Below are 250,602 nucleotides of genomic sequence, written 5' to 3'. Positions count from 1 at the left end.
TCTTTTTTTTAATTACAAAAAAAAATAACTATAGCAGGTGTGATGTATTTTTTTAAACTTAAATATAAAAAATTGATATAACTTTTCTCTAATTAAAAAAGTCATAGTATTTAATTTTGTTATTCACATTTAAAAAATTGAATATTTTCTTAAAATTCCCAACATTGAAAATTGATATAAAAAAATCAATATTTTTTCAAGTATTGAAAAAGCTTTAAAGTTAGTCTTAAAATCTTAATAAAATATATCAATATTTTAAAGACTAAATGGATGGATATTCAATATTTTAAGTACTACTTATATAGTTATTATTTTAAAGACTATTTAATTGTTTAAGGTTTTTACATAAGATTGAGACACATTTAATTCATAAGAATTGAGACAAAATATCCTCATTTATTACTTTATAAATTTCTATATTATTGTCAAGTATTTAATTTATAACTTACTCCAACTTATAATTTTTCCAATGGCATTTGGTGATTAAATTATCTTTTCAAGGAATAATGTTCTAATTTAAAATACATTAAGAAGTAGTATTAATTATTTCACTTATGTAAGGGTATTATTGAAAAAGAAAAAAATACATCTTGAAATTCTTAACAACCACTTTAAAAAAAAGTATATTGCACATAGGCATATAAATGCTAAAAAAAATAAAAATAAAATAAAAAAGGCGGAAGAGAAATTACTGCATGGACTAATAATTTTCATCTCCCTTGTCGGTACATCAAAAAATAGCCCCATACCAATAATTTGTTAGAAAATATTTTAATAAATATATTGTAAAAACTATCAAATTAATCAATTAGCCTTTTGAGTGAGTCAAGCAAGTTTCATTATATCTCTATTTTATTATTATTATTATTATTATTATTTATAAAAATTATATTATAAGAAGTCAATTAATAAATTGAAATGTAATATTGCAAGTAATATATTAAAAGCAAACTATAAGCGTTTAAGTAAATTATATTTTTTATAACAAAAATACCATTTTAAAAGTAAATTATAAAAATCTACAACAAAAGAGAAAATTATAAAAATAAAAATAATTGTTCATGATATATTGATAATAAATATACTATTTAATTAAATCAAACACTTAAAAATAATCTAATTATTTTAGTTTAAAATATTATTCATTATTTTAATTAATACTTTTTTATCTTGTTAGCACTGTCAACACTATATAAACTAACCGCAGTTAATGGTAAGAACTGAAACAAACACAAAAACTGTTAGGATCTAAAAGTAACAAACATAAATTGTAACAATTAAAATCAGGTAAAACCATGTTCACATAGACTTAAAAAAAATATTTAAGCTTATTTTATTTTATACTTTACATTTAAAAATATCATATAATGCACGAGATACTACTTTAAAAAATATATATATTTTATAAATATTTAATCTTGTTAACACAGTAATTAAAACTTACTTTCATGAATCTTGTAAACAATATACATTCGAAAGATAATTTACTTGATTATCATTTTGAGCATTTTTTATAACCCATTTTGAGCATTTTTATTAGTTTGTTTAACTAATGGCAAATAATAAATTTTGGGATCACATAAGTAGCCTGTTGGATTGTTCGTATAGTAATCTGACTTTTCACATAGGTACAAAAGTAGTTTGTTTTTTTTTAATCTCCTCTCATTATTAAAGGAGCAAGACATAAAAAAAATCATATAATATGACGATAAAAAAATATATATTGAGAAAAACTCACACTTATCAACATGAAGGCCGTATCAATATAAATTCCTTTTAATTTAATCATTTAACAAAAAGAAACTACGTGCGATTGAAACATTGGAAGTAAATTGAGGTAAACTTAAAAGGATTAAATAAGGTATGTTTTTAATTAATTTTGGTCGTCGCTGCACTCAACAATATTGTACAGTTTTGTTTTTAAATTATATTTTATACCCTAAATCCTAAACACACTAAAAAATAAAAAATATAAATCTATAACACAAATAAAATTAAGATGACTGAATAATATTTTGAGCTGAAGGAGAAAACAGTATGAAATTTTAGAATAAAAGAATGGCGAAAATAAGAGTGTGGCTTAAATAAATTCACGTGTTACAATCACATCTAAATACTTTAGGTATAATTTATGAAAATCAAATTTTCGCAAGGATAAAAAAAAATAAAAAAAAAATCGACCATACATTGGCAGTGGCCAATTCAATGACGAAACGTCAACCTAAAAAAACAAAGACAAATTAAAAGGATGGTATTTTACTATTTGTTTATTGTTCCTTGTTCCTCGTCGTTCAAAGTGTTTGAAAGTTGGATTTTGCTGAGATGAATCATGAATCATGAATCATGAATCATGATGCCAGGACATCTCAAAACTATTTCCGTCTTGGTCAAAAAACATGGGATTGAAATGAAACACTAGAGGACAAAAAATATGAAATAAAGTGGCGCTTGAAAGTTTCTGCTTGCTGGGGCTCCAAATATGAAAAATCACTCATAATTTATCTTTAAATTATAAATATAAATAAAACAACAGGCAAGCTCAAACTGCTGCAAGAACTTCGATTTAATCCGTGTATATACAACAGTATACGTGTTGTACAATTGATTTGAACACTGTCATAGATTTGTTAATGTACACGTAGTTTTTTTTTTGTTACAATATACCTAGTTATTTTTTAGTATAAATAAATATATTAATAAATTATAACTTTGATTTTCTGAATGTACATTTAAAATGTAGTTTGCTAGAATACTTTGTGTAAAAAACAAATAGGTGCACATCCACTTATTTGCTTAGAAAGGATATAAATTATAAATTTAATATTCTTAAAATATAACCAAAGACAAAGATTTTTGCTGTTTTTCTTAAATTATACCTAAAAGTTCTACTGGGGCATTTTATTAAAGCTTTTACCAAAAAAAAAAACTTGAAAGTTATCTTCAGCCGTTGAAATTTAATTTAATTTAATTTATGACATGCCATTTCTCCAATATTATATGTTTTCTTCAATTAATGGAGTGACTTTGATTAAACAAATATAGTCAACAACATGCATATTCCACATGTGTATATCGAAAGTGGCTAGCATGAAGAGTGATGAGATCCAAATAGCATATAAAGAAATGGATGAATATTCAGAACAAGAGGCAAGAGGACACGAATATGAGTAGTAGTACTTTGCATCGCCAAATAGAACTAACAAAAATGAAAATATAATGCTGAAAAAACTTACCATAAACATTTAATTATGCATTGAATTTGTGTGTATGTGGGAGGTCATAATCAAGGTGGTAGTTTGAGAGGAAAACAGTGGGTAGAAGAAAAGGCACAGCTTGCTAACCCTGTCTTCGCTTTCGATAACACATTCTTTGTCCAAATCTTCCAACTTTCCTTCTTTGACCCTAACTAATGTACTTATTCTTCCGTTGCCTTTTACTTTTATTTTTCACTTCTTGTTAAGATCAGAAAGCAATGACACAATTTTTATGTTGCAAAAGTACAGAACAAGACAAGACAAGGGACATGGTCAATAATCTGGAACAAATATATCATTTTAATTCAATTTTAGTTAAAAATGTTTGTATCAATATTTTTAAAATTGCACCATAGTAACTTGTTTGAAAGGGTAGTAATTATATAATATTTGAAGTGATAAAATATTATAAAATTATAAAAAATTAAGGTATACAAAATTGTAAAATACAATATTTTACATGATAAAAAATTAATAATAATTGAAAAAATAATTTATATCTATTTGTAATTCTTAAATTCATATTTTTATTTATCTTAGAAATATTTTAGAATATGATAAAAATAAAACTAAAAATTTAAAAAAACTAGTTTTTATTTTTTTTTATACCATTTTAAACCGATTTTTTTTTTGCATTGATTTTAATCTTTTTTACCGCACATTAATTTTAATCTAGTTTTTACCGGTTCTTTAATAGTTTTCATTGAATAACCTATTTTTTGGGGTGATATTTTTTTATATATTTTATGGTTTTTATAATAAATATTTTTTAATTTCTTAATTACAATTTTTAAGATATTGGTTACCAACATCTTTAAAAAAATATAGTGTTACGGTTGGGCCATTTATTCAACCAAGATATTAGACCTTTATTTGAATGAGTCACTCATTAATTTTACTTGTATAATAAATCGGTACACCAAAAATAAATATAATAAGTAAAATGTTTTCCGGTCAAACATGCATGGTTTGATCCAATTATAATATCTGCAAAACTTAACAAAAGTAAAGCATATTTTTTATTCTTTTAGTTTCAATAAAAACAAAACACGAAAACAAAATGTCAACTTACATTATTATTTTTTATTTAATTAAATTAATTTATACCATTAATAAAGGGAATATAGAGTTTAACAGGTATCATTTGGTCTCCACTTTTTCTTAACCTTTTTACCCCTCAATTATATCACAACCTCCTTTGACCAAAATATTAGTTAAAGGATACAATGAAAAAATAAATGTGTAGAGAGAAAGTGAAACGAATGTAACTCTCAACTCTCTTCAAAAAGCTCAAAAAGGAGTAACTAAGAGACTCTATTACTCTCTTCAACCAACTTACACCACATTCATATCCTAAAAAATATCCGATATTATTTTTATTTTATTATTTTTAAATGTGAGCCTTTTCCCCCGGTTAATATAATAGGCTTAGGTTATGTTTGAGTTTGGCCCATTTTCTTAAACTTAAAAGCTACAATTCAAAGTTAAAGTTAAAAATAAGAGTTTTAAAAATAAAATAAAACTTGTTTAATAATTTTCATTTCTTTTATTTTTAAAGTAATCTAAAGTTATTATCAATAAACTCTATCAAATAATATAATGATTGTAAGTTGCTCAAAATAAATTTAAATTTATTTGGATGATTAAATTTTAACTCTACGTTTGTTAATTTAGGGGTGTATTTAATTAGGATTAGAAAGGTTTTTTTTTAAAAAAAAAAAAAATCTTACAATATTCAATCAAGATTTTTAAATGATAAAAATAAATGTTGTGGTATTCAATTAAAATAATTAGGATCTTTTAAAGAGTTTAATAAATTCTGTTGGTATTATTTTTTATCACTTATGAACAAAATCTTGTGGTATTTAAAAATATAAAAGTTTTGATGGATTTCTTTTTAGGGTGGATTTCACTTAACTTTTTAGTGAAAAATATAAATACCAATCCATCGATCAAACACTCCCACCAAAACCCTTCAAATTTTCCAATACTTTTTCATGTTACAGTTTGTAGTCGTATTGGCATGGAGTTGTTAGTAGGATTCATGGTGCTTCAGACTCGTATTTTGTGGTGAACTTTTATGACGGTTTACATTTTTTTTTATAGTTTCTTATGCCTTTATCTACGTGTGGATGATGATGATGTTCACGTCCTGTTTACACAATATACCTTACATGTATTGGTTTCAATTGGGAAACACTATATTGTGCTGGTCGTGAAGAACGTGGAGGTGTTATTGGGAAAAGGGGAGTGTAATTATGTTTTTTCAAGGTGTTGAATGGGTTCCGTGGAATTGGAGTAGCTATAACAAAAATGACACATTATTCTTATGGATACATGTACACCAGTTGCTTATGAAAAGACCCAAGTGAAGTGGTGGAATATTAGAATTGTTATCTTTTTATTCACTCTTATAATTTTGAATATTTTTTTAGAAATTTATGATTTTTTTTAAATCTTATGAACTCATTTGTTATAAATTTCTTAAAATTCAAATTATAAAATCCCAATCATAAAAGTATTTTAATACAATCTTAAAAATTATTACATTTTTATAAAAATAATAATTAAAATTCACATAATTTTTTTATGTCAAAATTATCTTTTAAAATCTTAATCCAACATACTTAGTTATAAGGAAAAAATTTAATTACAGTGTACTATAAGTGTTTTCAGTACTGTTTTTTCAAGTTAAAACTTTAATCTTAGTAATCCATACTGCATGTACCAAAAAGAAAAGGAATCCATACTACAATTTTTATATGAGTTATCAAGAATCAAGATGAAACTCCAATCACTATTAAAGAAATTGACTTTAAATTATTGATATGAATACATTTGTTGATTACATGTGATTAATTAATATCTGTATTTTATTCAAGAGCAGTTGATTATGCATAAAACCTTGATTAGTTAGGTTCTTTGTAATCTTTAAACAAGTTTACCATTTAAATGATGACACGTGAAAGTTCTTTTTAACATTGTTTAGATAAACTTTTGAATTTTTAGGAGAACAAAATAAGAAGAAATCAAAAAAACTTTTCACAAGTTAAAATTAGCTTTTACATTAATTAATTTATAGGAGTTCTTTCATCATTTAAGAAATTATATAAGAGAATTTCTATAATTTAACTAATGCAAAAAACGATACAACATTTTATTTTATTTTCTTAATATTTTTTCCTAGAAATCTTTTTGGAGAAACTTATCCAAATTGACATTAATTAAATAACATTCATTAGAAGCGTGTTACAAAATTTTAAATAGATATCAGAATTCACATTTTAAAACTAATTAAGCTCCTAACTATATAAAAATAGCACAGTAATGTTGTGCGTACTCTAATTTTTGCTGTAATTAAATATATATTTTTCTATTATCGGTTTTACTTCGAAAGAATACTAGAAAGAGTTATAAAAGACGAGTGTACGAAGACCCCAAAAAAACCAACGAATGTACACAAAAAAAGAAAGATGAACGTAACTGTCATCTTTATTTCCTCCTTTACGTACGCATGTGCTAGACACAGCTATGGCACACATTTTGCTTTAAAATACTGACCTGTCCTTTTACTCAAATGGATCCACTAAGGTTAAGTTTCCACCCTTTTAGTTTTAATCCCACTTTAGTTGGAGATTCCTTATCCACTCCTTCAATAATCAATCCGAAACTGTGTAACTTTACCGTGATATATTTATAAAATAATAATACATAAATTGTTCAGGTCATTTTCATTCTTAACTTCCTACCCACTATCTCAGTACATCTGCCCTTTTGTTAATATCAATTTGCTTTAGAGTTTAGACCCATTGGGAAATAACCAGGTTGGAAATGGTTACTCCACTGAAGAACAAATATTGCCTCCCATCAAATTCCCAAGGCTGCATTTGTCTCGTGTATCATGAATTCATGATTAAAAATGTTCAAATTCTATGGCCTAAAAAACAAACCAGAACGTACCACTGAATAAAGCAAGTGAGGAAAATGTTCATGTAATCAGTAAAATTCTAGTGGACAACTATGGATTAAAAGGATGCGCCCATCTTATAAGGGAAGCTCACCAATTGATGTGTTATTATTTAGATAAAATATTAAAATATATATGTTATTCTGGGAATATCCAAAATAATTAATTTGTACGTTTTGTTGTTCACAATAAGTGGATGGTAATGATTATGAGAGCCGTGAGTTTTGTGGTTATAGTCTCATCTGATCTTATTTTTAATATTCTTAAATATGTTAAAGCTCACACTTCACTTTTGTTGGTCAACAAAGTTTGCTATTATTGGGCAATAAAGAAGTGGTATGATACTGTTTTAGTTCTGTCATAATAAAAATATTTCGAACATGTAGTTGAATCTGTCTGTTGTTGTCCTCGTATATATCTAAACTTGAACTAATTAACCACACACAGGCTCGATCTCAATCTGTGGTGGTATTCTGAAATAGGCCACGACGATAATTTATTTTTGCTCTTCCTTATTTATAATTTCTTTGCGAGTCATTTCAACAACGGATTGAGATTCTCGATCACCATTATAATCTAACGAATGATAATTGATGGCAGAACCATACTGTCTTTTAATCTGAATTCTCCAAGAATCTTCTATGTGTAAAAGACAATCCAATTTTAGGTTCTTAGTTCCCAAGTAGAATTTATGTTAAAAATATTGCAATTTGAAAAAGTAAAATCGGTCTATATTACTTTCGTCTCTAGTGTTAGAGACAAATTAATATAGAGATGAATTTAACGTTTTGGATTAATTATTTTTAGTTTCTAAATCTTTTCAAAATTCTGATTTTAATCTTTGAACATAAATTTGACTGGTAGAAGTTTTCGATCTTTCTTTTTTTATTTTAGTTTTTACCGTCGATTTGTATTGTTAAACAATGATAATGATATGATGGTTATTGAGACCATCACATACTGGTTTTTAATTATTTAATAAGGTTCATTTTATAGCAGTTAAAAAATATTTTTCTGTAAATAATTTCAATCAAACTCATTTAAGCAACTCACAATTGTATGTTAAAGAACAAATATATATAGTAAACTGATTATGTTGTGATTAAAATTCTGCATAAAGTTGACTTAAAGATGCCTTATAGTTTTGTTTTATCCAATTAAAATACCAGGAAAGAAAAGCCAACTTTAGAGAAAGTGCTTATTTCATAAATTAATCTTATTGAGTGGGGCAAATATATGAAAGGGCCTTTTATTTTACGAGTGTTGTATACTATAGCTATTAGCTACTACCATGTGATTTAACCTCACTTATGTGAGCCAAAGTGAAGCCACGCACCCTTTTTTGTTTCACCAATGCAAAGTAAGTCTTATCAACTAGGGTAGGATTGAAATATTCATTGGCGCTACCCGGCGTGAGGTGCTTTAACTTGCAGACACAGATTTCCATTTGTTATGAACAAATCTTTGATTGGTGAAAAAACTAGAAAGTGAGAGAAAGAAAAAAAAAAAAAAGCACAAGTGCTTAGCTATCTTATCATATCAGCCAACTTAATGGGGGTCGAATCATTATTTGTGCAAGTTATTTCACTAATTGACTTTACATAAATAAAGGTAGACAAGAAAAAGAAGAAAACAACTCTGTTTGATGAGCTACATAGAAAACCAACCAGAATGGACGAATTGTTTAGACTTTAGAAGCCCATGGATTATGGATATTGTACGTTTCAAAGTTTAGTTTATAAATTTATGACGTAGGCCTCGGAATCCTGTGACATATAATAAAGTAGATTGTTCTTATGAAGAACTATTGAGTTTCTGACTCTGTGTGTGTGTGTGTGCAATATTACTCGACTACTTGTTAGTTTTTTTTGTGTGAATAAGACTACTTGTTAGTTGAACCTTTACATTTCCTAAAATTACGTGTTAGGATAACTTTTTTGTAGATGATAAATTATGGATTTGCTAGTTGACATGATTACATTTCTAATCCCTCACCATGAAAATAAATGAATTAAAGTATTGTTACTTTTAAACACTAAATAAATAAACTTTTGAAATAAAGACATGTAAAATAAAATATTAGTTTATTTAACATTAAATTAAAAAAATCAAGAAATTTAAAATCAAATAAATAATTAATGATATCTTAACTTTTTTATTTCACGTATCTCTTCATTATAAACCCGTTTATGAAAATTCTAGTTTTTAATGACAAATTTGAAATGGGCCTATAAACTTGAAGCTTGGGCCCAAAACAGATCCTCTCCTCCAGCAGCAACAAACTTGCACGATGCTAATCGTGGAATCGAATTGATTCGCTTCGACGCCGGCAGTTACAGTGGAATTCCCAATGTCGGGTTCGATCATGGAGAACCTCTTCCAGCGCACGCTGGAGGATCTGATCAAAGGCATGCGCCTCCAACTCATCGGTGAATCCACCTTCATCTCCAAGGCCACGGAGGAGATCCGCCGCGAGATCAAATCCACCGACCAGCACACCAAATCCACCGCCCTCCACAAACTCTCTTACCTCTCCGCCGTGCACGCCGTCGACATGTCCTGGGCCTGCTTCCACGTGGTCGAGGTCATGTCCTCCTCCAAGTTCGCGCACAAGAGGATCGGTTACCACGCCGCGTCGCAGTCCTTCCACGACGACACTCCGGTGCTCCTCCTCATCACCAACCAGCTCCGCAAGGACCTCTCCTCCACCAACGACTTCGAGGTAAGCCTCGCCCTCGATTTGCTCTCGCGGATCGCCACTCTCGACCTCGCTCGCGATTTGACCCCCGAGGTTTTCAAATTGCTCTCCACCGCTAGGGTTTTCGTTAGGAAGAAGGCAATCGCCGTCGTTTTGAGGGTTTTCGATAAGTACCCCGATGCGGTTAGGGTTTGCTTCAAGCGTTTGGTTGAGAATCTTGAAAGTTCTGATCCTCAGGTTGTGACCGCCGTGGTCGGGGTTTTCTGCGAGCTGGCTGCCAAGGATCCTAAGTCGTATCTTCCCTTGGCGCCCGAGTTCTATAGGATTTTGGTTGATTCTAAGAACAATTGGGTTTTGATTAAGGTGCTGAAGGTGTTTGCTAAGTTGGCTCCCTTGGAACCTAGATTGGGGAAGAGAATTGTTGAGCCTGTTTGTGACCATATGAGGCGGTCAGGGGCCAAGTCCTTGGTGTTTGAGTGTGTTAGGACTGTGCTCACTAGCTTGAGTGGTTATGAGTCTGCTGTTAAGCTCGCTGTTGAGAAGGTTAGGGAGTTGTTGGTTGATCAGGATCCCAATCTTAGGTATCTTGGCCTGCAGGCGCTTTCGGTTGCTGCGCCCGAGCACTTGTGGGCGGTGATGGAGAATAAGGAGGCGGTGGTTAAGTCGTTGAGTGATGATGATTCGAATATCAAGATTGAGTCACTGCGATTGTTGATGGCCATGGTGTCTGAGAGCCATGTGGCAGATATCTCCAGGGTGTTGCTTAATTATGCATTGAAGTCTGACCCAGAATTTTGTAATGAGATTTTGGGTTCCATTTTGATGACGTGTTCTAGAAATGTGTACGAGATTGTTGTTGACTTTGATTGGTATGTGTCTCTTCTTGGAGAAATGGCGATGATTCCTAATTGCATAAAGGGGGAAGAGATTGAGACTCAGCTCGTTGATATTGGTATGAGAGTTAAGGATGCTAGAATGCAGCTTGTTCGGGTTGGGCGTGATCTGTTGATTGACCCTGCATTACTGGGTAATGTGCACTTGCATAGGATATTGTGTGCTGCTGCTTGGGTTGCTGGAGAGTACGTTGAGGTTGCGAGCAATCCCTTTGAACTCATGGATGCACTCCTACAGCCTCGAACCAGTCTCTTGCCACCATCAATAAGAGCAGTTTATATTAATTCTGCTCTTAAAATTTTAATTTTTTGCCTGGACTGTTACTTTCATCAAAATGAAGGTTCTGCATCTTGGTATTCTGATCATTTGGCTGGGGGACAGTCAGATTTGTTTAGTGTAAAAAATGACACTGAGGCTGCTGAATTAGCAATGTGTGAAGGATCAAATTATGAACATCATGGGGATTTTAACCCAAGGAATGCAACTGAATCTTCTGAGGATCTTTCAGTTGAAAATGATGTAGATAGAGTAGCCCCTCATGGTCAAACATCTACACCTCCTACTCTCTCAGTGAACAAAAATTCCATGCATGAATCTATTGTAAACCTATTGAATCGAATTGAATTAATTCTTGGCCCGCTAATATCAAACCAGGATGTTGAAGTGCTGGAGAGAGCACGAAACATACTTTCCCTTGTTCAGTTGGTTAAAGAAGAAATAATTGATAATTCAGTCCAGAGTGTGGTGGACATTGTGAACAAGAAAGATACTCGAGTTACGGCTATTATCAATTTGTTGCGTGATGCTTTTACTACGGAACTTGGTCCAGTCTCAACAAGTGCACAGGGAAGAATTGTTTTGCCGGATGGATTAGTTCTTGAAGAAAATCTAGATGACTTACAAGCAATATGTGGTGATATTGAACTACCTTCATCAAGTTTGTTTGGCGCAGGAGGTCCTCACCTTACCACTACTTTGGATGCTTCTTCATCTAATCTTCTGAAAAATGAAGAGTCAGGGCCATTGAAGGAATCCACATCCTTGATTGAGCACCGTAAGCGGCATGGATTATATTATCTTCCTTCGGAGAAGAGTGAGATTGTTTCAGATGAGTATCCTCCTGCAAATGATCCAAAGTCTAACAGTAATATAAATGATGAAGCTGCAGAGCTAGTCAAGCTGACAGAGCAATCACTTCTTCTCAAGAAAAGGACAAACCAAACAAAGCCCAGGCCTGTAGTGGTGAGATTGGATGATGGAGATGTGGCACCAATTACAGTCAAAAGACCAGAGCCATTGGATGATTCTCTTTCTGGTGCCATAAAAGATGCTCTTCTAGGAAGCGAAACCAGACCAAGTATGTCTGGAAGCAGTCCTTCTGATAAGTCATCAAGGAAGAAAGAGAAAAAGAAACTAAGCACACGTGTTCGATCTGAAATGAAGAAAAATGTAGTTGATGCAGAAAATCCTGAACTTGAAAACCCAAATTCAAGTAGCAAAAATCATGGTCATAGTCATACTAAAGAGAGAAGACACCAAGGAAAAGAAAAGATTGTTGAGGGGGAAGAGCATGATCAGAGGGAAAAGAAAAAGAGTGGCCACCGCCATGGGAGGCGAAAAACTCATCAAAGAGCAAAGTCACCCTTAAATGTGGTTTCTCAAACCCCAGTAATTCCAGATTTTCTTTTGTAGCATTAAAGGATTGATTTTTATTTCTCGTCACCTCTTGCTATTGACTGAGGCTGTTTACATGTTGTGTATTCTTAGTGCTGAGCCCTTAAGTTAGTTCTGTAGATTTTTCACATTTTTTGTCATTGTTTATGATTTCTTCATACTATATTTCTTCCTTGTCTGTTTTTGGCCCTACATGTCACAGAATGAGCATATTTAATAAGTAAATTTTCAAGTTGGATGTTGTTTGGCAGCCCTTTTCTAGATACATGAAGGAATTATTATTGAATCCTTTTCCATTAAGTTATAGCCTTGTTTCTGGAAATTCTCAAGCTAAATGTTTTTAAATTATTGAGGCTAGCATTTTGACTTGTCTGATATCCAACCAACGTATATTGTGGCATTTGGCAAAGTATTTCAAATCCTGTAAAAAATACATTTCCATCAGAAATATTCATTATTCAAACAGTTTAAATATTGTTAGATAGAAAAGGAAACCATTAGAAAGATGTAAGCATGCAAGTTTAACTTTATATGACAAATATTACAAACATTTATGCTAGGTTTGGATTAGGTATTTCAGGGGAGAAATGTAAATTTAAGAGGATTTAAAATCCTTTCCATTAAAAGCACCCTGTTTGGTTATTTTAGCAATACAAAAAACATACACGAAATTCTCGTTAAACCCTTGCTTGCATGTTTCATCTTTCTGATTTGAATTGCTTACATCTCAATTTCTGCCACGGCTATGATTTTCATTCTCTTCACAATCTCGTGGTTTCACAAACTCTAGCTTAGTAATTGAGAATTTGAGATGCTTATATGAAATCTGTTCTAGACTTCTAAGTTTTCAAATTCTATGATTTTGTTGGTTTGTATTATAGGAGCTCATCATGCTGGTATTATGGTCGCCTCTGTGTAATTCTTATTATTTTATGCAGCAGTGGTGCTGAAATGATTAAACTTATGATTGTAGTTTGATTTTTTATCCTTCTTTTGGTTATTTATGATCAGCTAGGAACCTTACTTATGTTTTGAGCATAAAACAAGTACAGAAATCTTTGGTGGAGAGTAATGTTGAGTTGAAAAGAGTCGACTAGGAGACTTGAGAAATATAACTGGTTTAGTTGGAAAATTATGAATGAAGACTGTATAATGAAAACTATGTAGACACTTGGAAACTATAGAATAAAAATATGGATGAAGCTATTCTTACTAGTCAGTTGAACAGAAAAGCATGGAATGAAATCAATGCCTGTTGAGAGAAACTCAACAGATATTCAAACACAGCATAGCCGGTGCTGTTAATCTACATCCTTCTTCGTTGTTGGAATGAAGTTATACTTTGTTGGTGGTAATTTATGTTCAGTTGTTCACTGTCTTTAACATCATTTTATTATAAATGATTGTTATGATGCATTAACAAGATATTCTATGGATGAAGGTATGCTTCATGCAGTTTGTGTGACTGTGTGTGTGTGACAAAGTTAGAGCTATTCAAGTCATTATTGAGTGGACGAGATTTTCTATTGTACTGATCCAAATGAAGTGATTTTTATGGTCCTATAAAGGTTCTATGATATAGTTTACTGCATAACATATAAACTGTTTGTTAAATTTAAAGTGAGAGGGTGGGAAAAGGACTTCAATGTTCCTTTTCACCAATGGTCCTCAACTATGTCTTTGTCTTTTACCTAGTGTGTGATTTGTAGGGTTGGGCATTGTTATTCTTTGTTCGCTTGTTATTTGCTGGTTATGTTCTTGTGTTTTAGGAGTTACTATATCCTTTGTTTCCTTGTAGTACTTCTGGTACTATTCTTATCATATATATAATATTATCTTTGGCAGTTAAAAAAAAAAAAAAAAATTTAAAGTGAGAGGAATCTTGATAAAAAGTTGTCAGTCGTGGTCAAACATTTACACCTCCTACTCTTTGATGTTTTAATTACTAAATAAATTATTGACACTATGTGTAACTTAATTTATATTTATTAATTAACATGTACTAACAATACGAAATATTAATAAATAAAATTTTAAATACTGATAAATTATAAATTCAAATTTATTAAAAACTAATAAATTAATAAATAGAAAATGATAATTTTAAACATTAATGCATATGAATTAATAAATATAATATTTAAATTAAAAATGAATTATTTAATATTAATAAATGTGAATTAATAATTAAAAGTTAATTTATATTGATACTTTAATAACTTAAACCGATAACATTTATTGATACGTTAATAACTTGTACTTTTATTATTTTATATTTTAAAACTAATTTTAATATTATTAGTGTATATTTATTAATATTTAATATTTTTTATTGTGACTTAAATATACTTTCGGTCTGTTTGTTAAACCTTACCAAAAGTATGTGTTAAAAATAGAAGTATAATATTTCTCGTATATTCTGTATTTAGAAACTACTTATAAATTTCTTTGACATGTAAGGTTTTCATACAAAAATTAAGAAATACAGTTAATATTTTAGATTTGATGAAAATTATTATAAATTGATCATAGTCCCTCATTTATATTTCTATTTTATCTTTTCATTTGACAATAAATGGTTCAGAATATAACAGGAAAAAGATATTGAATACTTAATTAGTATTGTAAAATAAATGGAAAAACATAAAAATAGCGTCAAACAAAATGGGCGAGAGAGTAGTGTATAGGAATGAAAATTGACAAGCTGAAGTCAAATGCAGAATATAGATGATTTTTGGGATGAATTTAAGTATGTGTGTGCAACATCTATTTTAATTTCTCGTTGGTCATCATCGATCCAATAGGCAATAGCATAGCAGCATGAAGAATAACCAGCAAGAACGGTCCCTTGCTGCAGCCAGACTCTTGAGTCATGCTCAATCACACATGTTCAGTTTCTTCGTCTCTCATGTTCTAGTATTTGCCTCTGGTTTGCTCATTGGAATCACCCTCACCACTTTCTCTTTCAAAAACTTGTCCCTCAACTTCCTTCCATCTTTGTCTACTCCAATTCCCATCTCAACGTTAAATAATCAGACACAAGTCACCAAGGCTATGCATGACATGACAGAGGAAGAGTTGCTGTGGAGAGCTTCTATGGTTCCTACGATTAAGGAAATGCCTTACAAACACACCCCAAAGGTTGCATTCATGTTTTTGACAAAAGGGCCTGTCCTTTTGGGTCCATTGTGGGAGAGATTCTTCAAAGGAAATGAAGGCTTCTATTCCATCTATGTCCATTCCCATCCTTCTTTCAATGACACAGTGCCTCAAAGTTCTGTATTTCATCGCCGCAGAATACCAAGCAAGGTCAGTGCGTCGTCTTTTACTTCCTATTTAATCTAACATTTCGTAATTGCCTATGTTGCATTTCCTGTCTTTTCATTTCATTAAGAGAACCGAAATTCTAGTTTTCCATTTGATCGGCAAATCTCTACAAGTTTTTTTTTTTTCTAAAAAAAACCGAAAAATTATACTTGACTTTTGTTCTCTGCTAACGTACTCAAAGTGCTAGAATTGTAATTGACTTTGCCTCAAAATTAACAGATTTAATTATCCCCCATAATTTTAGATTTAGTGCAATATTTTCCAATTACATTAACCTTTTGGGGTTCCATGGCTTTAATGAGACGGCACACAGAAACCGGTTTTGATTGTGATGTAAAACATGAGGTGCGCCTTAATAAACGCCTTATTAGACGGTTTCCTCACACACTGGTTTTTGACCACGGCCCGTTAAGTCTTCAAGAGAAAAATGAGAGTCAAATACTAATTGCTTTGATATTTGCTTGGTTTCTTCCTATAAGATATTTTTAACTAATTCATGAGGATTTAAAAAACGTTTGTGTAGTAACTGTAATCTGTCCTACATTGAATGATCAAACGCTTATTCTCTTCACTGAACATCTAGATGATATTTGTAAACAATTAATTCTGAACTGAAGTTCTCTTAGGAATTTAATTGGACCTATTATTCTATAATAAAATGAGTTCTATCCTACTATTATATATTTTTACGAATAATAAAAACTTCTAACTTGGGTAGCACCTGTCTGCATGAGCCTGATCGAACACACAGAACAGACACTTTTTTATGTGAGAATTTCTTCCAATTACAGTTGAACACATTATTATGAGTTTTATGTAACGTATTATACCTTGTTTTAAAAGTCGTTCACGGTCAACACTTGACGATTTCTTGTAAAAGGAGGCTTTGATGAAAGATTACAAAAGAGCACTCCCTAAACTTATAATTTATGATATTCCCAGTTATTGGTCAACTGGTCATCCATTTGTCCTTAAAGTGAAAATTTCCATTTCTTATATGACTAAAATTTACCGCAAATTGAGGTAAAAAAAAACCTGAACAACTATCTCCCATGAATCACTGGAATGTCAAGTTTTTTCCTTGTTCTTGTTGGTTGCTTCCGAAGTTGAACCGTCAAAGTAAACCGTCAATACTTTTCTTTGGTTCCACTCATTTTGCACCTCATAGAAAATTCTATTCTTCTCCATTTAACAAACTTTTAAACGTCCTCATCAAACTTTCCATAATTCCTTGCTTCATACTGTCTCTCACATGCAACAAGCAGCACATAAACTTTCTTACCATTTTATTTTATTTTTCAAGAGACATATATATAATTTGGGCCTCAAACTAAGCACATTCATTAGTATGTTGTTGGACATGACCTCATTCTCTATCCAAAGTCCAAGAAAAATCACTTCCCCATTGACCCATTCACACATTTAAAGCACATAGTAAAAAAGTGTGTGTATGAGAGATTTGTTTGTAAAATTAATTTTCACTTGAAATTATTTATATCTGAATATTTTTACTTTAAATGTAAGTATAATTTTTTTATCCAATGCTGAAAAATAATTTTAGATCTATAACTAATTCTTCGGTATAGAACTAAATATGTGAACATTTACTTAAAATCATGTTAATTGCTATTTGTATGTGATTTTGTAAAATCCAAAAACTTAGATCCACACACGAGGTGGGGCTTGAGAAATGTCAATTAATTTGATTTTTCTTCTTGTAACATGATGATGCAGGAGGTAAGATGGGGTGACTTCAACATTGTAGGGGCAGAGAGACGTCTACTAGCAAATGCACTGCTTGACTTCTCCAACCAACGTTTTGTTCTTCTCTCAGAATCATGCATTCCTTTGTTCAACTTCTCAACGATCTATAACTACCTTATGAACTCAACTGAGACCTTTGTGGAAGCCTATGACATGCCAGGTGCAGTGGGGAGAGGCAGGTACAGTCCCAGAATGAGGCCACTAGTTAACCTTTCTCAGTGGAGAAAAGGGTCGCAATGGTTTCAAATAGACCGTGCCCTTGCCATTGAGATAGTTTCTGACCAACAATACTTCCCTGTTTTCAAGAAGTATTGCAGGAATGGATGTTATGGTGATGAGCATTACTTGCCAACGTTTGTTAGTATCATGTTTTGGAAGAGGAACTCCAACAGAACATTGACATGGGTTGATTGGTCAAGGGGTGGACCCCATCCTGCCAGGTTTATGAGACAAGATGTAACTATTGATTTCTTGAAGAGGCTAAGGCATGGGAGAACATGCCAATACAATGGCAAGAGCACCAATATTTGCCACTTGTTTGCAAGAAAATTCAATCCGCAGGGTTTAGATAGACTGCTGAGGTTTGCTCCACGGATAATGCAATTTAATTGATTTGTACGTGTTTGTTAATGCCTTTTCTTTTTATTGTAATCATTTTATACAGATATCAGAGTTTAAATAGAGTACTAGTAGTGAATTATTTAATCATAAATATTCATTGTATACTATAAACAATAGTAGTACATTTTATAACAAGTTTCTTATGAAAATAATATATAAATATAATTATATAGCAAGTTTCTTATAAAAAGGTATTTAAACATTAAACATAGATACCATTCATTTATTGGTACTAGTGATATAGAATTGTTTTCTTTAAGTAATATCTCTTGTTTTTGTGAATGAAAAAAAAAACGTAATTGAAAAAGAAAAAAATTCATCAAAAATATCATGGTAAAAAAAATAGATAGTAGAATTCAATTGATTTGTGTTTCTTCAAATATTTTTTTTCATTTATACATAACAAAGTTTAAATAGTGTTATCTGTATAACCCTATTTATTTAAAAATAATCCTATTTTAATAAACATTTTATAAGAAGATACCAAAATTAATCCATTATAAGATTAACAAAAGAGGAGGATACTATTTATTGAGTAAGGCAAGGTCAGTGTAGATTCCATTTGTATTAATAATTCTTTCTAATATACTGCAATTCATTATTACAGGAATAAATAACATTTAATGGGTAAATATTTAATTTCCCTTTAATCACATTTCTCTTTCAATTTCACTATCCAAACTATTCAATTTTAGTTGAAGTAACATAGTTTGATTATATGGAAAGATCAAGTTTAAAAACTGATTACTTTTTATTAAATTCTATTAAAAAACTATATAAAAAAGTTGTATGTATGTATTTTTATTTTAAAGTTGAACTTATGACCGTGACTTCTAAACAATTGTGCGAGTCTTATAGACCAAAATTGAAATAGAAAAGTATTTGCGAAGTACTGTATAACATTACGCAGAAACCTCGCGGGAGTTTCACATTAGTTTCCTTTGATATATAAAGAGAGGTTGATCATGAGATTTTTAGTATCCTAGATAAATAAAAAAAATTAATTCCTCATAATTATTAAAATATTGTCTATTTTTATTTTTTAAAAATTCATTAATAATTCATTTATAATCAATATTATTTAAAACAATAATAATATTGATAGTTAACGTTATTCTAAAAACCATTATTAATAATAACATAAATAATTAATAATCCATTCAAAATTATTTAAAGCAAAACAAAATTATTTAATCTAGTGACATAATAGATAACAAATAAAATTTTAATATTTTCAATTTTGATAAACTTTTTTAGAATAAGTGAAATTCTATTTGCAATGTTAAAATTTTATTTGCGATTAGAGTTAGATTAATTAATTTGTTTTACTTTAAATGATTTTGTATAAATTATTAACTATTCAGCTATTATTAATAATAACTTTTAAAATAGCATTAGTTATTCAAGTTATCGTTACTTTAAATAATCTTGATTATAAACAGATTTTTGATAAGTTTTACTAAATTATAATATTATATAAAATTTTAATATTCATATAGACTAAATAAAATAATTTGATGTTCCTCTAAATATGAGTCCCGAGCGGTAGCCCACCTTCACTGTACTCAAGGCCACCATTATATAATGTTAAATTTTCATCCTATCTTCAAGGTGGATGGATAGGAAAAAGAAGAAAAAAAAAGGGAGTAAAAGAGAAATAGACGTAACAAATGATTTTATGAGAAATAAAGAGAGAGAGAAAAAGATGTGATGAAACTGAGAGCAAAGAGCCAAAACTGAGATATAATATAAGAGAAATTATGGTTATTAATTTATTCATAAAACAAGTATAACAACAATCAATCGTAACATAACTGTCAGTCCAATACAAAAAGTAAATAATAATAATAAAATATTTTTATATTATTATTTAATTATAAATTATATGTAGAATAAGCGTATTAATTTTTACAAGAATCGTCTTAAAAATCATATCTATTTTGATTTTTGATTAATCGAAAGTGCATAAAAATTAAATTGTTTACAAATAAGAGAAATAAGAAAAATATAAGATAAAATGACTAATTTAATGGAAAAAGATAAAACAAAAAATAAATAGGAGAAAATGCTGTAAGCAATTGTTCTAGCACTAATAAATTTCAAGTAGAAAAATCTTGGTCACTGTCTTTGGTTCCAAATCAGGAAAAAAAAGAGTCTTGGGCTCCTAACTCTTATGGTCTGTGGTGACCTGCTACTTTTTCGGCGAAACAATTTTGTGCAGATGTAAAATGATATGGCCTTAAGGTTAAATAATAGTAGCAGGCGTGTTGGTCATCGCATAATGATTATTTGAATTTTGTTTAATTTCCATGGTTTCGGCCAAACTTGAGAAAGAGAAAGTGTGGCATGCATGTGGATGGATGGATATGAAGGGCAACAGAAGTGAATATGATGATGTGTGTGTGGCCACATGCTGCCACGGAAATAGGAAGGAGCTGCTAAACTTCGTAATTCCTATGTTCAACATCACCTCATTCCATAGTAATATATAATTGAATCAACTTGGGCCCTACTTCTTGTAACCGACTTAGAAAGCATATCTACATCACTTCTCTTGGCTCTACTTCAACAACCCAGTAGAATATGCATTTCATCTATCGACTTGTGTTGATTTTGATTAGCTCATAGCAACATATTTTTTTTTATTATATATGAATTATAATTATTATGAATGAAATCCATTAAATAAAAAGTACGACTCAGAAAAATTTCAGTCAATAATTAAAAAAAAGTTATATATATGAGTCATTTTGAATGAATGGTATCTTTTAAATTTGTTAATATTATTGAAAAGGAAATGTTTAACTACTACTCATTCGTAAATAATTTTGAGTCTAATAATTTTAGTCCACAAACTATAGTTTCAAATTTTAAATTCTTGATGTAGTATATATAAAAAAGTCTAGCTAATTAGTGTCATTAACATATTAAAACTAAAAGAAGAAAATATTTATAATAAAAAAATATAAAATGTAACTTTTTATATCTCAATAAAATATATATTTTAATCAATATTTTAGGAATACTGATTATTATTTGTCCGTATAAAAACAGATCCTGTGAAATATGTGGCCGGTTTGAATGGCTGACAAATAGTAAGCTAATGAAGTGCACCTCGAATTGATAGTTCAAAGTTCAAAGAATTGGATTTTAAAGACAGTGTTTTTAGCTTCTTCTTCTTTTTTTTAATTCTCATAAGTATATTCATTCATTTACTGCTACAAGTTATTACAAGTCAGCTTGGCCGCTATAGCGAGAGCCAAGGGGACGCTTTTGATCCTTCCTAGAAGCGCGTAGTTTGACAAACATGTTAGATGACAAAATCTAACAAGAAAGCAATATTTTACTAGATTAGAAAATGAATAAACAAATCTTATACTTTCAAGTTTAACACAACTTGTTTTTCTCCACAACTCTCTAGTACGCTTTGGCTTGTTAAGCTTACCACAACTTCCTGTTGTTTTGGCGCTCATATGGGTCTTGTAATTTTGTCTTTAAATGACGTGACGCATAGTTTGAGAATTTTTTTTTTATAACAAATTAAGAGAAAGGAAGAAAAAAGAGATTTTAAAATAAGACGAGTGATGTTGTGGACATAAATAAAGAAAAAGCAAATTATAAAATTGAATAATAGAAAATGTTTATAAGAATGACGTATCTCTCTTTTTTTCATCATGTATAATCCGTACTAAATGTAATTTTAGTTGATGGTTTGGTTTGTTGCTATCATTTATTTTGTGACCGGATGAAATTCATAGCATTAACAGCAAAAAATTTTAAATATTCAATCAACAATTTTTTTTATTCTTATCACGTTACATAATTAATAAAATCAATCCTTTATTCTGATTTTTTCTTTTCTTTCTCAGGTTGTTATAAAAAATAATTCTTGGGCTTCCAAAATTTGTGGGGTCCAACTTGGGTTTTATGAGCGCGGAGAGAACGATAGAGATTTGGCAGGTTGACTTGGGAGGGGTGTTTAAAGTCTTTACATCATATGATACGCCTTCTCGGTTATACCTTCCTAATTGCTTGGATATTTCCTCCGACATTCCAAGAACCTTCTTTCTTTTTTTAAATATAATAAAATTGAAACAAACTCTCACATACACTTTCATTTCTGGTATAAATTAATATGCACATCACCTTCTTCTCCTACTCCTCATTAAGCTAGTTAGCTATCTATCTAGGTGCAACCTTTTCATCGATCTATCACCCTCTTTCATATATTCCTAACTTGTCCCCCAAAATCAAATGGCTGCGAAACGGTTTTTTGATGATTCTGATCAAGACAATAATAAGCCACCAGGCGATAAACGGATGAGAACTACACCAAGACCTTCTTTTGCTTCGTATGTTTAACCAAACTTGATTTATCAAGTTATTTTATTTTGATATCATATATATGTAAAACTTGTTACTATTTATGCTTAATTTCAAAATTAATTATGTCTCGCCACTTATCATGTAGTATAAATTAAACCAATTCAATCTTCTTGACATGACAGGGTAATAGGAGAAGTGGTGATGGTGAAAAACTTGCAGAACCTTTTCTCAGGCTTGGAGCCCTTGCTTAGAAGAGTGGTAAGTGATCAAAAGCCAAATAAACATGATTAATTATTGGATTAATTTTCTAATGAAAGTCATTGATTTTGTCATGCATCAGGTGAATGAAGAGGTGGAGCGAGTGATGAGGCATTGTACTGTGCCACGTACAATAAGTAGGTCCCCTTCGTTGAGGATCGAAGCAGCATCATTGGAGAAACCATCGAACTATGAACTCATGTTCAGCAAGAAGCTATTGGTCCCTATATTCACAGGAAGCAGAATAGTGGACATAGATGGGAACCCAATCCAGGTGATTCTGGTTGACAAAAGTGGCGGTGATGGTGAATTAGTAGCGGTTCCCACGAGTGTGCCCCAGCCCATAAAGCTAGAGATAGTGGTGCTTGATGGAGATTTTCCTAACAACAAGGAATCATGGACGACTGAGGAGTTCAACAACAACATAGTGAAGGAGAGAACGGGGAAGAGGCCATTGCTCACAGGAGAATTGAATCTGACCATGAGGGATGGGATTGCACCAATTGAAGAGATTGAGTTCACTGATAACTCTAGTTGGATACGAAGCAGGAAGTTCAGAGTTGCTGTTAGGGTGGCTCCAGGGAGTAATCACACTCTCCCAATTCGTCAAGGAATGACTGAGCCATTTGTTGTTAAGGATCACCGTGGTGAATGTAAGTACTATTCTATTTCTCTATCTTTATTTTTACTTTTCATTTTATCATTTATATATATATATAGCTGCCATTTGTTGTTCTGGATATGTTATAACTAGTCATCAGAAATAGAGATAGGGGTAATTGTAATTTGAGTATTTATATAATTATAATCATATTTAATAAATAATTAGATTATTATAATTATAATTATTTTTTAAAATAGGAGTATAATTTGATATAATTAGTTATTATTTTTAAAATACGAGTTTATAATTAATTATATATAAAATCAATTACATAACTAGTTATATGAATGACTAAAAATAAGTTATTTAAAATACCCATTTCAATAAAATTAATTATAGTTATATGTATTTTTTTAAAACCAGTTATTTTGATGGGCATCCTAGCCTTAGTCAGAAAGGTTCTCTCAAAAGAAAAAGAATGCTGAGTCAACCTATTTAATACATCTTTGGATAGCAGATTACAAAAGTATCACCTTTCAAACTGAATTTTTGGATTAAATTTTGATCTCAAACACATTTTTGTGAAAAAATAAAATAAGATATCAAACTCATTTTTCTCTTCAAACGGTTTATAGTTCCTCCACAGGCAAACCACACATCACATCCGTCTAATATAATTGCGTCAGTAAATCACTGTAGAATATACACGCGATACCTATACAATATTATCCATTAGTGCCAATTATTGTTATTTCAATTTAATCCAAGTTGCATGCCATGAGAATCCAGGAATAAAAAGCAGAAAAAAAATGGGTTACTGATTTATAATTAAAGAGAAAAATAGAAAGAGAGTAATGATGAACATATTTTCACCTTGATAAAATTTTAACGCGTTTGTTTCTGGAATAATTTACTACGTAGAAATTGATTTTTATGTCTAGAAAATAAAAAATGAAAATGATACCGTGGTAAAAAAAAAAAAATCTCGCATGTTTAAGCATCAGTTTTTATAGCTTTTGGAACCTTTTTTATAAAAAAAAAATGTTTATAATGTGTGTAAGATTGAAACAGTCCAAAATTACATTAAAACCTTGTTATTTTATATTAAATTTCTTAGGAGATTGTGACTTCAAATTTATTATATATTATCAATCTCGTACTTTACAGTAGTGGAAAAAGTATATTGGTCACAACTCCTACAAGATAGGGCATTTCATTTTCACCCTTCCCAGCAAGCAATATTGATCCCTTTTAATTAATTTGTCTGTTTTCTTTTGTTTTAATCTTTCTTTATTTATGATGACTGGAAAGTGATTGGTGGTCAAACATACAGCTAATTCAGAGCTTTGCTTAGCACCCAATAGATGCTGAACCATGAACCATAGTACTTCCCACCAATGTAATATTATAATACATAGTGTGTGAATTTAAGAAAACCCTCGTAATAAAAAAAATTCACCTATTGACAAAAATGACGCGTACAAGCTCTTGCATTTCTTTTTCATTGCAATTTACACCAACTTCTACTCCGGTTTTGGTTTTGGCAATCTGCTTGTTTGGGGAGGGTCTCGGGTCAATGGTTTCAAAGACACGGTCAAGCACGTACCTAGTGGTCATTTAAATCAAAAACAAAATAGTGATGAATTTTTTAGTTTTTTTTTTAAAAAAAATTCATGACACCTAAAATTTGGTGGATATGAAAGTTTATTATTGTTGTAATTTTTGTTGTTGTCGTATATAGAAAATTTATATATTTGTTTTCATACATTTGAAGTGTACAAGAAACATTACCCACCTAAGCTCAATGACGAAGTGTGGCGCCTAGAGAAGATTGGTAAAGACGGAGCTTTCCACAAAAAATTGTCCAAAGAGGGGATAAACAGCGTCCAAGACTTTCTCAAGTTATCCGTTGTTGATGTCCATAGGCTCAGAAAGGTAGATATCTTTAGTCAAATGTTAATCAATGTCTTAAGATATTAATTAAAAATATATAAAATATTTTTATTCGAACAGATAAAATTATGTAGTTCAATTTATTATTTTTATTTTCATAAGAAGTATTTTATTTTTTTAGTTTCATAATCGATATTTTAAAAATACTAATTAGTAAGAGGTATATATTTATTACTAAGTTCATATTATGGATAAATAAGCTGTTTATTAATTTGTTGAATCAGATTTTGGGCGTTGGGATGTCAGAAAAAATGTGGGAAGTGACAATGAAGCATGCAAAGACTTGCGAGAAGGGCAACAAGTACTACGTGTACCGTGGGCCTAATTTTAGCGTCTTTCTGAATTCCATATGCCAGCTGGTTAGAGCTGATATCAACGGCCAAAGTTTTCCGAGTAGAGAGCGAAGCAACATGACCAGGGTAACTCTATACTCAAACTAACCTTTTTCTCTCACTTACGATATTCTTTACAAGACGTTGATTTTGATCCCATAAATTCATTATATCCAGAGCTATATGGAGAAATTGGTGAGAGAAGCATATGTTAGATGGAATGACTTGGAGGAAATTGATGCGGCTTTCTTAACCCAAGGTATGTTCTATAATATTTAATCAATGTGTAGCAAAATTATTGTACAATCACAAATCCTTTCACTTTAAAATTCACCGTGACATTAACATATTGCATTCGGTGGCAGTGACCGACATTAATTAATTTCTATGAACCTTACTCTATAGGTGAAACTTTGGAGCAATTTCCAAACAATCATCAAGCATCACTAATAGCATATGATCAGAACGACTATTTTGGTGATAAATCTGCCGAAGTTGGTAACTATGTACCAACCCATAATGCACAAATTGGATGCAGCGAGTGGGCAGTGAATGGAACATTTGGCACAACATCATTTGTGAATGGCATACCTTACAGCTTCTTAGATTCACAATCGGACAGTGACATAAGCCCCTCAGTTGATGGTGCCGCAAGGTGGCCTTAGAACAAAAATTTAGTACTTTGACTTTCAGCCGTAAATACGAATTAACAATTGAAGAATCAAATTAGGTTTCAGTGACTTAGTGTGAAGTAGTGTTGGCCCATTACATAAACTCTGCCCCGCCTGTCTTGGCTCGTATTGGGCTTTCCTTTTTCTCTTTCTGGTTAGGCGTAGTGTATTGTGAGGCCCATTTCAAGGATCTGTGCAAAGATGAGGCCTGGCTCTTCTCCAAAAAATGCAACCTGCCTTTGCTGGGCTAGTGTTGCTATGTTTTACCATAATTTCAGCAATCACGAAACATCAATGATGTTTTATAAATGGTGATAATGATCTAATCCTTTCATTATACTTGTATGCATTCAGGATTTGGGTTAAGAGCCCCATTCTGCTTTTAGCTTGCAAATGTTCTGGGAGTATTTTATTCACACATAACAACAAATGAAAATTGATCCAAAGAAAACTATCGTTAATGAAAATTTTATTCACAAATAACGAAGATTTATCTCATTGATTTTGAAGGTGCCAAGACACATTGGCTATCTAATAAAAAATTAACTGAAAAGTTAAAAAATTAAATAGTAATTTTAAAATTAAAAAAATTATCTTATTAAATTATAAATGTTTTATAAATTATCCGTTGAAATAGATAAAAAAATATAAAACTGTATGAACGAATATATTTATGTAATATTTTTATAAAAATTTAATTTAATTTTTTTGATAAAAATATATTTTGTAGTATTCATAAATTTAGTATGAAATTAATTTTAAACACTTGCAGCTTTTTATTTATAAACTATAAAAAAAATACATGAACTTATTAGATATTACTGTCAATATCATATATAATAAAAATGAGAAAACCCTATCAAATGTAAAAAAAATCATAAAATTTTACCTTATCTTTTATTTCAGGAAAAAGAAAATTACAATCCGCCCCACACAACCAAAAGGAAAGGCAGTTGCATAACATAAAAGAAGACATTGTTAATAGTAACTTACTAGTGAAAATTGCTTTTAAAAAAAAACTTACAAGTGAATATGCGACATCAGCAACGCATAGTAACAACTTAATGTTTTTGAAATTTTGTGTAAAACTTTTACTTTTAGAAGGATACGTAGAAATGGAATGAACAGAACTAAGGTCATTGATAAATTTATACATCATTAAAGTGAGGCATTTTTTGTCTCTAATTGTAAGATCATTTTAATTAATTTCTGTCCTTTAAAAAAACTACTTAATTATATTAAATTTGTTAAATATTTATACTATCATTTTAAAATTATTTTTCTTATCTTTTTATCTACTTAATTATTTTTTTATTAATATTTGGACTCTGCCCTATGTCATGTTTTTTACATCACTTATTTAATTTCTCCTTAGTCAGCTTCCGAGAAATTTCCTTCTTACCTAAGAGATTGAAAATTCTCATAATCGTGACATATATGTTGAAATTCACCCTCTTCTTCAAAACACTCAAATTAATTATATCTCCAAACTTAGTCCTGATCGATGTTCAAAATTGTATTTATTCTGGAAGCCACAACACATCATCATCCTGTCCTAGTAACAGTTGTGACACCCTCTACCTTATACATATATGTATTGATAATAAAAGAAATAAGAATTCGGAATTAATTAAAAGTTTTTAAAACACACTTAAATAAAATCATTTCAAAATGCTAAAAGACTCACATTCACTTTTCTAATATCATAAAATGATTTGTCCAATAAATATTCAAATTATCTCGGCTTAAAACAAGGTTGTTCAAGACTTCATGCAATTAATATAAAAACTTATGCTCCAATATCACATTTTATCATAGCATTGTGTCCCGACGTCCTTCAGCACAAGATTCCTTAAAGCGATTGATTCACTTAGTCATCTGTTCTCCCGAACACAAAGTTCAAAATTATCACAGGATCCAAACACAAATAAGACACGGAGAATGAGTTATTACATTCCTAACTAATAGAGAATATAGACAACTATATATATATATATAAAAAAATGAAATACAACTTATTGAAACATAACTTACGTAATCTCAACACTTTGTCATTTAAAATTTATTTTTCAATCATTAATCACATTCTAGATGAATGTAAAAGTTTTGAGAGGAGAAGAAAGAAAAAACGAAATTGAGAGTAAGATGGCTGTAAAAACTGACTTAACACATTCTATTTATTTATTTTTATTTTATTATTTCATGAAAAAGAACTCTATTTTATTTTCTATGAAATAAATAAATAAAATATCTTTCCTTTTTTTTTCCTTTGAATCATTATTTTAATTAATAACATTATTTCTCCTTATTTATTTTATTATAAAAAAAATCTCAAATATTTTTCTAAAACTCTATTTATTTATAAATAATAGTTATTTCTAAATTAATTTTAAAAAATAGGATGTTACAACAGCTACCCATTTTGTGATGACCATGGCAACACTATTTTTTCTGCACCCCCAGGATTATACTATTACGTAAAATACGTAGACAATGCAAACCGTAGACTGAAGCTCGTTGATTTTGAGACTGCAAACAAAACTTGTCCAGGGGCACTTCACAGCTTTCCCTTTGGGCAACCTACCACTTTCTCACTCCCCCTTCAACTTAAACCTCAGCTTTTACTACAACTGCAGTCACTACCCTTCTTCTGGTGTGCCTCCTATCGAGTGTCTCAGTTCTGGGGCTAGCCGGTCTTTTGTGTTTCTGATGGGGAACGAGACCAAAGGAACCGGTTTGTCAATGTTAATTATAGGTACAGTATAATTTGTCTTGAATTATATTTCTTGTCATTTTCTTGGCTAACGTGATTGTTAGTAGAGTTTAATTTCTACGTATGTCCATGCATGTGGAGCCTTTTCTCTGCCTGGTTTTGTGCATTTGCAATATTCTAAAAAGTTGTACTCAAAATGGAACTTGTGGCTGCAAATAGCAATAAAAAAAAAAAAAAATAAAGCACCAAGACATAACCTACGTTTTGAATTATTGATAAGATGACTCATCTGTAGTTACTAGTCCTGGTTTATATTGAAGAGCAAATTATTTATGTGGTTTGTTATCATTTGTCTCACGCAATCTAGAAGTTGAAATAAATCATAGCAAATAAACATCATCAAGGATTATAATAGCTGAATTGCCTGCTATTTTTGCTCAAAGGTTTAATAATAGGTGGAGGAATTGGTGCACTGCTGATAGGCATCCCAGTTTACAGTTTTAGACGAAAATTATCACCAATTGTATCAAAAATTCGGAAGGCCAAAAAGATTGATCAACACATTGAGGCCCTCATAAGAAGCAATGGACCTCTCCCATAAAAAGATATTCATATTCAGAGATCAAGAAAATGACCAATTCTTTTGAATCCAAACTGAGACCAGGAGGCTATGGTCAAGTATATAAAGGAAATCTAAGCAACAACTCTCCTGTGGCCGTGGCAGTGAAGGTACTGAATGCTTCCAAAGGGAACGGGGAAGAATTTATCAACGAGGTTATAAGCATCAGTAGAAAGTCCCATGTAAATATTGTTAATCTCCTTGGTTTTTGTCTTGAAGGCCAGAAGAAAGCACTTGTCTACGATTACATGCCCAATGGATCCCTTGAAAAGTTTATACACAACAGGAATTTGGAAACCAATCCACCTTTGAGTTGGGAAAGATTACACCGCATTGCTGAAGGGATAGCTAAAGGACTGGAGTACTTGCATAGAGGGTGCAACACTCGGATATTACATTTTGACATAAAACCAAGCAACATCCTTTTGGACAAAAATTTCTGTCCCAAAACCGAAGTGAATATTTGCACCACTACGAGTAGCTGTGATTAATTCTCAATTTCTGATTACTAGAAGTTCAGAACTTAGGAAATTTTTTGATAACAAGTTTCCATTAAGAAAGCCAATTCACACCAATGATATTAATGATTCTCTAATTAAGTACTCTAAAATTATAATATATATTTGCACTCGGGTATGACTTCAAACAAGTTTCCACTTTGGTTTTGAACAGACACACTTCCCATTCCGGTTTTACAAGGCGTTTCCATTAGTGAGCCGATTGATGAGCTGGGGAAAGTTCTGAATTGTGAAAATGAAGCAGAGTGTTCATTCAGTACAAAACATGCAGAGCATAGGGAGTATTTGGGACTCGGATTGATGATACCTCCTCATTTAGCCTTACATAAAAAACTTGGTTTTTGCTAGTTTTTTTTTTTTTTTAGCAAAAGGAAAGAGGAAGGATCAAGGAGAGATGACGGTTGACATCCCAACTATGTTGGTACCTCAACCCCTAACCTCTCAAAAAATCCTCCTCCAAATATATTCATTAGAAGCGAAATTGCAAAACACTTGAGGGGGCCGAACTATATCCAAGGGATGAAACTAAGGAAATCTATAAAATGGGAGTCCCTATCTATACTAAAGGAGTTCATGAGAAACAAAAGATGATGGAGAATCCCACCGAGTTTTGTTAGTTCATTTAGAGGTTTAAATTTATAATTTGTTTGAGGCTTTTTAATCATATTTTGAGAGACTAGTTTTCAAATCTTTGAGAGATTAAATTGGTGACAAAATCTTTTGATGACTATAATAGCGAACAAAAAATCTTTGAAGAATTGATTTGGTAACAATATATTTGAAGACTTATATGGTGACTCATGTAACGAAATTGTGTCTTTACTCTTTTTTCCTTCTCTTTTCCTTCTCTTTTATTCTGCATTCTTCTAAGTGATGGCCTCCTTCACTCTTTTCCATTCAGTTTTGATGGCCAACCCTTACCTAATCACTTTCAAACTCATTCCCTAATTACACCAGTCTTAACCTTACCACTATGTTCCACTCTTATCCATTTTATTCTAACTGACTTTTATCCTTTAATTATTTATCCTAACTAACTTTTTTACCTTCAATATATTTATTATCCAACAGTTAATCCAGGCCTATACAAGACCTAGTCCAATGCATATTAATGAATTAAATAGTGGTGATATGTGCATCGTGTCTATATCCTTTAATTTTTTCTTTTTCTATATCTCTCTTTCTTCTTTCTCTACACCAAAAAAAGGGCTTTTACGTTGAATATTTTCTTGAAGATATTTTGAGTGAAAGAGACTGAAATCTACGTTTGGAACTCTTTAAGATATATTTCAAGTTACATGACAATGACATTTTTTCAAGGTTGCACATATCCTTTTTTTCAGACCCGTGTGATGCACGGGTAAATTGCTTATGCCCCAAAAGTTACCCGTGTGCTAGAGCAAAAGTTATACCAAAGAGGTTATTCTTTAACTCAAGTCAAATGATACTTCTGTTCTGTTTCCCCCGAAATTATTTTATAATCATAGTCGAATTTTCAAATCAACACACTAACATAAACATAGAACAGTCCATGGTCAATATACAACCGCGTGCTTTATCTTGTTTTTTTGGCCTTAATTTCCTTAAAGCAGCCCAAGAAACTTGTCACTTATTCTCAGTTCCCATCACTACTCACACAAATATCAAGTTTTCAACAAAAGCATGCCTGCAGGCTTCGCCATTCAAATCCCCACAACAACCTTCTATGTAACGATGAACACTAGTCGTTCCTCCTTCCTTTCATCCATACTCACACTTGCTTTCTTCTTCTTAACAACTTTGCCACAATCCTACTCTCAAAAAAATGACACGCACTCTATTTGCAGCCAATTATCATTCAGTTGTGGAACTCTCAGAAACATATCGTATCCATTCTGGGGAGGGAACCGACCTCAGTTTTGTGGCCGCAATGGGTTCAAGCTCACGTGCATGCATGACCAAAACACCTCGGTTCAAGTTGGTTCCCAAAGATTCAACGTACTAAACATTAACCAAACTGCTTCCACCTTGAGAATGGCGAGAACAGACCTTGTCTATGATCGCTGCTCTTCCAATTTCACCAACACTTCTCTGAGTGTCAGTCCCTTCAGTTTTCCCTCCACCGTTCAGAATGTCACTATATTCTACGAATGCCCTTCTGGGATTAATTCAGTTGTGGGAAACAATTTTACGTGCCAGAATGATAGTAATAATAAACATGCTTTCTATGTGGTCAATGGAACTCAGCTGAAGCAGTTCCCAGGCCTTCAGAAGTGTGGCGTTAGTGTTCAGATGCAAGTTTCAGAGGGTGTTGTTTGGGACTCTGAGGGTGGAATTGGGGCGTTGGAGAAAGCGCTGGAGAAAGGGTTTGATGTGCGGTACGATGCAGAGTTGAGTTCTCAGTGCACAGCATGCAGGGATTCTGGAGGAGCATGTGGGACGAATGAGAATGATTTGGCTCAGTTCTCTTGTTATTGCTCCGGTGGAACTCATGGTTCACTGTGCTCTACTCACAAAAGTATGTTCTCTTTTCTCTGTTATCTTCTCCATTTTCTGGAATTGAATACCTCTGATAGATATGTTTCTGTTATTTGATGTTCTTATTCACAAGTTGTTTAACTCATATACTTTAGATAGAGGTTAAGATAAATAATGGTGGAGATTCTGTGTCACTTCTTCCCGCCTTGTTATCTTGTTGGTTTAAGTGTGGGTCGTGATGAAAAACTTAACAAGATTATATTTCACCTTAACATATAAAAAAACTATGCTTTAAATAACTGTAGCTTGTTTTAGTAATTCTTTACGGCACAAAGATTCGATATGATGTGTTGAATTGAATATTAATATTGAGAATTTGTTGAGAGAGTTCAGGCAATCAGTCGTCCAAAGGTGATAGAAGGAGAGTCAAATTCATCATCAGCTTTTTTCATTAAAATCATCCTTCAGAAAAATCCAATTGCTCTTTTCATTTAGCATTTAATACCACAAGAGACCACCGTCACTGTCTGTATATAAAAGCCATCAATGAAATATGAATTCGACGTTGCATATAAAAACTGTCCTGAGTTCTAAGTACAAACTCTTCTGGTTCTGACGATTGTTTTCTGTTTAAAACATTTTCATCTGTTAATGTTGACTTCTTAGTGTCTAGTATAGTGAGGGAAATAAATTAATTCGTCATGTGTGTCATGAGACAGAGACATGATTAGAATATATGGGTTCATTGCAATAATTGCGTAGAATTATAGCACACATCATCAACTTTTAGCATTATAAGTTGACCTGGATAGATCCAGCTAACCAGGAACCCCATTTCTTCTTAAAAAAAGTATACTTTCTGCCGCATGCGTATGCAAGTATAAACTTCACCAACTGTGTATAATAATAGTAATAGTTTTATTTTATTTTATTGGCGTGTATATAAAAAAAAAAAAACTGCAACAACTATTAAGTATTTTTTATGTAGGACATTGGCTAAAGAGCACGCATGGCATGACTAATTGACACGCAACACTTCTGCTTGTTTTCCGCAATGGTTGACTTTTCAGTAACCATTGCCTTCCAGCGTCATGGTAGGCCACGTGTTGGTGTGGTTTAGGTAGAACAAGAATCAATCACGGGATTATATTTGAAAACTATAACACTGAATTTAGCTATATATATTATAGTTAGCTATTTTTAGGATTGAACATTTTTAAACATATAGTTATAATTATGTTTCTTAATAATACGTAATTTTTTTACATCATTGTTTTCAATGAAAATTAATGTCTGTCGCCTATCCTGGTCACTCCCTTTGCTAATTTCTTGTAGTTAATTTGGACATTGTTCAAGTGGTGTATTCATACTTAGGCTGAAAAATAATTAAAGTTTAATAAAGAATAATTTCTATCAAGAATCAAATTCAGATAATATTTCAACAATTCAATTTTAACTTAAACACGATAATCACTTCTACTCAATCATATAAAATAAAACATTTAGCAAGGTTACAAACTCACAATCACCTCCTTGACACTCTAAAATTAAAATATCAAATTCCACTGTTTTCCTTCTCTTCTTTTTCTCTTTCATGATGCCAAATTTTCAGGTATTTGTTTTCGTATGGCAAAGTAAAACTTGCAATTGTTCAATACAGAATGTAAAGTTCTGAAAGCGTGCAATCTAACAGTGATGATGTATTTTTTTCGTGGCAGGTCAAAGGAAGAACAGAGTGTTGAAGCTGGTTTTAGGTACAACTTTTCTCAAACATATTTCATCATTAGACTCATGCATTTTTTGGACATATATAAGCTGACGATTTGTTGTTGTATCTGATATAACTTACTAACAAAATAAGAATCAAATGCATGCCCGTGAAATTTATACCAAACATGCTACTCTTCTTGAAATCTATAATTAATTATCATGTAAATAAGAGTATAAGACAATCTTAAATTTCTAAATACGCATATATGTAATGCCCAGGTATAAGATATATAGCCGGAACCTAAGAATACTGTAGTTGTATAGCCAAATTCACAGTATCCTTTCCTCATTTCACTTTTCATATCTACTTGGCATATGCCATAATGTTGTGAATGAATTTTGTTTTTTAAAGATTGGTTATTAAATAAACCCCCCAAGGGATTTTACAAGCGTATTGTATGGATGTGCATGCACATCAGCAAACAATTACTATAGACCTGAATGACCCCTGACTCCTAACTCTGCTAACAGGTTTCGTTGCTACTGGATTTGCACTGCCTCTCATTGCTGTCATCATATGCCGTAACAAAGCTAGGATTTGGAAATTTATATTAGTACAAGTTGGTAAGATAAAAAAGAATGATCAAGTTATAGAAGCCTTCCTTGAAAGCCAAGGTTCTCTAGGTCTAAAAAGATACAGTTTCTCCGATATCAAGAAAATAACCAACTCCTTCAAAATTAAACTGGGAGAAGGTGGTTATGGTTCTGTCTACAAAGGAAAATTACTCAATGGTTGCTCGGTGGCAGTGAAGATACTGAACGAGTCAAAAGAGAATGGCGAAGAGTTTATCAATGAGGTTGCTAGCATAAGCAAAACATCCCATGTTAACATTGTCTCTCTCCTTGGATTTTGTCTAGATGGAAGCAGAAAAGCTCTAATATATGAGTTCATGTCCAATGGTTCACTTGAAAAATACATTCACGAGAAGACAGCTGAAACAAAAACTACTACCCCATCCTTGAGTTGGGAGAGATTGCACCAGATTGCAATAGGCATAGCTCGAGGACTAGAGTACCTGCACAAAGGATGCAACACTCGGATTCTGCATTTCGACATTAAGCCACATAACATCCTTTTGGATGAAGCTTATCGCCCGAAGATATCAGATTTTGGGCTTGCTAAGCTTAGCACAAGAGATGAAAGCATCATTTCAATGTCAAATGCTAGAGGGACAGTAGGGTATGTGGCTCCCGAGGTGTTCAGCAAAAGTTTTGGAGGTGTTTCACACAAGTCTGATGTTTACAGCTATGGAATGATGCTGCTAGAAATGGTTGGAGGGCAGAAGAACATGGACGTTGAAGCTAGTCGCTCAAGCGAGATATATTTCCCGCAGTTGGTTATTTATAAGAAGCTTGAGCAGGGCAATGATTTGGGACTTGATGGGATATTGTCCGGTGAGGAAAATGAGATAGCAAAGAGAATGACTATGGTGGGTTTGTGGTGCATTCAGACAATTCCTTCACATAGACCTACCATAAGTAGAGTCATTGACATGTTGGAAGGTAGTGTGGATTCCTTGGAAATGCCACCAAAACCTTTCCTGTCTTCTCCTCCAAGATCATCAACAGATTTTTCCACTGCAATATCCAAATCACTTGCCAGTGTCTGATGCTGCTGCTGGAGTTGCATGTGTTCTTTCAAACATAGTATACCTTACAACTTTCGCTATTGTTCATCAAAGTTAATATCGGTCCTTCTATATATATATATTTTGTAAGTGTCTCTTTTTTATTTGGAGCGGGATGGGGGTGATGGGGCCTCATGCATGGGATATGCAAATTAAATAACTGCAACAGTGTGCAATAGTTTCTCCTATTCATATTTAGAGAAATCTATGTTTATTAACATTAATTTATGAGTTTAATTTTACACTTTGTTTCTGGATTAGGAAAAACAAGTGAAAAGAAAGAGAGATGAAAGAAAATATTTTGTTTTCTCATTTAGCTGTATAAAAAGTAAGAAGAAATATACATTACAAAATCAATTTGGAAGAATATATATATATATATATATATATATATATATATATATATATATATATATATATATATATATATATATATATATATATATATATATATATATAAGCATATACATCCAACCTCAAAGAAAATTAAATCCTATAGTAAAGGAGGCAGTGAGAAAGGGGATGCTGAGGTGGCTTAAAGCTAGCTAGTATGATTTACCTCTTTTTTTTATAATACATAGGTAAGTCTAATTCAAGTGATGCTCAAGAAAAATGTGATCACAATTATTAGTATTGAATTAATACCTACAAAAATTGTCACCGGTAGGAAGATGTCCATAATTACAAGAAATTAAACCAAGCTACCATCAAAGACTACTTTCCACTACTATTCGTGGATAAGATGTTAGACATGGTTAAACAAGAGTTCTATCATATATAATCTGGTTACAATCAATTCGAAACAAAAATTCATCTTATCAAAATATTTACAAAAGTTCCTTTATCAATCACTTTTTTTGAATGGATATAAGAAGCTGACTAAATTTCTCATTTGATGAATTATGGTACTATTACGAGAAGGATTAGGCACCCATTCGGGTTCACTACATGTGAGGAAAAATGACAGGTTTCCAACTATAGATGGTGATTGGATAACTAATGGAAGTTTAAAAGTTGCGTGAAGGTTTCAGTCTTATTCAGAGTTGCTAGTGGATAAAAGAGCAGGGACACTCTTTTAGTTTTTATTTTTTATTTTTAAACTAGAGTATCTCCGCTTGCGATTTTATGTCTAAGTCAAGGATTTAATTTTAGATTTTTGTTAAAAATACTACATAAATATAAACGTGAGATCTCTAGCTTGGTTCATAATGGTACTTAGGCAATAACGTTGTTAAGTTTGTTCTTAAATTTGATCAATTTACGGATTATGTGACAATGTACTTGTTGAGCTTTTTGTTTCAATCTTTTTTTTTTCAACCATTGTAATTTGGTGGTTTGACTTTGATCCATGAAATTTTAAGATATTCTTGTAAGTTTTGATCTTTTAATTTAATTATGATTATTCATATTAAAAGTTCTTGTCCCTTCTAAGATTATATTTTAGGGGAATTAAATTTAGATTGCCCCCACAAAATTCAACCTATATTTTCAATCAAATTACATCATTTGCTTGTTGTTTCAATCTGATGAATGGATTTATATTATAAAAGATGGGTTATACTTTAGTTGAATTTTTGTTTTAAAAGAAGGAAACAAAACATTCAGCTGAGTAAAACTTATAGGAGTGTTACTTTCATTGCCTAATGTCCATTCTGGCGATTAAATTATATGGATTATCATATTAGGGGGGAAGGGGTGCTAAGGGTATTACGTTTTTACGCTTGTAATTTCTTTCTTTTTATTCTTTAGCCATATTCTCAGCCTAACACCAAAATTAAAAAGCGGGGGAAAAGGGATTCGCAGTCATGACTCATGTGGTTCGGCACGTCATGATAAAATGGAATAAACCTTTTTGAGGTTGGAATATTTGGTACGTGCAATTAAGTCCATGGTTACAATTTTTCGGATTTAGTCTTCTGAAGTGAAATGTTGGTAAAAAAAACGAGTGGGTCCATTTTCTGGTTTTGAAATGAATTATTTAACAGGCTAAACGTAATTTAAATTAAGGATGGATATATGCCCAGACTTTTTATTTTATTTTAATTTTTGACATATTTTTTTTTTTAAAAAAAGTGAAATAAATTACAGTAAATTTTTGGGTACCATGTATGCACGCCAAAAAAAATAATAGAATGAGAGAAAATAAATTACAGTAAATTTAAAGAAAAAAAGGAAAATATTAAATGAAATAATATACATTAATAAATTTTATGTTATTTTAAATAATTTAAATTATAGTTAAAAAAATTAAAATGATAGAACGCAGCACTACTCAATTTCATTTTGCTTCATTCTATCTCTCTTCATTAATCTAAATAAATAAGCGCGGGAATGAATCTCAAACTAGAGATTCATAAATGATTTCAGGAAAATAAATTATTATAATCTTCGGATAAAGTTAATTTATTACGTGGGATGTTTTAATTAGCTTGAACATTTTTTTTTTTACTGCAAAGCTTGAACTATTATTCTCATAGCATATAACTTATTAACTTATAAGTATCTCATACTCCAATGCAGCATTTTAATTTTGATAAAGACAAAAAAATAAATTAAAATTATTTAAAATTATGAATAAAATATAAATTATTAATTTACATAATTAAAAATTGAAAAATAAAATTAAAAAAATTTATAAAGAAGTATATAATTAATTAAAAAACTAAAAATGAGGCCTTTATTAACTAAGTTGGAGAATATTTGTTGATATGAAAAAAAATAAAGCACTTATTATATAAAAATATAAAAAATATATTTTTCTTCTGAATCGTAAAAATATTTATTGATTGCGAAGTTGAGATTTGCGACTTGCGAGTGACAAATTCCAAAACCAGCAAAGACACGCCCATAAAATTCCTCTTGGCACAAATGTCATCTCCATAAGCATTCATTTTCATCAACTGCTAAGCTAACTGAACTCTCTCTCGTTGTTCCCTTGGCCTCTCGCTCTATAAATACACATCGCATCATTCTCTCACTTGCACATTGAAATCTGAACCTTCCGGATTTCGTTTTGCTTTGTTCAGGTAGCCAGCCAGTCATGGTGCTCTTCAATGTTTCACGCGTAGAGACCACTCCCTTCGATGGCCAGAAGCCTGGAACCTCTGGTCTCCGCAAGAAGGTTCCTTATCTCGATTTGATCCTTTCCTCTATCAATTCATGCTTTAGTTTTTCTGAGAATTGTACTACTCGCTGGATCTTGTCTTCAAATCATATCTTCTGATTCTGATCTGTTTCGATTGAGCTGCATGTAATGTGTATGCGTTGTGTTTGATATGGATCGCGATTGGATCAGAGCGCAGAATTCGTTTTGAGCAATTTAAGATCAACCAAATTGTTTAGTCGTTTTGAATTCCATTGTAGTTTGAATCAAATTTTCTGATGCAAGATCTGTTTCACATTGGTGGTTGCTTCTTCTTCATTACATGTACTATTAATTGTAATACTTCGTTCGCTGGATCTTTTCAGGTGAAAGTGTTCGTGCAACCTCATTACCTCCATAACTTTGTTCAGTCAACATTCAATGCATTAACTGTGGAAAAAGTTAGAGGTACGAATCCTTCAATTCTCTTACTTTGCTTCAAACTCACGGTACTGAAATACTATTATTATCAGCTTTACTGCGCCTGAAATGAATATGCTTCTTTCTCATAACAAAAAAAAAAAAAAAGATAGGCGGGATTCATCATGCCTTTTCAGAAACTGTTTTTCCTTCCACTTGTTTCTTTTTTATGTTTCTATTATGCTGTGGGATACTGAGAACTGTTCCTTCCATTCTTGTAGGTGCAACGCTAGTTGTATCTGGTGATGGTCGTTATTTTTCAAAGGAAGCTATTCAGGTACTTTTTCACTGTCCACTTTTCTCGCTTTTTAATGTAGTCTTCTTGGTGTCTGAAGTATTTGGTTTATCAATTACTTTATAAGTGCCGGCAAATTGGTAATATTTCTTTGGAAAACTTATCATTTGCATTACTTAGATGCCTTACAATTTTATTTTATTTTTATGTTGTCACTTTGAAATTGAGCTTCTTTTCTTTGGTTTAATTTGATTTGTACTACATCTAACATAGGCAGGCATTTTGACAAATCTGATTGCACCACTTGTGGCATTTTAGATATAATTTATGATTTTGGCTTGAAATTTACTAGATCTTTTAATTAAACAAATAAAAGTATACAGGTTAAGATCTTATAATAACAAGGAGATGGATACTAAAATGCCATTTTCCAACTTCAGAGTTTTGTACTCTGGAATAGAGACTTGCTTTGTTTCTTTTAACTTCATACACCATTGGTTACGTATCTGTTCACTTATGACTTTCTTGTATGAGAGGATATTCATTTCATGCTACATCACATGCTTGTCTTCTAATGTCAATATCATATTTGACATCACTAATGATTTTAATGAATCTGCAGATTATAACTAAAATGTCAGCAGCAAATGGAGTAAGACGTGTTTGGATTGGTCAAAATGGATTGCTTTCAACTCCTGCAGTATCTGCTGTTATACGTGAAAGAGTTGGAGCTGATGTGAGTAATGTTTTCTACAGTTTGCTTCTCGTTATCTGTACTTCTCTTTATTATGCTTAGAATGCGTTTTGTTTCCTCAAAGATGATCCATGATTTTCATAGTGGAATTGCATATGGTAACATTTTTTTCTCCTGAGTTAAAGCAAAATAGTGGATAAAAAATTGTATTATCTGTACAGGGATCCAGGGCAACAGGTGCATTTATACTGACAGCAAGTCACAATCCTGGTGGCCCTCATGAGGTGAGTATTTCGTGTATTACTTTAATTATTTCTGGATGAATTAAATTAGATTAATGAATATGATGATATTTGGTATAGGAATTTAATGTGTGGATCTCTCTCACATTCCATTTCTGAAATCTGAACTAAGTTGACTGACATTTAACCTTTTGGCTTGGCCACTTGAATTATTTGAGGTTGACCTACATTGCTTGGATCTATGTAATTTATGTGGATCATGGGGTTACAAATTACACGATAAATTTTTTGTACTCTTCATTCTTTTTCAACTTCATGATAAGTGATAAAACCTATTTTTTGTTTTCAAAAGAGGAAAAGACATCAAGTAGGCCACAGATGATACTGTTTATTAGGATCTGACTGGTTAGTTAAAAACCAAATAGCAAGAAATAGTGGGAAAACATACAATTACACATTATTATTATTTTTTAAAATGATGCAGGGAAGTCTTCAATGACAAGCTTGATCTATGCAAACATTGAAATATTGCGTTTATGTGACCATGAAAATATTCCTGATTGTCCCTTCCCCAAATAATCAAATAAGCTTTAAGCCATGGTTAATAAGGTGAATATTTCCAAAATGTAAATGTAGGAGTAGATGGGTGTTCCCCTATGATATTATGCTGAGATCTTGTTGGTTGTAAAATTAACTCGGAAAGATCGTTACTGTCATTTGGTTTCCATGTTTCAGGATTTTGGAATTAAATATAATATGGAAAACGGTGGACCTGCACCAGAGGGAATTACTGACAAGATATATGAAAACACAACAACAATTAATGAGTACTTGATTGCATCAGATCTGCCAGATGTACTGCTCATGACCTGGCAACAAATATTCTCCCTTTCTTTATTTATCTATCTTGTTTTTAATTAAGACTATAATTGTAATGTCTTTCATCAACCAAATCTTGTTTCCCATTCTCTATTTGTTTTCTCAGGTGGATATCACCACAACAGGTGTTACAAGCTTTACAGGCCCTGAAGGACCATTTGATGTTGAGGTTTTTGATTCAGCAAGTGATTATATAAAATTGATGAAGTAAGATTCTTTTACAACTTCATCTTACACTCTGCATCTATGCAAAGAAGTTTTATGCAAGTGGATTTATTTATGTCGTGTCATGATGCCAATTAACCTGTAAGGCTGGAGAACATTGAAGGAAGAAAATGTTTAAATTTAGTCAAGTTGTAAAAGTTTGTTTTAATAGATTTTCCTTCCTTTTCCATTTTGAGTATCCAGTTTGGTGTTTCATATGATGCAGTGTTCTTACAACAAGCAATCTTGATTTTAATTAGATAATCACATGTTCTATATTCTTATGTGCTTCTACTGATTCAATCCTTTCTTACCCCATGATTGAAATTTTGCAGGTCAATTTTTGATTTTGAATCTATCAGGAAACTGCTGTCATCTCCTAAATTCACATTCTGGTATATTTTATGGCTGTTGTTTTAAACTGTGATATAGAATATTCTTAGTTCTTCATCCCAAAACCTAATCATAAATTTCTTTGACGTTATTGAGTTATGATGCACTACATGGGGTTGGTGGAGCATATGCAAAGAGTATATTTGTGGATGAGCTTGGGGCACAAGAAAGCTCTTTACTGAACTGTACACCAAAGGTCTTATTCTCTTGTTGATTAATGCCAAGGATAGCTTTAAATATTCTGAATGCCAGTTGTGATTTGCCTTTGATTTGTGGATGACTTGTTGGATACAGGAAGACTTTGGAGGAGGACACCCAGACCCCAATTTGACATATGCAAAAGAGTTGGTTGCTCGTATGGGATTGGGCAAATCCGAACCACAAGATGATCCCCCAGAGTTTGGTGCTGCTTCTGATGGTGATGCAGATCGCAACATGATACTTGGTAAAAGGTAGTGTTGCCCTTAATTTGTGGTGAATTTAAATATTCTCCAACTTTTTGTGTGTAATATCTGTGTATCCCCTGTTTGTTAGGTTTTTTGTCACTCCTTCAGATTCCGTGGCCATTATCGCTGCAAATGCCGTTGAAGCTATACCATACTTTTCTGCTGGTTTAAAGGGTGTTGCCAGGTTTTTAAGTTTTAAGCCTCTCTCTCTTAATTTCATCAGTAGTGTGTGTTTGAACACAAAGAAGCACATTTACCAATGTGCATTTGTGTGTCATGCAGTAATGGCAGGCTTATACTTGCATATGCTTGGTAATTATTAACTATCTTGTAATTATCTAGCTAGTTGCTGCAAAAGGTGTGATTAGATTTGTTTCTAGTTGGACTATGAAATAGGAAGAATTTGCATTTGAGTTAAATACAAAGATTTTAATATTCATAATTGTTGGTTATATATTCCCCCAATGACCAAATTGTTGATTTGCCATTAGTTCTTGAGCTTTTTTCCTAGCAACTTGACCTTTTGTGTAACTTCATTTCTTGCCACCAGTTTTACCAATATACCAATTTTAAATTATAAATATTTTGTAGGAGCATGCCAACCTCTGCTGCCCTGGATGTTGTAGCCAAACATCTGAATTTGAAATTTTTTGAGGTATACTGCTATTCAATATTTTTAAGCATGAAAATACTTGATGGCGACTTTTAGACATGTAATTATTTAATTTAATTATTATTCAAAACCAGGTCCCCACGGGTTGGAAGTTCTTTGGTAATTTAATGGATGCTGGATTATGTTCAGTCTGTGGTGAAGAAAGTTTTGGGACTGGTATGTGTTTGCTATTGCATTAAGAGGAGCAAAGTACAACTTTCAACTTTATTAAAACCTAGTTTTTATCTTGTGATTATTCCTTGTGTTTGTGGATAGGTTCTGACCATATTCGTGAGAAAGATGGAATCTGGGCAGTTTTGGCCTGGCTATCTATACTTGCATATAAAAATAAAGATAAACTTGAAGACAAGCTTGTCACTGTTGAAGACATAGTTCGCCAGCATTGGGCTACTTATGGGCGCCATTATTATACTCGATATGACTATGAAGTATGATACAATCGCATTTTCTCCTACTTTGTTATAATTGGTTTTGAAAATCAGTTAGTGACCTCAATTTTTTTTTCCTTAAAGAATGTGGATGCAGGTGCAGCAAAGGAACTGATGGCATATTTGGTCAAGCTGCAGTCCTCACTTTCAGAAGTCAATCAGTATGCTAATTTTAGTATACTAACATTATTTTAAAATTGAGTTTGCTTACAGTATATTTTCCTTCTGATGCAGTAAAAGCTTTTGCAAATCAATTTGATCATGATGTGACATTCTTTAATGTCATTGATGTTTAGAAACTGGTTTGTACTTCTTGTTATAAAGATATGCATCCGGTGAGAGTTGTCTTATACTAGCTAGTACCTGGGTATCTTACAACCCATCAACAAAAAAAACTCAAGCAACTATCCCCCAAAGAACCAAAAACTTGCCAACATCCTGGCAGACTTCTCCAGGAGTCATTGACCTAAAGTAAAAGCATAAAATTCTATCCATTATCTAAAGAACTAAGGTATCTAGCACCACCTGAGTAATGTAACTTTCTGTGCTGCTCCTCTGATTGTTTATCATGTAAGATATGCCCCAGTCATGGAAAAGTGTGCATTGACCCACTTCCCTTGTGTCTAACTCTTGCTTCAGTTCATCTCCACTGCTGATTATAGATATGTTCCTTGTCGGAAAATAGAACTTCCTGATTATTTAGAATAATGAATCTGTTACAGTTACCTATTTAGTTTGTTGGTAGCTGATGGAGTTGGAATAATGAATCTGTTACAGTTACCTGTTTAGTTCGTTGGTATTTAACTTAGGAATAAGATTACTTGGTGAGGGTTTGAATCTGTGGCTTCATCATAAATCTAATGAATTTATTCGCTGTCTTTTTAGGATTATTAAGGGGATAAGGTCAGATGTTTCGAATGTTGTTCACGGTGATGAATTTGAGTACAATGATCCTGTGGATGGTTCCATCTCATCACATCAGGGAATCCGATATTTGTTTGAGGATGGATCACGATTGGTGAGTTTACTGCTTGAAAAATATTTGTTGCAATTAACTTGATGGAAAAAGGTTAAATTTCGGGTGGTGGTCTTTCAGAATTGAAAATGCATAGTCTTGCATGTAATTACTAATTATTCATATTCTTCCCATTGTTAGGAACATAATGTTAATGTGAGATTTTGTTTCGATGGATATATTCCATTATTTTATTCAATTTCTTTTTCCTCATTTATTTTGTTTTCTTACGTTCTACTACTCTAGATTTTCCGCCTATCTGGAACTGGATCAGAAGGTGCAACAATTCGACTATACATTGAGCAATATGAGAAGGATCCATCAAAGATTGGGAGACTTTCAAATGAAGCCCTTGCTCCTCTTGTAAGATGCTTATAATATTTAAATATTAAAGTTGTATCAAACTTGCAATCTTGACTGACTTAAACATCACTCAATTACAGGTGGAAGTTGCATTGAAACTTTCGAAGATGGAAGAATTCACTGGTCGATCCGCTCCAACAGTCATTACATGAACACATACAGGTGGAAGGTGGTTAGATCCTGAAGTTTCTCCCAGTCATTTCTTCTTTGTTCAGTTTCTTACGGATGGCCGAACACTAGTGTTGGTTGTTTGCAGCCTTTGCTATGGGCACTTGAGTGGAATTTGATCAGTTACTTTATCAAAATTTTGATGTGCTGAATAAGTTGCAACTGCCGAGTGCTAATTCTATTATATAGTCTTAATATGATGGCTCCTCTTGTATTGGCGTTTTATTAGGAGCATTCTTTCCTTCCTTTTTTTTTTGGTCCCTGCGGTGAGATTTGACTTCTCTCCTAAACTAACTTTGGAAGAAGATAGATGGCCACCACCAGCTGAACAAAGGCTAGCCGTTTCGTTGCAAATATATTTTTATTTTTAGGTTTATGGGTCATTCCAGATAAATTCTTGCTTATGTGAACACACCCCCGTTATCTAGCATTACGTGCTAGCATTGCAGAAAGCTTTTGAAGAAAAAATAATACATTACCAACATCAGTCCTTGGAGGAGGATGTGAAAAAAAGTGTTGGTATTTTTCAAGTGACCAATTTTAATATAATACTTAGTTAAGCAAAATAGCTGGATAATATTTTTAGTGAAGATTTTTTTTTTGTACTTAAACTTGATTTTTCGTGTTTAATGAAAGATATTTGCATAAACATGAATATGCGAAACAATAACACGAACATACATTGTCATCGCCAATTCGTCGTGTGTACATATATAAAGATCAGGATACAAACATAGTGCATCTTTATAAAGTAATTGAATTATAAACAGTTTAGAACTTACTTGAAATTGAATTTTCCTTAAAGACTTGTTTAGATAATTTTTTCTATAAGAACTCATAAGAAAAGAAAATAAGAAAGAAATACAAAATAAGCTTTTTTCCAAAAACTAAAATCAGCTTATATATAAATTTAATTATAAAAACTCTTTCATATTAGCTTTTCCAAACACTAATTTTAAGTTTTGTAAGAAAAACTTATTCATTTTTTCTTATTTTCTTTCTAAGTATTTATAAAAAAATTATTTAATACTTTTTTGGTGGAAAAAAAATATTTAAATGAACTACTTGAAATAATCAGGCCCCAAATCCAACATATTACATATCTCAGCAATTATAATGAGTTCAACATTACCTACTTGCTTATCTATTTGATGTGGGATTAATCTCTATCTATTATACTCACATTTTCAAAACCAAGTTGTTGCGCCATCAACTCTCTTTCTCCCCCAATTGTTGTTATTCGAGTCACCACCCCCTTCCATTCTTCACTGCGCCGAGAAAGACGAACTTAATTACAACCTTTAGCTTCTCAGCATTCTTCGCCAGCTATGGGACAAATGCTTAATGGTTTAGTTTGAATTCTTACATGAACGATATCTGCAAGACAGCGTCGTATCTTATTATACTCTACCTCCAATTTTTTTTGTTTATTTTTTCAAACTTTTCTTTGGTGAAAATTTCAAATTTTGGTAGCCATTGATGAATGGAAATGGGAAATGGCCTTTTGGATATAGGCAAATGGACTTGGCCACGCCCACTATTGATTGGTTCCTGAAATGGGGTCAAACTTGTTTGTATTTATTTTAGTGAAGTTGATTGATTGATTTTCCTGAAATTGATCCAGTGCAATGGCCTCTGTTGATTGATTTTCCTGAAATTGGTCCATTGCAATTACTTTCTCCTTCAGCCAAGAAAGAAACAATAGAGTACTTATTCATTCTATCAGATTGTTCACCACAAGACAAAGTGATTAATTAGGTGGCTTATGTCCTAAAAAATAGAAAAGATTATCAATTAGTGAGGCTCCATTGATTATTATATTCATGGCTTTCTATCCTTGTAATGCTGCACACACCTTTTGCACTTTTAAAATTATCTTAGTCAGAAACAATCTTTATTTTGTAAAAACAATAAGGTTTTTTTTTTCAGAAACCGATATTAACATGATTTCGTTAATATTAGTTTTTGAAAAAAAACTAATATTGTATTATCTTATTTATAATATTTTTTGCACTTCTGACACTTCAATCGTCTCCCTCACGCTTCCGGCAACCTTACTACCTTAAACCCTTTCTCACTCTCACTCTTGGTCTCACTCTCGCGGTGTTAAAACCACTATTGGTACTATCACTCTCAGTCACATTGTCACTCCCGGTCTAAGACTCACTCTTGCTCTTGATCTCACTTGGTGCTAAACCCTTTCTAGTATGTTTTCTCCTGGATTGTGTATATCTTCCTCCTTTTGCACTGTCGAAGAAACTTTTTGATTTTCTTTAGTATGTGATTATGGCTGTATTGATTATTGAACCTAATTAGTAGTAAGTGGTGATGGCTGAACAATGTTGTAACCATCACCGACATTGTCACTGTCACTTCCACTACCAATGATGATTAGTAGTAGTAAATTTTGTCTTTGATTTTTTCTGCTTGCTAACGTGACAACCTATTTTGTTTGGTGAATGATGAAGATTTGGAAGTTAAAGAGATTGATTAATAATGATTGTTAGGATGTAAATTTTTTTACAACAATATCTGCCAATGTTTCTAAAGGACCACCCTAGGAAAAAAAATCTTGTATATACGAAGCATCCAATACAAACACATGAATTTATTAAAAAAATTTCATAATGTCAGTTCAAGAGATAGAATTCTCTTCTAGTCTTTTTGAAATATCGTTGTCCATTGTGTTCCAGTTGTACAATGAAAATGTATTGATATCATATTGTTATGCCAACTCTATCATGCTTTTGAAGTAAATGTGGAATGTAAAAAAGACTCACTACTTAAACATATATTATTACCTAATAGGTTTTAAGTTTCTACCCCTTCATTTTACTTGTACAGACATCATTGCTATAAATATTATATTAGTTGCATGAAATAAGCTCCTAAATAAGCATGATGCATAGTCAGTTCGTGCATAGTTGGTTTGACAAAATCTACTTAATGTCATGTTTATATTATAAATGGATTTTAGAAATAATGAATGAAGATCGACAGAAAATGGCTAGCACAACGATGAAGATTAACAAAAAATCATAAGAAAAGTTCAACACAGTTTATATTATGGATCAAGTTAGAAATTTGAAGATTATTCTCAATTTATAATGCATCTACTTATATTAGTTTGCTTGTAAAATGTATTCTTATGGTGAAATCAGTAGGTCATTTGCGTTAAGATAGAAGGAAGAACTAGAGCATACTTGACATTTGTTAGACAGTAATATCAACATGCACTCTGTTACACACGATCAAGATATGATGAATCGAACTCTACTAACTGGATGGACAGAACTCAAATATTTCTATTACCATAAGAAGAAGGAGAAACCCAACCAATCAAAAATTAATTTTCACCCAGCCAGACTTTGTAGGAAATTAAAATTACAAGTGGTTAGTTCCCTCTTATATAGATATGAAAAAAAGAACATGTCACTCCCGACTCGTCTTAGTTTACCCCGCTTGAACAGTGCAGAATTTGTTGGCAATCTATATATAACCAAAATCAACCACTAAGAAAGAGCTAGTTAATAAAACTTTTAAAGGAGCAGGACACTTCAAAATTTGGCAAGCACCACCATTAATTACTAATTAGAAGTTACAACTTGATGCTAGCAGCCGAACAGGATTAAAAAAAATGCAGAAGAAGACTAAGTAAGCACGAGTTGTTTTTTCAGAACAAAACTAGTCAGTTGGTCCTTCTGTAATTCTGTTTGATAATCAGCCCTATCAGTACTAATCACAATTAAGAGATGTTAACATCAACAATGGATCACAACCTGATTGCTGTTTAACCAAACCCAGGTAACATGAAATTTATATAAGTATTGAGAAATTTATTTATACAATAAATTTGTATAATTTTTTGTGCAACAGAAACAAAATATATATATATATATATATATATATATATATATATATATATATATATATATAGAGAGAGAGAGAGAGAGAGAGTGAGAGAGAGGAAGGAAAACAAATAAAATAAGATAAACGATGTAATAGTGTGAGATGAATAAATGAAATAATATTATAGAAATAGTATATGAATAAAATAAATTATAAGTATTTTTGCTAATTAATTAGTCCTGCTAGTTGACATGATGAAAAATAATGTGCAATTAATATATCAAAGTAGTACAAGTGGAAGAACTTGAATCAAAGACTTGTTTACATTTATGGCATTTTACAACTTTATTGATAGATAGACAGGACATTCTTGACGTCAGAAAAAGAAAGAAAAAAAGATACATGTACAGGATATTCATATCTATCATCATCCGTAATTCGGTCCTTCCGTGGACAAAAAATAACAGACTGTGTAAGGGAAGAAGAAACACACTACAACATTTTGTGTAGCCTCTGTAGAAGGAAACACATACAAACTAGCCCTATTATCAAGTCTTCATGGCATTTGGAAGCAACCAAATCCTACCCACTTCACTCACCACTCACCACTCACCACACAACACGACAATTAATCGATCCGTTTCTGAGAATTTAGAGTATATTTTATTCATTCATAAACCTGCATCAAAGGGCACGCCACTCCCAGAAATCCACGAGCCCCCAGCCAAGAAATTTCCAACGGTGAATTTCACAGCCTCAGAACTGGAGATCAGACGAAACCCTGGCCATTTGACCCTCCCTGCAGTGCTAGCACCAGCTCCTGTATTCGCATATTCTGCGTAGTAGAGGCTGCTCAGACCAAAGTTTCCACTCCACGGAGACCAACCTGCAATACGAGCATTATATATATTTTCAGTCCTTCTACACTACCTAACAATTTCATCTATTTACAAGAGAATCACCGGTATACTCTCTCAATAGCAAGCAGAATATATATATATATACACACACACGAACTTATTTGTACTTTTCCTTTATTTATGAAAGAAAAAAATAATATAAGATAACTTGTTTATAATAAGGGCATGTTTGTTTGTTTTTTTAAGAAAACAAAATCAAATTTTCTTTACAAGAATATATTTTGAAAATTGTAACTCTGTTTGGATTTTCATAGTATTCTACTTTTAGTTTTTTATTATATGATATGTAGAATTTAACAATTATGCACTAGTTAGTATAAGTCATCTTATTAGTTAGTATGACTTTTTAAATTATTATTATAAAAATTAACATCTTATTATACATAAAACTTATCCTCTCTACTATATATATATATATATATATATATATATATATATATATATATATATATTCTTTCTTCTTCTATTTTATCTTCTTTCCTGAACACTCTGGCTCCCTAAGAATTAATTTCTGAAAATTACTTAATAAAATAATCTTAAAAACTAGAAAACAAACACACCTAATTAATACTGCAACCAATAAGACTATGTTCTGTATCTACACTATCTAACATACAAAAAAGAAAAGACATGGGATGTGAGCTTTATCTAACAAGTAGACCCCTTCTCTCATGATTCTTTTTCTTTCTTGTTAAACAGTGAAGCTTATTAAAAAAGAACTGGTGGACCTGCAGGGTCAATCAAGCCATCAAGGGCACTCTTCATGACCACAGTCCTTGAGTACTTTTGCCATGGGCGACCTAGGAAGGTTTTGAAAGAGCCTTGCACTGCTATCAAGTCCCCAGCTGCAGTTATACGACAGTTATGGATGATGATGCCCGTGTTCTCGTTAGGGTCGGTTCTTGCTTGTGCCGTCACCGTGTTCTGCTGATTGCTCATCGGTTTCCTCACATAGATGTTGCAGTTTTGAAGAACCGTCACGGCATCCCCGAATATGAAGTCTATGGTTCCGTATATGTCACAATCACGGTAGAATTGGCGGTTGGCGTAGACGTATAAGGTGTCTTGGTACCCCATAAAGCTGCACCGGTAGAACACTGAGTGGTCCGCACCGGATCGGAGAGCCACCGCTTGGTGCTGTTGTGGTCCCGCTGTGTTCTCAAAGGTTATGTCTCGAGCGATGAAGCCGTCACCAGAAACCGCTACAACAATCAATTCAAGTTTTAATTACTGAAAAATAGTTTATATAAACACTGATATTCAATAATAACTCATTATATAATATTAGCTTCAAAAATCATTTCAATAATTATTTATAATTAAACATATGTTAAGGATGCAAAAATAAAAAGTCTTCATCTTCACTAATTAAGTGTAACGTGAAAATATCTTAGCCACCAGTTTTGTGTGACTTGATTTTGAAATAAATAAAAATAATAATATATGCTTAATGTTCATTATTGTTGATTCCAGCTCCAGCATGTTAGTTACTTTTTTTCTGTTTAAAAAACATGAAGTTTAAAGTATTCTATCCTTTTATTTTTCTTTTAGTGGTTTCATAGGAAAATGACAAGGAGTTCTGATTATGATGATCGTCCGTAACAACAAGTTGTACAAAAATAAGTACTGCAGGTCCTGTCTCAATGGGGCCAAGTATGATATAGGTTTTCATTTTCTCAACAGTGAAACGATATTGAAATCATTTTTATATATCTTCTCATCAAGATTTCAAAAACTAATCGATGATGTGTACGTGCCATGGTTTAATTTAAGAACTTGATTGATAATAGGGATATAAAAAAATTGATCTAAGTTGTGTATACATGAGTTAACAAATTAAGAACTTACCAAAAGTAGCAGAACGAAAAGTAGTGGAACCATCTTGTGCGTTAAGATTACCAGTAACAATAGTAGCACCCATCCCATCTCCAATGATCATTAAGTTCTTGACTGTCCTCTTAATATCAATGCTATCTTTGTAGACACCAGCTTTGACGTGCACAACAACACGCCCTTTCCCACTGAGCTTAGCAGCTGCAGCCACGCCCTCTGAGATGGTCTTATAGTTCCCACTCCCATCTTGTGCCACCACAACATCAGCTTTTGGTGTTGTTTCCTGAAGAAGCCTTCTATCTGAATGTGACAACCAATAGGGGAAGCCATCTGAAAGCAACAACCTTCTCCCACCACTTTGTTTGGTCGATGAAGTTGTCAAAGTCATCATCATAGTTTTGCTAATGGACAAGGAATTGCTAAGCAGTTTGGAGAAGTTGCTTAGCATGGAGGGGAAGTAATTTAGGTGTGAGGGAAGGTTGAATTCAGTGAAACCATTTTGGCATGTTTGATGGTTGGCAATGGATGCACTTTGCCAAGTCAACCTATCATTTAGTTTGTTTGAGTTCATTGAGCGTTTGAGCTGATAAAGTGTGTCCTCATAGAGCTCCAAACAATCTTCCCATGCAGACTTGGCTCGCTTGTCCTTGAAATTATTCAAGTCCATTTTTGAGACAAGTTTATGAGCCACAATGGCTTGCTCCATGGTAACCCTAAGGGCCAGATCATGGAAGGAAGAAGATGAAGCATCTAGGGTTGATAATGTGTTGGTAGTTTCAATGTAATGCATGCACACACGGGGGTAGGGGGTTTCATTGCATGAAAATTGTTTGCCATGCACAACCAAGAGAGAATAAAGAAGACAGTATCCAATGACAAATAGTTTGTTCATTTGGAAAATGAAATGATCAAATTGTTTTCAGTTATATTATCAAGCTTGTTAGGAAAGAGATCGATCTAGGATATTATCTTAGAAATGCTTGTGAATAAAAAGTGCAAGGGAAATGTGCTATATATAGCCTTTAACCTGGCTTTGGTAGGCCATGAAGTTAGACATATATAATATGTGGATATAAGTTTTTTAATATATATATATATATATATATATATATATGTGGATATAAAAGCGCAAGAGGAACGGCCCACAGTAGGGCTATTTTCCAAAGTGCGTGTTATTTGATGACGTTTGCGTGATAATACATGGTTAGCGTCAAATTAATTAAAATGGAGAGGGGGAAGAATATTCTGGCTTCTATTCGTATTTGAAATAAAAACACCAAGATTTTCTAAATTTGATTTAATTGAAGCAGTCAAGTTAATCTTAATTAGTTTATTCAACTTAGCGTGTGTTGCACTTTCTCTGCCACGTAGATACTCTTTTTCTGTCTTTTCAAAATTTCAGCCTCTTAAAATTTCAAAAAGTGGAAGTGACGGACGAATATAACAATTAGATAAAGGTCGTTCATGCATTGCTCTTTCTATTTCACAACTTCACTTTTAAAGACATCAGTCACCTAACCAAATACAGAGGTATAAAGCTTTCACTGCCCTGTTGTATCTGTCGACGACAATTCTATCCATAATTTTTAGGTATATGTAGGATAAAAACATTTTCATCAGAGGAAGGGATTTGAAGTCAGAAATTTACTAGCAAAATTTAATGAGATGAAGGCAGGTAGTACCTATTATTGTTGTACTTATTAAGCATCTTCAATGATGTTATATAAAAAATTCAATTTATACTACCCTAATTAAGTAACTTAATTATTTTTTTTCAATAAGTATTTTTATTAATAAGTTATTTAACTCATAAATATTATATTTCTCTCTTATGTTTAATATAAAGTTAAGTAATTTATCAGTCATAATTATTTATATAAGTATTTCTCTTTAATTTTAAATAATTCAAAATAACATATGAAACATTAAAATAATATTTTTTAAGTAATTCTCACTATAGATACTTTTAGTGGTTTACTTTGAATTGATATGATAGTGATGGATTTAAAGGAATAAAAAAAATGTGAACCTAAAAAAAATAAAATATTTAAATTAAAACAAATGATAGTGATATGAAATACATACCATCGTGAATTTTTAAAATTTTCATCTCAAATTTATGTAAAGAGATTTAAATCAAATACTACTTACCTACATGAATAATTTCTCCAAGTCAATGTGTTATCTTGTTGTACTTTACTTCCAATTTCTCATCTTTTTAATTTAGATAAAAATAAAAATTCTTAGCTGAAAATTTCAAATTTTGGTAGGCATTGATGAATGGAAATAACCTTTTTCTTAGCCTCAGTTGATTAGATTTGTTCCTGAACTGGGGCCAAACTTGTTTGTATTGGTTTTAGTGAAATTGATTGATTGTATTGGCCTAATATATCAACAAGGATAGATCTATCAGATACAATCTTATCTGTTTAAACAGCTCTTTTAGTTCCCTCAGATTGCTCCAGTGCAAAATTACTTTGCCGTTCACCCAAAAAATAAACACTAATATGCAGTATTCGTTTCATTGTATCGTGACTTTGAATAGTAGAAAACCTATGAGAGGCTGAGACCAATTAGGTGATTATGTCCTTGGAAGTTCAGCTTATCTTTTTATGATTGGAACACCCTTCCTTTTGAATTTCTAAAAGGTTTACTGTCATATAATTCAATAGTTAAGCTGGATTGCTTGTTAGATTCATTGCTTTCTATACTAGTAATGCCGCACACGCCTTTTTGCTTTTTTCAAAGTTATCGTAGACCAACTACGCTTCTTTTTTTATTATTTTTATACCTTTCTTATAGATATGCTCCGAATCTTTGTATTTTCTTGTGGCTCTACTAGGATTTCAACTTGAAAATCGTTTGAGAAGAAATGACTTATAACTACATTTCTCTTTTCGGACCGTATTATAATAATTTGATGGGAAATTCAGTACCCATAAGTCCTAGTATAATACAAAAGACTAGTTATATCATGTGACCATGTAAGACAAACAACATTCATTAGTGATGCTGCTATGCTTCCCAACATGGTTTTCTTACATTAAGTAAATGTAAACAAACATATGCAATTTCTTGTTTTTATATGCGCGCATATCTTTTCACCAGTTATGATTCATGAATGATTCTTGGATAGGCAAAACCAAGAGCTGACTCATCACAAGTTTGATGCAAAGCTATACTGTTACAATTCGAATGTGAACCATAACCATTTCACGAATGCTAGTTGATTATAAGTTGTGGAGTCACTAAATTACTGCAGTGATCCATTTTACCAAAGTTCATTTTGATGTCTGCAACATTTTAATTATCCTTGCGTTGACTGGTTTATTAAAACGGTTTAGTTTATCCGAATAGTAAGAGTTATATGTTTAAGATACATAACCAGAGAGTGTTCCTTTTAAGTGTTGAATTTAGAAGAAGGTCACAAACTCACAATAAACTTTGATACTGATTTGTTAATTATTATGTAAAGTTTCAACTTGCATATAGTAGGAAAAAGTTATTAGAAACTGTATTGGGAATCAAAATACATATTAAAACTTAAACAAAAACCAACCTAATTAAATTACAACAAGGAAGTAAACTAGACTTGAAAACTTAACAATCATGTTTATAAATCAGGACAAGTCCCCGGCCACCCACATACACAAACCTTTTTGAACTGAACTACTAAACAGGACTAGTTCCCCCACCCCACTCAGACACACACCATTTTGACCTGAACTACTAAACCATAACAAAGCAAGATAGACATAAGTCAAGAATGCAACACTAAACTTAGGACATGGCAAACACATAGGGGCCTGTACCTTCTAGAAATATATTTGTTTGCTCGAGTTAGAACATTAAGAAACTTATGTTTATCTTATTATTTAAATACTTTATTCATAAAAAAATTGTACTATTAGTTTCTTAAAAAATATTAAATAAAAAAAATTAAGAATCAAAATATCCCAAACATGTACTTTATTAATAATTATATGTAATAAAAACTTACAACTTTTAATATACAAAAATAGTTAGAATAAATTACAATTTTAATCTCCCCTTTAATTCTTGATTTTGAAATTTTAGTTCTTAATCCAATTTTTTCATTTTTATTAATCTTCACATTTTTTTTATTTTTTAATTTTGCATACATTTATTTCTTCTATTTTGATCTAATTGAATCTTAAAATTAATATATTAACTTAAGGTTTTATTAAGAAATAATTTAATTAATTAAAATATAAGAACTAATAAAATAAAATATATGTAATATTGACTATTAGATCAAAGTTGTGGATTTTTTAAAATATAAAGACTAACATCGTAAAAAAATAAAAAAATTAAAATTGCATATTGAGAATTAATAGAAGACAAAAATTATAAATTAGTCAAATAGTTATAAGGTTAATGATTTAATTATAAATTTAAATTCTATACATTATTAGTGTAAAAAAATTATAATATTAACCAATAAAATATTATTATAAGAATAAATTTTAAAATAATTATTATAAAATTGAACAAAATTATTTTACATTTCAATTTATCATTGGATGGCTGTGTATAATCTAATATACATGTACATATATTATTTTTCTCTTAAATTATTTGATGGACTTTACCAAGATTTGATGTAGGTACAATCCAATAATACTGTTATGACCATACAATTTTGCTTATTGTTCTCTTTAATTATTTTTAAAAATAACGTTTACTATATCCCTGCCGACTAGCCAAGATAAATTACAAGATGTAAATATGTTTTTTTAATTAAAGATCAAATATATTTATATGATGAAAAGCTTGTAAAATGTTCCTAATTATTTTTATTATTGACGCTTTAATGAAACATAATTTATAGTATTTTATACGATGACATTTCATTTAATTATTTTGTTGATCATAATTTTTCATTTATCAAAATCCTTTGTAGATAATTTTTTTTAAGACATCAATAATCGATTCTAACTCTAACACCATTTGATTACTCTCATGATTAATGATTATTCCTGTAAATTAACACAATTTTTTTAATATATTTTGTCTTCACTCAGGTTTTTTGTACAATTCTTTAAATGATCACTCACCTTATGATTAGTCAAGTACATTTAAAGGTAAAATTCTAAAATAATAAGCTATCAAAAAAATAAATATATATTGTTAGTATAAATAATATCAATAAAATTTTTTAAATGATCATCAATTATATATATAGTAACATATATACTTGTATAATCTCTAAAGTCTTCCTTATTCTCATATGGATCGTTGGAAACGTTACAATAGTCATCTCAAGCAGGCAGGAAAAAACTAGGATTTAACTCCTCATTCGTACCAACAAACACCTTCGTCTTCACATCTTGTGTATATATATTTTTTTGGGCTATCATGTGTGTATATATACACATCACTATACATCTATTTATCATAATTGTGACACATGGTTCCTTTATTCGCGGTACTTGTTTCAAAAATAGATAGTACCTTTTCTCCCGACTCGTATTCAATATCAAAATATGTTTTCATTTTACCTACCAATTTTTGTATCTATTAATTTCTCGATTAAATTATTTTTTAATTCTTTAATTTATTTTTTAGATTCAATTTGATTTTTTAATTTGGTTTTTTAATTTTTAAATTTATTCTATTTAATCCTTCATTCTAAATCGTAAGAAATAATACTTTATGACGAATCAAAATTGTCATTAAGTAGTTTTAAACTGTCACAAATTATGTTTTTTCAAAAAAAATTAAAAATTAGAAGATTAAATTGAAAAAAAAATAGAGGACGAAATAGAAACAATTTTAAAAATTAAAGAACTAAATTAAAAAAAATAAATGACTAAATTTAACCTAAATAATAAATTAGAGAAATAAAAATAATTTAACCTAATTTCTACCTGGATTTGCTATTGCTTTTTCAAAGCAATTTTCCAAAGATTTGTAGTAAAGGGTTCATGCGCGTTTATAATAAATTGGTAAAGTCAAATATGCTTTTAGGCGATCAATTAAGTGAGCTTCCCGCCTGTCAATTTATATATAGTGTTAACATTAGTGGGAGGATTATATTATTAAGTGGACAGTAAGACTAATGATATATGTTGTTTTTCAAACCTATGATCGGTTGGTAGAGACAATTTGGCCCTACCAGGCAACTTTGATGCACTCATGATTGTTACAAAGAGTAATTTAATTTAGAGCTTGGTTTTGATTGACAAATGAAATGAAGGACTTTATTTTTCCTTCTATGAATGTTCAACAAAGCCTTTGATGTGCTCATTAGGCCAGTAGGTGAATGGTATGTAGAATGTTTATGGGTAATTTGGTTTGTATCATTTCTTCAGCGTAGTAATAAGCCTCTTGTTAAGTTTAGTCCTATTATTCTATGTATGAGGAATTTTAGTAACACTCTAATATTTTTCTTTCTAACACTTTATATACAATTAGCTCATCAAAATAAAATCACCACTTACAAACTAAAACAATCAATAAAGGATAATTTATTGTTTGAATATAAATATGAGGTGAAGTCTTATATTTGATAAGAATATAAATATTGAGTATCATAAAAATAAAAATAAAACTGTAAACCTAAGACTTAAGATAATAAGTTAAGATGTAATATTAAATTCAGTTATACAATTATTCATGATCCATAGAAACACTCATGGTCCATTGTTAAAATATCCCCGAGGTTTAACCCTGATACGCAGAACACTTATCAACCAAAAAATTACTACATCACTGGCTTTAATCTTTATTAGAGATACATGCACAAGCTTTTCCTGAGATGCATGGCTTTTATTTCGTGGATAGGCCTAGGCCCTTTGTAGGATTCAGCCCACTTCAATAAAAGCGTAATCAAATAATTCCAAAGTTTCATTATTGCATGTACCGAGGAGAAGAAATTTTTACTTTTAACCTTCTCCAAAAACGTATGTATATCCTTGAAGATAGGTCATGAAATAGTCAAAAAAAAAAAAAAAAAAACTTTGACTGGAGTGGTGTCTTTTATCTATAAGAATTCATAACAACTCGCACCAACCGAGCTAAACTTGATGTTTGGAGTGGTTTGTTCTAACGTGAGAGTCATCGTAATTTTTTTATTCGAGACACATTAATCGAGTTAGAACAGCGAAATTTATTATGCTGCACCACATACATATAGATGTCTTTCCCTTTTAAGATCAGGACTCAAAAGAAAATCTAGAAATAACATGTCACGCCACCAACACTAATTATTTAAACTACGTGATCATTTTTCCATTAATATTTATAAAAAATAAAAATATAAATAAATAAATCTTTTTATAAGTGAAAATTATTTTACATATTTTAACTTTTAATGAAAAATAATCAAAGAACTTTTATAAAAATTAAAATAAATTTTAGTCAATTATAGAATATTTGAGGATGAGTTATTGAAAAATGTGTTACTAGCAACATGTAAATTTAGTTTACATTCTTTTATATCTTTCTCATAAATATTTACAAAAAAATTATTAATACAAAACCTAAAAAAAAAGAAAGTATAACGCATATTGCAGAAAGAAGAAATGAAAAATTGGAGTAGCTATCACGTTGGCTGAAACTGTCCCGAAAAGGTAATTTGATATTTTTTTACAATTAATTTGTAAAATGATATCAAAAGTATTAAATAAAAAATCAACATTTACGTGTAGTTTTTTCTCTTAAGATAGGAGTTTCAAATTTAATTTGTTTTTATTTTTCCTCCAGTCATAGTCCCTCGGTTTGGTTCAACATCATATTAATTGGAATTTTAATCATCCAAGTAGTTTATTAAAGATAAAGCGACCAAAAGACAGCTGTTAGAAATGATAGGTGGGCCAAGGCTTTCGATCAAGTGCTAAACATCCTATCAGCCGCCTTCATTTTCTTTAGCTTTTCCATAATTATCATATTAATTATTATTGATATGATAATTATGGAAAATGGCCCTGTACAAAGATGCTAGTTACAACTTGATGCTGGCGCAAAACATTTTAGAAGATGACTAGACTTAGCATGAGTTGTATTTTCAGAGGACCAAAACTAATTATAATAGTCGGTAATTCTGTTTGCTAGTCAGCACTATCGCAAACCACAATTAAGGTGTTAACATCAACAAAGGACAACAACCTAATTGTGATTAGCCAAACCATGTGAGCTAGTTTCCTCAAGGAAACATTAATCAATGATCGTGTTAACTCTAACTAGAAAACGACATGCTATACTATTTTTACGTATCATTTAATCTTTCATGCAACTAAATTAACATATGACTTTTCATAAATAAGAAAATGAACAACAAATTAAAGTCCATTAAGATCATACGGAATTAATAATCTATGACGAGGCCAAGCTTCTTGCAGGGATCGTTTTAGAGATGTTAGCGATTTATTATATTTACATATAACAAAGAACCTGATCATAAAATTCTACCAGTTCTGTGGAAATTTACTCTCTTAATATTTTTTATAAGTGGCTTTCACTTTAATTTGTTTTTCAACATTTTTTACACTAAAGAAGTATTTTGTATATAAAAAATGAAGTTATCCATGGATTTTAAGTTGAAAATAAATTCTTATAGTTGGTGTGAAAATTTTAAAAGTATTCTCAAGAACTTGACGTTCTCATAAAAAAAATAACCATGTTTAATTTGGTAAACAAAATATTTTCATAGGAACAAAAATCTAAGATTGTCGTAAGGGTAAGAAAATTTTGTGCATATCTATCCAGCATTTTCAAGAATATTTTAAGTATGCCAAATATAATACTATATCTTTAACACCTAAAATCTTGATTTTCCAGAAAACATGATTCTTAGAAATCATAATTTCTTCGGTCAAAAAAATGAAATTATAATTTCTAAATAAACACTGTGCTAAATACTTTTGTTAATTTAGAGGAGTGAGAACCACCATATGAGTAGACAGAGAAAATAAGAGAAGACAAGCCTATTTGTGAACATATTTAATTAGATGAGAATTTTCTAAATACACAACTGCCCAGGATAACGAAACATTAATTACACCCGTTTCTCCATCTATTAGTTATTACAATTTCAGCCTAAAAAATCTTCTACGTACCAAACCTCAACTTAATTACTTCATGAGAATATAAATTCAATTTGCTACAACATATTTGTATTTCTGCATGTTAATTTATAGTTTTCTTTTGGTGAATATATTTCCTTTTATAGTTAATTTTTTTTCTCTTTTGAAGTTATTGTCATATAATTAAGTATATAGGATTTAACATTAGCACCAATCGGAAAGGATAAATGACAGTGTTTTTATGATTTTCTCCAAGTGGTTTTAGAGTTTTTTGAGTTTCAATGATGTTATATATTGTGGGTCCTATATACATGAATTGTAATTATCAATGATGTTATTTTGCGCACAACATGACTTTTTAGTGTACGTTTAGAAAGACTTTTTAATCCATTCAATCAACTGAGAGATTGAAAAAGTACGAGTGAAGAGAGATAGAAGTTATTTTATGGCTGAGAAAAAATAATTTTGAATGTTTCAGTTGCACACTTTTTAAATATATCACCGAAGTTTTGATACAATGAATTTGTATAATTTTTTGTAAAGCAATAAAAGATGTAAAGAAAATAATGAGGGATGAATGATGATAATTGCAAGATATAAAAAAGTAAAATAATGAGTAAAATATTATATGAATAATATAAAATTATAATCGAGTAATGAATCCAGGTAGTTGACGCGCAATATAACAAATTAATTAATACAAGATGGAATAACTTGAATCAAAGACTTTTATACACTTTGGTGCCATTTTACAACAATTAATTGTTTTTTTTTTGTACAAACAATTATTTATAGCTATACATACAGGATATTCTTCATGTCACAAAGAAAAAGTACAGGATATGTAATCAATTAATATTGGTATAATCCTATCTACTATCTATAATCGAATCATCGATCGGATCCAGCTATAGCTCCTTCGTTCCGTCGACAAAAGGAATGCAGACAGTGGACAAGGGAAGACGAAAGTACAGCAATTTGTGTACCCTCGAAAGCACCCAACACAAACTACATGACAATTTCATTTTCCTATATTTTATCAACAACTTGTTATCCATTTTTTGGAAATCAATTCCGCCCCACAACACAACACATCCGTTTTGTTTCATAAACCTGCATCAAAGGGTACGCCACTCCCAGGAATCCACGAGCCCCCAGCCAAGAAACTTCCAACGGTGAATTTCACAGCCTCAGTACTGGAGATCACGCGAAACCCTTCCCATTTCACCCTCCCTCCTGTGCCTGCACCTGCTCCTGTATTCCCATATTCAGCGTAATAGAGGGTGCTTAGAGCAAAGTTTCCACTCCACGGAAACCAACCTGCAGTACAAACATACATTCATACATTTTTACTCCTTCAACAACCGGAAGTACGTAGTAACAATTCCTTACACTATTACTATTATCCTATTATATTCTCTCTTAATAATATTTCTTTTTTCTGACAAAAATATTAAAGTTTTACCCACTTCTTCCATTAACGTTATGATATACTACTACTATGGTTTTTTTCTCTCTCTATTTTAATTTTAAAATTTGGGAATAAAAGCGAGTAAAAACTGTTAAGTCAAAAAGTCAAAAAACCATGTACTTAAAGTACTCATTGTAAAAATTATTAATAAGTACTACACCCCTAACACACTTGATCACTTTTCTTTCAGCATCACCCAGAAAAAGAGAAAAACATACATAAAGCCGCCTAATTAAGTGAAATAAATAAATCTCACTTTATTACTCATGCTTTTCACCCTTTTCCTTTTCCTAACACGGTACAGTGGCCAAAAAGGATTAAGTATATAAGACATGGGATGTGTGGTTGTGGACCATATCTAATAAGTAGGCCATTATCTCATGTCTCTTTCTTTTGGAAAATATCAAACTTACACCCGATTATTAAGTACGTTGTGATGAAAAGAAAATATAGGAAGTAATAAGTGATTTAGTGAAAAAGAACAGAAATTAATAAGATGAAAGAGAAAAAAGGTATAATATGTTTAACAAGCCTTTTGTTTTTCATTAAATAGTGCAGCTAGCTTATTAAAGAATAATAGATAGATAGCTATATATGTTATTAGAGTATGAAAGAATTTGGTGGACCTGCGGGGCTAATCAAGCTATCAAGGGCACTCTTCATGAAAACAGTCCTTGAGTACTTTTGCCATGGGCGACCTAGAAAGGTTCTGAAAGAGCCCTGCACTGCTTTCAAATCCCCAGCTGCAGTTATACGACAGTTATGGATGATTATCCCTGTGTTCTCGTTAGGGTCGGTTCTTCCTTGTGCCGTCACCGTGTTCAGCTGGTTGCTCATCGGTTTCCTCACATAGATGTTGCAGTTTTGAAGCACCGTCACTGCGTCACCGAAAATGAAGTCTATGGTTCCGTATATGTCACAGTCACGGTAGAATTGACGGTTGGCGTAAACGTATAAGGTGTCTTGGTAACCCTTAAAGCTGCACCGGTAGAACACCGACTGGTCGGCGCCGGAACGGACAGCCACCGCTTGGTGCTTTTGCGGTCCCGCTGTGTTCTCGAAGGTTATGTCCCGAGCGATGAACCCGTCACCATCAACCGCTGCAACAGTAATCGACGGTTTTTAACTTTCAAGACAATTGTTGAGTTGGTAGAAAAATATTATATATAGATGCAAAGGTAAAACTCTTTTATTTGTCTATATCTATCATGGAAGAGATATTTTCACCGAGTGTAAAGTGAAAAGTGAAAATATCTCGGCCACCACTTTTGTTGACGTACTTTTGAAATAAAGAAATAATATATGCTTTGGGTTTATTATATTGTTGATTCCAACGTGTTAGTTACTTTTTACTGTTTGAAAATATGAAAAGGATAGGTTATTTTATTCATCATAGGAAAATGACAAGAAGTTCTCATTATGATCGTCCGTACGTAACACTAACTTGTACAGAAATCAGTACTAGTGCATGTCCCTGTCTCAATGGGGCCAAGTGATATACATAGGGTTTAATTTTAAGAAGAGTGATTTTTTTAATATCTTTTGATCAAAATAGAAAAAACTAAACGATGGTTAGTAGATATTTCTAATATTAAAAGTCATTGACATTTAATTTTAGAATAAGGATGGAACATTTTGATTTAGGATTTGTTTATATGTAGAAATTGTGGCTAGCTAGACATGCATGAGAGTTAGTTAACAACGAACTTACCAAAAGTAGCAGAACGAAAAGTAGTGGAACCATCTTGTGCGTTAAGATTACCAGTAACAATAGTAGCACCCATTCCATCACCAACGATCATTAAGTTCTTCACTGTCCTCTTGATATCAATATTCTCTTTGTATACGCCAGCTTTGACATGCACAACAACACGCCCTTTCCCACTGAGACCAGAAGCTGCATTCACACCTTCTGAGATAGTCTTATAGTTCCCACTCCCATCCTGTGCCACGACAACATCAGCTTTTGATGCTGTTTCCTGAAGAAGCCTTCTATCTGAACGTGACAGCCAATAGGGGAAGCCATCTGAAAGCAACCTTCGCCCACCACTTTGTTTGGTCGATGGTGATGATGAGAATGATGTCAATGTCATAGCCTTGCTAATGGACAAGGAATTGCTAAGCAATTCAGAGAAGTTGCTTAGCATGGAGGGAAAGTAATTCAGGTGAGAAGGAAGGTTGAAATCAGTGAAACCATTTTGGCATGTTTGATGGTTGGCAATGGATGCACTTTGCCAAGTCAACCTATCGTTTAGATTGTTTGAGTTCATTGAGCGTTTGAGCTGATAAAGTGTGTTTTCATAGAGCTCCAAACAATCTTCCCATGCAGACTTGGCTCGCTTGTCCTTGAAATTATTCAAGTCCATGTTTGAGACGAGTTTATAAGCCTCCGTGGCTTGCTCCATGGTGACCTTAAGGGCCATATCATGGAAGGAATAAGAAGGGGGAGCATCTAGGGCTGATAATGTGTTGGTAGTTTCAATGTAATGCTTGCACACACGAGGGTAAGGGGTTTCATTGCATGACAATTGTTTGCCATGCACAAGCAAGAGAGAATAAAGAAGGCAGTATCCAACGAAACAGTAGTTGAAAAAGAGCTTGTCCATATGGAAATGATCGAAATGTTTTTTCTATTATATTGGTAAGCTTGCTAGGAAAGAAAGGATTTTCTTAGAAATGCTTGTGAATGAAAAGTGCAAGGGCAAAGGTGCTATATATAGCCTCGAACTTGGCATTGGTAGGCCATGCATTTAAACATATATGTGGGTATAAAAGCGCAAGAGGAACCCACATTAGGGTTTTACATTTCCAAATAAGTGCTTGCGTGGACATATTATATATTTGAGAGGGCATGCATGATTTTTACGTGATAATACATTGTTAGCATTAGTGCGTTACAAATTAAATTAGGGGAAAGAATCTTCAGGGATTTATTCGTTTTGAAATAATAACTTCATGGCTTTCTAGGTTTGACTTAGTTGAAGCGGCCTAGCTAAGCCACTAGTTTATTCAACTTGACGTGTGTTGCAATTTTTCTGCCACGTAAATTCTCTTTTTCTTTTGAAAAGTTCTGCCACGTATGATTTCATAAAGTGGAAGTGACAGACGCAATATAACAATTAGATAATGGTCCATGCATTATGTTGCTCTTTCTATTTCAAAATATCACTTTTAAAGACATTAGTCACCTAACTACAATAGAAAGCGCCATTAAGCTTTCACTGCCCTATTGGCTCCCACTCGTTTTGATTGTATAATATCATCCACGTATTCTCTTTTACAAATTGATGAAACTTCTTTCAAATTATGTTATGAGAATCTTGCTATAATTATGACTTTTTGAATCAAGCTTTATGAGTACCCAAAACCCAGGGTATTACTATTTCCACTGAATTTGATATAGTTCTTTAAAGTTAATCTTCAGTCACGTCTCTTTGAAATGTAGGCACACGTTAACATGTAATATATAATTTATTCGTAGATCTTTACTCAACAATTTAAGTTTTTGAATCGAAATAGATTTTTAATAACATGATATTAGAGTCTCTATAATCAATTAGTTTAAAACAATTCAATCCATCCCAGTCTTATTTTGTCTGATAAAAGTTACAGTATGCAGAAAGTAAACGTGTGAATTACGCACAATACAAACCCAAAGATTGCAGATGGTTGATTGGTTACAGACAAATATGATGTAATCTTTTGAGTCAATCTGGGACTATTTTTGGTAATGTTTTGATTGGGTATTTCTTATGCCAATGTTTATAATATATAAGTTTTTAGCTGACAAAAGAAAAAAAACAGTACAAACCCAAACGCTTTTACCTTAGATAACAGCATGTTATATGTAATAAGTATTATTTGAAATAATATCTATAAAGCTTATAATTTTAAAGCACTTAAGCTGAAAATTAAAGTTATTTGGTTAAATTTATAAATTAAGTTATCAGTCTTCCTTACCTTATTCTCAATTTATTTATTTTAATAAAATTTACAGTAAAACTTATTCAAATAAGTTTGTTTCAATATCTCTTAATAAATCACAACAATTCCTATCAATGTTTTAGTATCTATCTGTTTTTGGGTTATTATTGTCATAGATCTACTTTATCTTCCATCTCACCTTCACTTTATTTTTTTATTTTTTTTATTTTTCATTATATCATTTATTACATTTATCACTTTTTCCTCTCTTTTTTATTACTCTTTTTTTATATATATTTCTCTTTTTTCTCTTTTTTTTTTTACTCATATTATTGTTTTGTAGAATTTATCGTGCAACTTTTGCGAAAGGAGAACATTTTTTTTCTTTAAACCAATGAATGATTTGTCAACCAATCAGACTTTTGGAATGTAATCTTAATTTATTCAGACGTACTTTAAATCAGTTATGTGTCTTCAGACTTTGCACAAAGTAGAAGGGGACCAGGGCTTGATGGAATATGTTTAATTAAAATTATGTAATTAAAATCATGTTTCTTCACCTCCGTTTAATAACTTGAGCTTTTGTCACATCATCAGTGTTGTATCCAACAATATTAAGTGATCTATTATCAGTGTTAATATTATTATATATTCTAATTAGCAAATAAAATTAAGGGAAAAAACGTCATGAAGTCTTGGACAAAGATGCGTTTCCACTCCTAGTTAATAGATTTACATACCGATCGATGGAGAAAAGGGAAATACAATTTGAGAAGAAAAATAATAATAAATATCATAAAGCAGAAAATATATTAATAAATTTATATAATTTTTTGTACAATAAATAGAAATTAATAAAATGATTTGTGTGATAGAAAAATAAATAAATGACATTATTTTAGTAAATATTATAAAAAAATATTAATATGAATAATATAACCCAATAAAAATTAAAATACATATACAAAGTGATTGTAAAAAGTAAAGGAAAATATTTGATAAGTACTTCATATGTTATCTTACACCTGGTGAAAAAGAAAAATATAAACATAATAAAAATATTTATGAAATCATAGAAAATAAAAGAAAAATAAGAGATGTTAATAAGATATTTAAAATGAAAAAATATTCATGTATCATTATTAAAAAAGTAAAACACAAAATAATTATGAGGATTAAAGTGTGAAAAGTTAGGTAATTAATTACCCAATCCATAGATCTAGAAAGCTAGTATAGGGTGGTAGCGAGATCGTGAACTCATTAATTATCTGCAGAAGATGTAGCATCCTTTCGTAACACAACCATGTAGGTAGTTTTCCTAACACACGAAATTACTCGTGAAGCTTTGGAGTTTGATTGTGATAGTGTTATCATCTAAACCAGAACTAGTAGTAGTAATTAATTAGGTGACCGTCACACACAGTGCTCTCTCTCCCCCTTACCCCAACAAGCAAATGTTACAAGAGATATGGTTGTTGCTCAGTTGTCTACATTTTCATGTATACGTACTGTAACCATTCTGTGACACCACGTGGCCCCCAAGTGCTCCTTCTTATCTACCTTTTGTTTAAGAAAATAAAAAAAGTATAGAGAATATGCGTTGCACACGTGTCAAGCCACTGGCCTCAATTTCTTTATATTCATAATTTCATATATCCTTATACATATGCGGATAATTTCTGTTTTGCTTCTGCGTCGTTTTCATTAATTCATAATTAGTTCATAATAATGAAAATCATAATATAGTCCTTGTCATAATCTCTTTCATTAGGACAAAGACTACTCCAACCACCAAGGCATGCAAAGGCATAATGAAAAGTTGTGAACCATTATAGCAGACTTGCCCGTCAACTAATTTAGGAGTAACCTTGGCCACAAGCTTTATTTGTACAATTTGTTTAAATCAACTTTCATTATCTATTTTTAAAATTGGGTAAAATATATTTTTCATTTCCAAATATTTGGTTTTATACTCTCTTTTTTATTCCGTAGTTTTTTTTGTCACTATTATTCTAAAATATGCCATATTTAATCTAATTAAGTTAATAACTCTATTAATTTATTATTAACGTAACTAGCAAAATTAGATGTTAGTACTATATAATGAATATTTGAGGTAATATGCCACTTTCATATCAATCACATGACATGCATGTAATTGATATGTGACAATTATTACATGCGTCATTTTAAGAATATTTTGTATTCATGAAAAATTTTCAAGTTTAATTTTGATTTTTATAAAATTTAAAGTTTTGATTTTATTTCTCTTAAATTCAAAGCTTGATTTTAATCCTCAAAAAAAAATTATTCTTCAATTAATTTTTATCTTAATTTAATCATTTTAAAGTCTCTAACATCTTCTTCATTCACTTTCACATTCATCTCGCAAACATATATAATTAGATAGTATTGTTTAAACTATAATTGTTAAACCGTGGTTCAACCATAGTTAAATTATTAAATCTTAAATCATTGCTTTCACTGATTCAATAAATAATCTAATTTTAAAAACCTCATCTCAATTATTATTAGAAATTACAGGAAAAGGTAAAAGTAGAATAGCGTAGGCTTCTCTAAACAAAAAAATGACGACTCAAATCCAAATCGAGTATTAAAACATCCAATATATATTCCCTTACATCCTTCGGTAACTAACCAACTTGCGACGCTTGATTTCAAATTTGTTTAGTGGTAGAGTTATGTAGAAGTTGTTGAGTTAAAGTGTCTAAACTTTGTAGAAGTTGTTGAATTTTATGTAGACTAAAAGCAAATTTTTAATTTTATAGACTAAAATCACTTTGAATTTTATGGGGATTAAAATGTAACTCGTATGCACTAAATTAACAGAGTTAATGATTTTTACTACAATAATCATTTAAGACAATCTATGTGAAGTTACCTTTTATCTTCTATATAGTATTCTTAAGCTATGTTATTAAATGGATTCTACTCTGATGTAATGGGGAATCTAATTAAAAATTCTGGTGGCTATCAGATTTCATACCATATGGGTATAACATCTTCCAAACAATTGCAGGAATATTGAAAACTTTACATTTCATCTATTTATTAGGATTTATGCAGATGTTCTTCTGCATCGGGTAAGGTTTCAATTTATCTTTCTTCTATATATTAGCGTACCTAACATAGTTTGGAAATAATTTCAGAGTAATTTGATAGTAAAAAAAATTATAAGATTAATTTGATAATAAAAAAAGAAAAAAGGAGAAAAAAATCATAATTTTGATTCCATCCGCTACGGTAAAAAGAAATAAAATAATAACTTCATCCCATCTAAAATTCCTAAGGAACATCAGAGCAAACCTTCCACATACATGAACAGTTCTCCTTGCACTAGCCGACACGGTATGCACTTTTATAAATTGGAAAAAAGAATTTCTTAATACTATATATTATCAACCATTCATTTTTATATGTCACGTTATTTAATGGATTTATTCTAATGAAACCCGTCAAATCAAATAATTGCCGCTATCCTGGAGTAAGCAAAGTTTATACTAAACAACAATCTTTTTAATTATTTATCAAGAAAAGTAGCAACACAAGGTTCAAATGAATTGAAGAAGGAAAGCACGATTATGACTTGCTAACAAAACCTCTGCATTTGACCTTATTTTCTAGGTTATCGTATTTTTATAATGCGTTACGCATAACCCTTCATTTGTTGATGTCTGCCCTCTCTGTTTCTATAATTTTGGCATAGCTCGTGTAGTATTTTTTTTATGAACTTAATAATGATTCAATCTCTACTTTACGAGGGAATAGGGAACTTTATAGGCCATACAGATCGAGGCTTCAATATTCCTAAAGCAGACTATATTGCACAGCAGTTTTATGGTGTGTATTTGTTGGACTTAATCAAATGATGATCCAAAATGAAAAACCATCATGCTGGTGGCGCAGCAAAATTCCAAATTCATTAGAGCTTAATAATTACTTCTAGTGGAGAGGAGGGACACATTGAAAATTGTGGCCATTCTATGTAGACCTAATTTATATATGTTGACATAAAAAATTTCATCCTTTTTTTGGTATCTACCTCTAAGGATTAAAGTTATTCCCTTTTCCTTCAGATCTGAAGGAGCTTTAGACTTTTTACCCTTTATTTGTTTGAGGGTAAATAAAGAAGAGGTAAGAAAGCAATATTTGAGATGAGAATAAGATGGAATGAAGTTTTATAATAGGTCTAATTTAAGAGGGGAATAAAAGAGAAAGAAATCGCCCCCCAAAAGTTTCATGAAATTGAGGGGAAATGTGTTGTATTGGATTTTTTATTTTACTTTTTAAAAAATAAAATTTTATAATATAAAAGTAATAAATAAATTTATATTAAGAATAAATAATTTAATAAAAATAAACCTTTTTAGTTAAATTTATTTTTCTAGTTAATAAAAAAAAGTTTTTTATACAATTTATTTATTTTATTTCATCTACTTTTCCACTCATCTAAATAAATGAAGAATTTTCTTTTTTATTTCTATTTATTCAAACAAATGTATTTTAATTTTATTTCTTTCCTTTATATTTTTTTAGAGACTGTCAGACATAATCCATGAAAATCCACTCACCAATAGAATCCGATGACTATTTAAATAAGCAAAATAGTACATATTATAAGCAATGCTACATTTGTTTGAGGGGGCATGCTCAAGAAGAAAAATACTAATACTTATGTTATGTATGTAAGAAGACATAGAAATGAGTTTGTGTCTTTGTGAGGGGCCAAGGAAGCGCCTTCTTATTTGAATAGAATTATAATAAATATTAATATATCAAAAATAAATTTTTGGTCTATTTATAATTTATTAAAAAAATTAATCAAACCATGACTTTTTCATGAAAGATCGTCTAACTCACCTCTCATTATAGATAGATATCCAACTCAAATTTAAAATATAATATATTTTATTTTTCAAAAAAATATTTTTACAAAATAAAATTTAATATTTATGTATTTGATATTGTTGCAAGTTGCATCCAAATACCATTGACTTCGAGAGTCATTCCTTAAAGACCAATGATAAATGATATTTCAATCTAACTAATTCATTAAATATGATTATATTGGATAAATTAGTTAGATTTATGATTAGATAATCAGTAGATAAACAGATTGAATGACCACCCTACCCCCAGAATGAAAATCGTGTTACAAATAAAATAAAATATAAAAAGTGTTGCAACTGATGATAAAATGAAAATTCGAGCCCAGCAAATAACAAAATGTGGGTCAGGGCTTGGCATGCATTTGGTTCCGCATCGATTACCAACATTTTATACTGGTATTTAATTTCTGCTTCAAAAAAAAAATAGTATTAAATTTCACGTCAAAAATGCGTAAGCCTCTTTCTATTGCTTCAAATGTGCGTCATCGTCATGTGGTATGAGACGAGAAACGTGTCTCTTAAGTTATTATCCATATTCCATAGACTTAAGTTTGTTTGTTTTTGTTATTTTTAAAAACAAATAGTTTTTAATTTTGAAACTTTTATACATATTTGGATATGGATAAACATTGGAACAATATTTTCAAATGTGACTCTAGTGGAAGCAATTAGCTTTTGTGTTGGGTAAAAAAAATTAGTTATATTATAAATTGATTTTAAGATAAAAATTAAATTTCCAAATATAAATTACTTAATTTCAGGTAAGCTCTTTTCTCTGTCAAATCTTATTATCACACGTAAGAATTCATTGTGAGGTTGACTTTGATCTTTCTTTTAAAAATTGGAGTGCTAAACTATACTAGCTGCAAGTTTACAACTTCTAGCTGTAACTTAATCCGTAAAATTTGAAATAAAAGTGGTGCTTAACATGCAAATAAAATGAAATAGAACAGTATGTTATGCTTCAGATTTGCTTGATTCCACCGTTTTATCAGAGCCAAAATATATCACATTATCAATCGTGTGTCTCAATTTGTTATATTTTTAAAATGTATTCAATATAAATAAAACTCGTATATCAATGTACCAAAATTTATAAAAAAAAATGTTATACAATATATTTTTATCTGGAAGAAATATGAAAAGTAGTCTCTACATAAAAAAAAATATATTTATGGTTCTTACATGAAAAATTGTTTACAAATTAGTTCCTATCATTTATTAAAATTTCTTCTTTTTCAAGCAGGGACAAAAACGAAAACCAATATGTAATTACAAGAACCAGAATATAAACTATTTTACCAAATGGCAAGAATCAATTTGTAAATGCTTTTCCATGTAGAAACTGCTCAAAATAGGGATCAAATTTTCAATTTTCAATTTAACCATAAAAGTATATCCATCTATTATTAATATAGTGGAGAAATAATAAGTGCATGTTTGGATACCTTATTGGAATCGATTCTGGCCCCCAAAATCGTGCTATAGTATAGATAGTTTAGGCTATACAGTCATCTAGACAGCAACTACATCCAATTGTGATTCATATTATCCATTTCTATAAATTTGTTTGGCTCAAAAATGTGATTAGCATAAGTAGGTTTACACATTGAATTAATTAAAACTCCTCTTCCTTGATATACATAAATTATTCCTTAGAACAATACAAAAATGGGTGTGGAGTGTTGAGTATGTATCTATGTTGTAATTGACAGATCTTTCAGCTGCTGGGGATCCACCTCAGATGGTGATCTCGTGAGGGCACACTGTGCAGTGGTTGTTTTTGGAAAAGCAATGACATCTCTGATGGAATTAGCCCCCGCCAACAGCATAACCAATCTGTCCAACCCATAAGCTATGCCTCCTACATTTCATATACGAGAATTATCAATAAAATCTACAATTATTGATCTTATTGAGAAGCAATAGGTGCCCCTGAAACAATTATTCAAATAGTGCGTTTAAAAAATCACACTGATCCACTTTTAACCACATAACCCTCCAATATGTAAAACTGTAATTATGCAAGTGGAACCAAAAATGTAGCAATGATGGCTCATATAAAGATTCTTGACACCCTCCTTACAACTTTCTCTGTGTGCCAACAACTGAACCCCCTTTTTATCCAAATCCTTCGCAATTTCTTAAGATTGTTCAACCATCATTTTCCCAACACAATTTATAATCTTAAGGCACACCTAAACTAAGACAACAGAAGTTACTGAAGACACGGTTTTTAAAATTGCTTGCAACTCTGTCCATCCTTGACTGAAAATCAGCTAATACCCTGTTTGTTGTACAATCAAATCATGTTTGGGGCCATGAAAAATTATTTGTTTATTAACATGGTTATTTGGTTAAAATTTGGGTTTACAAAATAATTTGTGGTGAGAAGTGAAAAACTTGTTTATTTTAGTATAATTGATTCTAAATGAGAGATATATAGTTTTTTTTTAAAATAAAAAATCTATATACTTCAAAAGCAAATAAGTGATTCTGCTTTGCCATCCAAACAATAGATTCTTCTGAACTCGCTTTTAAAATCATTCCCCAAGAAGAACCAAATTTTTAAAAGTCAATTCTTTTGAGATCAACTCTACCAAATCTGAACCAGACCCTAGCAGAGTTGCATTTCATGAACCACCCATGCATATATGTTTCACAGCTATTGTTAACCATTATTTTAAAAACACTAGAGGAAAATTGTCTTTTCATAGATGGATGGTTGGACAATGGACACAGACCAATGATGTTAACCAGGATAGTTTCTCAAAGGAAAAAAGAGGATTTGAGCTATAAACTATTTTAGAACGTGTACAAATCTGCATACCATGTGGTGGAGCCCCCATGTCAAGCGCTTCAAGAAGATAACCAAACTTTGCTTCAGCCTGAAAGAAATTACAATGCATAATTCATGTTGAAAGTGCTAAAATAGTAAAATGTCTTCTATGATACTAAATATATAAGCGTTCAGCCTATTTCAAGGATGGAAGAACTGATAAATATCAAATGTGTCACAGATCATCCAAGAAGCAGAAGTCAAAACTGCATTTTGCATAAAGATACTTGTTACAAAATAAAATATGGAGTTGTATACAAGGAAATTCATTGCATCAGTGCAAGTCCATACAGAAGCTTTCAAACTAAATCAACAGATCTCAAAAAAAAAAAAAAAAACATTCTATTCAGTTTTTCTTTCTGTTAAGATCTGTACCATTTTGAAAGCATTTTGTAAAATTTCAATAGGCTCGTATTTTTCCTACTCTTTAGCCATTCAGTTTTATTTCCATTAAGATCTGTACCCATTTTAATTATCAGGATGGTAACTAAAATAGTAAGAGTAGTTAGATTTATCGTCCATTCATTCAGAAATATAGTGGACAGTGTGAACCCAGAAAAAGTAATGGGACACAGGAAAACAATAACCATACATAATTCTAGTTTAAATTTGTCTGGCAACATTGAAGCATTTTATAAATATAGAAAGATGCAAAATAAATGAAAAGATAACTATGAACAGGAATGGTGTCATAGTCATTATTTCAGATTAATGGTCCACACACCTGCTCCATTGAGATGCCAACAATCTCTAAAACCTTTTGTTGTATATCACGTTTATAAATTCTCAGACTTCCCCCACCAATCTGACAAAAAATAGGCACAAATTAAAACTGTTATTAATACAGATATCAGTGATCAAATCATCAAGTCTCACAGCTTACAGAGATAGGAAAGTAATCAGAAATGACACTTACCTCCACCCCATTGTAAACCATGTCATAAGCCAACGCACGAGCAGATGCAAGGTCATTCATGTCTTCAGGATTTGGTGCAGTGAAAGGATGATGAAGAGCCTGAATTAGGCCATAATTCAGAATAATGGAAAGAATAATAACAAAGATAACCATAAATGATTTATTATACCCAAAAAATTTACTAGGACCTCTTATTCCCTCAAGATAAAAAAAATCAAGCACTAACCACAGGCCATCAAGTTCAATTTAGAGGAGATTTAGAGAAATATTTTAAAGAGAATTTACAGCAAGAATGCTTCATCATTCAAGAGAAATGTAGTACATATGTTCTACATCATTCATACATATAGACTGGTTGATAGACTTAGTGGAGATTATTTCCTAGGCTAATATTAATTGACTACAACTTCCTAAACACTAATACCCATGAGTACTGATTGCATTTTATCATGTGATACATGAACGTACTATTTCCTAAGTGCATTAACTAATATTTCCAAAACTTCCCAAACAAAGGAACTGAATAATATTCAAGGCTTGACGAAAGGAAAATTGTCAATTCACACATTGACATAAATTTAAAGAAAGAAGAGAGAAACAGCAAAGATAACTGTTAACGACAAAGAACGGTCATACAATTCCAAAACAAGACATTTATTATATTGAGAAATATACTGTAAGGTTTAAAAGCAGAACAGACCTCAAGCCTCTGCTCTGGATCATTCCACTCAAACATCGGAAAATCAGTTATCCACAAAATTGAATGCCTGCCCTAAAACTCAAAGAAAATAACCAAATAATATTAGAAAAAGAAATAGTTGAGAAAGAGGAACATTTTTTCTCTACAAAACCAATCACCAACTTACAAGGTCAATTAAACCTAGATCATGGGCTACATAAACTCTAAGACGGTCTAAAGTTTTATTTACAGACGCATGATGACCCACTGCAAATAGAATCAGATCACTTGGTCCTGAAGAGCATCGCCTTAACAAATTCCCTCTAGTTGTAGGATCCATACTTGATACTAAAGCAGAAATTCCTTCAATATTCCCTAAAATCAAAGGTTTATGCAATAGACAATGGAATATAATAAATATCTCCCAATATCACAAAATACATATTATTAATAGCAAATTCATCCTTTACCATCATCCAAGACCTTGAGAAAAGGCAAACCCTTTGCACCAGATTTGAGTGCTTCATTGTAAATATCACCTTTCTTAAGAGCTGAGTTTGAGTATTTTTTTGTACCAGAAGGTACACATAACACTTTGATAACTCCCCCACTCTCCAAGGAATCAGAGAAAACCTTGAAGGAAGACCCTGAGAAAATGTCAGATACCTGCAGCACCGGAAAAATTATATTACAGCAAGATTCCTTAAGAAGCAAATATAGGTAGCTACAACAATACATGACAACAGCAAGGTATATCAATTATCAAATCAAAGAGAATACGAACACAAAAGACAGGATCATGAAAAAAAACAACTGCCATACACAAGAAAATACAAAAGTGCTATGGAGGAGGTGAAAGAAAGATCATTACATCTTTTAACTCAAGATCAAATCTGGTATCTGGCCGGTCTGAACCATATCTACTCATTGCTTCAGCATATGTAAGCCTGGGGAAAGGGTTAGGTAACTCCACACCTTTAATTTCAAGAAAAACCTGCAACAAATGCACCCTACTTACACTAACACACTGATTGGCAAATGAAAGAAAATGGGGAGAAAGAAAATGAAGAGAAGAGAAAGTAAAGAAATTTGTAATGTTGTTTGGTTTGGAAGAAAAAGTGGAGAAAGAATGGTAATTTCTTTATTGTTGTTTCTTTGAAGAGAAATAAGAGAAAAAAACCATAATTTGGCCAATGAACATCTGTGCCAATTTTCCTGCAACTTTAGTACTGCTGGTCAAAAAATTCAGAAAAATCAATTATGCAATTTAAAAATTGATCATACACTGACCATAATTACCATTAAACTAAGAAAAAACGATATAACTGTTAATGTAATCAAATTTTGAATGTAAAGGACTTCCAGTTGCATTGGGTACACCAAAAAAGGGTTATTATGATGTTAAATAATAAATTATGAATGTCAATCAAAGATTTGAGCTTAAGTGAGTCATGTTTCATCACTTGAAGTTCATTTGGGTCATACAGCACATCATCATGTACTCAAAGATGATGATTTTATTTGGTATTTGGTGTTCAAGTTACTGCACAGGGCTTGATTTAAGACAAGACAAAAAGGGGCAAATTTAGGAACATTCCTATATTCACAGCTTCCAAAGAGTTTTCTTTGGTATGGAGAAGAAAAGTTAGGAGGTGGGACTCACCCTAAGATTTTCTTTTCCTTCACTTTTCTATGATAAACCAAATAAGAGAAAATGAGCATTTCTAACAATTTTTTGTCCTCATTGCTTTCTTGTTTTCTTCTAAACCAAACAATGTGTAAGTAATAAGCATATATTTTAATATAGGAGATGAACAACTTTAAAATAGACAAAATATATTTGCCCCTCAAACAATTTGCCAATTGGCACACTCTTCCATGAAATCATCCTCAATCACTCACAAATTAGCAATACAATCCAATTATTATAGCCATATTTATGTAAAACCACATACATAAAAGATTTGTATCCAAAAATTTTGGCTTACTATCACAAAATTTAAGTTGGAGAAATTAAAGAAGCTCTTCCTAAGAGGATGGATAATGATAAAGTAGTTAGTTTTGATAATGTTCCAGTTGAATTTTGAAAATATATAGAAGAAAAAGGTATCATTTAGCTCATAAAGCTATTTAATGAGATTTTTATATCTAAGAACAAGGTGTTTTCCACTAAATTTTGTCTTTAGTTGTCCTGCATTCTCAGTTGACATTTATACATGCTTCTAAATCTTCAATGATGACATTTGACACTTCAAATCACAAAAGGAAATAACCTTCTATTTATACCTAATTCCTTTGTTCAAAATTTCCACCTCAAGTCCCGATATGCTTTTATTACTCCCAAGTTTTGAAATAATCAATTATATGCATTTTATAAGCTGTTAGAGAGGTCTGATTACAAATATTATAGACTAACCTTTCTAATCAATTCTTCATTAAGCATCAACATATCCTCATAAGGAGTAAAGGCCATTTCCATATCTAGCTGGGTGAACTCAGGTTGTCTATCAGCTCGTAAATCTTCATCACGAAAACATCTGGCAAAAAGTAAATTGCAATTTATCCAAAAAGAAAAGCCCCTTCCATCATAATTGTTTCAATTTTAAGTTTGGTATAGATTACAGAAACAAGCATTCTATATTCTTAGTTTATGAAAGTCACTTAAAATGCATATTAGTATAGGGAAAAAAACTTAAAAGAGAAAAAGGAAAAAGCACTACATGGGGGACAATAACATATTCTCACAAAAGAATCCAAGCTACAAATAAAGACTCGGACATAAGACAAAAATTTTACCTTGCAATCTGATAGTATTTATCAAAACCAGCTACCATTAGCATTTGCTTAAATAGCTGAGGACTTTGTGGCAAGGCATAGAATGTTCCTGGCTTCATAATTCATGTGATAGTGAATCAATAAAACAATATCAATTAAGTAGCTCACAAAAAATAGATAAAAAAGACTTCTACTGCCTTTCGTTGTACTCTTAGCAATGCTCTGCTCATCAAAAACGTTATCCATTAAAATAAAAATCAAAACACAGACAAATAGTCAATGCAGCTACGGTTCTTACTTGTGGGAACTGTACTGTGTGTTCCAATCATGTTTTGCACTACCAAAACATAAGAGACTTAATTGCAAAGTATGAGTATAGATAAAGGTATGAGATATGACATTTTTGAAAAAAAATTAATGTATGGGTCTGTTAATATAAATTTTTAAAAGAGTATACACACACGAAGAGAGAGAATTTTATTTAATAAAACTATATGAAAAATGTTTATCAGAAATTATAAAGGGTTAGGAATTCTTCGAAGTGAGTGTTTGCCTGTTTTGTTTAGCATTCAGACAGCAAACAACACAGAGCAAAGCCAGCAAGAGCACATCATCACATTCCTATGATGCATCATCTCTTGGCAAACAGGAAGGAAATTTGCACTCATGGAGTCACTGTCAAATGTTGCCGCCGCCCGCCAGCAATGTTTCTACCATCACATGTGAGTATGAGAGAAGAGATAAACTGGTTGTGAAATTTGCGACTAGGATAAACTTATGAGGGAAGAATTTGGTCCTATAAAAGCTAAAACGAAATTTCCCCACTGTGCTGACACTTGACAGTACCAATATTTTTAAGGTATGTTATTCTGACTTCTTTACTCTAGTGAAATAGGAACCCATATTAAACCAAGAAAAATAAAAGACTAACCAAATTTTTTAGAGAAATTGTACAAACTGGACACCCTTATTACTGACAAAGAGAAACCCAACTCATTTAAAATATTATATATATAAATCAATGGTTTGAAATATATTGGATAAATTTCATGATCATAATCTTGAGCAACAAAAGCTGCAAATTAATAATCTCATGCAAGAGGTGAAAAGATCTAAATACCTGGATTCTTGATGGAACTAAATAATCCCGGGCACCTTCTGGTGTGGATCTTGACAGAATTGGAGTTTCAATCTATCTTATGACCAAAAAAGGTAAGATCAACACAGTATATCAAAAACCAAACCCCAAAGTGAGAAATAACAGTGGAAGGCAAGCAACACAATTACTTAATGAAAAGAGAACATAACTTAAGTGATGAACTCACAGGATAGTACCTCAACAAAACCATGAACGTCTTCTAGATATCTTCGAATGAGTTTAACCACTTTATGCCGCAGCAATATGTTGAAATTCATTTGTTGCCGCCTCAGATCAAGACATCGATACCTGCAAAAAAGCAATTATAAGCAATAGATCTCTTATAAATGTACATGAAACAATTAAGAATAGGCATTATGAAAGAAAATTTGATAGGTCAACCACAAAACAAAAGCAAAAGATAAGTCAAACAAGTGATTACTAAATAAATGACTTTATAACATTCAAATACAGACCACAAAATTAATAGGAAAAAACCATGAAAACCTAAGACAAGATAAAAGTAAATGCACCAACCATGTGAAATTAAAGAACAGAAGCTATGTTCGCATCAGAATTTTTTTGTGTGTGTGAACCAAGGTATCCCTCGGTCGAAAGCCAAGGACTAATCTCCCAAGGTATCCATGTAAGGGGTTGACCTCTCCCAACAAATGTTTTCCCATACGCATGAGCTAGGGATCAAACCCATGACCACATGCTTAAGGGAAAAGGTTATCTACCAACCATTGACAAGTGACATAATAAGACTTTGACCTCATAATGACTATCTTCTACAAGAAACCAACCAACATAAATAATTACAAATAAGCAATTATGAGTATCATGTAACTTCACGGCTAGTACCTCAAACGGATTTCCTCTTTAAGAGAGTCTTTTGCATCATCTGCTGTAGTAACCAAGAATGGCAACTTTGAATTTACAGAGTTTAGCAATTGAACTTTATTTGCAGCAACCTGCCACACATATATATATACAAAAAATTTGGTTGATATCAATAAAAAAAAAACAGATCTTCAGAGTCCAGACGCCAATTGCTTTAGTACAAAGCACATTTCTTCACAGAATAACAAGGAAGGAACATGGGGAAGTATTGGAGAAAATAAAACTTTCATTAAATAAAATAAAACCTTCGGGCAACCAAATTGTTATCAATTCAATAGAAAAATGAAATTCACCCTTACAAATGATATATACCTCGATGAAGCCTGTTTGCATCTTCTTGTTGATCGACTCATCTGGCCTAGACCTGACAACACCCTCAATGGCAACCACGTACTCAAGTCTCAGATCATTGATAGCAGAATGGGCATCTGGAAATTCATTAGGAAGGGTTGTAACCTGAAATTCAAGCTTAATTAGAATACACAGCAAATACAGTTACAAACAACAGTAACAGTAAAGTAGTAAATGCATAACAGAAAACTACAAAAGAAGCATTGGCAATACAAAAACTTTTTATGAAATGGACGAGGCTAAGTAAACGTTCAGGCGCCAATAAAATCTTATAGGAGAACTGGATTAAGAAAACCAACCATTTAAAACATGCAAATACCTGAACAATGCCAGTGTGGTCTCTGAGATTAAGAAATGTGAGCCCACCATGGACCCTGTGAAGGGCAACCCACCCACAAAGCTGGACACTTTTTCCCACATCATTTGAAGACAATTCGCCACAAAATGCAGTCCTGTTGACCCACTCAAGGGGTTCACTGAGGGGCAAAGGTGGTTTAGCACTGGAAGTGAGTGTTTCAGAAGCACAAGCAGAAGGAGGTGGTTGTGTTGAAGCAGAAGCGGAATACACGGTTCTGGTTCTGGAAAGTGACAATGGAATGGTGTTGGAAACTCTGCCCAGAAACACCAGAGATGGCCTCGTGCGGAAGGCCATCAAAGGCAAAGCTTTAAGGAACAAAGACATGGTTTTTTGAGAAAATGGATACCCAGTAACGAAATATCCTTAAAACCCCTTGAGTATTCAGAACCCAAACAAAATTAAAAATGATGAATCCGCGAAAAGTATTCAAATTTGCTGAAGATTGGCGCTAAGAGGAATACTTGCACCTAGTGAAGAATACTGAATGGGAAAAATAGAATAATTGTAGAGCAACCATTGACCAGAAGAAAGATGAAGAACAGTGGAACGCAGTAAAAGTGCAAGGAGGAGCACCGTGGCGTGGGAAGGAGATAACAGATGAGATATTCTTTTACCGAAACGACGTAGTTTCTGATGTGGGTCGATAAACGGGAAAGGTTGTGAAATAATGGGCTCGTTTTTAGGGCTCAATATACGTAATGGGTCTATATCTATATGTCCAGCCCATACCGTATGCTAATTAATGGGCCTCAGGGTATCGTAATGGGTTGGGTTGGGGAACATAGGGTCAAAAGCCTACTTACGCGATTTAACTGAATAGTTAAAAAGCTCAAACTTAAAAATTAAATATTGAATTATTTGACAAATAAAGAATAACAGATATAGGCATAATTAATTATTTGATCAAAGCATCAAATTCGGTAATTATAATTTTCATATTTTAATTTCAGATAAATAATTTATAATAACAAAAACGGAGATAAAAGTTATTTTAATATAATTAACAAAAATACTACAGTATCGTTAATATATAAATGAACAAATCAATTAATATTTTAATTTTCATTTCTATAAATTTATATAATAAATAAATACTAAAGTAATTTATTTTCATTAAAATTATTTTTCTGTCATAAAATTACTTTTTATTATATAACTTGATTATATGCATATAGAAATAAGAGTGAAAATAGTAATTGATTTGGTCATTTGTGTATTAAAAAAACTGTAGTATTTTTTGGTAATTATATCAATTGGTGCATTATTAAATTTTTAGTAAGTATTATAACAAAAAAAATATGAAACATATCACGTGTTGGATTCTCCGCGTAAAGTTGTAATTTTGGATAAACTTAGTAGTCAAACTAATAATTTTAACGTGGTCAATCAATACTCAAAAAAGACTCATGTCAGTAAATTATTTTAGAATAAACCCATATAATATTTTGATTGTGAAAATGGCTCAAATTGGTAAATCAGCTCTGGTGGTGTGCATAAGATCGAGTAATGGAAGAAACATTAGAATCTTCAAATGTGAAAGAATAAATAAGGGATTATCAAAAAATACAAGGGTAACAAAATATTTTTAGTTACAAAGTAAAAGATTAGAACAATATTTAAAGTTTCATTTTAAAAGCATAATGCTTTAAACTACGAAAATTCTTTTTTTACTTAAACCAGATTTTTAGCTAACAAAATAAAATTTAATTAATTAATAAGTTATAAGTAAAACATCTCATTGCCATGATTCTATTGTGGTGAGATATGAATAAAATATTCCCGGCATCGTCCACAATTTGTTGCTTGTAATTGTGTGTTTCGATTAGGGATGCAAACCTTACATAGATGAGAAACTTGAGCCGCAAATAATACAAATCTCATTTTTCTTTAGAATCAAAATTCGACAACTAAGATATAATAAATAAAAATTAGACAACAAAGATATTGCACGGCAATTTGTTAGTGTTCTGTTTCCTTGATTAAAAATATTAACATTGATTAGTTTCCTCATATATCTTTCATAATAATTCAACTTCTCAGTCATGACCGTGTAAAATATTTTATAAATTCAATTAATTGAAAAATATGTTAGATATAATTTTAAAATTAATTGTTATAAAAACCAACAAAATTAACATATATTATAATTTGCCCATCAGAATTTTTCACGCCTTTTTTTAACTAACATAATTAAAACTTTTAATTTCCTAATGAAACTCGGCGTATTTCTACAACAACAAATTTTAATCTTTTAAATTGACTATAAAATTAATTATCTATTGAAAATTGTACATCCAAACATTGTTTCTCCCGAAACATATATACTGATAAAATCAAATATAAATTCTCTTGCACAAACTAGCATGAATTGCCTAATTTCTTTTTTTCCAATGAATGCATATGCTATATTTAATCATATATATAAATAAATATAAAAAAAATCTTATTAAATACTACTAAAGTGACCAAAGTCTAATGATTAAAATATGAAACATGAAGTAATAGCGTGATATAGGCGATATTGATAAGGACTGTGCTGAACATCCGTGAAGCAACCAGCAGGCAACAGAATATATATTGATAGGTTGGTATCTGGGGACCATAAATAAATTAATAATCTCCATTTTATATTCTGCATGAGCTCTTCTCGTGAACCTTTATTAGCGAGCTGTCCACAAGGAAAAGAATGGAAAAAGTGTTGGTTTTTGTGTGATGTGGCCAATTATTTGTCCCACTTTCACTTGGTACCTGCTTAGCTTCTAGTCTTTTCATTTCACAGCCTGCTTCTGTCTCCAACCTCAACTCCAAACCTTTCTGCTCCTGTCACTCTCCTTATATTTCTATGTTCATCAAACATTTTAATCGGTTGATGTGGTTTAAACTTTTTAGAGACATTATTCACATCTCATTCTTGTTTATTCACACATTTTCTGATTTATGTACGACTCTCAATCCATTTTCATTTATCTGTTGTCTAAATTTAAGAGTTATTGATTTATTTTGTGAAAGCAAACATATAAAGTTGTTTAACTCTATAAAACATGTACGAGTGATTTCAATTAATGAAAATTAACAGTCGAATCACTTTGTATTTTGACTTCGTTTGCAGTTTACACAAACACAAATCTATTTGTTTCACTTGATGGCCGAAAACCGTAACGTTATTTGCAGTTTTCAATTCATAGATAAAGATTATTCACGCGACAATTTTTTTTTTTATATTTCAGTTTTTTTTTCACACATTACCAAAAAGTTTGACAAGTTATTTTTTGTTTTTTATGGGAAACTTGGAAATCATGAGAAATAAAATTGGTCAAACTGACTGATGACTTATTGTTATATTATCGCGAACTAAAGTTTAAATTTAAAAATTTAAGTATGGGGTGAATTTAAAGTAAACAAAGCTTGTTCCAGGAAAAGATACGGAGCAAAAATAACTAATTCTCAAGCTGGTCACAGGTTTATTCAATTAATTAATCTGCACATACCAAAAGACAAAACCTTGATTTAGCTTTATAGCTAACCCAATAATTAGCAAGCTCGAAATAATTCCCTGTACCATCTGTGTCATGCTTATACATAGAATTATAATAAACATTATACATGTACTGCTACACTAATTACATAGGTGTTTCCTCGTGGTTGCATTGCCATGATATTAACAAATAAAAAGCCCAAAGCATAGAGCCAAAATCCAGGCTGGTGTATCTTTACGGCTTATACGCACGCATATAATTGTAAAACTACACCTAACATAAGCACTGTCCATTAATATTCATTCAAATAAAAAGTGCAACCATAAAATAAAAACTATATATCAAAGAGAAAGGAGCAGACAACATCTTCTTTATCTTTATCTTTATTATTAAAAAACAATTAATTTAAATTATGTATATAAAGAAAAAGGGCAAATGCTTTCCATAAATAAATAAAAATATCACGTAGGGCAACACATAATTTTTGTTGGCGAATGGCACTACATAATTTGTATTAAAACAATACAATAGAATGATAAAATTAAAGAGTGTATCAATATTATGGGGTAAATTTTAGTGGGGAAAAGATAAATTGAGCAATATAGACAGTAAATGGAAATTTAAAAAAAAAATCATAGCAATAGGTGAAATACTAATAAAATTATTAATCTAATGTGACAATTGTTATAGTGATAAATTATCTTAAGAGAAAAAATGATTTTATTAAAAAATTTAGATAGGCCTGAATCCGACCACACTGCACTAATAAACAGTTAGTTAATTCGTATTGGTGCATCTTTCTGAAATAATACTTTATTGAATAAAGCAATTACGTCGATCGGTTACGTGAGTCATTAAAACTATCTCGAGTTCTATTCTCGTATGTGATGAATTAGAGACGAAGAGTAATCCAAATATCTTCAGCACCCAGACTGAGTTTAAAAACCTATTTAGGTGAGGTACGTAGAAGTAGATGGATTATTATTATTATCTTTTCCGAAAAATAACTTGTTGTTTGCACGTAATCTCGTTACGTGCTATGATCATGTATAGATAGAGTCAATTGGATTCTCTATTAATAGACTGATTAGACTGTTATATACTTTCTCATCAAACAAATTAAAAGTTAGGACTAAAGGCGGCCCGTCACATTCATATATCTTCATGCACTGTGTTTGTCTCTTGGAAAATATTTCGTGCTAATAGAAACTTTCTTTTTTTTTTAATTTTGAAGTGTATTTTTAATATGCATATAAAAATGCCTTTAAAAAATATGTATATAATTATATATTTTATGATTTCAATTTTTTTATGTTTGCTTAAATAGTTGTAGTACAAGTGGATTGAAAGGGATAAAAAAATTATAAGATGTATAAGATAAAAATGTTAATGGAAACGAAAAAGAAATATTCGTGCATGGGACATAATCAAGAATATCAATCATGCATGGCCTATGAAAAACAATGGAAACCGATTGATAAAGATTGTCGTGGACCCTCCGGATCAGCTCGTTTAAATTTGCGTACTGAATCATGTTTTTCCATTATATGATTGAAGAAAATTATATCCCTATATTCGATGATGATCATCATCATTTGTGTGGTTGCAATTCTTCAATTCATCTGCGTATATTAGTAACTGTCAACTTGCAGGCAAAACTCATCCATTATTGACAAATATACTAGGTGTTTGGGTCAAAGAATAGGAAAAGAGGAATGGCAAATGAAACAAAAACAACCAAGGAGAGAGGTTTTAAGGTCTTGTTTGTTATTGTTTTTCAAAAATGATTTTCTAGTTTTAAAAAAAATTGTTTCTTAAGCAAATTTAAAAGTTTTTTACCCTTTAGTGTATTTTTGTTTTTCAAATTATCCACTAAACACTTGAACAAAAAAAAGTACATGAAAAAAATATAGAAGTAAACGATGAAAAAACATCTTTGCAAGAGGATCACAATTTGAATTGGAAACAATATTTCATAATTCAAAAAATATTGGAAGAGAAACTATTTGCTCAACAGTATACAATTGTTTTAGAAAATATATTTTTAAATAAAAATAGCGAGAAGAGAATCACAACACTCTACTTTTTCTTATACCTCTCTAGAAAAATAGTTTAAAAACCTTTATTTTTTTCTTCTTCTTCTTCATTTTTGAACTCGACAAAAGAATTTTAAAACCTTAATTCTTCTTCCTTTCACTATTTTAGAACCATACAAGAAATTTTGATTAAAAAACTTTGTTCATTTAATTTTTTTCGGATCAAACATCATATATGAAATGTTTGGATAATGAAATAAGAATTGTAGGGTAGAATAATGAAATTACAATCTTACAAATAAAATTTATTTCAGATTATAAGATTTATGTTTGAGTTGTATAAAGACGCGGACATAAAATTACAATCATAAAATCATTCTTAATTTTATTGTGTAGATATATGATATAAAATTTGAAAATAGTTGTAATAATGTAACAGTGGAGGTAATAAGAGCAAGATCAAGGGAGATGCCAGTAGTGATAATGAGGTGATTAAAATGATAGTGATAGCAAAAATAATAATGATAATAATAATTATAATTATTGATGCATTGACAATGTGACTCAGTAATAACAATGACAACTATAGCCAATAACATAACCAAAAGTTTAGTTAAGGAGGACAAGAACAAAAAAACATAATTTACTAAAAACAAGCCATATAAATAAAATATGTAATTATATATATACAGTATAAAATAATATATGAAAAAATAAATGAATAAAATAATTTTAGATAATTATACATGAACACCTCAACAATATAAACACTCTATGTATTATTACCTATTATTTTTGTCTATTTATCTCTTTATAACATCATATTATCCATCATGTATACTTACATGCAATTCTATATTTTCTTTTTCTAAGTGTCAATGAACATGTCCATACATGCACATTGGCATACCTATGTTTATTTAGGGTAGATAAATGTGCCTCTCATTTTAATAAAATCATAAATATTTATTTCGTAATTTTATATTATGCATCCCTAATTTTATGTGTTTATTTTGAATCCATCATCCAATTTCATGTGAGGCTAAGTAGATACAATCTTTATTTAATAAAATCATAAATATTTATTTTTAAATTTTATATTTTACCCTCTTATTTGTATGTATTTGAACTTAAACAGTACCTTATTATCTTAATCTTCTTGAATATTTATTAGTTTTTTTATCTTTATGTATAATTATTATTATTATATATTTTTTTAAATAGTCTGCCCCACTGAAACAAAGTCCTGGATCCACCACTATCAATGCATACTCCTTCAATATTTTTCTTACAACAATTATTTATTGATGATATGACATACATGCAATAGATTAACATATCATGTCACATGCTATATCACTCACATGATATATATCTTTAAATGCATATTGTATTCGTACTAAATGATGATAGAGACTATTTCAAACAGTTAAATTTTTTAAAACAAAATATCAAACAAAAAATGAAAGGCAAACAAAAATAAATCTTAATTTTATAAGGAATAAAAACAGTTAATTTTAAATTAAAAATAATTTGTATATATTGTCCTGTAATACAGTTTTATACACACATTCAATATTGTCACATTACATTAACAAATAGAACGATGCAATAAAATCACATTGAGTATTTGCATAAACAAATATATTATAATATACATAAATTAATAAAAATCGGTATTAATATTTTTTTTTAATTCGTCATCACAAGGGTGAGCGGAACCCACGAGAGCTGGATTTAGTGAAAAAGAACTAGTCTCTTACAATTTAGTAATAAACTAAAATTTTAATTTCTACTAACAAAATTTGGTGGTTACAGTGTCAAAACAAAATTATATGTGAAAAATATAAAACACATGTAGTGAAAAAAAAAAAGTTAAAGAAGAGAGCTTGTCCATGCTCTTGCTACACCAGTCTTGACTACTTTTTCCACCAACCAGCAATTTATTGCAGCCAAGTCAAAGAATCTTAAGTGAGTTGAGAACAAAGAAACTCATGAATGTTTCTTTTCTTTCTTTCTTTTTTTTAAGGAAAAACGTAGAGAGTTTTAACGTGTAATATATACTGAAATTTAGAGTCATTCTTTTAACGGGAATAAAAACACAAAAAAATGATATACACAACCCTAAAAATTTAACCTTCCTTAAAGCATCAATAACCACAACAAACTAAAAGTAACAAATAAAAGTTGCAAACTCTACTTTCACTTGATATTTTTGTTCTAATATATATCTACACTCTCCATTCTATCACGTGAATGAAGTGATGCGTTTCTCCACTTTCTTGCGTGACAGCAAATACTGTCTACAAGAATACCAAAATTTACATACAAGAAAGAGGGACTCACGCGTCCCCCCCACTCACCCACACAGACACTGCACTTTTTGTTTTTTGACGGAAAATTTAACACAATCTATTCTTTAACTTGTAAATTTCGAAAAGTAATAAAATCAGACTGTAACACAATCAAGGCATTCCCTTGTTGGCGTAGGAGTTGACGAGCGCCAAGGCATTGCTGGTGAACTTCTTGACGTTGCTGACGCGATCGCATACACCCGTTTTCATGGGACAGTCCGCTACGTCCTGGAATCCATCCGTACAGGTCTCTTCGTCGGTGAGTGCGGCACTCAACCACGTCTGCACGTTGCTCATCTGGAACAGGAACGAACTCGCGCCGGCGCCGGCGGATCCAATCTGCCGCATCTGCTTCAGCGAGCCGCGGATTTCGTCCACGGCGTCGCCCAGATTCGAGAAGCAGTCGTGCAGAGCAAGAGCGGCGCGCGTGCTTCCGCCGTAGTCGGCGTCGCGCGTGAGGTTGGAGACGTAGGACGCCGCACGGTGAACCTTCGAGAGACTTACGGCAATGGCCACACGCGCCAGATGGCCGGGGTTCTGCTGCACCGCATTGGCGTAGCGAGAGAGGGAGGTGAAACACACTTCCGGGTAGAGCGTGGTGTTGCAGCTAGTGCGGATGAAATCGGCGTCGCGGTCGCCGTCGCCTGCAGACGGTGCGCCTTCGTCTCCGGCGGTGGCCGTCGGGTGGAGGCTGGAGAATGCGGCTGCGAAGAGGAAGAGGGAGAGAAGGAGATGGTTAAGCCGTTGGGTTCTCATTGTTTGGTTCTGTTACGGTTTGTGCTGTGAGTTGTGAGTAGTGTGTGTCCGTTAGAGAAAGAGAGAGAGGGAGGGGGGGTTTTGTAGGCAACAGTTTCGTGCGAAATTACTTTATGCTTGTTGATTTTGGCTAAAATAACTATAATGCCATCGAATCTTTTATCTTTATCTGAAATGCAAGGTACTCCTTTACTTAATTACGGGTTAGTTACCCTGCATAGCACAAGTCACAGCCTCACAGGTGGCGCCTTTATTTTTTTTATTTATTTTTACTGAAATCATACTTAAATTAAAAAGATTAGAATCTGACATAAATTAATAAATCTTAATCAGATTTAATATACATTTAAATAGATGTAGAATTGATAATAATTTAAACTTAATTTAAATATAATTATCATTAAAATATGAATATGAGATACTTTCAAAACAAAAAAATACATCTCATTTCATGGTAACGGCATATACAGGAATCACCTTTGACAGTAAAAAAATACAATAGTCACTTTTTTGTCATTGAATTGAATCTACTTAACACTCAATCAACCAACACATACAACACTGTACAAAGGTAATAGATAGGTTGTTTTATAAATAAAAATATATGCAAATATTTGAATTGTGTCGAATGTTTGGATTTGGATTGAAAGTGATTTGTTAATATGAGCTTGCTTATTTTTATGATTATTTGAAAATATAATCAAAATGCAATCTGTTAATATATTTTTTCCAAAATAAAAAAGTAGATATGTGTTAGCAAATTATTATAGATTTGTTAAAGTATATTGATCTCTTTTTTAGAATGAGTACTTTAGTAAGTTAGACTTTTTACTTTCTTAAATTATATTTGAGGTTTATTTTGATAATACATAGACATAGTTACTACTCATTCTAAAAACAAGTGAGTATATATTAACATATTTTATATTAAAAACCATACTCTCTTTTCTTCGTTTGTATTATTTTGTTTTTCAGGTTAAATAAATATTGGGCAAAATTATGTATTAGTTTTTTTGTCTATTCTTTTTTATTCATAAGAATTAAAATATATTAAAAAATTTACAATAATTCATATTTTATCCATAAAAATTAAAAATAAATATTAAAAAATTTATAATAATTCACATATTCAACTCAATCAACTTAGTTAGATTTTTTTAATCGTGTATCCCTCCTTGAAGGCATTGAATTGTTAATTGAACGAACAAGAAGAAAAGTACTCATGATGCTGGAAATGATTTCCAGCATGTTTGCCTTTACGTTATTCACTAAGAAGTTAATTAGAAGTTATAGCTACTACGACTTTGGCAAAATTGATAGTATAATTTTCCACATTCTGGATGGGCAACCAAACTGGCACGTCAAGAGGCATCTTTAGCATTTAAAGAAGTTCATTCGTGGTTGATTTATTTATGGTACTAACTGTAAGTTGCGATGCCTGGGAAGTTTGAGGGAAAAAAACAAGTTACTACTCAAATGATTTGTCTTTTTTGGGTACGAATTACTCAAATGATTGATTAAGAAAGAAAGTTTGAAAATAATTTGACGTCTTTATTACCTGCATTTTGTTTGTTGTGACTCGTGAAGAAAGTTTTGGTTGAAAAATAGTTTCTGTCCGTTAGGGAGTTTTTTTGGCTTTAAGGAAATCTGAATTCACGCGACAAAGGCGAAAATTATCTTTAAGATCCATCATTACAGTCATAACAAGTGTTCCATATATTGTATAAATACTTTTTTAGTTTAAGTAAAATCTAAAATAAATAAATAAATAAATAAAAGGAGAAAATGTTAAAATTTAAAATTAATTAAATTGAGGGTATAAGTGACTAAATTTTTAATATATAAAAGAAAATTGTAAAAGTAGTAAAGTTAAGATTTTAAAAAAATATTAAAATAAAAATTAATAGTAATCAATAATTTTGAATTTTTTAAAAAAATATGTAAAAAAGTGATAAATAATGATAAAACATGTGTTATAAGAAGTAAAACTTAAAATTGTTTATATTTAATAATAAAACCTAAATTTATAATAAAAAAGTTGGCTTATTTTTTTGGGTTCATGTACTACTTTGTGTGATTTCGAGTTTTGACACTATGTTATTTTCAGTTATTTAAAATTTTATATTTTCATAATTTATTAAATTTGGTCTCCTATTAATTTATATGTACTTAAAACTTCCAATTTTTCATTTTATTTTTACTTAAAACTCATCACTAAAAATATCGAATTTCATGTAAAAGATAAAAAAAATCTTATAATTTATCTTCTTCAAACTCTATTATGTTGTAATTTTCTATTCCAATAATTAATATGAGCTAATACTATAAGACAATTATATTAGTTATTTATTATTAGTGTATGCGATCAAATTAAGTAAGCTCGTTACACAACTAAATCAGATGATATGAACTTAAATTGACATATATCAATATTGACACATTAGAGGATAATGAAAACTCTATTAGGTTAACACACTATAAAAAAGACTATGATCACCAATATATTGAGCCGTCACATATAGTTTATCTTCTCCTGTCTGAAGAGTTACGAAAGTCCTATTAAGAAATTGAATAAAGAAATTCCGGTTGAAGAAAAATCATGAAGCCACCGGTTCGGTTATCCATTCTGTAACAAATCATAAGAAAAGTATATAAATAAGAAATCACCTACAGATTCACATTCCATTAGTTTTGTTTGATCAATCATTATAAATTGAAGTATTCCTAAAACTCTTCTTGATTTAACGGTAATGTGTTCCTTGTGGTTATAATAGTATTTTATAAGGGTGCTCTAAAATTCCAACATAATCATCATAAAATTTTTCCAATTTTATTAAGTTTTTCCTAAATTCCTTACTTTTAAACTTTTTAATTTATTTCATATCTCAAGTACTATATCATAAGCCTTCAAATATTTGGATAGAATATTTTTTTAAAAATTTTAAGTAGAAGAAAAAAGAAAGAACTAATTAATTTGAAAAATAGAAAATTAAAATTCTTTACAGTTTAAATTGAAGGAATAAAAAAATATAATTAAGAAAAAAAATGTATAAATATATGTGTATGAAAGTAACACAAAAATAACTTTTATATGTTCAAGATTCGAGAATTTTCTTGTTTAGGAATGCGTACAAAAAGAAACTGGACTTCGTTAACACACAATTAGATTTTCTCTATATATATATACAAAAAAACGGTACTTAGCTATAAGAGGCCAGGTGTTTTATTGTATTTCTTCTAATATTTCGGTGATATGTTGGCATGTAATACGTTCGCTACGTAAACAAAGTCATAGTTGAAGCTTATTCTTTTTTTTTAAAAGAGGATAAAAAGAAGATTAAGGCAATAAAGCCAAAAGACAAATAGATTAAATAATAATACCTTACAAAGATGAGATCTTTTAGTTCATTCTTTAATATATTCATATAATGTAAAAAATATACATAGTTAAATGTAGAGCTATATTTCATCATCTGCGATCAAGGCCAATTTAAAAATGAAGGACTATCTCTCATTTGGCTCAGAAGACGGAAGAAGCAAAATAATGGCAGGCATGTGTAAGTAATAATAGGGGAAGAAGATGGGCGTTGCTTGTATAGGAAAAACTAAAAATGAATAATATTTATAGGCAGGTCTCAGTGAAAGCAACTATTGTGCGTGGTTTCAATGTGAACGCTCTTAAATAGGAGCAAGTGTTCCTTACATCTATTTTCCCATTGGAGTTAGTCAAGCTCCATTGCATGTAAAAGAAACGATTCCTTATAGAATATTTGAGATGCAGAGAAATAATGAAAAGGCTTTTTTCATATATAATTTTATTATAAAACAAGAATAAGCACCTCGTTTAAGAATTGAAACCATTGGAGGAAAAATTAACTTGAGTTCTTAACGGCTGTAATGGCATATGGAACCCATTAAAGTTCACTTAAGATACTTATTAAGCAACTCACCGATTTCTTCTTATAAAATTGAGACACCCCTTCATCATGATTCAGTACTCAAATCTTGCCGCACATTTTTATGCGACAAGCTCAAATTTTCAAACAAAAAAATAATCGATTTTTGAGAATTGCCAATAAAAAAAAAATAAGTAGCAAAAATAAATAAAAAACCCTTCTCAAACAGGTTTATTTTGTTCAACTTAAATTAAATATAACATCTGAATATAACGAGGTTGAGTTGCATGGAAAAAGAAAATTCGATTTGCAATGTGGCATGGCTCATTGTAGTTGAAGTATGTAATTAAGTAGCCGTACATTATTAAGCGATGGCGTCCACTACAATAGATATGACCTGTGGCTATAACCTAATAAAGCAGTGTGGCCTGTGGGCTGTTAGTTAGGAAATTAGATATGAATGTTTCTCACTCTTTGCTCCCTATGCCTCAAGCGTGAAACTTTTGTTCAACCTTTTTCTAATAAAGTAATGGCTTCCCTTCCATTAATTCCACACACCCCATTCAGTTTCAAGGAAATTGACAATCATCCTGGGAATTAACCTTCCCCACAATCAAATCCCGCAAGGGTCTTTTCTCTCCTGCGGTAAAGATCATCATCAATTACCCTTAGGATTTAAAAAATAACTTGTGCATTGAAATAAAATGTAAAAACCATGTCATGTCCGAGTTGGTAATGCTTGAGTTGAAATTCTTTACATTTGGCTTTGGTTTGCTTCTTTTCCTAACCAGTCTAAGTGGGGGACTGTAAAAAAGGGAACATAAAAGAAAAAGCGAAAGTTCATAAACTATATATAATTATTATACCCACCACCATTCAAGCAACTATTTGCTCCAAATTTAAGCACAGGGGCAACTAATGCAACATAATAACATTTTCAAAAAGCTACGAGACTGGTGTGTTCCTTCGTTAGAGCGATGCTCACTCTCTAATACCACGTTAGCTTCAATTAACAAACAGCAGATAACTAGCACAAGAAAAAAAAGAACATCATAATTTTGATTTGAAACCGTGGTGGTGGGGAATCCATTTGACAAGAGCATCTTTACTTTATCAAATAACGGGCTCAACGGCGTAACTGACTCTTCTTTTCATCCACAAAGTAAAAGACAAGAGTACGCACGCAAAACTTTTGCTACTAGAGTACTAGTGTTTACATTTGTTGCCAGACATTATTTATCTTCGAACTTTTTTTTTCTTGAACATAAGAACTCTTCTTTGGTATACTAGTTAACACCTTGTTTGGTGGTGGTAAGCATGGAAAGGAAAGGAACAGAACCAGGATGATAGGAAATAAAAGAAGATAAATAAATAAGAAATAAGTACATATATTTAAGAAATCTATCTCAATTGATTGAACAAGTGTATATTATTATAAATTTCTTAATATCTAATAGAATAGGTTGATGAAAAAATAAAAGAAGATAAATAAATAAGAAGTAATGTACATACACTCTATTAAACAATCTAATTCAGTTGAGTAAACGTAAATTATTGTAAATTTTTTAATATCTAATTTTTTATTTTTACATAAAAAAATTCATATATTTTTCTCATCACCCTCTCAAGCAAATATTCCTCTAACTTAATATAGTGAGATAATTTTTTTTTATTTGAGAGAAAATAATAAATATTGATGATTTTATCTTATAAATAATGTTTAAGAATAAAAAACTCAAGTCATTAAATTTTTTAAAAACTCACATGATTTTTTAAACTAGTCATTTTACTATATATGTCCTATGTGTGCATGTGAAGCAATTATAATTGGTATAAGACATAAAAGGCTTAATAAGAGTGAGAATAACTCCTTATGAAAGTTATCATTCAAGAAAATTCCTTAAAAGGACTCTAATTTAAGAAAATATTAAGAAAAACACTCATTTAGTAGGAGCTCCTAAAAATAGTTTCATTCAACTATCATTCAAATTTATAACAGAAGTTGACTTATATATGTAAGTATTAGGTATTATATCATAAATTAAAGTTTTGGTTTTCGTTAATTATTTAATATTGTTTATAAAATTTTCGAAAGCAAACCATTTTGTCTAAGCAGACAATAGATTTTCGTTTAAACCCTTACTTCGAATTTGCGTTAAAGACTTTTTCAGTCCAATATGACAATTATAGGAAAGAGTGTGCCCTAACATTGCCTAAATAGCATTCTTATCCAATTATAGGAAATTTAACGATGTAGATTATAAATTATTATATATGATAAAATAATTAATTTTTATAATAACTCTTTCAAAAGTTATCCTATACGGAGATATTTCTAATTATTTGACAATATAATTTTTACAGTCACGATGCACGAAAATTAATCCCAACCTTTTATTGTTGAAACTATTGATTTCATCACATCATTCTCATGTTGAGTATAATAACATGACTCATCGACGTTGTTCTTTGCTACATTTGATGATATAGATCCACCACCTCTTCAACTTAATTTTCACTTGAAGAATGCTAGTAACACTCTTTCTATAATTAATTATAATTTTTTGAAATCATCAATTATGATGGATTTTGATTCTCATTTAACATAAATCAGGAAAGAAAATTATTAAATGAGAAGAAAAACTTATCAAAAATTATGATTTCCAATAAATTATAATCAATCATAAAAATGTCTTAAAAGAAATGTTAAGAGTGTCACTAGAATTTCTCTTTCTACTTGTATAACTTTCGGTCAATGAAAGATATTTTTTAAAACACAATATAAGTAACAAACTAAATTTTCAGACTTATAGAGTTAATTCTTGTGGTCATTGTCTACAAATCTACGTCACCAAGAAAAATAGATATGCATAATATGGATAGAAAGGAATCAAATAATAGGTGATTGAGATAAGATGGGAACTGAAATCTTGGTCTGAATACCCGCCGGGCACTGAAAAGGGGGGACAAGATGAGAATCCTTTTCGTATGGATCTCTAAAGCTTCGGGATGAATAATCCACATCTGCACATGAACGTCATTGTCAAAACGAGATCCAGGGCCAATAATAAGACTCCGTGAATGAAGGATAATTACAAAACTTTCCTGTTTATTATCTTTGGTTGTGTGAATTCTAGTGAGGTCTATAGCTTGAAATTAAGTTATTTTCATTGGACCAACAAAAGAGCGAGAGACATGGAAGACCCTCGTATGATTAAAGACAAGTCACTCTACCAATGTGCATTGGGAAACTGTTATGATCTGTACTTGCATAAAGACAAATAGCTTGCCATAAACATTTGATATGGGTAGCCTTATCATGGAGGTATTGGCCGTAGCCATATTGATAGTGACATCATCCACCGTCCTAACCTAAATGCAACAACACTTGCTAAACCTTTGTTATGAAATTTGTTACAGAGCAAGTCATGTTGAACTTTGTTTCAGTGCATCCGGGGAATGGGTTTGAGAAATCCTTCTTCAATCATTGACATCTCCAATAATGAACAGGACCTTGGAATATGTGTGATGCTTGACATTCCATCCTAATGGTGTAGTGTAACTGATGAAATCATTACAGTAGTAGACCAGAAACTCGCACTTATCTGTTCAGAAATCAAACCAGATTCGAGGCAGCAAAAATAAGCAACAAATAAGCACAGCCATATGCGTATAATGATGTGACATCTATAAAAATCTCATCACCAAAACGAAAAGCAAATACTGCTGCTGTTTTTTCTTTTCTTTCTTTAGAGAATAAGATATGGCGGGGAAAAAAAATACATCAACTATCAGCTGAGCAAAGCTTCGTATTATCTACCAATGAGACCGTACCCCACTATGATGGCCACTAGCCAAACAGAGAATTCAATTATGTATTTTGGGTAAATGAGCAATTGTCACTCATTGCGGTGGGTCATAGATGCATGAAACAAATGAGGAAATAAACCAATGATATCATATGCTAAATAACACCGCAACCAATTTAAAACAATATGTTTCATGTAACGTGTGCAACCTTTTCCTTTGTAAAATTATGATTTCAACCCTAATATAGACACTTCACATCTCATGCAGAAGTTATGCTGGCCTTAAACCACTTCAAAATCATAAAAGTTACAGATCTTACAGTTACTCAATAGCAAACAAGATAAGGTTGTCTGAGCCTCATGTATGTGACATTTTGTGTCCAGCATAGATAGAGTCACGCTTCCCCAATCCCTGACAAAATAACCACAACTTTACAATGTGTCTGATCAAAAAGGCTGTTTGAGCAATATGGTGTTTTTAAACACTTATAGCTTAGTCATTTTCCATTTATTATCTTCTCATAATTTTGCTTTAAAATTATACTTTTCTAGTGTAATCAAACTGTTTCATAAGCTCTAGTGGATGTCCTATGCCACACTTTCAAAACATCAATTCAATCCCAAGTTATTGTAAAGGTTATGGTATATTCCAATTTGCAGAGCACAGAAAGGCGGCAAGAAATCGAGTTTGCTTATGACACTTTTTTTTCTAAATCAAGCATCATCATATAGACAAAAACATTTCAATATTAATATGCCAAAGCTCCAAAACTAACATCTTTAGCAGTATCCTCTTTCCCTTTTTTAAACTTTGCAAGGTGTTGATGATACTCTTCAAGCTCTTTCTCCAACTTTTCAATGAACTGGCTAGTATGCTCAAGGGACTGCTCATACCTATATTTCTCCAAGGCCTGGAAAATTTTCAGAATAAGATACAACCCAATTCTTTCTCATCATAATATATTCCCCATGAAAAACTATGAATCAGCATTTTGCAGTTTTTAAACTTATCCAGTCTATCAAAGCACCAATCTTTCCATTTCTCAGAAGACAAACACAGGGCTTACAAGTTTATCTAAAATAAAAAGGATTAATCTCTCAATAGAAAACAAAAAACTATAGCTTCAATTCACTAGTGTACATGAGGCATGTGAGAGAGCAGCTCCCCAACATTACTATTAGCAGCAATATGTCGAGGCATAAATCCAAAGTAGTCTTCAAACTTCTATAGCTAACTGTCTTAGTCAAATGCAGTGAATGATAAATGAAATGAGCATAATGAAATACTACAGATCTATATTAAAAAGGCTATAAAAGATGGAAATCATTCCTATCAACCTAGTTTAAGCTTATCAAGATTCAAGAAAAGACAATTGCCATAATAACTTGCATTTTTTTATTTTTATCTGAATGGTTTTGATCCTTGGATTATTCAATCCTCTAATATATTGCAAGTTTGCAACATACATCACACTGTCATGCACTCATGTTCAACTCAGCCCTCAAGTAGATTATTTCTACAATTCTAATTGCTCAATAGGAGAGAAACAAGGGATACTTAACTTCAAAATGGCTTCTACATAACAGATTATGATAATTTATTTCATTTTCAGGATGATTGTGTTTCTTTATTTTTAGGGATCCTAATATCTTGTCTTGTTAGGAACCATGTCCCGTTCTCAGAGATTTTATCTTTTATCTTAAGAAAGCTATTTTGTTCTCATATTAGGACTATAGTATTAGTATAAATAGGACTGTTGGGTTAGTGTCTTGTATCACATCATAATACAAATATCATATTATTCTGAGTCTCTCCCCTATAATTTCAACAAAAATACCATAATATATTTATCACTAAATACATTTGGTCAATGAACATTGAATAACAAATGCAAAGGAAATTACCTTCGCTTTTGATAATGTATTTGGAGGTGACATTACTTCTGGTTTTACATAGTTCTTTCCACGGTAAAAAATGATAGTATTATTGGGCTTGATGTCAATCACAATGCCTTTGCTCAGTCGAGCAAGCTCTTCAGCATATTCATGAACTTGCCCTGGTTTGCAAGGCTTGCAGATAACCTTTACCGTTTCATGATTTTTCCAGTGAAGATGCATATTAAGAACTACCCCACCAAACACTCCTCGTCTCCCAACTGGAACATAATGTTTTTTTCTCTCACCAGTGCGCTTCAGGTAATGCCTCTCCTCCTCAGTTAAAATTTCAGGATCATATGTTTCTGGAGGGGGTTTGGGTACATCAAATTTCCGTAGCTTCTCAATCAACCAAGTTTCCTTTCGCTTGGCCTGTAGAATTATAAGTTAAAATAAAAGACTGCAAGTTAGAAGAGGAAAAAATAAGGAGGAAAGGAACAATGCCTCTTTCCAGCCTATCTAAGGCACTAAATCATGCCTGTACTTATGAGGTGAATGGCCAAGTTAAAAATATCTATTATCCAAGCTGATGTATATTGTGATTTTATACTAACAAGCCAGGTAACTGGAAAAAAATATATTCGAAGTAGTAATGTCTCAAAGAAAAATATAACTTAACAGAAACTTCCCCAAATAGAAAATAGAATTTCATGGAGGTATTTCAAATGCAAATCCATATGTAGCAACATTCTTGTTATTTCAATGCCCATACATCAAAGAAAGGGGGAGGCACATTAATTTAGTGAATACCAGGGCAATGCTCATACCATTGTTACTTGCTAGAAAACTGGAGGATGTCAAAAAACATAGATCATAAAATCATAAAAGTAAATTATCAACAACATTGAAGAAGCAAGGTACAACAGCTACAGGAAACAAAACTTTAAACTAAAAATTACAGTCACAATGAAATCCAACCTTTTCAAGCTTATATCTAATTCTAACTTCTGGATTTGGGGAATTCATCTTTTTCTTGGCCTTCAAACGATAGAACCTCAGCTCATTCAGTTTAGCCTTTCTAGACATTTTAAATTTTTTGTTCAGCTGGCTCTTCTTTGCATTATTAATATCATCAGACTTGCCTAGAGAGAACCGTATGACATCATTGTGAGTCTTCAGCTCAACTGATTCATTACTTATGTATCTGGCAGGGAGCCAGCTTCCCAGAATATCATGGCTTCCAAAGATATTTGATCTCTGCATTAAAAGAAAACCTGATCGAGAAGCTAAGGAGGAAACTCCTGAAAGATGGCTTGGCGTTCTGTAAGTTCTTTGATATATGCACTTATCTGGAGTGAAAGACCAGAAATATGAAGTTGTGGTAGGGCATGATGCAATGGTCGGAACATGTTCAACTAGACAGCATAACCAGAATAAGCTATCTCTGCATAGTGAGAACATAAATTTGTATTCAAAAGTAAAAAATCAGGAGCACTAAAACAAGTGCAGGAACTATGACAAGTACTGTTCCCAACAATCACAAAAATGGAAAAATAAGTTAATCAAAATTAATTGCATGGTAGAAGAAGACAGTTTTGCTACTATGGTTGACATCTAGGAAGGAGACTTCCCACTTTTCTTTGATGAGGATAATGGAGACACAAACTTCTTTTACTGTTAGATAAGATGCATATTTATCTCCTAAATCGTAATACAATATAAAAGGACTATATCCCTATAAAATGTTATCAACAGCTAAAAGCAATGTGTGAGGTTGTGAGCATTGGGTTATTTATATTCTATTAAGTAAGCATTACGTTATGTCATATGATCTATATTATATATCTATCTTTAACTTTTGGATTGCGAAGTTGAGAAGATATGAAGCTGATTCTACAGTAGCCCTAAATATCTCAAACTCAAATAAATTGAAGCAAACATAAGAAGCAAAACTTGTTCTTTTCCCCTTTCCACTCACTTGGCAAATGGGAAGCAAGAAGGAAGACAATGCAACAAATAAATGCAATAAATAGTGAACAAAAGAAGAGACACAAACAGAAACTGAAAGAAATACGAATCACAGAAAAGAAATGCTTTATTTAAGTGAGAAAAAATGAACCTATTAAATGTGCAGGAAAACCCACGCCTTGTTCCTCTGATTAAAGCTGAAGAAAACATAAAAGTCCAAAATCTTGCTGAAATTAAACACAAGGAGAGCAAAATGATTTGGTTGAGGAAATAGTTCGAACAGATTGTAGTCATGGAGGCAATCTAAGAAATGAATGGCAGACATTTAAGACGGAGTCATGGAAGAAAGCAAACTTAAGCAAGACTTGCCTTCTGTTTGTTTGCTTTGTCAAGCCGCTGGACTTCAGTCCTCCAGCTGATACTGGCTGCTGCAGATTAGAGTTTTGATAGAAATGTGCTTTTTAGTTGCTTTGCACTACATTCAATTGAACTTTCGCTGGGAAAAATAACAATACCGTTTTCTATATTAAAAAAGGAAAAAAGAAAATCATTGCTTGAGAAAACATTCCATAGAGAAATAGTTTTCAGTTTATGAAGTTAAGTTTTTATTTTATTTTTATAAAAGTAATTATAAAATATCACTTTATTTTACTTTACTTATTTTTTTAGAAATGAGTCTTGTTAACATGTATTAATTAAGAAACTAAAAAAAATATTATTTTGAAAATTATAGAGAAACATAAAAAAAAATTATAGTATTGTAATTTTGTGTACTCAATAAAAAAAATTCTTCTATTAATCCAATATTATATTGTAATAGTGCCTTAATAATAAATGGATTAAGGCAAGCTAGATTTTCTAACCTTTTGTCGAGATCTTAGAGTCTTCAAGATATACTTGTTTGGCCTTATATTAGGTTAAGGCATTTCATAAGATACGGCCTAGGGGCCAGGAGTTCTCGGTCATATGGGTACAATTAGTATTTCTCAAAATGAATATGCCTTAAAAGAATAGGTGATTGATGGGCAATGCCTGTAATATGTCTAAAATTGGAAAGTCTATGCGTTTGACACAGTGAAACCAAAGTAAATTTAGATAGTTATTTTAAATTAAAGTAAAATGTATAAATGTGAGTTTCACTTTTTTTTATTTCATTAATTTTTAATTTTCTTTCCTTACAAAACAAACAAATCCTTAAGTGATATATGTTGGATTATTACAACATGCACTCCCTTCATCAGTGAATGAATATCTATCATTCTCAACTTGTTAATTGGATCATTAAATCTATTTGCAGACAACCTTTTGTCAATACACTTACATGTTAAGTTTGGGAAATGCATGTTGTAAAAATGAAAAATCAAACCACTATCTAACTTTTTCTCAATAAAATGTTTATTAATATGATTAGATTTATCATGTTAAACTAATTGTAGGTTAATAATTTATAACTTGTGAAAAAATAGCTTGAGGTTAAAATAGCTTGATGAGAACCTCACGTCCAATCCCCAAATTATCAAGAGTAATCTTCACATCATGTAGTTCATAAATTCATTGTGTCATGACTCGAAATTCAAGTTTTACACTTGACCGAGCCAATGCATGTCATTTCTTACTCCTCCATGTAACTAGATTTTATACTACTTTAAGACATGTAGCTTAAGTTTAATATTCAATGTTTGACTGACTTGCTGCCACCTGCATAATAATTAGCATCCACACGTACACTTTCATGGGAACGGTTCTCCCCTTTCTTAAATACTAATAGTCATTAACCAAGTGTAAATTTAAGGTATAGGTGGAGTGTCTTATCCACTGCTTGTAGGTTTCTTACTCTGAAGCCATGCATGAATTAACTTACAACATCAATAACATATGTTGGTATTATCTAGTGTAACTCCAATATACTAATTTGCCTACTAGCCTTTGACATCAAGCTTTATCAACCCTGGCATTTTTTCTTTTCATATTCTATTTTATGAATTTTCTCAACAAGAACATAGTGAGCTTACAAAACAACTTACTGACTTGCTTCAAGAGATCGATGATAGATTATAACTCAAAGAAAGAAAGGATTTAAAAGATAATACAATTTATAATTATAAAGTAGTATTACAAATAATATTCTTTAATTTAATTAAACAACATTTAAACTTTTTTAGTTGTACTTATAAAAGTAAAATACAATAATATGTTACACATGAATAAACTTAGATAACATAATACTACACTCACACAAATTTGTATAGGTAATTATTTATGCTGAAACCTAAAACTGTTGAATCTAGGAGCAAACAGGCTTTACAGTTGGGCGTATGAAAATTCGAACCTGACAGATAATATCGATGCTATCAAAAGTATTTTGTTTTTGGTATTTGGTCTCCATATGTTTGATTTCTAATTAACTTATCCCAGCCCGTGCTACTAACCACAAGACATAAATTCACATGCCCTTGGCAGTCAAACAATCATAAGCTGCGGAGTAGGAGTAGTCTCTTACAATGCACCCACACTTTCCTATGGGTCCCCAACCCTCTACTCCACGTGTTTCCCGCCAATTGGCGGTGCCCTTCACATGTCGGTCAAGACCCGTTTTACTTCAGTCAAGCCCGCTTTGCATCGGGCTCCGAAAACTGGCCACTGCCCTATCTCCACGTGGCCAGAGGCACTGGAATCCAAGGATGCTTTCTCGTTTATATAACAACCTCGACCATTTCACACACCATCCTCGTCACTCGCAGGGACAGTGTGGGGAAGAAAGAAACAGACAAAAATGGCGCCAAACGCTCTCTTTCTCTTCTCTGTCCTCGCCATTCCCCTCCTCCTTCTGCCCTGCCCAACCGCCGCCGGCCACGACTACCGCGACGCCCTCCGCAAAAGCATTCTCTTCTTCGAAGGCCAGCGCTCCGGCAAACTCCCCGCCGACCAGCGCCTCCGCTGGCGCCACGACTCTGCATTGCACGACGGCGCCACCGCCGGAGTAAGTTTTTCTGTTTTGTTCTGAAAGGGTAATAGGTAGAGAAAATGATGATTAATGAGGTTGGTACATTGTGTTTTTTTCTCAGGTGGACTTGAGCGGAGGGTACTACGACGCCGGGGACAACATAAAGTTCGGGTTTCCGATGGCGTTCTCGACGACAATGCTGTCGTGGAGCGTGATCGATTTCGAGAAGAGCATGGGGACGGAGCTAGGGAACGCGCTGAAGGCGGTGAGGTGGGGGACAGATTATTTGCTGAAGGCCACGGCCAAGATTGGCTCCGGCGTGGTGTTCGTGCAGGTTGGTGACCCTTACTCCGATCATAACTGCTGGGAGAGACCCGAAGACATGGACACGCTGCGCACCGTTTTCAAGATCGATGGGTCCCACCCTGGCTCTGACGTGGCTGGTGAAACTGCCGCTGCACTTGCCGCTGCCTCCATCGTCTTCAGATCACGTGACCCCTCCTACTCTACCATGCTCCTCAATCGAGCCGTTGCGGTGCGTCTGCGCCACACTCATCTTTTCATTCCTTTTTTTTTTTTGCTAATTTATTTATAAATAAAAATAATGTACTAGTACTCCAGTAGCAGTAGTAGTAATTAATAACACCTTTTTTTTTTTCCTTTGTCTTTTTTGGTTGAAAAGTTAAAACCGAACTGTGGTAAGTTTGAAAAGCGAGACTCGTCTCTCACGGGAGACATGAAATAACTTCCTGTCACCCATTCCACTCAACAACACTTTACCGGGAATTGAATTTCTTTTTCTCTTCTTTGATAGTTGTATTTTTTTTCGTGTGTTTTTCTGTGTATGGTTAATTTGTTAAACAGGTGCATTTAATACATTTTCCGTTAAAATTTCGCGAGAAAATGACCGTTTGTTTGTTTGGGTGAGGGTGCAGGTGTTCCAGTTTGCTGACAAGCATCGTGGTGCATACAGTAACAGCCTGCACCGTGCAGTCTGCCCATTTTACTGCGACGTCAATGGTTACCAGGTATACTTACTTATATGTGAATAATAATAATAATAATGTACAGTATGTGAAGAGAAGAGTAAGAAAGCGAAATTTATGTATAGTGTGGAATATTCGCCGTTGGATTAGATGACTAAATCAGTTAAAAAGTGACTTTTATATATATGATGATGATGGTGGTGATGATGATGTTAGGACGAGCTACTGTGGGCAGCAGCGTGGTTGCACAAGGCCTCACGTAGGCGTCAGTACAGAGAATACATTGTGAGGAACGAGGTGGTGTTGAGAGCTGGGGACACCATTAATGAGTTTGGTTGGGATAACAAGCATGCTGGGATTAATGTTCTCATTTCTAAGGTAACAGTACACTGCTATACCCTCTTTTAGCCATTGCATTGCTACCTACTTTCCGATTATATATGGTTCAGTAATTAATGAATTAGCTAAGTTTTCGATTTTATTTCATCATATGTGTCATTGTGTGTGTATGTATGTGTGCGCACATATCAAAATGCTTTTGTCTTTTATGTGGTATTTTTGTTCCTCTTGTCTTGCGTCCCCCGTTGAGCATGTGGGGGCGCAGTGTGACACTGCTCATTCATTCAATCTAGATGCAGAATATAGAGATAAAGTTTCTGCGTCACGTGGTCTGTGGAATGTGACTTACTTTTGTCCACTTCGGACTCTCATTCCCGTTGGCCCATCCCCAATCTGCACATATCATATTATTAATCATCGATCATCACAAGCACAACAGGGAATTTCAGATCAACACCATTATTTTCCACCACTAACTTTACAAATATGCATTGCGCATATGACTTTGATTCAACTAATCCATTTTATTTATTTTGCAATATGGGTTCCTCTCATTTTAAAATTATTGTCTTTTTAAGTTATTGTAAATTAAATTTAAAAAATAATTAATTAACGTATACCTTGACTATTTTTTTTTTAATCTCTTTTCCTTTCATGTAATTAGTTGAGATAATTTTAAATAAGGAATATGATTGGGCCAAGCCTTGAATGTCTAAAATAAAATGAGATTAGTTTTGAAATAAAGAAGAAAAAAAAGTTTTAGCGAATGGAAGGGGTATTTTGAGATTTTAGATTAGTAAGGAACATAATACCCTGTGTAAGGGAAGTACAGGGCAGATACTATACTATTTTACTGGGACTTATTTTTGTGTTTCTTTCTCAAAATGTTTAAATTATTGTGAAATAAAGTATGCATCCATCTGAAAATAAAACTTAGGTGTTTTATAAGAAGCATCAATAATTTCAGATCATGTATAAAAAAATGCAAAAGATAATAAAATATTTTAAATTTGACTTTCTTTTATTGGTGGGTCATATAAGGAATATATGGCATAAGAGGGTCCTCTGCATGTGTATGGGTACAACTAGATAGGGAATGTGAGAGTACAGATTGGATTTAAGATCAAGCTTTATCCGTTTATTCATGAATATATAAAAGAAGTCAAGATAGGAATGAGAAAAGGGTTGTTGAAAAATGCTGATGATTGCACATGATGTGAATTGCATTTTTAAGTTTAATGTGGGCACCGGGTTTTGTTATTTATATAAGCGGGGACATTCCCTAATAATTGGAACTTAGATCTAAATCATGCCACTGGATTTTTAATGACATTATATAGGAGGGGTGGCGAATTTGTCTTTAAAAATCAATGGGAATAGAATTAGGGTGGTGTAGGACTGTCTTGTCTCTGCAATCAGAACCAAATTGGATGGCCAAACTCGCTGCCTTCCATAACGTAAACATTTGGAACTAAAAAGTCTATAGCCCTTTTAATTATTTTGGTCCTTTTATTTTAGATCGGGCAAATGGATGGGTCCCACTGCTGCTCCATGCATGTGCACCATACCATTATTTTCTGCACTACTATTGCTTTACTTTCCCGCACCGATTGAGTCTGTGATTTCTTGTTTAAGCTCTCATCGCTTTCACATTTCTAGCATTCTTTTCTTGTAACTGACCATTCATGTACATTATTTTTTTTTACAAGCCTATCCCGTGCTATCCTGTTCTGTAACCGTGACTCCGTGAGTCCACATTGTACATTGGGTTTTGTCAGTATTATAAATCCATGATCCATTGCAATTTGCACATTATACTACTTGGAGAAAAGCATAAACTTAAAAATAGTTATCCAATGCACATCCATACAAGTTCATTGGGTTTTGTACTCTATCCTGCTTTGGGAAATATTGAGGAACGGCTCATGTACATGTTACTTATTTTGTTATCTTAAAAGGGCAAACAATCTAATATCGGTGAAGTGAATATATTCATTCTTATTTTCTGTAGGAGGTGCTAATGGGAAGAGCAGAATATTTTGCGTCCTTCAAACAAAACGCTGATGGATTTATCTGTTCTACATTGCCTGGAATTTCTCACCCTCAAGTTCAATATTCCCCAGGTAAAAATACTTTTTACTAATTATTTTGAGAAAAGTGATTCTGGGGTGATTATGGAATTGTAACACTGATTATAATTTTTGAGACCCGTCCAAAGCCGTGAATCTGCACAATTATTATTGCAGTAACGATACTAGTACTACTAGTGTGTTTTTTCCTTTTCTAACTCAAACTTGTCTTTTGTTGGCTAATCGAAAAGGTGGGCTTATTTTCAAGGCCGGTGGAAGTAACATGCAGCATGTAACGTCCCTGTCTTTCCTGCTGCTAGCTTATTCTAACTACCTAAGCCACGCCAATAAGGTCGTGCCATGTGGCGAGACTACTGCCACCCCAGCTTTACTCAAACACCTTGCTAAACGCCAGGTATGAATATCATTTTTCCACATCTGACAAAATTAACGGCTAGATTTTGTCCTTTCTGATTTTCTGAGTAAGCAAATAAATTCACGGCAACACGTGGCTTCCATTTACTAGGTGGATTACATTCTTGGGGACAACCCATTGGGAATGTCGTACATGGTTGGATATGGTGCACGCTACCCGCAGAGGATACACCACCGGGCCAGTTCGCTTCCCTCAGTGGCGGCCCACCCGGCCCATATTGGCTGTAAAGCTGGATCTCGGTATTACTTTAGCCCAAATCCCAACCCAAATGTGTTGCTTGGGGCCGTGGTGGGTGGGCCCACCAATAACACAGATTCCTTCCCTGATTCCAGGCCTTTCTTTCAGCAGTCTGAGCCCACTACATATATCAATGCCCCGCTGGTGGGCCTTCTCGCTTTCTTTTCAGCTCACTATTGACTTTGCAACTGTATCTATCTATGATTTCCATGTGGTGCGCAAAATTGGTCACCCTGCATTGCTCCTTTGGGAAAGAAAAAATAAAATAAAATTGGTGAAGAGTGTCAGTAATAGTATTCTGCTTTGTGGTGGTTTTCTTTTTGTAAGTGAAGTGATAGTGCAATTTGTATACTATAGGGTTTTATGTAACGGTGGCAAGTCTATATAGAATATATAGTTTAGCGTCTAGAGGTTGAATATTCGCTTTCGGTTTTCACCAACAAAATGCATATGGAATTCACGCCCTAATTTGGTTATAAAGAATTAATTCCTTTGAAATTTATGGAAACTAAATATAAGAAAAAAAAAATCTCGAGTATACTAACAAAGCAGGACAAAAAAATGGACTTCCTTGATAAAGCATAAAAGGACGATCATTTGATTTGTTCCAGTTTGTTTGGCCTTATAAAAGGAAAATTTTCTAAATTCGTCTATTCTAAACAACGGTTTAATCCAAGGTATGTTTGATTGATCCTGTTAATATTTAAACATAATATAATTATTCGGATAAGTTAATAGGAGATGACATCAACCCATCATTGTTTTAGAATATATAATACACGATTTCATGTTCTTAAGATTAGAGCAATATCAGCAGATACATGTAAAAAGAAATAAATAAATAAATATATATAATTACAGAACATCAGGGTAAATAAATGATTAAATTTTATCAAGTGTTGGAAAACAGTGACACATGCAGATAGAGTATAGACACCACAGACGATTCTTTATTTCATTTTCACTCATCACTGCAAACCCCATAGTCCATAGACATACGTGAACGAAGAAGATCCACTCCACGACACTGCTCGATCTAACGGGTCATGCCACCTTCCACTGCCGGAGCTGATGTCACGCCACGTGTACGCATTTGCACATTCCCATCCCAACCTAGTACAAGTAGTAGTATATATCGGAAACAGAATAAGAAGAAGAAGCAAGCCACGAATGAATTGAAGGAAAATGATAGTAGTAGTTAATTTTAAATTTATTAATATTATATTTAATTTAAAAAATTAGAGTGAATAAAATTAAAAACTTTCATAGTAATTATCATGTTAAACCAGTAAAATTAAGTAACACTGTCTTAAAATAAATAATTCGTTAAGCATTGATAATGCTCTTAAAAGTTTTAAGCTTGACTCTTAAAAAAAAACTCACATTGACAAATTTAAAAAACTGTCTTCATTATTCATATTGATTTTATATCTGTGAATGAATCAAATACCGACAGTTTTAGTCTTTTAGGATGAAAAAAAAGCAGCTTCTAGCGTGGACTAGCTACTTAAAGGGTTCACCAGTGAACCAGGATATCTAAATCATTGGATGACTTCTAAAAAAATGAAAGGTTAGATTTTAAACCCATTAATGTACATGAATTTATTACTATTTTTAATTAAAAATATATTTTTTTTATTGAAAGGTCGTTTTTAATCCTGAACGTCATTTGGATCTTTGTGATCTTTATGACTGCATTCAATTAAAAAGAAATTTATTCCTTAAAATGTTACAGTTTATGGTTCCTTTGGTTGTTGGCATATGTTTATGTATGTTGATAAGATCCTACATTTGAAGGTTTATGTTTCAATGGGTGGATGGAGAACAAAAACCTTATAATTCAAAAAGCTTAAAGAAGTGGAAAGATTACCACTAACTACTGGAAAATATGACATTTTCCTCGGGTGTTGTTCCAGTTGCACAGGCCTTGATGTCCATACTTACCAAATTAGTTTCAACATCCAATGGTGCAGAGAACTCTAGTGGTTTTACCTTGGAAGAAGCTCTGGATGTTATATTCAATACAAACATATCGTTTTGTAGTACACATATGTTCCAGAGGTGTAATGGTAATGGGAATGAAATGGTTCTTACTGATATATGCCTGGGCATTACAAATGATAGAATGCTTCAAATCAATTCTATTTGTGGGCTCTCATGGATAGGAAAAGTTTTACCTCTACGCAGTGATGAAAAGATTATAGACATAACTATGATTTTTATGGAGTTCTTAATATCAGGCACAACAGGTGCCTCACTTATGATCAAAGATTCACTTGAAAATACTGAAATACAGATTTCATGATCCACTCTATACCATTGTCTATAACAAAAAAATGTGTTTGTGGTAAAAAAATTCCCCTTTATTATTGTTTAATATTTTGCTATGCTTACATTATTACACTTTTATGCAGCCTTCAAATCCTCCACCTTGTAGAGAAAATCTATCAAAGCAGCAAAAGTACAATATCATGCTGCATGCCACACCTTAGCATAGCATTTCATCTATCACCTTGCACACAATTCCTGGACAATGCTTCAAATGTACAATACATTGCAATTTCAAATTGCCATTCCAAAATCATTCAGAAACTGTAATTGGTTAAAAACAAAACAGAAATATACGAATATTAGACGTGGTTTGGAGTGACTCTCCATACCATTGCTTCAGGTAATGGAGTTGGAAACACATGTGAACGTGCAATAGTAAATTTACCCAAAATCAGCACAACTCTAAAAGAAATCATCCATTAAAAGAACAAAAAATCCATTACAAATCCCTCAACAATTCCATTACAAATAACCAACAATTAAAAGAAATAATTAAAAAAGGGGGAAGAATTTTTTTTTTTTTAAAAAAAAAGCCACCAACGCAGCTCTACCAATTGGTACTCCGCAACAATTAACCACCGTAACAGTATTGCGTAGTCCTCCCTTTCCATGTGCACGCTGCGTCGGTGTCCAGGGTTTGCCGTGGAGTGTATTTGTTAGACAAATAATTAGGAAGCCATAAACAATAAGCACAAGCATAGTAGTAAAATAACTTCAAATATAATCACAACACATAAAGTTTATAATAATCAATTAATACAAAACATAAAATTTAATGATTGAAAATGGGTAAAGTATCAAATTAGTCCTCCACTTTTGGAGGTGCTGTCAATTTAGTCCCTCAGATTTAAAAAATGTCAAAATGATCCTCGACTTTACATTCTGTTTGCTAAGTTAGTCTCTGTCGTTAATAGTCTCTTAACACCGTTAGTAAATGTGTGATGTGACACGTTAAGTGCCACTTGGACGCACACGTAAAACTTTCACATCAGTTTCTTCTACTTGTCATATAAGGAGAGACTAAATTGACATTAAAGGGACTAAAATGACATAATTTAGGTGATTATCTTTTTCCCCAAAATGTTAAAACCCTAACGGCTACTTTAACATTCACCCTTTCATTCCATTTTTCCTCTTACTCATACTCTCATCCAATTCTTATTCTTCTCCTATTCATCTTTCTCCATCTTTGTAGTTCTTCTTCTATTATTTTGTGGTCTACTATGTCTGCTAATTCAAGCACAAAGGGAAATGACTCGTCATGAATGCAAGTTTGTCAAATAAGAATAACGCCTCAACAAATCAACCCATTCACCCCTAAAGTCCCTCTCATTCATTATTGGAACACACACATCTCAAACAGAGAACACTTCCTTCTCTCAAAAGCTTCACATCTCACATTACACCACTACGTTATTCTCAATTACCTCTTAAACCAAAATCCCAAACCATTCACTCTTAAAAACTACTCCAATGGTTTAAACGCAAACAATAACGCGTTTTAATTATATAGTGTCGGTTCAACTACGTTGATTCAACAAGAGAAGACCAAATGCAATGAAAAACAAAACCCTTACCTCTACTAGAAAGCATCGATTGCGTCAATCAACACTAGATGATGACGGTGATCGATGTGAAACACACAAAAGCATTGATCACGTCAATGAACAGTGAAGGGTGATGAAGAACGGCAACCACCACCCCTGGGAGAGTGATAATCGACGTGGACCTAGCATAGGAATACTATCTTTCAACCATAGGAGGGAGAAAATGGTGAGAGAGAATTCATCACGTTTTCAATTAGACTGAAAACTATTAGGGATCAATTTGACACTATATACAAAAATTGACTCTTCATTTTCCAATATAACATTTAAAATTATGTCATTTTAGTCCCTATGATGTGGCATTGCTTATTTCCCAATTACGCTTGCCACGTATGCGTCCATGTGGCACTTAACGTGTCACATCACACATTTACTAACAATATTAGAGACTACTAACGACAGAGACTAACGTGGCAAACAGAATATAAAGTCGAAAATCATTTTAATATTTTTTAAATCTCAGGGACCAAATTGACAGCACCTCCAAAAGTGAGGGACTAATTTGGTACTTTACTCGATAGAAAAGTTTAAAAGAGTTTAGGTTGAAACACCTATGTGTTATTCTTGGAGAGAACATATGTTCAATTAAAAAAATATTATATTCTAAAACATATAATTATAGTAATATAATATAGTTTTATAAAAAAAAAAGGAAAAAATAAGATATTTTGATGTAGGTATGTACCTTTGCATACTTCTTATTTCTTTATAAGAGGAAGTTATATATAAATAAAAATAAATAACCACCAAATATGTCATTCAAGTATCATAACTAAGAAATTAATAACAAACATAACAATAACTAAAGACCTTCCAAAGATAAAAAGACTAAAGTCAAACATAATCTCTAAAAGATATGACTAAATAGATAAAAATTAGTTTTAATCATTAGAAAAACGGATTGAGAAAAAGAAATATATTTACTTTATATCTTAAATTATAAGAAAATATTTTTGGAACAAGATTTTTTATTATTCTTGCAGCTGCCACCCTGTTTCAAGAAGGGAGCCTGCGACGGTGAAGTGATCATTTTGAAAACGCTGGAAGCTCGATAAAGATTGGTTGCTTGGAAACGACACTGAAAGTGTAAGAAGAGGCAACAATTTATTGACGACACCTTTCAAATGATTTTTTATATATATAAATTTTAAAGGAAATATAATTTTCATTTTGCATAAAAATTTCTTATTTGATTAAATATATTAATATGTTTTTAACTACTGTAAGACTTTTTCTTTTCTTTTCCACCCGTGAAACACACACGGTAGAAGCCACCTAAAAAAAAGGGAATTGTTAGGTGCACCTAGCATTCTTTGAAAATGGCAAAGCTGCCCCTGCCTTCTTTCTCCTTTTAAAAGCTGTGTTTTTTTTTTAAAAAATCAAAGCAGTCATTGTTGCGCACTCTTCTTCTCACTTTTCTCTCTTCGGTGTCGTATTATCTTCGGTTCCTTGGCAACGGTTAGGTTCGGCGAAGGTAGCAGTGTTCAGGGTTGCAGTGGTCAACGGCGACATACGAGATATGCATTTTTGTTGCTTGTGCGTTCAGGTGTAGCAGATCAACTTGATTCGTAAAATCTTTATGGATCAACTTGATCCGCATGTAGATTTTAAAGCTATGGATCAAGTTGATTGTTACGGATCAAGTTGATCTGTAAAAGAATTACGAATCAAGTTGATCCGTAGAAGATTTGCGGATCAAGTTGATCCGTAATTCTTCTATGGATCAACTCGATCCGTAGCTTTAAAATCTACATGCGGATCAAGTTGATCCGTAGAGCACCACCACCACACCGCCAGTCGAGCAGAATGCACGAGGAAGAAGCAGAGTAGAGCAGCACAACAACACCACCACCAAGCATTCTAAAGAAGCTTGCGGATCAAGTTGACCAAATCCTATTTTTTAAATCTTAAATCCTATTTTTGACCTACTTAGAGACATTTTTTTTTGGAAAAATGAGTTGAGAAAATCCTCTTTGGGAATTTGCTAGGGAATTTCTCCTTCAATTTCAAGCGTTTTGACATATTATGGGCCTCAAACGAACATTTCTATCAAAAGTTACAACCGTTTGAAGCTTACAAATCAACTTGATCCGTAAAACACTTCTTAAAGATCAACTCAGATCAACTTAATCCGTAAGTCTTAAAAATCAACTCGCGGATCAACCTGATCCGTAAGTCTTAAAAACCAACTTGCAGATCAACTTGATCTGCAAACTTCTTACAAATCAACTTGATCCGCAAGTGACTCGTGGATCATCTATATCAACTGTGGATCAACTAAAACCTATACGAATCAACCTGAATGAGTTGAGTGGACAAAAATATTTTTAAAAATACACATGGATATTTTTGTATTTTCACTATAATTTTCTTGAAAGTGCCAATTGATTCATTCGTGTGGCCACTGTTCATGCAAGCTGTACCCGACCCTACTCTTTCCCAATCGGACAAACATGCCTAAGTTGACTTACTTTTCATTCTTCGTCAGTTTCTTAGTCCTTTACCTAAATAATTTATTTACTATTTTTTCTCAATTTAATTTCCCCAGCTTTATCTCTCGCTTAATTCCTTAGTTTATTTAAAATCTCAATTAAATTTTATAAATTCTTCATTATGTAATACAGTTTCTTTGGTTTCAAAATTATTTCAATTTGATCTGTTTTTTCAATTCGCCTGGAGCTGGGATGCTAAAACAAGTTAGGCTAGGTGGGTCACTCCGTTATCAAAGACGTTGATCGTCCTCATCCTCATCTCCATCTGGGCCTTCAAGATGAATAAACAACTGTTTGGTGCCTACTCACCTATCAAGTCAAGTCAAGCCAGCAAACAAAACAAAAACTTCAAAACTTAAATACTTACCATCCTTCTTTCTTTCTTAGAAACTGATATAATTCTGTATATTCTCGCTAGCATCATGCAACTGTCTTTTTCATGACTGGATGCTTATATTTAATATAGTGGAAATCGGAAAGTGTTATTTTGATTTTTCTATATAATGTGCAAATATATAATTAAATAACTAAAAATTTCAAATGTAATAAAAGTAAACTACCTTTTAATTATGAAATAATAGTGCAACGTAAAATTTTAAAACATACGGACACATTAAAAACTAATTTTGTAAAATTTAATAGTCAATATATATATATATAATAATAATAATAATAATAATAATAATAACATTAATGAAAGGATATATTAAAAATTCACAAGAAAGTCTAGGAACTTACTAATATATTAAAAACTCACAAGAAAATAAAATATAGTATATGACTTGAACCAATTGGCTGTTAAGAGAGATACTTTATCCATTTAATTAACTAATATATACAGTGAGGTCTGAAGCTTTAAATTTCCTGGAAATTATGAGGACGTGCAAAGGACTGCGTCTATATAAACTTTCCAAGAGGGAATCGGTCTAAAGATAACACCAAACGATAACAAAAATCTGTGCAAGAATGTTTGTTTTTTTATGGAAGCACCACGTGGTACAGCGTAACTATCCTGCTTAGTTGTTATTATTTAATCCAATAATAATAAAAAAATCTGGAAGTTGTTGGAAAAAATAAAGTAAAAATATAGCTGAGAGGAGTAATCCTCATCCCAACTAGCTGTTAGAATTAAATTAAACCTAAACTCATATTTTTAAAATTTTAAAATAATATCAGACCATATTTAAAATTAATAAAAAAAAACCACCTATCCCATCTTACAAGCCCCTTGTAAGAAACAAGTCGTTGCACGCGGTTATCCAACCCCAAACCATGACTTGACTTGCATTTAATAAATATAGTTGACGCGGAACTCATGAATTTTTTTTTTTTTAATAAGAGAGAATCAAAAGATAATATTAAAAAATTGACAACATCCACAAAAATAATGAGTTAGATCCGCGGAATCTTTCAAGTTCTAACAATCCTCATATTATAAATAGAGCTGATTGAATCACACCCCATATCCAATCGAAAAAAATTGATAACATCACACAGCATTAGTATGTATCAGCAACAAGGGTCAGATCCAACAAAGCAATCACCGGCAACCGGTTTTCCGGTGAGCTATAGCAATTCAACAACGTATTCGACCAACGAGGCTTCCTACGCTCCAGTCCCACCTCCCCAGCCCAAACCTCTTGTCAATTGGTCCACCGGCCTCTGTGACTGCTTCTCCGAATGTGGAAACTGTAAGTCATATATATATTAAGGAGGTTGTGATCTGTTGGATAAATATGTATTATTCAGGATAGATATTCTTAAGTGGGAGATTCTGATTTAATTTGAATGCTATGAAAATATATAAGTTATAAGTCCAACCCCCCTAGCTAGAACAACCTTCCAAAGAGGAAACCCCATCCAATAAATAATTGCTTAATTTGGTTTCAGGTTGCATGACGTGTTGGTGTCCATGTGTTACCTTTGGCCGAGTTGCAGAAATTGTTGACAAGGGATCCACATGTAAGAATATTGTTTTCTATCTCAGAACAGAACATACATAGAATTACTTAATATTTGATTTTTTCATGAGAGTGATTATTATTTGCTGCAGCATGTGGTGCTAGTGGGGCTCTGTATACGCTGATTTGCTGTGTCATTGGCTGTGGCTGCCTATACTCTTGCTTCTACCGCCCCAAGATGAGACGACAGTATGGTCTAAAGGGAAATGGTTGTTCGGATTGCTTGATTCATTGCTTCTGCGAGCCCTGCGCCCTCTGTCAAGAATATCGTGAGCTTCAACACCGTGGATTTGACATGATTATTGGTATGCACTCATTATATATATATTAACACTACTCTATTTGCTAAATACCCAGCTATGCAAAGTTGGAAAACAAATTTCTTATTTTATAGAGAAACTCCTTTTTTGTTTAATTAATTTATTTTTCTTTGAACTTGGTACGGTTAGGGTGGCATGGAAATGTCGAGCAACGAAGTCGGGGAGTAGCCATGACTGCTACAACAGCTCCATCAGTCGAAAATGGCATGAGCCGTTGAATAGTATGCAGTTCTGTAACTAAGACAATGTGTCTACGATGCTCGTGTTAAACATGAAGAATAATAATGTTTGAAGAATGGTTCATTCCTTTTTTTCGATCCCCTTTTCATATTAATAGTTGTCATTTAAATTAATGTTAGACTACTTTTATAATAGATGCGGTATTACAACGTATCTTTTTCTGTATCCAATTGTGGCAACGAGGATACAATATAAGTTCTTATGCATTTATCTTAACTTCCGCCGCTAGGCTGATCATAGTGGTTTACAATGCATCTATTTATAAAATAAAATAAAAGACAATGGATCTATTTATCCTTTCATCCTGTGTGAATATGTTTACAAAATCTAAGGTTTTTGTGAAACATGGAATGACTTTCTTGAAAAGTGTGGTTGAAATGTACACTTGACTTATAGAACCAGTAACTCTTGATGTATGAGGTGTACATATGTTACAAAATCTTGTTATTTGTCGATAGAAGGTAATTGTTGTTAACTTCCTATTTGATTCCAAACACTTGTCTAAACACAAAGGCCACTTCCTGATTTATTTCTGTTTTCTCGTTTGTGATAATGTAACTATTTGCACGACATTATTAAATGAGTGGATCAGTTTATCAAGACTATTTTAGTTTCAATAGAAACATTTAAGTTCCATTCTTAATTTAAAAATAGAATCATAATAAAAATTTAGAAAACAATGACATTATTATATTCAGAATGATTTTATTATCTGAAATAATCAAATATTCAATGCCGCATCCATACTGATAGTTTTACGGGTGGAAAAATCAAGGGGACTAGTATAATTTTCTTACTTGAAACTGGCAAATTGATTCGCTTATGAAAAATATTTGATGAAGATCTATTAATCTATCCAACACTTAGAAAAAGAGATAAAAGTAAGAGAAAAATATAGGTATAATAGAATTTGTGACGTGATAGGAAGAGAAAGATAAAAAAACAAAAAAATGTATACGAAATGTTTAAAATTAAAACATGTTTATGTATCATTACTCTTTCACTTGTAAATAACCTCATCATGCAATTGTAATTTATAAGCCGTATCAAAACCCACAAAAAGAAAAAAAAAAATCTTAACAAAGCCAACCCTACTCTGCTTGAAACAATGAAACTTTGACCTAGCACTATTGGAAATAGATAAATTCATCAATTTCTTCCTCCTTTCTCTGTTTTCTAAAAGATTTGATCTTTGAATTTTGGTGAGACTTGTAAGTATTCCTACAAATTTCAAAACTTTGAATTAATTATGAGATTAATTTTCAATTCCAATCTAAAATTTAGTGATATTTAAATCATTTCTCTCCAAAAGTATTTTATATGGAGATCGAATTTAGATTTTTTTATACAAGTTCAACATATATTATAAGTTATATTTATTAGGTGAACTTATGATTTCATACATATCACTTCAAGCTCATTACCAGACATATCCTAGAAAATGTTTTTTCAATTTTCAATTTAATTCTCCTTGTTTGAAAATAATTAATATTAGAAAATTCTCATGTCCCATGTTGGCTAGACATATAGCGTGAATATAATAATATAAGTGAGACAACTCTCTAACTTATATAAATCAATTTTACAGAGTTGAGTGAAACTCAAAATCCACTTTCTAAGAGAATTAAATTTTGAGAAATAATTTTTTATGTTTTAAATGTTTTCAGAAAATATTAACAATAAAAAGAATTCTGCTACTATAATATAGTTGACGCTGAACCACTATACCATGCTTTACTGCATTTTTTCAAATTATACGCAGTTGTAGAGTTTTTTATGTTTTTAAAATCATCATACCGTTAACTGCATTCATAGCTTTAAAATTTCACTGGATTTTGACATGTAGCTAGTTTTAAAATTATACGCATTGGTAGTGGTTAAAGCCAAATTCATTCATTCACATCCTTATCCAAACATTTCTACCACGCAGCTAGCTAGTGTTGTAGCAGCATTAACTTAGGTATGTATGAAGCAGCCAGCTCAGATCCAAGAAAGCCATCGGCACCGGCCACCGGTTTCCCGGTGAGCTACAGCACCAGCACCACGGAGGCTGAGGTGTATTCGTATTCATACGGTCCAGTTGTAGTACCAGTACCACCTCCCCACCCTAAACCTATTGTGGAATGGTCAACCGGCCTCTGTGATTGCTTTTCCGATTGGGGAAACTGTAAGATAAGACCTCTATTTTCAAATTAATTTACATGCATGCCATGTCTAATAAATTATGCCGCCACTACTACATTTTCAGCTTGCATGACGTTCTGGTGTCCATGTGTTACCTTTGGTCGAGTTGCAGAAATTGTTGACAGGGGATCTCCATGTAAGAATTTAATTAATTTCTCACGACCTACAAAGTTAAAATTTGTTTTGATATTTGTTATCTGTGATTTGGTGGCTCTACAGCATGTGTTACTAGTGGGGCTATCTACTCGGTGATTTCCGCAATTTTCTTTGTAATTGGGGTGAGGTGGTGGTGTGGCTGGGGCTGGGGCTGGGTATACTCTTGCTTCTACCGCTCCTATATGAGACAACAGTACGATTTGCGGGGAAATGCCTGTACGGATTGCTTGATTCATTTCTTCTGCGAGCCCTGTGCCCTCTGTCAAGAATATCGTGAGCTTCAATTCCGTGGATTTCACATGACTATTGGTATCTACCATTCGCTTAATTCATTATTATGGCCCCTAATTTTGTTTTGCTTTCCTTTTTTCCACATCAAAACAACTGCTTCCATTACTCTCACTTTCATTTTTCTGTTTTGTTACTCCTTTCTTCAATTGATACAGCTCATAAACTACCATGCATGTTTAAACTATTGTCTTATCCCCTTGATTTAACAATTACTATTTTCCCAAGTGCTTTTTTATATGGGAGCCTAATTTAATACTCCCTTTTTTTTATAAAATTTTTTATCATGAAGTGAAAATATTGTTGAAAAAAACTTTTTTATTTAATAAATATAACTTTTAAAGTAGCCATAGTCCTCACAATTGATTGGCTTATCAATCCTCAATTTGGATGACTTTTTGTCCACCTTTCTAATTTTTTTTATAACATTCCTGTTTATAGAGTATGTTTAGTAGAATGAAATAAAATGGAATGAAAATGAATTGATATGAACATTTTGAATTAAAGTAAAGTATAAGAGTGTGGATTTCATCTGGTTTTGTTGTTCTTTTCACTCTTTTTTAGTTTCTTCCTCTGCTAACAAAGGAGAGCTTAATGTTTTAGGTGATTTGTAATGCGAGGAAGAAATCAAAATAACAAAAAGAATTAAGTTAGGAAAACAAATTTCTTATTTTATAGAGAAATTCCTTTTTTGTTTACTTTATTTTTCTTTGAACTTGGTATGGTTAGGTTGGCATGGAAATGTTGAGCAGAGAAGTCGGGGAGTAGCCATGACTGTTGCAACAGCTCCACCAGTCGAACAGGGCATGAACCGTTGAAGTGAGGATCCCTAAGTATAGAGTAATGTAATAAATGCAGTTCTGTAACTAAGCAATACGTGTTTCTACGATGCTTCTATTAGACCTCAAGGACAATAATGTTTGAAGAATGAGTCACTTATGTCTATCAAACTTTCCACTAAACTTAAATTTTTTTTAGTAGATTTTGGATAAACTTTATAAATTTTAAATAAATTTTCGAATTTATGACTGAGTCAATAAATTAAAAAAATTATACCAAAATATAAGTCATTTTGGGTTATTTTTTGTTTATTTAATATTTAACATATCTTCATCTAGTGTGTTATTCACAAATAAAAAAAAATTTCACCTTTAGTAATTTCAAACCTGTGTTATTCACAAATAAAAAAAATTTTACCTTTAATAATTTTAAACTTGTATTTTCAGTTAATATCAAACTCTAAATGAGAATGATTAATCACTATTATAATATCTATAACATATTGTGAAATTTATGTAAGGCAGATGATACCACTTGTTAATTACTATAGTACCTCTATAAATGCGGTATTACAATATATACTTGGTTGGAAATGATTACCCAACACCACCACCTGTCGTAGCCAATCAGTCCAACAGCCTCTGTTGCTGCTGCTTTTCCGATTGTAAGACTCGCTTCATAAAATTTATGATAACGTACACTCATGCTTATTAATGTTTTAAATACCCCGAAATGCAAAGTATCTCGCAAAAAGAATAAATGAAAACAAATTTCTTATTTTACAGAGAAATACCTTTCTTATTTAATTTACTTTCCTTTGAACTTGGTATGGAAATGGTGAGCAACGAAGTCCGGGAGTAGCCATGACTACAACAGCTCCATCAGTCGAACAGGGCATGCGTCGTTGAAGTGAATTGAAGTGGGTATCCATATATATATATAGAGAGAGAGAACTGCGCATGCAGTTCTGTAACTTCAGTCTACTATTATATGCTTGCGTTAGACCTAAAGGACAATAATATTAGGGAAATACTGTTTAGTACGAAAATGATTTTCGTCACTCCCACACTAATGATGTTTTCCCGTCAAATTACATTTAATATTATTTTTAAAAAGTGTGCCGTCCACGTGCCTATTCGTGTGTATCCTGCATGTTTTGTTTCATACAAAATAACATCACTCATAATATTATGTTTTAAGTGAGACATTCCTTATTTTTCCCCTTTCATTTTAATACTTGTAATTTATGTCATAGTTCATCACTAGTGGATTCAAGGATAAATAAATTTAATTTTAGTTTTAGACCCATCAGTAAAAAAGATCTTCTATTGATTTTTATAAAGCAAAAAATATTTTATATATTCACAAAAAAAAAAAATCACATATATTGACAAAAAAATTCAAACTTAACTCTCACATTTAAATTAAAAAAAGATTCTTTTAATATTTACTTTATGTCTTATTTATCGTTGGATCAACCTTAACTAAATGCGATTTTAGAATGTATCTATCAGATTCTCAAGATGTTACGCGCGAGTTGTTTCTTTGTTCTGAGTGAAAATTCGCTCAAGATCTAATAGAAAAAACTAATTTCAATCAGGACAAATCGGAGCATATAATGCATTGGCATTCTCTTGCCGGATTAAAAAGAAAATAAAACAGAGCACAAAATAATAAAAAAGAAAGAAAATGAATTCCATCAATGTCTTATGCCGTCTCTGTGGAATATGCTATTGGTGAACTATATTCATACCGATAAGGCTGAACATGATTAATAGATAAATAAATAAGATTAAGTTATGGTGTATATAAATTATATCATTGGCACGTTATATTTATATAATACTTTTATAACTGTATTTTATTTCTTTTCGTTGCATCAATCATTCATTTTATCTCGTATTTTCTCTTTTCTTTTTATAATTTTTAATTGTATAATACTTTATACAAAGTTTGGTACAAACGCAATTTCTCATGCCAAACAAACAGTTAGTTTAGAAAGACAAGACAGAATTTCCTCTTTTAGATCATATCTATGGGTGAAAAGGATTGGTGATGGCGGCACACACACCAAAAAAACATTCCACGTATTGTTCCTCAAATTCTACTATAAATTGTTGGATCACGCCACCTCCTCACCATCATATCAATTCCATACCCCTTAACAAGGTCTTTGCTTCTTAATTTTCTGGTAGTTATAATATATAGTTATGTCTCTACCAACCTCACAAGGTGCACAGCCCGCTGCCACTGGTTTTCCAGTGGCTTACGGCAACAACAACAACCCACAACCCAAGTTCAAAGCCCTGCAGGCCCAGGTTGATTGGTCCACGGGCCTCTTTGATTGCTTCTCCAACTTCAAAAACTGTAAGCTAGCTAACTAACTTGTCCCCTTATTTTTCACACAATTAATAATATAATGTTGATTATATATATATATATATATATATATATATAGCCTGATCGATCTCTAATCTATTTAATTTGTTTGCAGGTTGCATAACGTGCTGGTGTCCATGTATAACGTTTGGTCGAGTTGCAGAGATTGTTGACCAGGGATCAACCTGTAATAAGCTAGCTAGCTAGTTGAATTATAACATTAAGATATACATAGGGATCTTGATAACAAGTGTTCTTACCATATTATTTAAAGAATTATTTTTTTTATTATGGAACATAAAAAAAATATTAATAATATAATTTTACAAATTCTAATATATATATATATATATTTATTTAATTTCTTAATTTATATTCAAGAGTACTGATTAACATGACTACGAAGAAAGAGATCACTAATTAACCAATTAATGATTGCAGCATGTGGTGCTAGTGGGGCCCTGTATACGATGATTTGTTGTTTAATTGGATGTGGTTGGATATACTCATGCTTCTACCGCACCAAGATGAGACGACAATACATGTTGAAGGAGAGCCCTTGCTGGGATTGCTTGACTCATTGCTGCTGCGAACCCTGTGCCTTGTGCCAAGAATATCGCGAACTTGAAAACCGCGGATTTGACATGGTCATTGGTATATATACATAATCATTGATTTCCACGTACATTATTATTTTTTTTTTAAAAAAAAAACATACAGATGAGTTCTTTCTTTCTTTGTCTTGAATCTATTTTATTTGAAATTGGTGGTTAGGGTGGCAAGGAAATGTTCAGGGAGGGAACCAGGGAGTAGCCATGGTTCCAATGGCTCCAGCAGCAGTTGAACCTATGACTCGTTGAGGATCCATATGTACGCACGCGCTATTAATGCATGCAGATGTAGTTATATATATATAATGGATACCAATTCGACATGACATGCCCGTGCATGATATATACTTGCGTTATCAAGATCAGTTATGATTGAGGAATGGTTTATATATTACTGTTTTGTTGACGTTGTTAATTACATACTTGTTTTTATATACATGTGGTATTACCTAGTTGTGTGATGTGTTTACCTTCATTTTTCTGTGAAAAAATGACTCAACTTTTCATCATATATTTGTATTATTGTAATAGTTTGAATCAGTGATTTAAAAACTAGGCCAATTTATGAAGGGGTGAGAACACTGATTATGATGGTTAACACAGTTCCTCAATTCACAAGCACTAATTAATGAAACTTCATTATCGTTATTGTACACTACAAAAATAAAATAATTTAATTAAAACTTTGCATTAATATAATAGAATCATATTAAAGGTTTTGTAACATAAAAAATCAATGATGAAAATTTAATTAACAATCATCTTACAATAAAACGTATCATATTTTAATCATCCACCCAATAAAGTGTTTTTCATCTTTCAGTGAAGGTTTGCCACTATTATTTACCTTATTCGTAATGTTAAACTTCAATTTTTAGTAATAGTGAATATTTCAATTTTTAAAAAAATAATGTATAAGATATTAAGATTGCCAATGATGATCTCCTTAGTATACTGCACAACCGAATGTGATTGTACTTTTTTATAAGTAAGGATACGTTTGATATCTGAGTTTTAGAGGAGAATAAACGCTCTCACGATGAAAGGATCACTCTGGTCTCTAGTAAGTTTTGATATATGAAATCTTAAATATTGATCCAAGATAAGGCTCAAAGGAAGGTTGAAATAAATAGAGTTGTTCAAAATTTCTGATTAAACAAAAGAGCATTAGTATTAAGACATACTCATACCTTATTACGAATTACCAAGCTGATCTAATTTAGTCGTACACACGCCTAATTGCAGAATGCACCATTCTCCCTTTTATCGGATAGATACATGGTGGTAATCATCGAATCCTCAATGTCTTCAATGAACTAAAAGGACGATCAAGAAGAAAAGCTCGTCACTATAGTTTTCTTACCAGCAATGCAAAAGATGGGGAAAAAAAAAATATGATGTAACAACCATAAATCCATGCAGTTATTTTAAAACCATTTACTGATCATTTTATTCGTCATTACTCAATTAGATCCAAAAAAGCAACAGCCAAGGAGCACGCGGAAATTATCAGCGATAAAGGCTTTCAGATATCAGGTTCTCTGCAATTTCAGTTTCCCATCGGTCCCCATTTTCAAGCAGCTTCTCTTTGTCATATAGAAGCTCCTGCAACAGCAAACATATTGCGTATTAACTAGAAATAAATAAATAAACAAAATAAACCATTACTGACATTCATTAACAAAAGAACTTAAACATATAATTAACAACAAAGAAAAAAAAAGAGAAACAATTACTAGCATGCACTAACAAATCGTTTATACAATTCAATATGAAGGAAATGAAAATGAACCTCATGAGTCTCTGTAGCAAATTCAAAGTTTGGCCCTTCAACAATGGCATCAACAGGGCATGCCTCTTGACAAAATCCACAATAGATGCACTTGGTCATGTCAATATCATACCTGAAAGATTTAACAAATAACAGTAAGAATGGGATAGGGGCAGGAGAAGGGGAGGTACACAAGGAAGGTAATTCACCGAGTTGTCCTGCGGCTGCCGTCTTCTCGTTCCTCAGCCTCAATTGTAATCGCTTGAACAGGACATATCTGATAAAAAAAATATATTACTTTAGAAAAAAAAATAATATGATACAGCTGCTGACTCAATTGGTAGGAGGGTGAGAAACAGGGAAAGTATGAAAAGGGGGAAACTAAACATGGAAAAGGAAATTAGGACAATGGAAATATATAATGGATTGATCATTTGTTGTAATTACTAATTATTACGGGGTATTCATTAATAGATTATAGCTCAGTTATCTGGGGTTAGATGATACTTTCAGATTTCTGGCAAACGAGAGTTTTAGTTTAAAATCATAATCACTTGCCTATCAAGTAATACCTTTTTATGTTAACTGGAGGATTTCACTGTTTAGGGACTACTGGATGCTTTGGGCTTAAAACATATGTTTTGAGACTGAAAATCCAGACATTCTCCTTAGTCCTCCTATAAATTAAAATGTACCTGTGATTCTATCCTTACTCTCTACTAGCTTAATATGTTTGTCCTACATTACAGGGATAATCCTGCAGCAGTACTACTGTACCAGTTATAAAAAAAAGATTTTGAAGTAAAATTTCTATTTATAGGTGTATAGGAAAATGAGGAACGTTAGCAACACTCTCTCTATGATTGACTAAAAATTATTAGAAATTACCAATCTTTGTGGGTCCCACATTGAAATATACCTATTACAGCCTCCAAGGACCAGAGGGTTAGCAAGCACATACCTTCACCTAGTTCAACTAATGATGTGGCCCAGATTCATAAACCTACCAAGACTTTATGCCTTGCACTTTTTGCCATGTCTTGTTTAAATTCAAAAGAAGCTGTATATTTGTTTCTATATTAGCAAACAACAAGCCACACCCAGTAACATATACATACAATTGTAAATACAAAATAGAGTCCAAAAGTAGGCAAGCTTAGTAACAGTCCAGTTTATGAAAGCAACAGGAAACTACTGTCATACAGTCATATGCTGGGTAGAATGCATACTCTAAATGATTGTTAAACCAAAACTATTGATAAACAATCAAAGAGTTACAGCTTCACAGAGTTTGCAAGCAATGCAACGTTCCTCCCCTGTTGGATATTGTCGGAGTGCATGTTCACCACGGAAACGAGGGCTCAAAGGGCCTTTCTCAAAAGGATAGTTAATCTGCATTATAAAGTCATGCATTTAACTAGAAGAAGCTGCAACAAACTTGACCAGCAACAAGTTTTAGAAGATACTTACTGTAACTTTTGTTTCAAAGAAGTATTTCAGTGTCAGCATTAAACCTCGAACCATTTCAGTGAGAAAAAATGTGTTGATGCTACGCTCAAAAACTGTCATCCAAAGCATTAGCAATGATTAGTTACATTATAGGAAAAAAAAAACAAAAATCAAACTGAAAATGAAAACTAAATACCGGAACTCCAATCCTTTGAAATTTCCTTTGCAAGTTGCTCCCTTTCTTCATCCTCTGCAGTTTGTGCATCACAAAATTATGATACAAATCAAGGGGGCATACACAGGAAACACATGCATGTGAAAAGCAAATGGTGATCCAGTAGATATCTCAAAGCTGGAAAGAGAAATGACAGACCTTTTTTGGTAGAGTAGGACTGTGCACTTAATGGCAGGCCATAGTTTTGGAAGTTGTGTAGCCCTTGACCACTTACAGCCTAAACAAGCAGAACAATTGACATCCTACAACAAAAATGATGCTTGTATTGACAACAAGCTTTTATATCTGGAAAATTATTAAGAGCATCACATAATCAGTCAAAATCAGAATACTTAAAGAGGCTATATAGCCAAAAAGAGGGAAACAAATTTAGTTCACATCTAGGAATCAAAGAAAAGAAATTGGGGGAAGAGAGGGGAACAAATATAGGCATTCAAATAACATTCTGTGTTCTAAATTCCATCAACATCTAAGTATAAGCTTCTTCTCCTTTTTTTTTTTCCCAACACTTCTCGGCAAATAACAGATAAACGAAACGAGATTAATCTTACCAGTTGGAGTGTTCGAAGAGCAAGAAGTGATTTCCGAGCTAAGATTGCAGCTATTTGTGCAAAGACAGATGGAAAGAGAAGCTATTGTTGTGGAACCTAAAACCTGAAAATGAAAACATTAGGCTATTAAACAACAAAACGACAAACAGCTTGATTTTTCATCAAGATGAGTTTTAATCTTTGCAGCACGTTGCCAATCTGCGAAGTAGCTCAATTGGCCCACGCTCATATAAGTTTTCGAGAAGGAAAAAAGGGCATCAAAAGAATCAAACCCTATCTATCTATATATCTATGTATCAGGAAGTGTGACACAATAAAGCATGGAAAATTGTGAGAGAATGGATACCTGACAATAAATGAGAAGCAGTGAGAGATGCGAATGCAAGATCAGCTTCTTCATTCCTCACTCTCAAGTGGAACAAAACAACTCGCCGAATCTTAGGAGTTAGGAGGAATTTGCAGATGTATGTTCGTTCGTTCGGTGAACCGTCAAATGAATCCACGCGGTAATAAGCATAAAAAAAATAATTATAGTAGTATTTCTCAACAGTAATATTATTATTTATTTTATTTTTCTTTATCTTTTAAAAATGCATTACTCTTTTATTTATTTTTAAATGATTCAAAACAATTATCTCATCAGTTTAAAGTCAATATAATTAATATTATTTTTCTTCTATCCTTCTTCATCTTTTCCTTCTTCTCCCTTGGATAGTTTTGGTCATATTTTTTCTCGTGTAGTGCCTCAAGATCGAGAGGTTTCTTTTATAGTTTAAGTGTACTTTTTACTCTAATTTTTTATTCTTTAACTAACTTTATTTCAACAAATTAATTTAGCTAATTTTTCTCTCAATTTTAAAGAATTTCACAAATTTTATCTTTTTCTATTTTACTCTTACTATAATTATATTTTTACCCTTAATTTTTTTTATAAACTTTGCATTCAACGTTTTTTTAGCAAATTTTACTCTTAAAGTTTTTTTTTGATTAATTTCACTCTGTATTAATTAATAGATAAATGACAGAGAATAAAATTCATATTTTTTTTTAAATTAAGAATAAAATATAGAAAATTAATTTGTTGAGAATAAAATTTATTAAAATTAAAATTTGAGAGTAAAAAATATAAATAAATCTTTTTATGGACTAAAAGTGAAAATTAAGAAAAACTCAACAATTAAAAATATAATTAATCCAAAATAATGTTAACTAAAATTTTAATTAATATAAGTTGTTTTTTTCTTCTATTTAAGAGAGGAGTGAATAAGGTATTTATGGATAGTCGAAAAAATTTAAATAATTTCATTAATTAATTATACTTGTAATTATTATAGTCAAAATTAAAAAAATATAATGACAATGACTGAGTTAAAACCCTTCTTTCCTGACGCCGTTAACACTTTGATTTCAAACAGAGAGTAACAATGACTCAGTTGAAAGCATCTCCTGCGTCTGCGTGTTCGTCCCTTGCCATTGCTCCTTCCTTTCATCATGCATCAATAACAACAGGTGCCCCTTTTTTGTAAATTTGTTTCTTTTTTCGAATTCCAACTTCTACATCACTCTATTGTAAAAAAAATGTCGTATCTTAAACTATTGTAAAAATTGAAACCTTGGTTAGAGCAATTCTCCCTTCATTCACATTTTAAGCACACTATGTATGCTTAACACTTCCTCCTTTTTATCTCTATTTCAGGGCACCTTCTGCGCCATCAATTCTCCAAGGCAAAGCCTTTGTCACTCAAAGAGGTGAACTTTAAAAGCTTAAACTTTAATCATTACAAAAACATTTTTTTTTTGTTGGTATCTTTGTGTTTTGGTGGGTTTTATGTTGGTCTTATTTTGGTAATTTGGATTTCTATGGTGTATGTAGCTGGGGCTAAAAACAAGCGTTGGTGCCAATAAACTTCAAGGTGAGATTGTTTTGTCTCAACTTCAGCAGTTCACTGGAGGTCATAACACCAATAGACAAATAAGCTTCTTAGAATATGGCTAGTTTGTGTTGAAACACATGATGTCATTTAAGGCACCTTGTGTTCACTTCTTCATATATTCAATTTAAGTTTAGTGTCTGTCATGATATTAAAAATCCCTTGACATGCAGTTATTAAAGCAGCTGCACGCATTGATACAGAGGTAGTTTCTGAAACCACGAAGGGTGGTGGCCTACGTGGAAAATTGAATAAGGTGGTGCTGGCTTATAGTGGTGGCTTAGACACATCAGTCATTGTTCCATGGCTGAGGTACAGATGTTGCCGCCCCCCTTTTTTTCCATTTTTTTTTATCAGACATCCACCGTAAGTTTGGAATATTGGATTCTGAAATCTGAACGAAAAATCTCTGGGACTTTGGGTCTGTTTGGTAGAGAGGAGAGAAATAGAGTGAATGAAAATAACAAGGATGAGTGAAAATAGGTGAAAATAAAGTTGAAATAAAGTTGAAATCCCAAGTTGAAAATAAAGAAGAGACGAAGAAAGAGATAGAAAAATAAGTGGAAATAAGTGAGAAATAGTACACTAGGTCCCGTCATTTTTAAAATTATTTGCACCTTTTTCTCCTCCTTCAAACACCCAAAATTATTTCCATCCACCATGACAAACAAGGGGGTTAGAGATGATTTTTCTTTTTTTTTTTTTTGAATTACTGAATTCTCTTTTGAAAATAATGTTTTAAGTTTTTATTAGAATGTGTAAATAGAGATCAGATACCATTTTTGAGATTGTATAGATAATCTGATGGGTTTTAAACTAAAAAATGTTGTAGTTTTGTAGTAAAGCATGGAAGCAAAAATTGGTGATTCTTATTATACATGTGACTTGGGATATTGAGCTGTGGATATTCCTGTCAATTTTACATGTTATTGTATAACTGTATTCTTATTATAATATTTTATCTGGTGATTTTGGTGTTTCAGAGAGAATTATGGTTGTGAAGTTGTTTGCTTCACTGCTGATGTTGGCCAAGTATGTTTTGAGTTTTAGAATTCATTTTCTGTAATCAATATTGTTGTGTAAATTGTTTATTGGAAAAAGTGTTTTAAGATTTTAAACTTCTGACGAGGGGAATTCCTTTATCCAATCTCTTGTTTAAATGCCTCATGTCATAAGAAAACTAAATCTTGTAGGGCATAAAAGAATTGGATGGTTTAGAAGCAAAAGCCAAAGCCAGTGGGGCTTGTCAATTAGTGGTAAAGGACTTGAAGGAGGAATTTGTTAGAGAGTACATATTTCCTTGCCTGCGTGCTGGTGCAGTGTATGAGAGGAAGTATTTGCTTGGGACATCAATGGCCCGCCCTGTAATTGCAAAGGTACTCATGCTTGAAGTTTAATATATTCATCTTCTTTGGTAAAGCCATTTCTTCTGTTAGCTCTTAGTGCAGTGTTCACCCTTTTTATATAGAAGAATCATAATGACAATGATAGTGGCATGTACTTATCTTTATTCCCCCTTCTATAAACATAGATTGATTGTTATCTATTGACTGATAGGCGATGGTTGATGTTGCCAAAGAAGTTGGAGCTGATGCTGTCTCTCATGGGTGTACAGGGAAAGGAAATGATCAGGCATGCGTTACTATTAGGTTCACAACACTAATCATGTCATTTATTATGCTAACACTTTCTATATAAACTTTTAGGTTCGATTTGAGCTTACTTTCTTTGCTCTGAACCCCAAGCTAAATGTTGTGGCTCCATGGAGGGAGTGGGATATTACAGGTAGAGAAGATGCTATCGAGTATGCTAAAAAGCATAATATACCTGTTCCTGTGACAAAGAAATCCATTTATAGCAGGGATAGGAATCTTTGGCACCTAAGCCATGAGGTATGCTTTGCAGTTATATTCAATGTAGCTCTAGTTATAGTGTTGAAGTAAGCTATGTCTAATGGATTTGGATTTTCTTATGTTACATTACATGACCATTAGGAGGAGTGATAGAGAACAAAGACTATTTCTTACCATGATAGTCATGTAACATGAGAAGATCCAACTTTGGAGGAGTGGTTTACTATGATAGTGTTTGTTGTATGGATAGAATGGAATAAAATGTCCTTTTCTGTTCTTTGTTCTACCCTTTTTAGTGGAATCAAGATGCACCATTTTTCAACCTCATGCCCTATTATGTTCTATTTTGGAAAATGGAAATGCACCAAACATAGCTGAATCTTCCACCCTGTTTTAACATGTTTACCAAGCAATATCTAACATGTATACTAAACACTGCCTATATGTTGATAGCTGAAGTGTGTCATGTTGGCATCTGAAATCAAGACTCTATTCATTTCCTATTTGTTTTAGACTATGAAATAGTCCATGGCTCACCATTCAACTCAACTTATTGTATGTAAGTGCTCCCACAAGCATATTCATTCCAGGGCTATTGCATTCAGTGACTATTTACGAGTGCATTTTCCATGTACCTTTTCTCTTATATAGACCCTCATTTTGTCTTCCAGAATACATGCACCATCACTTTTTAGTCCACAGAAGATTTTAACAATCAACTTTGTCCCTCAATAATTTAGAGTTCCATCATCTAAATTTTCAAGGAATCCAATAATCTTTGAAGTCCCTTAGAACATGTGAATCGTCAAATTGAATACAAAGCATCATTTCTATGCTGTATTGCAAGCACTTGCTACACATTATTTTGATCTAGGTTATGCTTTATGCACTGTAGCTCCAAAAACTATTTTGGAAATGACATGTTGCTATTTTCTGATATATGCAATCTTTGACACTGAAGGGTGATATTTTGGAAGACCCAGCTAATGAGCCTAAAAAGGACATGTACATGATGTCTGTAGACGCTGAGGATGCTCCTGATGAAGCAGAGTAAGCATGTTTCTTGTGATTTCACTTTACATATAGCGTCCACATTTCTGTAATACTTTTAAACATGTTATTCTTTACATTTTTGAAAGAGCGCATTATGCATTGCAGATATGTGGAAATTGAGATAGAGTCTGGCCTTCCTGTTTCAGTCAATGGGAAGAGGCTTTCGCCAGCAACTTTACTTACTGAGCTCAATGAGATTGGTGGAAGGCATGGAATTGGCCGGATCGACATGGTTGAGAATCGGCTTGTAGGTATGAAGAGCCGTGGAGTTTATGAAACTCCAGGTGGAACCATCCTGTTTGCTGCAGCACGCGAGCTGGAGTTTTTGACACTTGATCGAGAAACAATACAAGTCAAAGATTCATTAGCCCTTAAATATGCAGAGTTAGTATATGCTGGCAGATGGTTTGATCCACTTCGGGAGTCAATGGATGCCTTTATGCAGAAGATCACAGAGACAACAACAGGTTCTGTGACTTTGAAATTGTACAAAGGTTCTGTTACTGTAACCAGTCGAAAGAGTCCCTTTAGCCTGTATAGGCAAGACATTTCATCATTTGAGAGTGGGCAGATATATGATCAAGCTGATGCTGCTGGGTTCATCCGGCTTTATGGTCTTCCAATGAGGGTCCGAGCAATGCTTGAGCAGGGCATCTAAGTGTTAATTTCATTTCAAAATGTCCTTGATTTCATTGTCATTTGCTTGTTTAGAAAAAAGTTGGATTGAAGCTGGAGTGTACTGTGGATTGTTAGTAGATCCCTGGAATCCTAATAAAATGAATAATATTTAATATTCATCTTGAATTCATATCAGATATTAAAAGAATCTTTCTTTTTCCTGAATATTATTGTTATTAGTAGCAACAGTAGTAGGATAGAAGTACAAACATATGATCGGATGCCTCTTGCTGTTTGGCATAACAAATTGTACAAAGTAATAGCAAAATGGTTTCTACTTAAATGTTCTTGAAAATGGAGACCGATGGGAAACTGAAATTGCAGAGAACATGAGATCTGAACGCCTTTATCGCTGATAATTTCCTTATGCCCCTTGGCCGTTGCCCCTTTTTGGTCTCATTGAGCAATGATGAATAAAATGATCAGGAACGGCTTAAAAAAACAATATAGTGACAATGTTTTTCCCTTGAAATCTTGAACAAATGTGAAAATACTTGAAAACTTAAACTAATGGATGCCCACCTTACAACGCACTTAAGATGGAATACTGACGCAGTGAAGCTTACAGATTAAACCTGCCTGATCGTCCCTTTACTTCGTTAAAGACATTGGGAATTTGATGATTACCGATGTCTTTCATTGAAACTGATCGTAGTTAAGCATATTTTTGGTCATCATCAAAACTGTTTGTCTGAACTATAACCTTTAAGTAGTCTTCATATTATGTCTTTTCAGTTTTACGGATACTGATTACCAAAATAACCAGAAATGTTTTTTAAGAAAAAGTAGTCATATGATGTACAAAATGTTCATGCCTCTCTTTATCTCTAAAGGCAGGATGTCCTAACCATCCGATGACTATTTCATCTTCATTATCCATTGAACCTGCTTTACATAACCTCCCTTTTACTGGATTATTTCTGATGTAATCATAAAAAAAGCTAATTTTTGGGGAATTTTGGACATGTTTCAATTAATTTCATAAAACTCCATGCCTGTAGTAACTCTATTTCTTTACCACAGTCAAAAGTTGTCTTTAGTGGACTCTGCATTTACTATTCTCTTTGATCGCAAAATTCTGTCTTGATAAATTCTCTGGGCTTAATTTTCCAGCCCTGATTTTTTATCATTTGAATATCAATAGTAGGACCTATTTTTGTTTTCTCTGCATTTATAATGACTTTGTCACATAAAAAATGAGTATAAGGTATAAATGATGTCTAGTTAACATTTTTATACCCTTGAATTATTCTCCATACGAAAAATTGATAAGTAATAAAATTAAAGTTTAATCTCTATATCTTGATAGTTTAAAATAATTTTATATTATATCTTAAATTATCATATTTGAATTATTTTAAGATAATTTTTTAAAAGTAAAAAAATTTATCGGATAATATATTGTGATTTGATTTGATAGTGATTGAATGATTATATAAATTTTTTTTATATTGGAAGTGTATTAGTAATTTTTTTTGGGTATTTGTGATAAATTTTGTGTTTATTAACTTCCTCGAGCTTGCAGAATCACACTTTAGCTGCGAGAAACCAAGTTTTCTGTGACTGTTTTTAGGAGAAAAAATATATAATAGATACTGTTTGTAGCCACAAGAAACTTCTACTTTGACCAAATCCACGACAAGAGTGGTAGACATGTTCCCTCTTAACAGGTTTTGTCAATGCTAAGCAAAGGAAAGTGAAATTATATATTGCTAGTTAAAGGGAGGGGAAAAAAAAAAGAAGAAAAAAGCAAAAGTGAAAATGATTGATTTTGCATGACTGTATAAAGTAGCGGCAACGAGTATCATTCCTGATTCCACAATGTCTTTTACTTCAAAAATTACAGTTACAAAGTAAAGCAACTGTATATACTAATATGTAGGACAAACTAAGATAACACCTTCCAAGAAAATATAAAAAGAAAACCACACCCCCTCTGGGCTAAATACATGTAAAATATTCTGAAACCTATAATATAACACTTTCTTTTTAAATTTGATTATGTGTTAGGATAAATTAAATTTCTGATTACTCTTCATCGATATATTCTGAAACCTCTTTATTAAGAGTAATTTTCAGCATATCAAAGTTTTCATATTGATATACTACAAATTTGCAAACTATCTATACGCCTTAACCAACGACCTCGTCTACAAGCAACAAAGGCAACAACAAATGCATGCATTAAAAGAAACACCGCAACTCAAAAACCAATACCATACCCACTAAATTTATGTTTCTGTCTTAATCTTCCCATACTTATTCTCTTCTACTTTCTCTTTGCTCCTTTACTCTCTTTGGGGCCCCTCCAGAAGACAATAGAGTGCACTGCTTTATCTGAGAAAGCAAGAGTGCAAGAGAAGAAAAAGGGTTTGATGTGTGAGTGATGAGAGGGTGAGTTGGGAAGATGGAGGGTGCAGAGGAGGAGCTAGAAAGAAGAAGCAAGTTTCTCAAAAGCTTGATACAGAAGAAGAAAACCATAGAGCAACAAGAGCAGCATGATCACCTACAACACAACAACGTTCGTGTCAGAGCTTGTGACATGCCTCTCCCTCTTCAGAGCCGTGCCTTTCGATGTGCACGTGATCTCCTGGATTCTATGCCACCAAAGAAGCTTGATAGTAAACGCCTGGCCCTCACACTTAAGAAGGTTACCTTTTTTGTTTCGATTGTTTGTGTGCCTAAGTATCTTGACTTCTTTACAAGATCTGTTTCTGGGTTCTGATCTTTTGCCGCATACATAGTATGAAATCTTGATGGCTAATTAGGAAGGTTTCGAAATTATGAAAATTGGTCTGATGTGACAAACAGTTATCTTAGCTCACTTATGGCTATTCTTCTTCCTCTATCTACTGTTTTATGTTGGTTTTTTTATCTTGATCACTAAGTCCTTTTTTGTTTGAAATTTTAAAAATCTAGTTGGCATAATCAATGGTTTATGGAATGTGTCTAATTGATTTGGGGTGTTGATATTACTGTCAGATGCATTTGATCTGTTTTTGTTTTTTGTTTTTCTTTTTTTATCTTATTTGTGTCAATTGATTTGGTAAAGAATGGTTTGATCTTGCGTGCTACATGAGCTCTGTAGCTATCCTACAGTATACAAACGTAGCTTGGATTACAAGAGATTGAAAATGGCACGTTTTGTTGGTTTTTCTTTGAGTGTACAGATGCGCAAGAGATGATATTGAGCAGAATCAGCAGTTGCCTTTTTGAGGCTTCACCAATTTTATTGGAGAAGACTTGAAGTTTCAATAAATGGAAAGTATGAGTATCCTGAAGTGTGTATGGTACCTCTGCGGTCCAATTATGATTAAATTATATTTTTTATGTGAACTGTGAAGAATTTCAAGTATGTAACTTTGAGTATGAAAAAAGCCTGATAAGCATGGCTATAGATTTGTTGGTTATGATTTAATGAATTTAGGTGGCTTGCTACATAGGTTATTTGTGATGTCAAAAACGATAGATGGTCCCTCATTTCATTGATGGGGGCTCGGGGATAGTAAACGATCATTAAACACACTCTATTACATACCCTTTTGAACACATTATTTATTATTGATTAAAAATTATAAAAAAAATTGTGAGTCTCCTTGTTTAATGAATTTCACTCATGATTAGTATAATAGAGAATGTGTTAGAAGCAACATGTTAGAAAGTGTGTTGCTAATACTACTAGGATGTGACAATCCGAGTAAGAAGTAACACAGTGGATGTGAGAGAGCGTGGGAGATTAGATGAATCTATATAACACCAACATTGGCTATTTACTTACAGACACTGCTCATTTCTAAATTGAAAGTCACTTTGTTGTTCATTTACCTGTTTCTGACTTTATTTGACCCCTGCTTGAGTGGTTCATAACAAAAACATTCTGGTTTTACAGGAATTTGATTCTTCTTATGGTCCAGCTTGGCACTGCATTGTGGGTACTAGTTTTGGCTCCTATGTTACTCATTCCCTTGGTGGTTTCGTGTATTTTTCCATTGACAAGGTTTATGTCCTTCTCTTCAAGACAGCTGTTGAACCATTAGACCATTCATAGCTTCCACAATTGAGTTATATGCACATCTCCTTGAGAACTTAAAATAATTTAATATTTCAAACCAACTGATGTGTGAAATTACAAATTGTAAAATTTAAAGACATTTGTACTCTGAAGTATTTGATGCACTTCAGTTTCGAGTGGGAGAGTATTTGAGTGTGTAATTTGTTATGACAAGCAAAAGATACTCTTTCTTCAGCTCAGAAATAGATAATTTTAGAGTTTTCACTCTCAAATTGACACTTGACTCATTGGTACCGTACGCAAATCCATTATCTATCTGAAACCTGTTTCAATGTAATAGATTTCTATTATTTCCAAGTGTAGGAATTTTTCTCAGGAAAAATATGTTTGAACATTCAACATGCTAATCAACACCTACTAGTGAGAGACCAAAAAGGAGAAAAAAAATTATAGAGATAATAGGTGACATAAGGTGATAAGAAGTGAGATATAGAGAAAAAAATAAAATATGTTAGTGAGACAGCTTCTTACTGCTAACGATGCATATCTTCGCGAGATTGTTTGTTGTTTCGTACACCTCTAAACTCACGCTTCAAGTCTTTAAAGCTTATCAAACGCAAAATCAAGCACGCATTAAGATATCATCGGTAGACTGTAATATATATATATATATATATATATAAAAGATTCATTAAAACTATAAATTTGTTTACCTTAATGTTTTTAAAGTTTAATTTTAATACATTATTATTATAAAAAAATGTACTAAACCAATTAAAAAGCATCTAGATAAAAAAATTTAACTATGATAAAAGTTAATGATTTTCAATGACATGATATTTTATTTCATAATTGATTGATAGTTTAAAAAGAAAATTAGGAGTGGAAATGTATTTTAATTATATTTACATTTTTATCAATAATTAAATCTCCATACCAATAAATAATTAATACAAGTAGTATTAGACTTAGTTTTTTTAAACAAAGTCTTAGATTCATGACAAAATCAATAAATACTCCATCCTTCCAAAAAAAAATATTTCTTTTTCTAAAAGAAATAACCTAGAGTCCAACTCCAAGGCAAACGACTGTACAAGAGGGGTATGAGTGGGATTAAAGGGAAAAGTGAACATTTCTCATGCGTTGCTGGCATACCTTCAACCACATATAGCTAACGTATGACATTGTGTGTTCCTCCCTCGCCAACTCATATAATCACCTGACATATCCACGTAAGTATCAAGTCTTGATTTCATATGGAAGAGTCCTCCAAGGCGGTTGAGGTTGAGCAGGAAGCAAGTGAAGCAAAGGCTCCTCACGAGGCTTTGTTTCTTGTCTTGTCATATCTTCCTGTGTACGAGGTTGTGGTCATGTCTCAAGTCTGCACATCACTAAGGGATGCAGTGAACAATGACATATTACCATGGTTGAATGTTATTGTTCAAAGGCCCCTCAGTTGGCGACTCAACGATGAGATTCTAATCAAAATCACCTCAAAGGCCAATGGTAGGCTCAAAACTCTCGCTCTCATCAACTGCATGCACGTTACCGACCACGGCCTCCAAAGGGTCGTTCAACAAAATCCTCTCATTAACAAGGTAAAACCAATCCCATACATATTTTAGATTTTTCTCTTTTGCTCTTCTGATTCAACACTTTTCTTTAACTAAGCAAAATTAGTAGCCCTGGTTTCCTCCTTTACCTGAACACAATTATGAGGTTAGTTATAGTTGTTTTATCAATGAGGACAGTGTTGAGGGATGTGGAATTCAATGGATAACAAGTGTGTGTGGCTATCCTTGCTTGTTTGTTCAAACTGTTTGGTGGGGATTTTTTTGTAAAATTGTTGAAAAATGGATAGCTACTTGACAAAAGGGTGGCGTGTACATCTTGAAAACCATGTCCAGATCTTCCAAATAACAAGAAACTGAATACTTACACGAGGAAAAACTAGGCTTTGATAAAATACAATAGTAGGCACCTTGGATCGTGTTGCCAACATAGTACGATTGAAGTGTTGTCTCATTTCTGGTTTCGTTTGGAGTGTAGTTGCATATACCAGCATGCACTGGCATAACCCCTGAAGGAGTTCTAGGAGCCGTGAAAACACTATGCCAAAGAAGCAATTGCTTAAAGACCTTAAGTATAAACGGCATCTACAACATACAGAAGGAGCATCTTGACATGCTTATCATGAACCTTGGAAAGAATCAACCACTAGAGGAGCAGCAAAAGCAGCAGCAGCCTGTCTACTATCATGAACGATGTAGCTTTTCAGTATTCAAGCAGGAAGAAAGCTGGCGGCTTATTGATTTGGAGATATGTCCCAGGTGCTTTGAGGTGAGGATGGTTTATGATTGCCCCAAAGAGCACTGCACGAGAAGGGAATGGCCCCTAGCTCCATGTAGGGGTTGCAATTTTTGTATTCCAAGGTGCGAAAACTGTGGTGGATGCATTGAATCCGGAGAAGTGGAAGAGGGAGCTTGTGAAGATATCTTCTGCCTTGAATGTTGGTTACAGCTTCCCAAGTGCAGTTTCTGCAACAAACCATATTGTAAGCAACACACAAACTGGTGGTGCACTTCTTCAGACTCTTCATTGATCTGTAAAGTTTGTGATGAAAATTCTCACGGATATACGTATACTGATGTTCTATAATGACGTGCAACTTGGGATAAGTTTCAACTATCATGCATCAAGCCATCAAGTAAGTTTATAGATGATGAATGATTATATTATTTGCATTCATGAATGTACTTAAAGTTTGATTGTTCTGGATTATAAAATGAAGGTTTTTCTCTAAATTCATCAGCTGTGTAACCATATAAAGGCCATCATGCCAAAGTATTCCAAAATGATGCCAGAGACAATAATTCCAATTCAAAGAATATAAATTGTGGTTTATAAGGGGGGAAAACTATGTTTACAGCAATGATGTCAAATAATTACTCTGGTCTGTTTGTACAAAATTCAATGGACAACTCATGATACAATTGCCGTTATACATTTTGATCAATTGGACAACTCAAATAATTTCTAGGAGGAACACTAAATAAGATATGCTGTGACGCAATCTTCCAGAAGACGGAAGAGAATGCCACCATTAATTATATTCCAAAGATGAACAGAAGATAAGCCTAGTTTTACACAACTGCACACAAAAGTAGAACTAGAATCAACGAGCTTGTGAAAAATCCACCATTGTAGTGGTATTGTGACAAGCAGCCCGAACTTGTGGAATTAGATGGGGCCAGTGATGTGCCATTTGTTCTGGTTCCCTTTCTACCATGACTGTATTTCACCATAAATATGCAACCAAAGAAGAAAAAAATGTCAAGTCATTTCAAAAACTTTGAAAACTGAAAGAGATGAGGATTGGAAAAATACATTAATAAGACATCTTAGAACAAGACTAGCATATGATTCGGAAAGGAATGACAACAAGCAAACTAACATAGACTCCAGAAATCATACCTTCCAGGAAATATACAAGAACCATGACCTGTAAAAATTATAATACAATAAATATCAGTTATATTAAAATGCTAAGTAATTTTAAATAGAAAATTCATTATGCAAGACCTATTTTAATGTATAACAAATCTGAGCCAATAGAAAATGGACAAGAAAGAAAAAAGCTGCAAAATTTGAAGAGATTTTTTCATACTGACTAATTAATTATGTCAAAAGGATGCTAAGGAAATGAAATTCAAAAAGTGTTCATGTAACATTTCAAAATACATTAATATAATCATCCATAATTTTAACAAATATACTTCTGAAACAAACTGATAAGCAAGATTTGAATACCACTATTCTCATACTTAACGTCACAGGATCATTTTCCCTAATTACTTCAATTTTAAAATTGCAGTCCCCTGTTTTTAGTCGCAACAGTTTTGGTCTCATTAATCTTAAATTCTTTCAATTGTGGTCCTATCTTAACATAAATTTGGAGATGCAAAGTGCTGAAGTGGCACATAGATTGTGTTGAATGGCTAAGGTGCCACATAAGCTAATTATGTGCCATGTGAGCTCTCTTTGTCACCAAATAAAATGTCTGTGGTAAGATTGAACCACATCTGAAAGGAGTTTAAAATTGAATAGACCAAACTCTTGAATTGAAGATACAGAGGGACTAAAGGTGTAGTAAGCCTGAAACAAGTTTCATCATAATTCATCTTACTTGCAATTCTATCAAACCTATTGTGTTAAGGTGCAAGCCTGAAACATGCATGTTTTCTTATTGCCTATAGCTATGGTGTTCTAGTGGCTTTACAAATAAATGTACACAGATATTTGTATCCAACTCATATTTATGTGGGAGTATGTATTGCCATACTTGGGTCTGTGGTAGTGACAGTGGCAACTCCTTTGAAATCGCAACTCCCAGGTGATTTATCCATCTTCTGATAATATGCATTGAAAGCATATGTAGAATGTGCAACTACATTATCAGGTTCATAACATGGTTGACCTTGCAGCAAAGGGGAGCAATCCACCTTCCCTGGTCCACAAGCCCAATCAAGTGCTGCCTGTAACATCTTAGGGTCAGCATTACTCTTTGTGACACAAAAGGTTTGGTTTGTTGTATCATTTGCAAATAAAATACCAGCACCAGTCAAGTGTAAGGTATACACTGGTTCTCCATTAGCATAAAATAGCCCCCAGTTCTTTTCTGAGACTGGACCTGATCTTAAGTCTTCATTATAAAGCTCATAAATAAATGTACTAACTGCAATTCCAGGATGTTTAGGAGTCCCCGTATTGTTAAGGACATGTCTGATCAAGTTACTGTTGTAAGTGTTAGCATTATCAACAGTTGCATCAGGTTCAGATGAGTCACCTTTGGAGGGCCATCCTGACTCAGTCACCATAATAGGAATATTGGTAAAGTTCAAATCTGACATTGCAAAATAAGCAGCATCCACAACTGCATCAAAAACATTAGTATAATGCAGCAGAGTGTTGGAATCAACAGCTTCCTTATTTGGAGGTAGGGGGCGGAATAAAGCATAATCCAGTGGGATTACACCATTGGACTGCTGGTAATCATAATATGGATACACATTGAGCATAAGACATGAACCTGTTGATTGCAAAAATTTAAACATGGGAACCATGACTGGATTCCATGTACGGTTGAAAAATGCTTGGGAAGGTGGGAAAGAGTCAAGGATGATAGAAGAAGAGTGCGGGCTAGAGACTTTAATTTGCCGGTCTAGATTAGCAGCAACAAGAGCAGAGTGAATGAAATTTATGGCAGAGACTAGAATAGGGGCTGCATTTGGGAGGGTAGTTAGGACCTCAGATCCAACACATATGGCAGTGATGTTGGTAGCAGGGACATGAGCTATGACATTTCGAGTAACCCAGTTTGCTGCAGTGGCATTGGACTGACCAATGCCAAGTAGCTGGTCATTGGGAACAGAAACAGTTACACGAATTCCTGTGTTGGCAAGTGCAAGAAGTAAGGCTTGGTCAGCATCATAGAGTCTGACATGTTGGATACTTTGAGCCTTCAGAAGAGCAACAATCTCTGTTGGACCGGGCATGTCAGATATATCTGAACCAATGTTGACACCAATAAAAGCATCTGTTGAAAAAAAAGGAGCCTATGAATGAAGGACTTTCATTTTAACACGGGAGACTTAGTGGTATTGAGTTATTTACAAGAAAAATGAGGTATAAATCCTCAACCTTGTTGTAAGGCAAATCAAGAAGATCAAATAAATGTACTGTATTTTCAGAAAAAAGAGGACATTCACAATCTAAAACAAATCTTCAGAAACAAAAAAAAGAGCACTATTGGAACATTAACCAGAGATGCAGAAGTAAAAATTATGTTTTAGCATTCTTTACCACCACATGCATACCCTTTCCTAGGTCCTAGATTTCTCTAGAAAAAACTCAGAACACATTGAGGATGTTTCATATCATAATCAATGACAACACCAGATGGTTGGTAGGGTTACCATGTGTCCCACAAATTAAATATGAAACATGACATCCAAAGAAATGTATGTACTTCTTGAGAGACATATGGTTCAAGAAAAGGAGAATGAATAATGATTCACTTAACTGACAACCTGGCTCTATAAATTTATTGTTTATAATCTATACACCACCTGTCTGTGTTGTAAAAAGACATAGCCTGCTATAGTAATTAGCAGCAGTGCTACATCACCCACATCACTTTCTAACTACTATGATTAGTATATTCCAGAGGTAAAAATATAAGTAGTGCGTTAGTTACACCCAGAAAACCAAATAAAGACAGGTTTTTGTATTTGTCTTCAAATGTCAAAATCACCCCACCGCCCACTGTCCCTGAGGCTTTTTCAGGTGATATAAGTGAAGATTCTTAGTTATTCTTCTGAGTTGCCATAATTGCCTATTCTAGAATGCAGATTTTCAAGCTAAATCTGATAATGCATTTATTTATAAACGGTAGATCGCAGGCTGGCTAATTTAATATTGTGGACCTCATTGTTTAACTCTCAGGACAGTTTCATTCATAGCTATGAACGAATTAGTGATATTCATCCATGGCTTTCTCAAATAAGGGTATGTTAGTCCATGAATTTTTCAACAAAAAAATGCAGTTAAGTGCAAAAATGCAAAGCAACTGTGTGATGAGCTGGGACGCAACAACATTATTCCCACCAAAGACGGGAAAGGACAGATCGTAGACTCAGTACAAAGTAAAAGAATTTCTCACAGAAAACCCTTTACTCAGAATAAGATTTTTTTGAAAAAATGAAATAGGCACTTACCAGTTACTTACCCCCAACCCCTCCTCTTCAAATTTCAAAATAGTAAGGCAAATGAAATCGAATTAAGAAAACAAGCACATAAAAAAGAAAGTAGATTAAGCCATGAGAGAGACCAATGTCAGTTTCAATGTGAAGCTATCCAAAAGCGAGGCTTAAATCTAGTGCAAGACAGATATAAGTGATTATGGCAGGATGAATGAGGAATAAAAACAAAACCAAAGGCCAAAAAGAAGAGAATGAAACCCATAAGGCATTGGGGGGGGGGGTACATGCACAACATAGGTAAATTAATCAGAATTCACAAACAAGTCAGTGGAAGCAAAAAAAGGAAGATATAGATGGATGCAGAAACTTACCCCCGGATGCAGAAATAGAAAGTGGCAACATGAAGAAAAGCAGCAGCACAGCCATGAAAGTAATGAATGTGTCCAGCAGTAACGTAAAAGGAGCACTGCAAACACTGTAAATTTCAAAGAAAATCTACAACAGAAAACTGCAAGGAAGGGAAATTAAATGAAAGAAGGTAGAAAAATCGGAAATTTCCGAGTGAGTGCGAGGGAAAAGCAAATGAAATGAAAGTTTGCTCCTTTTGAGAGAGTGGAAGTGTGTGAGGTGGAGGAGAGAGAAACAACAGAGGAAGAGAGAGAGAGAGGCATTCTTAATGTCTTTTGTTGCTGTGGCGGTGAGGGACAATGCGCCACCTCATCATGGGCGTCTTTGTGCCCAATCCAACGGCTAAACATGCACGTGCGCCAAACTAAAAAATTTATTTAAATCTTTATCTTTCAAACTGAGCTTAAAAAAAAAAGTTTTTTTCTTTATTTCTCTCATTTTCTCTCTCAATAGTCAAACAAAACAGTTGAACAGACAATAGGATGAAAATGGATGAAAGTGCCTAAGGAATAAAAATAGATGAAAGAGAGACAAAGAGAGGATGAAAAGTGAAACTATTTGGTATAAATGAAAGAAAGTTGAAAAAAATTTATAAAAAAAACTTAAATTAAAGTGATTAGGTAAGTAATAAAAGAAAAAATAAATAAATTTAAACAATTGTAAAATGTCAATTTTATCTCAACTTTGAAAAAAAATTACACAATGAAAAACTTTTTTCTAAATAAATTAATAGACATAACGCATATAATTGATTATGTCCTATCGTATGCTCAAATTGAGTTTCTTCTAAAAATTATATGGTCATAATCAATTAAGTTTCGCATAATAAGTTTTTCATGTGGATCACATATCATTTCTTGCTCTTTAAGCTTTGATTTCAGGCATTCCAAACAACACAATCATACTATTTTTAGTTCATTTCACTAGCTGCACTACTTTCACCCCTGATCTTTCTCTGGTTCTAAACACTATGAAAGGATGCATTTAGTTGAGATGAAATAGTGAGAAATAAAAGTAAATTAGTTGAAAAGATGAAAACAGTGTAAAGTAAAAAAGAAAATAGAATTGTTTGTTTGAGATTAAAGAAAGTGACAAGTTTTTTAAAAATAAAAAATTGAGACACAAAAATATTTTTCATCTCTCAAGTGAGATGAAAGAAACAGAAATGGCAAAACTTTGGAAAAATTTGTTCAGCATCATCCGGAGATACCAACACACAACATACAACTATAATGGGTTATCAGTTATCACCTCCCTCTATAATAAATGTTATATCATGTAATTAAAATAACATTAAAAAAATACTAAGTAATAATACCAGTTATGATAATAAGAACAAAAATACTAAATAATACAAATAATAAAAATGATAATAATAAATAAAAATAACAATAATAATATATAAAAAATATGATAATATATTTTTATTTAATATTACAAAATAATAATAATAGAAAACAATATTAATAATAAAAATATATTTTAATTAAATATTATTTTTTCTTATCAAACAACTTTTATTCGAATACTTCCTCTCTTTTTTACTATATTTTACTTCATTAAACAATCTTACTTTCTACTTTATTTCACTTCTTTTCATTTCTTTTCTTTTCTCATGTTTTTATTCCTTTATATTTTTTCAGAACCAGACATAATGTAACTCAAGCAAGATGAAGGTAGGTGCATCTTAATTTCTAAACCCTAAAACAGAACACTTGTTAGCATGTCCCAAATCCAATGTTTGGAATTTATGAAAGTATTTTGTAAAAAAGTTTTAATTATTTGTAAATTATCCAAAATACTTTTCTTTGATTTTATTATTTGGAAACTATTATCTCTCACTTACAACTTTCTAAGTGAATAACTAGAGCCAAAGTAAGTTAAGATTATAAAGAACTACTTCTGATCGAATATCTAAGGAACATAAAATAAACTATTAAGATCAAAGAAAATATAGTCACATTTAATACAACTATAAATTTTAATTTTATCCAAAAGAGTTTTTAAGTTTAAATTTTATAAGTGATAGTCACATTCAATATCAACACTCATAATACAATGAGAGAACTCCTAGTAAATGAAGTTAATAATAAATTAAAGATATAAAAGAAATTTAATTCTAAAAAATTTAAAAACTAATCATTATTTCTTATAATTAGAATTAAAGAAAAATATAATTTATTTCTTATATATAATATTAGAGAAAATATCACATGATAGGAACAATAACTACATGAATGATGACAATGTTGATGATGGTAGAATAGAAGCATTGATTGTAGTAAATGGTAAATCTATATATGAAAATTTTAAATTAATTGTAATGTTTTAAATCGTCTATTATCATAAAAAGATTAAGATGTTTGCTCTTTGTACTCCAAAGTGTAAATTACATTTCAGCTACTGTGGAATAAATATTCAACTACTTTCGGCCCTTCCGCCCATAAATGCATAGTTGTAGAGCTAGGACCTGAGTTGTGTATCACAAAGAAAGTTGCATTCCGTAACACCATCGGCACCAAACTTTTCAGTTATACAGTGTTTTTTTATGATATTCGGCACGTTCTCTTCTTGTCATCCCCGTAATTATTTTTATAAACTCACTGAAAATGATGCTACGGATCCAGCACAGAGTATTGCCCATTTATGCTTCATTGCTTGCTTACTTTTGTTCATGACATACTTGCATATTTCTATGGTCTCCTCGGTGTACTTGATTTCAGTAAGGTAAAAAAACTTGCAGCAACTTCTGTATAATCACTTAAAATATCGAAACTGAGAGTAATCTCTATTTTCATATACTTGTAAGGCTGCGGATTAAAACAGAAAGGGAGATTGTATTTACACAAAAAAAAGTGTACAATTTTTTGTACAAAAAGGAAGAGATAAAAGACAAATGTGAAATAGAAAGGGAAAGAAAAAAATTATCAGGTCCAGAAGGCACTCCGTGTCTTTTTAAAAAAAAAAAAAAAATTTAGTAATTTTTAGGATATAAGTGTAGTACGGGTTGGTTGGAGAGAATAATTATAAAGATAAAAAAAGAAATTTAAAAAGGTGCTTTTAGAAATAAAATGAAAAAAAGAAATGTAAATACCAAAATATCATAATCCCTTTATTAATAGTAAGTATAGATAAAGCTTAATAATAACTTAATTAAAAAGTATCGATTGAGATTTTAATAAATTTTAGGTTTTGTTATTTAATTTTTATCATAATTATTAACAGTTGATTTTTTTATTGATAAATGCAAGTGGATTTAATCTTTTAAGGTGCACTTCTCATTTTAGAGGAGTTGAATAAAAATATAACATTTAATATTCCTATATTTTATTGTGATTTTAAATAAAATTATTTATTAATACTTTTATTTTTTTTATTAATAATATAATAATGATTTAAATACATTTTTATTATTAAAATTAGTTAATTTGAATTTTATTAATATAAAAAATTATTTAATTCATAGTTTTTATTAAAAATAAATAAATATTTTTAATTCTAATTTTGTTAAATGAAGAAAAATAGATGTATGTTAGTTTATTAGTCATTGACAAGAGGTTTCAACTTTATCTTAAGAGCTATCTTTTCTTCTTAATAATTGAAGTTTAGTTTTGTGTCAAGCTCCTCTCTAATATAGTCTTTATGAGATTAAAAGACCATAAAAGACTCACAATTATAATATTCAACCATTTCTTCTCCAAATTTTACTCTAGAGAAGTTTCTCCGATCAAATAGGCTTCAAAAGGTTTTCTAAAGTAGGTCATGGTTGTATATTCTTTCAATGCCTAATGCCATATATTAATCTTGTAATAAATATTCTCAAAAGATGGTTGTTTAACAAATTTAGCAAGATTAAACTTGATAATATTAGCATCCATAGATAAGGATAATGTTTTCCCTTAAATCAACATTACACCAACTATGACGAAAAATAGTCTTCTAGGGAAGATGGAGATTTAGAAATCTTCTTTCGTCTTTAGCAATACAAATTCACTCAAAGTTAAGAACTTGCCTATTTTTAGAAGCACATCCTCTAAAAAAACCATCTTGATAGGTTTGACAAACTTATTTGCCAATTAAATGGACATAGTTATGGGCTTCACCTCACCTGTGTTCAATCTCTTACAAATAGAAATGGGCATATTAAGCTAACACTAGACCCAAGGTCACACATCCTTCTTCATCATTACCTCCTCATGATGATGACTCAAGGTGGCTCATTGCTCTTAGGAAAGGTATTCAGTTTACACGAAATCCTCACCCTATTTATGATTTTCTAAGTTATCATTGTTTATCTCCTTCATATTTCTCTTTCTATTTCAAAAAATGTTCATGAAGCACTCGATCATCCTGGATGGCAACAAGTCATGATTGTTGAAATGTAGGCTCTTAAGCACATTGGTACATGAGAGTTGTTTCTTCTTCCTCCTCAGAAGAAGGAGTTTGGTTGTAGATGGGTATATGCTATTAAAAATGATCCTAATGATGAAGTTTATCTTTTATAGCCCAATTAGTGGCCAAAGGTTATACCCAGATATATGCTATTACATCAATTGAATATTAAAAGTGTCTTCCTCTATGGTGAACTAGATGAGGAAATTTACATGGAGTAACCACCTAGATTTATTGCTCAGGGGAGTCTAGTTTAGTTTGTAAGCTTCATCGGTCCCTCTATGGGACCAAACAATCTCCACAAGCTTGGTTTAGAAAATTAAGTCATGTTATTCAAAGTTTTGGGTTGAAACGAAGTGAAGTAGATCATTCAATTTTTTATTGCCATACATTTCCTAGAAAATGTGTCTATCTTGTTGTCTATGTGAATAGCATAGTTATTACAAGAAATGATATAGCTAATATTTCCCAACTAAAAGAGTACATGCCTAGTCATTTTCATACTAAAGACCTTGGAAGTCTTAAATACTTTCTTGGTATTGAGGTAGCTCAATCAAAGGAAGGCATTGTGGTCTCACAATGAAAGTATGATCTTGGTATTTTAGAAGAAACATGCATGACTAATTGTAGACCTATTGATAGTCCTATGGACCCAAATCAAAAGTTAATGACAGACCAAGGTGAGACATACTCAGATCCAAAAGATATAGAAGACTGGTTGGAAAGCTCATATATCTCACAATTTCAAGACCTGACATCTCTTTCGCAATTAATGTTGTTAGTCAATTCATGCAAGCTCCTCATGTTGATAATTGGAATGTTGTGATTTGCATTCTTAAGTATAATAAAAACGCTCCAGGATAAGGATTGTCATACGAGAATAAAGGAAATATCCAAATATTTGGGTATTGTGATAATGATTGAGCAGAATGTCCACACAAACAGAAGGTCCACTACTGGATATTGGAGGTAATATTATCTCTTAGAAAAGCAAGAAGCAAAACATTTTTGCTCGATCTAGTGCAAAAGAATATAAAGCTATGGCCACAACCACTTGTGAGTTAGTATGGATCAAACAACTTCTTCAAGAGGGTTTTGTGAAGTTAAACAAATGAGGTTGTGTTGTGATGACCAGATAGTTCTTCATATTGCTTCTAATCTCGTGTTTCATGAAAGAATCAAACATATGAAGATTCACTATCATTTTGTTAGAGAAAAGTTGTTGTCTAAAGAGATTAATATTGATTTTGTTAGTTCAAATGATCAGTTTGAAATTATTTTGACCATATGCTTCGAATTCAATTCATATATTCCAAACTTGAAACATACAATTTATATGCTTCGGCTTAAGAAGGATATTAAATTTATGTTATCTTTTTATTATCGAGTAGTATTTGCTTATAGTAATATAAAAAAATTTCTTGTATCCTTTTTTTTTTGTAAACTTTTATATATATATATATATATATATATATATATATATATATATATATATATATATATATATATATATATGTGTGTGTGTGTGTGTGTGTGGGGGACACTCAATAATTATTTTCAACTGGATATAACATGATCATTTTATGTTAATTTAAAATTTTATTTAACTTGATTTCTCATGATTGATGTTAATTATTACTTAATATCTTGTATAATTTGAAAAATATTTACTTAAATAAATTGACATGACCGTTATAACCTTTTAGGGGAAAAAAAGTTTGATCGTTAAAAATAAAAAATTAAATATTAGTCCTTATAAAAATAAAATGGTTTTCATCCTTTTAAAATTAATACTTTTGGTATCTACTATCATGACATCAATTAACTACTTATATCATGATAAAATAAAAATAAAAAGAATTTAACTACTTATATGCCTAAAGAAAACCACATGGTCATCCCAAGTGACATTGAATAATTCATATGTAATGTTATGTCAACACATAGACTTAAAAAAACTTAAAATAAATATTATTTTTCAATCTTAATGAATTTTAAGAACTAAAAATAATAATTTCAAACTTGATAGGTGAAATTAAATATTTTTTATAAGGATCAAAACTAAAATCTACCCATTGAAAAAAAAATGAGAAAAATAAAAAAATCAAAGAAAAATGTTTTAAATATCAAAATTGACTCAAATTAAAAACATTTAACAGGATAAAAAGAATAAGTATGAATAAGTGTATTTACCAATTCATTTATTATTCTAAAATTTTAAAATTGAATATAAGTCAATATTACCATTTAACTTTATAATAGGTAGTTTTTTATCCTTTTTTTGTTCTTTTTCTTTCCTTAAAAGGAAAACTTGTGTTAAACATATTTGGGGAAAGTTCTTAATTTTTTTTATAAAAAAAACTTTAGATTTTACAAAAAGAAAAGGAGGATAGTATTTTTTTTAAATCTAACTTAAATAATTTTAAAAAAAACTGCATAAGTATCTTGGACATAATATAATAAAACAACTTCATTTAAAATGAATTCTTAAGCTAAATTTGTCAAACTTCTACTTTATTTTAATTTTAAAGTAACTTTTGGGACAAAAAAATAGACCGAACATAACCTTAGCACAAGTATAAACTACAAGCTCCTTAGTAATACAAAAAATGTCTAGCTGCAAAATTAAAACAATAAATTTCAAGTCTTCTTGGACAAGGAGAGAAACAGATAATAAAAAGGTTGATGAGATGATGCAAGCTGCTTCAACCCCCCCCCCCCCCCCCCCCCCCCAAGCATAAGTACCTATATCAATGTTCTAAGCATGGTCTCCTTCCATATCAGGTTCCCCATCCATATCCGCCACCCTACTTTGATATGCAAAGTCTTCATCAAGATTCTGCATAGTTCTCCCAAAAACAAAAGACTTCGTACCCATTGTTGTAAAGGGCATCAAGCCGAATGCTCGTGCAGTTTTTATCTCCCTGGCGACCTTCCTTTGAGCCTTTGCACTAATGCCAGTCTACTCAATGATCAAGAGGAAAAAGTGTTAAGATCCCATGATTTTAAACAAGTTTTATATGTAATGTGCTTGGGTAGGGGGAAACAGAACAAGAGGAAGGAAAATGAGTGCGGTACTAACATTGAAATACCCATTTATTTTTCCTCCATAATCATACATCATTCTTACAAACATAACTGCCCAACTGAGCTTCAGAACTTACCTGGCTTCTCTTGATAAGAATTCCAGCCTCTGTTATGAACTTTGCCAAGAATCTAACGTTCTGCATAAAAACATAAGTACTACTAAGAGCCATTCCAAAAATAGCATTAATGGAAAGATATTTTTGTTATGAAGCGAATTATGTAAATCATAGCCTAACTAGCAAGAAAGAAAGGCTACAGCAGGAAAACAGAGTTGCTACAAATATCTACCTCGCTTTCATCTGCCTTCACACAATTTAAAACTGACACACCATAAAGCAATTACAACTAGAGCATAACAAGAAACTGGAAAAAATTTTAGGCATAAATTGCATGGTGAAAACTTAACCAGAAATTTTCACACAATTTTAAAGGGATGCCAAATTGGTTCAAAGATCTAAAGAATGCACACTATTTACATCCATGGATCAAAGCAAACTGGAAGGATAACTCTTCACCTGGTTCAAATGAATCTGCAACCTATATCAGTCATCTTTTGTTTTCTTGGTTAACATAAACAAGACATCTGTCTTAATATTAAGACATATGGGAGAGGCCAAGGTGGTATACAAGTAAAGGTCGACTCATTTATATACCATTTCCAAAAATCCTAAAATGAAAATAGGGTGAGCACTGCACACAAACAACCTGATCATCTACATGAGATATAGTTTTAACAATTAACATGTTTTTATTCATTACCAGTTTTTCTTTCAGCAATGACAATGCACCAAACCACACACAGATAAACAATTTTTTTAATATAAGATGTGACAGTGTCTCGCACTATGAGAACCACGCAAGTTGTGAACCGCGCAAGTTGTGAAAGTGTATCGCACTATGAGAACCACGCAAGTTGTGAACATTGTGTTTTATTTTATCATAATAGTAATATGCAAACCAAAAATCTGTGCAAGTGACAAATTTTCACTTCAAACATAGCAATCAGATTTCAGAAATATATAATAGACACATGACTAAAAATGAAGGAACTACTCTGACATAGTGCTAACCCTGAAATCTGCTTTACTAAGAACTTCTTTGGTGGTTGTTGTGAATTCCTCCCTTTTGGGGGGCTTGTGTACACCAGGTTTTGTAAGATCCAGATCCTGTATGAAGAAAGATTCTGCACAACTCAGAAAACTAATAGATACACATGATACAAAATAAACATTAACAGAGTATAGAGTATTGGAAATTGGCCTTAGGGCCTAACTCAACCGAACAAAACCAGCTTGTAAGGTGAGGACTGCCCAAGCTTTATTTAAGCCATATCTCTAGTTGATGTGTGACAGAATCACTAAACCACTGCCCTTGAGGCTGCAATTAAGGCAGCCCCCGGAGAAGCCACAACTAAGGCTGGCTACGAGGACCAAAATTAAGGTGGCTTTCCAATATAAAGGCAAAAAAGGATATCCTAGTCACAGTTGTCGAAAGCAGACAGAATAAAACTGATAATAGGATCAAAAGCATTTAAAATTATTGGTTAACCATACCGTTGATTGAATATGAAATATAGTATGTATATGTTAATCATGTAATGTAATCTAAATCCTTCAATGCAATAGACTGATTATGAGTCAAATTAAAAAGAAAAAAAGAGACAGAAAGAGAGAGAGAGAGAGTAAAAGTAATTCTGTCTAGCCACCTAGAATTCTTAAAAAAAAAAAACACTGTAACACATAATTTTTCTTTCATGAGGAACATTGACAAAAAGGGTTGGTTTGAGGGTTATAATATGTGAGGATAACACAAGATGGCAACACCCATTCAAATTTCTCAAATGCATACTCTTGCAAAAAAGAAGTCTCCCCTCCATTTTCAATTGATACAATCAATGAAGATGACTCCATTTCAATTCATTTCCTCCAACACATAAGATATCAAGAAATTTAAAATCTCTTTCATTCCTTTCCAACCATATTCACGTGCCTTTATCTCATCCAACCGCATGAGCTCAAGCCAATTGATTGCTAGTGGAATTTCCAACCATTCCCAACATTTCCAACACCCACATTCAGACATACTAGTTACTAGTAGTAGTGTCTCTTGCTACTCAACCTCAATCATGCACATCCTGGACCATTACTCACTCTTTGTTCCCACCACTGACATAGCTTGCAAATCTTGTTCTTTTCTGTATCACCTTCTATTCTGCTACTTAACCACCCAACACCCATCATTCTATTTTTTTGACTATAACTTATGAGTATTTCTATAAGTTGGATAATTTTTTTGCTTTTAAGCATTTAAAAATATAAATTATTTACGTTATCAACCTATAATCTCAACTTAATGGCCGTCCTGCTATTCCACCATAGCATTTTTGCTATTGTCACTTTGTGCTGCTATTCAGTATTGATAACCCAGCCAGACACTCTTCATTATATGATAGGGCCTTAGGAGGTGGTGTGGGCTTAGGTTATCAGAGAGTTAAGCCCAAGGTGTGGAGAGTTTATGAGAGGAAAAAAACATAGAAGGCAGGTGAGGTGGTAGAGAGAGAGGAGGAAAATTGAGAGGTGAGTGGGGATGTTTGTTATAGGGTCATTAGAGGAGAGAGGGGGTATCATCATTGTTGTGAGTGAACCATTTTGGTGAGGTCAGAGAATTCTCTATTCTCTGAATACTGAGCGCAGCTCTTGGTGTAGTAGGTGTTGCCCTACTGCATTGTTTCCATTCTGTTATCAATAATCATTCACTGCTATATTGCTCTATTCTTCTCTGTTTTCCATTGTTATATTGTGTGTGGTGCCTGTGGGTTGCATCATTATATTTCATGCAATACCTCCCACCCAACATGTGTATAATTTATCACTGCATCAAACATCAATCTGGACATAAAACATTTGATGCCCTCACACTCGAGACAAAATTAAATATATACAAACATCTAAAATTAGAGAAAAAATATAAAAGTTAGGCATTGTTATTCAACTTACCTTTACATCATATTTTGAACCAAGTGGAAAATTGGCATCATATCGAAATGCATAATCTTCTTTTTCAATTTCATCCTCATCAAATTCAAAGTATGTGGCAGCATTCATCAGTTTTCCATCCATTCCATCAGTTAATGTGTCATAAGTTTCTTCTAGATCGTGCATCCTCTCAGAACTAGCACCATTTACTGAACCAGGTCTTTGTCTTGCCATTCCCTGTTGATTAAACTTTTCAAATATGGAATCAAGTTGGGCATATTTCCCACGATTTCCACCAAACTGCTCAGACTCCTCAGGAGATTCTGAATTGTTAAACTGCCGATTACCAGTTGCATTATCTGCTCAAATATACAAGTCACTGCTAACACAATTTATCCTTAACAATGATGATAGATATCCATGGAAATATAATTGCAAAAAAAGTGTCCCTCAACTCTACATTTGTTTATCATCGTTTACAGTCACACTAACCAGATTCCAAACAAAGAATTTTGCTTATTGGTTAAACTACAATAGTTAAAACATTACACAATTAAAATACATTCTTACCTATGAGCCAAAACTTTTCCACTTTTAACAATGGTAAGTGGCATTTAGCACACAGGCTGAAAAGCCTCATTATCCCTTTTGGTTCACTAGAAAACTTTTTATCACAGAAGAGTAAAGCATAAAACATTGACAAACTCAAACTTAATGGAAACCGAACATGTAAACAGCCAAATCATCAAAATAAATTACTAATGTATCACAACAATGCTGAAAGGCAGAGAGCATTGCTTAGAATGAAGGCAATAAACAATAAACAGTACCTGTAAATTTCCAAGTGGAAAGACTTCTGAGCAAGTGGCTCTGATGAAACTGGTTTGGCAAATTAGCACTGATTGACCTAACTGCAACTGAAACAATCTTCATTTGCTTCCTGCTTCAAACAAAAAAGTTTAAAGTCGTCGATTGTTGTCAATTAAAAGCTCTACATTAGATTTTATTGTAGCTAAAAATATAACACCACACAAATTACAGAGGTAAATGATCTCACTTCTGTTACCCTGAAATTTAAATTTCTAACAAAACCTCTAGAAATGTCTCAAATATTTCCCCATCTAATGCAATTGTATCAGAAAATTTCAAAATAAATAATAGCTTTCAGTTTTAAGGACAATCATCGTACATGTACACATTTATACATTTAAGCATGGTAGTTAGTATCGTACGATTCACGATACGTATCGCACGATTCGATACGAATCCGAGGTTGTCTCGTTTTTGTTCCTGAATCGTGCTTGAATCGCGATTTCCAGACGAATCGCACGATTCTTCACCGGCGTGGCTTAAGACGAGCGGGTTTCCGCGTCGCTATTTTGTCAGCCGTGGCAGTGCAGAGCTAAAGTAGTTTCAGATTAGGGTTCCCGTGAACATGTTTGGGCTTGCGGGTCTTGGACAAATTGGGCTCACTTGATTTTATTAACTAAGTAACCCTCCCTCTCTCATAATTTTCAATTTTAGTCTGATTGCGATGGTATTGTTATCATTTAAACACAATGAACTCAAGAAACATGTTTTTATTGAATTCATTTTATAATTTTGTGAACATCTTGAGACATAGCACCTAGTATTCAAATCCTAAGACATAAAATAAACAAATAAATATTAATATTATTATTATTGAGATTTAGTTTCATTTATGTTTATTACTATAGTTTATTTGATTTTAATATAAATTTAAAAGTAATTTTGTAAAAGAACAAGAATGTGAGCAGAAAACTACAGTCTAGAGGTCTTTGAAAATCACAATAAAATGTGACAAGCAAAAAAATAAATTCAACGCAAAAATCTTATCTAGCTCTGTTGAGGGTTGGCAGAAATGCGCGTTATGACCATTCAATTCACTATTTGCTGAAAATGTGATTATCTAATCTTGGATTGGACAAGTACATTTTTATTTATTTCTTTGGTAGAAAAATAGCAAACTTTTTCATGTGAGAGTGGTGAGAATAATTAGTCAGTACACACAATTTAGATAAGAACCACACAATTTTTTATATGACAACCACGCTTATAGCCCATAGGCACCTTCACGTTTCTGTTTCCGTGAGAACGTTGATATGATACCTATGATTTTAGACACCCATGCTTGATACATCGTTCTATAATTATTTATGTAGCATCATTAAGGATGGAGATAAGTCACTATACTCTAATCTACATTAAGTTAGGACCTTTTTAAAAGTTTATTAAATTAAAAAATTATTGTTTAAGTAATTTAGAAAGTCTTTCAAACATGGCAAACTAATTTGTTCAATAAATATAAATAATAATAATTATTATATTTATTATGTTTTAATTATAATATATTGATATTATGCATTTATTGATCTATTTAAGGGCTTAATCCATCAACTAGTATAAAAACTTAAGCTTATTAATTTATTTAAAAACAAGTTTATTGACCTATTTAAATGTACCATATCTACTTTTCCTGGTCCTTACAAAGAACATTTTTTCACAAAAAGTAAACTAGAAATAAGAACTACTAAATAAACATAAATATCTAAACTGGGCTTTTACTCCACAAATTTAAACAAATCATCAAGAGTTACATTACATGGTGGTTCAATGTTACCGTGTAGGAAGCTAAAATTCAACCAACCTTTCAAATAACAAGGTAAAAGCCCTACACCACAAAAATAATTATGGTAATGGCCTATCTATGTGCTGAACCTGAGAATGTCAGCATAAGTTGTGATCAACGAAAATAAAAGCATCTGCTTACAACATTTTTAAGGTTACAACAATATTTTTCTCCGAAATAGTTTGTTTCCTAAAGGTGCGGGCGGGCTACTATCCTTGCTTGGCCAAAACAGTGTTAGTGGCAGAAAAGTTAACACCAGCGTATTCTGCAGTGGCACACTCTTCAGACTTCTTGTTGAGGTTGTATGGTGCTGCACTCATCACCCTGCAACCACACACAACGACCTCATAAATGATTTCATGCAATATTGGTTATACTAACTGCCAGATTAAGCAAGGAGAAGATGTACTAGACTAAACTAAATATCTTATACCCAAAGCAGAAGCAATCTGTTATATTATCCTGATCCCCTCCCACCAACATCTTAAATTATAAGAGTCTATAAACACAAGAAAGCTGTGTTTCCAAGTTTCAGCAACTACGGGATGGAATTGAAAAGGATGTGATGAGATGAGATGAAATGAAAGAGTTGTCTTTCCCCTTGATTGATTAAGACGGGGAAATAAATGTCATGGTAAAAGGTTGCAAGTGTAAAATTTCAATATAGGCCAATATAAACTTTCTCTAAGAAACAAAATCAATAATGTAAAATAGTAAGTGAAAAGGTCACTGAAACGCTGGTCTTTAATGGAGCCAAATAGCGTCATGTAATTCATGTAGCCTACCTCATCTAGTAAGATAAGGATTTGTTGTTGTTGTAAGTGGCAAGTTTAAATAAAAGCAAAGTTATTATCATCATCACCCGCTCCATTTAAAGGGGTGTAAAAGGAAAGAGTTGGTGGACAGGTGGAGGAATGATTGGCTTTACTTTCCAATCCCATTCATATATTTTTATGTTGCCAACCAATGGATGATAACTACGCCTTCCTTTTTTGGAGAAATATAAATTGTGTCAGATTCAGTACACCCACCCAGAAAAATAATGCACCCAAACTAACCTTTCTTTGCGTTTTTCTAAAAATCGAGCCAAGGATGCTTTCCGGGCCTGAGGTACAGCTGCATAACAGATGGATTGAAAGAATCATCAAACTGAAACATTTGTAATGATCAAACACATAGATAAACTCTAGAATGCAGATGGATTCGTCCCTCATTAGTATACAAGTTCTGGACAAATACCCTAAGCAAGACATCAATACACGGAAATTATGTAGAACTAAAGAACCATCAAACTGCAAAGAGTGTGAGAAATGATGTCACCAACATACCTGATGTCAACATAGTGGTTGCACTGACTACCTTTGGAGGCTCCACATTGCAAATAGGAGTGTTGGGAACTCCAGTTGTTTTAGCAGCCAGAAATTCATCAGTGCTAGTTAAGCCACTCCCTGACTGTACACCGGTATGTGAAGAAACAGATAAAGGACTTGAAAGACCAGAGCCAGGTGATGTATTTGCAGGTTGACTCACAGGCACACCAGCACCAGCACCCAACTTCGAGATAGGCACCTGAACATTTGGCTGTGCCATGTTAGAAGCTGCAGATAAGCTATTGCCAGCCAACAACATGATAGCTTGTGCCTGTTAAAAGATGGTCACATTTAAAAACTTAACCACGAGCAAGGCATGATCATCAGGGAGTACAAGATGTATGCTCCCCTTTTCACTTTGAATTTATTTATTTTATTATGGATTGGAGAGGAAGGAATGTGATGAACAAAGAAACATACCTTCTCAGCGGAGATATCATCAAAGATATTGACAGTACCAGCATAGAAGATGGTAAGTTGAGCAGATGGTTTCACACTGTTACTTCAAAATAACATAAATTAAAGAAATAAAACAGAAACAAGTTTGTACTCTGCACACACAACGGTTAAAGCGTAAAATTAAAATTACCATGATTCGGTCATTCCAGCAACAGCAACAGCAGAGGGAAGAACTGAATGAGATGTGGTAACAGGTATTCCCCCAAGTAACGGCTTCTGACCAGCAGCTGCAAAATGATTCTTCAGGAATGGATTCCCCAAGGAAACTGAAATTGCTTGATTTGGAACTGAAAACATCTTCACATCATGAGGATGATTCACATCATGTTGTACAGGATATGAAGTCAGCGAAAAATGAAGGTCACCTTGCCCATCATGATTGAAAGACTTCTAAATAGTAGTAATATCAAATAATCAATGGAAGGAAGGTCAAAAAAGACATCAGCTGATACTCATAGAAGGTAAGATCTTGTGGATCAAGCCAATATATGAAAGGGACGTAGGAGTTTAGATGTTGAAACAACAGGCATGAGATGTTGCACAACAATCACATGTTAGGTTCTGATTCAAAAGGGAAGTTCATACTTCATACACCAGGACTTAGGACAACCATAAGTAAAAGCAGATTTTTATATTTTTTAACATAAAAGGGAATAAGAAAGAAAGAAAAAGAAGCTATCCTCTTAATTTTTCATAGTTGACTTGAAAAATAAAACAATCAGAATGCCCAAAAAACAAATTATATTCATTTTACTTTAATTCAAGACATAAACAACCCTGCATGTTGAGCTAACTTTTCAATTTTGAACAAATACAGAGAGGAACGGACAAAAAGGGTAGTATCTAACCTGGGGTTCACCAGCAGAGCGTTTCTGACTAGTGTCAAATGCTTCTTGACTTAAGATAGACATAAACCCAGAAGATGATAAGGTATCAGACACTGTATTCTTAGTCTTATCATCTTGAGAAGCCTTGAAAGACATCAAATGTGGAAGGGCAGATACTTTGTTCGAGAATGGCCACTGTGCAATCCGACCTTTTTTGAAGCCTACACATGCCCACAAAAATCACCATCAACATAAGCTATTACCCAATAGACTTTAAGGGATAAAGGAGATATTAACAAAAGTTCCACAATTAGCACCTAATAACCTGTGTGAAAATCTATCTACGTGTCTGTGTTTAGAAGCACACCCAAATCAACAAAACTGGTAAGACACTTGACAACGATTTCTTTCCCCAAATTGAAATTTTCACACACACTAATACACTACTATAAATATCTAAACAAGAGACACAGCTTAATTATTTCCGCTAATAAAATCTAATAACTCTTGAATCCCTAATAAATAGGTGGTACAAAATTTACACATAAGCAGCGTTTCTGTACCACCCAGAGAAAAACTTACAAAGTTAAAAGAAAGAGCAAAGAAAAACTATTTAAAAGAAAAAAAAAAAAAGCACCACGTTAACCAAGAAAATCTATGAGCATGGTCAAAATAAATAAATTTTCTAGCATAAATCAACCCAACTGCAATCTAAAGAGGCAAAATTGAACCCAGAAATTAAAAAAGAAAAAAAGAAACCCAGACGTAATTGACAAGGAGTGAAATTTTGCAAGAGAGCATTTAAATATAGGAATTTTAAAACAAAAACACAAAAGTTGAAACATGCCAGAGTTTTTGCAGCCATCATTGTTCATCTCCTCCTTCACCACAGCTAGTGGTTCTTTCAAGTTGAGACCCATGAAATCTCTCTCCATTTCAGAGAACCCAATGAAAAATTGAAAATTGAAAATTCTCTTCCTTTGAAAACAAAAGGGAAGAAGCAACCCCTTGTTCCTTAGTCACAACAGCAATAACAATAAGCAGAGAGACAGAGAAGGAAAGAAGACCAAAGGAAAAGGTTCCAACTGCATCAGAAAAAGGCAAGTTCAATTGGGTAGTGTTTCACACGAGTTTCGTGAGATCCTGACGGTTAAATCTTATTTTATAACAATAAAAAGGGATAAATATTTATTTTAATTTCCGAAAGTATTTGTCATGCTAAATAGAAAATTTCAAATTTAATTATTTAAATCTAAATAAGAAAAAAGTACAATAAATTCATTCTATAAATAATTTAATGATAAATTAATTTTTAAATTTTATAATATAATATTAAATTAATGATAAAAAATTTAATTTATTATTAAATTAATATTAAATATTATAATTTGATGAAATAATAATTTTCTAAATTTAATCGTAGAATTAATCTGTTACATTTTGTATACGTCCAAAAATTAAATTTAAATTTTTGAAAAGTAATTAATTTATCATTTTCTCATTTTTTTGGGACCAAAATCAGGATGTATCCTATTTTGAGCTATCAAAGGTGATTGGTTTACCGGTAAACTGGTTTCGTGACGGGATGGTCCGGTAAAGAAGCACGTGCGCGATCATTCACAAGAAGCTATGAGTCTATGTCGGTGACGCTGCCACCTGGTGAAATAGCGCACGTGTGTACGACACGCAACGACTCTAGCTCGTGACATGACACTGTAGCGGAGAATAAATTGGTTTGGTTTCTATTCTGATTTGGATTGCTTCTTGCAATTTACTCTAACGTTTTAATTTTAGTTTTAAGTTACAGAGACAATCATATAAAATTGATATCGAAGGGAAAACGATGTGATATACTATCGGAGTATAGTATCATCCAAATCTGGTAATGACTTAAAGCACATAAGTTAATCTTAATGTTGTTACTTATCATCAAATTCACAAACTCAAATAATGTTACGCGAGTTAACAGCGATCGAAGTCAACGATTTTGGAGAATGAAGCTCATTTAATGTACTCATTCACTTTTTGTCTACTTTTTTTTTTTTACGATTTTGGAAAATTTGGTCCTTTAAATTTATCTTTCATTTCAATTTTGGTTCTCTTTTAAAATTATTGACAAATTTTATTTTCCTATTTTATCCAACCACGTAATCTTAATCTTCAATTTAAAATTGGACATTATCTGTGACAAAAAAATGTTGACGGTCATGCGTATCTCGTTCATATTAGATGATAACTATCACGTGTCGTTATGATGAGTCAATCACAACAATTTTACCTTTTTGAAGGGACAAAATAGGAGAATAAAATTCGTTAATAATTTTAAAGAAAGATCAAAATCAAAATTAAAAATAATTAGAAAGACCAAAAATATAATTTTACTTTTTTTAGCATCGTCTCGTTCAATAATGAAAGACTAATCTGGTAAGAGTTTATTTGATTTAATAAAAATAAATATTAACTAGTCATATTGTTGTAAAAATTAAAAATAATAATATATTTTTCTTTGTGATTTCTAATACAACACTATCATTAAAAAAGTGATTTCTAGATCTTTAACTAACTAGTGTTTTAAAGATATTAGTTTGTAAGAACCTAAAAAAGCAGTAATAAACTTAATAGAACAAAAAATAATCATTCGTTCCTTAATTTTAGAGACGGACGTGAAATAATGCAAAAAAAGAAATGAAGGATAAAGTCATAAAGCATAATCTAAATATTTATTACTCTAACTAGTTGACAATTTTCTGTACAACATTATAAAGACAAAAATATTGGATTCATCCTTTGTTTTTTATTGGTAGTGATATCCACATTTCGAACAAGGTTACTCTGAAAAGAAAATACCTATGCGAGGATTACAGAAAAGAAATTACTCCAACTAATATTATATTCATTATTTTTGCCATCATATTTTGTTGTTATTGCTCTAATAATTATGAAAATGTTACGCTGTATATTTTTATATTTTGTCTTATCTTTAACTATTTGTACGAAATGTTAAAAATAACAAAAAATTAAAAATAATCAGTAATATTAAAGTTTGATATGGTTATATTATTAGTGAAAAAACAAATATATTTTAAAACTAAATAAGTTTCTAAATAATGATTTTTTAATAAAGAATTGATCTTCACTCTTTTAATTATCAAGATATTGATACCTAAAACTAAAATATGAATTGATGAAACAATAGAAGAAAAAAGTATCTAAAGCATAAATCAAAGTACAAGTAAAGTAAAATTATAAGAATAGGTTTGTGACATATTTTATTTACAATGTGTTAATATTAAAAGCGTGACAATGAAAAGAGCTTTAGTTAATTATTATTTTAACCTTTGATATGAATTTTACAATTATATATTTTGATTGGAAAGGAGAAATTGCGCACATGCCTATCAATCGCGTATATATCAATTATACTATATAGCCTTGTCATAACGCTTGTGCCCCATGTATTGCTTCGGATCAAAGAAACGCGGAATCATGACTCAGTTTAACTATTACTCCACAATATTTGATAATGACTCAAAGATTAAAATCAACGTGTTGCATTATATTTAATAATATGAAGCTAATAAAGTAATTTGTAAATTAAAAACAAAATTTTAAGATTATATTTTGCCTTTGCCCGTTTGGAGCTAAATGGCCCTCTTCTTTTTTGCAAACGTAGCTTCTGTACATTAATGTGTTATGGCGCGTTCTGTTCATATGTAAGTCCATTATAAATTATAACCTATAGGCCTAGGGACAGATCTTCAGTACTACAATTTTTTCTTAACTCCGCCATGTGAGTTTAGTTTAGAGAGAATGTGAAATTTTATATTTTATGTATTAGCTCAAATAAATTATATATAAAGTTAATAATCAGTGAAGAGGTTAAGATTATGAATTAAAAACTGTGTTTTCATTTCCCAATAAACGTGACCCTAATTATAAGACTAAAATAAAATTTTAGTTCTTTATTTTATTCGATATGTAATTTTAGTCCTATAAAAAAATAAAAATATTTGATTTCCTATTTTTTAAAATATTTTTTTTGGTGCAGCCATAAAATTCGAACCATTAACAGTTAATAAGAAAAGCGTTGAGCGCTAAATTACTATCTGACACTGTAATATGAGATTTTTCAATTATTAATTTGATTAATATAACTTTTGAATTTGATAGGAATTTAATTAAAAACTATTGTTATTAAAAAATCTTTAAATCACCTACAAATTTAATTAAAATTTTTAATATTATAGTCACATAAGTAGTTTAACCATCAACATTTTAATATTAATGATTAACATTTGTAAAATTGACAATTGAACCAAAATGATTGATTTTGAAAAATAAGAGGTCAAATGTTTTTATTTTTTTATAGAAGAACCAAAATTACCAATTGAATCAAATACTATAAACAAAATTATATTTTAACCTTATTATAAATATGTTTTGTGTATAGAAAATTTTGTTGTAGGTTGTTGTGTGTCCTTAACACACGAAATTTTATACGAAAACCATTACGAATGTTTCATAATTAATATGGATAAAAAAATAAACAAGTATAAAAAATTATATTAAAATTTTAGGGTAAAAAAGTATCTTGGTTTGAAATAAGAATCTTTAAATTTATAAATAAATAAATAAAACTTATAAAAGATTTATATTTATTTTACTTCAAATAAATAGATAAAATTTTAAATTTATAAATTATTATGTGCAATATTTTAAAGATAAATTTATTAATCTTTTATAAATGATTGCAAAATATATTGATGCCGTATGACATTTTTCATGTAATAAAATAAGCAAGGGTGACAACGACAATCACATGCGAAGAAAACCATGTGCGCAAGGCCATCGGTCCCACATTATTTTTAATAAATAAACAAGACAATGTAGTTTTCCATTTTCCCAAAGATTGTTTATTGAAAATGTTCAACTACACTTAAAAAATGATGGTAAAACAAAGGACATTATAGTAATACATAAAATATAAACAACAACAAATCAGACACATACACACACTTAAAACTAAATAAATTAGCGATTTTCCTCTCCTGATAGAAAGAAACTTTAAAAATAATTGTCGATTTTTCTTTCTTTTGTTTTAAGATCAGCATATACCCAACAACAACTAAAACTAGTACAACACAAAAATAACCTACAACAAATATGAGTAAAGCAATACAATGTAATATAATTAGTAAAAAAATGGAAGATTTGAGTAGAGTAGTGCTACCTGATGTAACTCCCGTAGAGGCTCAATATATATTAAGAGCACGATTTCCTAATATCAAAATGCTGTTAAAAAAATACAAAGGGATGACTCTCTTCTCTTACTTTGGTAAGAATGATCCTTCTTCTTCACTCAACCCCTTCATATAACAAAGATTTATGACTCCACTTATAAATGAGACTTAATCAACCTTGTCTCATTTCTCCTAAATTTCCAATCAGCAAAAAAAGAGAGCTTAAAAGTGTATTAATTATTATAAAAACTAAAACTGAATCTTGAGATATTTTGAGGTATTAAAAACATATTTTACCCTGGATATAATAATATATGTGACAATTTTAAACAAAAAAAAAACACATAATTATATGAACTTCAAGAAAAATATAAAAATTATCAATTCAACTCATTTTTTTTATAGAACTAAATTCACTAATCGTCCAAACTCAAAAAAATTCTAATATTCAATAACATTGGTACGTACAACACCATGCTATAAGTCTATAACAGCTAGCAAGGGAAGGTTTGTCTGCTAGACTTTTTTAATTTAGTCCTACTATTTTAGATAGAACTGGACATGTAGATCACATGCATTCATTTTGATCATTCTTTAGTTGTACACTAATAAAGGTCACTTATATCATATGCTTTGGTCTTCATAACTTTTCCCTAAAGACCTTGTCACTGAACCTAGCTAAAAGATTGTTTATTACGCATTGCTCCTTCCTGAAAATATATAATTTGGGAAAGTGTGACCCACCATCCACGTGAACGTTTCCAAAAAATACAAATTAGTACAGGATGCATGTATGGGTTTTCATTTGTTTGTCTGCGGATGCAAAAAAGAAGAAATAAGGGATCCAACAAGGCAAAAGCAGAGGTTCTATAGGAGTGTCTCATTTGAAAGTTAGTGGCTTAATGCCCTATGCCAATTATTGATGCAGAGAATCCAAAAGAGAAGATGAACAGAGAAAAAAGTGAAGCACGCTTTAATTTAGTTGGACATGGGTAAGTGGGTCAGAACTCGGAATTAATTGAGTCCACGGACTTTGAATAATTTGTTAGGAAATTGCTTATTGTTAACTATATGTACTTACATTCAGGCAATACTTGCTTCATTAATAATATGTGTGAACGCAGGTGTTTGGAAGGAAAAAGAGAAAGGGAGAGCAATAATTTTTCGTTTGGTCTCTTTTTCTTTTTTTGAATCATCTAAGGGTCAAAAGCACAAAAAAGAATACTTCATTAGTTCATTTGATCTTTCTCTGGATACTCTCACGAGTGACATTAATCGCAGTTCAAGTCACTCAATTACTCATTTCTCCTAGCCTATGTTTTCATTAGAGTTTTACAGTTAAATTAAGTCTAAACTCAATTCAAAATGATATTAGAGTTTATCGAAAAAAATTCAAGTTTCACATTAATTAAGCTCAAACTCATATGATACTAATAGGAGAAGGGGTTCACTAGTTATAATGCTGGAGCAGTGTACATAAGCTGAAGATTTTATTTTTTTTGAACAGGTATACATAATACTTACTTTACATTCTCTGAACATAATTAACAACGATTTTTCCAAAATATATGATGCACTAATTTATTAAATTGTTATAATAAAGTCATTTTTGTGTTTTCATTTTCAAACTTAGTATTTATCCATTTAATATCACTTATTTTTCTCTGTGTGTAACTCTCTCATCGGAAGTTTTTAATACTAAAAAAGATACACGCCTCATTTAAATGCGCGGGTGCATCACAAGGGTGCAAAAGCTAATTTAGTAAATAGAATGAGGGTGTTTTTTTTTCTGCACTTTTCATATTGCTCCCAGAATGTTCCGCAAGTGCAGGAAGCAATTGCCATAAAAGGAACGTAAGTCATTGCTAAAGCCTAAGAGTCCAAACAAATTAGTACAGGTTCAGATACATGCAAACAAGGGTTGGTGAAAAAAAAAAACTAAGTTACTTAGTAACATGTGTTGTTTTATGATAGGAAGCCCATGACAGCAGGCCCAAGAGGAGCACTAACAGACCTTCATATCTTGATGATTTTGTGTAGCCTCTGTAGGATCGAATAGCATTACTGATGTTTCAGGATAATGCCAAATTCTATTAGAAGCTGTCAGTAATATTAGTGGAGTATGAAGTCTGTTATTAGTGGAGAATCAATTCTGTTAGGATCACAGAAGCTTGTTATTACCTATATAAACATGAGTAAATAAATGAATCAGCAGAGATAAAGTTGAGTAAGAATGTAAGGAGGTCCCTTATCTCGAAATCAAGGTCTCTTCCCTCTATTTCTCCCTCTGCCCATTACATTTTACTTTCGAAATGAACTTTGCAATTAATAAAATTTGATATGATTTTAACAAAACAAGTTATTTAAACTTTTCTGGTGCTAAAATGGTTCTGTTTTATATACTTTAAAAATTATACTTTTAAAAATATTTATATTTTATCATTTAAACAAAACCAATTCATCTAAACTCATTTAAAATATCATTATCTAAAATAAATCAAGTTTTTAACATTAATCCTTTCAAAATCCTTTTACCTTCAATCTACTAAAGTCTAAAACAAATAAACTGTTAAATGTCGAGAAAATATTGAGAGCAATAAATTAATACGCGTTTGTACTAACTTACGGTGTTGAAACCATTTATAATCAATAAGAGAAGACTGAGAAGTTGGAAAAAAAATGTTTTTTCTTCAGAATCTAATCAAAATCAAACATCCCATAAACGCTTGAAAGGGGTTTACTAAAACCAAATCAGAGTAATGTTCTCAGGCCACTTTTGTTTTGTTTTTTTTTTAAAAAAAAATATCATGGGTTTGCCACAAGGGAAAGAAATAATAGATTTTAACTTGAGCACCCTGATTGGTGCTGATTGTAAACCTGACTCGGCTCAACTCATGATGAAAAAGTTGAGCTTGAGCCAAGCTTGTTCTGTCTCCAGTGGTTTTAGCACTACATGGTTATGTTTGTCTTACACTGACTTGCCTGAGATCAGTTCCTGAAGGAACATAGATAGTTTATCAGAAGATTCAGAACAGTTGAGAACATAGAGATCAACGCACAATCACTAATAGAGATTAATCAACCTTAAAACACAAGGCGACTCTGGTATTTTCCACCACTTAGACACAGTTTAGCAGATATCGCCTCATGAATGTAGCCCGTAATTGCTTCATCAATCATCACAGTGATTTATTTGTATTGAGACGTATCAGAGTATTATATAATTTCGTAGAAAATTATCGGTTAAAAATGAGTAGAAAAAAATATATCTATATCCACATCAATTAAAAAACACTCTGGAAAGTACGAACCGATATAGTTCATACAAAATTAATTGCTTAACCATTTACAAGTGGTTCACTTATTTCAAGCAATTCATTTCTGAGACCGGTGAAAACAACAGAATCTGTTTCCAGGGGCTTGAACTTAATTAGAGCAGAAGGTACCAGGTCCTCTTCCTCTATTGTTTTAGCATTTTCCCCTGCTTTTGGAAAATGGGGGATCACACGTCGTTGGATAAGTACCGGATGCATTAGCTCAAATTCCAAGCCTGGTTCTTTTAATGCCGAGCAGACAAACTGTAAATCAACATGTAAAACAAGAACAGTGCTCAGTTGCTGACTTAGAATAAACAGAAAGACATAGAAAATGAAGAACAGACAAATGGTCAAAAATCCATTCAAAATGTGTTACAAATGTTCACATTACATGATTATAAAATATAGATCAGGATTAGGGACGTGTGTGTAAATTGCAATTGTAATAATCTAAACGTAAACTGCAAAATGTTAAGAGGGGAACTTTTATGTTGCAATGAAGAATTTCCAAGGTTGAATTCAAAACAAAGCTCCAAATTAGATTACTGGTGTTTTGCTATAATATGCATTAATGAGACTTATCATTGACAGCATGCCCAGAATCCTTTGTTAAATGCAATCAAGTTACGCATGGCATTTGCAAAATTCGCTTCATTGTTCTTATGAGAAGTTTCATGTTGAGCAGCTGAGTGACATCTATCTAAGACACCAGTATAAGCATTTAGAACCAGATGTAAAGCTAGCTTTGCTCCAGTAAACCACAAAATACCATATCATCAGATGGACAAACAAATTTAAATCAAGTAGCAAAGGACAAACCTTGTAGATAGCAGCAGTTGGTTCCCATGGAGCAAATACACCTTGAAGTACAACTCCATCTGGAAACTGAATCCTGATAATAGCTTTAGTGTATCTCTTCCTGGAAGCTTTTGCTTGTTTTTCTCTAAGTGACTTAGGGATTAAAAGCTGAGAATCTGCAATCTTTTTTCTCCTTAATTCAGCTTCTCTATTGACCTCTTCGGCTGAAAGGCTATAGAAGGAATCTGGTAGCTCAATTTTAGCTGCAACCCTTTCAGGGACAGCAAAGAAGACCTTCACCTGTAAGACCATTTTAAATGGGAAAAAACAGACATTCAATCTAAAGATTAGTTGATTACTTAATTTGGAAAAGCACTAAAGTGACAAACTAATAACTAAAGCACCAAACAGAATTACTCAAAGTCTCAAACAAGGAGATTTCACCAAGAAACTAGAAATACTGGAGAATAGATTTATGTCTCTCATACAGTCACAGTTACTAACAGTTTCCACAGCTGAGTTAGAAATGCCAGAAATGAACAAAATATATCCTTGTTTAAATTTAGGTATCTGCCTTTTCCTCTTAAGTAAATGAATAGAAGAAGTGGAACAAAGACTGAAAATTATTGATATTCAAGTCAGCAGGTTGTGGCCATGCACTCCAAAAGTTACATTAGCTTGGAATTATAGGGCTAACAAATGGAACAAAGAAATGACTAGAAAAGTTCTGAGGCTTCACTAACGACATTTTGGATCTTACTTTTTATGCCTGTAGACATTTAGCAATTTCCTTAGTAACTTGAGAGTAAATTACAAATATTGCATGCAGGATCTACACATAAATAATTCCAACTTTACATAAATTAAAAAGGGTGCATTCCTTTTTGAAGAACAATAGAGATATTAACTCAAGTAAAATACTTAAATTTTATGCATGATTTTTTATTTGTTGAATTACTGTATTAGGATGAGTTTCTCTTGGGGTGTTTATACTTGGGCACCACAATAATAGCTTTTGCTAGTAGTTTTGCTTTTGCTTAAATCTTCTCTGCCTTATGCCTCTTCTATTAACCACATATGGCACCCAAATTTAAACCAACATATGTCAGCCCTAGTTATCAACCCTTACAGAAGTGTTTTGACCAAACATATCACCAATTTTTACAATGTCTAATTGTCCACAAAACCCTAGATCACCGCCCAAAAGAACCTACAATTTACTAAGCCCCTACTTTTACATCCAGAAACAAAAATAAAGATATAAGGGTAACAAAGAAATCTTAGGCTTCAACTCTATATAAAGTTACAGTTGGAACCAAACCCAATGGCAATGATTATATGAGAGATCTTCTACAAATTAGCTAATGGAGAACTAATTTTAGCTTATGGAGAAGCTCATTTCATTTTTTTCTTCTCTTAGAAAAGCTTCTAAAGAAACTTACTCAAACAGGCTCTATATATGCTTCATATCCTATCTTAACTCTGCTATTCCAGCGTTAGATATCTTTTATGTTCCTAATCCTGTAAGCAGTGCTACTGAGATTAAAACCTAACAGTGGTTTCTAGATCTTCGACACCTTAGTAAATTATTCACAAGTAGATTTTCCAGCCAGAATATGAATTAAATACGCAAAGAAACTTCCTACAAAAGCAAAATGCACAGTGGCTATACTTAAATGCAACCAAGACACACTCATAAAAGCAAATGAGAATCAGATAATGGACTTATTTTCTCCACTGCCCACTTTCAGAAGCATCATCAACACAATTATACCTGTCTGTCGACCAGCTTTGGTTCAGCCTTTGGACCCATCTCAGCAGAAGTTGCAGACGGCGAATCATCTCTCTTTGGAGGTCCTTGTTGTACAAGTTGTGATTCCAGCAACACTATTGCTTTCTTAATGATTTTTATTTGCTCCTCTGTGGGAACCTCCATCACTGCCCATGTCTCTCCATTCTCCTCCCGGAGTTCAAATCCTACGAAACTCAGCAACTCAACTCCCCCGGCAACATCACCAACAGCCTCTTTTATCTTGGGATTATTCATCCTGATCCTCCTAAACTTCACATTCGCAGGTTCCCTACCAATATTCCTCAACAGTTTGAGAACAACATCGACCGATCCTTCAGATGGCTTCCCTGAACTGTAAGTCTCAACACAAACCTCAAATTCACTATCACTATTAGTATTAGACCCACCATCACTCTCTGAGGCCCCATTTCCATCATCACCTCCACGCTCAACAGGGTTATTCAAACAACCGTCAACATGTGCAGACACCTCTTCTTCGGATCTAAAGGGTTGTTTACAAATAGGGCATTCAAAGACGTCCAGCGAGTACCCATTTTGTGATCTATTGGAATTAGTGACCAAAGAATCAAAGGGGTCAAAGCCATCATCTTTGCGAGGCTTCTCGGTGGTTCTATATGGGTCCGTTTTCTGGGGTGAGGGTTTGGGATAGGGTGTGGCTGAAGAGGAGGGTTTCTGCGAATTAGGGTGGGGGCGAGGGGTAGGATTGGAATTAGTGGGAGAAGAAGAAGAAGAAGAACCGAGGACTCTACCTTGGCCCTTGAATTTGCCGGATGAGGAAGAGGAGAAAGGGTTGTTGACTTTCTTCATGAAGCCCTTCACCTTACCTTTGACGTCGTCCATTGCTGAAACTCAAATGACAGATCAGAAAAGAAGGCTTAAACGAGTGAGGGTTGAGATCGCATAAATGAAATGTTTGAGAAAGAAAGCACAGAATGTCCAGAAGCTCGAGCTGGGTTGACTTCACACCTATGAGGAAACTTGTCCAATGAGCTTATGCCACTTCATCAATCCTCAATCTTTCACAAATCCCACCCTATTCTTTCATTTACGGGTCTCCTCTCCATCTTATCTTATAATAATAATAATCTTACAAAATTAAGAGTATGAGTAAAAAAATAGTTAACATTACAAAATTAATCATGTTAAAAGTGAACTTGCTTTGTTTTCCAAATTTTCTTTTTATTATTAAGAAAAGATAACCAAAATAAAATACAAGCTTATTTTATAGAAATTCTTATTAATCGTTGTTTGTTTTAAGATGAATCTAAGTTTTAAAAAATACTTATTTTCTCTCTTTAGTCTTTACAAGACATTTATTATAAAAAAAATAAAATTTATTAAAAATATATATTTTTAGTCTTTATATTTCAAAAAAATTCTTGATTTTAGTTTAAGTAGTTTACAGCCAAAACATTTTAATTTCTGAACTTTTAAAAATAAATAATTTTAGCCCTTATGATAGATACACTTAATAATATTTTGTACGTGACACATATCAGGAGCGACTAAAAATAATAATTTTCAAAATTGTCCAAGGATCAAAATATTTAATAATAAAGTATAGGAACTAAAATCAAGAATTTTAGAAAATATATTGACTAAAAACACGTTTTTTCAGCATTAGGACATCATGTGTTTCTTCCTTATAAATAAGATGTATGGTTTAGGAAAGGCAAATATTATAGATGTTTTCCTTATTTAGTGAAAGAACATGTTTATTCAAAACTAAAAAATCACTTAGAAAGGTAATATACGTGTTATTGTCCTTAAAGCGTTACAAATGAACTCATTTTATTTGGTAAAAGAACATATTTATTCAAAACAAAAAATCTTGAAGAAAGATAATATAAACTGTTATCGCCCTTAAGTTGTTACAAATGAACTAATTTTAACTCAATGTATTAAAACCTTTGTGAGTAGAAACACCTATAGGACATGGCAATTTTTCACCTAACTTAACGTATAACTCGAGGATCGACACATAACTGAAAGTAGGATGTATACAAAGAGACTCTCTGATTGTGTTTCTTAAAAGTATTTTTCATTCAATAGGTGACAGTAATTCTTCATAATAAGGACCTCTTATTTTTAAATTCTGATAGCAAATCTAAAATTACATTCTTAAATATTTGATTGAGTTCCTTCCACTGCAAACCAATACATATTTAATATGCCATGTCTTGAGAACATTTTATATAAAGTTGTATTTTTAAAATTTAACGGATTAATTTTGTGCGCAGCGGTTGCTTAAATTATTCATCACTTTAGTATATAATTTTTTTAAGTCAATTCATTAGTAAAAATCATAAATACATTGCATTAGCAACTGCTTTTCTGAATGACGTAGCAGAAAAGTAGAGATATTTTGATGCATATAAACTTGTTTCTACAAAAAAAAATAAAAAAATCTGTATATAAATTTAAATATGAACCACCAGATAGAAAATAAAAGCGAAAAGAGGAGGGAAAACCATAAAGAAACTGTAAATGCATGTTTGAATTAAAGTTTAAAGTTTACAAACTTAGGTTTGTAAAAACAACCCAAGTTTTGCTTCTGCAAAATTAAATTTCCAACCAAGTGCAACACATACTTTTGGAATAAAATAAAGTGTCACCAAAATGAGTTTATTCTCTAAACTGAATTTGAAAAACCAACCTAAGTTATCAAGAGATGCAAGGGTTAAGCATTTTATGATAAAAGAAAACACTTTTCAGATGTATAAATCAAAAGATTACTGTTTGATTGGATTTATAAGAACGATAATAATCTTGCGAGGCTTCCATCCGATGTAAGTAATTAAAGTTAATCTAAAACTTCTTTAAGTGTCCTATTCAGATTTGATATTTAAGAAACGTTTACAGAAGACACGAAAAAGAAGGCAAAAACAAGATATTAAAAGGGGAATAATAGGAGCCCAGCAAAGGAATATCGCGGAGAATTACATTTAACAGGACAAAGCACTTGAACAGAGCAAGATTCTGCTTGTTGCCTCACCTTCAGGATTAGAATCTGTTCACTTGGTAAATAGGCAAACAGAACGAGGAACAACCATATAATGTGAGACCCAAGACAAGTAGACAACCCAATCTCCAAAAGTTCAAGAAAAGAAGATTCAAGCAAAGTATAAAACACGCAAGCTAAGTTGAAATATCACTCTAATCTCTATAGAACTATACTAACACCCCTCATCAAAAGTACGGAAGAGTCTTAACAATTAACATTATACAAGTTAGATAACATTAACGACTTTATAGAGTTCGTTAAGAGAATTGCGGTTAAATCTTAAAACTAACAGAAATACTACAACATTATAAGAGAATTTAGTAGGCAGATAAACGATTCAATAATGAACCTAAAATAGAATTTGGGGCATAATGAACCCTAATACTGCAGAAAGGGATTGAGTTCAAAAACAAGATAAAAGAATTACGTTAAGAGAAAATCTGCTTACATTAACCCCTGCTTTGTCAGGTTATCTATTCTTTATTCAACCATGCAATGCTAGAGATCCCTTTCCCTAATTTGACAGCTCTATGAACTTGAAAAGAGAAATTGATAGCAAGATGCTCGAACTCCTTATAACTAAATAACCGGATTCAATGCACGTCTAACTTAATGTGCTGAAGTTGTTGACAATCAACAAATTGAGGTTGAAATTTTGATAATTCTCTTACAACCATGTCAAATTTCAAGTAACAGAACAGACTTCCAATACGGGCATTCTCACGTCAATAAACAGCAATAACAACAAATCATAACAATGCGCAAAATCAAAGTAGCACTCAACAATAATCGAAACGGTGTTTTGCTATGATATAAGAGAACGACGAGGTAGACACAACAAAAAAGGTGATAGAAATAGATGGTTCCTAAGACAAAGAAGAAGACAGAAAGTGGAGGTGTATATCGGAGGGAAGGATGGATGGAATAACCGAATTATCTCAATCGCGATTCTTGAAGCGTTGGAGACGCTGGTTCAAGTTGTCGATCCTGACGACGAGGTTGGTGACGGAGTAGAGGAGCCAGTAGAAGAGGAGAGCGGCGGCGATGAGGAGGGCGTTGCGCTGGCTCTTCATGATGGATTTCTGGTGGCGAAGGTGCTCCGACGGGGTGCAGGAATCTGCCTCACAACTTGGACGAGTCTCGTACTTCCAATATATGTCCATGAGAAGGAACAGACAGAAGGGAACAACCGAGAGGAACGGCTTCAGCAGGTTCCGGGTCACAGCGACCAGACCCTTTCGGAGAGCGTCCAGCCCCGGGATGGTCAGGAGAATGACCATTATGGCCTCTGCGGCCGCGGCGTACCCTAGCACAACCCACTCTAGCGCCATCAGATCTCTTTTACTTTTCTTCCTCCGCACAAGCCTTTTATATCCCACCGCTTCGCATTTCGATGTAACTCTGACTAGACACGTGCACACACCTCCTCGGCTAAGTTAAGTAACCGCGTCTTTTTTTTTTTTTTTTTTTATAATAATACTCTCGGGCATTTTCTACAAACTCGGGCTTTGGATTAACTTTCAGTTTAATTATTGCCTATTGGGTCCAATTTGAAGAAACAGAATCGATTTGGTTGTTTCTTCTTATACCTGTTCCAAAATATATGTTTGATATATTATGGATTAATTGATCTGGAATGATACATGTATCATGGAAATGAATTCTATAATGTCTATTCCGTAATATTTCAAACACACATTCCGGAACATGTATTCAAAGAATACATTTTCAGAATACTTGTATCGTTGATTCATAACGTAAGGTGACAAAGGGACATAAGGATAACGTGATAATATTAAAAAGGGACTTGTTATATTCACTCTCCTTCTTTGCTTATCCACTTCCCTTTTCTAAATAAGGGAGTGTATTTTTTGAAAAATAAATTGAAAGGGGGAGTGGATATAGCAACTGCCTATTAAAAATTATGCAAAAAAGCAATAGCCCACAACATCTTAGATTTATAGATTTATTATTAAAAACCCATTTAAGCCCAAAATGAAGTCAGGCCAGTTTACGTTGATTCACCTACATTTGGGCTTGGTTTGTCCTGCAATATTCTTAGTTTGTTGCGTTCTTTACTTAAAAAAGTGGACTGAACTAATAAGTATATAAGGCCCTATTGAAATTCGGCTATGGCTATTCTGCTTGTCTGTGAATAAGATGATGATGTGGCTTAATGTTCTGTTGTCCCGAATAGACTGTTCTGGTGTTCTTAGTGGAAAAAAGCAAGGTGGTTGAGTAAGAAGTGTTTTGACTTTTGAAACAGTAGAGTAGGTGCTTGACATGCACACATATGTACAACCTCACAATCACTAATTACATGGAGATAATAATCCTTCAAAGCTTTATTTTTCTTACTACAACGCCAAATGTCTAACATTTATGGAGACCTAACCTAACTATCAATTTTTATCGTAGGTCATGATTATTATTATCCCTACAAAGGAAGCAACAAAGCTGAGCTGATTGATATAATATAACTGAGGGTTTTCTAACCGATCATCATGATTAAAATGGTGTTGCAATAGTTTTTTTATAAAGGTGTTGCAATAGTTGAAGGTAGCCTTATTCCACTCTCCCACTCGAGTATGAATTGTTCAATATTAGATTATGTTAAGTATTTACTACTGGATAAAATAAAATAAAAATGAGATGAAAATGAAGTAGAATAAAATTAAATGTGATATAGTTATAGTTTTATAATTTAAATATTTTTATAATGAAATAAAAAATAATTCTATCCCACACTCCTTAAATTTTTTTTATAAAAAGAGTAGAAATAATTACTCTATTTGATTACTTTCATTGATAGATCCGATCATAACCTTAATCTGTAGAGAAAATTGCTAAAAGTTATGAAATTTGTTTTCGTAAAAAGCGCACGAAGGTTGATTTCGGTGAAATTCTTCTTTGATTTTATAATTATCTTCATCAAGATTTGTTTTACAAAAAATCACCACCTTAGATGCTTGTGACTCGTATGATTGATCCAAAAAAAATAAAAATCCTACTAAGCACTGCTCATCAATAGAACTGTTCAACCTTTCAAGAAGAGATCAATCTCATTAATTTTTTAACCTTTTTGGACATGAAGACGAAAATGAAGGAAGAAATAACCTGGCATATCGAATATATAGCCTTTTCCCATTTCCTTTCTTCTACCCCCATTTTGTATCATTATCCAAATTAAAGGACCTGAGAAGCTTCCTGTGTTGCTCTTCATACATATGTCACGGTTGAAGGAAGATAACAACTAATCGAAAGTAGAATCTTACCTTTTCCAATGGCGCCATATTGCAAAACGAAGAAGCAAGTGTAAGCCACGTACTGTTGCTTTACACGCCTTTGTTCGAATAGACTTTTGAAAAGGTATAACATGCCAAAACTACTTGTTCTGTCATTTGCTATTCACATTATTATTATGGTAGAGTCACTCTTTTGGTAGTTTCTTCGTCAATTTCATTCATTTCCCTTATTCTCATATATTAGTTTAATTTCTTACATTAGCTTTTTAACTACTACTGAATTAGAAAATTAATATAGTACCAACTTATTAAACTAAAAATATTTTTAATTCAAGGACGAATTGATTAAAGTTGTTATCACATGGCCGAATTCACATCCATAACCACGGATGTATGTGAGAACCATAAAGTATGCTTGTGGATAATCATGGATGTTTATAAGGACCACAAAGATGTCGTTTTTTTGGTCTTCTGATTTTGAGGACAATGAATTAAGAATTAATGTTTTAAGTTTTTGTTCACCGAATTCATATAATCAAATTGTACATTTTGTTTAGATAACTATATATATAATGTATGGATTCTCTTCATTTGCTACCAAAATGTTGTAATTTGCAACAGAAGTAGGTGGACTCATGAATAGTATGGACGAGGGATGGATGTCTTTAGCCAGCTAGAAACTGTGTTGTGGATTTCAAGTTAGATATTAGTAGTGATTTGAAATTCCTAGCTATACTCTGGTTCCTATTCATCTATATGGACCAGGTATTTTTACCTTATACATTTAAATAAGGCATCAATGACACTACTCCGAAATTCAACAAAGATGTTAAATGTATTGATAAATGCAAACCATAAAGCCGAACCTATAAACAAGAAAGCCAAATCTGATAAAGCAGAAATGTACTGATGCTCGTGAAGCCAATCTGTATTGCCAACCTAACAAGTTATTAATCCAAAGTTAAAGAAGAAATTGTCATTGAGATCATATTCAAATCCATTACTGTACATGTTCTTGGCACCTTAACCATGCTGGAAATTAAAAATTAGAAGTCTACTCTCAAACAAGAGAGTAATTAAGTTAGCGGTTAACGTAGATAGAATTGTTGATAGAAAAATCTCCTATAAAGAAAATGTATACTTTGCCTAATAAAGTTCTTGAGCATCTCTCGAGACATATTGCTGGGAAAAAAAAGACTGATAGATCAAATTCAACGATTTCTTTATACTACTAATAAGACAGCTTATATGCTTCCTTGAGTATGCGCATACAAAATTGAGAGGGCAATATCCATGCACAGATTAAAGCTTAAAACCATAATTGTACATGAAAGGTGTGGGAAATGGTGCGAGACATCAATCCTCTTCTTTTTTTAAGACTTCATACCTTTTTCTTTAGTTAATTAGACAATCAGATTTGCAATATATAATACTAAAGTTTTATAGCTTTTTATTCAGTTCTGTCATACCACAATCAACCATGTTTTGTAATGTCATGCAATTAATACTACATTAATGTAATTGAAACAAACAACTACATTGACTATTTTTCTAAGTGATTTTTATGCCGGATTTGGTATTACTGCTCATACATTTTCAGAAGTATGAAGAAGAAAAGTATTAAATTCACAGCTTTTTTCAATTACGTTATTATTACAAGTTTCAAATATACATAATATTTCAAAATAAACAAAAAAAATCCTATCTTATACAGAAAATGCACGTGGAAAAAACAATTTTCTATATTAATCCATTTAAAATTTTGGTGCCTAATGCACATGAGATGCGCAATTTTACGTATTCTAATAAAAAAATTGTTACTCTAAATTCCTTAACCATTGCGACATTACTCTAAATATTTATGATTTTTAGTTGATAACTTGCATTTATTCACTGTCATGTTGCGTTTAAATTGTTACGTGAATTGATTCTATTAAATATTGGATAAAATTTAGATGAAGTAACATAATTGTAAAATGAAGAGAAGTTGAAGTATCCATTTGGCGCTATTAAAACTTTGGGAACTAAAATGGTACGATTATAATACTTAAAAGGATTAAAAATGTAATTATGTCATTTTTTAGGGGAAAAACAAAACTGACAATATAAGGGTAGGCTACATAATGTGCAACATTAAGATTCCAAATTCAAATTGGTAGTTAATTTTAAAATTTTATTATCATCCTCTTATTCCTTTTTTGATGACCCTGCTTACACTCGTCTTTACTTTAATGCCCCTCTTTGGTCAATGCAATCATTTCTTCTTCCTTATGAATTTGTTAATGCAAGAATATACAATGAACAATGAACACAACAGGATTTCATAACTTTTGTCACGTATGCCATCGTATGTCCTACATTCTGCTTAAGAAAAGAGAGACAAGGAATGTTTCCATAATTAAGATTAGTAAAGTAATGACGCTAAGTGGTGCCAAGAATTACATATACTAGGACAAAAACAAGTTTCTTTATTAAAAGCGATCCCAAAAAGCAATTGATGATGAAGGAAATAGATAAAGATGGGAAGAACGAAGAATCCGGAGGGATCTCGTGAACATTGTTTACTTATGAGGACCATGGTTCTGTAATTATTAGTACTTTATACCTATATCTAATCCATCCTTTTCTCTTAAATTAATGGCACATTGGTCCTCTTATAGTAAAATAATAGAGTGATGATGATACTTCCTTAATCATTGCAATATTATAATTTGGCATCTTTAGTATTCAATGTTTTCTTTTATCAGAAAAGCATATCCTATGAAAATTAGAGAGTATAGTGCTTCGTTTTTAGCCCATCTTCAGATTAAAATAGCTAATAAAAAGCCATTCAGGATTAGCTTCCGTAATTGAGATAGGAAGATACTTAAGTAACGATTAGTAAAACTAAAAATTATAACGACTTCTCAATTGATATAAAAAAAATGATACACATCTGTCAAAACAATGAAAAAAAAGGGGGTATCCATGTACTTAATTTGAAAAGGTCTCAAACTGTAATGTTGAAACTTGAGATTAACAGTGCTGTGCTGACTTTCATATTGATATAAGCATTGGCATCAAGGTCTGAGCCAGAGATTTTGGGTCTAGAACAGGGTTAAGGGACTAAGTACAAAATTTGCCATCCTATGATGAATTTTGAACTCATATCATATAACTTCATCGAGAATTCAGGAGGGGAGTACTTTTTCATCGGGTTGTATATTTTGATTCAACAATTTCCTTTTATTAAAAGAAGATGAAGAAACAAAATTTATAAATTAACACTTGCATGAGCTCATAGCATATCTGAAATTATTATAATGGCCACACAGGGTAAAGAAATATCAGCGATAGACAAAATGACCATGTCATAAGTCCCAAATGATAACAAACTGGGACACCGATTTGACAGAAATTTTATCAAACTTTTCTTAATCTCACTTTTTCAGATCGAAAGTAAAGTTGTTCATCGTGATTTAATATAAAAAGTAAGTAAAAACTCTAACTAATTATAACCATCAAAGGCTATCACAAAGCATGCATGCTGCACTTTTCACTAAAGTGTTCAGTATTTGTACACATCGATGGACACTAGACAAGAAAACGAATGGTCATTAGAGAGTGGAATCTTTGAGCTAGCCTTTTCTCCTTATTGCAACCCTTGGCCTTGTGTAACTTGTTTCATGGAACAACTTTTTTTTCCATAACATCTTTCTATCTATACCTTCGCTGGTGTTCTTTATATAAAGGGGACTATGCAGGAAACTTAAAAGATAAGAATAAGATCGATTGATTACAAAAAGGACATTTGAGACTGAGGGACTAAGTAGCAAAAGAGCTACCGAAAGACAAGCAAAAGCAAAAGTTCAATCTCAGTACTGTGAACATATTATATTCTTTATTTACCACCTGCATAATTCAGAAAAGAGATGATGCATTAGTGTAACAATGACAAATCAAATACTACTTAAAGAGAATACATATATATATATATGTATAACAAAAACCATACCTTTGTGCTTTTCGCAGACCTTGGACAAGAAGGAAAGGAAAACGATGATTAGAGCAACCCCCGCAATGAGTCCAATTAGTATAGCGAGTGTCTTCTCGATCTCATCATCATTGTGATTGCTATCATCTACATTGTTCAAATTAATTAAGAAAATTAAGCATCTCATGCTCATTCTCAATGTTTAAAATAAGTGTTGTAATAGTAGATACAATGAAATTTAGTTAGGTTAGTGTTACGGGACTTGTTATGCCCCGAATTTTTTTTCGCACGTGCGTTACTGCAGTTATATGTAATGTTATGAGAACTTATTTTAGTAGATTAAAGATTTATTTACTAAAAAAGTTAAATAATATAAATTAGAAGTATTATTTATTTTATTTTTTAAGATACCAACCAACCTATTTTAAACAGCACATCCATAAATTGTATTAAGTGTAATATGCTTTTTTATCCTGTTCATGCTAATTAAGGATTAGGACAAATGATAATATCATTTCATGGATCGTGATTGACTTTTCCATACATAGGATTCTTCATCAAATCAAAGCGGCACATCATCGGCAAACAGGGTGTTACTGGAATGTTAGCATACATACATATACTCGGTAAAAAAGAAAAAAGAAAAAAAAAAGCATATATACATAATATACATTTAGCCTGGCACAAAGACAATCCAATCCAAATACTTTGACGAGGCAAAATCATCATATAGATCAAGCAAAATTTTGCATATCTCCTTTTTTATTCTCCTCGTTTGCAGAGCCTAGAGAATAACTTTTAATAAAGAATGTAAAAGGAGCACTGGAGCAATGAAGCAAAATATAAAATTAAGATACAAACCTTCTAGAAAGAATAAATTAATTATGATAATCACCAAATGTTGAATAAATAACTAGATCACGTAAAACAAACTAATGAACCCATCATTGTTCATTGACACGTATAATGTTAACAGCGAGAATTATCCATTCATGCTCATGACATACAAAATCTATATGTAATGGAAATTTCCGATCTAGGACGTAAAATTGATACGTTCCAAACAAGAGACGCCTTGCACACAAGTACTAACTTTCTCCTTGTTAAACAAAGAAAAATTATAATTAAAATTGAATTTTTAAAATTTCTTTAATCAAATAAAAAACACATGTCTTACCTACCACCCTTTTTTCCCTGCAGAAACATAATTTAACAGTGGCACACAGTACACAATAAAACACATAAAATATTTACCAAGAACCAAAAAAGGAAGAAGAAGAAGTATCTAGACTAAATTGAGTTTCCAGCCACGTTGCCACACACAACAGGGTACCTTTTTGAGGTGGGAAGTAACAGCATGCAAGCGAAATTGAAAACTATTTAAGCCATATTAATAAATTAATTAGAATAAAAGAGAATTTTTTGTAAAACATATAAAGTAAAGGAAATGGTTAGTGTAAGACAGAAGCAAAGGAAATAAGGAAATGCGCGCGCGCAGGGTGAGGGAGGAGAGTGGCTTACCATTATTATTACCACGCGAGCGAGTCCCACCTTCGGAGTAGCGCGCGTAGCACTTAGCCAAGTAAATATCGGCCCAGTTAGTGGGCCCGCACTCGGTTTTCAACCGTTGGATGGCATCAGAAAGACAATCCTGGCACTCGCTGGGACTCAAATCCCCGGTGCACTGCGCCACACCCTGGAAATCCCCATACCCGCTCGTCCTGAACGTCTTATAAACCCCATCGGACGTCTGCAAATACGCCAGCACAGCGTCCCTCCGGGTCAACGCGTCGGAGGTCAACCCAACGGACGGCCCACATTTCTTGGTGACCAATGTCTTGTCCTCGACTCCGATGAAGGTGGCATTGTCATACTTGACGAAACAGCCGTCGACCTGCAACGCGCCGCCACAGGAGGCGAAGCAGAGGGTGCCAAGCTGGGTAACCGCACGCGACACGCAGCGAGAGCACTGGTCGTTGGTGAGGTCGCCGCGGCACTGGAAGAGGCCGTAGACGGCGTCGGAGGAGGCGGGGACGGTGAAGTTGTTGTAGTTGGCGAAGGCGGCGGAGTTGACGAGAGAGGTGAGGAGCGAGTTGACGGTATTTTCGTAGGCGGAACCCGGCGTGAACTTGGGCTGGGAGCAGCCGGCAAAGATGAAGGTGTCGATCGCGGAGGTTGACGGTGTTGTCATGGCTGAGAAGAGCGCCAGAAGGAAGAGGAAAAGGAGAAGCATGTTTGCGTTTGGCATGGTCTGTAAGTGTGAGAGGGGTTAGCTAATTGGGTATGTGTTGTGGAGTTTGGTAGCTTCTCTCTAGAGACTTGAGAGAGTGTGGTTATGGTCACTGCTCAGGGTTGCTTCGTGGAGAATTTACGTAAGGAGCTCACCAAGTTGATGGAAGAACAAGGTATATATCAATGTGGAAACAAAAGCAAAAGTGGAGTGCTAAATGCTCAAAGTTACTAATATTATTAATCTATATGCATATCTCTACATACTAGAATATACATCTTTTTTAAGAATATATTATTTCATGACTGACTTGAAAAAGCGGTTTGGTTTTTCTTTTTAACAAATAACAAGATATCTATCTGCTTTACGTGCGTGGAGATGTAAGATTGATATATTGATGAAAGGAGAAAGGAAAGAAAAAGAGATATAGGAGGTTTAAATATGATAAAAATATATATTTTATATTGGTAATTAATTTATTATATGATTTAATGGTAAATATTTTTTCACTTTCACATAAAAAGCTTTCTGTAGACATCCTCTCTCTTGTACTTGTTTTGAGAATATAATCAATATAAATTTAGGTTATATAATTATAAATGGTTGTGTCTCGTGTTGTGTTATACATTTGTGTGATTTTTAACCCTTGAGAGGGGTCTTCCTAAATTGTAAATTTGGACATTCGGTTCCTATTTCTTGAGAAGAATTTGATATAGATAGCAATGGTTTCGTGATTCCTCTCAACATTATAGTTGAGTTCTTGACAAAAACTATAATATTAGATATCAGTTTTAGTATATGTTTAGATTAAAGTTTGAACTGAGTTTGTAAAAATATTTTAAGTCTTATTTCTCCAAAATTGAAATTTTAAACAAAAATTTTTACTTTCAAATATATTTTTGAATCTTCCCACAAAAAAATCCAAGCATACCTTTAATCCATGAATGTCCACACCCCATCCAATTTAAAATGATAAGCAAAAGAGTTGTGGACATTTCCACTAACCAGGAGAAAATGTAGATCTAGTAATATTAAAAAATAAATGTAGGAAATTTTTTTATCACTATAATATTATTAATGTAAAATAGTCATTATGTTTTTTATGATTAATCTCAGTAAAAAAAAAAGAAGTAAATATATGTAGTTTTAAATAATTTTGTGATTATTAATTAACTTTTGTTTTTTATTGTTTATGTATAATTATATGGCTTAAATTTATTTTTTTTCTTTTATTTATACATGGGTTGATGAAATTTTTGTGATCTTGGAAGGAAGTTGGGTTGAGTTAATGGCAACGTGTATTGGTAGTATTGTACTGAGCTAATTAAGGTTGAAGTCAAAAAATGGTTAAGTGGGGCGGGTGATGGTTGACTATAAAGGCATCCAAAGGCCCAAAGGTGGGCTGGGTTTTACCTACTACTACTATTTTTTTTTATGGATGGAAGGTCACTCAGCTCAGAGTCAGTCAGAAAGTTATAACAACTACTATTTTAAAGAAGAAGAAAAAAGAAGAAATATTAATCTGGTCATCATCTTCTTGTCACTAACAAATTCGCCTTTTAAATGATTGATGATCTTTATATAAATATGACCAGAATATGTTTTTGTGAGGTTTTATATGTTCTTAGTATTCATATTTATCCACACTCGTGTTTTTAATCTTTGATGATATAAAAAACTAAAATTACACTACTTTTGATAAATATATTAAATTTTTATATGGATTAAAATCAACATTTCGAATTTTTTTGAAAACTAAATATATATTTCAGCGACCAACAGATAAAAAGCGGCACGTAGAGTTTTAGAATATGGCCATAAAAAATTGTTGAGCTTGCTATGATTTTGAAACTAAATTAAATAATAGGCAAAAGAGTCCCTAAATTAATAGTTTTGAAAGAAAAGAAAAATGTCACTAGATGGGTCCTGGCTTTATATAGAGTGAAGTTGCAATCTAAGTGCCCATCGCACTCAGCTGCATAGACCACAGTTTATTTTGCGAAATTCTTGGTCATTCGATTTTCCTCCGTTTTGGATTGAGGACAGAGATGTATATAAGAAAACTATACTTTTTCTAAGGGTTGAATTGGCCTTGATAGGAACAGTTTGTTTGAATACGACGGTGTGACCTTTAGCATGTCTGATCCCTTTTCCTTCCACAATATCATTCATTCTCGTAATTATTTGGTGTTACACTGTTAGCCCACGACTACCAATTATTAGAATTTAGAAGTAACAGATTGTTGATTCTGAAAAGAAAAAAAAATAATCATGATAAACATTCTCTCTATATGGGGTATTATAATGGAGAGAGAAATTAAAAAAATATTAATATTACCTTCTGTCAAAAAAATAATTATTACTTTTCTTAGTTCCAACTGTCTTTTTAGCACCAATTGTACTACTTTTTAAATATTTTCGTTAGTGTCAATATTAAATTTTGTTGAATAAAGATATGGTCCATTCACACATGTGTGCTCAACCTTAGTTTGGGCACCTTTTTATGGAAACTTTTGGTTTGTGCAGAATATATATTTACTACCCAACTGCCGTGTGTTGTGTACAAAGCGAAAGAGGAAGATATGTACTTCATTCAGTTCATTGTCTTGCTGTGAGGAAGAGAATTGGTTATCTTGTTGGCCATATTCTTTGGACAATTACCTCATCAAACCTTAATTAATGTTTGATTTTGTTACAATTTGGGTTTATGTTCAACTCAATTCCGATTAAGGTAAGGCTAGCCCGAATGTTATAAAGACAACATTGATTGTATTTTTAGTTGATAGGATCTCAAGATAACCCCTAATAAGAGTGAGTTAATAGTAGATTTTTTTATGGTACATTGAGGAAAGACTTAATAGTAGATATAAGATAAGTTCTGACTATTGCTTAGTTTAATTTTACAAAATAGGCTTATAAAATAAAAATGATCACAACCTTATAAAGATAATATTAGTCATGTCTCTAATCATAGTAAATCTTTCCAAATTTCTTGATTTCAAGACATTATATATTATTGACATTTTTTAGAAGTCCGCGTCCCACTAACATATTAAATTCATGTTTGAACAATAATTTATGACACTAAAAAATAATCAATACTAATAAGGCTGAGTTTAACTGATAGAGTTAGTCTTTATAACTTAATAAATTAAGGATTGAATCATCATTAGAAAAATTATTTATATTTAGTATCTAATTATATCTCAAAATATAATTGTCTTAAAAAACATTAGCATAAACAAAATAAATAATAATAATTATGTTTTGCTTTTATTATAATCTTAAACCTCAATATCTGAAAGTGAAATTCTTATTAATGTAAGTTAAATTTAAAAATTAAAATCATTTTAATGTTTTTTTTTTCAGTTTACAAAATTCAAACAGAAGAACAAGAAAAATTTTGCTGCTTAGATCAACTTTGTTGGTTAATTTCTATATATATGTCTGGCTCTATTGTGTTGTGCAGTTTGTTTCAACTATTTGTTTTCTTTTTGCTTTAGTTCATTTTTCTAGTTTAACAAGTTACGATTTTTCTAGTTTATTTTTTTACGTAAGGTATCAATGTGGTTGGATAAAAAAATTCAATAAAGTGATGGTCAGTCAAATTTTTTAAGAAAAATTAATTTTAAATAAAATAAAATTAATAAATATTTCAATGTCATGATAACCTAAAAAAATCATAATTTACTGGTTCATAACATATGTAACAAATTTGCAGTGCTATATACGTTACATTCCATTTACGGAGTTTAGCTTTATACGTGCAATCTTATGAAAACTGAAAACTCTAGTCAGACAAAAAATTCTTATATTAAGCTTTAAAAGAAGAAGTTTCAAGTCACGCAATTTCCATCATTTTCTTCAGGAAACAAAAATATATGGCGGAGGAACACACAGCCTTCATGATGCTCCAATTATTAAACCTACGGACAACAATCATAGAATCTCTCGATCGTTTCTACTATTTTATTTTGGTCCATTATTTTTATAAAATGCACAATCTTGTTTAAAAGATAAATCATAATTCATCTTAATAAAATTATGAAAGGAAAAAATACATCTTAATTCACAAGTTTTAAAATTAGTGGAATAAAATTCAATTAGGATTACCATTTTATGCCATTTTTACATATTTGTGCTAATACTATAGGATAATATATCTTACACAAGAAAATACACATTGTATAGTAAATTTATAAGAAAAATATAGTTGTATTTGCGCGATCCCTGAATCATTGAAAAAAGAACTACATGAAACCTAAAATTTTATTTGATATCGCAAAGATTATATATAAAAGGGTTTTTCAAAAGAAAAAAATTAATAGAAAATAAAAATTAACATTTCCCATCGCATTTGCTAGCTGGCAATCAGGCTGGGCCAGAGGACACAGACACCCCGTGGGTGAAGAAAATTATTTGAGGTAGATGGAGATGTCGTTATTCAATTTATGCTCCATTCCCATTTTCACCAAGCTGTTTGAGATATTAGGTTGTGTTGGTTCGTCTATTCAGTTAGATCCTTTAATTTCAAGTATTCAATAGTTTTCTTTCAGATTTTAATTATGATAAAGGTGTAGTTCCAAATGCTGCAATTCAGTATTTTATTTTTTAAATGCATTGCTTCGTTTTAATATTTCACAACGCTTTTTCTAGATATTAATGGATTTAATTTAAACCCATTCATAATCTAAATATATTTTATATTATCATTTAATTATATAGCATATAGCATGTATAATAAAAATATTGACTTAAAAATTATGATCATGTTAATTTTTAGTCATCAGTTATTCGTGTAAAAGATTTTACATTAATAACACATAAAAATTAAAGTTGATATTATTTGGATCCGGTTAGGTTCAAATTTTATTATTTATTTTTATTTAACACAACACATGTAATAGAAAAAATCAAGTTCACCAAGCTCATTAGAATCGATCTAATAATAGAAAGTTTGAATCATTTATATGAGATCCTAAATTTAAACCTCATTCTTGTTATTGTAAAATAAATAATCAACATGAACAAAAAGTTGATAATAAGTCTAGAGCAGAGGGTTCACCCACAAATTTTAAAGAAACATTTTTTTAGTCCACAGGCAATTGGGGACATGGGACGTACACAGATCAAAATATGATAAACATGCGTTTAATTTTATAAATTAAGGAGAAGGTGTACTTAGATAAATAAACTAGCTAGTGAATATCGAACCCATGTGTTGCAAGCTAAAATTTAATATCATAAATTGAAACACAAAATTATTTAAACAGAAGGGAGATCGTGATAGTCAAATTGAAATATAAGAAATATTTTAAAATAAATAATTAAAAATACTATGGGTTATTCTTTAAAAATAAAAATACAATGGGATATTCTTTAAAATAAAAATAATGTTGTGGGTTATAGTCTTTAAAATAAAAAGTACAATGGGTTTATTCATTAATATAAAAAATACCAGTAGGTTAATTATTCTTTAAATTATTATGGATTTTTTTAAATGAGAAATAAATTAAAATATAAAGATACTATATTGTGTTTGGAGTGAAATAGAGGGAAAGAAACAATTAGAAAAGAAATCATAATGATAGAAGTAAAATAAACAAACAAATAAATAAATAATTGAGTAACAATAATGTGTTGTTTGGACGAAAAAAAAAATAAAGAATTAAAAAAATCACTTTACTTATTTGGATAAATACAAGCGTTGGTGAAAATGAATAAATAAATAATTTATATAAATTTTATACTGAATAAAAATTAAAATTAACTAAAAAAGGATTAATTTTTTTACTATACAATTATTTTTCTGAACACAAAATTATTTATTATTTTATATGCTATGAAAAAATTTAAAATTTTAAGAAAATAAAACAAAATAAAAACAAGGGTATATAGTCATTTTCATTCATGATTGTGTGGAGCGCTAACAAGTTCGTTCTCGAAAAATAAAAATTCAATTTTTAGTTTCCGAAAGTGAAAAAAGTGTGACAAATCTATTTATCTGTTAACTTTGATCCTTTATCGTTAGTGAAAGAGTCTATATGACACATTCAGAAATAAATTTGTCAGCACACTCTACACATTCACAGACGAAAATGAATATTTACCAAAATATAGTTTAATTTTCCTCTTTCCCCCTTTTAAAAAATATGAAAACAAACATAAGTTAGAACAAATATAATACTAAGCATAATATTGATTAATAAGTATAATCTATCTATTGTTATGAAATTTTTGATGTGATAGTATCTTACCCAAAATATAATACTCTAACAAAAATATACAACCATTAAGTTAATCTTTATAAAAAAATTGATACCTAACTTAATTTTGTCACTATTTAATATTGTCAGAACACAAATTTCAAAACAACAAACATACTATGCTTATTAATCAATATTATGTGTTTGTTCTAACTTATATTTACTTTCCCACTTTTTTAATTGACTATTGTAATATTATGCTTATAACGATTAAAAAAGAGAAAAAGATGTAGATTAAATTATATTTTAGGTAAACAGTCATTTTCGTCTCTAAATGTGTAGAGCGCTGACAAATTCGTCCCTAGATGTATCACGTATACTCTTTCATTAACGGTAACGGAAGAAAGTTAACAGATATATGGTTGTCGCACTCTTTTCACGTGGACTAAAATTTGAATTTTCATCTTTTGAAAACGTATTTGTCAAACGCTCTATATATTCACAGATAAAAATGACTATTTATCCTAAAATAACTATTTTTGTCTAACTCTCTTCTCACACAAATAGTGAAAATTTAATAGTTTTGTTGATTATTTAGTAGAGATATTCAATGTGTACTTTTTACTTTTTTTTTTAGTATAGTTATAGGAAATTATAAAACCTATCGATCATTACATGCTTTTGTAGAATAAAACTTTTAGAATTTTATAACTTGTTTTACAATTAATGCATAAGGCACGTACCGCAATTGATTGATGTTTACTATCGATAGATTAACTGAAATAAAAAAGATAATTTTATGTCTAAGTATTAATGTTAGTTGTGCTAATCCTATAGTTGGTAAAAAGCATATCGTCATTGATACCAAAGAAACAAATGTGAAATTTGCTAGAAACACAAGGTATTGCACAAAAGAAGCATGGAACTTAAGCGTGACAAATTCTTACCAGAAGCTACGTACTATATTACAATAGCTAGCTAGGTTGATTGGACAAAGACATTTCTCCGTCCGTCCAATATACGTTGGAGTGAGAAGCTTCGTAGCTTGAACTATATGTCCTCCTTCATAGTCAATTAAACCCAAACTTGGTAAGCAAAGCAAACAAAATTGATTGATAAGGATTAAACTAGCGAGAAACTCTCATGCATATGACTACGAATAATAATAAATTTAAAACACCTGCAGAAGAACGAAACCATCTTAAGTTCCAACATTGGTCCTCAACCATGTGATATGCTTTTCAATATTATGCGGGGCATTCACTCATTCGTCTAAGTTAGTATTCCACAAACTAGACAGGATAAATTAAAGTCTCGATTTATAAACTGAAAAAAATATATTTTTTTTCTGTATTTTGGTTCCAGAATTTAATTAGAATGACAAAAGGTCACAAACACGAGATACCCAACCATCACAGTCCACAGGAATGATACAGTAAAACAGACGGAACAACACGTCTCCTTCGGGGGACAAATGAACTTCCCGGAATAAACTTTAATTTTGGACAAATAAACTTTATAAATATGTGTCAATATGTGTGTGTAAAAGATAAAAAAATCAACCAAATAAGTACACATAATCAATTATTTGATATTTAGATAAAAATAAATACTTTATGTATTGATAATATATAAAAGTTTTTTTATTATTTTTAATCACAAATTGTCATGTAAGTCTCTTTAAAGAGTTCATCTCAATTGATTAAGAAGTATACATGAGTTATTATAAATGTCTTGATACGGTCTTTAATTCCTACAAATTTTAAAAAAAGTTATTATGTATGATAAGTTAATTAAAAATAATTATTTTTAAAATTATCTTAAGAATGATCATAATTAGTTGATAGTATTTTACATTTAATATGTATAAACTCTTTTAAACAATTTGACACAGACTTTAAATTGTATGATTTAAATATAAAGGAGCAGAAGTTGCAATTTAATTAAGAGAGCACTAACCATGCTTGCTGTTTATTTATAGATGACACAGATGCAGAGGCTTGTATAGTGAGAGATAGTGAAAGAAAGAAAACATGGCTCCCCTGATCTCATCCCTCTGCCTCTGTTTCATGGAAAAGTTTCATTACGTATTGCAATTTCCACCTATCAATAGCATGAAAAGAAGAGAAGCGAACCACCAAAACAACTTCAATTATTTTGTCCTCTTTTAACTTGTCGGGCAATAAGAAAATTTATTTTTATATTTCCACATAAGAACAAAAATAAGAAAAGAAAAGGCGATCAATTAGTGGCATAGACTTATATTTATGTTGTTATAAGTATTACGTAGAACCCTCGAACAACATACGAAAGTAGGATTTTTGTGGGTTTTTTTTATTTGTATTTTCATTTTTACTATTAACCCTCTGATCCACCAAGAAAAAAAATAAATAATTAATCTAAAATTTGATAGGAAGGTAAGTAAAATTTTATTAAGAATTTTTTCTATTGCAGATTAAACTTAGATACTATATAAAAGATCTAATTTTAATTTTAACACACTAATCACTTGTGTTTCATTACTTGACTATTTGCATTTCCATTATAGATGTAGTATTAGATTCATTTTCCAGTAATCAAATTGAACAGCCTTACTATGTAATATTTTATTGAAGTTTATGCGTTTTAAATGTTTTTCTTTGCCACAAAATTCAATCTCCATTTTTTCTTTATAGAACTTTTAAACTCAAGTCAACCGTCAAAGAGTTGGTTATGCTGGTCTTTGTGAATTATGGAGAAGCAAGATAGTACTATCACTATAGTTAGTTCGAAATTTCATCACCTTAACTAGTCAACATAATAAATTCTGCAAACTTAATTCAAAAGCTATATGATGAGTAATTAGTAGTCAATTATATGGCTTTTTGGGATTTCCAATCTTACGTCTTACTCCGTGAAATTATTAGTACTTTCATATGAATCCGTGAAATTATTACTTAGAAAGTTTGCTCCAAACTCTGAGACCGAATTTCCCCTCTCCATATAGAAAGATTTCCATTTTCAAACTTTGGAATATAAATCCCAATTAACAAAATGATTTTGCTTTATATTTAATTAATATAAGCTTGTAGTTGAATAAGATGAAGTTGATTGATGCCTACGTATCAAGCAAGCTTCCATTATTGACTAAATAGAAACAGAATTCCTTCAAACCCGTCTAAGCACAATCTATATATCTGGTCAAGTCGTTGTATGAAAAATGACACATTAAATACATCTCTTTTTCCCCCTAGCTCAAATAGTAGTAAAAAAGAAGGGTGTTTCAATGATTGACTATATATTAATTAAACATTCGACGTATTGTTTAAGTTTCTTTCTCTCTCACTCTGTGGCACACATGGTTGGTGGGTGCAGTACACATTCACATTGGTAAGGAGTGTGCATTGGGAGTTCCATCAAAGGAAAAAGAAAAGCGAAAGAGCATTGGAAGAGAGAAGGGAAGGTCACCTCAGGTTCAATAATGAAGGGCATAGGTTTCGCTATCTCTGATAAAATATTTTGTTTACATGAGAAGTTATGAGGATTGTTGTCTTTGCCTTGTGATGTGCCACCACAAGAACACATCACTACAACTCTACATTAGGCTTTCTGCCTCAACTTCCGACCAAAAAGCCAATTTCATTTTGCCCCTACGGATAAGGTTTTTGCATGAATGAGTTATACCATCGCACCGAATGGCTTTACCTTTACATGAATAAATGCGACCAACCCCATTTGGTTTGTTAATCATGGTCATTAGGGTATTTGTTTAGTAACTAAAACATAAATAGTGTAATTTGTTGTCTCCTAATAAAAATATTTATATTTAAGTTTCTTAACTAATATTCATAGGATACTAATTAACATTTTCTTTATACTAATACTACACACAAACTACATGTATGGATATGGGAACACAGAGACAAATTATTGAAAACCCCATACTGCTTATTGCTAGCCATATTACTTTGCATTCACCTTATCCACATGTCAAGTTGCCATTTCTATCTTACTCATTATTGTTATTATTTCATGTCCTAGTAAATGTTCATCAATGTATAGTGCACCAGCCATAACAAAGTTTTAAATACAATACCCAAAACTTGCTCTCTGTATAGGAGAAAAAAATTATATAAAAACCACATGTGCTGTATTAATTTCTTTTGTAAAAAATGGGGCCTAATTTTTTTGTGACTAAAATTAGCATTCACCCAATTAAAATTGTATCTCGCATCAAATGCCAGTTATCTTTATAACCTGGCGAATTAATCAAAATCTTCCATATGGATTTATCCCAAATAGAAAGTGGAGTTTACAAAATGAATGGATGGACATTTTTTCCCTTTCTCTTTTCTTCTGTAAATTAATTAGTGCTGTAGACAGCTCCACATTCGTATCACTCGTACCCATAAAGACTCGTATACTAACGTGTCCCTGCCACTCTCATTATTCATAATGCTTGGGGAATAAAATTGACAAAAATGTCTTCTTGCCCATATGATCATGTGCTGCTTCCATCTTCACACAAAATAAATGGAACAAAATTTGCACTATACTATGATTCGTATATCGAGTTAGATGAATCGTAACGCGATTATTGTAATATCAATGATCATATTATCTTATTATAATTATACTATATATATATATATTTTTTTTTTTTTTCTGACCAAGATTGGTTTATGATATTAATACTATTACCTTCCGCTTTATGTCTTCTGATAATAACTCACTCTTTCGCTCTTTTCCCTCAATTCTAATTCCTTAACTACGTAATAGTGTTTTTTATCAATTAAGTCGTTTCTTTTCACTTGCAACAATTTTTCATCAGTCTCTTAAACAATGTTCCCTGACTCACATTTTTCCTCTCTCTTTTTTAGTTCTTTAACTTCAATTCTCATTAACATCTCCACCTTCCTTTTTTGTCTTGCGATAATGATTGCTCGGACATTACGAAGTTAACCATAATTATGTTATCCATAGATCAAATAATTTTATGGATTGAATTTTACTTGATTGTCTATTGTCTATGCATCCAACACAGCCTCCTCTCCCACACCATTAGCCAACAATGTAGTGAAAATAATTTGAAGGTCTATATGGAAATGTAGCATGTTGGATTGTCTGCAATTATTGCATTTTGAGGGTTATGATGCAGCTCAAACACCACTTCTTCAACACCAGATCTTGTTGCTTCCACAAAACAAAACGCAGCCGCAAGATCCAATTCCTTCTGTAGAGAACACATGCATTCTACAACTCCCATCAAAACAAAACCCTCATCATATTTAAAAAAAAATCTTCTTTTGACCTTGCAATTCTAATCCATTCCATCCCATATTTTTCTATCAATTCAAATACAGCCTAAAAGATAATGAAAAATAAGAAATATAATCCTGAAAGATATTTTAAGATATAATGATTAATAAAAAAAATTATATTCTAACACTTAATATAACCTAATTGTCATATGGTAAAAGCACATGATATTTTGGAAAAGAAGTTGGAAAACAATTCAATGATAAATTGAATGTTATCCCACAATATTAGGATCAAAGTGTGCATACGGTTCACACCTACACAGATGAATGTATACACACTTCCAAATTAGAAACCACAGTAAAATCAGCTTCAACACGATTGACTATAAATTTTCAAGGATTCGTAGTCGCTCTTTAATTGCTCCATGTTACATAAGCGAATGGTCCATAATTACATTTATAAATGAGTTAACCCACAAAAGGATTATCTATTGAATTATTTACATTATTATTCTTTGGTTCTCACCTGAATTACATGACACAACATCTCAGAGCAAGCCCCTTTTGGTCAATCCTGCCATCTTCATTGCCTAAAAGTCATAACACACGATTCAGCTTCATCTTACACTTTACGATTCATAGGAGAAATGCGAATCTTCTAACAACCGACTACAAGTTTCAACAGTGTCATATCACAGCAGCTTATAATCTAGTCAGGGACGGATCCAGAAACTTATTAAAGGGGGGACTAATTTTTTTTTCAGCAATTGTTTAAATGTCTAACTTTAAATAAGTAATAATTTCTTTAAAAAATATTTACTATTTTTACACATAAAATTGAAATTAATTTTTATTTTAAATGATAATAATCTTTAAATCATCATCATAAAAACAATAAACACACAATTGTTTAATACAATTTTATTCTAGTTATCACTTCAACTGCTTAATCATAAAACAATTAATTTTATACTAACTAACCTTAATAATTATTATAATAATAACAGATAATTAAATTTACACAATTTTACATTGACTAACTTAAAAATATATATCTATATACATGAGAAGTGCCAAGGAGGGGGCTGCCTGCCCCCCTTTCCATCCGTCCCCGAATCTAGTCATCACAAGCTAAAAGCTAGGAGCCTAGGAGCTTAAATTTTTCATCCAGTTAATGCAAGCTTTCTTACACTAATTCAGTGACATGCTTAACTTACTAGTGTTGCAAACTAAATGGGATTGGATTAAATGACACCAAGTATCAAATTTGGTAAAATGAAATCTGTAATAACGATTTTTTTAAAGGATTCTGTAATAATGTTTTTATCAAAAGTAAATTCTATCAACCCAACTGTTGAATTATGTTGTATAAATGCAATGACCATAAAAATAAAAGTTTACATGAATTAGATATTCATAGATATGAAATCAAATTGTAACTATTTAATTATATTTTAAAAAACATGTTAAAGTTGAAATAAAGTGGGATGATGAAATATCAATTTTTTTACAATACATGACAATAGAGTGTGGGTGTGTGTACTTCAACTTCTTTTTTTATGTAATATCATGAAAAAAGATATATAATGCTTTTGTAAATTACCAATATATAAATTTATAGTTACATACTGATCATATACATTAGGCACTGAATCGGTAATTTTTAGCTAAAATACTTGTCAAACATTCAAGTCTATAAATATCAAATCCTGGGAATACCCACACTAATGCAGTGTCTCAACTCTCAACTAACAACAAGGTGTCTACAAACAAAAACTCTTAATAAGATGACTAACACAGAACAATCCATTTGAAAATTATATTCTTGAACTATTCTAAGAAGTTAAATGCTGAATAGCTCATAAGTAATCAGGCACGTCTTCATGTTTTCAATTACCTCATTTCCAAAGCATTACAAGCTCAACAGGATCAACAATCTCAATAATCTTTGACAATTAATATTCAATCAGATAACCCACAGATACATAAAGTTCACATCCAATAACTAATCGATAGGAATATCCAACTAAAATTCAATCACTTACTTATCCAACAGATACAAAAATTTCACATCCAATAACTTATCGATATGAATATCCAACTAACTTTGTACGCAGTCCATCTAAATTGTAGAAAAAACTAAATTTGCAGAAAAACATAGCAATAGATAAAATAAACTCATAAAGATGAAATTATAAATAGACTAACAAGTAACAACAATCAGAAATAAGATTGACACACCTTCAGGTGGCTGAGCTAGCTTCCGATTTTGTGGAGATATCATTTCTTTCTTCAATTGCATCAAAATGTCTTCCATTGTACACTCTCTTTGCCAATTAGCAAGCATAGGAAACAAATGTGGCTCAACCTGGTAATTTAGATATTTATAAGTTCAAATTCAATCACAAGTACAAGGAATCCTTAGTGAAAATGTTACCTACCACTCCAGTTTCTTGGTTGACACAAGTCATGTTAATCCTAGTCTGAAATCTAACAGTTGGTGGATTGTCTGGATAATCCTTGCCACAAAATAATTTCAGCTGGTATATACGCCCTTCATGAACAGTCTGGTAAGAGAACAAGGTGGACAAGAAAAAATCATCATATCTGCATATTGTTTTGGCAGACACTACTGGTTCCACTTAACAACTAGAAAGCAGTACATACATCCTTTGTATGGAATTAATTTATTAAAAAATACTAGTGGTGATAAAAGTAATTCAGATAATGACAGAGTAAAAAAGTATCTTGGAAAGATGATATGGATTTAATTACTTGGAAACATTAACCTATATATTTTAAACCATGCTAGCTCGAATTACATGGTTCCATAAGAAAAAAGACTCCAAAGGAAAATGCTATTGCCCATAAGGTCATGACCATTTAGTTGCCAAAGCAATGTTCTTGGAAACCAAACCCCTGGTACCCACCTACCTCCCATTCTGATTGAACTATAATCAGTTCCAAGATGAGATACACAAACACCAAAGTTTGCTAACATAAGTTAACAAGGATGAAGTGTATTTTTGATAAAACTCATAAATTTCTATAAAAATAGTAAGTTCTACAATTTTGCAAAGAGGTTTTCATAGTAACACAATTTTTCCAAAGAACAGGACAGCTTACACCAGGGGGGCCAATAATAGTCCCAGTCCAGGACTGCATGTAGATATCATCAGCATCATCCATTCCATAGCTAACAGTTCCATCTCCAATTCCCTTCTCACCTCTCTCAAGCTCTTCCAATAATCTGAAGTTCCTAGGAACTACATACATAGACAAAAAAAGTTTGACAAGATAGGTGCCAATTACAAATTTAAAAAAAAAAAGTTACAACAAAAGATGAACACAATCAATGATAAGTTAAATTTACAAGTAAATTGGAAAAAAGGGAGCATATGCAAAAACATTAAATTGCATCATAACTTGAGCATATATTTGGTCACTTCTCAATATCTGAGTTCACATATCCACTATGATTGATAAAAGGAGAATGACTGTATCCAAATACTGTCAATTTTAGTACCATAGTTATTGGCCCAATGACAGCCCAAAAGTTGTTGGTCTGATTTTAGATCAAGTGTGATCAAGCTGGGTTGGTATTAGCCCACACGTGATCAAGCTTGCTTGATTTCAGCCCAAAAGCAAGTGGCCCAATTTCAGATTATTAATAATAGCCTAATAGGTCCCTATTCACCTGCCTGAATCTAGTCTATTGTTCCTTCAAATCCAATAAAAGAAAGAACCAATGTCAACACAGAAATCCCATTAACTGATCTTTAGAAGAGTGACAATTTTACAGTACATGTTACACAAAACTATGTTTAGCTGAATAGTTAGGTTTCATCTTCTTGCTCATCATATGCCGCCAGCACCACGAACAGCACATTCTTCCCCTGCTTCATCTCTGCAACTGGCAAATTTGTGTGCTCTCATTTCCTCCTTTTTTCGTTTTTGCAATTGGATGACAATTCCTCCATTCAATGTCTTTATTTTTTTTCCTCATATTTCATTAAGTTCAAGAAGTTGGTTCACCATTTTGCAAGATCTAAATTGCATTCCAGATCACAAAAGTACCACAATTTAGTTTTGAAACTTTGCTATATAGGACAAGGGTGGTAGGAGCAAATTTAGCAACTATGATGGAGAGAGTAAATGTGACAAGAAAAGGAAAGATTTCAAAGAAATAGGATTTGCCCCAATCACACATCCTCCCAAAATCGAAAGCAAAACCATTCCCCAGAAAAGGATAAAATAACAGGTGTAACAACAAATATAACTACCAAAAACTGACATGTGGCATGCCACCCATTCTAGTGTAGGTCAAATAACTACTAATTTTCAATAACACAGGTCCAAAGGGAAGCATCAACAGATTAACCAATAACCACTAAGGAAATATTTTTAGACACCAGATTCCCAGGGCCAGTCTAATCCATCCGACTTCAAAAGTCATAAAAGACATTTCCTAGCAGACTTGATCCCTCCTATAATCTCCTGCTCCTGACCAAAGAAAGTATTTCATAATCTCCTCCATCTTTTGCATCACATCCCCAGAATAAGTGGATATACAAGTTTGTAAATGTAATGACAATTTATTTTAAAAAGATTGAATTTTATTTTTATAAAATTAATAGAGAATTACATCACCACTTTGACCCTCCAGTTTTTTCCTAATTTTACTTCCACTCTACTCTTTCAATCTTTGTATTTAAACTATTTCCTAACCTTGCACACAATTGTGAGCTCATTCAAATATAGTGCCAGGGAATGATGCCAAAGTCAGTGGCATGGTTAAAGGACAGAACAACAATGCTGCAAGATGCAATTAAATATAGAGAGAATATGCTAGAGCATGGTGCCTAAGTTTCCACACTAAGTAAACTAAGCAGCAAAGAATTTATGTACAATCTCAGCAAGGAACAACACTGAAAAAGAAAATATATTCGCTAATAAATAGGAAAAGAAAAAAAAACTCAAAGCTCATTATTACACACTACTCTTTAAAATCAAAGCTTTTTGGCTTTTTTATTTTTTTGTTTTGTTTTGCTCTTGCTGTTTGTTTATCATACCACTAATTTGTGGTTTATCTTAACAATATAGCACAAATTCCACGCAACACAGTAACAACTTCAAACACAAAGCATTTGTATCATCATTATCCATATACAACAGTAATTGTAGACTCTATCCAGAACAACCAAAAACTCATAATTATAATTAGCGAACCACAAGAGTAATTGATAGAGAGAAGGAAAAAAGATATTAGGAAATGAAGATGGATGTGAAGAGGTTGAATACTGACCGACGACAGTGGAACCTTCAGAACCCATGTTTGAGGGTGAATTGGAATTGGATGGGGGTAGGGTTTTGGAATTGAAGAGAGAGATAGAAAGACACAAAGTAAGAGAGAGAGAGAGAGAGAGAGGGGGCGTGAATATGATCCTGAACAGACGATGACTGTGACTCAACTCAAGTCTAACAGCTGTTCGCAAAAGTAGAAGGTCTGTTACACTAACACTAACACGTACCAATATATATAAATTAAATATAATAGCAGTACTACCAACAAAGTTTAATCAAACAAACTCATCCATTATTTCCGCTACCGAATGATTCTGATAAGTTCCAACTCACATAATTTCTTTTTACTAAAAAAAATATAATAGTAATACTTAAGGTAATAAAGTGTACCTAGCCACCTAGGCTAAGTGCATGTATTTGACTTCCAACTTCTTGAATTAACTTTTTTTTTTACTAAAAAATAAAATAATAGTAACTCACATACATTACTTTAGATTAAAATTAAAAATACATCTTTTTGGTAACCAATATTACTACATCTTATTCCATGAAATTTTGGAGAGTTGGTATAATAATTCTTCAAATTTTAAAAATATTAAATAAATTTGTGAAATTAAATTTGTTAATCATATTAATGATAATAAATTATAAAAATTAAGAAGTATAATGATCATAAGTTACACATGTCAAGGACTAAAATGAAATTTTAGTTATTTGTTTGATATTTATCTAATTTCAAAGACTATTATCAAATTTCAATGACTAAAATGATAATTTAAACCTCTGATTGCACGTAGTTCAGCATTTTCCCATAGAAATTTACGTCAACTTAGAAGAAAGATAATTTAGCTTCCACGTATTTTCAATTTTTTGACGTGAAACTTTTAACATAATGTGCATTAAAATAATCTTCGAAATTGTCTTGGTTTAACTTCCATTCGCGCAAGAATAGCAATAAAAGCTAAAATGAATTACTTTTGGAGATTTACTCTAAGAAAAAGAAAGAAAGAAAATTAAGGCAGTAAAACAAAAAAAACGGCGGAAAAGTAATGGTACCATGGGATAAAAGGGACCATCAATTTACAGCTTAAGTCGGGATAAAACATGTCATTTGCGCAATTAAATTTGGTAAAGGAACATGAAACAAACACCAAATGTCATCAAAACCTGTACTCCTTCAAAATTCTGATGTCAAAATGAATGTGGAACTACAAAGTTGGCTCCGGCATATACTGGGGACCTTAAGGGTATAACCGTCTCCGAAGTTCCTCCACAAATTCTGCTCTAGAAATCTTAATATCGATGTTGGCCTCGAGATTTTTCAATTGCACCACGCCTTCTTTTATTTCCTGCTCATAAACAAGTACCATCCAAGGGATCCTTGATTCTTTTGCATATTCGAAGTGTTTCGCTCTTCTTTTATTGACCAAGAATTCTGCTTTCACCCTAGCATCCCACAGTTCTCCTGCTAGCTCTGCAGCAAGTGTAAAGTCATTCCCCACTATGCTCACTAAGACTTCTGTCTTGGTCGGACGAGCCATCTAACACAAAAAATAAAAAAATTAAGACATACTACAAAGACAATGCCACCGTTCAAACTTTCTTGGCCATGAAATAACCCAAACACGTTCACCACTTGATAAGAGCATATAAATTATAAACTTGTCGTCAAAATTAGTAACCAAAGGAGGCAACTGGGAGATCAGTTTTATTTATCATCATTATATGCAGCAAAGTGATGCAAAAGAACATGTTTCCACACTAAAAAAGCAAAATATTAGTTATACATAAAAGCCTTTCGGTTAGTATTATCATGCAGAACAAGTCACCGTAATTAAACCATAATAGAAAATGTTGGTTATCTGTGTATGCATGAAGGCATGTATATGTACCACGATATTACAAGAAAATTGGTGTTCAAATGTTATTTTATAGTTGATCCCCAGAATAATAATGAAAATTAATTTTTTAACACAAGCAACTAATAAAGTTACTTATCACAAGCATTTTGGTCACCTGGTTCAGATTCTTCTGTTGTTGCTCCATTATGGCAAATACTCTCTCAATTCCCAGACTTACACCAACTGCAGGCACTGACCTTGAGCCAAACATCCCTATAAGGTTATCATATCGGCCACCGGCAGCAATTGAACCAACCTGCGTAAAAACCATATGACCATTCCTAAATAAAAGCTGAAGATTTCAACAAAAACAATGTAAATGAAACACAGAAAGAACAGGGTGTGTGCACAAATTCAACTGTCATAAAACTACAGAGTTAACCCACTTAAAGAATCAAGAATTTCAATTTAATTTTTCATATTCTTAAGCTTTTTCAATAACAATTTTAATTACAGAAAAGTGGTTGCAAGCCTTCAATTTCAAATTAAATATGGTACTGATTGATTGAACTTTCTATACAATAAAACACGAGCTGAACTGAACTACAAATATCAAATCATATTTCTGATTAACGAAAAGTTTTGGTAAATGATAATATTCAATTAAGTTGAATTATGGGAATACATGTGCACCAGTTTAGGGTGTCACACAATATACCTAAGCTGGCAGAATGCATTGTTGCCCCTGGAAGGATGAACAAGAGATGAAAGAAGAAGCATTTTACAATGGAGAGAAGATAAAAGACATGAAAAATACCTGAGTGCCTCCTTTAAAAACAGCTTCAAATATAACTCCAGTGTAATAATCCAGACCTCTGGCAAGACTCAAGTCAAAAACCACTTTATCAATGCGTTTTGATTTTTCCAGAGCTATAAATAAAATTTCCAGCTCTTTCAATGCTTCAGAAGCTCCTTTGTGTTTTGAGAAATCACTACCCTCTTGTTTAAATTTAGATAATAATGCTAAAGGAGATCCTTTTTCTTTAACAAAAGTTTCAATTCTGTCAGCTGTCTCAGCAGTTAATCCTTTTTCTTCCACCTACAGCATCACAGTATAAAGCACATTACCAAACATAACATAATCATTAAGTTAATTAACAAAACAATAACTTCCAGATACTAACAGTTAAAATGGGATATTAATGTAAATTTTAACCAGAATTATACCTAAAAGTAAGACAACAAAAATGACAAGTCTCAAAGACCTAAGCCAATGGAATGGATGATACTTGTAGTTCTATAGATATATAAATCAAGAAACATAATTTCTTTTTGATTTTATCGAAAAATGTAAATTACAAACAAACACAAACACACAATATGAGCATATCGACAAACATACTAAAATGCAACTAACACAAATGTATTACACAAGCTAGACTCTTAAAATAATATGAATACATGGAGACTGGATATTAGATCATGCCACTCAAACAAGACATATTCAAGCAGATTCCAGACCATTAACATTTGATGAGATGTAAGTTAGCTTTCTAACAGAATAGTAATACTTTACTATATTATAACAAATGCAAAAACAATATAACCAGTTTTGAAGATAATTAGTCTAGTAACTTCATCACAACCTTTTCTCCTCAACTCCAACACATAAAGATCAGACATTTGTTACCAGTAATTTCTAAATACAAAATGAATGAATATGTAAAAAAAACATTTTTCTTACAACCAGATGGTTCAGGGATGAAGAAACCGCACAAAAAATTCTATAGAATGAGGTGACCATACAAACAGTGACATGGTGTTTTGCTACCTCAACAAATCACATGAGAAGATTTACCCAAAAAATGTGAAGGTAACAAAATGAGTTTAATCCCTAACCAAAACTGCTTCCCATAATAAATAAAGCATAAATTATGAAGTATTTTAAAAATGAATATTGAAAAAATAAACCATACATCATTTATAATGTGCAACAGAATGAACAATATAAGATCAAAAACACTACCTAATAATCCAATAAATAAAAGACACAAGCAGCATATATCCTCACCATTTCTTTTCTTATCTGTTGAAAAGACTGTTTGTCTAACTTGTCAATGCTTGAACATATTGTTCTAAACTTTTCAGGAGGTACACCACATATTTGCATCATGCTATCCAGTAACTTTCTATGATTCAACTTTATCTGGAAAAAAAAATCAAGAAAAAGGTCAAACATGAACACACTTGTATTGCAATCTGAATACAGTATTGAATATGGTTTTTAACCATTAAGTAGGAAAACCACAGTCAATTGCCAGCCACATCCAAATGACTGATATTAGGTTGAATTCTAGCACATAAGCTGGGCAGAGTAAAGCTGATCAAATTTTGCAAGAGCAGGACAAAGATCACTTCGGTTAGCAAGTAATCTGATAATTGAATAATAAAGACTTGATAACAAAGTTAGGCTATACCACAAGTTAGGTAGGCATCAGCCAGCAGGTAGCAAAGACCTGATGCAATCAACAAAGATGCTAAAAATCCCACTTCAAAGTGTAAAATGAAACACAGCACATATATCAATTGTAGCCCAAAGTCCCCATATACTAAAGCACATTCTGATTTCTGACAGTATCACTTCATTCACTAGGCATAACTATTACAATGATAACCAATCACCAAATAAGTATTGACAGACCATGAAATAATAAACATGACGGTTTATGCCAATTTAAATTTATGAACTGAATAGACAGTTCCACAATTTCAGAAAATCGATACTATTAGAGATTAGAAAATGAATATTAAGAAATTTACCTCATATTCCCCAATGTCCAGCTCATCAAGTAGTTCAGTCAAAATCCTAACAACCTCAAAGTCCGGACCCATAATTTCAGATGGAGTAGGAGTACCAGCAATATCAAAGTCGCATTGATAAAATTCACGGTATCTTCCCTTAGATGGGTTATCCCTTCTGTAAACCTTGGCTATTTGGTACCTTTTGAAAGATGTCAGACCATTCATAGCCACAAACCTAGCAAATGGAACTGTCAAGTCATACCTCAAAGAAAGAAGCTCCCCACCCTGTCAAACAAGTTGATTACAAATTAGCATGAAATTAACATTCAACTCTCTAATGGATTTAAACAGGAGAAGGGGGGGGGGGGGGGGGGGTTATCAATCTGGCATAGAATTCTAACTGCATACATTAAAAACACAGCTCCGATTCAGCATCAGACACAAACAAGAAAATTTCTAGATAAAAAAATATCCACTCCTCTCATACTTTTGAACATTTTAAGTTTATCCTCACCCACAGAAAAGAGAAAGGCTTTGTCATAACATCAAAATGAACAAGCAATAAACATATTACCTGGTCAGCAAGATCATAAATCAACTTCGAATCTTCTCCATATTTTCCCATGAGAGTTTCTCGCAATTCAAAAACAGGAGTATCTAAGGCAGTTGCGCCATGCCTCTCAAAAACTTCTTCTATTATTAGAAAAGCTTTCTTTCTAATTGTCATTTGTTCTTTAGCAAAATCACGAGTCCCCTGGTACGTTATATTGTGAAACTCAAGGTAAGACTACTGACAAACATATCCCATCCAGAAACAGAAACAAACATTAAACAATTCCATTATCTATAGACAACCCCATCACATGACAATATGACATAAAAAATAATAAATAAATAGTAGCTACATCTTGAACAAAATGCCTTAAACTATGGATTATACAATTAATATTATCATTCTCATGTCTCTATCAAAGTGAAATATGGCTTACAACAATCACTTGATATTACAAATACATAAGCATACACCCACTCTTCCAATACCTGGCCAACCCAGTGTATAATACTGCCATACAAAATTTCTAATTGATTGTTCTGTTATTAGAATGGCCACTAGCAAACAAAATAACATAGTGCATATTTCTTCCATTATTCTCTGCCTCTTTAGATACAATCTATCCATTCCATTGAAAATTGCCAATGACTGCACACTTCCAATTGCATAATTCAATAACAAAATGTCAACAAGTCAATTGGTAAATTACTTTTATATTCAATCAAACTTGCTTAGTACTAAGAATGTAACTTCCTACAACTGATCAAACAACCAGCTCTTTTAATGAATGGTGATTTAATCTTCTCCTCGTAGCAGTGTGCAAAATGCATTGGATAAAATGCCCAAACATAATTTCTCTTTGTCTACAAAAGAGTGGAAAATTTAAGCAGACTATAACACACCTAGAAAACAAAAATAATCAAAATCATACAAGTAACCAAAACTAGAGAGAATTACTACCTTAGGAATCTTGGGTAATCTCCTGCTTTCATTGCTCTCTACAACATCCTTTACTTTCAATAAAAATTCATTAAACTCAGGTTTAGCCAAATCCAAAAGTGATAGAAAATCTGCCACCCAAGTCCCTAAAGCTATCTCTCGACCACTCAGTAACCTCTCCTTGATCAATGCCAAAATCGAGCTAGTCCCTTTCCCCAAAACAACTTTCTTCTTCTTCTTCTTCTCCTCTACTTTCGTGTTCCCCTCTACTTTCATTTCCTTGACACCTAGGATCACATCATTCAACTCAGCAGCCTCAAGCACCGCAACCGCCGTCACAGCTTCCCACACCACAACTTTCCACACAAGTCCAAACATCACAAAGACCTCGTGTGCAAACTTACCATACTCCTTTCCCAGAAACAAGTTCACAGCCTTATTTAAACCACTGCTCAAACCATCCTGAGTGGGGCATTCCTTCCCAAACACCTCCCCAATGCCCAATCTCAAACCATCACCACCAATAACCTCCGAATTACTCTTGGCACGTGCGAAACTACACTCACCAAGTTCTTTCAGTGCTGCAGCCAACGGCAACAGCACAGTGCATACAGCTTCCTCACTCCCAACAACAACACCCTTAACCCCCGAATTCAACTCAACACGCATTCTCGAGTGCACGGCTTTGGCCTGCTCCCTCACACTCCCGTGAACCTTGGGAACCCTCGCGACGGATCGAATATTCTCCTTGCCGACGGATTTGGATCCGTTGAGCAGAACCCGCATGTCGGCGGCGACGGCGACCTCGGCCTTGGAGGCGTGTCCGTCGCCGGAATCCATCAAATTGAAGGGCGTTATATCGGCCTTCAAGGCCTCACAGGAGAAGGCGGCGGCGACGTCGGCGAAGGCGGAGAGCGCGGCGGACTGGCGGTCGAGAATGGCGGAAACAGCGAGCAGCGTGGAAGAGGTGAGAAGGTCTGGTTGGGTGACGTCAGCATCTAGGAATTGGAAGGTGGGAGGATTGGAATTGAGGGTTTGGGATAGGAGGAGGGGAATGCGGGAGGGGGCATTGGAGAGGACGAGGTTGTTGAGGAGGACCAGAAGGAAGGCGCGGGATTCCTCTAGGGTTAGGAAATCGGGGACGCAGATGCGGTGCTGAGACGACGTCGTTTCCGTGGCGGTGGTCTTGGAGAGTCTATCGAGCGCGGATGAGTCGATCCGCACGTGAGCGAGGCCCGTGGCGACGGCGAAGACGGAGGAGGAAGAGAGAGAAGAAGCCTTGCCTCCAACCGTTACGGAAGCTTCGGCCATTGCTAATGCTAAAGAGTGGCAAGTGAGGGTTTAAGTTTTCAGGGTTACTTTGCGGCCGCAACGCTTTCTATGTTTCTCTGTGCTTTCTTCCAACGGTAAAACGAAAACTACAGTTATTTACAAAAAGGCAAAACTATATTGCTTTGTGTTCACATTAAAATTTATATAGTAATTTTCACACATCTCACCCGAAGTTTGATTACATAAGGCTTCCTTGCATTTTTGCACATTACTTTTATTTTGTCAAAACTGTTAAGTGATGCAAATTAAAAAAAAACTTCGAAAATTATGTTATTTCCCATCGTGCCCTTCTCGATTAACACCATCACTCTCTTTCTCAGCCTTCTAAGGACAACCATGGTGTGGAAGTTGTTGGTGGCGGACAGACCGTCGTCACCGGTGCTGGGAGGCGAATGAGCATGACATGGAAAGGAAGTGTGTGTCTGTGTTTGTGATGATGTCGTTGGACAATATGACTGCGGAGGAGGTTCCAAGTTAAGGGGATCCGGCCACATCTGAAGCCAAGAGGGTTCCTGTTCTTTCACTGCTTTTCATTTTTGCTTGATTGGTGTTTTGAATTGTTTCTAATTACTGGGTTCTATTTTACATCAACTTCGTCATTTTCCTTAATGTTAGGTTTGTGTTTGCTGAAATGGAGGGGCTTGTACCATGGTCATAAAAAGAAAGATAAACAAAATTCACTAAAAGTCATGTGACATGTAAATGACTCTTTTCTGTCAAAATTAGTAAGATGAACATTGGGGAAGAGGAAAGAGAATTAGAATGAGGAGACTTGTGTAATTTCAAGAAACTTTAAGTGAAAATTTGTGTAATTTACTTAAATTTATATTTACTAACACTCGTGCAATGCACCTGAATTATTCTTGTATGGCACAAATTTTTTTTGTTGCTGATATTGCATTGCAGGATTAAGAATATATTGTTTTATATCTTTATTTTAGTTATTCTTGCATTGCACGATATACAGATAAAATGTTTTAAATCTTTATTTTAATGTTTTTTATTATTATTAAAGAAAATCTAATTATGGATGTTTTGTTCTTTGCTAGATGGCTTTTTAAAAAATTAAATCAAATTTACTTTACCGCAAACAAATTTGAATTTGAATAAATCCAATTATGTTAGAAATTAAATAACCAAGTAATAGACCAGATAACAAATTCAAAGGAAATCAATCTTAAATTTAGTTCATCAACTTCTTTAGTTCATCAATCGATTATATTGTTTTACATAATTAAATTTCCTATTCTTTTATGTACGCATGATAGAATAATTTTTATTTATAAAAACCTAATTATACTTTTTTCATACTTTGTCACTCTACATACATGATACAATAAGTTTAATTTTATCTTTTTAAAAAATTAAACAATAACTTTATCTCAAAATTTACTAATAAATTATTAAAAATTTGAAATGTACAGAATTTCAAAAACTGATATGGTTTCTCCTCATACAAAATGATGATACCGAAAAAAAAATTCTTTGGCATTTTTCACATGGCTTTTTTGAATAATTTTCCAAACATCCTATAAATGGGGCTGTCAACATGTTTTCTATCATTAGACAATCGAAGTCGATCCTGAACCATTTATGATTGTTTTTTCAATATCACCGGCTTTCGCATTTCAACAGTATATATATATACCATATTTTTTTAACTACTCTTTTTTATGGCACCTAGGATTTTTAAAAAATAACAAAAAATGGGTTGCGTCATCCCATACAATTGAAATAACAAGAGTTGGACAAAATAGTAATGAACCTTGAAAGAACAAGAGTTGGGCAAAATGGGAACCACCGAACCAAACCAACTCAATCTGATAGAACAGCCAATCCGGCTCAAACCGTGAACTCATACAATTGGGGTACCAAAGTTCCAACCTTTTAAAGATCCAACCAAGAACGAAATTCCATTCTATCCATTAACACGTTCAAATAGCATGGAGAATCGGCCTTTGATTCCACCAAGTCCCAAATTCGTTTAAATACCATTTCAACAAAATAAAACTAACTTCAAAAGATTAAACAGAAAATTCTTGATACTATGGAATTAAGTCATGATAAACCATACGTCCAAAATCATAGATAGGCAACTCAAAATCAAATGCGCAACAACAAACAAAATCTCTTATAGGAGTTGAAATTTTCTTCAGAACCACTACAAACTAAAATGTAGCTTCCCAGTAACAGTTTTCACTTAAGAGGAATAAACCTGGATGAGTGAGTAGCACCAATACCAGGTCTCCCGTGCTTAACGGGTTTGTATGAAATAGAAAACTCTGCCAGATAATGCCCAATCATCTCAGGTTTGATTTCAACCTGATTAAAGGTCTTGCCATTGTACACTCCAATAATGCTACCAATCATCTCAGGCACAATAATCATGTTGCGGAGGTGGGTGCGGACAGGTTCTGGCTTCTCACCTGGTGGAGCTTCTCTTTTCTGTGAAAAAACAGAAAGGATTGTTAAGCAGACAAGTCATTTCCTACAATTAAACCTCACAGGAAATAAACATCTATAATCCATCTCAAACAACAGAATACACCTGTCAGCAAGTAAATGAAAAATGAACACATTAACAGATATTCATGGTATGAAGAAATTAAGAGTTTGCATGTTTTCATGGTGGGAATCATAAGAATTCACTTCGTAAAATATAGATGTTTGATTATTGCTATGTAAATTTGATTTTATCTCAAAACGTTGATTCAACTAAATAATAAACAGTAACTTTGTTGTTGTGTTAAAAAATTTACAACAAGTTTTATAGCAAACTTATTTTCAGGGTAAAAGCATCCAAACACGAATCAATTTTGCAAAGCCAAACCTTCCAGTCATCTGGGGCCAACACAAACTAAATTAAATGAATTGATTGACCTTAAAGTTCATCGTACGTGTCGTGCAGGACACTAGTAAAACATAGCACATAATACCGTATGCATTAGAAAGCATAATTGGAAGCAGAAAAGAAAGAAAAGAGTACCGCTTTGCGAAGCTTCTTGATCAAGGCCATGGGCTTTCTGGTGAGGCCTCTCTGGAACCTTCTACGTGCGCGAGCACTGAACATCTTCACGAGTTCATCGGTGGACATGTCCAGAAGCGCATCGAGATCCACGCCCCTGAAACTGAACTTCTTGAACGTTCTCTTCTTCGGCTGCCCTGCTGCTGCTGCAGCCGCCACATCGACCTCAACGTCTGCCTGCAAATGCAATTAATTCCGACCATTAGAAACAGAAAAAATAACGGAGAAATCAAGCGTCAATGTCGTCGGAGAAGAAGAAGAATAACTCACCATTGTTCCGCTTGCTAGGGTTTCTTTCCAACAACAAGAAGCAGATCTATCTGGCTTGTGAGAGTCCCCCGGCTTTGCTTAAATATGAGGATTTATGCAGTAACCCTAACCCGTATAGAGTTAGTGGACTGGGCCTCAATATCAGTATCTCCATCCCAAAAGCCCGTTCAATTTCAATTTTTTTTTTTTACTACAATTTTACATTTTAGCTCAACAATATTATATACTCCATCAAATTATAAGAATTGTGTTTTTATTTTCGGTAAGTATTAAAATCACATGATCTTTTGTTAAATATGACGAGTAATAAGAATATTATAAAGACTAAAGTATATTTAAATTTAAATAAAAAATAAAATCGGAGGTGATATATTAATATTGCGAGCTCCACCCTCTCTTAGCTGTGAATGAGGCACCGTGGTAGCAAGAAAAAGAAGTAATATATAAAAGGATAACAGGTGTTGTACCAATAATTTTATAAGTAAAACAATGGTTCCTTATGCATTGAGTATGTGGGTGAATAGTGTATAAAACAAAGCATGCCCTATCTTGTATTAAGAGTGAAAAACTAAAAAACCCAAGTGTTGTGAATGGTGAAGGGGGAGTGCATGAGTCACTGGTGCCTAAGATCGTGCTCTATAAATTTGGTAGTTTTGAGCGATCCATCTCAGTCTAAGGGTGGTCGATCGACACAAAATTTTAAACATCTGTGAGACTTGTTCTGGTGCCCACCTTTGCAATGCACTAGTGTTAGAAATAAAGAAGTTGAGTGTTATTTTCAAAGTCTTGCATATTCTATGAGAGGCCAACCAAGTACCAATGTGCTTGCAAAATCTGCTTTATTCATGTAGTGTAGTTTTCAATTATCTACTCACTTATCTACTTTAATCTTGTATATTCTTCGAGAGGCCAACCAAGTAGCCATGTGCAATTTTCTCATATCGAGAGATGCTAATTATTTTGGATTCCCTCGGAGTTTTTAATAAATATTTGGTGTGGGATTAGTTGCCCATTTTTGTTAGAAAAAAAAAAAGCTAATAAATGTTAAAGGAAAAATGTTTATATCATATTTTGATAAATTTCAATTTATTTTACTGATAAAAACACATCTGGGAGTATTTTTAATTTTATCTTTTAATTAATTTAAACTTGTTGTAATTTTTCATTTATAGAACAATTATTTTAATTATATTTTTAGTTTCAATTATTATATTTTTTTGTATTGTGTATTTTACTATTATCTTATACTATACCCTTAAATATTTCCAATCAAATTTAAAATAAAAAAATAAAAACAACATACCGTTCATGACTTTTTGTTTGTTCTGTGTCAATTTCTTATCCAATATAATAATTTTAAATTGAAAAATATTTAATATTTAACAGCCACAAGATTAAAAAAGTATTTTGGGTTGGTTTGGGGCTTTTGGTATTATGATGGGCCGAATGTAGAATGGAAGCCCATAGCAGTAGTGAGTATTCTAGTGAGCAAGGCATAACATAACGCCAGACCACAAAGCTGTGTTGCGTGTTGAAGAGGGAAGAAGATGTCGGGTATGGGAGACGGGTACGTGGGCACCGCCCAAGACGCGGTGAGGATTCGACGGTTGGAGAAGCAGAGAGAAGCGGAGCGTCGCAAAATCCAAGAGCTCAAAACCAAGTCGACCTCCGCCAAGGGCCAACCCGGTCTCCTCCAATTCGGTTCCAGCACTTCCGAGGTGCCTTTTCTCTTCTCTTCTAGGGTTCTTTCTGCTTTTAAACCTATAATAATATTAGTTAACCTTTTTATGTTTGTTTGCATGTTTCAGATTCTTGAGACTGCCTTTAAGAAGGAAACTGTGGGTTTGGTCACTAGAGAGCAGTATGTAGAAAAGGTACCTACCCTCTCTTGTCTTTTTAATCCCTAATTGCACTACTATTGTGATGTGTCCGATGTAATTTTTGTATTCGTTGATTTTAGAGGGTTAACATTCAGAGCAAAATTGAGGAGGAAGAGAAGGAGAAACTTCAGAAGCAACAGCAAGAGTACGTCTTCTCCTCTCTCCTTCTTCTTCTTTACGATTTATTACTTATTATTCCCCTCTCCAAACAGAGAGGAGGAGCTTCAATTAGAAAAGCGTAAAAAGAGGAAGATCAGGGGCAACTCTCGATTGTCCTTTGCTGAGGATGTTGACAATGATCCCCAAGACGACGAACCACATCATAGTAAGGGTAATGCTTGCTGTTTCAAATTAGAGTTTTTCTTCATTTATCAGTGTAGTGGGCATGTTGCCAAGCTGGTTAAATAGAGAATTGTGAATGTTCATTGATCAATGATTTATAGAAAATACAAAAAAAGGCATTAAACTTTGCTATACTTCTAGCAGATAATCTGGAAGCAAATAGATTACGGTGTGGTAAGCTTGGTAAAGACCCTACTGTTGAAACTAGCTTTCTACCTGACAGGTGTGTGTGTGGCATCTCATCTCTTATTCTTTCTTATCCCCCCTTTAGTACCCCTGTCCTTTCTTTATTGGTTGTTGCCCTAACATTTGGGCATAGGAGTGCTGAGGATTCTTGTTCAGTGAGCGAGAGGCTGAGGAGCAAGCTGAGCGTGAAAGGCTGCGGAAACAGTGGCTTCGTGAGCAGGAGCAAATTCGAAGTGAGTCTTCTCCCTCTTTTATATTAGTTTCCATTGTCTCTTAAACTCTTTTTAAACAATATCAAATAAAGGGTTAAGAAGTATAGCTAATGCAATATGATTATATTAGTGGTGAAAATTATGCTCATTTGACCCCTATACATATAAATTAGCTGATGCAGAAAACCCTTATAACTAAATTAAAAAGTTTATGATTAAGTTATTTCTGGGCATCAGATGAGCCTCTTGAAATCACGTACAGCTACTGGGATGGAACTGGCCACAGGCGTGTGATCCAGGCAAGTAAAGACCTTAAGCTTCAAGTTTTCAAGTTTTCCTGAATATACCTTTACGATATGATATTGTCTGAACGATTTTATAATATGATTCAGGTACGCAAGGGTGACAGCATAGGAGAGTTTCTTCGAGCAGTTCAACAGCAACTTGCTCCTGAATTCCGAGAGATTCGAACAACTACAGTAGAAAATTTGTTATACGTGAAAGAAGACCTTATCATTCCTCATGTATGAGCTTTGAATTGGTTTTAATTTTAGAAAGTCTGTGTGCAACTTGCTATCTTGTTTGTGTCTGTATAAGCTATGTTAACCAAAGGATATCTGCTAACTTATTTACCTGTTTCCATGTTTATTACAGCAACATAGCTTCTATGAGCTAATTGTGAACAAAGCTAGAGGCAAAAGTGGACCGGTATGTTTCTTTTATTTATTTATTTTATGTTCTTCTCTATTGGAAGGTGCATCTTTTGTTGTTAATAATATAATCAATACTTAATTTCTTAATGCTCAGGGGCAAAGCATAGTTAGGATTTAGGTCCCTCCAAACTTTTCTGCAAATCATTACTCATTTGTACTTCATTTTTCCAAAATAATGTTCCCCTGCCCCAATTATTGTGTTTGTTCTTTTTGGCTCCTGTGAGAAAATTTCCCTAGTTTTTCCTGTGTAAATGGCTTCTTTGATTGACAGTAGTAGTATTATAGATTTAACATTCTGCTTATAGGATTGATTTCTTTATTAGAACAAGGAAGAACACAATCAAAACTATATGGTTACTTGGAAGAAAGAAGTCATAAAATAAGCAAAAATAATACAAGAGTGACAAATGTAATAAGATGGAGGAAGATACAACACCGAGTGGAGATTTTTTCCACAACTGCTTACTTAATTAATAAACCAAGTTATTTTTTTCTATCAGTGATTTTAGTTTTTTAACCCTGGGAGGAGGGAGGGGATGCTGTACTGATTTTAGTTCCAACTTCCAATTTTTAAGTTGCATGGTTGTCTGTGTTGCCTTGTAATCCTCACTGATGGCTAATTAAATATGTTAGGTTCAAGCATGTCTCTTTTTTCCCCTCACAAATTTATTTCCTTTTTACAAATGGTATTAGAGATACTAAGTCGAAAAACAATTAATAATAAATTTTCATTTCCGATCTTCTGCAATGAACTTAACTGTGATGGTTTACATGACAACATTCAGTTCTCATGAGTCATGACCAGTTGGAATTCTTCTGATAATTGCTGGGTTTTTTCTTGTGATAATGCTTCAATGTTGTAGTGTTTATATGCTTGCATGCTCCTTCAAAATGGCATATCATCTGAAGTATCTCATCCCTAAATAACATTTGCATGCCATTATAAACTTGAAAGTGTCCCCTATTTAACTTGTGATTAATTTTGCGGTGTTAAAATTACTTGTTTTTCTATCTGTACAGCTTTTTCATTTCGATGTGCATGAGGATGTACGAACAATTGCTGATGCCACTATAGAGAAGGATGAGGTATACTTTATTCCTAATTATTACTGCTAGTCTACTACTATTTTCAAAATCTAAATGTTAAAGATAATGAAAACAAGTGTGCATATTTGTCTTTTCTGGTAAACTTCTGGGTTTTTTGCTTAATTATCTTACTCTGATGATATTGTCTCAACCAACAGTCTCATGCTGGGAAGGTTGTAGAAAGGCATTGGTATGAAAAGAACAAGCATATATTTCCTGCTTCAAGATGGGAGGTACTCTCTCTCTCTCTCTCTCTCACGTATGCATAGTACATGAGTTGGTCTTTTCACTCTTTTGTCCTCCTCTTGGCTTGAGCATTTGTAGTGATGTTTAATAAATCTCTATTAGTTAGGATATTCTGAACTGACTATTTATTATAACAGCCTGTCAGATTAGAGTGCATTCTGATTCCGGTCACCATTTTTTCTCCTTCTATTGCAGATATATGATCCAGCGAAGAAATGGGAACGTTATACTATCCACGGGGATTGATTTGAGGCTGCTAAATAATTTGCATTAGCATTTGCTGTATTGGCATTTAAATTGATCATGTGTTTGCACTCCTTGGTGTTAACTATGCTATTATTAGTCATTCCAGCGTTTAGAATGACTAGGTTTTGTGTTTCTGTGATTCATTGTAGACAACTTGGACTTAAGTATTTGGTAATTATTATAGAGGATTTCGTGTCAAATAAGCTAACTTCTAATCTATTTACTAGCTTATGTACTTGTTTACCGAAATTAAGTATTTGGTAATTAAGCTTTCAACAATTATAAAGTTTTATTTCACTACGTGAGGTGGGTTACATGATGAAATTATGATATTTGGTAATTAAGCTTATTTTACTATAATGAGCTAAGTTAAAATTTTGTAAACTGTAAATGTACCAAAAGAAAGTAGTATTTTATTGTAATACACTTCTTTTTTAGCCTTTTAAAGAAAAAAAAACTCATTTTAGACCCAACCTTTTGAAAAAAAGTAGCATATTAGTGATGTGTATGGTTTAACTTTGATCGAAGCTAAAATGCCAGATATCTAATTTAAACATTTTGTATTCTTTTAAATATACGTTAATTTGGTTTGATAGTTAAATGAAATGTTAATTACTTTTTTCAGCAATATATCTATCCATATTTGTAGAATCAATGAGTTAATTTTAATCTGTCAATTAAATTGTTTAAGTTAATCTCTTGTTAGATTGATTAAAACTTTTTGCACTAATTATTTATAGAAAGTATTGACATATAAATTTATAAAGATTTTTTCTATAATCTATTTGGTTTCGGGTTGAAGACTAATAACGTGCTTAAAAATTGTAGAAAGATGAAAGTTATAACCTGACTATAAACGTTGAAATTGGACATAAGTTTCCTTTCATATCATATTAATTATCATCAACTCACAACCTCTTTCCTTATAGTTCTTTCCCAATCACTAAAACCACCTTAAAACTCTTACCAAGTCCATTTACTTTTCTCATGGTCTTTTCTCAACCACCAAACTCATGTGATAACTCAGACCACGCCCAATTACTGAAAGACGAAACTATCTTTATTAGCTTCAAAACATGAATGTGGAAATCTACGTCGTGAATGGATAAGCAAACACGCTATGAGTCATTTTGCAGCTTTCTACTTTCATCTCCAATTAAATCCTCATTGGATCATGGGCCCTCTTCATTTATATATCATAGTGGCTGCAATTCGATTTCCACTACAAATACACCAAAGTTTCCAAAAGTGGTTACTTCTATATATTTACGAAATCTTTATTAGCACTCAATCTCCAACTGTTTGTGTTTTGAACTAGTGACTAATTAATGACTTTTCTCAATCAATACAAATTGCAAAACAGAGTAATGCAAAACAGATGTACAGAAAACAATCACCATCTGTATTAATTAATTTGGTAGTAGCTAATCAACAGTTCATGATAACAATAATAACATCACCAAAGATAGAGTCTTGGTAACTCCAAAAAAACCAAACCCTAAAATCTTATTTTTGTAACTTGCTAAATTGCCACAATTCATCCATGTTCCACATGTTACATGCAAAATCGCTGTTTACCCAATTGCTTCCTACCATTTGACAATCACCAGTTGGGTATTGCGCATCCTCAGCCACCCTTGTAGTAGGCGTTTTGAAGTTGTCCATCTCATAGACATTGTTGCTTACATTGTAGCCGTCATATGTGAAGGTGCCAAAGTCATTGTTATTCAAGGCATGATATTGGGTGATGGTGGTGCGTCCAAAATGCTGAGGCACTTTTGGAAAATTTGCTGACTCAGACAAGGAGATGCATGAACCATTGTTGTGTTCAGAGTCTGAGTTCTGCTCATGTTGGTCCATGTAAGTGGGACCAGCTTCATTCATACAAGGTCCCTGCCAAGGGGTGTGTGAATGTGATGGTATGGTCCCAACAGTTGAATGCTGAGAAACACCATCAAAAGGCATAGGAGTTGCCTGGTTTTGAATTGACATGGCTGAAGAAGATGATTCTTTGGCTTTTTGAAGCAATCTAGGCATCCAGAAACGCCTAACAAGTTCCTGAAACTCTCTGCTGTCAGTGTCAATTTTCAAATGTCTTGCTTGTTTCTGAATCCTAGTTCTCCAATAGTTCTTGATTTCATTGTCTGTTCTGCCTGGCAAATTTTGTGCAATTTTTGACCACCTACAGTCATTAAAGAAAGAAATGAAAATCCAGAGAAAAGACAATATTTTGGAATGGAAAGCATGCTTGTTGATAGTGGCAAGATTTGCATCTTTGCTTCTACCAGCATTTTGAAGAGGCAGGTTTTAAAAAACAGTATGTGATCACGATTTTGGCCGCGACCTTAAGGCTTTGAGAGTCTTTGTGACCGTTTCAAGGCTGCATTGGTCGCATTTGTCTACAATTTCTCACAATACAAAGAAATCGCGATAAAACGCCGACTGTAAGCACAACCTGGACCACAATTTAAAACCTGTGGAGCTCAAGAATCAAATGCACAAGATAAGCACCTGTTTCCCCACTTTGAGTGGAGTTCGAGGATTATAAGTTGCTCTTGTGGGGTTAAATTTCCCCGTTTTACATCTGGCTTTAGATAATTTAGCCACCTTAATCTGCAACTTTTCCCAGTTCGCTTTAATCCTGATTCATAAAATGGAAAGAAAATTAATAAGCATGAGAATTGATAAAATTAAAATAAAACTACAGGGTAGCCTTTCATTTATGTATTTAACTTGTTGTGTTGTTGTCAAGTTACCTGAACGTTTAGCTAGCAAATTCCATCGCCCTTCTCCATGACTAGAAATATATTGGGAGAGCAAATTATCCTCTTCAAGAGTCCAAGGCCCTCTTCTAAGTTCATTGTCATCTTCACTAGAACTGCTGACGCTCTTTGAAGTAGACATGGCTATTCTCACTCACTAAAACTATAAAAAAAACTACGCATATATATGCAGGACTTAAATGGGGTCAAGGGAGAAACTAAAGTTACAAAGCAAATTGGCCTACGCAAGATGCATAGTGTATAATATACTATTACTATGTCTGTATCCCATTTTGGGGAGTGAGATCAAGTCAAAGTGAATACTATACACTTTAATACTTCTCTAAAATCATGCTCTAAATTCCATACGACACCTTCCATTCACCTTCCATAGTCATTGCCACAGGAAACATTGAAAGGTGGATAGGTTCATTGTTTGGCATCTTACCTTTATTTCTTGACAAAACGACACGTAGCTATGAAATTAACGTTACAAGCTTATGGCATGCCTTGAGCTACATTAAATTGTTCTCAGTCAAAGAACAGACTGAAATGAATTGAATTCCAAATTAATCACTCAATATTCCATGCAGACATCAATAAAAGTCTCCACATTTGTTTATATGGATAAAAATGAGTGTTATGTCACATTCTTTCTGTTATTCAATTTGCCCATCTAGGATGTGGTGTTGCTGCAGTCATTTCAACATTTATCTTTGAATTGTCTCGGACTCTTCCTTCTTTCTATTCTTTGTCAGTGGTTTTATATGTATTCTCGAGTTTCATCAATCAATCCAAGTGAAGTGGGTGAGAGAAAAGCTGTTAACTTTGGTATTATTTGGTTCCAAAATCATCTCAAACTTATTATTCTAAATATGGCCGAGAAAAGAAACAGGGATAAAAGAAACGAGAGAAATTGAGAAATTTCTTTCTACTTGTAGAGTGAGTGAAAAAATGTGTTAAGACTTTAAAAAAGGTAAAATAAATGGAAATAAAAATGAAAAGAGAAAATTTTCCGCACATAAAAGAAGTAAAGTAGATTTTTTTTTCTCACTCAAGTACTTTTAATCATATATTCATTTTCTCTTTCATTTCTTCTTATGTTTCTTTCTTTTTGTTATATTACATTATTTATTTCTTTTTTCTTTACTTTTTTTCTTATTTTCTATTTCTCTTCCTTTTATCTCAATTCACTCAAAATGAACAAATTATATTTTTCCACTTCTCTTAATACGAAAGAACTAGAGAATTTAATTTTATCCAATCTTTATCTTATTTGATTCTTACCACCGTGCTTGTTTCATGTTTCGAATGTAATTTTTTCACGTCTGGAATATATTTGTGATGAGTTATCGGTATAGTTTCCACATCTTGAATGTGATTTCTTTTTTCTAAACGGGTTTCCAAAGACATTATCTCTCCTAAAGCTCAAACAAACAAGAACGGCCAAGAGCCCAAACGTGATTAACATTTCATGCTCATAAAAAATTGGTTATTTTCAAATTCGTTATCATCAATGGTCGAAACACTTGAATGCAGCCCTTATCTCATGAAGCTATTGTCATGAGTCATGAGAAGAAGGCATTGAAAAATCGATGAAGTAATTGGCTATTTGTCATAACATAACAGTGACAGAAACGTGCTTGACTGAACATAACAAAAATTAATAATAAACTTACTCAAAACGTGTGGTAATTGGTGTTGGCAAAATAAGGGGCGGCATGGAAAGCCTGCTAGGAATCTTAGAACAGGACCACTTTTTATGTTTGATTGGTTGTCACTTGTCGCATGATGTCAGCCTTGGCATAAGAATAGCGTTCGATACGTGGTTCGCGTTAATCCAATTTTTTTCGTTGGTGTTCTGAACGCAAAGACGAACAAACAATACATTAGAAATTTAGAAAATTTGCTACGATATTTCGCTGCTGCTTGCTATGTTTGACTTACGATGTACTATTATTTACTTTCTGCATTTTCTGTTGTTGATTTTTTAGTTAAAGACAACCACAGAGCGCTGCATAAATGTGACAGGAGTGATTATATGAAATATATGTGACATAAGTGATTAGTAGTTTGCATGTTTTTAGTATATGATACAGGTTTGATCCTTAATTATGCACATAGAGCAACACTTGTGGGTTGAAAACTTGTATCTTTATTAACTGCTGCTTTACCTTTTTAGAGATTAGTTTTATGACTTTTCACCACGAGGATATTTTAGAGTATCCAATTTTGGGATCATTCCATTTTCCAAATCAAGGGGCAAATTATAATTGTAATTGAAGCTGAGCTGATACGAAAAACTTGGTGGTCAAGAACACTGTAGGATAGTTAATGTTAAATTAATGTTAAATTGTCTCATCTGTTCTATTCAAATTCTATGGGATGTGTTTGTCAATGATGGGTTCTTTTTATATTTGGAAAATAACCAAATTTTTTTTTCAGCATATATGTGCTAAATTCCAGCCTGATTTGTTTGATTGCATTAAACTAATCAGTTACCACCGGTAAAAGATGTATCAAGAATCATAGTTTAATAGGAGATATTGTAATAGCATGGATGAATCACATTTCATTGAAATGAGAGAAATTTAGAAATTATGTAGGTAAGAGATTGTACAATTAATGATAATTTAAAAGAATTAATTAGTATTATTTATAAAAATAAGATATATCTATTTTTTGGTATTATATAACTTAAAAATTCTCTATAATTAAGTGTGTTTTGATTATTTCTATTAAAGACTCTCATTCCAACCACTTAAGTAAGTTGCTAAGTGTTTATTTGTATATTAAAACACAATGAATATGATTAACTTCACCCTAATATTTAAAAAAAATAAAGAAAAAAAAAACAAATGACTTCATAACATCTTGCCATGGCTATATGTAAGGGTGACAAATGAATCAATTTATTTACTATCCATTAGATTCATCTACAGTAAATTCATTTAATCCATCTATCACAAAAAAATAAAACAAATGGATGGATCCAAATCCATCCATTTTATTTTATGGATGATTAATGATTCATCCACTAATTTTCAAAATCCAATTGATCCTCTTATCAATATTTAATGGATAAAAAATTGATCAAACTTAAAAATTCTTGACTAACATCAGTCAAATAATAATCAACTGACGTCGGCAAAAAAAAAACTTAGTTGATATCTGTCAACATATATTATTTGTTGATGTTAGTCAAAAAATACTCTTAACTAATCTCCGTCAAAAATTACTCTAGATCGAGATCATCCAAAAACAACCTCAATCATCTTTTGTTTGAACTATTGTTGTTTTAGAAGGTATTGTGAATTTTTTTAAAATATATTAGTTTTAAACTTAAAATAATTAAGTTTTAAAATATATATTTTTTTTATGGATTGGATGGATATCCATCCATGAAAAAAATGTTGATAAATGGATTGGATTCATTAAATATTTTTAATGGATCAAAATGAATTATTTTGATTCAATCCATTAAAATACATATTGATTTAATCCATCCATTTGTCATTCCTAATTATACATGATATCATATGTGATTTGTGCAAATATCCTAAGAGATACATTTGAAGACATTTCAAACAAAATATTAAACACATGATGAGTGGTTTAAACTAAGATAAAACTATAGTGCTTCATCTAGATGATTTAAGAAATTTAGGTCTTCGTGTAGAAAAAAAAAATTAGGTTATAACTATATGCTATAGTTTTTCACAAAAATGATATGCGCTTGATTTATAATCCTCTTAGAGCGTTTTTGGAGCATTTCTAAAGCGGGTATTTTATAAGTTGGTTAAAATTAAATAATATTACGTAATAAGTTTGTGTCATTAAAGTAAATTTTTTGATAGTGTATTGTTTAATTAAATTGTTTATATAAATAATTGCTGCTTGATTCATTTTTATCAATTAAAGAATCATTTTTCAATTATAAAATCTATTGTGGTTTAAGTTAGACACTTATTCTAACAACTTTTGCATTAGAATAAATTTTTGTGTAAAAATTTTAAATTTATGTAACATTGTAATACTTACAAATTTAAAACAAACAACTTATTTAAAAAATGATGCATTATAATTACTCTTAACTAAAACCCAACAAAATATAATTAATGCATCCCCTTAGAATTGGGATAGAATCACGCCTAGGGTTCAAATGGCAACCAACAGAGCAAGTCTATGGCATTTTCATTTTGTGAACTTCAATAAATCTTTGATGATGTTAATGTTTTCGATTAGATTTCTAATAGGAGATCTAGAAGAGACAATAGACAAGACAGGTTGAGTGACAAAGTTGTACAAGTATTCGCAAGAAATACAACCAATGGAATGGAGAAAAAATTTGACCCTTGATTATTCACGGGCCCATATTTAATAATTAATACCACCAATCCACCGCCACATTAATTATAACAACAATTATATGTAAATTTATTTTCTCTCGTATTTTATATGTTTATCATATTTTGGAATGCGCATTCTGATAAAACATGTGTCCCTTATTGTCCAAGAAACATGTATCCCTTATTTTCTCTTTGATTTTTTTATTTTTAAAAAAGGATAAATAATCAAAAGACCTAGATTATTGATAATGTTTATAATATTCCAGAATAAGTATTTTAAAATATGAATAAATAATTGAGAAATCTATTCAAAATACTTATTCTAAAATATGAAAATCTTATTTTGAAATATATATTCCAAAAGTATAAAGGTGACATTGACAAATTTCTCTTTTTCTTACAAATTCCACACCCTCTTCGCATTTGCCCTAGTTTATTCCCTCATTCCTTGTGTGTCCCCATTCATGTGTGTGTTGAGGTGGATGCAAAATCTTCTACGAAGGGGCAAGGTCGACGCTCACAGTGGTTACGGAGGCTTGCCCTCTAGGGTTTGATGGGAGAGGCAGGAATGTAGGGTGTCTGATGAGGGGTATTGTTGTCCTTTTGGTTGTTTTTGGGGTTGCATGTAGTAAAAAAGGGCAGGAAGTATTGTTTACCTCTCTTCGGTGTTTTTTTTGTCATTATGGATTCAAATTGGATCTTTAAACGATACTGAAAGATGTATTTGGCCCAATAAGAAGTTGGCATGCGTCAAATATTGGGGATATCTTACACAAGGCCACTTTTAAATTTCTCCCAGAAAATGTTTCCTTGGCTGTACCAATGATGTGAAGGATGCACTTGGACATCCATAGCTCTACCTAAATCAGTGGGTGCCATATCAAATGATATTTTGCTCCAAAAGTAGCTACATTCACGTCCTTTGTTTTTTTTTTTTTTTTTTTATCGGCATGTCCTTTGTTTTATCATTTTTCAATGTAATTCAAGTAAAGCGTGTATGATTGCATAACGGCTTTTATGATAAAGTTATATGTCAACATTAAAGAAAAATAAAATAAAAAATGAACAGTTGAATTCTGTGTACTTGGATAAGCTTTAGATGTCACATTTGGAAGAGTCTATAGATGAGTTCTTCATATATTATAATCGATTATTGTGAATTTAGTTCTTTTGATTTAAACTAAAATATGAAATATCACAAAAGCTTATATATTTTTACTTTTCACTAAGAACCTAATCTGATTTTTAGTATGATTGAAAAAGAGTGACACTTTTCAACCACTTTTGCAAATGAACCCCTCTATTATCAATAAAGTTATATTATTTTATAACAATTTCTGATAACATTTTTTATTTACAACTTTACTTTTTCTCTATCATATAGCTCATTTTATCTTATATATTTTTCTTCTTATTTCTATATAATTGTATAAAGAATTGTGATTAATTTCCGTTGTACAAAATAGTATGGACAATTTACTCTCCCAATAAAATATATTTTAGGAGTGATTAGAATTTTTACCTGAATTAAAATATATATAAAAAAACAAGAGAAAGAAGGAGAGTAGGAAGCAAGGTAGAGAAACTAGAAAGTACATAGGGTTGTCCCAAAGGTCAAGTGCAGTTATGTGTTAGATAAATCCAACCTAACTAGTAGCCATTCATAGGCCATCTTTGTATATGGTATCCTCATCCAAACTCGAACTTGTTTGGCTGTAGTACCTTAAGGATTAAATGCAAGTGCATGGGCAAGTTGATCGCACGTTTATAACATGGAAGATAAATATATCATCGTCCAATTAATTAGGCAAATGTGATAACTAAAAAATCTCATGCAATCTCGTAAGGTCTTACATTCAAGTTGTCAAATTAGGCAATGCCTGCTATATGGCTTTGAAAAGGGATAGTAAGGCCTTACTTCTATAGGGAAGATTGTCCCAAAGTTTAACAGTTTGTCTTTGTATACGAATCCTCGATGCTTACAAATGTTGAAACCATGTCCACTTTTGTAAGGGCTACAACTACAATTGGGTACATAGGGCAACCACTATTGCTATTTGCCCATATGGTTTCTTTAGACATTGGAGGCCTAAGAATCTATCCCTTAAATGAGAATTGAATGAACTGCCATACGCCAAAGGTACACTCCACATGTCATAAGGCCGGTTCTATTCTAAAGTTTGGTTCATTCACTTCTCAAATGTCAGTTCAAATCAGAGGCAAGTCACCAAACAAAAGAAAATAAAGTGCGTGATTTAAACAGCAGTAATTGAAAGGTTTTAATAGCTTAGTAAAACTTGCTTGCCAAGAAATCCCGCAGAGTCTTTTCCCACTACGTGTATGATCAATTTTAAAATTTATACTTTCAAGTTTCAACACAACACTTTTTTAAAGAGGCAGAGGGAGTAAGGTTCCCAGTATCAAACATAAAGCACCATGATGATATGGCATCAAGTTTGAACAAAAATGCTGGAAGATCAACTTCGAGGAAAAGGTTGGGTTGCAAACATGTATCATTTGGACTATGTTTCTAAGTTCTACGGCTACAATTACCATATACTTGCTTATTACTGTGTTAATGATGCAGGTAGGTACCGAGTAATTCAACAGGTAAAAATTATAAGAATGGAAAACAAATAGTATTACAATCAATTTTTAAATTACTGTTGAGCAAAAATGGGAAGGATACAAAATTATTGTATACAAGGAGATATTGATATAACACCGATTGAGAAAAAGATAACAAAATCGGTTAAAGTGATTTTGGACACGTAAAAACTACAAAGAAAGTCACTATAGAAGCATCGGTGAGGAAATTATATTACATGGTTTTTAGTCTTTTGAAAAGGGGGATTTGAGACCAAGAAGGATATACAGAAAAGTTATTAAGGGATCTCTCGATAAATAATTTCTCTGAAAATCTAGTCTATACCCAAGTTGAATGACCCTATGTGATCCATGAAGCTGATTTCAACCGGTGGAAAAAGGGTTTCATTATTGTTGTTGTTGATTAAGAATTTAGAAGTTAAAATCAGGAAATAAGCCCTTGCTTCCGAAAATGTTTGTCGAAAGAGACTAAATCTTCCAGTGCTAAAAGCTAGAAGAATAAGTTCCACTCTGGAATACAAACTCAAGAGTCATAAATCATAGTGTTCAAATCTGGGAAGAGTACTTGAAAAACTATGTGCTTCTACAAACAACTACCCTTTTCCCACTACAGTTTAAACTTTGATAAAAGATCTCAAAGATAGGATCCCAATTAAAGGTTTTTTTTTTCTTTCTAAAAGCTCCAAAAAATAGACCGTGCTTTCCTCATAAAACATTGACCCATATTACAGCGCTTGTCTCACAAAGCATGGGCCCATATTGAAATTGGACATTTCTCCTGTATATGGGGCCAACCAGGGGAACACAACTAAAGAAGCTTGAGTTGCCACGTGGGTTAGTTAGACTACTCCTATTGGTTAATGTAGCTGCAATCTCACATTATAAATAACAGTGTCAGGAACATTATCCAGATACCAGTTAAAACCTTTCAAAAACTTTGTTCTTAAAATCCACATGGCAGAATTCACTGCAGATTTGCAAAGTCTTAGATTTCCTTTCTTAGATATTGACAACATGGAAATGCAGAACTTGATGATGCCATTCTCCTGTGAAAGCTTCTTAGGTTCTCCAGAAGCTGAATTTGCAGGAAACTTGGAAGAGAATTTTCCTGATCACAATGAAGTTCCAGTTTTAGTTCCTATTATTAATTCAGTTAAAAATGAAATCCATGAAGGTCAAAAGAGGAAAGCAACTGATATATGGGAGCCAAGTTCTGCAAATTCAACTCCTGCTGTTTTTGAGAGTGGAAGCAAGACAAAAAATGTAGATTTTCTTCATCTAGTTCATTTTATTATTTTCTTCATGCATAGTTTTTTACACATATACGACACAGTGATTGATGTTTTATTTGTTCTGCATGTGTTCAGAGTTGTGGAAGAGGCAAGAGAGTAAAAAGGAATATGATAGAAGACAAGAAACCGAATGAAGTAGTTCATGTTAGAGCCAAACGAGGTCAAGCTACTGATAGTCACAGTTTAGCAGAAAGGGTATATTTTCTTAATCTCCTTCATCATTTGTGACTTTTAAGATGTTTATCCTAAAAGTTAACAAACTTATCATAATGATTTGTGTTTATATGACAATATAAAAACATTTTATACTCTCGTTACAGAGACTATATTTACTCTAATTTTTATGCTGGTTAAGATAAACGTGGGTTAATACATATTTTTCATTTATTGGTATTCAGGTTAGAAGAGGGAAAATCAATGAAAAACTTAGGTGCTTGCAGAACATTGTCCCAGGATGTTACAAGGTAAAGATTTGTTTATTTACTTATTTATTATTGTGCCAAGTTAGCATGTGTCTAACTTTAAATGTTAAATCTCTGATTTTCTTTTTCCTTTCACATAAATGGACTTGCAGACAATGGGTATGGCAATAATGTTGGACGAGATAATAAACTATGTCCAGTCCTTGCAGCACCAAGTGGAGGTAAGTGATAAAAAAAAAAAAGAGTGAATGATCGAAAGAATACTTGAAACGTAACATTAAAATCACTTAATGTTTGATTTTACTTGCAGTTCCTCTCTATGAAGCTTAATGCAGCAAGTACCTATTATGACTTCAATTCAGAGTCAGATGTTTTGGAAACAATGCAGGTGCCTACTCCTAAATATTTCTCAGCCTTATGTTTCTGAAGGATAGGCTAGTTTTAATGTTGCTCATTACTTCATTATGTGTGGTGTGCAAACAATTGAGACTTGTGATGGATAGTAACCTCCACTTTATAAGATTTTGTACATCTCCACTATTGTCCTGACTTTATAAAATATTGTAAGGACTAAATTAAATGAAATTCAAGCTAGACTAAAGTAATAGTTTTATAGATTTAGGAATCAAAGTGAATAATGTCTTATAACTATAGGAAGCTACGTGAAGGTTTACTCGTGAATATAGGTTAGACATGGTCATGAATTAATGAATAGTTGATTGTCAAATTGTTTATTTATTTATTTATTTATTGTGGCAGAGAGCAAGAGCATCCGAGGTGAAAGAGTTGGACAGGTATGTGAGAGAAGAATGTGAAGGAGTTTCTTGCTTTGAACCAACATGGTCATGGCCCCTGTGACTTGGGTTTTGGATGTTGTAACACAAACCAGACCATGAATTGAAGAAGCTCCATTGCATGCACTTCTTCTTACTTTCTATAATTTTAAAGGATCAGATTGTTTTCACTCCTTAGTGTATAAGTACAGAATAGACATTCTCGTTTGTACAATCCCATCAAACACGTGTAGAAAAGAATTGGAATGGAAGTGATTAAAGCCTACATTTCATTTATTTTAGGGGTGTGGCTGTTGCACTTGTGTTATATAAACTTTTGGCAATATATGTACTATTAAATTGAGAGTTAATTTGGATACCCTTTTTTTTAAAAACAAAACGGAGAAGGAAATAACATAAATTTTAAAGATAAAATAAATTAAACATATGTCATAAATTAAAATTAATTTATGAAAAAATGAAAATATTTAAAAATATATTAAGCTAGGTACATAACTTAAAACATTATTTATTTTTCTTTTTTAATTTTTAATTTTATTATTTATGAGTATTTATTAAGAAGTTTATATAAACTAAACATAATAAATAACAAAATTCATAAGAAAAAAAGAAAAATAATATGGTTAGTGTGTGACAACGACCTAAATAAAATTAGATTTGGAGGGCGAACAAGTTTCAGCTCAGTTAGTTGAACCTATCAAAAGTTGTTTAACCTTTTTTTGCAATAGTCCACTTGTAAGTGTTAAGAAAAAATCTCAAACAGGAAACTAATATTATATACGCCATTAATTCGGTGATAGTTACAAAATGACTTATAACAATATCACCTTTTATTACGAAGCCGGAGGATACATAATCTCTAAGTTTTAAACTTCAAAATGTCATTGTATAATCGCAACAAAAGATGATCACAGAAATTCAAGACAATAGAAATTTGAGCGAGCCATATTACATAAAGTATAAAAAAGAGGTGTGCGATTCAATTTGGTTTCATTTACCATATGATTGAACGCGAGCTACAAATCAATTTATGCGCGCCAAATTGAAATTATTTAAGAGTAGTTTTTATTGACGGTTTCATCATTTTTCGTCGTTCTTTACTTTACATTTCGTCAGTATGAAATTTAAACATTGACTTGAATATGTATATATGCCTTTCCATTCCCTCTCTCTTTTTGTTGAGATTGGCAAATCTTACACAAACCCCACATTATTATTCCAATGATCTTGCTACAAATCTTGGCAAATATTTCACATACAAATCTATTCACGTGATTGCCGTCATGGGTCAACTCGAGGTCCATGTCTTGTAGGCCCTACGGCAACATCAATGTTCTCAAGCTAGTTTTATTTAGAGAAACCTCCTTTCCCCCGTATAATAACAAAATTGTTGATCCATTTTCACGGTGCAATGAGTAGGTGCCAGTCTAAAATGGATCTTGTTATTTCAAGAAAATAGAGTAAGTTTGATTTTTTTTCACTTTTTTATTTTTAAAACTGTTTTTTAAATAAAATAATTTCTGAAAATAAAAATCAAGTATGCTTTTAAGGTTTATTTGGTTGTCAAAATATGATAGGATAATGGTCATATATAACCTACTACTTATATTATCTTGTTGACATCCGGACCATCATTTTGTCACTATTATCATCATCATTATCATTATCATTGGTATTGTAATTATCACTACACTCATTATAACAATTATCATTATTAATATTATTGACATAATAGTTGTCATCATTATTGTCCGCCACTATCATATATCATTATCAGGTTCATTTCACATATAAAATAAGATATAACAAAACATAGGATAAGATTAAAACATATATATTTTTATCATATTATATTCTCATGATGCTTTTTGTATCTTATTCTATTTGACCGCCAATATAATAGGCCCTTAGTTCCTATCTTTTGATGGAAACGGTTTACTCAAAAAATGAATAGGTGGTAGTGCAACCAAATTTAGATATATATGACCAACCGCAAGCCTTAATCTTATGTTCTTTGTCTGTTTTTAATCTTGTTTAATTTATCTTTCATTCGTATAATATGTTTTGTGTCTTATACCACTTTTTATCAGTTACTTTTTTTATATGTGAAATATTCACGAACTTCTAATAATATTAATTGTTTGAATATCCTTTATTTATGTATGTTTTGAAAATTAAAAATATTTATTGAAACTAAAACTCAAACATATCTGTACGTAAATTTTATATTTCAATATGGGATGGTTCATCCAAGAAATGAGTAAGTGGAAGTGCAACTAATTTTAAATATATGCCCAACAACAAGCTAAATTGTAGAATCGGCTCATAACATCCACTTAAACTAATAAATTCGTAAAATCTTGTACCTGCTGCCAAATTCATCAAGTTAATGATTGAGAGGGGTAAATATTCATAAGATTACAACATATTTGTTGTCGTTGTTTAATGAAAAGTGAAAGGGGCCTGATGCATTGCATCAATGTAGTTAGGAGAAAAAAACAGTTTGAATGGGCCACAGCGTGATCAAAAGGGGATGGGCAACGTGGGCTTGTAACTTCTGAAAAATGATCAGACTTAAACCTTTTAAAGGCACTTTTGCTTCTTCACAACAACCCTTTTTTATTTGACTACTTGTCTTTATTTGTCAACTAGCATACATGAATGAGGAGGAATATATAAAGACTTGAAGTTGAAGGGTCTGTCCGAAAGGTAAGTTGATAGATGGTATATCATACCTTCCCAATATTGATTTAGATTTGGGGACATATTTAGGAGGTAGTAGTTGGAAGGGAGGCTAGAAATTAACTGGGGCAAGTTCAAGGACTCAAGCAGTGTGCCCTCACTATCAAGCTTTTGAGGTTGTGAGTGGAACTTGTTGACGGGTCTGAATATTATAGATATAAACCGACCAAATTAGCCAAAATAAAAAACAAGGTTATACGTGCATGTGTGATCTTGTAATATTGAAGATTCATAAGAAAGGTGGTGACTCTAGAATTGAGACAGTGTCACCCAATTTCGTCAATATATTCTCAAAAGCAACATGTTAACCTCCCACTACTGAGCAATGATTTTAAAATTGATTAAAGCAGTTATATATGTATCATCAAGCATAACACGTTCATAATCCAACAGTTGAACTAATCAATGTGACGGTGTGTTAAGACGACAGTCCCTTCAGCTTCGGGATGTGACTTTTTATTTTAAATCTGCCACACTCAGTTCATCTTGATAATTTTTATTTGTCTCGCTCCGTCAAAAATAGGGAAACATAGAATCAAAAAAATAAAAAAGCCAATTCATCTAAATAATAAAAATATAAAAAATTAAACCAAGTAGAAATAAATGAATGTGAGCGAAAAAATGAAAATAAGCATCGAATTAAAGATAAAAATAATTTTATATTATCATCCAATCATAAATTATTATTCATATGACTTTTAAAATATTATAAAAAAATCAATAAGATAAATTCTAATTTGATAACTATGTAAAACTGAATTACATGTCATTTGTCATTATATAGCCTATTTTCTCACAAGGATAAAAAATGAAAAATAGTCCAAACAAATTTAAGTTTTTGGGAACTAATGACTTTGAAATTAATAATAATATAAAAAATAATTCAACTTGACCTATGTAATTTGTGAATTATATAATAACCAATAGATAAATTAACATTTTTTTATTCATGATAGATTAACATGTTTACAAAGACATATAATAATACGGTTCCACGAAAAAAAAGTATGAAAAGACAAAAAAGCCGTCGAAATTATTGTCCTTTATTTTACAAAAAGAATAACCAAAATGCTATCAGTTTCAGTGTTGGACTAGAAATGAAGTCATATGTGATTGACGCGTGCTAGTTGTGTAGAACGATTAGAATATTAAGTGAAACGTTAATAATATATTCTTTATGACACTTTTATTTATTTATTAAAATTTATTGAGACTAAAATAAATTACAGCTCTTACTTTTTATTTATTAAATTTTACACGTAATTTGATTAATTTTATTAAATTTTAATAGATATTAGACCAATCTACTTTCAAATTGTGAGCTTTAATCTGAGTATTTTTTTAAAAAAAAATAAAACCACAAGAAAAATGCAGTGCTGTGAAAATGGGATGAGGGGGTGAAAATGTTTGAAAACTGAGGAAGGGGTCAGGGTGAGGGGGTACCGTGGAGAAAGTTGGGGGTGAGGAAAATATTATATAAAATTTTGAAAAGCATGAAGGTGTGAAGATTAAATAGAGAACTGCAAATAACAGCTTCCTTTAGCAAATCGTTACCTCTCCCCCCTTTTACCAATCCATTTCTTCTTTTTCTTTGGGCCTGAAATGCCCATCTCATGCAGAAATTCATGGTAGTTTTTGAGATATGAGGTCCACAATCATGCTCCGTGTTATTCATGGTACTTTTAAAAGATTGAACGAGTAATTGTAAAAGAAAGATATACTTATAGAAGGCCCATATGTTCTTGCTACTTGTCAATAGTAGGTTTCTATATGGCCCTAACCAGATATCAGATCAACTACTTCCAATTATTGTAATTAAACATAAATAATTAGATTGATTCAATTAATTAAATTTATTTTCAAATAGAAATATTTCAGTGAATAAAATTGAGAATGCATGCAACAATATCATTTTTGTATAGAAGCCAATAAAATATGCAGATTCAGTGAAATTAATTGGGATTGAAGGATGAAGGAAGGGAAGAGAGTAGAGGGTGCATTGGGGGCTTGAATCACAGTTTGACGTCTTATTTAGAATAACTAAGTTAACTATTAAATTATTCAGAATTGTATAACTAGTAAGAATAAAAAAGAAAATGGCTCTTTCCAACTAAAGGAGAAGATCCTAACCCAAATGATTGGGGGTAGTGGTGTAAAACTCTTTAAGTTCACATGAGTGAAAACAATTTATTTAATAGAAGAATCTGTCTTCAATTCTTATGCAAAAAAAAATTTGGGCCAACAACAATCACATATCATAAGTGAAATTAATCTCTAATCCAGTAGATTAGAAAACACCCATAACTTCTAACCTAAAAAAATAAAAGAGAAGCTCCACCAGTTCAATTAATTTAGTGATTGGTGAACGTTAACATATCAAAATTTTAAACACATGAAATTCTTTTTAGGGAGACATTTTCTGAATCAGCCTAATAATTGAAGCCCAATTTCTAATATGGGTCAAATGTCCTCTCCTAATGACATCATGTTCGTAAGATCCAGAATCCCACCTCAAGCAATCTTTCTTTCAACCAGACTTTCTTTTCTTGCATTCCTTAAGAACATTTTTAGTGTTAGAATAAATTTTGGGTTCTTGAATTGTTTTTATGGTTTTACGATGCTAAAAAAATGTAAGAATTTTTTTAATTTTTTCTCTAGTGATAGGTCTCACTTTTATATTTAATTACAATAATTTAAAAGGATTTTTAAATTACTTTTATGAGTTTCACAATAAACTTTATTTAAATATATTTTATTAGAGAGACGTCAAAAAAGAAAGAATTCAACCTCTAGAGAGATCTCTAAAGTAAATATAATAGTAAATCTGGTTACAAACACATAACCTGAGAAATGAATTATATTGCAGGGGAAGAGAATGATCATCTTGGCAAAACTCATTGATACTTCATTGTTTATTCGACCTTTTCTTATGCTTATTATCATTGTAGATTCGCCTTCTTTAATTATCTTAAATACAAGTTACAAACACAGTACCTGAGATGGATTTTTTTTTTTAAAATTTTTATTCCGAATTCAAACAACAAACAGTTCCCTGTATATTTTCAATGGAATCAAGTTTATTAATTAATGCTTCAAAAGTACTAGAAATTATATTATTAAAAATGAAAAAAGAAAGTCCTATCGGGGAAAACTAGAACTCCATATTATTGGGAAAATAAATAATAAAAGAAAAAAGAGTGAGGAAAGTGGTTCATCTCATCCTGAGAAGAAGAAGGAGGGATTCGCGAAGGTGAGCAAGGGCTTATTGAAATCGGATTCAAATACCGCATAATTATTGGCGTTGTTGTAATCAGGGATCAGCGGAGCCACGCAGTTGCAGCAACTACTCTCCACCTCCTCCGGCGACGCCGCTTCGTTCGCCTTCGGCTCCTCCTTCCGCGGCGGTTTCAAGTCGGCCTCGTCGGCGTCCTCGGGGTCGTGGTCGGCGCGATAGAGTCCGGTGAGCTTCTGAACGAGTTCCATGAAGTTTCTGCGTGCGTCTGAATCACCTTCGGAGAATGCGTGTAGATTATCACCGGTGGCCTCTGGTGTGCCTCGTTAACTGATGATGATTTCTTTATCAAATGAGATTCCTTGTTCATTTTCAAAGCACCTTGCCCCTTTCCCATCGTCAATTAATTTGGAGGGAGAAAATTGATAAGAATGTGTGTGTACATAGGTAGGTTAGAAGGAGAGTGATGGAAGTGTTGGTTGATAGAAAGTGGAATGGCTAACTACATTTGTTAAGCTAACTTTCATGGCATCGAGCCAAATATTTTCTCACTTTTATGTTCTTTTCTAGTTAATTTGGATTGAGGGCGAGATGAATGGAACTTCTTCACCTACAAAGATGTGATTACTAACCCTATTTCTACACATAGCACATGTCATCTCAACAACTAGAAGGACATTTTGCCACACCCTTCTGCCAAATCCACTTGTAAATTCCATCATGTTGTATTTTTTATAATCAAGTAAAGAGATACATAAAATGTCTATCATTAGTATTTATTTATTAATCATCAATGATTAAACAACTCAGGGCACTTAACTGATGTTTAGTAGGAGGCCTCTAAGATGAAATTTAATAAAAAAATATATTATTGATTTCTTAACAAATACTATATACTCTATAGGCACTAAGTAGTTAGACATTTTTATTTATTATCATCTTATGTCATTTACTTAAAAATATTAAATGTAATATATAAATAGACGACTATAAGTTATCTTTAAAGATATAATTTTTTATTTTTTTTAATTAATCAAAGTTAATTATTGATTTTTTTTATTAGTTAAGAAAGAGATTCATATTCACCTCCCTCTTGCACCCTTCAACCCTTAAATCTTTTTTTCTAATCATCAAACCAACATTATAACTCCCAAATACGTTTTAGAATACTTATCTAATCGATGAAAATATGATCTGCCTTATAAGAGAAACTACTAATTTACAATAAATTAGTTAGTAGCCTTTGCATATCACGTCAAATAGATTTAACCATTTACAATAAATAGTAGCTTCTGCATATTTTCTCTTATTCAATGTGATTCGACGCACATATAAATTGTATGCCTAAACAAGCAGTACGTCTTACACCAAATGCTATTTTGTTCATTGCTATCATTTTGTAAGGAACATATTACCATTTATATCAAATGGTTAAATCTGAAAGATATATCGATTACAAAAAATTACCGTGGAAATATATGAAATATGCATTTGGCTCGCAAACAAAAGGACATAACATTAGATCATGAGTGCTTAAATTTGATCTTTACTGCTGTCATTGTAAATAAAGAAAATAAACAAGGCGCTGACAATATAGCAATCTATCATTTGCTACGAGTGCATCAGTGAGAGATATCTATAAAACGAAGTAAAAATTGAATAATTTGCAAAAATTCTCCACCCAAAGAGTTTAGACATGAATTTTACTAACCAGTCAAAATATATTTCCTAAATAGTTGAGCATGAAATAGGGATATAATTTTCAGCACTTTATCACACCAACTCTGCAGGTTAGTGGAGAGTTCTGGAGTAAGTACTCGGTTATCGTCTTTACTTCATCATCGGATATCATGTTCCACGGAAGAACCTTTTTCATTTTCAATGACTCCAATCTAACAAAACATGGAGGTTGAATTTTCGTTGCAGTGAGACTTGATAGATCCTACACAATTAGAAGACATATTTTAGTAAATATTTTGAAATTCAAGATTGAGCATTGAAAAAATAATGCAGACATCTAATGAGCATTATGAAAATAAAAAAGAGGAGAAAACAGAATAAAGTAACTTACCTTGATATGGGAAGAAAGTGTCAATATCTTTACATTAGAGAGCACTTGTAGCCAGCTTATGATGACTGAAGAATCTATAAGCGCACCGGTGTCAATATTTACTTCTTCAAGAAATGGAAGATCACATGTGGAGGCAAGTTCGTAACAAGATAAAAATACACTAACATCAATTGTGACCGAAACAAGATTTGGAGTAGAAAGCACAATCTTAGGTTGAAAGGTCGGGTTGACGATATTGACCAGTTTCAAGGTGGAAAGGTTAGAATTAGATATGCAGAAGACTTGTGCATCATGGTGTATGGAATGTTGTAGGACCAAAGTATTCAACGACTTACAATTTGAAAAGGGCTCAGTGCAGCCATTGTCACTTGCGGCAAAACTAACATTGGTGAGATGCAAGCTTTTTAGTGATGGTAACAGCAGAGATTTTGGAAGATTCAAGGTAGAGCCAGAACTCATGAAAAGCTCAAGAAATTTCAAAGAATGACAGCCAAAAATGAGAGGGACAAAAGAATTGGGTATTTTTGTTAATGTGAAATCTGTTGTAATTGTCAGCTGCTGGATATTGTGCGAAGCAGCATGTTCTAGGATGTTCTTCAGGAGTTTGCTGCGTGCAGTGGAACGGAAGACAATGAAATCAAGATTGAGTAGCGAAATCGAATCATCACGACAAAACAGAAACCGAGACAGAAAATTGTTATAACTGTGAATCCTCCCATTGTAGTAACTCATAGAGAAACTAGTGAGACGTTTCCAAAGGTCCTTCCATCGTTTAGACAACACACAAGTCTGTACGGCATGTCTTGTGTTCATAAATTTCATTATATGGAGCAAAATGCACTCAGGCAAGTCACTCAGTCTTTCCCTCTCATAATCTTCTCCGTCTTTTCCACTCACCATTTGTCTCTTTGCATTTATCATCTCCTTTTCCATTTTGCACTGATGGTGGTTGATGTAATCGTGCAATCGGGTCAAGTTTACGCAAGTCTCCTATTTATTATTTTTAGTGGGCAATAGATATAAATAACATACTAAGATATGAGAGTAGAATACACCATAAAATATGATAAATAATCTTTAATAATATCTGTTATCAAATAACAATACTGTGTTTTATCTTGTACTGTATTTATCACGAATCAAATAGTTACAGGATAATGACAAAATTATTCTTTTTTTTAAATTACATATAATTTTTTAAATTTAATTTGTCTTAGGATTGTTTTATGCATCATGTTCAATCTTTTAAAGAGGGAAATAAAGTAATCATCCTTCATGGATGACAAAGAAATAAAAAAAAAATTGAGCGACATTTTTGTAGGTATTTATAAATAATAGAATTGAGTGAGCTTTTATAAGTATTTATAAATAAGTGGTATTTTTTTATATGTTGATTTAGATTAAATTAGAATTAATTATAATAGTAACATATTTTTTAGGGTTGCAGTTTAAAAAAACACATTTTAGGGATTAATTTCTTTTTAATCCCTGAGTTTTTTTAGAATTTTTGTTTTTAATTCCCAAATATTTTTTTAGCGTTTCTAACCCTATAATTTTTAAAATAAATAATAAATAAACAAAAGCGATCGGTATTTCTAATGAAGTTAATTCAACTTGACAGAAAGGATAAAATTGATGTATTTTTTAAAAATTTAAAAACTAAATTAAATTTTTAAAAAACTTAAGAACCAAATTAAGGCTCTTAAAATGATTTGGGATCAAATTGATAATTAAATCTTTCCTTAATATAGTAGGATAAGATATTATATCCTTCTTGTTTTTTTGGTAAAAAAATAATATGATAAGATATTATACGAAAACAAAACAAGATGAGAAATATTCAACTTGATTTTCGTAACTGTTCATCTAATTTCAAGAGTTGTTATCATTCTCGTAAATTGATTTTCTAATTGGGTATTGTTTCAACATTTTTTTTTTTAAAATATAGCAGATAGTTAAAAAATAATCTTATATCACAATATAAATGATTTATCATAAATTTAAATTATAATTTATATGTTCAAAAATCAATTAAAGTTTTAATTTTTAAAAACATAAAAAATAGCATTTTAAATATAGTTAATTAATGTACTTTTGATTTTTCATAAGTAAATTATGTATGTTTTAAAAAAATTATATATATTTTTCGCTGTACATTTATAACTTTGCAATTATACTTTAATGAAAGATAACATTTATATCATATATGAACTATAACTTAAGAATTTACTCTTTCATTATACAAAACTAAGAAAAGATGCAGTCGTGCCAAATTTCAGAAGAAACGAATAATATGGTCTATAATTAGTTGCATGAATTTGTATTAATTTCTATAAAACTTGGCAGCCAATCGGTTTGAATATATACGACATAATAACCTCTTCCAAACTAGGATTAAACTTTAAAGATTGCCTAACTTTCATGGTGAGTATATATGCGTATTATATCATTGACGCAACATCTGTTGTAGCTGCAGCACTTGATTTCTTTGTTCTGGAGGCAGGAGATTTATCTGCTCCGGTGTGAGGCTCATGACCTGCTGAAGCAGTGCCTTCTCCATCTCTGGTGTCAACTGCATGTACGCAAGAAAAGAATATCAATAAACAGCCAAACTATTTATACAAACTAGATGATAATTCAAAATAATTACCCCAGGAGGCCGAAGAAGCTGATTAGCAGCAGCACTCATCTGACCAGGAGGACCAGAAAGATGTGCTAGGTTTTCTGAGGGACCAGGCAACCAAGAAGACCCTCTATCTACTTGCATAGCATTTCCAGCTTGATTGCCAAAATCGGGCCCTAAAGGCATATTCCCAACCTAACAAGCAAGCATCACTTAGCACGCGAAAAGTCAAATACTACAAAGCACAGATATCAGGCACACATTATCATGATTGATACTACTCGCTTTGCAAGTCCTGCTATTTAGATTTACTTTCTTCTAGTCAAATCACCAAAATCAACTTGCTTTTAGGTCCAATGCCAGCATGGTTGTCAATCAACCAAGCTGATTAAGTATCTTAATTGTAAAATTCGAATGAAGCAATGATAAATTTGTCAGGAATAAATTGACAGTCATGTACAGAGAAGATTCACATAAGAGGCGGGAAAGAAATGATATCTCAAAATTCATGTTTCACTCAAATGAGGTAAAAAATGCTAACTCCAAATGTAAAAATAGATTTTTAATAAATTATCTGAGAAAACTAGAAAAGAAAAAATAACTTTCTACACCACAATTAAATTATTATTAATTGGCTTTCCATATTCAATTGTGCCCAAAATATATTTTTCTAAGGTTATGTTCCTTAAATTATGTAGAAGTTGAATTTTGAACAGAAAAGAAAGGAATGACAATTTTTCTATTTTTAAATTAAGAGTTGAAAAAATAAACAAAAAAATTAGCACATCAAGTTTATAATAATCTATCATTTGATTTCTTTTATTAGAAAATATTATTAAATAATTAAATTAAAGAATATTTATTAGAAGTGAAAATTTCCCCGTCTCATTTCCCTTACCCAAATCCTAAATAGACCCTGAAGCAAATATAACTTTTTGTTATAAAAGCTACTTTATAAGCCAGCATCCCCTTTAGCCGACAACAGTGCCATTACTAGTAGCAGATAGCATAATGACTAATAGTTTAGGGGGGAAAGGCCTATACTTTAAACAAAAGAATTAGGTTCAATGCAGATAAATTAGGATTTAACTAGCCAATGAAACAAGAAATCATAAATTCATAATGATAACAAGAAAGCCTAATAAAGCGCCAATAATGCAGGTACCATAGAGCCTAATTGCTTGCTCCCCTCAGAGTTCATGGTATCAATGCACAATCTTAAGTCTTAAGCATCAGTTATAGCTCAAAATACCTGATAAGGTGGCTGAGATGATGGTTGACCTGGAAGTGGTGTCTGCCCCTGTGGGAATGTGGACCCAACACTAGCAGAAGGTTTTGTACCAGGCTGAAATTTACCCAATATCATAATATTCAACTTGCATGAAACATGGGAATAGATTATGAATTGTAAACAGAAATATTCAACTTACATGAATCATTGATTGCGGAAGATTGTGAGAAGTACCAGCATGTTGGAAACCCATGTTTGCACCCACCTGTGGGGGATACTGGGGATGGAAAGTTGGCAATGCAGTTGGTCTGATCTGTGGTGGCAGAGGTGGTTGCAGAGGTGGAAACCCCGATGTCTGCAATGGTTGCTGTAACTGACTGGAAGCAGTTGCCATTTGAGTTTGATGAAGAGAAGGCAGAGGTACGTTTGGAAGTTGTGATGATTGTGGAAGAGACACTGGAGCCATTTGGGGAGTTGGATGTCCTTTATGCTGTTGTGGCATTGGCAAGGAATGTGCAGCCATGGGCTGAGATTGATGACTCATTGCAGGAACAGCAGATGAAATTGGCACTGAAGGTTGGTTCTGGTGTTTCCTCAGAGGAATTTGGGTTTGAGATACACCTGCTTGATCCTGTGCACCACCGTGCCCAGGCAATAATGGAGCAGGCTGAATATTTGGTTTTTGTATTAGTTGTACTGACTGCTGATTGCTCTGTGAAACCATTGGCCGAACTTTTGAAACCTAGAAGCAAACAATTTTCGTCACCCAAATTTCTACCGATGGATGGTTGTGAAACAGACATCAAAAGAAAGCAAAAAACCATACCACTTGAGGTGCTTGCACCATTCCAAGCATAATTTGTGCCTGATTAAACAAAAGAAAACGGACAAAAATTTCAAAGTATAATGTGGCTGAAGAGTGAAGACCCTCAGGTAAATACTATGGTTACTGAACAATAAAACCAAAGTGGAAGTCCGATTTTTCCAAATATAATTCAAGGGAAGTCCAAGAAAAAGATACACTCATACATGCACGAAACATCAGGGACCCTCTAAAAGAATCTTAAAAGTGTTCAAATTTAAAGAAATAAATAAATCTCCATCACCTCAAACTGGGTAACTACATTGTCAAGGGCATCAACAATTGAAACACTAATCACGGGTGAAGAGTGAGAACTGTTTCTTTAAACCAGACGACAACTCAATACGAAAATTAATCGATTTAGGTTTAATCTCATGACAAAGCATTAGGGAAAATAGCTCCTCTAAATCTAATCAACCGAAAATAACTACACGAAAGTAACTATCAAGTATCAAACACGCGCATATGGTCATCAATGTAATTAACTGAAATTCAGAACTTGAATAAGCAAAATTCGAAGCATTTAGTGAATAAAAAAAAAAAAAGAAGAAAGAGAATTGAAAGCCCTAAGAACCTGGAAAAGCGCTTTGGTTAACATAGGATTTTGTATGAGGATCTGCCTGGCCTGTTGCTGGTTCTGTTCGATTAGATTCTGAGGGACAACAAACGAAATGGTTAGCGTGTTGTTCTTCGCTAAGAGTGAAAAAGAAGTATTGTACGTACCTTCATCTGAGACATGATATCGTAGAGCTGATTCTTCGACATTCCGGCGAGGTTCGCCGCTAAGCCCTCGCCGCCGACATGTTTTCCGGCCATTGTTCAGCCCGCAAAGCCAGAAACAGATGTCGTTCGTTATTAGTAGCTATGAAGGATTCAATTCAAGAATCAAGGTGAAATTGACCCTGATTCATTTGGGCCTCATGGGCTTACCTTCGTGTGTATGGCGCATATTGGAACACAAAGTCAGGGACATGCTAGGCACACCAGCGTTATTGCTTGTGCATCCAGTATTTTTTTTATTAATGTTCAAAATGCTCCTAGCTTGTTGTTCCTTTTTAAGTTTCTTTTTCTGTTGTTTTTTTACGTGTTTATGGTTTTGTGTTTCCTGTTCTCCCTTTCGTGTTGGTTTTCCATTGTTGAGAGAGGTAATGATTCAGTGGAGGTGAAAGTGTTACCGGTTGGTGATTGTTGCGATTGTTGGTTCGTTTTCATCGGAGATACATCAGATATGCTTTTCTGGCTGAGTAGTGATCCGTAAGCAGATTTGAACATACAGATCAACTTAATCCGTATGAATTATACAAATGAAGTTGATCCATAAGTATGAAATTCATATGTATAAAGCATACGGATGAAGTTGATCCGTATGGTTTATATGGATGAAGTTCATCCGTATAAAAAATACAGATCAAGTTCATCCGTATGGTTTATACGGATGATGTTGATCCGTATAAAGCATACGAATAAACTTGATCTGTATGCTTTATACGGATGAAGTTGATTCATATAAATCATATGGATGAACTTGATTCGTATTGGTTTTTTTAATTCCTTAAATTTTTATTTTTTTTAATTATTAATATGTTAAATTACTCATTTGGTCCATATAATTTCATGATTCATACATTTTTAGTCGTTATAGTTTGATAGTGATTTTTTTAGTCCTTATAGTTTACATTTTATTACAAATTATGAATTATTTATTTATTACAAATTATATATAGTATTAGTATATAATTTAATTATTTAGCTACAAATTAGTTATAAATTATCAATTATTTTTTATTACAAATTTTCTTATGATAAATTAATTACGAATTACTTAGTAATATTTATGTAGTTAATTTTTATTGATAATATTAATCAAATTTTGATGGTAAGGACTAAAATGGAATTAAAATATAAAGTATAGGGACTCATATAGGGTTTTTGTTTATTGATATATATGACTATGAATTGTAGTTTGTATAGAATGGTGTGCGCTAAAAGATTGTGTAGAGTTTTGTATGATGTGAAAATTTTTTATTTGTTGTTAAGACGAATGAAGATTAATGGATGTATGAAAGTATAATGTCTAAAGAAGTTGATATGGATGATCGAAATGAACAAGAATGTAGTGTGAATGAACAACATGTTGATTGTTTGGATGCGTTCAATACTTCTCAGGTAATAATGTTTATTATTGTGAGTGATTTGATAAAATGAATGTGTTGTAGAAGACTAAAATTGTCTAGGTTGTGTTGTAGGTGTTTGATACCCAAGATGATGTTTTGCAGTGTGCTCGATCAGTTGCTCATGAAAATGGATTTGTTGCAATCATTATGAGGTCTGACATACAGACTGGTAGTAGATGAAGAACTTTATTTTTGTTAATTGATTGTGAAAGGAATGGTCAATATAGGTGTAGGAAGAAAGATTTTGTAAGAAGAGATATTGAGTAGGAAATGTGGGTGTCCCTTCATGCTTCATGGGAAACCAATGATTGGAGGGCAAGGACTTAATTCCTGATCGCTAGTGGCTAATGAACATGCGATCAAAGGACATAATCCTGTGACAGCGACTAGCCCTTCAATTTCTGGAGCAAGCCTCCCAAATTTATGAACCTTCCTTCCATGGGAGGATAACTTTAATTCAGGACGTTCCTGAATTGAAGTATAAATGATTCGATAATTTGTAAACACAGTAATTTAAATTATGAAAAATTTAAATAATAAGAAATACTTAACAAATAACTTTACTTAGCAATTTAAAATATCTCTCCATTCCATATGCTCACTGCAACATGGTCACAATAGTCAATTAGCATTGATGGGTCACGCGGCTCACCTAGGAATCCCTCAGCATCATCAACAACAAATCCCTCAGCACCATCAACAGCTTCTACACCATGTGCAGGTACATCCTCAGTCATATCAGGAGCATCCTCAATAACATGGGCATTTTCTCGTTGCCTACGTGCGGATGTTGTAGACCTTCGTCACTAGGAAACATCATCTGAATCATGATGATCCTCTCTCCCTAAGGCTTTACCTATAACCTTACCTAGAGCACGACCTAACCCTCCAATTCTAACCATGATCTGTAAATCATGACGCACATGTATTTTTTTTTTGTCAAATTCAATATTTACTATTCAAATAAGAATACGACTACATAATCCTAAACCCTCAACCCTAGCAACTAAACCCTAAACCCTAATCCAAGCACAATAATCCCTAAACCCTAACAACTACACCTAAACCCTAAACATCTACATATTGTAAAACTACCAATAACATATGACCATATATGACTACCTAATTAAAACACAAAACACATAATTAAATAACATATGACTATTTTCATTCAAATAAATTAAACATAAATAAGAATACGACTACATAGCCCTAAACCCTAAACCCTACACCAAGCCCCAACATCCATAAACCCTAGCCCATGAGCACTAAGACATAAACCCTAGCCACTACCACTAACCCCAAAACCCTAAACACCTACAAATTGTAAAACTACCAATAACATATGATCATATATGACTACCTAATTAAAACACAAAACACATAATTAAATAACATATGACTATTTTCATTCAAATAAATTAAACATAAATAAGAATACGATTACATAACCCTGAATCCCAAACCCTTGCAGCTAAACCCTACACCAAGCCCCCACATCCCTAAACCCTAGCCCATGAGCACTAAGCCTTAAACCCTAGCCACTACCCCTAATCCCAAAACTCTAAACATCTACAAAATATAAAATTACCAATAACATACGATCATATATGACTACATAATTAAAACACAAAACACATAATTAAATAACATATCACTATTTTCATTCAAATATATTAAACATAAAAAACTAAAAAATTCAATTATTTACTATTAAAATTTAAAAGTATTTCATACCACCATGCAATCATACATATTATTTTTATAAACACAAAAGATACCTATTTTTAATACAAAACAAACAAATACAAATACTATTTTAAATTTTTTTTCAAAACAAATAAAATTTTTTGCAAAAAAAATTAAAAACCTTCATATGGATGTTGCACTTATGAATCAACTTCATCCGTATGAATCATACGGATGAACTTCATCTGTATGAATGTTACAGATTAATTAACACTTATGGATGAAGTTCATCCGTACCAATACAAAAGGGGAAATGCATAAAACGCCATTAACGAAGACGCGAAGCTTACCCCGACCCTTGACGGTGGAAGCCCAAAGCGTAGCTGCAAGTCCTCAGTGCCTCAAATCACCAAATGCGACACGGACGGAGGAAGAAGAAGTTCAATCGGCGGCAAGAGGTAGAAGGCACTGCGGAAGGAAGAAGAAGCGTACAGAAAGAGACCTGGTGTGCCACTTTTAAATTTTAAGTGAAGGACATTTTCGCCCATTCACTTACAATGCTGGATGCACCAGCAATACTGCTGGGTGCACCTAACAACACCCACAAAATCACGATTCGTTTGGGCCTCATAGGCTTACCTATAAGCTAAATCCTCGTTAATTTAATGACATTACCAAAAGTTGAGTCCTTGCTAATTTTATGAGTAATTACTTGGGACTAATCCCTCAATAAAAAAATACATCCATATCAATATACAAAGGGGTATAATTTTGTATAACTATTTTTTATCTCCATATTTTTAGAACATTTTATTTTTATTCTTAATAATAATATTAAAGTAATAGCAATAATTAATCATTTTTAATTATGTAGATTAAAACTGACTCATTTACCAAAATTAGAAAATCACTCTGTAACCACTTTTCATTTTTATTGGACAATTTTATCTTTAAATCATTTTTAAAATTTTCAATTTTTCTTTTAACTTACTTTTATATTATTAGTTTTTATTTTATCATTTTTTTATTAACTATATTTAACTTCTACTTTTATACTATTAGTTATAATAGTGAGAATTCTTATTTCCTCAATGAAAAAATATAATATTGTGGTGAATTTCTTATTTCCTCAACTCTTTTTCTTGTACTAAAGAATATAAATGTTGACGGTTTTTCTTATTTGGTCCAAAACAATGCTATTTTGGGTTTAGATGATCATGTGTTCATGATTCAGACTAATCTCTAGATTACAAATATATAATCTAGTTTTTCAATTTATTAAAAAAACACTCAATTATATATGATGTAAATATTAATTGAGACCACGGTAGTCTTCGAAATTTGTAATACAGACACAGATATCATCATCATCATACATATACAGATGCAACTGAACCCTTGAATGCATTGTAAGGATTCATAACAATTATTTTTTTTCCTTCACATTTTTCATTCAAGTTAATTCTGTTGCTGAGTACCGGCAAAGGAGATTTTCCTTATCAAGATTGACGAGGATAAACGTTGACAGTAATCCACAAGTTTCCTATAATTTTGACCCCACCTGGTTACAACAATGCATGAGCTAATGTTTAGTCTTTACAACATCAAGAGATTTGAGTTTAGTTTCTCTTGAAAAGGAAATAACGACGTACGTATAATAAAGTGATTCCATTCTACTTTGAAATGGCCTGGGACCATATATATATATAGCATGGACTTAGGATAATAATTCACAAGGTGTAAATGATTTACACAATTAACTTCGTTCACCAAATGGAGTCCATATTGAATGGTTGCTCCTGCTGCGGCACACAAGATTCTAAAGCTTTGGAAGAAGAAGAAGCACTGAGATTTGGGGGGAAGTGATGTTTATCAGTTCCAATATTATGATGAGAAAATCCTTGAGGAACATATGTTGCAAAGTGATGATCACTAGTACTGGTCGTAGTTTCTCTTTGTTGATAAGTATTTCTAAGTTGCAATGCCTTGAGAAGCAATGAATTCACAGAAAGGTTAGGATTCAGCAATCCAGAAGGCCATGGGAGAGATGGAACCAGCTCAGTTGAAGAAGGCCAATTCATGGTCAAATTCATATTATTGGTGTTAACATTGCTAGGATGATCACCATTGTATGCAATATTGTTGGTGAAGCTACTGGATGAATTTGCAATGCTATTAAGATTTGGTAGGTCGACATCACCAAATTCATTGACCATTGAGATAGGAGACTCTTGAGATGGTTGGGAGGATGATGTCTGCTGTGGTTTCTTTGGTGCTGAGCTCTTTTGGAAGACTCTGCAAATCACCCATTCTTCCTGCAAAAATTAGCAAACCATACCAAAATTTATTTCTCAACTATATACATAACAAGTCTAAAGTACATTAATAACACACAAACACACATGTATTTTATTACATTCATAATTGTTAATTTTCTAATAAATGATTATAAAGTAAAATTATACTTTATCCCATAAAATACACTTCTCACTTTAAAGTAAATAAATTGTATAATTATTTTAAGTTAATTTAATATGATTATATGAATAATTAAGTACAAGGTTATCAATGTAGCAGAAAAAAAAAATACAAAATTATCATGAGTATATGTGTGTGTGATATCTCAGGCAGACTATAATTATATTGGAAAATATTTATTTAATGACATCTTAAAAAAAGTATGTTAAATATTACAAAAATATTTTAAATTGTTTTAGATATGTGCAATAATTAATAGTCATTAGAATATTCCCAGAAAATGATATACTATTTATGTGTATCTAATTTATATAATAAATTTAAGTGATTATTTTTTAAAATGAAATAAATTTTAGATGTATTTTTTATTTAAACATAGTTATATGTCTTTTTCTTTGTATGATGATATGTCTTTTGAATTTACGCACACATACATCAAATCAATGTTTTTTTCTTCTTCAATTAGTTATTCAAAGAAAAGATATTTTTAATTTTCTTAAATTTTAATTAATATTTTTTAATTAGCATTAAGTATAATAAGATATTTGAAAATTATTTTTAAAATGATATTTACTAATTAAATTATTAAATTTTAAACACCTATAATTTTATATTTATCAATAAAACATTCTCCAATCAATTAAATTAAATTTCTCTTAAATATTTTTAAATTCATGTTTTCACATTTTGCATATATTTACAAAGTGATTCTGTTATTTGTTATTATCAAATGCTTAAGTGCAATAAGGGAACTTAATCTCACCTCTACTAAGTGATTTGGAAAGTTATTAAAGTGACGAGCATCTTTTATTTAATTTGTTATCTATAACGAGAATTGGTAATAATTAATATATACATTATTTTAATACACTTTTAATATTAAAAATTGTTAGACTGACTTATAATGCTATAATTTTCAGTAAATTTTAATCTTACTACATATTTCTATACCAAATTTTAGAAGGAATGCGAGTGCATAGCTAACATTAATACTCTTCATATATACTACATATTTATATACGAAATAATTATCCTTCAAAAATAAAAAATAAAAACAAAAAATGTAAAGACTAATAGTAGTGAGAATGAGAACATTTTTTATCTGTGGTGCATGAATGTATTTACTAATTACCTTGGAAGAATAGGGTTGCTTGTTTTCAAGCCTATATTCGTGCATAACCCAGTTACTTTTCTCACCCCTCGGAGCTCTTCCCATATAAAAGACTAAGGTTTTCTTCATCCCTATCAAAACTCCACCCCCAAATATTTCCTTGTCTTTTCCTGTGGTTTTCCAATACCCTGATTCAGTGGCTCGGTTGGTTCGAAGCCCAGTTGGATATTTCCGATCTTTCAAGCTGAAGAAATACCATTCCTTCTCGCCCATCGAAGCCTTACCTATTACCACACAACATCAATAATCCTAATTTAGTTTATTTATTTTTTCACTTAAAAGCATATATATAATACTACGCGCTATAATATATAGCGCATATTTATTCATATATGCACATCAAAACTGTATTTAATTAATTATATATATGCATAATGCATGGATTATGATTAAAGTGTCAAATGAAGGTTCAGTTTGTGTGAAGTATGAACAATCATATAAATGAAAATTAAATATCTGAGTTCAGGTAAAGCATGCTGCAAATTAAAGCAAAGTGCTAAAACTATATCTGTGTAGGATGAATAGAGATGAGAAGCAGAAACAAATTAAGACTACTTTGCTTGAATAACCTAAAAGTCATAAATCATTAGTCTGAAGAATGATATGCCAATGATGTTTTATTTACACCTCGTCATTTAATTAGTTAAGCTTCCAATGAAAGTGAAACAGTGAAAATTTATAGAGATGTGCAGAAAGAGATCAATCTGAAGCAATTGTTCAATAATTTGCTGTTTCTTTTAGCTTCAATTAGTAAAATCTTGCTTTAGAAAGACATTCGATAAGTAGCTGTCCTTAAAAGAAAAGTTTTTGTATTGCAAATGATAAAATTGAAGAAAGAAAAAGGATATAGGTGTAGTTTTTTAAAATACAGAAAATAAATTTTAAAAAAAAGGAAACCAATTATATATACAGAGAGGTGAACCAGGAACTACATATAAAACTACCTGGGAGGTCCCAAGGTTCAGATTTATTGAAATCAACAACTGCTACAGCTTTGGATGTGAAGCTAATATCGGACACTTTCCTTAATAAATAATATGTGATGAGTTCTTCGTCTGTGGGATGGAACCTGAACCCAGGAGGTAGCTTTTCTTCCATTCTTAATTAATTGTGAACCAGCTTTTAATTGATTCCTTCAAGAAGCTAGCTACCTTATCAAAAAGTGAACAACGTAATAATGCATCACAAGTACGGACAACAATGATTCACAAAATTAAGCCAATTTACATCACCAAGACGAGGTCTTATATATGGCTTCTCCACTTTTCACAAGTTGCATCCGTACATATACTTCTCGTATATATTATTTTTAATAAATACATAGACAGCTAACTCTTTGACAAAGATGATATATCCCGGGAAACATGCAGTTTTTTTCTACCTATATATTAATTTTAAATGACTATCAAGCTTCGGTTGTGTATAATGGTTAATTCCAAAATTGCCACTTTATTTTACGTGTATTTACTAACCAATCCAATAGTAAATACGACCATGGATATACCAATATTGTACGCCTCTTATGTGCCACAAGCAATAATCCACCAAAAAACAATTGTGTCATAATCAATACATATAAGGATGGGAAAATATGTACTAGTAGTATTTATTAGGAAGGCTAGTTGCAATTATTTGTGCACGAGGGGGTTGAGTCTATGTTACAACCTATTTGGGATGTAGATTTTCGTCATCTTATGATCCTCGATCTCCAACTACCTTCACCCATTTCTACCCACCAAAACATTTGCCAACCTTGCGCTATAGTCCAATGAGAACGTGTACTTAATTGAAACCACATTCTCTTT

General features: G+C 32.2%; 34 protein-coding genes and 1 long non-coding RNA gene across 60 annotated transcripts; 16 read left to right on the top strand and 19 right to left on the bottom strand.

Annotated features, from left to right (window-relative positions):
- The first annotated feature begins 9,310 nt into the window (after positions 1–9,310).
- On the top strand, positions 9,311–12,729 carry LOC100815221 (AP-3 complex subunit delta). The gene has a single exon (XM_006580371.4). It carries the CDS (start codon positions 9,572–9,574, stop codon positions 12,503–12,505), a length of 2,934 nt encoding a protein of 977 aa, XP_006580434.1. The 5' UTR covers positions 9,311–9,571; the 3' UTR covers positions 12,506–12,729.
- A 2,413-nt stretch (positions 12,730–15,142) lies between these two features.
- On the top strand, positions 15,143–18,386 carry LOC100815747 (glycosyltransferase BC10). Its single transcript, XM_003524319.5, has 2 exons — positions 15,143–15,796; positions 17,549–18,386. Exons 1-2 carry the CDS (start codon positions 15,308–15,310, stop codon positions 18,188–18,190), a joined length of 1,131 nt encoding a protein of 376 aa, XP_003524367.1. The 5' UTR covers positions 15,143–15,307; the 3' UTR covers positions 18,191–18,386.
- A 3,917-nt stretch (positions 18,387–22,303) lies between these two features.
- On the top strand, positions 22,304–26,661 carry LOC100802257 (protein SAR DEFICIENT 1). Its single transcript, XM_003525189.4, has 7 exons — positions 22,304–22,551; positions 22,708–22,783; positions 22,866–23,436; positions 25,162–25,322; positions 25,565–25,759; positions 25,850–25,931; positions 26,078–26,661. The coding sequence occupies exons 1-7, from the start codon at positions 22,454–22,456 to the stop codon at positions 26,335–26,337; spliced, it is 1,443 nt and encodes a 480-aa protein (XP_003525237.1). The 5' UTR covers positions 22,304–22,453; the 3' UTR covers positions 26,338–26,661.
- A 3,025-nt stretch (positions 26,662–29,686) lies between these two features.
- On the top strand, positions 29,687–30,166 carry LOC102659630 (PR5-like receptor kinase). The gene has a single exon (XM_006580825.1). It carries the CDS (start codon positions 29,687–29,689, stop codon positions 30,164–30,166), a length of 480 nt encoding a protein of 159 aa, XP_006580888.1.
- Positions 30,167–31,713: 1,547 nt separating this feature from the next.
- On the top strand, positions 31,714–36,301 carry LOC100816285 (LEAF RUST 10 DISEASE-RESISTANCE LOCUS RECEPTOR-LIKE PROTEIN KINASE-like 2.5). The gene is made up of 3 exons (XM_003524320.5): positions 31,714–32,690; positions 34,369–34,404; positions 34,892–36,301. The coding sequence occupies exons 1-3, from the start codon at positions 31,856–31,858 to the stop codon at positions 36,028–36,030; spliced, it is 2,010 nt and encodes a 669-aa protein (XP_003524368.1). The 5' UTR covers positions 31,714–31,855; the 3' UTR covers positions 36,031–36,301.
- A 2,511-nt stretch (positions 36,302–38,812) lies between these two features.
- Positions 38,813–45,575, top strand: LOC100802789 (phosphoglucomutase, cytoplasmic). 2 transcript variants are annotated; one of them, XM_006580372.4, is made up of 19 exons: positions 38,840–38,974; positions 39,075–39,169; positions 39,517–39,598; positions 39,832–39,887; positions 40,468–40,581; positions 40,761–40,823; positions 41,517–41,636; positions 41,767–41,867; positions 42,200–42,259; positions 42,354–42,453; positions 42,552–42,709; positions 42,792–42,887; positions 43,295–43,358; positions 43,451–43,532; positions 43,632–43,804; positions 43,889–43,965; positions 44,690–44,822; positions 45,066–45,182; positions 45,263–45,575. In XM_006580372.4, exons 2-19 carry the CDS (start codon positions 39,089–39,091, stop codon positions 45,332–45,334), a joined length of 1,749 nt encoding a protein of 582 aa, XP_006580435.1. In that variant the 5' UTR covers positions 38,840–38,974; positions 39,075–39,088; the 3' UTR covers positions 45,335–45,575. The 2 variants fall into 2 exon arrangements, with proteins under 2 accessions (XP_014631387.1, XP_006580435.1); XM_014775901.3 differs by having other exon boundaries at positions 38,813–39,169.
- Positions 45,576–49,494: 3,919 nt separating this feature from the next.
- Positions 49,495–52,914, bottom strand: LOC100816802 (pectinesterase). Its single transcript, XM_006580373.3, has 3 exons — positions 51,968–52,914; positions 50,848–51,321; positions 49,495–50,085 (listed from the first exon to the last, which is right to left on the bottom strand). The coding sequence occupies exons 1-3, from the start codon at positions 52,842–52,844 to the stop codon at positions 49,871–49,873; spliced, it is 1,566 nt and encodes a 521-aa protein (XP_006580436.1). The 5' UTR covers positions 52,845–52,914; the 3' UTR covers positions 49,495–49,870.
- Positions 52,915–61,813: 8,899 nt separating this feature from the next.
- Positions 61,814–65,166, bottom strand: LOC100817350 (pectinesterase). The gene is made up of 3 exons (XM_006580374.4): positions 64,182–65,166; positions 63,097–63,570; positions 61,814–62,319 (listed from the first exon to the last, which is right to left on the bottom strand). The coding sequence occupies exons 1-3, from the start codon at positions 65,074–65,076 to the stop codon at positions 62,105–62,107; spliced, it is 1,584 nt and encodes a 527-aa protein (XP_006580437.1). The 5' UTR covers positions 65,077–65,166; the 3' UTR covers positions 61,814–62,104.
- On the top strand, positions 62,239–63,786 carry LOC121174921 (uncharacterized). The gene is made up of 2 exons (XR_005891633.1): positions 62,239–62,369; positions 63,024–63,786. It is a non-coding gene; the product is annotated as an uncharacterized lncRNA (long non-coding RNA).
- Positions 65,167–72,831: 7,665 nt separating the features above from the next.
- LOC100803308 (aspartate--tRNA ligase, chloroplastic/mitochondrial) lies at positions 72,832–81,874 on the bottom strand. The gene is made up of 15 exons (XM_003525191.4): positions 81,225–81,874; positions 80,867–81,010; positions 80,516–80,625; positions 79,849–79,960; positions 79,634–79,705; positions 78,535–78,626; positions 78,155–78,275; positions 76,610–76,732; positions 76,209–76,404; positions 75,926–76,113; positions 75,760–75,831; positions 75,060–75,158; positions 74,868–74,948; positions 74,135–74,192; positions 72,832–73,168 (listed from the first exon to the last, which is right to left on the bottom strand). Exons 1-15 carry the CDS (start codon positions 81,585–81,587, stop codon positions 73,002–73,004), a joined length of 1,998 nt encoding a protein of 665 aa, XP_003525239.1. The 5' UTR covers positions 81,588–81,874; the 3' UTR covers positions 72,832–73,001.
- A 7,088-nt stretch (positions 81,875–88,962) lies between these two features.
- On the bottom strand, positions 88,963–89,959 carry LOC100803842 (21 kDa protein). The gene has a single exon (XM_003525192.5). The coding sequence runs from the start codon at positions 89,883–89,885 to the stop codon at positions 89,241–89,243; it is 645 nt and encodes a 214-aa protein (XP_003525240.1). The 5' UTR covers positions 89,886–89,959; the 3' UTR covers positions 88,963–89,240.
- Positions 89,960–96,992: 7,033 nt separating this feature from the next.
- On the bottom strand, positions 96,993–101,727 carry LOC100817882 (uncharacterized CRM domain-containing protein At3g25440, chloroplastic). The gene is made up of 6 exons (XM_014775900.2): positions 101,585–101,727; positions 100,444–100,909; positions 99,496–99,897; positions 98,367–98,501; positions 97,911–98,002; positions 96,993–97,386 (listed from the first exon to the last, which is right to left on the bottom strand). Exons 1-5 carry the CDS (start codon positions 101,725–101,727, stop codon positions 97,949–97,951), a joined length of 1,200 nt encoding a protein of 399 aa, XP_014631386.2. The 3' UTR covers positions 96,993–97,386; positions 97,911–97,948.
- Positions 101,728–104,152: 2,425 nt separating this feature from the next.
- On the top strand, positions 104,153–108,852 carry LOC100804372 (endoglucanase 8). Its single transcript, XM_003525193.5, has 7 exons — positions 104,153–104,413; positions 104,499–104,912; positions 105,313–105,405; positions 105,580–105,741; positions 107,714–107,825; positions 108,023–108,186; positions 108,298–108,852. The coding sequence occupies exons 1-7, from the start codon at positions 104,207–104,209 to the stop codon at positions 108,622–108,624; spliced, it is 1,479 nt and encodes a 492-aa protein (XP_003525241.1). The 5' UTR covers positions 104,153–104,206; the 3' UTR covers positions 108,625–108,852.
- A 7,390-nt stretch (positions 108,853–116,242) lies between these two features.
- FWL5 (protein FW2.2-like 5) lies at positions 116,243–117,695 on the top strand. The gene is made up of 4 exons (NM_001249723.2): positions 116,243–116,565; positions 116,765–116,836; positions 116,928–117,140; positions 117,285–117,695. The coding sequence occupies exons 1-4, from the start codon at positions 116,379–116,381 to the stop codon at positions 117,371–117,373; spliced, it is 561 nt and encodes a 186-aa protein (NP_001236652.1). The 5' UTR covers positions 116,243–116,378; the 3' UTR covers positions 117,374–117,695.
- Positions 117,696–117,839: 144 nt separating this feature from the next.
- On the top strand, positions 117,840–121,003 carry FWL4 (protein FW2.2-like 4). 2 transcript variants are annotated; one of them, XM_003524324.5, is made up of 4 exons: positions 117,840–119,562; positions 119,644–119,715; positions 119,799–120,044; positions 120,753–121,003. In XM_003524324.5, the coding sequence occupies exons 1-4, from the start codon at positions 119,358–119,360 to the stop codon at positions 120,839–120,841; spliced, it is 612 nt and encodes a 203-aa protein (XP_003524372.1). In that variant the 5' UTR covers positions 117,840–119,357; the 3' UTR covers positions 120,842–121,003. The 2 variants fall into 2 exon arrangements, with proteins under 2 accessions (XP_003524372.1, XP_040871676.1); XM_041015742.1 differs by lacking the exon at positions 120,753–121,003 and having other exon boundaries at positions 119,799–120,291.
- A 1,698-nt stretch (positions 121,004–122,701) lies between these two features.
- On the top strand, positions 122,702–125,176 carry LOC100818949 (protein PLANT CADMIUM RESISTANCE 2). Its single transcript, XM_003524325.5, has 4 exons — positions 122,702–123,170; positions 123,298–123,369; positions 123,624–123,836; positions 123,957–125,176. The coding sequence occupies exons 1-4, from the start codon at positions 123,014–123,016 to the stop codon at positions 124,040–124,042; spliced, it is 528 nt and encodes a 175-aa protein (XP_003524373.1). The 5' UTR covers positions 122,702–123,013; the 3' UTR covers positions 124,043–125,176.
- A 39-nt stretch (positions 125,177–125,215) lies between these two features.
- LOC100819489 (NADH dehydrogenase [ubiquinone] iron-sulfur protein 8-B, mitochondrial) lies at positions 125,216–128,199 on the bottom strand. The gene is made up of 9 exons (XM_006580826.4): positions 128,146–128,199; positions 127,800–127,880; positions 127,387–127,465; positions 127,210–127,263; positions 127,035–127,126; positions 126,843–126,956; positions 125,774–125,841; positions 125,586–125,697; positions 125,216–125,398 (listed from the first exon to the last, which is right to left on the bottom strand). The coding sequence occupies exons 1-9, from the start codon at positions 128,197–128,199 to the stop codon at positions 125,303–125,305; spliced, it is 750 nt and encodes a 249-aa protein (XP_006580889.1). The 3' UTR covers positions 125,216–125,302.
- Positions 128,200–129,175: 976 nt separating this feature from the next.
- Positions 129,176–133,440, top strand: LOC100499845 (argininosuccinate synthase, chloroplastic). Of its 2 annotated transcripts, none has more exons than XM_003525195.5 (10): positions 129,176–129,308; positions 129,496–129,548; positions 129,673–129,712; positions 129,904–130,042; positions 130,714–130,762; positions 130,924–131,106; positions 131,288–131,362; positions 131,437–131,622; positions 132,545–132,633; positions 132,742–133,440. In XM_003525195.5, the coding sequence occupies exons 1-10, from the start codon at positions 129,224–129,226 to the stop codon at positions 133,292–133,294; spliced, it is 1,452 nt and encodes a 483-aa protein (XP_003525243.1). In that variant the 5' UTR covers positions 129,176–129,223; the 3' UTR covers positions 133,295–133,440. The 2 variants fall into 2 exon arrangements, with proteins under 2 accessions (XP_003525243.1, XP_006580438.1); XM_006580375.4 differs by having other exon boundaries at positions 129,673–129,751.
- Positions 133,441–135,522: 2,082 nt separating this feature from the next.
- Positions 135,523–137,598, top strand: LOC100805980 (dynein light chain LC6, flagellar outer arm). The gene is made up of 2 exons (XM_003525196.5): positions 135,523–135,964; positions 137,204–137,598. Exons 1-2 carry the CDS (start codon positions 135,722–135,724, stop codon positions 137,360–137,362), a joined length of 402 nt encoding a protein of 133 aa, XP_003525244.1. The 5' UTR covers positions 135,523–135,721; the 3' UTR covers positions 137,363–137,598.
- Positions 137,599–138,415: 817 nt separating this feature from the next.
- Positions 138,416–142,008, top strand: LOC100806504 (F-box protein SKIP28-like). Of its 3 annotated transcripts, XR_005891292.1 has the most exons (4): positions 138,416–138,924; positions 139,376–140,033; positions 141,622–141,719; positions 141,811–142,008. XR_005891292.1 is itself a non-coding variant. In XM_041015232.1 (3 exons), exons 1-2 carry the CDS (start codon positions 138,583–138,585, stop codon positions 139,982–139,984), a joined length of 951 nt encoding a protein of 316 aa, XP_040871166.1. In that variant the 5' UTR covers positions 138,416–138,582; the 3' UTR covers positions 139,985–140,033; positions 141,622–142,008.
- On the bottom strand, positions 140,227–145,086 carry LOC100820015 (glucan endo-1,3-beta-glucosidase 3). Its single transcript, XM_006580376.4, has 4 exons — positions 144,459–145,086; positions 141,669–142,922; positions 140,801–140,828; positions 140,227–140,617 (listed from the first exon to the last, which is right to left on the bottom strand). The coding sequence occupies exons 1-4, from the start codon at positions 144,511–144,513 to the stop codon at positions 140,470–140,472; spliced, it is 1,485 nt and encodes a 494-aa protein (XP_006580439.1). The 5' UTR covers positions 144,514–145,086; the 3' UTR covers positions 140,227–140,469.
- A 6,352-nt stretch (positions 145,087–151,438) lies between these two features.
- LOC100820548 (30S ribosomal protein S18) lies at positions 151,439–156,412 on the bottom strand. 5 transcript variants are annotated; one of them, XM_006580380.4, is made up of 6 exons: positions 156,139–156,412; positions 155,780–155,892; positions 154,971–155,308; positions 153,045–153,140; positions 152,052–152,111; positions 151,439–151,849 (listed from the first exon to the last, which is right to left on the bottom strand). In XM_006580380.4, exons 1-6 carry the CDS (start codon positions 156,162–156,164, stop codon positions 151,646–151,648), a joined length of 837 nt encoding a protein of 278 aa, XP_006580443.2. In that variant the 5' UTR covers positions 156,165–156,412; the 3' UTR covers positions 151,439–151,645. The 5 variants fall into 5 exon arrangements, with proteins under 5 accessions (XP_006580443.2, XP_003524376.1, XP_006580440.1 ...); XM_003524328.5 differs by having other exon boundaries at positions 155,780–155,889; positions 156,139–156,411; XM_006580377.4 differs by having other exon boundaries at positions 155,780–155,889; positions 156,155–156,411.
- Positions 156,413–157,515: 1,103 nt separating this feature from the next.
- On the bottom strand, positions 157,516–161,413 carry LOC100807043 (protein TIFY 6B). Of its 12 annotated transcripts, none has more exons than XM_006580384.3 (7): positions 161,103–161,413; positions 160,277–160,476; positions 159,559–159,818; positions 159,390–159,465; positions 158,928–159,168; positions 158,658–158,715; positions 157,516–157,923 (listed from the first exon to the last, which is right to left on the bottom strand). In XM_006580384.3, the coding sequence occupies exons 1-7, from the start codon at positions 161,188–161,190 to the stop codon at positions 157,809–157,811; spliced, it is 1,038 nt and encodes a 345-aa protein (XP_006580447.1). In that variant the 5' UTR covers positions 161,191–161,413; the 3' UTR covers positions 157,516–157,808. The 12 variants fall into 12 exon arrangements, with proteins under 12 accessions (XP_006580447.1, XP_003525246.2, XP_006580446.1 ...); XM_003525198.4 differs by having other exon boundaries at positions 158,928–159,240; positions 159,390–159,471; positions 161,103–161,395; XM_006580383.3 differs by having other exon boundaries at positions 159,390–159,471; positions 161,103–161,395.
- Positions 161,414–168,745: 7,332 nt separating this feature from the next.
- Positions 168,746–172,463, bottom strand: LOC100807576 (plant UBX domain-containing protein 2). The gene is made up of 3 exons (XM_003525199.5): positions 171,385–172,463; positions 169,632–169,910; positions 168,746–169,073 (listed from the first exon to the last, which is right to left on the bottom strand). The coding sequence occupies exons 1-3, from the start codon at positions 172,261–172,263 to the stop codon at positions 168,834–168,836; spliced, it is 1,398 nt and encodes a 465-aa protein (XP_003525247.1). The 5' UTR covers positions 172,264–172,463; the 3' UTR covers positions 168,746–168,833.
- Positions 172,464–175,053: 2,590 nt separating this feature from the next.
- LOC100808632 (uncharacterized) lies at positions 175,054–175,851 on the bottom strand. Its single transcript, XM_003525201.5, has one exon. The coding sequence runs from the start codon at positions 175,756–175,758 to the stop codon at positions 175,366–175,368; it is 393 nt and encodes a 130-aa protein (XP_003525249.1). The 5' UTR covers positions 175,759–175,851; the 3' UTR covers positions 175,054–175,365.
- Positions 175,852–181,180: 5,329 nt separating this feature from the next.
- LOC100808107 (plasmodesmata-located protein 6) lies at positions 181,181–184,231 on the bottom strand. Its single transcript, XM_003525200.5, has 3 exons — positions 183,167–184,231; positions 181,667–181,792; positions 181,181–181,563 (listed from the first exon to the last, which is right to left on the bottom strand). Exons 1-3 carry the CDS (start codon positions 183,891–183,893, stop codon positions 181,553–181,555), a joined length of 864 nt encoding a protein of 287 aa, XP_003525248.1. The 5' UTR covers positions 183,894–184,231; the 3' UTR covers positions 181,181–181,552.
- A 10,821-nt stretch (positions 184,232–195,052) lies between these two features.
- On the bottom strand, positions 195,053–200,832 carry LOC100527089 (putative ubiquitin-conjugating enzyme E2). Of its 5 annotated transcripts, none has more exons than XM_041015182.1 (6): positions 200,627–200,830; positions 198,448–198,587; positions 197,763–197,888; positions 197,563–197,689; positions 195,848–195,911; positions 195,053–195,424 (listed from the first exon to the last, which is right to left on the bottom strand). In XM_041015182.1, exons 1-5 carry the CDS (start codon positions 200,652–200,654, stop codon positions 195,853–195,855), a joined length of 480 nt encoding a protein of 159 aa, XP_040871116.1. In that variant the 5' UTR covers positions 200,655–200,830; the 3' UTR covers positions 195,053–195,424; positions 195,848–195,852. The 5 variants fall into 5 exon arrangements, with proteins under 5 accessions (XP_040871116.1, XP_006579375.1, XP_006579374.1 ...); XM_006579312.4 differs by having other exon boundaries at positions 195,053–195,313; XM_006579311.4 differs by having other exon boundaries at positions 195,053–195,293.
- Positions 200,833–201,666: 834 nt separating this feature from the next.
- LOC100809535 (histidine--tRNA ligase, cytoplasmic) lies at positions 201,667–208,634 on the bottom strand. The gene is made up of 7 exons (XM_003525203.5): positions 206,782–208,634; positions 205,843–206,022; positions 205,287–205,553; positions 204,538–204,672; positions 203,284–203,565; positions 202,642–202,782; positions 201,667–202,166 (listed from the first exon to the last, which is right to left on the bottom strand). Exons 1-7 carry the CDS (start codon positions 208,069–208,071, stop codon positions 201,867–201,869), a joined length of 2,595 nt encoding a protein of 864 aa, XP_003525251.1. The 5' UTR covers positions 208,072–208,634; the 3' UTR covers positions 201,667–201,866.
- Positions 208,635–210,051: 1,417 nt separating this feature from the next.
- Positions 210,052–211,439, bottom strand: LOC100499781 (uncharacterized). The gene is made up of 3 exons (NM_001249021.2): positions 211,388–211,439; positions 211,079–211,294; positions 210,052–210,537 (listed from the first exon to the last, which is right to left on the bottom strand). Exons 1-3 carry the CDS (start codon positions 211,388–211,390, stop codon positions 210,289–210,291), a joined length of 468 nt encoding a protein of 155 aa, NP_001235950.1. The 5' UTR covers positions 211,391–211,439; the 3' UTR covers positions 210,052–210,288.
- Positions 211,440–212,806: 1,367 nt separating this feature from the next.
- Positions 212,807–216,498, top strand: LOC100810412 (protein XAP5 CIRCADIAN TIMEKEEPER). Of its 2 annotated transcripts, none has more exons than XM_003525204.5 (12): positions 212,807–213,105; positions 213,196–213,261; positions 213,348–213,412; positions 213,480–213,598; positions 213,754–213,832; positions 213,952–214,028; positions 214,245–214,306; positions 214,400–214,531; positions 214,662–214,715; positions 215,741–215,806; positions 215,965–216,039; positions 216,248–216,498. In XM_003525204.5, the coding sequence occupies exons 1-12, from the start codon at positions 212,935–212,937 to the stop codon at positions 216,296–216,298; spliced, it is 1,017 nt and encodes a 338-aa protein (XP_003525252.1). In that variant the 5' UTR covers positions 212,807–212,934; the 3' UTR covers positions 216,299–216,498. The 2 variants fall into 2 exon arrangements, with proteins under 2 accessions (XP_003525252.1, XP_006580450.1); XM_006580387.4 differs by having other exon boundaries at positions 212,851–213,105; positions 213,480–213,592.
- Positions 216,499–217,383: 885 nt separating this feature from the next.
- Positions 217,384–219,227, bottom strand: MYB84 (MYB transcription factor MYB84). The gene is made up of 3 exons (NM_001248860.2): positions 219,055–219,227; positions 218,810–218,939; positions 217,384–218,480 (listed from the first exon to the last, which is right to left on the bottom strand). Exons 1-3 carry the CDS (start codon positions 219,200–219,202, stop codon positions 217,805–217,807), a joined length of 954 nt encoding a protein of 317 aa, NP_001235789.1. The 5' UTR covers positions 219,203–219,227; the 3' UTR covers positions 217,384–217,804.
- A 7,710-nt stretch (positions 219,228–226,937) lies between these two features.
- LOC100810945 (transcription factor BEE 1) lies at positions 226,938–228,694 on the top strand. The gene is made up of 6 exons (XM_003525205.3): positions 226,938–227,279; positions 227,384–227,503; positions 227,707–227,772; positions 227,883–227,951; positions 228,041–228,118; positions 228,490–228,694. The coding sequence occupies exons 1-6, from the start codon at positions 226,971–226,973 to the stop codon at positions 228,586–228,588; spliced, it is 741 nt and encodes a 246-aa protein (XP_003525253.1). The 5' UTR covers positions 226,938–226,970; the 3' UTR covers positions 228,589–228,694.
- A 7,566-nt stretch (positions 228,695–236,260) lies between these two features.
- On the bottom strand, positions 236,261–237,502 carry LOC102659894 (F-box/FBD/LRR-repeat protein At1g78750). The gene is made up of 2 exons (XM_006580827.1): positions 236,570–237,502; positions 236,261–236,440 (listed from the first exon to the last, which is right to left on the bottom strand). The coding sequence occupies exons 1-2, from the start codon at positions 237,500–237,502 to the stop codon at positions 236,261–236,263; spliced, it is 1,113 nt and encodes a 370-aa protein (XP_006580890.1).
- Positions 237,503–238,863: 1,361 nt separating this feature from the next.
- On the bottom strand, positions 238,864–242,308 carry LOC100811481 (cleavage stimulating factor 64). The gene is made up of 7 exons (XM_003525206.5): positions 242,009–242,308; positions 241,860–241,937; positions 241,250–241,288; positions 240,623–241,165; positions 240,445–240,537; positions 239,220–239,387; positions 238,864–239,141 (listed from the first exon to the last, which is right to left on the bottom strand). Exons 1-7 carry the CDS (start codon positions 242,099–242,101, stop codon positions 239,016–239,018), a joined length of 1,140 nt encoding a protein of 379 aa, XP_003525254.1. The 5' UTR covers positions 242,102–242,308; the 3' UTR covers positions 238,864–239,015.
- A 4,176-nt stretch (positions 242,309–246,484) lies between these two features.
- LOC100775645 (NAC domain-containing protein 92) lies at positions 246,485–250,017 on the bottom strand. The gene is made up of 3 exons (XM_003524329.5): positions 249,742–250,017; positions 248,759–249,021; positions 246,485–247,463 (listed from the first exon to the last, which is right to left on the bottom strand). Exons 1-3 carry the CDS (start codon positions 249,893–249,895, stop codon positions 246,915–246,917), a joined length of 966 nt encoding a protein of 321 aa, XP_003524377.1. The 5' UTR covers positions 249,896–250,017; the 3' UTR covers positions 246,485–246,914.
- Between the last annotated feature and the right edge of the window lie 585 nt (positions 250,018–250,602).

Source organism: Glycine max, chromosome 5 (genome assembly GCF_000004515.6).
Source record: "Glycine max cultivar Williams 82 chromosome 5, Glycine_max_v4.0, whole genome shotgun sequence".
NCBI classification, from domain to species: Eukaryota; Viridiplantae; Streptophyta; class Magnoliopsida; order Fabales; family Fabaceae; genus Glycine; species Glycine max.
This window is presented reverse-complemented; position numbering and strand designations above follow the sequence as displayed.

Excerpts from the sequence above, each read along its gene's own strand:
- LOC100818949 (XM_003524325.5), top strand. The coding sequence starts at position 123,014 with ATGTCTCTACCAACCTCACAAGGTGCACAGCCCGCTGCCACTGGTTTT. Across the intron at positions 123,171-123,297 it reads CTTCTCCAACTTCAAAAACT|GTTGCATAACGTGCTGGTGT; the intron begins GTAAGCTAGCTA and ends ATTTGTTTGCAG. Across the intron at positions 123,370-123,623 it reads TGTTGACCAGGGATCAACCT|CATGTGGTGCTAGTGGGGCC; the intron begins GTAATAAGCTAG and ends TAATGATTGCAG.
- LOC100815221 (XM_006580371.4), top strand. The coding sequence starts at position 9,572 with ATGTCGGGTTCGATCATGGAGAACCTCTTCCAGCGCACGCTGGAGGAT.
- LOC100820548 (XM_006580380.4), bottom strand. The coding sequence starts at position 156,164 with ATGCTTAAATGTATAAATGTGTACAT. Across the intron at positions 155,893-156,138 it reads AAATGTATAAATGTGTACAT|CAGGAAGCAAATGAAGATTG; the intron begins GTACGATGATTG and ends TTTTGTTTGAAG. Across the intron at positions 155,309-155,779 it reads TTCCACTTGGAAATTTACAG|ATAATGCAACTGGTAATCGG; the intron begins GTACTGTTTATT and ends ATATTTGAGCAG.
- LOC102659630 (XM_006580825.1), top strand. The coding sequence starts at position 29,687 with ATGACCAATTCTTTTGAATCCAAACTGAGACCAGGAGGCTATGGTCAA.
- LOC100499845 (XM_006580375.4), top strand. The coding sequence starts at position 129,224 with ATGACTCAGTTGAAAGCATCTCCTGCGTCTGCGTGTTCGTCCCTTGCC. Across the intron at positions 131,107-131,287 it reads CCCGCCCTGTAATTGCAAAG|GCGATGGTTGATGTTGCCAA; the intron begins GTACTCATGCTT and ends ATTGACTGATAG. Across the intron at positions 131,363-131,436 it reads CAGGGAAAGGAAATGATCAG|GTTCGATTTGAGCTTACTTT; the intron begins GCATGCGTTACT and ends ATAAACTTTTAG.
- LOC100810412 (XM_003525204.5), top strand. The coding sequence starts at position 212,935 with ATGTCGGGTATGGGAGACGGGTACGTGGGCACCGCCCAAGACGCGGTG. Across the intron at positions 214,532-214,661 it reads AAGACCTTATCATTCCTCAT|CAACATAGCTTCTATGAGCT; the intron begins GTATGAGCTTTG and ends TGTTTATTACAG. Across the intron at positions 214,716-215,740 it reads CTAGAGGCAAAAGTGGACCG|CTTTTTCATTTCGATGTGCA; the intron begins GTATGTTTCTTT and ends CTATCTGTACAG.
- LOC100816802 (XM_006580373.3), bottom strand. The coding sequence starts at position 52,844 with ATGAACAAACTATTTGTCATTGGATACTGTCTTCTTTATTCTCTCTTG. Across the intron at positions 51,322-51,967 it reads TTTTCGTTCTGCTACTTTTG|CGGTTTCTGGTGACGGCTTC; the intron begins GTAAGTTCTTAA and ends TGATTGTTGTAG. Across the intron at positions 50,086-50,847 it reads TGGCTTGATTGACCCTGCAG|GTTGGTCTCCGTGGAGTGGA; the intron begins GTCCACCAGTTC and ends CTCGTATTGCAG.
- LOC100803842 (XM_003525192.5), bottom strand. The coding sequence starts at position 89,885 with ATGAGAACCCAACGGCTTAACCATCTCCTTCTCTCCCTCTTCCTCTTC.
- FWL4 (XM_041015742.1), top strand. The coding sequence starts at position 119,358 with ATGTATGAAGCAGCCAGCTCAGATCCAAGAAAGCCATCGGCACCGGCC. Across the intron at positions 119,563-119,643 it reads CTTTTCCGATTGGGGAAACT|CTTGCATGACGTTCTGGTGT; the intron begins GTAAGATAAGAC and ends CTACATTTTCAG. Across the intron at positions 119,716-119,798 it reads TGTTGACAGGGGATCTCCAT|CATGTGTTACTAGTGGGGCT; the intron begins GTAAGAATTTAA and ends GTGGCTCTACAG.
- LOC100802789 (XM_014775901.3), top strand. The coding sequence starts at position 39,089 with ATGGTGCTCTTCAATGTTTCACGCGTAGAGACCACTCCCTTCGATGGC. Across the intron at positions 40,824-41,516 it reads ATCCTGGTGGCCCTCATGAG|GATTTTGGAATTAAATATAA; the intron begins GTGAGTATTTCG and ends TCCATGTTTCAG. Across the intron at positions 42,454-42,551 it reads TACTGAACTGTACACCAAAG|GAAGACTTTGGAGGAGGACA; the intron begins GTCTTATTCTCT and ends TGTTGGATACAG.
- LOC100819489 (XM_006580826.4), bottom strand. The coding sequence starts at position 128,199 with ATGAAGAAGCTGATCTTGCATTCGCATCTCTCACTGCTTCTCATTTAT. Across the intron at positions 127,264-127,386 it reads GTCCTACTCTACCAAAAAAG|AGGATGAAGAAAGGGAGCAA; the intron begins GTCTGTCATTTC and ends CACAAACTGCAG. Across the intron at positions 127,127-127,209 it reads TTCAAAGGATTGGAGTTCCG|TTTTTGAGCGTAGCATCAAC; the intron begins GTATTTAGTTTT and ends TTTGGATGACAG.
- LOC100808107 (XM_003525200.5), bottom strand. The coding sequence starts at position 183,893 with ATGCCAAACGCAAACATGCTTCTCCTTTTCCTCTTCCTTCTGGCGCTC. Across the intron at positions 181,793-183,166 it reads CTCGCGTGGTAATAATAATG|ATGATAGCAATCACAATGAT; the intron begins GTAAGCCACTCT and ends TGAACAATGTAG.
- LOC100817882 (XM_014775900.2), bottom strand. The coding sequence starts at position 101,727 with ATGACTACAATCTGTTCGAACTATTTCCTCAACCAAATCATTTTGCTC. Across the intron at positions 99,898-100,443 it reads TTAGATATAAGCTTGAAAAG|GCCAAGCGAAAGGAAACTTG; the intron begins GTTGGATTTCAT and ends ATAATTCTACAG. Across the intron at positions 98,502-99,495 it reads ATACATTATCAAAAGCGAAG|GCCTTGGAGAAATATAGGTA; the intron begins GTAATTTCCTTT and ends AAAATTTTCCAG.
- LOC100803308 (XM_003525191.4), bottom strand. The coding sequence starts at position 81,587 with ATGTCTTTGTTCCTTAAAGCTTTGCCTTTGATGGCCTTCCGCACGAGG. Across the intron at positions 78,276-78,534 it reads AAATACTATCAGATTGCAAG|ATGTTTTCGTGATGAAGATT; the intron begins GTAAAATTTTTG and ends ACTTTTTGCCAG. Across the intron at positions 76,405-76,609 it reads TTGATCTTGAGTTAAAAGAT|GTATCTGACATTTTCTCAGG; the intron begins GTAATGATCTTT and ends CCGGTGCTGCAG.
- LOC100808632 (XM_003525201.5), bottom strand. The coding sequence starts at position 175,758 with ATGGCGCTAGAGTGGGTTGTGCTAGGGTACGCCGCGGCCGCAGAGGCC.
- LOC100820015 (XM_006580376.4), bottom strand. The coding sequence starts at position 144,513 with ATGGCTGTGCTGCTGCTTTTCTTCATGTTGCCACTTTCTATTTCTGCA. Across the intron at positions 142,923-144,458 it reads TTCTATTTCTGCATCCGGGG|ATGCTTTTATTGGTGTCAAC; the intron begins GTAAGTTTCTGC and ends TTTTTTCAACAG. Across the intron at positions 140,829-141,668 it reads TGTCACTACCACAGACCCAA|GTCATGGTTCTTGTATATTT; the intron begins GTATGGCAATAC and ends TAATTTTTACAG.
- LOC100810945 (XM_003525205.3), top strand. The coding sequence starts at position 226,971 with ATGGCAGAATTCACTGCAGATTTGCAAAGTCTTAGATTTCCTTTCTTA. Across the intron at positions 227,504-227,706 it reads GTCACAGTTTAGCAGAAAGG|GTTAGAAGAGGGAAAATCAA; the intron begins GTATATTTTCTT and ends ATTGGTATTCAG. Across the intron at positions 227,773-227,882 it reads TTGTCCCAGGATGTTACAAG|ACAATGGGTATGGCAATAAT; the intron begins GTAAAGATTTGT and ends ATGGACTTGCAG.
- LOC100817350 (XM_006580374.4), bottom strand. The coding sequence starts at position 65,076 with ATGGACAAGCTCTTTTTCAACTACTGTTTCGTTGGATACTGCCTTCTT. Across the intron at positions 63,571-64,181 it reads TTTTCGTTCTGCTACTTTTG|CGGTTGATGGTGACGGGTTC; the intron begins GTAAGTTCGTTG and ends TTACTGTTGCAG. Across the intron at positions 62,320-63,096 it reads TAGCTTGATTAGCCCCGCAG|GTTGGTTTCCGTGGAGTGGA; the intron begins GTCCACCAAATT and ends TTTGTACTGCAG.
- FWL5 (NM_001249723.2), top strand. The coding sequence starts at position 116,379 with ATGTATCAGCAACAAGGGTCAGATCCAACAAAGCAATCACCGGCAACC. Across the intron at positions 116,566-116,764 it reads CTTCTCCGAATGTGGAAACT|GTTGCATGACGTGTTGGTGT; the intron begins GTAAGTCATATA and ends ATTTGGTTTCAG. Across the intron at positions 116,837-116,927 it reads TGTTGACAAGGGATCCACAT|CATGTGGTGCTAGTGGGGCT; the intron begins GTAAGAATATTG and ends TATTTGCTGCAG.
- LOC100807043 (XM_003525198.4), bottom strand. The coding sequence starts at position 161,190 with ATGGAGAGAGATTTCATGGGTCTCAACTTGAAAGAACCACTAGCTGTG. Across the intron at positions 159,819-160,276 it reads GCTCTGCTGGTGAACCCCAG|AAGTCTTTCAATCATGATGG; the intron begins GTTAGATACTAC and ends ACTACTATTTAG. Across the intron at positions 159,241-159,389 it reads ATGATATCTCCGCTGAGAAG|GCACAAGCTATCATGTTGTT; the intron begins GTATGTTTCTTT and ends ATCTTTTAACAG.
- LOC102659894 (XM_006580827.1), bottom strand. The coding sequence starts at position 237,502 with ATGGAAAAGGAGATGATAAATGCAAAGAGACAAATGGTGAGTGGAAAA. Across the intron at positions 236,441-236,569 it reads CACTTTCTTCCCATATCAAG|GATCTATCAAGTCTCACTGC; the intron begins GTAAGTTACTTT and ends CTAATTGTGTAG.
- LOC100804372 (XM_003525193.5), top strand. The coding sequence starts at position 104,207 with ATGGCGCCAAACGCTCTCTTTCTCTTCTCTGTCCTCGCCATTCCCCTC. Across the intron at positions 105,406-105,579 it reads GCGACGTCAATGGTTACCAG|GACGAGCTACTGTGGGCAGC; the intron begins GTATACTTACTT and ends TGATGATGTTAG. Across the intron at positions 108,187-108,297 it reads AACACCTTGCTAAACGCCAG|GTGGATTACATTCTTGGGGA; the intron begins GTATGAATATCA and ends TCCATTTACTAG.
- LOC100805980 (XM_003525196.5), top strand. The coding sequence starts at position 135,722 with ATGGAGGGTGCAGAGGAGGAGCTAGAAAGAAGAAGCAAGTTTCTCAAA. Across the intron at positions 135,965-137,203 it reads TGGCCCTCACACTTAAGAAG|GAATTTGATTCTTCTTATGG; the intron begins GTTACCTTTTTT and ends CTGGTTTTACAG.
- LOC100811481 (XM_003525206.5), bottom strand. The coding sequence starts at position 242,101 with ATGGCCGGAAAACATGTCGGCGGCGAGGGCTTAGCGGCGAACCTCGCC. Across the intron at positions 241,938-242,008 it reads ATATCATGTCTCAGATGAAG|AATCTAATCGAACAGAACCA; the intron begins GTACGTACAATA and ends GTTGTCCCTCAG. Across the intron at positions 241,166-241,249 it reads TGGTGCAAGCACCTCAAGTG|GTTTCAAAAGTTCGGCCAAT; the intron begins GTATGGTTTTTT and ends GTTTGCTTCTAG.
- LOC100499781 (NM_001249021.2), bottom strand. Across the intron at positions 210,538-211,078 it reads TCAAGAAGCTTCGCAAAGCG|AAAAGAGAAGCTCCACCAGG; the intron begins GTACTCTTTTCT and ends GTTTTTTCACAG.
- LOC100802257 (XM_003525189.4), top strand. The coding sequence starts at position 22,454 with ATGGCTGCGAAACGGTTTTTTGATGATTCTGATCAAGACAATAATAAG. Across the intron at positions 25,760-25,849 it reads AGCGAAGCAACATGACCAGG|AGCTATATGGAGAAATTGGT; the intron begins GTAACTCTATAC and ends CATTATATCCAG. Across the intron at positions 25,932-26,077 it reads TGCGGCTTTCTTAACCCAAG|GTGAAACTTTGGAGCAATTT; the intron begins GTATGTTCTATA and ends CTTACTCTATAG.
- LOC100816285 (XM_003524320.5), top strand. The coding sequence starts at position 31,856 with ATGCCTGCAGGCTTCGCCATTCAAATCCCCACAACAACCTTCTATGTA. Across the intron at positions 32,691-34,368 it reads ACTGTGCTCTACTCACAAAA|GTCAAAGGAAGAACAGAGTG; the intron begins GTATGTTCTCTT and ends TTTTCGTGGCAG. Across the intron at positions 34,405-34,891 it reads AGTGTTGAAGCTGGTTTTAG|GTTTCGTTGCTACTGGATTT; the intron begins GTACAACTTTTC and ends CTCTGCTAACAG.
- MYB84 (NM_001248860.2), bottom strand. The coding sequence starts at position 219,202 with ATGTCTACTTCAAAGAGCGTCAGCAGTTCTAGTGAAGATGACAATGAA. Across the intron at positions 218,940-219,054 it reads TTTGCTAGCTAAACGTTCAG|GATTAAAGCGAACTGGGAAA; the intron begins GTAACTTGACAA and ends TTTATGAATCAG. Across the intron at positions 218,481-218,809 it reads CACTCAAAGTGGGGAAACAG|GTGGTCAAAAATTGCACAAA; the intron begins GTGCTTATCTTG and ends TAATGACTGTAG.
- LOC100807576 (XM_003525199.5), bottom strand. The coding sequence starts at position 172,263 with ATGGACGACGTCAAAGGTAAGGTGAAGGGCTTCATGAAGAAAGTCAAC. Across the intron at positions 169,911-171,384 it reads CAAAGCTGGTCGACAGACAG|GTGAAGGTCTTCTTTGCTGT; the intron begins GTATAATTGTGT and ends ATGGTCTTACAG. Across the intron at positions 169,074-169,631 it reads CAACTGCTGCTATCTACAAG|TTTGTCTGCTCGGCATTAAA; the intron begins GTTTGTCCTTTG and ends GTTGATTTACAG.
- LOC100527089 (NM_001251598.2), bottom strand. The coding sequence starts at position 200,654 with ATGGGTTCTGAAGGTTCCACTGTCGTCG. Across the intron at positions 197,889-198,447 it reads CTATTATTGGCCCCCCTGGT|ACTGTTCATGAAGGGCGTAT; the intron begins GTAAGCTGTCCT and ends TTCTCTTACCAG. Across the intron at positions 197,690-197,762 it reads TCAACCAAGAAACTGGAGTG|GTTGAGCCACATTTGTTTCC; the intron begins GTAGGTAACATT and ends CTAAATTACCAG.
- LOC100815747 (XM_003524319.5), top strand. The coding sequence starts at position 15,308 with ATGAAGAATAACCAGCAAGAACGGTCCCTTGCTGCAGCCAGACTCTTG. Across the intron at positions 15,797-17,548 it reads GCCGCAGAATACCAAGCAAG|GAGGTAAGATGGGGTGACTT; the intron begins GTCAGTGCGTCG and ends ATGATGATGCAG.
- LOC100806504 (XM_041015232.1), top strand. The coding sequence starts at position 138,583 with ATGGAAGAGTCCTCCAAGGCGGTTGAGGTTGAGCAGGAAGCAAGTGAA. Across the intron at positions 138,925-139,375 it reads AAAATCCTCTCATTAACAAG|TTGCATATACCAGCATGCAC; the intron begins GTAAAACCAATC and ends TTTGGAGTGTAG.
- LOC100775645 (XM_003524329.5), bottom strand. The coding sequence starts at position 249,895 with ATGGAAGAAAAGCTACCTCCTGGGTTCAGGTTCCATCCCACAGACGAA. Across the intron at positions 249,022-249,741 it reads TGAACCTTGGGACCTCCCAG|GTAAGGCTTCGATGGGCGAG; the intron begins GTAGTTTTATAT and ends GTGTGGTAATAG. Across the intron at positions 247,464-248,758 it reads AGCAACCCTATTCTTCCAAG|GAAGAATGGGTGATTTGCAG; the intron begins GTAATTAGTAAA and ends TAATTTTTGCAG.
- LOC100809535 (XM_003525203.5), bottom strand. The coding sequence starts at position 208,071 with ATGGCCGAAGCTTCCGTAACGGTTGGAGGCAAGGCTTCTTCTCTCTCT. Across the intron at positions 204,673-205,286 it reads TGGACATTGGGGAATATGAG|ATAAAGTTGAATCATAGAAA; the intron begins GTAAATTTCTTA and ends TTTTTTTTCCAG. Across the intron at positions 202,783-203,283 it reads TTTTTAAAGGAGGCACTCAG|GTTGGTTCAATTGCTGCCGG; the intron begins GTATTTTTCATG and ends GTTTTTACGCAG.